We start from the raw sequence: 276,073 nt of genomic DNA, 5'->3' as shown, positions 1-276,073 counted from the left end.
TAGGGAGATGTGTGCTTCATAGAAACTCTTTGGGAGAGTTCCTGTTTTTTAAATTTCCTGGAAAATCTTGAGGAGAACTGGCAACATGTCTTCTTTAAATGTTTGGAAGAATTCGCCAGTGAATCCATCTGGACCTGAGCTTTTGTTTTTGGGTAGATTTTTGATTTTACAGCTTCAATTTCCTTAATATTAATGGGTCTATTCAGGTATTCCAAGTCTTCTTTGTTCAGTCTTGGATCAAGGAATTCATCCATTTCTTTTAGGTTCTCTTGTTTCGTGGCTTTCGAAGTAGTCTCTGACAATCTTTTGAATTTCGTTGGTTTCTGTTGTGATGTCCCCCTTTTCATTCCTGATTCAGTTTATTAGGGTTCTCTCTCTCTCTTCCTTTGTGAGTCTTGCTAGGGGTTTGTCAATCTTGTTTATTTTCTCAAAGAACCAGCTCTTGGTTTCATTGACCTTTTGGGTTGTTTTCTGGGTTTCCATGTTGTTAATTTCTGCTCTAATTTTTGTTATTTCTTTCCCTCGGTCTGGTTTGGGTTTTTTTTCTGGTTCTTTTCTAAGGCCTTGAGTTGTGAAGTCAAGTTATCTCTGTAGGCCCTACCTAAGGAATGCTTGCAAAGCTATAAATTTTCCCCTTAACACAGCTTTAGCTGCGTCCTATAGGTTTTGGTAGGTTGTGTCTTCATTGTCATTTGTTTCAAGGTATCTCTTGATTTCTTCCTTGATTTCCTTCCTGATCCACTTATTGTTCAACATTGAGCTGTTTAATTTCTAGGTGTTTGTTTTGGTTCTCTGCATTTGTGTGTGATTAGCTTCTATCTTCAGTGCATCGTGGTCTGAGATGATATTTGATACAATTTATATTTTTTTGATTTTATTGAGGTATATTTTGTGACCCAGTACATGGTCTATTTTGGAGAATGTTCCATGTGCACTGGAAAAGAATATGTATTCTTTCTTTTTGGGGTGTAAAGCCCTGTATAGGTCTACTACGCCTCTCTCTTCCATATCTTCCTTCAGAGTCCGTGTTTCCTTGCTGAGTTTTGTTCTTGTCGATCTATCCAGAGGTGATAGGGCAGTGTTGAAGTCTCCGACTACTATTGTGCTGTTAGCGATGTCCTCCTTAAAGTCTGTTAGGAGTTGTTTTAAGTATTTAGCTGGTCTCTCATTAGGTGCACATACGTTTAAGAGTGTGATTTCTTCCTGTTGCACATATCCCTTGATAAATAGGAAGTGACCTTCGTTGTCCCTCCTAATCTTTTTCAACCTGAAATGTATGTTGTCGGATACTAGTATTGCTATCCCAGCTTTTTTGAGGGAGTTGTTTGCTTGCAGGATTGTTTTCCATCCTTTGACTTTGAGTCTGTGTTTGCCCTGACTGTTCAGGTGTGTTTTTTGCAGGCAGCAGAATGTTGGGTTTAGTTTCTGAATCCATTTTGCCACTCTATGTCACTAAATTGGTGCATTTAGGCCGTTGACATTGAGAGAGATTATTGTGATGGGGTTTTGTGTCATCTTTCTGTGGGGTTTGTTGTTCTTGTGGGGTTCTTCCTTGATTTACAGTAGCCCCTTTAGTCCTTCTTTTAATTTTGGTTTTGTGTCTATGAAGTTCCTGAGCTGTTGTTTACCCGAGAAATAGTGTATGGTTCCTTCGAGTTTGAGTGAGAGTTTAGCCGGATAAAGTATTCTTGGTGAGGCGTTCATTTCATTGAGTTTTTTCACTATGTCCCACCATTGTCTTCGGGCTTGGAGGGTTTCTTCTGACAGGTCTGCTGTAAATCTGAGGGGTGCTCCTTTGTATGTGATTTTCTTCTTTGACCTTGCTGCTTGCAGAATTGTGTCTCTATCCACTGCATCCATCATTCTGACTATAATATGCCTTGGAGTTTTTTATTCGGGTCTCTTTTTGCTGGTACTCTTCAGACTCCTTGGATCTGGATGCCTGCCTTCTCCAGCTCTGGGAAATTCTTGGCAATGATGACTTTGACTGTGTTTTTTTTCATTGGGATTACTTCCCTGTGCTTCTGGTACTCCAATGATTCTTATGTTGTTCCTCTTGAAGTCATCCCCAAGGACTCTGATTCTCTCTTTAGCCATTTTGAGGTCTTTTGCCATTATTTGTTGTTGTCTGTAAGCTTTCTGCAGCTCATCTTCCAGGTCACTGATTCTGTCTTCGGCTGTAGTCATTCTACTCTTGAGGGCACCTACTGAGATTTTTAATTCATCTACCGACTCCTTTGTTTGTGTGACTTCTGTTCGTAGCTTTGTGACATCTGTTTGTAGCTTTGAAATTTGTGATATCATTTCTTCTTGCATTTTCTTGGTTGACCGTTCCCAAGCATCATTCATCTCCTCCCTTAATTTATTGTTTGCCTGTTCCATGGTTGCTTTGAGTACATCGAGTCTCTTCAAGATTTCTTCTCTGAATTCTTTTTCTGAGAGGTCCAGTATGTGGGTAGACCCTGTGGAGATTTCTGGAATCTTTTCTTCATCTTCTCTTCATTGAGGGGATTTTCGCTGTTTCTTCATATTGTTGTGGAAGTCTAGAGTTGTAGCCTTCTAGTTGTCTATCCCTATTCCCTCTTTCTGCGGGGGCGGGGGGGATTCTGTTGGTGCTAAGTTGATGTTGGAGGCTTTGTTCCAATTCCAGAATACTTCCTTATTCTCAGACTCTCCTCTTGGTTTATGTGGGGCCTTTAGTGATGACTTAAGGCTATGCTGTCTTTACAAGGAGTTTGTGCAGATTCTATTGTCCACTGACAGCTTTTGTGAAGTTCAACTCAGCTAAAGGACTACTTTTGCAAAAAATGATTTAGATGGCCAGGGTGATTTTCAAAGAAACAGGTTATAGAGTATGTAATGTGAGAAAAATTAAAACTGCGGCCGTTCGTTCTGGCAAATGGCCACGCCCCCTTTGAGGCCATGCCCCCTGCACTACAGGCCACACCCTCACTAATCTCTTGGGGTACAGGGCGGGGTAGGTGGGTGGGAGAGTGCCCCTCAGGTTGGTAGGCGGAGTCCCGATCCTCTTTGTCAGTACCTGATTCGGAGTTCGGCGTTACAGAGGAGCAGAGAGGCACATCCACGCAGCACAGGGAGTTGGGGGGGGGGTCCAGGGGAGCCCCCCGCAGCCTGGGAACCGATGGGAGAGTGCCATGAACAACTTTCTAAATGTGTTTATCACATTAAGATAAGTGCTAAGTGTAAAAAATAAATAATAAAAATAAAATAAGGCCTGAAAGTCCTTATTTCTAAAAGTTAGATAACTTTTTAAAATGTTAATGAGTAGCATTTATAAAATCTGAATCCTTTATAAAATTTAATAAAAACACTCATCTCAAAAAAATTTTATCAGCATGAATTGAATTAGTACACAGATAGCCTTTATTCAGTACCCGAAATACAGGAAATATTTTTTAACAGTCAGTAATTAGGGCAAAGCTTTCTTCACTAATTTAACTTTGTTTACATGATTTACCATGCTTTTTCTAACTTAGGATCTTGATTGAACCATAAGATAGAAAATAATACAATGAGAAACCACCAAATTTATAAATTATTTTTAAGAACAGTGCAGGTATGCTGAGAATAAGTTACTTGCTAATCGATAATGCTAGGGTTCTTCCAACATTCTCTGCCACACAGAAATTTCGTGACCTGCTAAAGTGACAAGGCTTCCTTTCCTATTAAGAAAGTCCTCAAAGGGAACTCTTATTTGTTTTTGTGGAGCATAAAGTGTCAATGAACTCTCATCTACCATTGAGGAAACCCTCTTTGAGAGGTTTTGCCAATAAATACTGCACGGAATGTGCTTATGTGCCTGTTTTCTTCTATAGGGCTGTGCTTAGAACTGTGTACATTTATTTGAAGGCTGCCTATGGTAGACATGTGAGGTCAACCAAAAATTATTGCTTTGCATAAGGACAGAAGAACTTTTGCTTTTGGTGGTAGTCAGATGAGAAATATAGATGACAGTGGATTGTTTAAGCAAGAAAACTTTTTAAAAATCATGTAAGAGAGCAAAATGGTTGAAGAAAATTCTTGCACATAACTTCTGAGCAAAGCAAGGCATGGATAAATAGCAAAATTATCCTCTGCAGTGCGCTTTAAAGCATGGTGGGATAATCCTAAATTTCTCACTGGTCCTTTTTCTTTTGACTTTCCTTTTAGCTTTTTATATTTGCATCCTAGAAAGAGTTGAAGAATTACTTATTACATCGGTCTGAGATGACATAATATTCTGGATAGGGAATTCACTAGCCTTTCACTCAATTTCCAAGTACACATGAGATCTCAAGTAACAAAGGATGAAAAGAAAGTTGAGGACTAGAACCATAGCAGGTAGGGTGCTTGCCTTGCATGCGGCCATCTGGATTCTTTCCCAAGCACTGAATATGGTCCCCTAGGAGCACTGCTAGGAGTATCCCTGAGCACCACCAGCTGTGCCCTTCCTCCAAATTAACAGAAGAAAAAGCCATAAAAGAAAGTTGATTATAATTTTAGCACCAGAAATTGCAAGCAATCATATTCTTCTGGTTACATCCAATACCTGCTCATGTTATGGTTGACTTCATGGTTATTAAATTTGATAAGATGACCCAGAAGTCAAAAAAAAAAGTTGTGAATCCAACTTGGGTTACAATTGTCCTCTAAAGACAAGAGACTCAGAAATTATCCAAGCTTTGCGTTTCCACAGCTAAAGGAGGGAGAGCAGTTCTATATTATTTGGCTATTAAATATAATATTTTAAGTAGTATCAACTCAAAGAAAGGAATCCTTTTGTGTACCACAGAGATCTTTTGATCTGTTTTATTTGGTGCTTTTAAAATGCTATCCATAGCTGGAGTAATAATATAGCAGACAGGCACTTACCTTATAATGGCCAACCTGGGTTCAATTCCAGACACCACATATGCTCCTCCAAGCCCCTTCAGGAGTAAGCCCTACACACATAGCCAGGAGTCAACCCTAAGCATCACTGGGTTGATATGAAAACCAAAATAAATAACGTTTCTATCCTATTTGGTCTGTACAATAAGGGTGGTGAATTACGCCTGCATCAGCTATGATGAAGTTCCATGTACAACCACACCACCCGCTTCTAATCAGTGCGATATCAAACACATCAGTTAAGCACAGAATTCCAGCCTTATTGCCATTAAGGTGATTTTACTCTTTATTACATATTTCAATGAGATAAAACCAACACCATCATTGTAATTACCCCTATTCTTTAAGCTATAGACAGAATCTTTGGGAATTTGAATCTTTCCTTCTCTGAACTCCCTTAGGAAGCTTTGTTGGTAGTTCTAAACCTATCCATATGCAAGTTGCAGCTCAACATTTTGTGCTCTGAAGTCTTTGAAATAGTTTGATATGCCCAGGGCATCTAAATGTATTTTGTCTAAAGCCAGTCTGGTTGGCACCTTAGACCTCTGTCCAGTGGAGACAGGTTACAGAGAATTAGAGAAAAAAACACTTAAGGAAACACACACACACACACACACACACACACACACAGACTATCCAAACCTTAGGGTCCCTGGGAAGTCAGGAGTGAGCACACCAGGTTGGCCATTTATTCAATACAATGTTGCTCCCCTATGGTGGTTCCCAGCATGTGAGTTCCTGTTTAAACCGACAGAAACATTAAGAACAGTTAGTAAGCACATCAAAATTCAACTCAGATACTATAAGAGCAGAGACTGGAATATTTCACATAGCCCATTAGCAAGCATCCTTAAAGAACAGTCCTGAAAGTGTTCTGTTCTACATCAAGTAGGCCCGAAATTGTTTTCCCTAGGGGACTATTCCAAATTTGGGGTGATTGTTAGAGGGACAATGTTCTACTGTATTGTTTCCACTGATTTTAAAGCATTTTCTTCAGAACTTTGATCTAACTAGTTTTTACCATCCAGCCAATTCTAATGATTGGACTTACCATAAGGTGGAGGAGATACTGCAGCACAGAAGCCACTAATAACTATGCATGCCCTTAGAGCAAGAGCGAAGAGATTCAGGAGACCAGCATCCTCAGCATTGAATATCTATTTAATGACACTCAAACAGAACTTCAAAGATATATAGACCCACTCTTGTGGGTTTTTCACAAAGCTTAAAAATTCATTTACTAAGCTCCTGCAACCCGAGAATCCCAAGCAGCCTGACCTCCAAATGAAATGTTTTTTTGACACTTTACTGCCATTCAAACCCTTGGACATTTCTCGCTAAGGAATATTACCTTGGGAAAAATGGGGCAATGGGATATTGATGAACACACAAAGCTACCTTTGTGAAAATGAGCTTCCTTCTAAGATATTCCAGAGGCACATCAAAAGGAAAGGTCAGGCCCATCTCCTTGATATAGTAACTTTGAACTTGTATGGGTGCCGGAGCCCTGATACTAACCACCATTACAAACCAATGATTTCATCAGTCTCTCTAGGATGTAATACTGTCACACATATACAATGAAAGTGGCCAGTGAGAAGCATTTTAATTTGCTTTTTTGAATAAAAAATTAGCTTTGATGATTTTTAAAAGTTTTTTTAGAAAACATGGGGAAAATTATACTATAGAAAAATAATTATCTATAACTTTATTATCCAAATAAATCACTGATGACATTTAAGCTTCTTTTCTATGAATTTTTAAAAGGTTAAGATCATACAGAATATACAATTTTATGTCACATTTTCTTTCACATGACACTATAACATGTTTTCAGTATTATTTAAAAAAATTTTAAGAACACTATATTGCTCTTATAGGAATGCATCATAATCTAATAGTTGTATTCCTTTCAATGAACATTTATATTATTTATAATGTTATGGTTATTAATATTTAATAAATATATTTAGATATAAATCCATGACAATCTAAAATTAGTATTTATAATATCTACATTTGAACATTTTTAATACTTGGACTGAAATGATCTATAAGGCTCGTCATACATTTTTGTCTAATTTCTTTTTCGGAAAAAAATAGACCAATTTAAATTATCAGAAACTGGGTGTAAAATAAATATCTCACTCACTATTACCTAGATTGGGTCATCTCATTAAAAAATATTGGCTAATTTGCTAAGTGAAAAATATGTTGATCAAAAATGTGCTGGTTCTCTGAAAACTGCTGGATTACTTCAGAGCTGTTTAACAGAGGTTCCAGAAGAATTTTTCATAGCACATGAGAAACTTCTTGTTTAATGTACATGTAAGAGCAAAAAGCAGAAAGAACCTAAATATTTTAGAAGAAGAGTAACCAAGGGAAATCCATTTCTATTTGATATCAGGGGCTGTTTTGAAGCGCAAGTAATTAAGACACGGGGGAGTAGTATGGCAAGAAACAAATAACAGTAGCCTAGAGATAGACTATTAATATACAGAGATTAGATTTGTAATAAAGACACAGAGCAGATCAGTGGGAAAGGGGAACTTTTTCAATAAATGGAGTTAGATAATAATACATATTTTAAAAAGTGAGAATGGAATATTTCTTATATACAAAAACTAATTCAAGACATATTAAGATTTAAGTGACAAATATTAAGCTATTAAACTTTTAGTTTTACTAAAAAATATCATGCTGACTCAGGGAGAACAGAAGTTTTTCTCAAACAAGATTTAAAAAGCATTAGCTATACAATATACTCATAAAATATTATTGATAAATACAGAAAATATTAAAATTTAGATCTTCTGTTCCACAAAGCTCAATAATGTTACTTTGCACAAGTAATCTGATGCCTACATCTCAGCTTGCTTATATGTAAAAATTAAATAATAATGTTACCCATTTCATTGATAATCAGAAAAACTCAACAAACAGTTAATTCATATAATATTTTCAGAATAATTACCTGGGATTGAGCAAGCATTCATTAGTCCATTATTTCAATATATAGAAGGCTATGGATTTCTAAAAATCATTGTATCACTGTAATCCCGTTGTTCATTGATTTGCTCAAGCAGGCTCCAGTAACATCTCCATTCTTCCCTGTCACATACTAGTGCAGCCCAATGGCGTATGGGGGATCTTTCAGGATCAGGGGAATGAGGACCATAGCTGTTACTGTTTTTGGCATACCGAGTACACCACGAGTAGCTTGCCAGGCTCTGCTGTGCAGGCAGGATACTCTCAGTAGCTTGCCAGGCTCACCGAGAGGGATGAAGGCTTTTGGGTGGCCTCTAATCGCCTTTACAGGAGTTCCTAGTCTACCGAATGTAAGCTTTTGGTCAACCGGCGTATTGTCACGACCCGTACACTGACAAATACACACCTGCCTGCATCTCTGGGCAGCACCTGGGGCATCTGTGGCCTCAGGTTGATCTCCTTGAGGTTGATGGACTGCGCCCAGAGGTTGGTGAGCAGCTGGCAGAGCAGGACTCTATCAAGGAAGGTCTGTGCCAGGTTGAACACCTGTGCCGAGTCCCAGGTCACCCAGTGGTTGGCTGACAGCACCCCACAGTGGATGAGCCACCGCACACACTGCTGCCACGGCTCTATGTCTGACAGCGCTGCGACTCTGCCCATCTGCGACTGCCGCCAGTTTTTCCATGCCCTGCCAACACCATTCTGTCTGAATCTTGCAGAATAGCCAGTGATGTCCACCAGGAATCACGGGTAGAGTTCCAGCAGGGATCGCACGTAGAGTTCCATGTCTGGCGCGCTGAGCACATAGTCTAAGACAACATGGGAGCTGGGCTCGGGAGAACGTAAAGGGTTTGGGTGGCTTCATGCCATCTTGCCTCCAATCAAATATGGTGTGGTAATTATGGAAAATGAGTAGGGAGTGTCTCATGATGTGTCACATAGGAATATGTTCATTCATGCATGAGGCTCGGCCCAAGCGTATGGAAAGCTGCCTGGAGCGTGGCAGCGGTTGAGTTGTTGGGTTGTGGAGGCTGGCTTCCGGGCTGAGTACCTTGGGGCAGGGAGAGCTCTAACCCATCCCCCTCTGGGGCACCAAGAGTGAAAACATGTTTTTTTCTAAAAATCAAATTTTTAAAATATTCTTTGTGATTTTATTGATAATTTTTCTATCTAGCTTCCATTAAGATGTGATACCCATTTAGAAATGTTTACCTAAGGGCCTGAGTGATAACACAGTGCATAAAATGTTTGCATTGCACAAAACCAACCTGAGTTCAGTCCTCGGCATCCCACATAATCCCCCAAGCCCACAGGAGTAACTTCTGAGTGCAAAGAGAGCCAAGAGTAATCCCTGAGCATTGCCTGGCCCGAAAACAAACAAAAAGAATCAATAAAAGCACCAGAAGTCATATAACCAACTATCAAACAAATTTCAATCTATATTAGTTGTATGGTCACTACTAAGTATGGGTTAGACTCTTTACTGTAAACAGCAGTTGTAAAATATATCATTATGTGTACATAATAGATATCCTATGCAAAAAGCCATCTTATTATTTTGCATAAAAACTAGAAAGTTATAACTGTGAGACATTAGTATGTGCTATTTAACCATAAGTCCCAATTCACGAATATCACTTGTGTCATTTGTCACTTGTCACCCATCACTTGTCACATCTCATCGATTTGCTCGAGCGGGCGCCAGTAACATCTCCATTTGTCCCTGTCATGTGCTAGTGTAGTCCAGTGGCATCTGCTTGCTCCGGAAAAGAGAAGAGCAACAAACTGTTCATTCAGGGTCTTGAAGAAGTCTGACCATCTCGTAGGTGGGCGGCCAGGCATTCTTTCGACATCCTGTGGAATCCAGTTGGTAACAGCTCTAGTCCAGTGGTTATCTCCATATAGCATTATGTGTCCAGCCCATCTGATTTCCGATGCCTTGGCAAAAGAGGCACTGTCCCTGATCCTTGGTCGTTGATGGAGGTTGGAACTCTAGATTCCTTTTCTCACTTGAGTGAAACGTGATACTCCAAGCATAGCTCTTTTGATTCCTCTTTGGGATACCTGAATAGCATTCTCATCCTGTTTTCATATGGTTCAGGTCTCTGAGGCTAATGCAGGAAGAACGATGGAGTCAAAAAGATGTGCTTGGAGTCAGAGGTTCTTAATTCTCTGAACAACTTCTTCAACGCTCTTGAAGGTGTTCTACGCTGCACTCTTCCTCATGCACAGTATTGGTACCAAGTCGTTTGTCATGCTGATTTCTTGACCCATGTACACATAGCTGCTGCACTCAGAGATATTTGTTTCATTAAGAGTAAATGGAACATTGCGCGTTCCCCTGGAGATCTCTCCGGCCCGCGGAGAGACAACAGTGGAAAGCGCTCCTAATTAGGTGGATTCTGTGAGGGTCCCGATCTGAAATAAGACTAGTGAGGTTAGTAAACAGGGGGCCCAAGACGACACATGCCGATCAAGGGCAACTTTATTAACTGCCACACTGGCTTTATACTTTTCTTAGCAGGGGGTTGGTACATAAGTTGTCAATCATCAGGGAAGTGTCTTCTCAGACCAAATAAGGAAAGGTTCGGGGTGTATTAGGTGGGCTTACAACATTCTTCAAGAGTAGATTGAGAAATAGTGGGGAGGGGAAGGCAAGGGTCTATCTGGCAGGAGCATCTGGCAGGAGGAATGCACAAGGTAGAGGAAGGTATTCTACTTAATGGGGGGCTTAATGGCGTCTCTTAGTTAACTGCCCTGGGCTACTTTTACCTCTTGAGTTTGGCTATTTCCTTTGTCACAAGGGCACCTGTGCCTCAGGTCAAGCAAAGCTGGTAATGGAATTTTCCGGTTTGTCCAGGGTAAAGGTTTCGGGGTCCTCTTTTGTTCAGGGTCCTGAGCAGTCCCCAACAGAACATCATGAACTAGTCTGTTTCTTATGAACATTGTCTGTGTGAGATTCAGGTGCAGTCTGACCTTTCCACACTCACGGTCGAAGTTGGCCAGCATTCCTGCTGCTTAGCTAATATTTGGTGTTATTAGAATGATGTCATCAGCAAAGCGGAGGTGGTGTAGTTGCCAACCGTCTATCTTTATTCCCATTCCTTTCCATTCCAGTCATCGTATGGCGTTCTCAATGGTGGCACTGAAGAGTTTTGGTGAAAGGGTATCACCCTGCTGCACCCCTCTCTTTACGTCAATGATCACTTCCTTGTAGAATGGTGAGATCCTGGTGGAGAATCCGTAATACAGCTCATGGAGGATCCTGATGTACTGAGTTTGAACACCCTGTTTGGCTAGGGCTAGGGCTTTGATGTCAGTCTCAACATAATCAAGGCCTTCTTTAAGTCAATGAACATTAGACAGAGCGGCATCTTGAACTCTCGTGAAACCTCAATGAGCTTGGTCACCATGTGGATATAGTTGATCGTGCTGAATACTTTTTGGAACCCAGCTTGTTTGCATGGTTGTCCTTCATCTAGTGTTCTGCCAATCCTATTCAGTATGACACAAGTGAATAACTTGTAGACGATGGACAACAGGCAGATTGGTCTATAGTTGTCGATGTCGTGGATATCTCCCCTCTTGTATAACAGTCCTGTTGGTTTTCCAGTGGGACTAAGCCTTGCATTCAGACAGGTAGCTTGTGAAGAGCTGAGCCAGTGTATTGACGAGTACTGGCAACAGATTCTTCAGGTGTTCGGATCTGACCTTCTCTGGACCAGGTGCTGTATGCTTCTTCACCAACGAAATGACGTGTTGGATTTCAAAAGGGGAATGCTGGAAACGATATATCCGTCCTGTGGAATTTTGTATGTGGGCAGGTGGATGTGGCTATCTAAGAGATCCAAGTACAAGTCATGGATAACCTTCTCTGTTGCCCTTCTGGAAGATGTGATAGATCCATCAGGACCTCGGAGGGCAGTCATCTTGGTCTTGTAGCTGGCAAAGGACAGGCGGGTGTTGTGAATACTTTTCCTGGCTTCTGCCTTATCAGCCAACACTGCTGCTCTTCTCTCTTTGAGGTCTTTCTTTATCACTTCTCTGCAGAGCTTCATCTGCTCAGACGTTAGCTTGTGATTTTCTGGCTCGCTCCAAACCATGTTGGCAAATGAGCTTGAGAGTTTCCTAAGATAGGCGTCTTTTTGTGGCTTTCTCACTCTCGGCATTCCTTGCACAGTCATGGAGGTACTGAACCAGTTGATCATATTCCTCATCAATGTTGTCAAGGATGACATCTTCCCATATTGTCATAATAGTGCCAAAGAGGTCTTTGACACATTCATGAATATAGAATGTATTTAATTTTTAGTCACTTTATCATCTAAAAACTTTCAAGACATTTTTTTGAGATGAATGAAAACAGACATTTTTAAAAAATTCACTGTATGGTAGAATCCATTTAGTTAAGGTTAAAAAAAAAAGACAACTTTTCTGCGGCTCCACGTCTCGACCCCGGAGGCAACTGAACTAGTTTGGTCATGAGCAGCTCCCCAAAAATGCCTCCAGACTGTGATCGGAGCCACTGGCCCATGCGCCGCCAGTGGGGCAGGGTTTTTCTCTCCAGGCTTCTCCATCATATGAGCACCACAAAAGGGAAGTAAAATCTTGTAGTGATGCAATTACTGGCAGAATTTTCCCTGAACTTAATGTAAAAATTTTCCCTGGACTTCATGTAAAAATCCAAAACTGCGCGGTCGTGACCTAATATCTCTTAATTGTCAGCAATGGAAACGGTCCCTTTTTAGCAGGTCTGACTGTGGGGGGAAACTCCAAACAATAATACTGAGTTTTTTGTTGGAATATTGAAGGTAATCAAAGTAGCAGCCATTTCTCTGGACTGTGAACTAAGCCAAACCCCACGCCGGCCGAGGTGAGGAATTAACCTCCTTTCTCGGTTCTTTTCCCTTTTCTGGGAGAAATGCGATGTGGCGTCCACCATATTATGAGGTCTATTAAGCAGGTACAAACTTAGAGGTGCGGGAATGGGAGGGGGAAAAAATTATGTACTACTTGGAACAGCGGGACGCTTGGGCAGTCTCGGGCCGATACCAGCACATACTCCACTGAGATTCGACCCGGGTGGCCACACTTTTGTTCGACTGAGATGCTGTTGATCAACCAGAATCTGGAGCCCAACTAGACTACTTTTGGTTCCAGAAACTACTTGCAGCCATGTCTCTGGACTGAACTAAGCCATAGCCCCACACCGACCAAGGACGGGAAATATCCTTCTTTCTTGTCAGGCGGTGTGGTGTCAGCCATAATATGAGGACTATTCATTAAGCAGGCATGAACTTGGTGGTGCGGGAAGGAGGGGGAAAAAATTCTGTGTACTTGAAACAGTGGAACTTCATATCTTTCTAGTCCCAGCAGCTTCATTGGCAGTAGGGCTGTCTTTCTTGGGGGAAAACTCCAACAATAGTGAATTTTGTGTTGAAATATGGAATGTAATCAAGGCAAAGCGAAAATGAAGTGAAATTTATCAACCAAGCAGGCAGGGATGGGGGTGGGAGTTGGGGGGTGGGAGGTATACTGGGGTCTTTGGTGGTGGAATATGGGCACGGGTGAAGGGATGGGTGTTTGAGTATTGTATAACTGAGACATAACCCTGAGAACTTTGTAACTTTCCACATGGTGATTTAGTAAAATAAAATTTTTAAAAAATTAAATAAAATGAATAAAAGACAAGTAATAGTGAGATCAACATATTTTTATGATTTGTTTAATAAGATAACATTCTATGAACCATAAATGTGTGGAGTTCACATTTATGGAACTCCACACATTTGCATACTTGGGGAAAATATCCCAAAGCATGAGCCCAAAGCAGTTGCCAAAGAGGTACCACAGTCCTTCCTTCCTTCCCATTTTTATTAAATTTGAGTACATCTTGCCTCTAGGATCTGTCATCTTCCATTATAAGTACCAAAATAAGAATCTGAAAATGTTGCTTAGCTCGGACAGACTAAAAAATGTCTCCTGTACAAATGTACTCAAATTGTGATCATTATATGGTACAGTGAAAACCCAAAATCAAACAAAAAAAGTATTTTGCTAAAACTTAGGTATATAATTCAACATCCTCCTAACACTGAGCTATTTTAACCACGGTATGTACTTCACTGACTTCATTATTCTGCAGCTTAAGATCAAGGTCTGAACTAACTGCTAGCCATACAGGATTGTTAAAGTGACAAAGAGCATAGGACAGTAAGTTTTTAAGGAGAAAAATAAGTATTATTATTTTTATTCACAGAATGTTTTGATCAGAGAATTTCAATCACAATAAAATAAAATAAAAGTTTTGGGGGTTCTTAAGAAGCTGGAAAGATAACAAAACAAATATAAAATTGATTAATAAGAGACAACTTTTAAAATTCATTAATATCATTTATACCTCCTTATTAAAAATGTGTTGGGGTGGGGGAAGGGGGTGGGAGAGAGACCCAGCAATGACACATAGCTTATCCATGAAAACCCATCTTAAAAACAGATTTAAAGAATAGTGGGGAAATGGGAAAGTTAGTTATGGGGCTGAAGTAAGCAAAGGCAGGAAGATTCAAGTTCTGAGTTTTCCACTGAAAAGAAATAGAGGGTTAAGTTCTTCCCTGCTCATGGAGGAAGATGTTGTTATTAAGAGAGAGACTGACACGTAAATGTCTTTCATAAAAGGTTCTTGGTATCATAGATCCCTTCCCATGAAGCTAACCATATGCCTGACATTTTGAGGAGCTAGATTGTTTGTCTCCAACACAAACCACCCTCAGCAATTCAGTTGATTTGAAAAGAACTATTCATTGTTTTAAGTCATCTGTAGCCCTCATCCTCTCTTTGAAATCAGAATGGCTTTGCAACTCTCTTTAATATGGACAGAAGGCACAATAAATCTTTCCTGCCTACTTTGTTAATTTGAGATATTTTTGACATTTATTTGCACATTCAGTAAATTTTTGGGAAAATATCCCAACATCGTATGTTACTGTACTACCCATTCTGGGAGTTAAACCAGCCTGTTCAAAATAGTAGAATGCATCTTCTTTGCCATGAATCTGTTGTTTTTAAGTCTATCATTAAATTCACAGCAGATACCTTTCTTTTATCTTTTATTTACTTTTTATTTTTATTGAAATCTCTGTGAGACACAGTTATAAAGAATTCCTGTTTGAGTTTCAGTCATACAATGATCGCACACCCATTCCCTCCACCAGTGCACACTTTCCACCACCAATGTCCACAGTATGCCCCCCTTCCCAACCCTCCCACTGCCTCTATGGCAGACAATTTCTCCAATACTCTCTCTCTACTTTGGGGCATTATGATTTTCAATATAGATACTGAGAGGCTATCACATTTGGTCCTTTATCTACTTTCAGCACACATCTCCCATCCCAAGCGATCCCGAACAATCCCTCCAACCATCATTGACTGAGTTATCCCTTCTCTATTCTAGCTGCCTTCTTCCCTAGCCATAAGGCAGGCTTCCAAATATGGAGCAATATTCCTGGCCCTTGTGTCAACTGTTCTTAGGTGTCAGTCTCATATAATGTTATTTTATATTCCACAAATGCATGCAGTTCTCCTACTTCTGTCCCTCTCTTTCTCACTCATTTCACTTAGCATGATACTCTCCATGTCCATCCACTTATAAGCAAATTTCATGACTTCATCTTTCCTAACAATTGCATAGTATTCCATTGTGTAGATGTACCAAAGTTTCTTTAATTAGTCATCTGCTCTAGGCACTCTGGTTATTTCCAGATTCTGGCCATTGTGAACAGTCACAGCAGATATCTTACTGGGGAAGAAATACAGGTTGTTAGACTTCTAGAAATTAACATAAACTGAAAGCAAGTCAAGTTCTTAATGATTCTCAAGTTACAGATTTATTTCCCTGTCAACTCAGTGTAGGGGGATAGATACATGCCTTAATATGTGAGAAATAGCTATACTTGAGAAATTAAATGAGAAGTGGAGGCATGTGTTATGTGAACAACCAGCATCTATCAGAATTTATGAATTTAATTTAATTCTGGTAGTTTAATTATTCTTGAGATCTGGTAACTTTGACAATTAGCTGAAATATGTCAAATCCAAGTGAGAGATTTGGAGACAAAAGCAAGTTTAAAACTTATAAATTACAAAAAGATTGTGAGGGCAAAGGGCTTTTTGGGAAGATTCATTAAGCAAATCAAATATAACTTCATACTTTAATTCTTGGTGAGGACAATTCAGAATAGAGTAGTAAGCAGATGCATTCTCCCCTAAATTTACCATTTTTTCTTACTACTAATTATACCATTAGCTAACCTCAGAGTGTGACATAAAAAAGGGAAAGATGGAAGGAAACCTATGTAAACTGCTATTTTCTCAAGCAATGGGGTTTTGTAACTGCTGAAGAAGCACTTAAAATTCTGGAACTTGAAATGTGGATGCCAATGCAACTTCCTGAGCTTCTTAAAGGTTTTGCCTGGGGTCCTTCTTTGCTAAATAAGAAACTGCTTCTTGCCAGTGATCAAGTGGAGACTAGGGAGATTCAACCCTGGACAGAGTGACCTCCTAAATTGGAAACAGAGAATTGCACCAGTAAGCAAAATGCTATTAAGGAATTAATGATCTATTTTTCTCCCCTGATTTAGAGTAGCAAAGTAGTTCTACTCATTATAAATAAAATTGGTTCAGTAGAATTTGAATTCAATGAGACTCACTGGGTTTTAAAACATGTGAGATACTGAAAGCATGCATCCATTTTCACTTAAAACATTTTTTGGGTGTTCTTATAAAAGTATAGATGTCTTTTGTGAGCATTTTGGAAAATGTGACACTGGACAAAAAATAAAATTAAAATGACCTAGAATACCAAAACAAAAAGTAAAGTGCAGGCAAGGCAGTATGCTTTGTTATGATGATTTAAGTTTAAGTTTAAATTGCTTTAAAAAATTATGTCTAGACAAATGGATAGCTTAGCAGTCATAAAGCTTCATTGTTAGAGTAAAGTAAGTGACCAGCCTTAAAAAGAGATATTTTGATTCAAATAGTTTGCTTACTATTTAAGGGAAAACTTATATTTAAAACGTTCATGTATATGTATATATGTACACATATAGAGTATATAAATATTCACTTCTTCCGCCCCTCTCAGAGAGCCCGGCAAGCTACTGAGAGTATCTCGCCCGTACAGTAGAGCCTGGCAAGCTACTCATGGCGTACTAGATTATGCCAAAAACAGTAACGACAAGTCTCACAATGGAGATGTTACTGGTGCCCTCTCAAGAAAATTTATAAGCAAAGGGATGACATATATGTATTTACTTAACAGTGATATATATATACATATATATATATATTTAGAAACCTATGTCAAAAAATATACTTCTGGGAGTTGGAGATATAATACAGCAGGTAAGCCTTCTGCCTTACACACAACTGGCCCAGGTTCAATCTCTGACACCCTAAATCTCTGATTGCAAAGCCAGGAATAAGCACTGAGCATCACTGGGTATAGTCTAAAATTCAAACCAAACAAAAACATTAAAATATACTTTTGGTGTTAGAAAAAATGCCTCAAATTCTCAGTTACTTGTGCAGTATCTGTATTTTTTTTTTGCCTAGCTTTCGGTAAATCTAATACATTGCCACAATACAATACAGAACTGGAGCGATATCACAGCAGCAGGGCATTTGCCTTGCACGTGGCCGACCCGGATTTGATTCCTCCGACCCTCTCGGAGAGCCCAACAAGTTTCTGAGAGTATCCTGCTCGCACGGCTCGCAGCTCGCAAGCTATCCCTGGTGTATTCGATATGCCAAAAACAAGTCTCACAACAAGTCTCACAGTGGAGATATTACTGGTGCCCGCTTGAACAAATCGATGAAACAGCGGGACGACAGTGCTACAGTGCTACCACAATACAAGATTTACTCCAATTTCCTTATTCTTCTACTATCACTAATCATGTGGCACTGTCAGAAGAAATATAATAGTGATTCTGAAACCTGACCAGTATGAATAAGTACTTAAACTTGAAAGGATCTATCAGTGTTAAGTGATCAGAGGTTGGATATACTGCCATTTGATCAGCTATCAACTTTTCTGAAAGCACAATCCTAACTATAAGAAGGCATAGGATTTTGTCAAAAGAAATTTTAAATAAATGTTTCAATTTCTCCCTTTCTCTTTTTACCTAGTAGAGGCAAATAGAAATAAAGTGTTATATAGTTGAAATAGTCTCAGAATTTCACTGAAATATTTTATTAGTCTCATTGACAAGGGAGAGTACTAGAGGAAAAGAAGGAAGAAATAAAAAGAAAAGAGACAATGATCAGGATATGGTAGACCGGTTGTAAAGGGACAAACAGGAACATCTTGGCTGAGCTGCCAGCATTGTATAGTAGATTCAAATGAAACTTTGAATTTTTGTAGGGCCGTAATGAGGAAAGCAGTGTTTACTCTCCTATAGAAGAACATAGGTGCCCCTGTTCTTCCATTATACCTGGGGTAATTCAGACTCCAGCAAAACTTTCACTTAACTGTGCTTCTACAGTCAGAGCATACTGACCAAAATGCTGGGGTACAACTAAAATCATCCTATAAGTAAAAGAAAAATGCTAAACTTTTTGAGGTGAACATATGTTGCATATATATGAACATATATGCATATACACGTATATACACACATATATGTATATATACATACATGTGTATATATAAACATATATAAAACCTTAGTATTTTTTTTTACTTATAGGATGATTTTAGTTGTACCCAAGCATTTTGGTCAGCATGTTCTGACAATATATGTATATATACATGGAATCCTTGATCTACTGTGTCAATTTGTCCAGTACTTTCTGTAAGTGAGCAACACGTCCATGCACAAGGACTGTGGTTTGTTTGTCAGTGTGCAGATTGTTACAACACGCCACCCACACAGCAGAGCCTGGCAAGTTACCCATGGCATATTCGATATGCCAAAAACAGTAACAAAAATGGCCTCATTCCCCTGACCCTGGAAGAGCCCCTGATACGGCAGCATTGAGAAGGATGACCAAGGAGAGGCTGCTAAAATCTCAGGGCCGAACTAGGCTGCCAAAACGAAGAAGGACTAAAATGACTGTCTGCACTTTTAATGCACATACGCTGACATCAGAAGCATTCATCGAGGACCTGATGGTGCAAGCGCAGAAGATCAAGTATGACGTCATTAGATTGACTGAGATAAGAAGGCATCAATCACATCACGCTGTTTTAGACATTGAAGAACTGTTTCTCAGAACATGCGAGAGTAGAGGCGTCGCTGGTGTTGGTATTCTCGTCAGCACAAACTTGGCCATGAGCATTGATTCATTCAAATACCTAACAACCTGAATCAGATGCTTACATTTGAATAGATGTGGCTCATTGTTGGCAGTTTCTATCTTCGTCATCTACGCATCAACATTCAACTACAACAAAGAAGAAATTGAGAAGTTCTACTTGGAGCTGGAGAAGTTCTATAAAGAAGACCACACCTTCTACAAAGTCATTGTTGGTGATTTTAATGCCAAGATAGCACCAAGAAGGTTGCCTGAAGAATTCCACATCGGGACCCATGGCCTAGAACGGAATGAACAAGGTGAGAGACTGTCTGAGTTCATCATGTTGACCAAGACCATCCATGGTAACTTGCAGTTCCAGAGGGCCGAATCTAAAAGTTGGACATGGGAATCTCCTGGTGGACAGTTCCACAACAAAATTGAACATCTTATTCATTCAACAGTTTTGCCTTACTGATGTCGCTGTTGTCCCAAAATTCCAAACAGGATCAGACCACTGTCTCCTTCATGCAAAATTCTACTTCTGGAGTAAGGAGAATGGGCTGCAAAGTTTAAGAAGAGAACTCCCAGAACAACCACCAACTGGGAGCTCTTTGGCACTATTGTGGCAAGATGGGAAGATGCCATCATTGACAACATCAATGAGGAATGTGATCGACTGGTTCAGCACTTCCATGATTGTGTGAGGAATGCTGAGAGTAAGAAAGCCACAAAAAGATGCCTGTCTTCGGAAACTCTCAAGCTCATTCGCCAACATAGTTGGGCAAAAGCCAGGCAATCAGGGACTGGTTCCTGATGTTCCACTTGCTCTCAATGAAATGAACATCTCCGAATGCAGCAGTTATGTGTACCTAGGTCGAGAACTCAACATGATAAATGACCTGGCACCTGAGCCGCGCAGGAAGAAAGAGCAGCATGAAATGCTTTCACGAGCATTGAAGAACTTGTTAAGAGAATGAAGAACCTCTGGCTCTGGGCACATCTTTTTGACTCCACCATTCTTCCTGCACTAACATACGCCTCAGAGACCCGGGCCCTATGAAAACAGGATAAGAACACTATTCAGGTCTCTCGAAGAGGAATCAAAAGAGCTAAGAGATGGGATATCACATTTTACTCAAGTAAGAGAAAGAATCCGGAGTTCTGACCTCCATTGATGATTGAGAATCAGAGACACTGTCTTGTTTGCCAAGGCATTGAAAATCAGATGGGCCGGACATGTAATGCGATGTGGAGACAACCGCTGGACTAGAGCTGTTACCAACTGGATTCCATGAGACGTCAATGCAAATAGTCACGAATGTTTTAAAAGTCTTGATGAATGCTTGTTCTCAAGCATTTTTCTTGAACTATCAACTTTGTGTGCATTTAAAAAAATGGCAGCACTGATTCCATGGTGTATCTTTAGGACATGGAAATGACATCAGTCCTATACAAAGAGTTTCGCAATCTCCAAAGAAGAATGCAGTAATCCAAGAAATCCATGTCTAACCCTCCTGAGGACTGAACTGGAGGTGTTGCAAATTGCTAAAAGATGATGAGTCTCTTTGAGAAGTAGTGATTTACAATGCTCCCGTGGCCTGGCAGAGTTAATGCAGCTTTCAGCAGTCCCTAATTATCTCTGAAAGTAGTCTGAGCCCTGGGATAACTGGATTTATTGAGAACACACAAAAATGGTAAGGGCACTAATTACCCCCAAAGGGCATTTTGGTTTCTTGTTGGTGTGGTTCAACGCTATTCCTGGCCTTACTCTCATGCTCAGAAGTGTACCCTGCTGATCCAAAATTCCATCCCTAGATTTAAACACACAGATCAATGGGAGATTAAAAAAAGTCCAGAGAGAAACCCTGTTGGCAATTTTAACTTCAAATGAAAATGCATTTATTCTTCTTCATTCCGTCTCATGATATATACATTCTTCTATGAACTTTAAAAAGACAGAGCTTAAGAGTTTTGAAGCCAATTATCGCAACAAGGGGATTCACAAAGAGAGTAAAACATAGACCCTGTAGCCAAACTGCCTGATTTTGAGTGTCTACTTTTGAATTCTCAGTCAGGTAACTATGAACAAAATTATGCATTTTTTTAGTTTATCAATGTGAAAGGGCTGGAGCAATAGCCTAGTGGCTAGGGCATTTGCCTTGCACGCAGCCTACCTGGGTTCAATTCCTCCGTCCCTCTCAGGGAGCCCATCAAGCTACCGAGAGTATCCCGCCTGCACGGCAGAGCCTGGCAAGCTACGTGTGGCGTATTTGATATGCCAAAAACAGTAACAATGAGTCTCACAATAGAGAAATTACTGGTGCCCGCTCAAGCAAATCGATGAGCAATGGGATGACAGTGACAGTGACAGTGACAACATGAAAACAATAAAAGTAACTTGCTCATAGTATTGTCTTCATGAATCAAGACAAAACAAGCATGTAGAATACTGTCTGGTTGTGGTAACTTCTATGTGTCAGTTAGCTTGTGTAAACACACCTAAAACATAACATTGCTTTTTTGCTGCTAATATACTTGTTTATCCCAAAGGCTGCACTTCCTTGAGATGTTCCACACAAGATCCTATCTGCTGTCCAAAATGCTAGCTACGAGCCACATGTGGCTATAGAATACTTGAAATGTGACGAATCTGACATGAGGTGGACTATTAGCATAAACTACTTATGGATTTTCAGAAACTTAATATAAATTAATAAAGATGACAAAAATGTGACGAAATGTCTCATTAATCATCTATATGTTGAAAACATTAGATAGTAATAGACATGGCATGCTAGATATATTTTCAAATGAACTAACCTTTGATATTTTCTTAAATATCATTACTAGAAAATTTAAGCTAGTATATGTGGTTTCCACTGTAGTTTTGTCAGACAGTTTCTGTAGAATCAGAGGCAAGCACCCCACAAGAGCAGATTATGATGGAGCAGCAGGAAATTCCATGCAGAGCCTTCCTGCCTCTGGGATCCCATTCCCTCTTAATAGCTGGAAGGTCAGGGTAAGTCCACAGTCTTCAGGTGTCTGTCCTCTTGACAGTGAAATAGAGATGCTTGTGACAGTTATATTTCCTAGGGTATTCTTGAGTGTGAAGTGATCTAAGAGACCTGATGCTTTGGGAATAGCACTGAAGACATGATAAGTATTCCACAAATATTAGCTTGACTCTACTGCTATGGAGTACAATATGGAGATGAGCGAGCAAACAGAGTAGGGCAAAAAGAAAGCTTGAGAATTGCAAAGAAAAAAAAATGTGATCCAAAAGACTATCACAGAAACTATTAAAGAAAGTAACTGTGATGGAGAGAAAAAAATAACTTCTAACCATATGACCAACAATTGAATTGACAAGAAGTCAGGTAATGTGATTCTTGTTCAATTTTAATTTTTGTGGGGGAAAGTTAGGCCACACCTACTGGTACTCAGGGATTATGCTTGGCTCTGTAGTCAGAGATCACTTCTGGTGAGATGGGGGAGCATACATGGTGCCAGCGATGGAACCTGGTTTGGCCATGTGCAAAGCAAGCATCCAACCTTATTTTCTCATCCAGCGGTCTTCCCACAATATCCTGGTTTCATCTGCACACTACTGAACCGAACCTTCTGGTCTCTTGATCCACTGTTGATTTTGGATCAACTGTGGGAGATTTATGAATCTCTATTTCTTTATTCAAAATGTTTGAATGCCCTAGTTTCTCTCTACTGTGTTCGGCCTCTATAAGAACATTTGGATTATCCCAAGAAAATGTCTACGTAATGTCCATGACCCCAGTTCTCATTGTGAATCCAACCTAAGACACATGAAAACCCTAATGCAAGGCCTTCGACAATTCTGAGGTCCATCACACAGCCCTCTGGTCTCTTTGCTGCTTCTCAAATGTTCCAATGAGCTCTCACCATGGGTATTTTTCCCCTCGTGTCTCTTCTCATCCTGAAACTCACTACTCACTCTTAACTCCTTTGAGTCAAATTACCTTTTCAGTAATAATTAATCTCTATTTTCATTTTCTCTTTTACCCTTCCCCACCTCATTTTTTTTCCATAATAGTTGTGAACTTTTACAGAAATTGCCAAATTAATGTTTTATAGTCAGGTTTGTAGTCTTGACTATGTGTTCTATGGGAAAGAATTTTTAGTACCTAGGACATTAATAGAGTCAGGAAGGATGAAGGGGGAGGTTTCCTTAATGAAGTTGCACTTTATATAAAATGAAAAAATACTAAGTAGAGCATATAAAATGGTTGATAAATTTTATGAGTATAAATAGGATCAATGGGCAAATGTTAAAAACATTATTACTGGATAAAAAAAATAGAGCTTAGTACTGCAGTGTTTCTGAACTAGGAGACATATGGTTTCCTATGGGCCCCAAAAGATTTTTCAAGGGAGTCAAGGGTGAAAAAAATACATAAATAAAGGGGCATGCATGAAATTAAAAGATAGCAACAGATAATACAGGGAGTCATAGGAAGGGAACAAGTTCAAGAGGGGACCAGGGTCAGAAAAGGTTGAAAAACATTGGTTTCTCAATTTGGAGAATGATTCGAGTTTGGATTCTGACTTAGTCACTGACTAGCAATGGAACCTTGAAAAGGCCAATTTGCATTTCTAGCATTTTTCCCACTCTGACATTAGAGGGTGTAGCTATTGAAAGAGAACACCTACCTTGCCTTCCGAGTAAGGCATAATAATAAGGTCTCTGAGAATATGAGTAATTTAACGTGGATTTAATGAATATAACAATGTGAATTTTGAAAATTATGTAATCTGGGTTCTGGTGTGCTTGTATTTAAAAAAATCAATGGATGAAGATTTATTCATAAGACATTTGATTCCATCGCAAGGTCTGTCAAGATTCTATCCCTCAGAAGCTAAGATTTAGGATTGACTCAGACAGATGAGCTGATGGTGATATTGAGCATACAGATTATGTAAGTCAAGCTTTCTAGATTCTTCTAAATTAAGAAGTAGTCTTCCTAGACTTTCCTCTTCTGTCCAGTATGCCATAGGGTTATACATCATAGTCTCCAGCCTCAAAACTGGGGAGAAAGAAACTAGATAAACTGAAAACAAGTGTTATCAAACATTTCAGTGATTAAAATCACAGAACAAACCACTACTCTCCAAATATAAGAGGCAGGGAAGCAGGCCAATGAAGAGAATTATAATGAATCAGAAGTCTGGGAGCAGGAACTGCCCCTAGAACCATTAGTGGGAAAGCAACTGAGAAAAATACATGCTTCAGACTGTATATTATTTAAGAAGCTGTCTCTAGGGAAATCCAAAGATAATAGGGGTAACAAAATCAAATCCACTAGAGGGAATTGTATCCCCTATATCTATAGCTTCTGCAAACACTTAGTAGGGTCTAACTCTAAGACATAAAAAAAAAAAATAAAATCTCACATTATATATCACCTTACTTCTTTTTTCCCCAATACTAAAAGCCCAAGCTTTAACAAAAATTTGCAAGTTATATCAAAGGAAAAAATGTATTTGAGGCAAATGGGGCTGGTGAGAGGAATCATCAGAGTCAAATTCAGATATGACAGAGGTGTTGGAATGATCACTCCAGGTGTTCAAAATAAATTTGGTAAAATGGAAAAGCTGATAAAATGGAAACATTGACCACATGTAAGGATGTATAGGTAATATGAACAGAAAGATAAAAATTCTAAAATATAATAAAGGAGAAATTAGAAAAAGTTACAATAACAAAGACAAAGAATGTCTTTAATGGCCTCATCAATAGATTAGATGTGGTAGAGGAATCACTGAACTTCAAGGACAAGGAAGTTTCCCTAATAAAACTGCACTTATAGGAGAAATAAATATTGGACTACAATATGAAAATTTGTAGATCATAGCTGAGAAAATATGTTCAGCATTATTAGATTGGTTTGTTGAACATAAGCTTTATTTTGGAATGATTGCTAATTGAATTCAGTGGACTTTAAAATTATACTCTTGAGTTTTCTGGAATAAGCATTGTCAAAATGGAATATTTATGACAAATTTAATGGCAAACATCTAATGTTTGCTGTCTGATAAAATCATGTTTGTTAGCTGATGAATTAATTTTAAGAGGATGCATTTGTTGGAATTTTTTTTATTAATGTGCCATCTGTCTTTATTTATTTAGGTAAAAACACCTGTATTTATCGTCCTCATTTTTATATCTGAGTTCTCTTTTATATATGAGCACTTCCAAGAAAGCTACTTTCAAGAAACTTTTATGATATGCATTCCCTGAGCTTTATTACTTAAAATTAAGTCCTACATTTATCCGGTAGGAATCTATTTCTAAACCACCTGAAACATCTTTCATTGAAGCCTCTATGTTAGTCTATGGTATCAAAGCATTTGTTTATGAATTTCTTTATTTCAAACACATCATGTACAAAACACTCTATGAAACTGGCCTATATATGACAGGTGACTACAAGAAAAAGTCTAAAGCAGAGTTGGAGAGATAATACAGTGGGTAAGGCCCTGCCCTTACATGCAGCTGACCTAGGTTTGATCCTTGGCACCACATGTGGTCCCCTGAGCTGTGCCAGGAGTGATCCATCAGCACTGATCCAGGAATAATGCCTGAACACAGCTGGGGGCTTAGGAAAACAAAACAAAACTTAACTATACTAAAAGCCTAGAGGAATATTTATATGTTGAATAAAAGGCCTAAAACTTTGTTTACAGGCAAATTCAAAGATAGATAAGTTAAAAATCTTGAAATCTCAAAATATAACATTTTGGAAACTGGTTAATATGCTGCTGCTGCTTCCTTTCTTTTTTAGGGTAGTGGGCCCACACCTGGTAGTTCTTAGTGATTATTTCAGGGTTTATGCTGGGGGACCACTACATTTGGTGTTTGGGAGGGAACAAATCAGAGGCTCAAATTAAGGAGAGCTCTTTTCCTCTGGACTTAAAAATGCTTCTTTGACATACTTTCAAAGCGTCATGAAAAGAGGAAAGTCCAAACTGCTATCTTATTTACTTGCATATGCAGTGTTATGATTACTTATATTTAAAAATAGTGCAAAATTTTGTGATTAATTTTCAATCTTCTGCTTTGGTTTTGGTTTTTTTGGACTTTGACTTCATATAGTCCTTAAAACATAGACTATTGAAATTTTATAAAATGTTACTGAATTTTTTACTTGAGTTTTCTTCAAATTGTTTTAGGTAGTATTTGCTAACCGTTACATGTTATAGCAGAGACTAAGTATTGCTGCATCTTTTTTAAATAAAAAAATGAGTGTCTATTTCACTATGGTATTTATTAAGAACTTAAAAGCAAGCCACTGTATATAGAATAGTCACCACCTCCTTACTACAAAAGCCTTTCAAAATCCTTATAAGTAAGACTAGTCCTCTTTAAAAACACTACACTGTTTCCTGCTGTATTTTTTGCAAATGTTTTAGCCCTTTGAAACTCCTTGAACACTTAGCATCTAGATCTCTACCTCTGAATGACCCACAGAAGAGGTCCCGTGCTTTGGACAAAGTAGGTGCTCCTAATGATGTATGACTTTGAATGGAGGAGGAGAAACAAAAACACCATTTAACTCTCCCTGGGCTGGAGCGATAGCACAGTGGTTGGGCGTCCGCCTTTCACGAGACCGACCAGAGTTCGATTCCTCCGCCCCTCTCCGAGAGCCCGGCAAGCTACTGAGAGTATTGCGCCCGCGCGGCAGAGCCTGACAAGCTACCCGTGCGTACTGGATATGCCAAAAACAGTAACAATAAGTCTCTCAATGAGAGACGTTACTGGTGCCCGCTTGAATAAATCGATGAACAATGGGATGATAGTGACACAGCATTGGTTAGAAAACTCTCCCTGGAAAGCTAGTGGATGTGACTGTCAGGCAGTCAGCCTTTGTTAGTATTGCCAATACTTCCTCTGGAAAATGGGCTTTCTCCCACTGAATGCCATTTTAACAGCCTAAGTCTCTCTAGGCCAAGTCATGGCCAAGAAACACAAGTTATATCTGTCTCATTGCTTCTCCCCTGCGGATCTAGGACAAATAATAGAACTTACAAACGACTTGTCCTGCTGCTTATTTCCGTGCCAGGCCAATCAAACTGGCATTCTGAGAGTTCTCAAGCATAGCCCTGATTCAGTCTTTGCAGTTGTCTGACTCTCTAGCCAGAATGTTCTATTCCAACATACCACGTTCTCCTCTTCTCTTCCATCTCCTCCAAAAGCACAGTTCTGACAGCACCATTTAAAATGCCTTGGACTTGCTTGCCATTATCTTCTCTGGTCTTAACTTTTATCCCTTGCTATTTTCCTCTATACCCGTGCTTATTCTCTATCATATATAAAGAGCAAGGAGCCATTCTCTTTCATAAACCATAAACTGAGACAGGTGTTTGCCTACCACATTGAAAGTAATAAATAAATTGATAGAATGAATAGCTAATTTCTATACAAAAATCTTGAATTGCTCCAGTTTCTTTCTCCAATTCAACTGGTTGTTTGCTTCCTTTCATTTTCAAAATATATTTATAATCTTTTTTTGTTCAAGACAAAGAATTTAAGTTACTCATACTTACATCAAAAGAAACAATAAATAGTGTTCAAATGCAAAAGTATTTAGACATTAATTCTATAAAAGCATTCTGGCATTCTAAATCTTACCTAGCATAAGATTTGTACAAGTTCTCCCTCCCTTCTTTTCCTGCTCTACCTGCATCAAATAGTGTCAGACATATATCAGGTGTCAATTAATAGTTGAAAAATTCTGTTTGAACTTAACAATTACCGCAAGACTCTAAAAAAATCTGTAATTCTGGGGGTAGAGGACTCAGCAGATGGCTGGGAGCTATCATTTCTAAACTGACATCTGGGAAGATATAGGAAGACATACAGGGGGTGTTGTGTTTTTTTTTTTAAGAAAACAGTATCATCTTATTAATTTTTCACTTGATGAAAAACCATAAACTGTCAGTGAGGCTATAAACCTGTGTATAACTAGGTATCCCTGAGCTAGTGAAGATAGGAAAAATCAAAGATGTGAGAAAAGGAATCAGTCCAAGTGTGAGAAACAGTCAGAAGCAGGTAAGTTATTTCTTCTTACATAAACACTACCAGCACCACAAGGTATGTTCACTGATGACTTGCTAGATAAAAACATGATGAAGGGCACCTGAGGAATATCAAGTTTCCATCATCCAGAAGCTTGCTGTAACCATAGTTGAGACAATAAATAATAAGCATTGCCATTAGGTTTATCTTCGGTTATGTATCTATATAATACCCTCCACTTCATCACCAAATTTTCTGTGCCATCCTACCAAAAAATCCCTTTATTCATTCCTCCCACTTACTTTCCATTTTCTATAGAAGTATATGAAAATCACGTTGGTTTTCATGAACTCTAGGGCTGAATTTGTTGGGGTTTGCCAGTTTAATTTCTTTAGCTATTCATATTCCACATATAAGTGAAGCCATCTGGTATTTCCAATCTTTAGGATAGAGAAAGGGAGAAGCCAAGAAGCCTGGTCAGAAACTAGCTTCTCCCTCCTCGGTTCCCATCCTGCTGAGGGATGGAAGCAGAGAGGAAATTGTGACTGACCCTAGATTCACCCAGATTCTTTTTTTTCTTGACAATTTCTTACTGAGATGGAGCGATAGCACAGTGGGTAGGGTTTTTGCCTTGCACGTGGCCGACCCAGGTTTGATTCCTCCACCCCTCTTGGAGAGGCTGGCAAGCTACCAAGAGTATCTCACCTGCACAGCAAAGCCTGACAAGATCCCCGTGGCATATTTGATATGCCAAAAACAGTAACAAGTCTTACAATGGAGACGTTACTGGTGCCCACTCGAGCAAATCGATGAACAACGGGATGACAGTGATTCAGATACCGTGATGCATTGCCATACGAAATAAAATTAGTATTGTTAGAAACATCCATCCATGAGAAAGATGTCATCCATCTGTCTCTGGCTCTCGAATACATTCATCTACTCATTGTTGACTGTGTGCCTTCTAAGGATCATGCTAGACCTTTGGATGAGAAACTCACCAATGTGAATAGAGACAGAAACCAATTATGGTGGGTCTTGAGGTAGGAAAGAAGAGACATTTCCACAGATTCAGAGTAGTTATACAATACTTTTACTTAGTGCTCTAAGCTTTCTTAAGTGCTAGTTTATTTATTACATATCTTCCTACTTTATTTTTGCCCCTTAAATAAGGTGACAAATATTTTCTGAAGGAAATTATGAAGGCATGCACATAAAAAATAATAGTCGAAATTTTGGATGTTTTTATAGGTCAAAACTATTCTAACTATTTACCATGTTCTGGAACATTCACTAAAAATTCTACTTTTTCTAAAGTGAAATTTACCAGTTACACATGTGGGGTGGGGGGCTGGGGAGGTGGGGGGGGGAGCGGGGAGGTATACTGTGATTCTTGGTGGTGGAAAATGTGCACTGGTGAAGGGATGGGTGTGCGAACATTGTATAACTGAGACTTAAACCTGAAAGCTTTGTAACTTTCCACATGGTGATTCAATAAAAGAATAAATTTTAAAAAATTCTACTTTCCCTCATTTTAACACTTAGAAAGCTGAAGTCTAGAGAGGTCAAATAACTGAGGACTTTTTAAAAAATTTCTCTTCTCTTTCACTTTTTTTTTTGTTGTTGTAGCTATTGATACTTTTGTTGTTGTTGAGTTTCCACTCCTGGTTTTAGTACTCTCCTGAGATACTCCAGGAGTTCAGAGGTCAATACCACTGGAATCACACTGGACATGTGGAGTGATGATGAGGGTCAAAATTATTAGCTTCATGCCTTCAAGGACTGTACCATCAAATAGTGTCAAAGATAGTATTTGAGTTCAGGTAGTCAAGAAGTTCACTGAACTTCTGCCACTTATTCCTAGGCCATGGATTCAGCAGTTGGACTGGGTCTTGAGGAAGGCATTTATTTGATGGAAGAAATGAGCAGAGTCAGAATGTATCAATCTCCTAAAGCTGCCATACACAACTCACACCTACTCAGTGGCTTTAAACAACATATGAAGGCTCTCTCACAATTCAGGAGGCCATAAATTGAAAATTATGGTGTTTGCAGGATTGGCTCCAGTAGATTACGAGAAAGGATCCTTTCATTATTTTTCTCCTGATTTCTGATGGCAGTGAGAAAATCTTGGCACTTCTCAGTTGAGACTGGGCTGGAAGCATCACTCCTATTTCTATTCCATCTTTGTATAATCTTCTTCTGTTTGTTTCTGTCAAGTCTTATATAGTATGCCCATCATGAGATATCTATATATAGGATATACATATCCCCTGTATATATCCTATATATACATATATAGAGAGTGATAGTGCAGCGGGTGGGGCATTCCACCTTGCACACGGCCGACCTGGGTTTGATTCCTTCGCCCCTCTTGGAGAGCCCGGCAAGCTACTGAGAGTATCTAGGTAGCTTGCAAGATACCGAGAGTATCTCGCCCGCATGACCAAGCCTGGCAAGCTACTTATGGCATATTCGATATGCCAAAAACAGTAACAACAAGTCTCATGATGAAGACATTACTGGTGCCCACTCGAGCAAATCGAGGAACAACGGGATGACAGAGATACAGCAATCTATAATGCAGCATGTTTTTAATATTTTCATTTTAATAACATGCTCCCAAATCTTTCATTCCAAAGAAGGTAGCATTTTGACAGTTCAAGTAGAATTATCATTAGGTCTACAAAGGACATTTAACATCAATGGTGACTGACTTGAAGCCTAAAGGACTCAGCTGTGGGGTTGAAAGCTCAGTTGTGGCACTGAGGTCTCAGCTGTAGGGTTGGGGGTTTCATCTAGCTGGGAGACTTAGGGGTTCTGTGACCTGGTGGAGAGGTGGCTGGCTGGTATTGGTTCTATATAGGGGAGAATCTGGGTGTTCTACAAGCCACCGAGAAGCAGAAAAATTTTTTTGCAAAGAATTCATGATCTGACTCATTTGGGGTTTTGTGATTCTAGAAATAGGAAGATGGTCTTGAATGAAGAGAAGTTCGTGGAAGAAGCCATTGTGGAACCAGGAGAGTCCTAAATAATGGTCATTGGTTTCCCTATTTCTGCTAAAGAGAAGTATTCAAAGGCCCACAGACAAGTCATCATTTCAGCTAAGAATTAACTCCCATATGTGCTTATGACTTTTGATTTTGCTTTCCTAAGACTTCTGAACATATTCTAACTCAATCAGAAAATAAGTAAAACCCTTAGACTGAAATAATAGGCAAATGCTAACTCAATCACTAGAATCTGATTTGTTTTCCTCCGACATATCAAGTGTTGAGCTGATTAATATCAACTAGAATGAACAATTACTATCAATTGATGTCAACTTGAAATGTCATTTTCTGAGTCATTTTCTTATCTTAACTATTCCAAACATAGGTCTATATCTTCGGACCAGCTGTCTATAGGAAGACGTAATTGACATATTTCTCTCTTACTTTCAGAGAAACACGTAGCATTTCATTTCCATAAAAACTCTAAGTGTTCTTGCTCAGTATTAAATTCCAAGTTAATACTCATCAAAAAGAAGAGATGAACAGAAACTTTCTCAAAGAAGAAATACAACTGGCCAAAAGGAAACTGAAAAAATTTTTATATCACTAATTATCAAGGAAATGCTAATCAAAACAACAGTGAGATAGCACCTCACATCACAGTGACTGGCATACATCTAAAAGAACAACAACCAGTATTGGCCAGATACAAGGGAAAAGGGACCTTTATCTACTGCTGGTGAGGATGTCAATTGGTCAAGCCTTTTAGGAAAACAATATGGATATTTCTAAAAGAACTAGGAACTGAGTTCCCATTTGATCCAGCAATTCTACTTCTTGGCATCTACCTTAAGGGCCCCAAAACACAAGAGAAAAGACATTTGCACCCTTATGTCCCTTACAGCACTGTCCACAATAGACCAAATCTGGAAAAAGTCCAAGTGTCCAAGAACAGATGACTGGGTAAAGAACATATAGTTCAAAATACAAATGGAATATTAATCAGACATAAGATAAAATCCTGCAATTTGCTGCTTGTATTAATGGATCTAGAAAGAATCAGGCTGAGTGAAGTTAGAAAGAGACCAACACAGATATCTCTCTCTCTCTCTTATATGTTGGATATAATGAAACAGCAGTGGAATTACAAATGCCCAAAAACAATGGAAACAAAGTACATACATACAGGTCTTCTGTAGGAAGCAATCCACTTGGTGTGGGCTTGGAGGATAGGACAGGGAAGGAGCACTACAACAATGGTGGATGAAATTGTTCAACAGGATAGTAAAGTTTATGCATGATAACCTATTGGTAACAGTACTGTAAACCACAGTGTCAAAAGTTATTAAGAAAAGGTGCCTCTCAAAGTAGTAGGTGGGTAGGTTGGAAGGAAATGGAAGGTAATGGTGAAGGAATTGGTGTTGAAGCATTGTATTCCTGAAATCCAATCATAAATAACTTTATAATTCACAGTGATTTATTATTTAATATTTGAAATTTTAAAATTATTTTTAAAATTAAATAATAAATCCCAAGTTAAGGAAAACAATTTAATTTTCATACAGATCTTTACAGATCCAAGACTCTGGTGATTTCAGTCCTGGGAAAATAATTCATTTTCAAAAAGAACTACTTTTGCAATTTTATTTCTGAAAAGTATGCTTTGTCATTAGAGAAATTTTAATGCTCTCTGGGTCCTCATTTACAATAGATCACACTTCTTTTAGAACATTAATTGCTGATGTTTTATTTCATTATTTGTGCTTCATTTAACTGCCTTAATAACTTAAGAACACTTATGCAAAAATCTTCATAATTGCTTCATAGTTGGGCTCTTTATTTTCCAAAGTTTCCACACAGTTCCAGTATTGTGTAAGAAGAAAAAGTGATTGCGCTTGTCACATTTTCATTAAAAATTCTACATTTGCCAAATATATATGTGTCTGTCTTTTGAATTTTTTTCCTTCAAACTTCTCAAACTTTTCTCTTTTAATTATGTTCTTACGGTTTTAATTCTTGATGGTTTCATGCTAGCTTCTTTAATCAGGTTTCATTTTAGATGCAAATTAATAATAAATTTTTCATGAGGCTGTTCTAAGATGCTTAAAAATCCATCAGCTTTGCTTTTTGATAGTGATGTTTAAAAATGACGGTTGATTTACACCAGATGTTTCTCTTCTTTTAGATAATCAAAAAATGTCTTTGGATTGATGAATGGACTTGAAAACTATAGAAGGAAAATAAAGGAATAAAATCTCCAAAGTTCAGGAACATGGTTTTGTAGTACTGGGGCTGAGGAGAAACACAGGGACTTCTAAGAGATTCTTATTTTATATCTTAAGATGGTTGAAGAATATACAAGATGTGTATTTAGATACTTCAAATATTTTAGAAATATGTCTTTGTATATATTTAATAAGAAATATTTTTTACTAAAAGAACCAGTAGGTACTAAATGGAAACAGAAGCATTCATATCCGCCTTTGTCCAGAACTTGTCTGAGAAAGGAATAAATACAAATTTTAAATGTTTTTCTGTAAAACATTTTGTAAAATATCTCTCTATTCTGGATTCACTTAAAACTTAAATATGCCAAAAACAAAAATAAAAAACAGGAGGCTTCTAAATTGGACAGATTTCACTCTTTGAAATATCAACTTAAAAGCTCATTATTATGACAAAATGAAAAGAATCCCTAATATGCAACTTTATTAAAATATGCAACTTATAAAATATGCTGAGGGGAATATGGGTAGATTTAGGTTTACAGCCCCTCCTCACTTTGTTACATTGTTTTCAGACTAAAATAATCTCCCCCAAAATGCAATCCCTCAGTCCCTAGAACATTAGCACCAAAGAGTGTTAAGTAACATTTCATGCAAAAATATTCTGTGGTCAAATAATTATGAGCAATGCTTAGTGAAGCAAAGTTAAATGGAATTTATTTACCAGAGGGTGTCTCAGATTCTTAGTATGCTAACAAAGTTCTTTAGGTCTGGTATTGGTGAGGACATTGGTTAATGTAGAATTCCTTTACTCTTCTAAATGATTTTTCTGGACAAGTTTTTCACAAAACACATTTTGGGATATATTGTTTTAGGGGATCAAAAGTCATTTTAGGGGACAACCAATCTTAATTTGATGGTCTTAGTGATAACCAAAAACAGTATTTCTCTGTGTGTTCATTTGTATTATATAAGATTGCCTACCTTTTTAAATTAGGATGTAGTCATCATCTCAAATAAGAAATAAGGAACATCCATTTATTTAAGTTTAATTCTCAATTTAACTTATACTTAAGTATTCCACCAGATTCTTTACAAGTATTTGGGCAGAAATCTAAACACCAGTTGAATCTAGATGAATGTGGAGAACCTTGGAACACAGGAGTATACCCTACAGATTAATGCCAAATGCTTCCCAATCAACACCTAACAAAACCTTCACACTGGCTGTATTCTTCACACATCATTTAGTCCCCGTGAAAAGGACTCCACTCTCTCCCCCTTTCTTTTTATTAATGTTTCTTTCTCTCCAATATGTCCCTGTACAAAATTTATCATGCAGGTCTTTCTTTAGGGAAGTTTCTTTCTGAGAATTCATTGATTGTTTGAGATCAAAATATAAACACAATTTGGCTACTGTTAGGAATCTAAAAATATAGGCAAAGACTGAAATATGTTACCGCTTAAAACTTTTGGTGTTATTCATTAAAAATTCTTCCCTCATGTCATTTCAAATGGAAACTTGTTGGCTAACCTCTAACAGTCTCTGCTTTAATCATGAATTATATCTGATATAGTCCCATCAAAGGTGTGGTGAATGGCGAGACTCATTATAAGCTACCCCATTGACCCACAGATCCGTTCTGGTGCATATAGACATGATCACACACGAATAACATGAACAAGCAGGGAAGCCAAGCTTCATATCAAACAGGAATAGACTTACATGGATATGTCATTTTCCTGTGAAGTACTTCTAATAACTAGAAATATTTATATGATTAATTCGGGATCTTGCCCTCACGCCTGGCTGTCTTCACCGGGGCCCCTTGGAGGGGGCAGACTGAGTTTCCCTCCCCACCCTGAGCAGAGCCCCTGCAGCTGAAGACCTCTGGAAGCCAGCCACAGCCATTCTCAAGGCACTCTCCACACGTTCGGATGAGCCTCACGCATGAAGGTACTCATGTGTGCGGAACCCGGGGCTGAGATCCCCAAGGCTGCTGGAATTGAGACTGGGCCTCTTCCACCCAGATTCCCCATTTTCCAGTAGCTAGGCAGTCACACCCAGCAACTGCCTCCGACGTCGTATATTACCATCAACGGCCAACATCCAGAGACTATAAAACCAAGCTCCCAGAAGCGTGCAACATCTTATAGCCTAGTTCTCCCTCTCAGAGAACCTGGAAAACTACCGAGAGTTTACTGTCTGCATAGGACTGCCTGGCAAGGTCCGCGTGGCATATTCATATGCTAAAAACAATAACAATGATGGGTCTGCTAAATCTCAGGGCTAGGTTGAATGGAGACATTACTGGGCCTGTTTGAGCAAATTGTTGATCAACGAGATGATAGTGATATAGCTAATTAGGGATCATACATAAATAATACAAATATTATCTACCAGAAGTCCTTTTCTGAGGTCTTTATAGAGAAGTCCTTTTCTGAGGTCTTTATAGAGATAATAAACTAAATTGCTAAAATGTATTTTGAGAAATAAAAGCAGCATATCTTTTCTTTAGAAGCCAATTTAAGCATGGATATTCATACATACATATAAATGTACTATATATTCATGTGCAAGTATATTTACAGACAGAGGGAGAAAGGGAAAGAGAAATTGTGTTAATTATGTTTAGTCACAATCTTCACAGAACATGAGCAGAAGCATTAAACATGAAAAGTTAAAACTAGAAAGAAAATGAACTTTTAATTTTGCCTAACTGTCCTTCTTCACTGAGTTCCCAAGGACAGAAAATATAACACTTGGGTCAGGCTCAATGTACATTTAATTCCTACTAGGATGAAGGTTCATTGCCCCAAACTAACCCTGTAACTTTCACTTTGACAAAAATGACTCTACTAGCATTAAAATTTTTACTGATGTAATGACCCAGATAGAGTTGTCTGGACCTGTATTTTGATACTTTTCTCATAAAGAAAGATATTTCAGAAGCAATCTTAAATCTCAAGCATCCAGCTATTTCACTTCCTTTTCCCACAGTTATCTATCCTTCCTTCTCTGGTTCAATCTCTGGAAGAGTATATTGATCAATGACATTCTTCTGGTCAAATTATTTCAGATATTCACTATAATCTATAGAATTATACTCAAACTTATCCTGAGGAAGTTATTCATTTCTCCAGACTTCAGAGAAATAATCTGCTTACCAAAGGTAGATGGAAGCCTCAACTTTCATCTATCTTCATCTCCAAAAGCCTGAAGAAAAGTTTGCAGCCATTTTTCCAGCATTACCAGATCAACCAAAAAAAAAAAAATCCCACTCGTGGGGCTGGAGCGATAGCACAGCGGGTAGGCATTTGCCTTGTATGCGGCAGACCCAGGTTCGATCCCCAGCATCCCACATGGTCCCCTGAGCACCTCCAGGAGTAATTCCTGAGTGCAGAGCCAGGAGTAACCCCTGTACAGCGCTGGGTGTGAACCAAAAAAGCAAAAAAAAAAAAAAATCCCACTCCAAAAGGAAGATTGAGGTCACATATTCTATTAATACCAGAACTCAAGATTTTCTCTCACCTGGTTCAGTTTTATCTTCATGACTTAATCTTCACCAATATGAATTCAATCATCATGTTCTATACATAATCCCCAAAGCAGAGGTGATTATGAATTATTCTGAGGCTCTTTTTGTAATGACCAACCTCCTTCTCTTATTGAACCCAAATCCACATAGGACTATATCATGTGTGTAATGTGTGTGGGATCATAGATGTAGCTCTTAACTTTTTGAACATTCCTTTCTCTGATTGAAAGTAGCTCCATAGTATAAATTATGCTTCTAAAAGTATAAAAAAACATCTCTATGTCTACAGGGACTGTGGAGGAAAAGGCTTCTTTCTCTGGGAGTATGGAATTTGGTAAGTTTTGAAGCTTGAGAATAGGATAGCATGATAATAATCTGAGTAAAAGAATCCTAATTGTCTTGAGGAAGGTAAAATGTCCAGTGATGGGCAATCAATGAGAAAAGCAAAAGGAGATGTTGGAATCAACCCAAAATAAATCCATAGTGATAATAAAGGAGCATAAATATGAGCCAAGGACCAACATGAGATATCATAAATACAATGACCAACATACTTTCCCTCACAGAAGATGAAATTAAATAATAATGTGTTGTATGTAGAATAACTTCTGTGTCTATTAAAGATTCAAAAGTAACAAGATATTTCACCCCTACAGATGGACATATTAATAGTGAGCACCATCTCTTAGGTTGACCTGATTCTGGAGAATTCAGTCTATAGATTTCCAAAAATGATTCAGTTCACTAAATGTGAACTCTCAAAGACCTGTGAACTTCTGGGAATGCAGGCTATATTGAAAATATTTGGGGATCTGGAAAACTACAAAATTCCAAGAGCTGGATATCAAAGTCTCTTTGGGAAAACAGCCACTGGATAGTTTGTCAAGCAAACCCAGAGTGTAAAAGTCTTAATGCACTCATTTAAAATGGATAAATGCATACCCTGCATGACCTGGAAGCATTCTTGAATGTTTATAATGGTATCTAGAACACATAAGGCCAACACATACCAGTATTACTAGCCAAGTATAATAATTAAACATAAAATTATAATCATTGTAAATAAATTGTAAATAAATCATGCATTGTAATGTAATATTTTAAAGCTATTTTCTCTAACCAACTAACAATGGTAAGTTTCTTTTAAAAAAATCTTATTGAACTCACAGCAACTCTCTGAAACAAATACTAGTTTTCAATTCAATAGATGAGGAATTTGCATAGCTTGTCAGGTTTAAGTGCTAAAGTCAGGAGTTGAAATTTCATTACCTTGTGCATTAATAGTACTCATACTCTTTAATCGATTCTTTCATTACTCCAGCATTATGGTTACTCCATGAGCTGGTTATCTAAATCCCTTCGAGAAAATAGGCCTCTGGATACTTACTCTAGAATACCTAGAGTGGAAACGTATTTTCTCTCCAATTTTTTACTCCTGTAGACCTTGCTGCTTACTATGCTTATTCTATCTAATACATTTTATTGAATTGACTTGATTAAACAGGATTTCCTTTCCATCATAATGAGAAGACCATCTGGAGAGAGAGTATAGTGAAGAAGGGGCTTGCCTTGCACACAACCGACTTGGGCTCAAGCTGAGAAAACACAGTCAAGTAAGCCACACCCTCCAAAAAATCACAGATAGGTTAATTTTTTGTTGCTTCTTCAAATCTTGAAATGTGAAGAATCTTAAAATCTAAGGTATATGAACATTTTTATCTTTATTAATATCATCTGATGGTCACAAGACAGCTGCTCATGCTCCAGCCAGAGTTTACATTCCAGTCCAGAGAAACAGGATAGCATCAGCAGACTACTGTCTCAATCGGTCAGAGCTGTGTAGTGTGGCCAGCCAAAAGATTCAGAGGAAAAGTGTTTAGTGATTCTAATCTTTAGAACATTAGAACATAAGAAGGCAGTGAAGAAATAGTCAAGTTCTCCTGGTGGAGGTTGGGATTGAACCTAGGTTAACCATTAACATGCCAAGTGTCCTACCCACTGTATGATCTCTCTGGCCCTAAACAGTAAAGTTTTTGACACACAGTAAAGGTTAACTAGTTTCCTGTCCACCAAGTCAGGGAAAACGTACCATCTAATAGATACATTAAGCTCTGTGGCATGAGATTTTAGAGAGCAAAGTTGACATAATGTTTTTCTTTTTTTTAAATCAAAACAAAAAAAGCATCTTTGAGTACAAGTAGGGCTTGAACCTTTAATTGAGTTTCCAGATTTCTTGAGTCCAGGAGGTAGGTACAGGTGAATCACATACCACATAGGTGCAAGTTTGCCATCTATGTTTTTTTTTCTGTTCTTCCAGTCTGTTTTCTTGGAAGCATATGTTCTATTCTCATGCTTTCGATTGCTTGTCATTTTGTGGTTTCTTATGTCCTCCAGACTCTTGGTTCAGTAAACCATCATTTACTAAGCTTAGGTTCCATCAAAACCAAAAGAGGACTGTGAATGGATGCTGGATTAGCCAAACTACCTTAGAGCAACTCCTCCAGAGCAGAGCCCCTCAAACTGCAATTCTCATATGAATCTCTGGGAATCTGGTTGAGACTGGGATTTAGTAAGTCTAGGTGGTCATGATATTCTACATTTCCAACAAGCTTTAGGTACTGCCAACAATAAAGGTCTAACACGAGTCCAAGGTTCAAGTCTGATGGCTCCTTTCCCAATCCCAACCCACTAGCAAAATGATAAAAAAAATTATTAAATTCCTTCTCCTATAAATGAACAATTATTCAAATTAAATTCTTTTTTAGCATATTACAATGTGAAACTAAAATGTTTATTATGATGACTATTGGCCCAGGGATCTAATCAAGGCCCTCATAGATGCAAGGCATGTACTCTGCAAGGCATGTGCTTCATCTCCAGTAGTGTTACAGCAGCTAATGGTCCATGTATGAGATAATTTTTACATATTTTGTAACAGGGAGGATGGGTTATACTCAGTCCTGATTTGTTGCAATATCTACAAATGTTTCCACTTAGTGCAAACAAGGCTTGGAGGTTTTCCATTATACTATCATTATCCTCTAGATGTCAATGTATATTCCAAGAGTCTTATGAGCTTCTTGACCTTTCTCTCTCTCTCTCTCTCTCTCTCTCTCTCTCTCTCTCTCTCTCTCTCTCTCTCTCTTCAGTTTTATTGACATACCATTGAAAAATAAATCAAAGTAAGATGTTTAAAATATAACCACGATGATTTGATGTATGTATGCATTATAGATGTATCACCCCTGAATTAACAGAAGCACAGGCTGATTAATGAAGCTTGGGTTAAGAAAAGTTTGAATACCTCCATGTTGCATAATCAGGGGGAGATGAAATCATACATATGCAGAGTAAAGAAAACACAACTGGAAAAGATTTGAAAATTCACCCTGTTTTTGGCCTCATAAGTCAGACTTCCACATTTCATAGACTCTGGAAAGAGACACGAGGCTCATGAATCAAAGATGAAACTTGTTACTATTCATTTCAAAAAGCAACATGAAATCTTGTTCCCATCAGTTCTCCTGGTCACCCCAAGAGTTTTACGGGCAAATAGAAGATAAGATCACTTATAGGCTGTGCATCCAGTGGGTCTGTGACAAAGCTGAGGAGTCCTCATGTTAGGAAATCACCAATCCTACAAGGAGGTGTGCAGGCAAACCCGCTTAACCTGCATCCCAGAGGGAGACAGCGGTAAACTCTGAGACTTCCCTGACCTCTGACACAGAGAGGTCAATCCTACTATCCAAGGTTCTTTGTGGTATGAACATCCTTAAAACATAATCCAGCACCAGCACTGCCTCAGTTGTGGGAACACTAAGGGATATTGTCCCCCAACACTGATAAGACATACAAAAGCAAAAGGTATAGTCTCAATGAATCACATGAATCTGGAAAAAGAAATGAAAACAAGATCTGGAGTTAACCTCTCTGTAGATGGCAATATTACATATTTTATTTGGAACTAGCCTGCTTTGTTCATGGGAAGTCCTATTCATAGTGTGCCTCCCTTCATCTGCCATATGAGTGTGTTTTACTAGCAAAGTTCTTTGGAGGGTCTTTTGCTTTTGGATTTTTTTTTGTGAGGGTTCAAGGAAAAGAGGAAAGTTATGGAGATGCTTTCTACAGCACTGGTTCTATGACCTGACCTCAGTAGCAAATAAAAATATTAAAGTCTCAACTTATCATTGTTGTCACTAATAAGAGCTGAAAATTCAGAGCTTATCATTTAAGAAGCATTCCCTTAGCAATAAAATCCTCTTTACTGCCACTTCTCTTCATGAAGGGTATATACAACACACTCCCCACAGAGAGACAAAGAAGTGAGCAAGAGAAGATAAGCTTCCTCAGAATATTCTAAACATGAACTGGAGTAATAGCACAGCAGGTAGGGCGTTTGCTTTGCATGCAGCAGACCCAGGTTCGATTCCCAGCATTCCATATGGTCCCCCGACACCACCAAGAGTAATTCTTGAGTGCGGAGCCAGGAGTGACCCCTGTGCATTGCTGGATGTGACCAAAAAGCAATATATATTGCTTTTATATATATTGCTTTTAATATATATATATTAAACACTGGCACCCTTCAGATGAAACTGCTAAGTTAAAGCACATTTGCTACCCTCTGCCCTCTACTCTCCTGCTAGACTATTTCAGTTCTTATGTCTAACAATTTCCTTCCTAAGAGCCCAAGACTCTCCTAAACAGCAGTTACGGCATTTTCCTTGCACTGTGACCAATGCAGGTTCGATTCCTCTGTCCCTCTCAGAGAGCCCAGCAAGCTACTGAGAGTATTCAATATGCCAAAAACAGTAACAAGTCTCACAATGGAGACATCACTGGTGCCCACTCAGGCAAACTGATGAACAACAGGACGACAGTGCTATGGTGATATATATATGTATACATACATATATATATATATATATATATATATATATATATATATATATATATACTGTATCACTGTCATCCTGTTGTTCATCGATTTACTCAAGCCAGCATCAGTAACATCTCTATTCTTCCCAGCCCTGACATTTTAGCAGCCTCTCCTTACTTGACTTTCCCAACAATTGGAGGCTCTTTCAGGGTCAGGGGAAAGAGATCTACTGCTACTATTTTTGACATATCGAATACGCCACAGGTAGCTTGCCAGGCTCTGCCTGAGCGGGTGGGATACTCTCGGTAGCTTGCTGGGCTCTCTGAGATTTATATATCTTGGAGACCTGGGCCCTACAAAAATAGGATGAAAATGCTATTGGGGTATCCCAAAGAGGAATCGAAAGAGCCATGCTAGGAGTATCACATTTCACTCAAGTGAGAGAAGGAATATGAGTTGAGCCCAGAGTCCAAGGTCACAAAGTTCGGCATTATCTGGGTTCCATGGGACTTCATTCATGCATGAGGCTTGGCAGGAGCATCCAAAAAGTGGCCTGGAGTGTGGCGGTGGTGGGTAGTGGAGGTTGGCTGCCGGGGCTGGGAGGGTTCTCACCTGCCTCCCTCTGGGGTGCTCTGAGTGAAAACAGCCTGGCGCGGAGTCCGGTGGCATGGCTATGGGGGCCTCATTTTATATTCCCGTCTGGGAGGAGCAGCCGCTGATATATAGATATATAATATATACATATGAATCTAAATATCCCCCACGTTATTGTTTCGGTCTTCTTCAGGAACTAAGGTTGTAACAGCATCAGATCTATTGGAAATTAGGTGTACATGATATGAGAGGAGACCGTGAATCAATTTCACATGAAGGCCCTAGAGAAACAAGAAAGTCAGGGCTTGGCATACTCAAGTGGCAAATCCTTTGGTATTCGTGAAACTGCCAATCACAAACTAAACCCAGTAAAAAATCACCCAGAGAGCTTTGAAGAATGAGAAGGAACTAACACAATATTGCTTTGAAAATTACTAAAATAAGAAAATGGTCAAATTATAGTTGATTGAAAAACACAGTTGGAATAAGCACCCTTAGAGCTATGATTTTTCATTTCAACCAACAGGCTTTGTACTATTTTGCAAGTCTCTGCAACAGCTAGTTAACCATTTGGTTTAATGTGCATATTTGTGAATAAAAAAGTTGTGCTGATCCCTTAAAGTAAAAGCCTGCTTTTAAAAATCTACTTGCTGCTATTTGAAGTGAATAAAAAGTGAACAGTTTTACAAACTGTAGTGTAAGTAATAATAATAACGCACTCTCTGAGTTGGAATCCTAGCATGATTTTTTCCTATATAAAATAGATAGTTTTGCACAAAAACATACTGATTAATTCCAATGTCTATAGCAATTCTCAATGAAAAAGCTACACAAAATAACTCTTTAAAGCAGTTCTCACTGTTAAGAAAGTTCTTATTAAGACTGAAAAATTTGTTTTTCTCATATATTATGTCCTGCTAGTTCTGACCAAAGCCAATTTCTCAAGCTAGATGAAACTCAAGAGGTATGAACATTAGTTTTAACTGTTATAGGTAGCTAAAGGAAAGGCTATAATAGCATGAACTTATCCCTCCCTCTGCCTAGAGAAGTACTTAAGGATCTTTCCAATGTTGGAGCACAAAAATAATTTATCAAAAATGGACATTTCTCATTCATATTTCAGCAAATTATGAAGATTATGAGTATTTTATTTTTCTTAAATAATCTAGAGAATGGGTATAAGTAACTTATTAAATCCAAATATTTCTGTCACTGTTATCCCATTACTCATTGATTTGCTTGAGTGGGCACCAGTAACATCTCCATCGTGAGACTTGTTGTTACTATTTTTGGCATATCAAATACACCACGGGGAGCTTGCCAGGCTCTGCCGTGTGGGGAGATACTCTTGGTAGCTTGCCGGGCTCTCCGAGAGGAATGAAGGAATTAAACCCAGGTCGACTGCATGCAAGGCAAATGCCCTACCTGCTGTGCTATCACTCCAGCCGAAATCCAAATATTTAGCAAAAAATAAATAAAAGATTTTTAAAGTTCAAAGACCAGGAAAATGATTTTAGTTCAAAGGAGGTTAAAAAGAATTATTTTGACTGCTGTAGTCACATTGAACTGAACGTTATATCCAGTGAAATTCATCCAGTATGCTTGAGATGAAGTTTCAGTCACATATTTACTAAGCTGTAACTCCTTCATTAATTGTTTGAAGCTCTGACTTTCTATTAGTAACAGTAGTAGTTATTAAGAGGAATAGTGATTAATCATTACAAATTATTGAGTACTATTCAAAGAACTTTAATGAGTTAATTCACTTATTACTTAAAGCACCTCTATGAATTATGTACTACTATTATCACAACTTTGGTTTCTCAGATGAGAAATCAGAGACCCATGCATATTATGTAATTTGCCTGTGGCCCAGGTTAGGACATGGTAGAGCAAAGTTACTCTGAGGCCTAAGTTCTGGTAACTCTTTGGGCTCCTCTGTCAATATACTTGTGTAAGGCTGTCAGAATTTCATGAGAAGATAGTGATCAGGAGAATAATCAGTGCCTGGAAAATAATCATTCCCTACAAATATTATCCCTCTCATTTACACAAAACCCCCATGATCAAATCTCTCCCATAAATGCATCAATTAACTGCCACTTATTTAATGAATAACATATACCTTAATCTCTTTAGATGTCTTGCAATTCCCCCTAAGAAAAAGTTGCATATTTTTCCTAATACGGGTAACATAACATTTTCAACCACCCAAATTTCATTTTAAAAAGTTGGGGAAAACACCCAGTGGTTTTCAGGCTTATTCCTGGCTTTCCACTCAGCTATAATTCCTTGTGGGGTTTGGGAGAGCAGTTGGTTTCTGGGAATCGAGCCCAGCCCTGTCATATACAAGGTAAGAACACTATCCTCTGTACTCAAATAATCACCCCCAGATTGGACATTTAGTTGTTCATATACATGATAAAAAGTAACAAAACCAATAGCCAAATACCTGCTGTCCACTTACAACATAAAATAATGCCAGGCACTTAAATATCTCCTGTCCCAGAGACTCCTCTTGAATTGTCCTTCTACCCTGAAGTACAGATGCTGGTTGGTTGTTTATGCTCACGAAAGTGTCTTTTTGAAATCATCCTTGACCAGCCCCTTCTCAGTCAAAATATTTATTTGCCAAAAAACTCATTTTCTTCATTGAGAGAGCTAGCTGCCTGTATTAAGAGGCTGTGCACTAATAAGAAATTTCCATTAATCTCAAATAACACAAATTTATTCTCTGATCATTCTGACAGTTCAGAAATCTGAAGATATTATCATAGGATAAAGTTTACAAATTGCCAGGGCTGATTCTTTCTGGAGACAATAATGAGAAATTTCAGTTCTGTGCCTTTTATGCAATGTCTCAAGCTCAGTTTCATTCAAGCCCTTTCCTTTCCTCTTCAAAGCCTATAATCTGTCTGCTTCCAACACCCGTCTGATTCAGTTTCCTTATAAGCATTGCTACATTACCTCAGACCCACCTGGATACTCCATGATACGAGTACCATCTCAAGATCAGTGAATGCGTCTGTGAAGTCCCTGTAAGATTGCAACCCCGGGTCCAGAGGTTGACCCATCTGCTAAGAGGTGAGGCAAAGTTCTTTTTGAGAAGTATATGTCTCCAATGCTGCTAATTATGTGTAGATCTAAGGCCCAGCAGATGTTTTTACTTCAGTGTTGAACTTTCTTAACATTGTACTTGTTCTGCATGAAATGTATTACAGTCTTTTCAAGTCTTATGTGTGAACTTATTCATTTCTAGGCAAAATCAATACTGGATGGGAAAAGAGATAGAGAATTTCCTGTGCATATCGTTTTTCCTCAAGGTGCCAAGATATTTGTTTCACTTAATTTCTGTTACCTATCCCACACTGCAATATTGAACCCACCCCCTTACTGTGCAATTCATTGACTTATTAAAAAATTAATTTAGAATACTACGATCAATGGCACCCAATGATTCCCAAACTTGTTCAAGCTAAAAAGTATCAGGAGTCATGTTCCTCCAGGAATGCAGTAAACAAGGGGCATGTGAGAGACTCCCCCCTCAATAGACCTGAGGTTAAATGTTAACACTTCAATTGGCTGTGTGTCCTGGGGCAAAAATGCATGTTCACTGAGAAACTTCGTTGCCTGATCTATGGCAGTGACTGTGAAATAGCATACTCTTTAAGGAAAATCTGAAATTTAAGTGATTCAAACTACAGGATCTCACTTGTTTGCACATTTTGGTTATTTTGAATAGTGCTGCAAGAACAGAGGAATGTCAATGTCTTTTCAAATTAGTGTTTTCTTATTTTTTTTGATGCATGCCTCTGAGTGAAATTATATAAATTAAGAATTTCAAAATTGTAGAAATTTATCATTATAGGCATTTATGACTACAGACATTTATATCACTTTCCTTTTATACTGCACCAATTCAAATTCCCATCAGCAGAGCAACAGAGATGCTTATTCTCCATATGTTCACCACATTTGTCATCATCATCATCATCCCGTTGATCGTCGAATTTCTCGAGCGGTCTCAGTAACATCTCTATTCATCCTAGCCCTGAGATTTTAGAAGCCTCTCTTTACTCATCCTTCTGAACAATACCATATTGGAGGCTCTTTCAGGATCTGGGGAATGAGACCCAGCATTGTTACTGGTTTTGGCATATAAATACACCATGGGGAGTTTGCGAGGCTCTCCCATGCAGGCAGGAAACTCTCGGTAGCTTGCCAGTTTCTCTCAGAGGGAGAAGTAGGCTATAAGAAGTAGGCTATAAGATGTCCACACATTTTTAGGAGCTTCGTTTTAAGTCTCTGGATGTTAGCCATGGATGGGATTACACGGCACTGGGGGCAGTCCCTGGGTGTGACCGCCTAGCTACTGGAAAATGGGAAATCTGGGTGGAAGAGGCCCAGTCCCGATCTGAGAAGGCTTGGAGGTCTCAGCCCCGGGTCCCACACACCTGGGTTCCTCTGCCGGTACCTTCATGAGTGAGGCTCGTCCTAACGTGTGGAGGGGGCCCTGAGCATGGTTGTAGCTAGGATCCGGAGGTCTTCAGCTGCAGGAGCTCTGCTAAATATAGACAACACAACAACAGAGCAGAGCTGTCTATATTTAACAACACAAAAGTTCATCTATTCATGAATCAAAGTTATAGGCAAGTAAGCTGATGAAGATAGTAGTCTATTGACCTATCACACATTGACATTTGACAAAATTATTTAAAAAGGTTAGAGCTTGTCTTTAGAGATAAAAAAGTGGGACTTGAGGTAATTATGCCAAGCAAAATAAATAAGAAATCAAAATACACACAGGTAGAATATAAACCAAGAAAATTAACAATACATGATAAAAATAACTCTTAAACTAAGAAAAATATGTTGGTTACCTGGTAAGGTAAGGGAAGGGATGGAAGGAATGAATGGTAGAGGGGATCAGTCTGGCCAGGGCACTAGAAGAGTGGTGGTGGGTATGGTGAGGCTAATACATACATGAAAATGAGGTGTAATTTTTCTGACACTTACCAATGGTAAATCAACAAAAATGTTACTGAGAAAACAAGCCAGAGTAGTATTCATAGTAGATTATGTGTCTATACAAGAGGACATAGAATACATATAAACTTAACCTGTGACAAGTTCACTGTATCATGTATCACTGTCATCTCCTTGTTTGTCAATTTACTTGAGCTGGCACAGTACCGTCTATATTCCTCCCAGCCTTGAGATTTTAGCAGCTTCTCCTTACTCATCTTTCCCAATGATTGGAGGCTCTTTTAAGTCAGGGGAATGAGACCTATCAATATTGTTTTGAGCATATCAAATATGCCACAGGTAGCTTGCCAGGCTCTACCCGTGCGGGTGGGATACTCTTGGTAGCTTGCCGGGCTCTCCAAGAGGTATGTGTGTATATATACACACACATACTGTATGTATATAAAACTCTATATTTGTTGCCTACTGTCTGAACTCCATCAAATATGGTGTGGTAATTATGGAAAATGGGTAGGAAGTGTCTTATAATATGTTGTGTGGCCAGTCCGAAAAGTGGCCTGGAGAGTGGCGGTGGTTGGGTAGTGGAGGTCGGCTGCTGGGGCTGGATCCCTTGGGGTGGGAAGGGTTCTCACCCGGCCCGTGTGGGGTACCCCGAGTGAAAACAGCCTGGCACAGAGTCCAGACAAGTTATCAAGAAAGGAAAGACTATTCCTCATATTTACTAAACCCTCAGTAAATGTTGAAAAATATTTAGTGGTAATTAAGCAGAAAGAGCAGGTGCCAAACCTTTAGGGAACCTATAATAGACAGGTGAGATCCTGGTGGTGACTCCATAATACAGCTCGCAGAGGATCTTGATGTGCTGAGTTTGAATGCCCTGTTTGGCCAGGGCCTTGATGACCGCTTCAGTCTCAACAGAATCAAAGGCCTTCTTTAAATCGATGAACGTTGGAGCAGCATCTTGAACTCTCGAGAAACTTCAATGAGCTTGATCAATGTGTGGATATGGTCGATCATGCTGAATTCTTTTCGGAACTCGGCTTGCCCACATGGTTGTCCTTTGACTAGTGTTCTGCCAATTGTATTCAGGATGACTTGCGTGAACAACTTGTAGATGACGGACAACAGGCAGATTTGGCGATAGTTGCCAATGTCGTGGATGTCTCCCTTCTTGTACAACAGAACGGTCCTGCTGGTTTTCCATTGGGACAAAAACTTGCATATGGACAGGTAGCTTGTGAAGAGCTGAGCCAGTGTATTGACTAGTACTGACGACAGATTCTTCAGGTGTTTGGGTCTGACCTTGTCTGGACCAGGTGTTGTATGCATCTTTACCAATGAAACGGCGTGTTGGATTTCGGAAGGGAGGACATTAAGAATGGCATATCCATCCTGCAGAAATTGGTATGTGGGCAGGTGGACATGGCTGTCAAAGAGATCCGAGTAGAAGTCGTGAATAATCCTTTCCATTGCCCTCTGGAAGATGTGATAGATCCATCAGGACATCAGAGGGCAGTCATCTTGGTCTTGTAGTTGGCGAAGGACAGGCGAGCGTTGCGAATACTTTTCCCAGCTTCTGCCACATAGGCCAACACTACTGCTCTTCTCTCTTTGAGGTCTTCCTTTATCGCTTCTCTGCACAGCTTTGCGAGCTCGGATGTTAGCTTGTGGTGATCATTGACATAAAAAGAGGAGTTCGGCAGGGTGATACCATTTCACTGAAAATCTTCAGTGCCACCCTCGAGAACGTCATGCGACAACTGGAATGGGAAAGAATGGGAGTGAAGATAGACAGTCAGCAACTATACCACCTCCACTTTGCTGATGACATCGTTTTTATAACACCAAACATTAGCCAAGTGGCACAAATGCTGGCCAACTTCAACTGCGAATGTGGAAAGGTCGGACTGCAGCTGAATCTCACCAAGACAATGTTCATTAAAAACGAACTAGTCCCTGACGTTCCATTTGCTCTTGATGGAACGAACATCTCCGAATGCAGCAGCTATGTGTACCTGGGTCGAGAACTCAACTTGAGGAATGATGGTGCCAGAACTGCACAGGAGGAAGAAAGCAGCATGGAACGCCTTCAAGAGTGTCGAAGAAGTGGTTAAAAGGACGAATAACCGCTGGCTCCGGGCCCATATTTTTGACTCCACCGTTCTTCCTGCACTAACTAACATATGCCTCAGAGACCTGGACCCTACTCAAATAGGATAAGAACGCTATTCGGGTATCCCAAAGAGGAATCAAAAGAGCTATGCTTGGAGTATCACTTTTCACTCAAGTGAGAGAAGGAATCCGGAGTTCCGACCTCTGTCAACAGTCAAGAATCAGGAACACTCTCTCATTTGCCAAGGCATCAAAATTCAGATGGGACGGACACATAATGTGATTGAGACGACTGCTGGACTAGAGCTGTTACCGACTGGATTCCACGGGACCTCAAAAGACCTCATGACAGCCCACCAATAAGATGGTCAGACTTCGTCGTCAAAAGCCTGAATGATCGGTTTGAGGCTCTTCCTATTCCTAGAGTGAGCAGATATCATTGGGCTACACTAGCAAGTGACAGGGACGAATGGAGATGTTACTAGCACTCGCTCGAGCAAATCAAAGATCAACGGGATGACAAGTGACAAGGGATAGTAGACAGGAAACTTTGGGAAATAAAAGAGAGGGAAAATATCATTAATTTCCATTTTTTTTGTTTGGGGGACCTATCTTGTGATACTCAAGGCTTACTCCTGGCTCTGTCTTCAGAAATCAGCCCTGATGGGGCTCGGAGAGCCATAGGTGGTTCTGGGGATCAAATCGAGGTCGGCCTTATGCATGGCAAGTGCCCTATTCACTGTACTATCACTCTGGCTTCATTAATTGCATGTTCAGCAAATTTTTTAAATCTGGAACTATTTGATTTAAACCTCAGAACATGTTAGTACAAGTCACAAAGAAAAATATTTCTGAGTGGAGGTGGAGCCATAGTATAGTGGGTAGGTTGCTTATTTTGCATTTGACCTTCCTAGCTACGATCTCTGGCACCCCATATGGGTCCCCTGAGCACAGCCAGGAGTGTGATCTCTGAGCACAGAGCAGGAATTACCCTGAGGATTGCCTGGTGTGGCCCCCTAAACAAAAAACAAAAATTCAATAAGAGAGTGGTACGAAGACCTCATCATAAAAATTCCAAATTGTCTACCCTGGCTTTTATAAAGGTCTTTGATTTGTCTTTTAAAAACTTTTTCACTAAAAGTATTCTGTTTTAGTCTGCTTAGTCTGAGGGCTCCTTGGCTAACTGTCTTTCTGCTTGTCATTTTGCCTGCTTCTCCCTGGTTTTCACATCAAGGTGGCAAATGTCAGACCTGGAGCAAATGCAGAACCAGAGTGTCCAGGTCATCCCATTTTTTAAATAGAAGCTGAAATCTTGTGGGCACTTTCTCAATCCACAAGATAAATGAAAGACAAGGTTGGCAAAACTTTCCACAACACTGAAGCTAATGGTATCTTCAAAGATGACATGCCACTGGTCAAGCAAATGAAAATAGAGTTAAACAAATGGGACTTTCTTAAACTAAGAAGCTTCTGCACCTCAAAAGAAACCGTGACCAATATACAAAGACAGTCTACAGAATGGTAAAGGATATTCACCCAATACCTCTCTGATAAGGGGTTGATATGTTGATATCAAGATATACAAGGCACTGGTTGAACTCTACAAGAAGAAAACATCCAACCTCATCAGAAAATGGGGGGATGGGGGGATGAAATGAACAGAAATTTTCTCAAAGAAGAAATCCAAATGGCTAAAAGGCACATGAGAAAATGCTCTACATCTCTAATCATCAAGGAGATGCATATTAAAACAACAATTAGATGTAATTTCACACCACAGAGTCTGGCCCACATCCAAAAGAACAAAAGCAACTGGTGTTGGCGTGGATCTGGGGAGAAAGGGACTCTCCTTCACTGCTGCTGGTGGGAATGCTGACTGGTTCAGCCCTTTTGGAAAACAATATGGACGATTCTCAATTTTGAAATATTTTAAAGTAATTTAAGTTGTTGAAAATTGGATTAACCTGAGGCCAGGAAATGAAGCCTACTTTCATGTGTTGATGCCCTGGCACTACAAACCTAAACAAAAAACACAACAAGGCTTGACTTTTTCCCTCCCCACAACCCCTGGTAACAATACCAACGGTCCAATAGCAGCAACAGCAGCATCAAGAAAAAAAAAACACTTGCAGGTTAAGATTGACTTCATAGCCTCAGTAAGGAGAGTTGCTGTTTAATAATTTTTATTCTAAATTCTTGGAGGTCATAGACTGAGAAGATTTAGTTCCATTGATATAATGATCAACACTTGCTTATCTAATAATTTTATTTTTCCTGATTTTTAATTTTTCCAAACGTTTTTTTCTTCAGCAGGAAGATTTTTAAAATGCCTCCACCTTTACCTCAATAAAATAGCCCATAATCAACAAATACAGATGAAAATATATGCATTTAGACTTTGGGTTTATTCTTGCCATTCTGATCGGTGCATTTTCCTATACATACCGGAGTTCAGAAAAATAGTGGTAGATGAAATTATTTGAGAAGTTTTCTCATAGAAAACTCTCTTCCTCAGTAGGTCTTACTTGACATTCTGACCCCAAGTATACAGACAGATGGGGGGAGGGGGAAACAGTCATATTCAATTATCATATCAAGAAGTTCTAGACTAAATTCATATTATTTACTCACTATGATAACATATTGTTTGGATTCCATATACTGAGGCTGACTTCCAAATATGTGGAAAATTGAAATAAATTTATATGTCCAAACAAAAAAACTTTGTTTCTATTTGGGTGTATACCTTTCCTTTTCAACCAATTACAGATGGACAAACATGTGACTAAAGGGATTGATATATATATATATATCATTTACATTTTATATAATATATAACATTTATTACATAACACATATAATACATTATAATACTACTTAACTATAAGAAAAGACAAAATTTTGTGCTTGAGTACAACTTGGATAGAACTAGAGGGTGTTGTGTTAAAAGAACTAAAGGGAGTCATGTTAAATAAGTCAGAGAGAAATAAATGCCTAAGAGCCTCACTCCTATGTGTAATATAAAGAAACAAAGCAAGGGAATAAATAATAGCCATAAAATAATGGCCATTAGGCTATGACAACAGAATTGAGTTTACCAATCTGAGAGGGGAGGAACTAGGAGGGGCACGGGGCTGAAGCAGGAAGAGGGGGTGACTAAGAAAGAGCCTAGGTACACTGGTGGAGAACAATTGACACATCCATCAGTGGTGAATATGGCACAGTAACATTATACACTTAACATACATATTAGCACTATTATGACTCATATGATCTCAGTAATATAAAAGGGGAAAATGCTTCTGCTGTGTCCAGCCTCTATTGACTTCTATGATTTTTAACTAAAATTGATGACCATATAGTAAATCAAAATCCTTCTGCTTCTACAAGTTTGTGCTCTCAGTTTCTGACGGGGGGTGGAAGGTGAGAAACAATGCAGCGTCAGAACATAAGCTTCATACAGTCCTTAGCTAACGTCCCCTACTATAAAGGAGAATAATCATACTTAGCTAATGGGAGAATTATATTAATTAAAAGGTATGCATAAGTAACAAACATGATACAAGTAGCTATTATTCATTTTCCCGTCTCTTCCTATTTGGTACTGTGTACCCTTTATTAGCAAGTTATGTGAGAAATTTTTGTCAGTCATTCATTCTTCAAACATATTTGCTGCTTCTTTTATTCATTTGCAAAGCAATATAAATTGAATTTATTAAACACAGTTTTTATTACATTTGGTGCATTAAATCACTGTCACTGTATCACTGTCATGTCGTTGCTCATCGATTTGCTCAAGTAGGCACCAGTAACATCTCCATTGTGAGACCGATTGTTACTGATTTTGGCATACCGAATACCAAATATGCCACGGTTAGCTTGCCAGGCTCTTCCGTGCGTTAAATAGAATTTACTAATTAGAATGATGTCAGAATAAATTTATCTTCTCAAAACCAGCAAACTACTATGCTTAGGAAGGAAAAGTTCTGATTACTAAATGCAAAATGGGGAGAGGGCGGAACTTTGCAATTTAACTTAATCCTGAGTTAACTAGGTACCTGTACATTGGGATGTAAATTACAGGATGTTTACATGAAGTGTTTTAATTTAAGACAAGTACTTAAATGGTTTTAGCATTCTTTCAGTAGAAAATGAAGTCAGTGAGTACCTTTAAATGAGGAAACATCTTTTATTGGGAAACATCCTCAATAAATCGAATATTAATCTAGTAAATCTAATATTGTGTCCAATTTAATCAGTGATTTATCAAGAGACCTATAGAACTTCTCAAGGGACTATAAATTCCACCAAGGAAAATTTTAAGATAAAATAAAAGAGGTTTCTAGTTTAGTCAAGAAAAAACTAAGGAATAAACAACAGCTTCAAGATATAAAGGAGTTCAATGAGAAAGGCAATGGAAGGCTTTTGATTATAATTGTCAGGTGAGGAAGATAAAATTGACCTAAGAACACATTTCTGACGAACCAAAGGAACATTTTGGGGGAAATTTTTTAAAGCACAAGGAATTTCAAGAAGATTCCAGATATTCTGTACAAGTGGTATCTAAAGAGAAAAACCATCATTCACTCTTAAGTTTTTTTGACATTGACATGTCTCTTACAATTAGATGACTGAAAGAATCTTCCTATTTTACTCCAGATGCTTTGAAAGGTTGTTGGAGGGGGGCTGGAGCGATAGCACAGTGGGTAAAGCATTTGCCTTGCACGCAGCCGACCTGGGTTTGATTCCCAGCATCCCATATGGTCCCCTGAGCACTGCCAGGAGTAATTACTGAGTGCAGAGCCAGGAGTAACCCCTGTGCAGTGCCGGGTGTGACCCAAAAAGAAGAAAAAATAAATAAAAGATTTTTGGAAATTCCTCTATACCCTGTGTAACTACAGAGAAATAGTTCACTTTTTGCCCACTAATAATACAGACTGCAGCAATAGCACAGTGGGTAGGTCCTTTGCCTTGCACATAGGTCTGATTCCTCCTTCCCTCTTGGAGAGCCCGAAAAGCTACGGAGAATATCCCTCCCACACGGCAGAGCCTGGCAAGCTACCTGTGGCGTATTCGATATGCCAAAAACTGTAACAACAAGTCTCACAATGGAGATTGTAATGGTGCCCACTTGAACAAATTGATGAACCACGGGAAGACAGTGCTACAGTGCTACTCACTTTCTTCCTTTGAGCTACAGTGTTTGTTGATACAGACCTGACCAGTTTGAAGAATACAACTGGCCTGAATAGTTCTGGGTTCCTAACTATTCAGAAAAGTCCCAAGTGTTATAAAAACAAACCCCTTTTAGAATTCCAGTCTGGATGAGTCCTATAATTTTCCACTCTGAATGTACAAAGGAAAAAAAATTTGCTTTCCAATGTTTAGTCACTTTTAAGACAGTTTTTATGCTAGAATAAAAATATAAGCCTTCTATTCAGGAAAGTCATTTCTAATTTCTTTTATTGAAAAGGGACTTGTATAATTAAAGGTTATATAGATTCTCATGTGTGAGAGGCTCAAACTTGGAGAGATAAATGGCCTGTAATTAAAAGTTAGGGAGCTCTGTAGTCTCTCACAGTCCTATAATTCATCATCCAAACTAGAAGACTATTGGGAGTACAAGCTTGAGGAGTCATCAATAAGTAAAGTGGGATAACAGTCAGAAACTGGAATTGTCCCAGAGAAACTTAAATGTATGATCAACTTTCCAACGGCCAAATCCCACGTGCAATAAAAAAATGGTAGGACCTTTTAAAGGTAAACTCAAAAATAGACTCCCTGTTATATGCTATATAAATACCTCATATGACTTTAGAAAATGTGTTATGTAAAATCAGAAACAATACTGATGGCTAAGAATAAGTTGATTTACACCTCTTAGCGGAGAAGATGTTCAGTATCTTAGACATGTCTCTAAGTTTCCTTATGCTCAAAGGAACAGTATTTAAAAAAGAAATATGGTAACTGCACCAGTAAACTTCATGAATTAGAACTTCCTGAATTCATCTCCCATCAGAAGCTTAACACAAGCAGCAGCACTGCATTCCTCATCATACATCACAATAATTTGTGCTTTACACCAGAAGCTCTGAATCAGAACATCAGCCCCTGTGAAATCAAATGATATACTCCCATTGCATATTCACAAAGCAAATTTTCTAGCACAGGACACATAAAAACAATCTTTCTCCCAAAATCAGCATAATTTTTCTTCCAATCTCTATTATTCTCATGAGAGACATTTATTTTAAATATCAGATGCTCTTGTTGCCTGATGCATAAAATGAATGCTCCTAACATGTCATTCTTTAATCCCCTGAACTCTTGTCTCTCCTATCCACTTTCCTAGCTATCATCCTAGTTGAAATATCTGAGGATCAGGGATCAGAGCAATAGTACAATGGGTAGGGTGTTTGCCTTGCATTTGGCACATCCAGACTCAATCCCCAGCACCTCTGTGGTGCCCTGAACCCAGTCAGGAAAGATCCCTGAGCTTAGAGACACAGCCAGAGGTGGCTGAAAAACTAAAATAATAATAATTACATTAAAATATATTTTGGATATCAAATTAAAGATCTTGTTTTCTATCTTTTTTGGGGGGGAGGGGGGAGGGGCCAAAGAAAAAAGGAAAGAATCTTCAAGCTAGTAGTGTAGGTAAATGTGATCATAGTGATACAAACCCTCACAAACTAAATTAAATCCTAGAAATAGATTGTTCAGTTTGTACAAAATGATTTTGACTATAACTGAAGACTTGTATGAAAGTCTTGAAGTCTTGCTATGGGTAAAATTTCTTTAAAACCTTAATTCTAACCTAGTCAAGCATTATTTTTAAAAAACTATTTCATCAAAGGAAAAATGCAATCTTTGATTTTCAGTAAACAAATAGTAAAGGTTTGAAACACTAAACTCACCAGGTAATCTATGCAAAACAAGAGTCATCAAAGCCTAATAGAAACGCGTAGCTCTAGGAACATAATAGAAATAAAAAAGGATGCACAGAACATTTGCAAATGTAAAGTAACATTATTCTAACAAGCTACTTATAGCAAATTAGTATCTGAGATTCTTTCCATGAGATTTGGCATTTCCAGGCATAATTATTTCTTTCTCGGGAGGACCTGTCACAGACAGTATTGTAGCCCTTAAAATTCATATGTGGAAGTTGCAACGTTCAATATGCTGGCATTTGGAGATTGGCATTTGGGGGTAATTAGCTTGATCTAAATTATTGGAAGGGGACCTCATGATGGGATCGGTATCCTTACAAGAAGAGATACAGAAATGGGTTCTCTCCATCTCTTCTCCTCTCCACCCTTTTTGCCCTTGCTCCCCTCCTCTATCTCCTCTCTCCCCCTCATCCCCATGTAAGGACAGAGCAAAGAGGTATCCATCTACAATCCAAAAACAGAAACCCCCTCCCCTTCATACCAACATCATGATTCTAAACTTCTAGCCTCTAGAACTATAAGAAAATCTATTTCTATTATTTAAGACACCTAACCATGGTATTTTATGATGTCAACTTGGGCTGATTAATATAGGATTCTAAAAAGCATAGGAAAGTTTTAGTAATAGAAGGAGTAGTTATAGCGTTACTTTCTTTTTACTTCAAAATACCTGAATGAGGTTAATTTTACCTTCCAATATTCACAGATGGGTAGTTGGCAAAGCTACATAATGCACACTTGGCTGGGATATAGCTTCTAATTGAAATTAAGCATATACCTACTTGCCAAAAGAACTGAGAGACATTTTACTTGGACAAGCTAGATAAGTCTGTTCTAATTCTGATGACTTCCAATTACCAGCAGCAGTCTTTGAAAATAGCAATTTACGAAGAATGCAATAGTTGCAACTTTCCAGGTCTCGTGGTACAATAGAAATATCCAAACTAATACATTTTGGTCATTCTTAATTTCTGGTTTAGTACCCACTGTTGACAGACCCTCCTTTGAAGAGGGAAGCTCTTTTCCCTGCAGATCTAATGGTGGCTTAAGTTAAGAAGTTACATAATGATTAGTAATGTAGAGCATTTTCTCGTGTGCCTCTCAGCCATTCAGATTTCTTCTTTGGGAAAGTTTCTGTTCATTTAATCATCCCATTTTTTTTATCAGGTTGGCAGTTTTCTTCTTGTACAGTTCAACCAATGCCTTGTATATTCTTGATATCAACCCCTTATCGGATGGGTATTGGGTAAATGCAGATCAAAACAACAATGAGATATCATCTCACACCAGAGTCTGGCCCACATCCAAAAAACAAAAGCAACTGGTGTTGGTGCGTATGTGGGGAGAAAGCGACTCTCCTTCACTGCTGGTGGGAATGCCAACTGGTTCAGCCCATTTGGAAAATAATATAGAAGATTCTCAAAAAATTAGAAATTGAGCTCCCATTTGACCCAGCAATACCACTCCTGGGAATATATTCTGGAGAGTCAAAAAGGTATAGTAGAAATGACATCTGCATTTGTATGTTCATTGCAGCACTGTTTACAATAGCCAAAATCTGGAAAAAAGGAGAGTGCCCAAGAACAGATGACTGGTTAAAGAAACTTTGGTACATCTACACAATGGAATACTGTGCAGCTGTAAGAAAAGATGAAGTCATGAAATTTGACATAAGTGGATCAACATGGAAAGTATCATGTTGAGTGAAATGAGTCAGAAAGAAAGAGACAGACATAGAAAGATCGAACTCATATGTGGAATATAAAGTAGCAGATGGTGGCCGCCATATTAAGACGACCACAGATTGGATTTACGACAAAAACTGCAGCAAAAGGACACGAGGGTGCTCTTGGGAAGGTGGGAGGCACCGGCCCCTCCCACCGCCGAGATGTGATCCCGGAGGCCGCACGCATGTGCAGCCTCTCCGCAGCTGCACAAGCGTGAATCCAGACCCAGCAAAACCTCCTTCGGCATGGGCAACTCCTCGCAGAATGTCTCCAGCCTGAGAACTAAGCCTCGGCCCCGTGCCCGCCCAGGAGGGGAAAGGTATTTCTCTCTCTCTCTCTCTCTCTCTCTCTCTCTCTCTCTCTCTCTCTCTCTCTCTCTCTCTCTCTCTCTCTCTCTCTCTCTCTCTCTCTCTCGCCTCTTTCTCTCTGGGGATGAAGGGCGTGGTGGCCGCCATATTAAGACGACCACAGATTGGGTTTTCATGCCTGCAATTATCTAATATCTGGAAGAAATCTCCCTGGACTTCTTGTTAAAGTACAGAAATTCTAAACCTTATTTGTCTTCACAGTAGGTCTGAATCTAGTGGGGTACTCCTAACAACAATAGTGAGGTTTGTGTTGAAATATTGAATGTAACCAAAGTAAACAGAATGTAAAATGAAACTTATCAGTTACAAGGTAGGGGGTAGGGGGGCGGGATGGGAGGTGTACTGTGTGTTTTTTTTTTTTTTTTGGTGGTGGTATATGGGCACTGGTGAAGGGATGGTTGTTTCAGCATTGTATAACTGAGACCTAAGCCCGAAAGCATTGTAATCTTCCACATGGTGATTCAATAAAATAAAATAAAATTTTAAAAAAATTTAAAAAAAAAAGTAGCAGATGGAACACTAACACCCAAGAGTAGTAGAGATAAGAACCAGGAGGTCTGCCCCACAGCTTGGAAACTGGCCTCACATGCTGGGGGAAAAGGCAGCAGAGACAGAGAAGGGAACACCTAGTAGAGAATATTGGGAGGACCCACTCAGGTTGGAAGCTGCGTACCAAAAGTAGACTATAGATGGAACATGATGGCCACTCAATACCTCTATTGCAAACTACAATATCCAACAGGAGAGAGAACAAAAGGGAATGCCCTGCCGCAGTGGCAGGGTGGGGTAGTGGGGGTTGGGATGGGGTGGGGGAAGGGATACTGGGATCATTGGTGGAGGAGAATAGGCACTGGTGGAGGGATGTCAACTAAATACAAAAATTCATAAGTTAGTAACTGTACCCCACAGTAATTCACAAATAAAATTTTTTTTAAAAAGTTAGGTGCTATGTCAAAGCATCCAGATTTTTATGCCTATCACTAGGGTTGAGTGGGTCCAACATTTAGCAAAAGCAAGGATTTCCAACAAATCTCAGCCTTACCTCAGTCTCCAGTTAACAGGCAATTTAGGAAGCCCTGCTCTCTACAGAGTGAGGTAATTAAGAAAAGGTCAACAGGAACAAATGGTGATATAAGTAAAGATTCACGAAAATTATCAGTTGCAAGGAACAGAAACTTAGATTTGTAATTCTATTGAAATAAGTTGCAAAGACATGGGAAACTTCATAGAATGATAAAAAATACAACTGAATCAAGAGGTGCCTCCTCCCTCCTGCCTATTAGGATTCTTCTGCTTTTGCTATGTATCTCATGTATTCTCCTCAGGCAGACCAGTTAACCCTAACTCACAGCTTTCATTCCCAGTAACTTCAAATCCCAAGTCCAATGATTTGTGTTTTTTCAATATTATAGTTCACTATTTGTTTTTTTATATTCCCTATTTCATATTCCCTAGAAAGTCTGTAGTGTTATCCTCTTAGTTTTGTTGATGGAATGGCAATCAAGCACACAGGTACATAAAGTAGTACATAGTCATTATTTAAGTAGAGCCAAATGTATCAAAAGAACCACTTGTATCTTTGGATTAAATATCCTTAGTATTGGAAAACAGACCACATGTCATACAATGATTTCAATCTCCACCAGACCATGTACTTCTCTACATATATGCTGAACACCAGACTGTCTACTCTAGATGCCAGTGGCTCTGGGAAGTAAATGATAAAATTTCTGCATTCACAGCAAGGTTCATACTTGCTTTAGCTAAAATTTCCAGTTACATATACCCCTACCCTTCCAATACTAAATGCGTATATGATTTTTTCAACCTAAAATATAATTCAGGTAGCTCTTATGAAGCAAAAATTATTTTCAAAGTTAGATGAAGTAATTTACTTAGATATAAAAGTTTAAGATCCTTGAGGTTCCCTTGATATTTTTGTTTTGTGTGTGACTGGAGTGATAGCACAGCAGATAGGGCATTTATTTGCCTTGCACATGGCCAACCTGGGTTCGATTCCTCCATCCATCTAGGAGAGCCCAGCGAGCTATGGACGGTAGAGCCTGGCAAACTATCCGTGGCATACGCTATATGCCAAAAACAGTAACAAGTCTCACAATGGAGATGTTGCTGGTGCCAGCTAGAGCAAATTGATGAACAGCAGAACGACAGTGCTACGACAGTGCTACATTGTGAAAAAATAAAATAAAATTCAGCCTGGAAATGGGTGTTGAAGTGACTATTGCTGGGGCTGGGATAGAACAAGCAGTCGGGCAATTGCCTTACATGCTGCAGATCTGTTTGACTCTTAGAGAGGGAAAGAAGCATTAATATGAGAACAAAAATACTATAAAGACTCCCGTGGATGTAGTTATTCCATTACCTGAAGTTTCCATTTTCATAATTCTTTTCAGTCTTCATCTATTCCTTTCACTAGTGATTAGTAGTTATTAATATTAGATTAGATTAGTGGACGATTGGTTCAGAAGACCATGCTTTCCAAAAGCAAATATTCCCAAGGATCTTAAGAGAAATCTTAGAATAAATAGTTGGATAAATAAGAATCCCTGATTATAGGTGGGAATATTTAGGGATTAAATATTCAAAGACTGTTTGACTGGAGTATCTATTGTTTCATTTCTATCCTAAGACCACAATTTAACTAATATTCAAAAAGTAAAAAAGATGTCCTTCACCATTTTGCATTTAATTAAGAAGTACTTTCTAAAATGCTGGATCTTGGGCTAGAGGCACCACATTGTTAGAGGTGCCAAATAAGAATAACAAGCAATGCAATTAAATTTAAATTTAAGATAAATATTCAAATGATGCACTGGGCCTCATTGTACTGATTTTTATTTATTGTTGATCTGAAATTCAAATTTCATGGACCAATATGTATTATTTTTGCTCATCTAGTATATGAGACAGTTCTAGGTCCTGCTCTCAAGCTGCTCAATTGCTTTTCATTTTATCTTCAACTCTCACAAGATGATGAATCACCAGCTGTACCATGGTGGTACTTAAGGACCTGATCAAGAACACCAAATAGTGAATATTTATTGCAAAATTTAATGATTCATTTCACATACCCATATCTTGAGTTTTCTCATAGGAAACCCCAGGTGACTGCTCTTAAGTCCATCCACATTCTTTAGAAGTGCTTCAGATTCACCAAAATCATTCAAGTTGGTGGTGAAGATGTATTAGTAGAACTGGGATGTGTTTTACCACCCAGGCACAATCAGGTCACCTGAGACTCCGTGGGTGATGATGGTCAGTCACCTGGATGCTGTATGGGTAGTCCAGACATATGAAGCAGAACTAGAATCCCAGATATCTTTGCTGCTGCAGAGACATCCTGGTATATGTCCAGAACCCAGGACATACCCCCAGCCCCCTGTCAGGGACAACACTTTTATTCCCATTTCCTTTCCCTGCCCTGCAATGGAATTTCATTAGGACCCCAAGGGTGACTTGCTGACCAATCTTCCCTTCTCTTGACCAAGGATTTTGTTTCCTGGAGGAGCAAGAGAAGGATCGGCTCTGAGCTTCTTGTCCCTGACATCTCACACTCATTCTACCCATCTTGTGAGATTTTCCCCAATCTTTTCTTTAAGTACTTGTGGAGGGTATAAAGAAAATACCTACAGCCTCCCTTCCCCGGGGACCTGCACATTCAGCCAGTCCCTGCCAACACACCCACCAGCCCATCTACTGCCCTTGTACTACCTGAATTTTGTCCAGCCAGTTAAGTCAGAAAATACCTAAAACTTGGTAGGAGAAAGAGAAAGGATAACAGGAAAGAGAGAGAGACAGGGAGACAGAGACAGAGAGACAGACAATAAGAGAGAGAGAGAGAGAGAGTGAAACTGAACTTCCAATAAAGGAAACTGAAATTCTAACAAAGTTCTAACATTCCTGGAATGGACCTACTAGTCACTTTAAGTCAATTGTTTACTCCCAGACAAATCTACTTAGGGTTGGTTTACCACACTACTAAATGGTCACTTCTACAGAGTTACATGAGTGAGATGGAGACACAGTTCACAGAAAAGCAGATAGAAGTTAAACAGATGCAATAATGAATACTAATCTAGGAGCTTTAACAATATGTTTGGAGCCAAGACAGATTTCAGCTGCTAAGATTTTTGTAATGTTAGTGTCTGACCAGGTTTGATCCCTGGCATAAGGTCCCTGAGCAGACACAGAAGTGATTCCTGAGCACAGAGCCAGAAGTAAGCCCTGAGTCCTGTTGGATGGGGACCCAAAACAACAACAACAAAAAACCCTAAAACCTCTAAAAGACAAAAGACCTCATTATGCTAAAACTCAGATGTAAAGTGCTAGAAAAAGCCTAATTTTTGTATGTAAAAATAAATGAAAGCAAAAACTAACTTCAAGTATATATATGTATATGTATATATATATGTATATGTATATATATGTATATATATATATATTTGGGAGGTCACACCCGGTGATGCACAGGGTTACTCCTGGCTCTGCACTCAGGAATTACTCCTGGCGGTGCTCGGGGACCATATGGGATGCTGGGAATCAAACACAGGTCAGCCACGTGCAAGGCAAATGCCCTCCCCTCTGTGCTATCACTCCAGCCTTTCTTCAAGTATTTCTTGAACTTAATTTTTCTTGTACATCAGAGTGCTGACCAGAGTGTCCTTGGCTCAGAATCTGCCAATTATCCTGCAGATAATCAGGACCCTGATCTGTGTGCAGATGGAGCAGCACAGCAGGGAGCAGAGTTGAGCTGAGCAAAACACTGGGTGTCTCAGAGGTTGTTTGATAGCAGGTCACAGTGTGAGGCTCCTTACTGGAGCGTCCCACCAACAGCAGATGCTCATTCCCTCCTGCAGCCTCCACAAACCAGGTGTCCACACGCAAGACTGGGAGAGGCCTAAGAATTCAGCAGAATGGATGTGCGCTCAGGGATCTGAGAAGCAGAGAGAGCCATATAAAGAAAGAGGGTAAATAGATATGCAAGAAGCATTCCAATAGGAAGGCCATGGATTTGGGGGTATTGAGTTTATAGCCTGCAACTCTACTGTACAAGTCTATTGTGTCTAAGAGTTTCTTAGTAGAGGTTTTAGGCTTCTCTACATATAGTATCATATTGTCTGTGAATAGTGAGAGTTTGATTTCTTCTTTTCCTACCTGGATGCACTTAATATCTTTTTCTTGCCTAACAGCTATTGCAAGTACTTCCAGTACTATATTGAAGAGAAGTGGTGAGAGTGGGCATCCTTGTCTTGTCCCTGAACTTAGAGGAAAGGCCCTTAGCTTTTCCCCATTGAGGATAATACTTGCCATAGGTTTGTGGTAGATGGCTTTGACCATCTTGAGGAAAGTTCCTCCAAAACCCATTTTGGTGAGAGTTTTCATCATGAACGGATGTTGGATCTTGGCAAATGCTTTCTCTGCATCTATTGATATGATCACATGGTTTTTATCTTTATTTTTGTTGATATGATGGATTATGTTGATTGATTTCCGAATGTTAAACCATCCTTTCATCCCCAGGATGAATCCCACTTGGTCATGGTGTATGATCTTTTTAAAGAGTTGTTGGATTCTATTTGCTAATATTTTGACATAGGTATTCATCAGGGATATTGTTCTACAGTTTTCTTTTTTGTGGTGTCTTTGTTTGCTTTGGTATTAGGGAGATATGTGCCTCATAGAAACTGTTTGGGAAGGTTCCTGTTTTTTCAATTCCCTGGAATAGCTTGAGGAGAACTGGCAACAGGTCCTCTCTTTAAATACTTGGAAGAATGGGATCTCAAACATTGCATGAGGGAAAAACAAGCACGAAAAGGTCTGAATCTGTAACTGTACCCTCCCTGTGACTCACTTAAAATAAATAAATAAAAATAAATAAATTTTAAAAAATAAAAGTAAAAATTAAAAAGAGAGAAATAAAAGTATAAAATCAGAAAAAAATAAAATACTTTCACATTGAAAAATAAATAAATAAATAAATAAGTGTTTGGAAGAATTCACCAGTGAATTCATCTGGACCTGGGCTTTTTTGGGCTTTTGTTTTTGGGGAGACTTTTGATTACAGTTTCGATTTCCTTGATATTAATATTAAGGAAATATTTTGATTTCCTTGATATGAATGATATTCAGGTATTCCAGGTCTTCTTGGTTCAGTCTTGGGAGATTGTAGGAATCAAGGAATTCATCCATTTCTTTTAGGTTCTTTTGTTTCGTGGCATACAGATGTTCAAAGTAGTCTCTGATGATCTTTTGAATCTCCTTGGCTTCTGTTGTGACGTCCCCCATTACATTTCTGATTCAGTTTATTAGTGTTCTCTCTCTCTCTCTCTCTCTTTCTTTGTGAGTCTTGCTAGTGGTTTATCAATCTTGTTTATTTTCTCAAAGAATCAACTCTTGGTTTCATTGACCTTTCGGGTTGTTTTCTGGGTTTCCATGTCGTTAACTTATTCTCTAATTTTTATTATTTCTTTCCTTCGGTCAGGTTTGGGTTCCTTTTTCTGGTCCTTTTCTAAGATCTTGAGCTGTGAAGTCAAGCTATCTATGTAGGCCCTTTCTTCCTTCCTAAGAAATGCTTGCAGACCTATAAATTTTCCCCTTAACACAGCTTTAGCTGCGTCCCATAGGTTTTGGTAGGTTGTGTCTTCATTCTCATTTGTTTCAAGGTATCTCTTGATTTCTTCCTTGATTTCCTTCCTGACCCACTCATTGTTCAATGGGACATGAAAAAAGCAATTCCATTCACAATCGTGCCCCAGAAAATCAAGTACCTCAGAATCAGCTTAACTAAAGAAGTAAAGGACCTCTACAAAGAAAACTGTAAAAGACTACTCCATGAAATAATAGAGGACGTGAGGAAATGGAAACATATCCCCTGCTCATGGATAGGGAGAATCAACATTGTCAAAATGGCAATACTCCCCAAAGCATTATGCAGATTCAACGAGATCCCTATAAAAATACCAATGAAATTCTTCAAAGAAATGGATCAAGCAATCCTGAAATTCATATGGAACAACAAATGCCCACAGATAGCTAAAACAATTCTTGGGAAAAAGATGATGGGGGGCATTACCCTTCCAAACCTTAAACTTTACTACAAAACGGTAACAATTAAAACAGCATGGTACTGGAACAAAGGCAGAGCTGCAGACCAATGGAACAGGGTGGAATATCCCTACACACAACCTCAAATGTATGATCATGTAATCTTTGATAAGGGAGCAAGAGATGTGAATTGGAACAAGGAAAGTCTCTTTAACAAATGGTGCTGACATAACTGGACAACCACATGCAAAAGAGTGGGCTTAGACCTCAACCTGACACCATGCACAAAAGTCAGATCAAAATGGATTAAAGACATTAGACCACAATCCATAAGGTACATAGAACAAGGTCGGCAAAACCCTCCACGATATTGAAGCTAAAGGTATCTTCAAAGATGACACGGAACTATGCAATCAACTAGTAACAGAGATAAACAAATGGGACTATAATAAACTAAAAAGCTTCTGCACCGCAAAAGACACAGCGACCAGAATACAAAGACAATCTACAGAATGGGAAAGGATATTCACCCAATACCCATCTGATAAAGGGTTGATATCAAGGGTATATAAAGCACTGGTTGAACTCTACAAGAAAAAAACATCCAACCTCATCAGAAAATGGGCCAAAGAAATGAACAAAAACTTTCCCAATGAAGAGATACGAATGGCTAAAAGGTACATGAAAAAGTGCTCTGCATCACTAATCATCAGGGAGATGCAGATCAAAACAACCATGAGATACCACCTCACACCACAGAGAATGGCACACATTCAAAAGAACAAAAGCAACCGCTTTTGGAGAGGATGTGGAGAGAAAGGGACCCTTCTACACTGCTGGTGGGAATGCCGACTGGTCCAACCCATTTGGAAAACAATAAGGGCGCTTCTCAAAAAATTAGAAATTGAGCTTCCATTTGATCCAGCAATACTACTTCTGGGAATATATCCCAGAGAAGCAAAAAAGTATAGTTGAAATGACATCTGCACTTATATGTTCATCGCAGCACTGTTTACAATAGCCAGAATCTGGAAAAAAACCGAGTGCCCGAGAACAGATGACTGGTTAAAGAAACTTTGGTACATCTATACAATGGAATACTATGAAGCTGTTAGAAAAGATGAAGTCATGAACTTTGCATACAAGTGGATCGGCATGGAAAGTATCATGCTAAGTGAAATAAGTCAGAAAGAGAGGGACAGACATAGAAAGATTACACTCGTCTGTGGAATATAAAATAACAGAGTAGGAGACTAATACCCAAGAATAGTAGTATATAATATCAGGAGGTTGGCTCCATGGCTTGGAAGCTGGTCTCACATGCTGGGGGAAAAGGGAGCTCAGATAGAGAAGGGACACCAAGTAAAATGTGATTGGAGATCCCACGTGGGAACGGAGATGCTGAAAGTAGACTAGAGACTGAACATGATGGCCACTCAATATGCCTATTGCAAACCACAACACCCAAAGTGATAGAGAGAGAACAAATTGGAATGCCGTGCCACAGCGGAGGGGTGGGGTGGGGGGATGGGATTGTGGGGTGGGAGGGATACTGGTTCTTTGGTGGAGAATGGACACTGGTGGAGGGATGAGCTCTCGAACATTGCATGAGGGAAAAACAAGCACGAAAATGTGTAAATCTGTAACTGTACCCTCACTGTGACTCACTAATTAAAAAATAAAAATAAATAAAAAATAAAAAAGAAGCATTCCAGAACAGCACAGTGTCTGCCCATTCCAGATGTTATAATTCCAGTATGTTTTGGAGACCGTTAGATACCAGAATGTTTCCTATTGGAGAAGTGGCTATGAGAAAGGGCTCTGAAAAGGAAAACCCTAAAAGTCCCAACTCGATCACTTTCCTGGTGACTTTGTTACATACAAACAGGAAAGCATTCTAACTAGCATCCCACTATGTCTTGACCATTAGACATGTTTATAGTCTTCCTTTAAAAACATTATTCCATAGTTTGGCAAAGTAGATTCTGAATGTAATCCCTTGGTTATGCTATTGAATAAAAATAATTTTCTACAGTATAACTGTCATCATTTTTATTGAATCTGGGAAACTGGGCTTTCCTCTCTTCATTTCCTATTTTCCATTAAAATCCAAATTTATGGATATTAAAGAGAGAGAACCAGAAGCAGCACATCAGCCTTGGGAAGCAGGTTCCAGAAAGGATAATTTCCTGTGCTATCTTTTCTTCCTCTAACCTTGGCCCTGATAATGACTAAAGTGTTCATTTGTCAAAACAAAATTATACGCTTAAAGGAAAACATAATTACTTTGCCTTTTAATGAGAAGGACTTGCATTTTCTGTCCAGAGAAACAGATTCTGGAGCTAAATATCTCCCATGATAATAAAGAACTAAGATGAAGGCAATTTTAAATAATTGTGTATATGATAAAATGGATGAAAATGTTCAGAGACTTGCATAATTTGTACATAGTTTTCTACAGATTACAAACTGGAGTATATTTTTACTAATTGAGTTGGTAATCTATTATTCAAAGAAATGAGCTTAATTATAATTATTATTCATTTATCATGCACAAAATTTCAAATTGCAAAATGAAATTTTTTAATCAGGCAGTTAGTAGTAACTCATTTTATTTATTTTGTACATTTTGTTTTCCTATTGGAAACATAAGCATGGTTTTGGTAAATGCTGCAAGAAGATAATGACAAATTGGGTCCATTTAAGCCCTTCTGGAATTTATGGGGAAATCATTATTTTTCTCTAAATTTACTGAACTTAGGATGGAACTATGATGATCCTAAACTGATAAAAATAGACTACTTTCCTTTAAAATCCCTCAACAGTGATTTAATTTAAAACGCATTGTATTCTGATATTTAAATAATTAACTGACAGCTGTAAGAAATGAATTACATAATATTCTGGAAGATGATGGAGGCTTTCAAACAAAAGATCCTAAAGGAAATACAGCAAAGAAGAAAACATTTCTTCACAATGATTTTTGATCATTTCTTTTTTCCTCCTCCTTGAAAAGCAAACCCAAGGGGGCTAGCCTCTCCTTTATCCTGACTGGTTCTGCAACTAAACAGACATCCTAAGGGAAGGAAGCTGTCATTGCCAATGCACTTTACAGAACAAACAATGTACTTCTCTGTGACCATATATAATGCACCAACACCATCTTCTCCAATTTGTGCATTTGAGCCTGGAAGCCATGGGAACCAATGTCACTGAACAGCAGGGGGTAAATGAAATAATTGTCCACCAGTTGTTTTATTAAAGATTGGGCAGCTGGAATAGTTTCCAAGTAAATGTATCTACAGCCCCTGGGTATTCTGAAGATGAGTGTAGCCAACTCTAACTTAAAGGAACACACTTAGAGGAACACATTCCTTTTTGTGGTCAGATCATGACAATATATTCTCTTCTCCCCTAACATCCAGGTCACCTGGGGGTAAGTGAAAAAGCAAATAAAAGTTGCCTGAAAATAATAAAATTCAGAGTGAGGTCAACATTTCCATCCACAGCAGGATATTTCAGTTTGAACCTTCCTGTTTTTAATCATGGATAATTTCACCAACAGCACAGCAATCCTGCTTGTTCACAGAAGATGAATTCTCTTTTCCAAGTCTGATGTTTGCCTACTACAGTGCTGGGTGATTTGGATGCTAATGTTATTTTAATGTTATTTATTGTTGAAGGATAAAAAACAATTGCCTTTTCTTGCTTCCTTTATATTGTGTAACACTGAACTGAAAGAATAATGAGCCAACACTTTAAATTTTCCCTGAATAGAGGTTGACAAGCAAGAATTAAGATGAATGAATATTATATCTTGCTGGGATTAGGGGAGGATATTGAGGGTCTCCTAGCCCGCATTAATGTATGAGCAGTATCACCCCTAAACCCATCAAAATCTTTTAAAACAATGAGCCAAACAGGTTATTAAGTATGTACATAATAATGTCACCTGGTTCTCAAAATGGGAGTAGGTCAAGGCCTCCCAACAACCCCTACTACCAGAAAACCCAGCAGTCCCCAGCAAAGTCCCCCATCTTACCAGCAAAGAAACAGTCCAGTGTTACAGCTCCAAGAGAACATGATACTGCTAAATTTCCCCAGGTGGACTGGTCTGAGCTTAAAACTCTGGGGCCTTCTCAGAATAGGGGTGGGCAGATTCCCCTTCTGCCTGAAGGCCCAGAAGCCCACATCCATACCTGATAGCCATTGACATAGAAATGAGCTAGTTCCACAACTGAACCTCATGAAAATGTCAAGCCACCAAATTTTCCCAGATCTATAGCCCATGAACTATGTGGCCACATGTGCAGCCTTGTGACACTTCAGATTGTTAGCCCAGTAGGATCATAAGAAATCTGATTGGAAAGTTGCACCAAGGAAGTCCCACAAACTCAGTGACCCTAAACAATAACACAGAAGGCTCAACTAACCAGCTAACTAACTAGTTAAAGCACAAACCAGCACAAAAGATCTTCAGACAATGACTTCAGTAACATCATTGTGAGATACAACATTTATCAAAAATTGACCCTTCTTGGGCTGGAGCCATAGCACAGCGGGTAGGGCGTTTGTCTTGCACGCGGCCGACCCGGGTTCGATCCCCGGCATCCCATATGGTCCCCTGAGCACCGCCAGGAGTAATTCCTGAGTGTAGAACCAGGAGTAACCCCTGTGCATCGCCGGGTGTGACCCAAAAAGAAAAAAAAATTGACCCTTCTTGATCAAAGATCTGATAATTTCATTTGCTCTGTGTTGCAACAAATGATATGAAGTAAATTTGATGGTGCCAGCAAGGGGTCAGACTAGGGGGGTAGGTAGGAAACTGAGCATAGTGGTGGAGGGCACAGCATACTGGTGGTAGGATTGGTATGAGAATATCTAAGTCCTTAAACAACTATATTCCGAACAACCTGGTAAATCATTAAAAAAAAACTTTTTTAAAGAAATTGAGAGCTGACTTATGCTAATAAAAAGTTGAAGAAAGAAAACCTGATGGAAGTCAAATGGAGAACATATAACTCTAGGATTAATAAAGAGAAGATAAACCATAAAAAACAAGGATGATGATGCCACCTGATGATTTCAGACCTTCTATTATTATGGTTATTTTGGTTTGGGGGCCACACACTGTGGTCTTAGAGTTTAATTTTGACCCTGTGCTCAAGAATCATTCCTGGCACAACTCCAAGGATTTTATGTGGTTCAAGGAATCAAACACTGTCAACCACACTCAAGAAACTGGGACTTAGGAGCATTACCCCAACAGATGATGGGTTCTTCTGCTGGTGCTAAAGGGACTTGAAGGTGTTCCATTGCCAATTTTTAGTTGATAATTTGGTTTTTTTTTTTTGAAAATATATCCAACATCTTTTATTATCTTTTGGTTAGCTAATGATTTTTTAATAAGATGGATGGTTTTTATTTTTTATTTTTTTAATTTATTTTATTGAATCACCAAGTGGAAAGTTACAAAGTTCTCAGGCTTATATCTCCGTTATACAATGCTCAAACACCCATCCCTTTACCAGTGCCCATATTCCACCACCAATAAAAACAAAAACAAAACAAAAACAAAAGCAAAAACAAAAAAAACAGTATGCATCCCACCCCTCACCCCCCAGCCCCCCCCTCCCCCCCCGTGCGTGAGTGATAGTTTCACTTCCTTTTCTCTTTACCTTGATTACATTCCGGATTTCAACACACAACTCACTATTGTTAGAGTTTCAAAACAGACTCACTATTTTTGTTGGAATTTATCCCCCAAGAATACAGCTCTATTAACAAGGAAATATTTGATAATAAGTTTTCCACTGATGAGAATGAAGAGATAAAATGTCGCAAGGCCGCGGTAGCGGCCACGCAGTTTACAATTTCTGTATTATAGTAATTAAGTCCGTGGAGATTTAAGTTGGAAAATGAATCATTTCCCTTCCTGGACTAGCATGTAGCAAAAGCTTAGTTCACAGTCTCCATACATGGGTGCAGGTACTTGCTGGAACCCCAATTCCTAAATTGTCTCTGGTTCCCGCTCGTTCCACATCCACCAGCTGTGCAGAGGCAGGGGCACCCGGGCCGAAACCCGGCCGGAGCCAAGCGCCGGCCCCGGCGGGGACTGCCCCGGTATCCCGCGGCTGTTTCAAGTTCAAAGCACATTTTTTTTTCCTGCGCCAAAAGTTCATACCTTCTCAACGGACCCACAAAATGTCGGACACCACGTCTTCTCTCGGAGGGGAGAGAGACCAAGAAGGAAGGCTATTTCCTCCGTTAGCCAGCGTGGGGCAAAAGCTTAGTTCACAGTCTCCATACATGGGTGCAAGCACTGCTGGAACCCCAAATCCTAAATTGTCTCTGGTTCCCACTCGTTCCACATCCACCGGCTGTGCAGAGGCATGGGCACCCGGGCCGAAACCCGGCCGGAGCCGAGCGCCGGCCCTGGCGGGGACTGCCCCGGTGTCCCTGATAATTTGTTTTTTGACAACATTTTTGTAAAAGTTTTCTAGGCTTTTCATCTGAAAAGAAATATTCCTGCATTTCTTTCTAAATATAATTTTCTCTCTCTTTCCTCTCTCCTCTCCCCCCTTTCTCTCTCTCTCTCTCTGTCTCTCTCTGTCTCTCTGTCTCTCTGTCTCTCTCTCTCTCTCTCTCTCTCTCTCTCTGTCTCGTGTGTGTGTGTGTGTGTGTGTGTGTGTGTGTGTGTTGTGTGCATTCTGGCCTCATATCAGATAAAAGAGTGTATGAAATTTTTCACTGGAGAGTAAGAGAGGGCCACACTGGAGCTCAGCTCTTCAGCTGCCCAAAGGAAAGAATTCAGTCAGAGACCCAGTTACGGAAAATCTCCTTTTTCCCCACTCCCCACCCCAAAGCACTCAGTTAACTACTTACAGATAAGTTTATGTCCAGTACACATAACTTCTCTTATTCCGTTGACTCCAATACCAGCAAAGAGACATACAACTGAGACATGCAAAATTAGTATTGCCCAGAATCTCAGCAATGTGTAAATATTCTTCATCCACACTGTCAGCATATTGGACATCCAACTGTGTGAGAAAAGCAATTGAAATCTACCTAATGCCACCAAGGAATTTGATTTTGAATTGAATTTTTTTTACGCTACAAGTAATTTACCCGCATGTGGGTTGTAGCTATCATATTGACCAATAGATGTTCTTATCTTCCTAGTAAAGGGAATGAAGCGGGAGAGCAATGATTGGTGCTGCTGTGGACACTGCATGTGTGTTAGCAAGTAAGAGCAGAGAGTCTTTGAGTGGACCTTACATATGCTTACTAGGTTGTTTCCCAAACAATCATTTCATACCCAAGCTAGAAGGACTATAATTAGCCTTCCATATCTAGACATACTAATGCCAGGAAAAATAATGTGCTATATATGTATGTATGATGGACTGCTTCACAGATCCTATTGGAGAAAATGATTTAGAAATGATAAAGAAAAAGAAATTGAAAGCAGTAAAAAGAACTTCATGTAGATCACAGGAAATTCTAGTTTTGCTTTTCCCCATTTCATGAAGGAAGATGTCGATCTTCCAACTTTCAATTGTTAAAAATAGGCTTCTATCAGCTGAAGCATTGGTCTTCTTTAGCCAGAATAATCAAAGTAATTGTACTCCTATAATCTCAAGACCTGTCTTTGATACCTTCACTTACAGTCAATATCAGAGATTTTTTTTGTAATTAACCATCAAATGTTCTAAAATATCAAAAGCTATTCTCAGGGAACAATTTGACTAAGGGTTTTCTTTAATTATGGAAGAAATGCAACAAAGAACTGAGGGTTTCCCAAATATATTCCCAAATATACTTATTGACGAAAGTATAAACTAGATGGAGCTAAACTACATTCAACGCCCAAATCTGAGTGGTTCTTCTTGTAGTCTAGGGAACAGGGGTTCCAGATTCTGCTCCTTGTTACCTCACTCCAGCCCTTGGAAGTAATAGCCATGGTCTTGGAAATTTCTGGATATTGTGGCCCTGGCTCAGTCCTCTCTGCAGATTTCATATCAGCAAATCCTCAAGGAAAGTGACAAAAATCACTGCTTCAAAGGTAGGGCAAGAACAATCCCACCCCATAAATCTGTGAAATACAATTATACCACCATTTAAACCTGAACACAGGAAGCCAGAACTATTGGTTAAAAGAGTATTACTGGGATTCACAATTATACTGCTGAGTATTGCTGAGTTTGAATCTATCTCACTGGTTCAAAAACAACAGAATTCTGTCATTTCATTGGAGGGATGTATGTTGGGACACATCTCACAGTGCTCAAGTGCTATCTTGACTGTCCTCAGGAATAATTTCTAGCAGTGCTCTGAGAGCCATAGACAGTGCTAGAGATTCAAACAAGTATCTAAGACACTGACTTTAATCTGACCCTGTCACTGTAATTTTAACAAGTTAGTAACAGGTTTACATGTTTTAGCAGTTGTTTGTAAAGTCACAGTAAAGTATTAAATCAAAGTAGTCTATCACACTAGAAAAACTGGACTGAAGCGATAGCACAGCGGGAAGGGCGTTTGCCTTGCACATGGCCAACGTAGGTTCGATTCTTCCGTCCCTCTCAGAGAGTCCGGCAAGCTACCGAGAGTATCGTGTGGCGTATTTGATATGCCAAAAACAGTAACAGCAAGTCTCACAATGAAGACGTTACTGGTCTCCACTTGAGCAAATCGATGAACATCAAGACTACAGTGCTACAGGGCTACTATAAAAACTGGTGAATCCCTGAACGCAGCTGGGAATAGATAAAATTCAATAGGTGTAAGAATAACAGGAATTTTAATTTTTGTTATTGAAAAGAGGTTTGAAAGCAAACTGGATAATTCATCAAGTCACCAATATTCTATCTTCCTTTTTTGTCCTCCTCATTGCGCCCCTCAAATTTGTCACCTGTGGTCACAAAACAGCCACACCAGCTCTAGGCATCATATTGCAACCACATTTAAAGAGTGCTATAAAAATCAAGGCCCCTGCTCAGATTCCTTTTGAAAAGTGAGAAAAACTCTTTTAGGAGACCCGCAAGAATCATTCTTCATGTATCATTGACCAGAATTCTTTTCCTGGCTTTTCATAGATTGACTATTCAAAAGAATAATGGCTTTACCATGATTGATTATTGCCATTGTCTGGGACAAGGGAGACATCCAGTCTTGAAGCATAAAGAGGTAAATATTTTGATGAAACGAATTTTGAGTGTGTTGGGAAGAGGACTAGAAATGGCTGTTAGATAGGCAATCAATTGCATCTGACCAATTTGCATCAGCAATAACAAAATGTCGTAATATGAAAAGCTACCAAATTCTGCCTTCACCTCCAATATCTCTAAGTCTGTATCAACATGGTGCTCAGTGAAACCAATATATCTTGTACCTCAATCACAGACAATAGTAACAAAATGATTTGGGGTTAATAAACAGGTTTATAAAAGTTCACTTTGCTCCATCTGTTAAGTTTTTGAATCATTATTCAATGACCCAAGCCACACATTGATGCCATTCGTGAGAGTAGTAGGGTTATTGCTCTGCTTTGTCAATGTACTTGACTTGGAGCAGAGCTAATCCAAATCCTTTTACAACTTCAATAGTCTGACCATAAATCTGGTTGCTCTGGGCTTTGACATTTCACTGTCTTCTAACGCACCTTGATATTTTCTGAAACTATCCAAAAGGCTATTTTTCTGTTGAGCTTCTTTTAAAAAATCACCTTGTTTGTGAAAAACAGTACTCAATAGTTCTTCAGTTGTTGCTTCAATAATCAGCCTTTGGTGTTTACAGTGTTTTAAGCATTGTTCCAGGAACTTAGTATGTAGCTACAAGGTTTGTCTCCAATCTTGTGAGGCAGATTCAATCAGGCATCTGGAAGTGAATTTGGCAAATAGACACAAGATATAAAACATGAAGTCATCAAGGTCTTTGGATATGAAGATGAATTTGAACTTTGAGAAAAAGTTTTATGAAGGAGCTGATGCCAGAGGGAACTCTTGAAGGATGAGGAGGCTCAGAACGGCACTCAGAGAAAAAAATGAAATGCATCACCTTAGACTCAGTATTCAAAGAGCAGGCCATGACATTCTCAGAAAATACTGAGGAGCTGGGACTGTAGTATATGGTAGGTAGCAGCTAGAGATGAGGTGCATCCTAAAAGGACCTCCAGAATTTTATAGTGGGGGAGCTGTGCTTCTTTGCTCTGAGATTTGTTGGATTCTAATAATTATTTTATACATGCTGTCAGCACATCTATTAAATATTTCTTATAAAACCAGAGCCAAAATAACTCTATAAATGTCAGAGGCTCAAGCATCAGAAAATTTTGCTTGATCAGTTCAATTTCCTCTCCTGCACCTTAATCCATTTCTCTCACTTGCTTCTGTTCAACCTATAAACGTTTCAGTTTCTGCTATTTTAAAAAGGTAAAATAAAACTCTGCTGGACTTTTTCTTTCCAGTCCCACATCTTTTGTTCAAAGCAATCGGATACCTGTTTTCTCCAAACCCTCTGTTTCATTGATCTCTTGACCAGTGCCAGTGGCTTTTTGACTTTCATTTGTTGATAAAAGTAACAGTGACCTCAATATTGCTATTTATTGTTCTTGTTTCTTTGATTTTTGATTCTGCTACTCAATCCTTCCTCCCTAAAACTCCCTTTTGGAATTTCAGAACAGCAATCCCTTCTCTTTTTCCTGCCTCTGATGCTCTTTCTTTCTTTCTTTCTTTCTTTCTTTCTTTCTTTCTTTCTTTCTTTCTTTCTTTCTTTCTTTCTTTCTTTCTTTCTTTCTTTCTTTCTTTCTTTCTTCCTTCCTTCCTTCCTTCCTTCCTTCCTTCCTTCCTTCCTTCCTTCCTTCCTTCCTTCCTTCCTTCCTTCCTTCCTTTCTTTCTTTCTTTCTTTCTTTCTTTCTTTCTTTCTTTCTTTCTTTCTTTCTTTCTTTCTTTCTTTCTTTCTTTCTCTTTTTCTCTGCAGATGCTTACAGTCTCCTCCTCTGTGACCACACCTCAAGTCTTACTGATCCCCTCTCAGTGTTCTTTCATCCTTTTCTTGTCTTTGTCCCTGGATATTTTTATCTGCAATAGCAGTTTTGCTATTATGAATCGGTGACTCCTAAAATACATATTTCGAGGCCTGGGATTCCTTTTATTCCCAAATCATGACCCTAGAGTTCTGAAGATGGGTCCCACTGAACAGTTCTGAGGTTGAAATCATCAGACGCTTAAATTCTATTCTCTTTTTCTATATGTTTGGTCTTCATTAATAGCATGTTATGAACTAGAAATTCTGTATACAGAAGGATGGATGAATGGAATTAAGAAAAGTCTGTGTCAGAGATGGAGAAATAGTAGAATGGATAATGATTTATCTTGGACACGACCGGCCCAAATTTGGTCTGATACTACATATGGTCCACAGAGCACAGTCAGGAATGATCCCTGAAAGCAGAGCCAAGAGTAAGATCTTAGCATGGCCAGGTATAATACAAAAACAAAATAATAAAGTAATTTTTTATATCTGGGTCAAATTAGGTCATAAATATAAAATAAAAGAATAATTATGCTGTAGTACTTTGAACTTTAATATTACATTTCTTATTTATATTCCAAGTAGGAGATTTGTGAGAGCTTCTACAGGGCTTCTTTAATTTTAAGATTCATAAAGTCATCTTGAAGACTTTGTAAACACACATATTCCTGGGTGTTTTTTCCCAAGATTCTCATTTTGGGGGTTTAGTATAGGGTGTGCATTTCAATTAATTTTCCAGGCATTGCTGGTGTTTCTGGTCTACACATTCCACTTTAAGTTGTGCAATCCAAGAAATTACCAACCTTCATTGCATATTTTATCCAGAATAATATAGCCAGAATTTTTTTTCAGATTCTGGCTATTGTAAACAGTGCTGCAATGAACATGTAAGTGCAGATATCATTTCTACTATACTTTTTTGCACCTCCGGGATATAGTCCCAGAAGTGGTATTGCTGAGTCAAATGGGAGCTCAATTTCTAATTTTTTGAGAAGCATCCATACTGTTTTCCAAAAGGGATGAAACAGTTGGCCTTACCACCAGCAGTGAACGAGAGCCTCTTTCTCCCCACATCTGTGCCAACACTGGTTGCTCTTGTTCTTTTGGATGTGGGCCAGTCTCTGTGGTGTGAGATTATATTTCATTGTTGTTTTGATTTGCATCTCCCTGATGATTAGTGAGGAAGAGCATCTTTTCATGTGCCTTTTGGCCATTTGGATTTCTTCTTTAGGTTTTTGTTGCCTCATTTCATTGCCCCATTTTCTGATGGGGTTGGATGTTTTCTTTTTGTAGAGGTCAACCGGTGCCTTGTAAATCCTTGATATCAACCCCTTACCGGACAGGTATTGGGTGAATATCCTTTTCCATCCTATAGATTGTCTTTGTATTCTGGTCACTGTATCTTTTGAGGTTCTACTTCTGTTTTTATGATGGAAGTGTGTGTGAGAGTATTGGTTCCATGTTTGACCAGTACAGGATCAAGGGACTCTGCCTTAACTCACTGGCCTGAACTCTGTGACCGGCCCCTCCAGAAGTTGCCTCTCCTCTCCTTTATCCAAGCCCGTCCCCCTTGCACCGATTCACCTGGGCTGTCATAATGGTCTGTCTGCACTTGGAACTTGGCACTTTAAGGCTCCTTGGTGAAATGGATGACATCATAGATGGGAGTCTTCCATGTGTACTTTTCCTTCCTGATGATGTCAAGTGAATCAGGCCTATGGGCACACATGTAAAGGACAAAGTGATACTTCACCGACGAAGGGGGACACTGAAGGCCAATTAGTGGCAGGACTTGAGCGCCTCGCACCTCCAGTCCCTGTACTGTGACCGACATGACCACATCAGCTTTTGAGGCACTTTCATAGTTGTTTTTCACTCCCCCTCCACCCATATCCAGTTGGTTCCTGGGGTCCAACTTGCTCCGGAGGCTTTAGGAGGCTTTAGGGGGAGCTTTGGTGGTTGCAGTGGGAGATGTAACACTGCACAGGGGTCTCTGGTGTGAATGTGTTATCCTTGGGGGCATCTTCACCTTCAGCTATGTGATAGGGCAGCGTCACCTGGGTGCAGAGCTGAGCATGGGGTGCTGCGGGTCTTGGGGAAACCGGACCTGCTGATGGCAGAGGTCATGACCATCCCAAACCTCTCAACCAGGGGTTGTGTCGGGCCCTGTCCTGAAGCTTTTGGTGCAGACATCTGTATGCAAAGAGCCAAATCACTCTGAGGGGCAGCTCCTCAGCCCCCAGTGGCGAGAGACCCCGTTGGAGCCCATCTATTTCATTGGCAGCCGCCAAGAGGAGTCCTGGAGGCATGGTCCTAGCATGTGAGTAGGGTTTGTAAATGAATATTGGGGCTGGAACAATAGCACAGCGGGTAGGGCCTTTGCCTTGCATGCTGCCAACCCGGGTTCGATTCCCAGCATTCCATATGGTCCCCTGAGCATCGCCAGGAGTAATTCCTGAGTGCAGAGCCAGGAGGTAACCCCTGTGCATTGCCGGGTGTGACTCAAAAAGCAAAAAAAAAAAAAAGAATACTTACTTTTCTGACTATTTTTGGTTGGTTTTTTTTTGGTGGGGGGGAGGCGGTGGGCACACCTGTAGTTTCCCAGAGGTCGCTCCAGGCCCTACCCTCAGAATTTGTTTCAGCGATCATGGTTTCTTATGTGATGCCGAGGATTGATCGCTTTCACTAAGGGAAGCATTATATTCTCTTAACTGTCTCTCTGGCCCCACTTTGGTGTCTTTTTTCTGATAAAGAATTTTTGCTCCCTCAAGGTCAAGTTGAAAAGCGTCTCTCAATTCTTCATCAGCTCCCTGACCAAGCAACCCCTCCTCAGGGCTCTCGGACCCCATGGGGTGTCGGGATGCCAGGCCGGTGGCCTCCCCACTCACCTACTGCTCAAGCTCACAACCAAAAAGAAAGTGTCAGCTCCAGAGGAAGCCTTAGTTTCCCTGCAGATGTAATGGGGCATGTGTGGCTGCCTTACGTGTGTGTTAGCTCCTTTGCAAGGATGGTTACTGTTGGGCTCAGGGGATCATCTGGGGAATGTCCTCAGGCCAGCCTGTTGCTGGCAGCCTTTCATTCCTTAGACTGAATCCAGAGTCAGGGCTAAAGGATCACAGATACCCTTATCAAAGGTATCTGTGGTAGACTTTTTTTTTCTTTTCCTTTTGAAAAATATTTTGTTCGGGGCTAACTCCTGGCTCTGCACTCAGGGATCTCTCCTGATGGTGCTCAGGGGGTCCTATGGGATGCTGGCTACAATCACAGCAGCACACAAGGCAAATGTCCTCTCAGTGTACTAGCCTCCTGCCTGTGGGGGTAGGGGGAATGATTCTTCACTTGCTTGGGGCTCAATAGTATTAGGTGGAGCTTTTTGACTTACACATGCTCCCCACATCAGTAGGTTCTGGGGTCCCACAGGAAGCTGTAAGAGAATGCAGAGCCTGGTGGCAGAGGGAGTAGTGCATCAGGGCTGTGTTGGGCCTCAGGGGGTCCTGCAACCAAGTGTGCAATCTTAGCAGGAAGTAACCTGCACACTTCAGTGCATGCCCTGAGCCCTCCCATAGTGCAATATATGGTCATCATTGGCTCCTTTGCCTTTATTGCTTTATTTCAGTCTCTTGCCCCTGCACCTGGCTGTCTTCACCAGGGCCCCCCAGACAGAGTGGGTTGAGTTTCCCTCCCCACCCCAAGCAGAGCCCCGGCAGCTGAAGACTTCCAGAGTCCAGCCACAGCCATGCTCAAGGCCCCTCTCCGCATGCATAAAGGAACCAGCAGAGGAGCCCAGGTTTGCGGAACCCAGGGCTGAGATCTCCAAGCCTGCTTGGATCAGGACTGGGCCTCTTCCGCCCAGATCCCCTATTTTCCAGTAGCTAGGTGGTCACACCCAGAAACTGCCCCTGGCACCGTGTAATCCCATCAATGACCAATATCCAGAGATTATAAAACCAAGCTCCAGGAAGTGCGCAGCTGTGAACATCTTGTAGCCTAGTTCTCCCTCTAGGAGAACCTGGCAAGCTACTGAGAGTTTTCCTGCCTGCATGGGAGAGCCTGGCAAGCTCCCGTGGTGTACTCACATGCCAAATGCAGTAACAATGATGGGTCTCATTCTCCTGACCCTGAAAGAGCCTCTAATGCGGCACCGTTGGGAAGGACGAGTAAAAGGAGGCTGCTAAAATCTCAAGGCTAGGATGAATGGAGACGTTACTGGGTCTGCTTGAGCAAAATGAGGATCAAAGGGATGATAGTAATGATAGTGATGATCCAGAATAAGACTTTTTCTGATGACTCTGCTTGCTAAAGTCTTGGTTTTGGCTGAGAAAGGCATTAAAGTGTAAGCTTGGTGGAGCCTATGCACAGATTCAAATCTTCTCTCTTTACAGTGCATGGAAAAGGCTGATAAATATATTTCATACAAAAAGTACAGATTCGTTAGCATTGTTATCAATATATTTATTATGCTATTTATGTTAGCATTGTTCATATAGTTTGTTGCCTCTCAGCATCTGTCCAATTCTGGCACACAGCACCTTCAAAATCAATGTCTGGGCCTCTCCCCGCACCCCAAGTGTCTGTGTTCCTTCCATAAAGCCAACTTTCAATGCCTGGCTTCCAGAGAAATAATGCACTAATTGTGTGTATATGTGTGTTTGTGTGTGTGGTGGGGTGTGTGTGGGGGGGAGTGGGGGGGAAATCACCCCGCTAACGCGAAGCACCCAGAGCACTCCATTGCTTCACCCTGCTTCAGCACTGACCCTTAAATCATCACGAGCGTATGTGTGGTGAAGACAAATGGCTAGTCCACTTCAAAATAGGTCTCATCCTGCTTCATTTCTAGGAATCAGGTGGTAGAAAATAGGAGAAAGAGTAGAAGAGTTACATTCACAACGAAGTGTCCCAACTGTGAGCCTGACACTGGAATAAGGGCTGAATGTGTGGTGGTAAGTAAATCTGGCCCAGTCCCCTGGAACTTGTGTTGGAGGTAAGGTTTGAGCAGGAAAGATTCACACAAATAAAGGGTGTTGAAAAAAGTCCTGTAGGAAAAGGAGTCAGTGATGTTGATGAAGCAGAAGAGAGACACTAACCATAGCATGGGGAGGTGTGGGTAAGGGTTTTCTCCAGGATGTGAAGTATTGGGGTTCTTCACAGTGCAGCTCCCTCATTGTTCTGGCTGCTGGTCTCCTGCAGCAAAACCCCAAGTCCCTGCCTTTAGAGGGTGATCTGTTGCCAGGGAAACCTGCACTCTCTGGCCACGGCCTTGCAACTGAAGGCGGGTGGCCAGGCTTGAGATTAGGGAAGGCTGACACCTGGGACATCTATAAAGCATGTTGTTCCATCATGGCATTAGCTCGTTAAAATATCTCATAACACCTCATGACACTCCTTCCCATCTATCCCACATAACCATAGAATTTACTTTCCTCTTCCCCTCTCATGATTCACATGTGATGTATCCCTTTCACCCCTATGTGACCATTGTACTATAGCACTGCACTGTTGCACTGTCGTCCCATTGTTCATCGATTTGCTCAAGTGGGCACCAGTAATGTCTCCATTGTGAGATTTTTTGTTACTGTTTTTAGCATATCGGATATGCCACAGATAGTTTGCCAGGCTCTGCCATGCGGGAGGGAAGCTCTTGGTAGCTTGCTGGGCTTGCTGAGACGGATGGAGGAATTGAACCCAGGTTGGCTGCATGTAAGGTAAGAGCCCTACTCGCTGTGCTATCACTCCAGTCCAACCATTGTACTATCTTAATAAATTCTGTCATGTGACTACATGTGGCTGGTTTTATCTTGGCCGTGCTCAGCATCCAGTGTCCTAGACTGATGCTGTCCTCATTCCTGGGGTCCCCATAGTTACAAGATAACTACAGTGAAATTTCAAAGGAGACCTGAAAATTTATAGGAATGAGCCTAGTCAAGAAAAGAGTGAAATGTAAGGAGTGAATAGCAAGAATGCAGACTACAGCCAGAGAGACCTTGACACATTCTAGAAACTGGTTGTATATTAGAGCAGCGTTTCTTAATTGGGGGGAGGGAGGCAGATGGCCTCTCACAGGAAATTCCAGGGGGACCACAGGTAAAAATATATCAATGGGAACCACAACACAAGTCTTGGGGGAGTGACAACAGGTAGAAGAGGGGTGCACAGGAAGGAAACAAGTTTTGAAAAGGGAGAGCTATGGTGGGGAAAAGAGTGAGGAGCACTGCTAGAGTGTAAATAACAGAGGGTGGGAGGTGAAACTGAGGTGGTGCTAGGGCCAGATTTCACTGTGAACTTGCTCTTAAATTTAGTGAGGAAAAGGTGCTCTACCTCCATAGAGGCAGAAAACACACAGGGGGTTCAACAGACTTTTCAGGTAAGCTGTTCCTGTGGATATGATGACCATAAAATCGTGCTGATTTGGAAGAAAGATCTGATTCCTAGATCAGTTCATCTCTACCTTTAGATCAGAGTTGCAAAGGAGAGCAGGTCCTAGGTGCTTCCTTCAAAATATGCAGAAATTGCATAATATCCCTGTAGGCGATCAGGACAGTGCTGTTGAGGTGACCCAAAGTGTAATTCAGAAATGGGGAGCCTCAAATTCTGCTCCCTGGCATTTTCCTTCCTGTATTCTCTGAGTCCTCTAGATGGGCTGTGAGCCCGGAGTTCTTTCGATATATATTCAGCTAGGTAAGCAGTTGCAACAGAAAATTTATTCCCAGTGCCTTGAATGAAGCTCTTTCCCCGACGGCTTTTCTGAATTTTCTCGGTAATTTGAGTCACTACCTTACTGTTTGATTAAGGCAAAGTGTATGTAAATGTGTCCAGTATGGAAATGAGAGAAATCAAAACAGGGCATCCTGTGAAGATATCATTTATGTTCTGGAGGGGTTTTGTTTTAGCATATGTTTCTGTCCATGGGCATGTCAGAATATTGTTCTTATTGTCTAGACCTCTGTTACTGCTGTCCAAGTCAGGCTATTTTTTACTTTAATGGGGCAGTTCATTCAAAGCAGCCAAGTTAGATCTAGACCTAAGCGCCCTTCTCTAGGGAGGACTCACAGGTAAAATGTCTTTTCTCAGCATCAACAGAAGACGTGTGCCAAATGTTGTAGAGACCTTTGTATCTGGGTTTCATCCTGCTTCTTAAAATTGCAGTTTTCTGGATTTAGAGGTATTATTGCACCACTGGGTTCCTTCCTCAATAAAATGACTACACAGGTCCAAATTTAGTGGGTGGTAGTAAAAAATGAAAATAATATGCATACAATATCTGACCTAGTGCTCGTGATTTGGAAATGGATCTATTATCAGTGTATTTTTGGTACAATTGGCATTTTGCTCAGACCCACACTGCAGTGCTGGCACCAAATGTCAATACCTGAAAGTTTCTGACAATTGGAAGTCAGGATGCAAAATTCTTGGTTGGTTTGTTCACAGCTGGAAATTTAAGTTTTTTATTATTGCAATATTTATTCATGTAGTTCTTTGGACAAATGGGCTATTTCAGAACTTGGGATGTATCACATTTGTCAACTCATCGAAGACATTGGTAGAGGGCAGGGCAGTACCTAAACTCTAACAGACATTCAGTAAAAACGGCAAGGTATCTGTGACATACTTTGAACTGAAATATTTCTCCCACTACTAGCTTCTGAAAAGAATGAGTACTTCAAGGTAATAGTAACTTAAATCCAAAAATAACTCATCTTAATTTTGTCCTTTTTCCAACCAGTGAAGGAAGAATCACTGAAACCAGAGGAGAAACCTTATTTGCATGGTCAGAATTCAGAGCACCAAGAAACAGTGGTTAGTATGTTACAATGGTGCCAGCTCTTGGTTCCCATTGGCAGTGATTCATTGTATTAGTCCTTCTTACGGTATTTCATTTCTAAATAAAATTTTGAGACAACATTTTTACAGATAACTTTCCAAAAATTATTTACTGAGGCAAGAGAGCACATAAAAATATTATGGACCTCATTCCTCTGTAGGGAAATCTAAGTTAAAACCATCATGAGCTACCACTACACAACGATAAGAATATTTCAAATTGAAACAACTGACTCCACCAAGTGTGGGGGAAGTAGAGGAGGAATTTTAAATCTCATACCCCAGTGGCTGGAAGGTAAAAAGTTACAGCACTTTGGAAATATTTGGCAATTTGCTAAAACATGAACATATAACCAGCTAATGATTCAGCCATTTTAACTCAAACATTTATCCAAAAAATATGTTTATGCGAATATAATAATATTTACTTCTCTGTTCATGATTACCCCAAAGTGGGTATGTGTGTGTGGAGGGGGGCGGGGAACAACCCAGTATCTATCAACAGTGAACAAATAAACAAATTGCAACCTATTTTGTAATAAAAAAGAACAACCTATTCATACACACAACAGCATGGATGAATCTCAAAATAGTTATTTGTTCAGTTATTGAATCCAGCTTTCTTTCTTCCTTCAAACATTACATTGAGGGCTGGGGACATCTAAGTTGTAGTGGACTTGCTTGCCACGTGTGAGGCAGCAGGTTCAATCCCCAGCATCACCAAAAGAGTGAAAAGGAAGAAATGAGGACAAAGGTAGGAGAATAGTGATAGGATCCCAAAGGGTAAGATACATATACTTGGCAACTGAAACGCCCTGAGTTGGATCCCCAGCACTGCCTGCTTCCTGAGCACCTACAAGTATAGTCCTAATGGGTCCTAGCACCACCACTGAGCTAAGAATCCCTGGGACTGGATCCTGTCAGGGGGAATCCCACACATGCAAACCCCCACCCTTACATACACACATGCAGTCTCTCAAAAGGACTGCAACTTTCCCCCAAAAAATTCACTTATAGTCCCGTTTATCTTCGATTTGCTCAAGCGGGTGCCAGTAACGTCGCCATTTGTCCCTGTCACGAGCTAGTGTAGCCCAATGATACCTGCTGCTCCAGGAACAGAAAGAGCCTCAAATTGTTCACTCAGAGATTTGACGAAGAAATCTGGCCATCTAGTTGGTGGGCAGCCATGAGGTCTTCTGACGTCCCGTGGAATCCAGTCTGTAACAGCTCTAGTCCAACGGTTGTCTCTGAATCGCATTACATGACCGGCCCATCTGATTTTTGATGCCTTGGCAAATGAGACAGCATCCCTGATTTTTGACTGTTGACGGAAGTCAGAACTCCAGATTCCTTCTCTCACTTGAGTGAGACATGATATTCCCAGCATAGCTCTTTTGATTCCTCTTTGGGGTACCCTAATAGCATTCTTATCCTGCTTGCATAGGGCCCAGGTCTCTGAGGCATATGTTAGTGCAGGAAGAACAGTGGAATCAAAAAGATGTGCCTGGAGTCGGAGGTTCTTTGTTCTCTTAACCACCTCTTCGACACTCTTTTTTTTTTCCTTCCCAGCCCAGCTTAGATATTTGAATGATTAGTGCAGAGGCCTTGAGGACAAAGCATTTCTGTTGAGACTAGATTTATTGTCTAGAATATGATGAAATTGATTTCTAGGTGATAAAGAGTATGATAATATTAGCATGGGAGGTGTGCCAATATTTTAACAAAATATTAATTTTGTTAATGTTAAAATTATGTTAAAATGCTAATATTTTAACTAGAATACTAAATAGTGAAATTAATGTTAGATAATGTTAAAATACTAATTAACAAAATTAATTAGAATTATTTTTGTAGTGGGAAGAATAATATTTTTTAACTATATGAATAGCAGCATGAAGAGTAAGTAAAGTATTTCTTTTTTTTAATCTTTTTCTCTGTGGTGATTTGTGTTTTTTTTTTATTAGTTTATTTTTAATTAAAGAGTCATCGTAAGGGTACAGTTACAGATCCATACATCTTTGTGCTCATGCTTCCCCCATACAAAGTTCGATACCCCATCCCTTCACCAGTGCCCATTCTCCACCACCTGTAAACCCAACATCCCTCCCCCCTCCCCAGTCCCGTCTCCCCCCACCCCACCCTGCCACTATGGCAGGGAATTCCCTTTTGTTCTCTCTCTCTGATTAGGTGTTGTGGTTTGCAATAAAGGTGTTGAGTGGCCATTGTGTTCAGTCTCTAGTCTGTATTCGGCCCGCATCACCCTTCCCCCACATGACCTCCAACCACATTTTACTTGGTGGTCCCTTCCCTGAGTTACCCAGAATGAGAGACCAGCCTCCAAGCCAAGGAAACAATCTCCTGGTACTTGGTACTACTATTCTTGGGCGTTAGTCTTATAGTCTATTATTCTATATTCCACAGATGAGTGCAATCTTTCTATGTCTGTCTCTCTCTTTCTGACTCATTTCACTTAGCATGATACTTTCCATGTTGATCCACTTATATGCAAACGTCATGACCTCATTTTTTCTAACAGCTGCATAGTATTCCATTGTATAGATGTACCAGAGTTTCTTCAACCAGTCATCTGTTCTAGGGCACTCGGGTTTTTTCCAGATTCTGGCTATTGTAAACAGTGCTGCGGTGAACATATAAGTGCATATATCACTTCGACTATACTTTTTGGCTTTTCTGGGATATATTCCCAGCAGTGGTATTGCTGGGTCAAATGGGATCTCAACCTCTAGATTTTTGAGAATCGTCCATACTGTTTTCCAAAACGGCTGAACTAGCCGGCATTCCCACCAGCAGTGTAGAAGGGTCCCTTTCTCCCCACATCCTCTCCAACAGCGGTTGCTTTTGTTCTTTTGGATGTGTGCTAGTCTCTGTGGTGTGCGGTGGTATCTCATGGTTGTTTTGATCTGCATCTCTCTGACTATTAGTGATGTAGAGCACTTTTTCATGTGCCTTTTGGCCATTCGTATCTCTTCCTTGGGAAAGTTTCTGTTCATTTCTTCACCCCATTTTCTGATGGGGTTGGATGTTTTCTTCTTGTAGAGTTCAACCAGTGCTTTATACACTATTGATATCAACCCCTTATCTGATGGGTATTCTGTAAATAACCTTTCTCATTCTGTAGATAGTCTTGGTATTCTGGTCACTGTATCTTTTGCGGTGCAGAAGCTTTTTAGTTTAATGTAGTCCCATTTGTTGATTTCTGTTTTTACTAGATTGTTTAGTTCCGTGTCATCTTTGAAGATACCTTTATCTTCAATATCGTAGAGGGTTTTGCCGACCTTGTCTTCAATGTACCTTATGGTTTGTGGTCTGATGTTGAGGTCTTTAATCCATTTTGATCTGACTTTTTTGCATGGTGTCAGGTCGAGTTCTAAGCCCATTTTTTTGAATGTGGTTGTCCAGTTGTGCCAGCACCATTTGTTAAAGAGACTTTCCTTGCTCCACTTCACATCTCTTGCTCTTTTATCAAAGATTAGATGATCATACATTTGAGGTTGTGTGTGGGGATATTCCACCCTGTTCCATTGGTCTGCAGCTCGCCTTTGTTCCAGTACCATGCTGTTTTAATTGTTACCGCTTTGTAGTAGAGTTTAAGGTTGGGGAGGGTGATGCCTCCCATCATCTTTTTCCCAAGAATTGTATTAGCTATCCGTGGGCGTTTATTGTTCCATATAAATTTCAGGATTGCTTGCTCCGCTTCTTTGAAGAATGCCATGGGTATCCCTATAGGGATCGCGTTCAATCTGTATAATGCTTTTGGGAGTATTGCCATTTTGACAATGTTTATTCTCCCTATCCATGAGCAGGGGATATGTTTCCATTTCCTCATGTCCTCTTTTATTTCATGGAGTAGAGTTATATAGTTTTCTTTGTAGAGGTCCTTTACTTCTTTAGTTAAGCTGATTCCAAGATATTTGATTTTCTGGGGCACAATTGTGAATGGGGTTGCTTTTTTCATGTCCCTTTCCTCTGTCTCATTGTTTGCATATAGGAAGGCCATGGATTTTTGGGTATTGATTTTATAGCCTGCGACTTTACTGTATAGGTCAATTGTTTCTAAGAGTTTCTTACTAGAGCTTTTAGGTTTCTCTAGGTATAGCATCATATCGTCTGCGAATAGTGAGAGCTTGGTTTCTTCCTTTCCGATCTGAATCCCCTTAATATCTTTTTCTTGCCTGATGGCTATTGCTAATACTTCCAATACTATATTAAAGAGAAGTGGTGAGAGTTGGCATCCTTGTCTTGTCCCCGATCTTAGAGGAAAAGCCCTTAGTTAATCTCCATTGATGATTAATGCTTGCCCTAGGTTCGTGGTAGATGGCTTTGACTATCTTGAGAAAAGTTCCTCCAAAACCCATTTTTGGTGAGGGTTTTTATCATGAATGGGTGTTGGATCTTGTCAAATGCTTTCTCTGCATCTATTGATATGATCATATGGTTTTTATCTTTACTTTTGTTGATGTGATAGATTATGTTGATTGATTTCCGGATGTTAAACCATCCTTGCATCCCCGGGATGAATCCCACTTGGTCATGGTGTATGATCTTTTTGATGAGTTGTTGGATTCTATTTGCTAGTATTTTGTTGAGGATCTTCGCATCGGTGTTCATCAAGGATATTGGTCTATAGTTTTCTTTTTTGTGGTGTCTTTGTTTGCTTTTGGTATTAGGGAGATATGTGCCTCGTAGAAACTGTTCGGAAGGGTTCCTGTCTTTTCAATTTCCTGGAAAAGCTTGAGGAGAACTGGCAACAAGTCTTCTTTAAATGTTTGGAAGAATTCGCCAGTGAATCCGTCTGGACCTGGGCTTTTGTTTTTGGGGAGACTTTTGTTTACAGTTTCGATTTCCGTCATATTTATAGGCCTATTGAGGTATTTCACATCTTCTTGGCTCAGTCTTGGGAGATTGTAGGAGTCAAGGAATTCGTCCATTTCTTTTAGGTTCTCTTGCTTCGTGGCATACAGACTTTCAAAGTAGTCTCTGATGATCCTTTGAATCTCCATGGTTTCTGTTTTGATGTCCCCCTTTTCATTTCTGATTCGGTTTATTAGGGTTTTCTCTTTTTCTTTCTTTGTGAGTCTTGCTAGCGGTTTATCAATCTTATTTATTTTCTCAAAGAACCAGCTCTTTGTTTCATTGATCTTATGGATTGTTTTTTGGGTTTCCATATCATTAATTTCTGCTCTAAGTTTTATTATTTCTTTCCTTCGATCTGGTTTGGGTTCCTTTTGCTGGTCCTCTTCTAAGATCTTGAGCTGCGAAGTCAAGCTATCTATATAGGCCCTTTCTTCCTTTCTGAGGAAGGCTTGCAGAGCTATAAATTTTCCCCTTAACACAGCTTTAGCCGCGTCCCATAGGTTCTGATAGCTTGTGTCTTCATTCTCATTTGTTTCGAGGTATCTCTTAATTTCTTTCTTGATTTCCTCCGTGACCCACTCATTGTTCAATAGTGAGTTGTTTAACTTCCAAGTGTTTGATTTGGTTCTCCGCGTCTGTGCATGATTAACTTCCATCTTCAGTGCATCATGGTCTGAAAAGATAGTTGATACAATTTCTATCTTCCCAATTCTATTAAGGTATAACTTGTGGCCCAGAACATGGTCTATTTTGGAAAATGTTCCGTGTGCGCTGGAAAAAGAATGTGTATTCTTTCTTTTTGGGGTATATAGCCCTGTATAGGTCTATTAGCCCTGTCTCCTCCATTTCTTCCTTCAGGGCCATCATTTCTTTGCTGAGTGTTGTTCTTGTCGATCTATCCAGAGTTGTTAAGGCAGTGTTGAAATCTCCAACTACTATCGTGGTGCTAGTTATGTCCTCCTTAAATTCTGTTAGGAGTTCTTTTAAGTATTTAGCTGGTCGTTCATTAGGTGCGTATACGTTTAGGAGTGTGATTTCTTCCTGTTTTATATATCCCTTGGTGAATATAAAATGACCTTTTCTGTCCCTTCTGATCTCTTTCAGCCTGAAATCTATGCTATCGGATACTAGTATGGCCACCCCCGCCTTTTTTTGAGGGGGCTGTTTGCTTGCAGGATTGTTTTCCATCCTTTGATTTTGAGTCTGTGTTTGTTCTGACTATTCAGATGTGTTTCTTGTAGGCAGCAGAAAGTTGGGTTTAGTTTCCGAATCCATTTGGCACTCTGTGCCTCTTGATTGGTGCATTTAGCCCATTAACATTAAGAGAAATTATTGTCATGGGATTTTGTGTCATTTTTCTGTAGGGTTTGTTGTTCTTATAGGTCTTTTTCCTTGTCTTATAGTAGCCCTTTGAGACCTTCTTTTAAGTTTGGTCTTGAGTCTATGAAGTTCCTGAGCTGTTGCTTGTCCATGAAATAGTGTATGGTTCCTTCAAGTTTAACTGAGAGTTTAGCCGGGTAGAGTATTCTTGGTGAGGCATTCATTTCATGAAGTTTTTTCACTATATCCCACCATTGTCTTCGGGCTTGGAAGGTTTCTTCTGATAGGTCTGCTGTGAATCTAAGGGGTGCGCCTTTGTATATGATCTCCTTCTTTGATCTTGCTGCTTGCAGTATTGTGTCTCTATCCATGGCATCCATCATTCTGACTATGATATGCCTTGGGGATTTTCTATTTGGGTCCCTTTTAGCTGGCACCCTTCGGACTCCTTGTATCTGGATGTCCACATTCTCTAGCTCTGGGAATTTTTTAGCAATGATGTCTTTAATGGTGTTTTTTTCATTGGGATTGGTTCCGTGTGGTTCCGGCACTCCCATGATTCTTATGTTGTTTCTCCTGAGGTCATCCCCTAGGACTCTAACTCGCTCTAGAGCCATTTTGAGGTCTTTTGCCATTATTTGCTGTTGTCTATATGCTTTGTGCAGCTCATCTTCAAGCTCACTGATTCTGTCTTCGGCTGTAGTCATTCTACTACTGAGGGCTCCTACGGAGTTTTTAATTTCATCTACTGATTCTTTTAGTTGTGTGACTTCTGTTCGTAGTTTTGAAATTTCTGCTCTCATTTCTTCCTGGATTATCTTGGTGGAGCGTTCCAATGCTGCATCCATATCCTCCCTTAATTTATTGAATGTTCGTTCCATAGTTGTGTTGAGTTCTTGAACCATCCTCACAATTTCCTCTCTGAATTCTTTATCTGAGAGGAGGATGTATTTCTGGGAGGTCGCTGCTGAGGTTAGTGAGATGTTTTCTTGTTTCTCTCCTGGTGATGGGGATTTTCTCTGTTTCTTCATGTTGTTATGGGATTTACTGTCTGGAGCTCTCGTTAGTTTGGGAGGAACCTCAACTGAAGATTTTTGGCTATGCTCCTTTGACAAAGGACTTTTGTGTGCAAGTTGATGTGTTCATTGACAGTTTTCGTGAAGTTAGGATAGGGTGGGTTAGTTGAGCATTAACATATAGTAACTAAGATGATCAGGGAGTTCTTCGGAGGAATGAATTCTATCAATTGTGGCCAAAGGACAATGCATGGAATGGTAAAAAAAATAACAGCGGCCGCATTTGCGGCCTGTGCTCTGGAAAGAGGCCACGCCCACTTTTAGGCCACGCCCCCTAAGATGAGGACACGCCCCTAAGCAGCGGAGTGGGGATTGGTCAGGATCCGACGGCGGCGGCGGAAAGGTGCCAGGCGGGGGCTTCAGGAGAAGCCCCCTCTTCGACACTCTTGAAGGCATTCTACGCTGCTCTCTTCCTCCTGCACAGTTTTGGCACCAAGTCCTTCCTCATGTTGATTTCTCGCCCCAGGTTCATATAGCTGCTGCATTCGGAGATGTTCATTCCATTGAGAGCAAGTGGAACTTCAGGGACCAGTTCGTTTTTCATGAACATCGTCTTGTTGAGATTGAGCTGCAATCCGACCTTTCCACACTCGAGGTCGAAGTCTGCCAGCATTTGTGCCGCTTGGATAATGTTTGGCATTATGACAACGATGTCATCAGCGAAGCGGAGGTGGTGTAATTGCTGACTGTCTATCTTCACTCCCATTCCTTCCCATTTCAGTCATCGCATGATGTTCTCATGGGCGGCACTGAAGAGTTTCAGTAAAATAGTATCACCTTGCTGCACCCCTCTCTTTACATCAATGATCACTTCCTTGTAGAATGGTGAGATCCTGGTGGTGAATGCACAATACAGCTCTCAGAGGATTTTGATGTACTGAGTTTGAACGCCCTGTTTGACCAAGGCTTCTATGACCGCCTCAGTCTCAACAGAATTGAAGGCCTTCTTTAAGTTGATGAACGTTAGACAGAGCAGCATCTTGAAAACTCTCGAAACTTCAATGAGTTTGGTCACTGTGTGGATATGGTCTATCGTGCTCTTTGGAACCCGGCTTGCTCAATGGTTGTCCTTCATCTAGTGTTCTGCCTATTCTATTCAGGATTACACGAGTGAACAACTTGTGGACGACAGACAACAGGCAGATTGGGAAATAGTTGCCAATGTCGTTAATGTCTCCCTTCTTGTACAACAGTCCTACTGGTTTTCCACTGAGACAGAACCTTGCATTCAGACAGGTAGCGTGTGGAGAGTCGAGCCAGTGTATTGATGAGTACTGGCGGCAGATTCTTCAGGTGTTCGGGTCTGACCTTGTCTGGACCAGGTGCTGTTCATGTCATTACCAACTAAATGGCGTGTCGGATTTCAGAAGGGAGAACGTTGGGGATGACATATCCATCCTGTGGAATTTGGTATGTGGGCAGGTGGACATGGCTGTCAAAGAGATCTGACTAGAAGTCATGAATAATCCTCTCCATTGTCTTTCTGGAGGATGTGATAGATCCATCAGGACGTCAGAGGGCAGTCATCTTGGTCTTGTTGTTGGCTAAGGACAACTAAAATGATTGTACTTTCAATGCACGGACACTGGCATCAGAAGCATCCATTGAGGACATGATGGTGCAAGCGCAGAAGATCAAGTACAACATCATTGGTCTGACTGAAACGAGGAGACATCAATCACATCACGCCATTTCCGACACTGGAGAAGAATTGTTCCTCGGAACATGTGACAACAGAGGCATTGGTGGCATTGGTGTCTTGACAACATGAACTTGACCATGAGCATAGATTAATTCGAATGCCTAACAACCCGAATTGGACGATTACACTTGAATAGATGTGGCTCACTGCGTGCAGTTTCTATCTTCATCGTCCAATTATGATGAAGAAGAAATTGAGAGGTTCTACATGGAACTGGAGAAGTTCTATAAAGAAGACCACACCTTCTACAAGATCATTGTTGGTGATTTTAATGCCAAGAGAGGTCCAAGATGGTCTCCCGAAGAACTCCACGTTGGGACACATGGCCTAGAATGGAACGATCAGAGTGAGAGACTGTCTGAATTCATCATGTCGACCAAGACCATCCATGGTAACTCACAGTTCCAGAAGGCCGAATCTAAACGCTGGACATGGGAGTCTCCCCCCAAAAAATTGCTGAAGCAAAAAGCACATGAAAGGACTCTGAACCTCATTCTTCAGTAGGGAAATCAAAGTGAGATCAGCAGTAGAGATTATAAAGGATCATGGATAAAAGAGGGAGTGATCAAAGTATTTATTATCTTCATTGTAGTTGACATTTCATGAGTGCATATATGACAACTGTAGTAAGTTATACAGTTTAAGTATGTATACAACATTTCATGTGAATTATGTCTCACTAATACCACATGATAAGAAACATCATGTTCTTTCACTTAATATTTCAAAAAAATGTAATGATAAAATAATCATGCAAAAGTGAGCACAAAATGAGAAATAAAATCTCTTGTGCGACAAAACATGAGCACCTGGCTCACAAAATGTGTTACACACAGTTCTGCCCTTTTTGCAGCATTGTCTTACAACTACACTAATGGACATAATTAAACAAAATTAGCAATAGCTTATTAAGGAAATAGCAAGTTCAGTGAAATACAAAAGGATTGATCAAATTCAACCAAATCTGTTGAACTCATATAGCACATAGCATTGTTGTTCATGAAGAGAGCCTCCCAGAACTTCTCAGAAGATGCAGAACTTATACCTCATGAACTGGAAGTGTCTCACCCATTTAGTCTAATGTGGGACTGGTTCGTGTTGGAAGTTGTGGGGAATGATCTGAGTGAAATTTGTAGCTCCTCCCTGCTTTTCTCCCAAGACAGATTTTGTCGTTGAACCATCCATTCTGGTATTTAGTTGATAAGGAAGTGATCTGAAGTAAACCTCAATTAAGCTTCATGATGTCTTCTCTTGCATCTATACCCTAATTATTACTTCTTTCCCTACGAGAAAGAGACAACTCTTGCATCTGACTTAGTAAGAAGCAGAGTCTCTAGGCCATCTTGGTGCTGCCAGTTGAATGACTGGGAAGCCACTAGCACAGGAGGTGGCAGTCATGAGAGAGAGAAAGACAGAGACACACTACTTCCTCCTGTTTAACTCACTGCCCCTTGAGACATTGCAGGTAAAATGCCTGTGGAGGTCAGAATTCATAAAAGTCTGCATGAGCTCTGGCGGGCATGAACCTTAACCTCTGGACCTTTTTATCCATCCCAGATTTCTTATTTGTTTATTTCAGGAGAAGAGAGTGAAACAAAATACTTTTATTTAGGAAATATGAGAGAAGAGAGAGCGAGAGAGAGTGGAGAGAGTGGTAAGTGAGGAGGTTGGGAAGAATGAGAGAGAACCCAAAACATGTGAACTAAAAGTAAAAATAAAGAAGTCACATACCCCAAATTGAGACGTGGGAGATGCCCAAGAGGATGCAGACAAGTCCAAAAAGGAGTGTGCTCAGGTTGTTTTTCCATAGCTGTTTTTCAAAAAGTCTTTTCTCAGCTGCCCTCACTTGGGGCTTCCATGCAGATAAGAGTAGGCATTGTCAAGGTAAAAGAATTTTGAAGCTGGCTTCATATGCTGGGGGAAAAGGCAGCTCAGATAGAGTAGGGAACACCAAGTAAAATGTGGTTGGAGGATCCGCTGGGGAAGGGAGATGCATGCTAAAAGTAGACTATAGATTCAACACGATGGCCACTAAATACCCCTATTGCAAACCACAAGACCCAAAAGGATAGAGAGAACAAAAGAGAATGCCTTGCCACAGAGGTGGGGTGGGGTTGGGGGGATGGGATTGGGGGGTGGGAGGGATACTGGGACCATTGGTGGTGGAGAATGGGCACTGGTGGAGGGCTGGGTTCTCGAACATTGTATGATGTAAACACAAGCATGAAAATGTGTAAATCTGTAACTGTACCCTCACGGCGATTCACTAATAAAAAAATAATAATAAACAAACAAAAAGAAGTAATTTTGCGCTCAGATGCTCAACTTAGTCTAATCAGGGTGTTTTGTTTCCGCTGAATCGTATCCTTATGGGGACAAGCCTTGGAGAATGGAAGTGTGGGGCTGGGGCCATGCTACAGGCAATCCTTTTCAGAGTCTACTTTGTAAACTTTTGAAATTCATTGACAAGGGACCCTCTTCCCCAGCTGACCACCTACTTCAAAACCTGTTTCCAAAGAATCTATCTGGAGGCAACTGGCAGTAATTTCAAGACTGATGTCATTTGGAAAGATGATGTGGTATCACTATACCAATCAACCCAGTTTTATGAGAAAATTGAAAATCATGTAAATCACGTCAAAAGCACAGTCATAAAAGCTTGGATGTGTGTATTTATGTTTATATTGGAAGGGAAGAGAAGAATACAACTCCATGAAAGGTTTCTCAAGCAGTGGACTTCATAAAAAACAGCATTTAGAAGCAGAATATTCTTTACCCATGATAAGGATGTACAACTAAGATCTGACCTTTGACTTTCAGAGGAGAGCCCCTGAAGACAGATTTCATATTTTCATAAGGGAAATGTAAGTAGGAGCCAAGAATTATTTTATGAGAATATATGCAGCACCCTTTATCTCTACTACTCTTGAGTGTTAGTCTCCTATTCTGTTACTTCATATTCCACAGATGAGTAGAAAGCTTTTTATACAGTTACCAGTCCTGGAACTACCTGGTTTCTATCCTAGCATCTGGGATCCATAGCACTCCCCCACCCGCCATTGCTGAGTTAGATGCAGGCTGAATTTGATTGAGAATTCAAGAAGTAACCAGTCCTCAGAAAACCAAGATCACAAGAAGCCTAGCCTAACACTAGTCCCTAGGACCGTAATCAGCTTCATTTACAATTTATCCTTTTGAATTTCAAGCCAACCAAGGCTGAGACTAGAATACCACCAATGACAAAAAGCTAATCCAGAACTCTAAAGAGGCTCCCTAAAATCTACAAAAATGAATCTGTGCAACAGCTCTCTGGAATCCATATCTAATGCCCAAGAAAAATGGAAAACAGAAATAATGATAAGCAAAAATGCAACTTCTTTACACCAGCTCCCCCTTGACTGCTGCACTGTTTCAGAGAATTAGACTGACTTCAGGGTTGACTAGATAATTCTAAAATGAGAAAAAACTTCAATACTTAATATTGTCAATTTTTTGAGTCTGCTTATAAAAATGACTCATGAAGATGCTATGGCACCTTTTTAAAGCTAAGCCTGAAGTCACCTTTAACATTCTGCTTAAATTCTTCAAGAGAGCCCACACACACAACTTTGGAATTTTTTAATCATAGAAATAACACAAGTATTAGAAGTAAATCTGAATCCAGTCAACTGTTGCTTTACTTACCAGGAGGTTGCTTTACTTTACCTGGAGGTTTGCCCTATGCCAACAGAGAAGGGACCACCAACTAAAGGGTGCTGGGAGGACCCACTGGGGTTGAGAGCTGCCAAAAATAGGCTATAGACCAAAGACGAAGACGATGGCCACTCAATACCTCTATTTCAAACCACAATACCCAAAAGGAGAGAGAAAACAAAAGGGAATACCCTGCCACAGAGTCTGGGTGGGGAGGGGGAGTAAGTAGGGGTGGGTGAGAGGGATACTGAGATCATTGATGTTGGAGAATGGGCACTGGTGGAGGGATGGGTAACCGATCCTTGTATGACTGAAATGCAAACATGAAAGTTGCAAGCATGTAACAGTACCTCATGGTGATTCACTAATTTAAAAAATAATAATAACATGAGACTGACATCCAAGGACACTAGATACAAGGGCCAGAAAGATTGCTCCATAGTTGAAAGCCTGCCTCATGAGCAGAGGGGAGAAGACAGCTGGAATAGAGAAGAGGTCACTAAGAAAATGATGGTTGGAGGAATCAGTTGGGATGGGAGATGTGTGCTGAAAGTAGATAAAGGACCAAACATGATGACCTCTCAGGATCTGTATTGCAAACCATAATGCCCAAAAGTAGAGAGTATGGGGAATATTGTCTGCCGTGGAGGCAGTGGGAGGGTGGAAAAGGGGGGTTATGCTGGGGATATTGGTGATGGGGAATTTGCACCGGTGGAGGGATGGGTGTTTGATCATTGTGTTATTGTAACTCAAACATGAAAGCTTATAACTATATCTCACGGTGATTCAATAAAATAAAATCACTGTCACTGTCATCCCGTTGCTCATCGATCTGCTCAAGCGGGTACCAGTAACATCTTCATTGTGAGAGTCATTGTTACTGTTTTTGGCATAGCAGTAGGGCGTTTGCCTTGCATGCAGCCGACCTGGGTGCTCTCCACCCCAATTTGCCCCTCTCAGAGAGCCCGGCAAACTACCGAGAGTATCTCGCCCACATGGCAGAGCCTGGCAAAATAAAATAAATAATTTTTAAAAAGGCTTTCTATAGAATTACCAAAAATAAGATAAGACTTTGTTTTCACTTGGGGAGCCCCAGAGGGGAGCGGGTGAGAACCCTCCCTGCCCCAAGGGACCCAGTCCCGGCAGCCGACATCCACTACTCACCTGCTGCCACGCTCCAGGCCGGCACTTCCTACCCATTTTCCATAATTACCACACCATATTTGATGGAGCTCAGACAGTAGGCAACAAATCATAGAGAATATATATATATATATGTATATATATATATATATATACCTCTCAGAGAGCCAGGCAAGCTACTGAGAATATCCCACCCACATGGGCAGAGCCTGGCAAGCTACCCATGGCATATTAGATATACCAAAAACAGTAACGATAAGTCTCATTTCCCTGACCCTGAAAGAGCCTCCAATCATTGGGAAAGACTGCTAAAATGTCAGTGCTGGGAGGAATAGAGACGTTACTGGTGCCCTGTAGAGTAAATTGACAAACAACGGATGACAGTGATAGAGTGATACAGTGATATGCAGCACCCTTATATGGCCAGAAGGTAAGCATTAATTTTTCTTTTATCTTTATCAGAATAGAATAGAATAGGTTTGTTTACATGGCAATTCTGTGTCTCAATCTGCAGTTTTGAATTATTTTATTTATATGAAGGTAAAATGAAAATAGTCTGTGAAGGTCCAACACATTTGCAAGTATAGAAATCTTACAAAGTGCCTTAAAAATTTAAATCAAGTTTATTGTTTTCTGGTTTCAAAGATGATTTTAATATGATGACAAGTGCTAATGGGGACAGAATCCATTACTTTAATAAATAAACAATTCCATTGGTAGTGAAAGTTCTAGTTTAGGTAAACTTACTCTGAAGCAGATGGTGGCTGATTCTTGGACACAAGATAGAGAATAAAATTACCACCACAGCCCTGAAGCGAACAAAATTCAGGACAAATTTGGAGCGATTCAGTAGCTTCATTATGCCATAATGTTTCATATTCCTAATTAGCACCCTTTCCATTTCCCACAAAAGAAAAACAAAGTTCTTTCTGCTCAAAAATGGTCTCAATTTAGTATTCATTAGTTTATGAACTAAAAATGAGTGTTCTGAGTTGTTCTGGTAAATGCTTAAGTTCATCAATTTGCTTCTTATTCACTGAAATGCGTTTCTTATTGATTTTAATTTAAAAAATGGATGTTAATTTTAAAAACACATTTTACACCATTACTCAGGGCAATATTCATATTTTGTTTTAAAAATTTCCCCAACAGACTCTAATTGCTTGAAATTCATTTTAAAAAATCAAACTGCATGGAGATTAAGTACAATTAACCTTTGTTAATGGGCTATTATCCAAACACAATGTTGGCTCATTTTCAAAGCTCACACTTACTTCAATTGGGGTTTCCTCATTTGTACCAGATTCCTGGATCCTTCTAGCCATCCTTATATGATTCACACAGATATAAAGCAGATGGAAACAATTTGCCTGAAAGAAAGCTGGATGGGACTCATTTATATAGTTAGGTTCTCTGTCTCAAAATAATTTTATGCCATTCAGATATTTTTACTTATTTTATAGTCACATGGGAAAAATAATGGCTTTCCAGTCTAAGTTGAAAACTTTTTTTAAAGTGCTCTTTGGATAATGCAGTTGGCAAAATGATGCCCCAACCCCTTGCCCCAAAACTCTAGTGTCCTAGTTCCTGGAACCTGTAGGCAATGTGGAGTTCCAAGGCAAAGGAGGTTTAAGGTTGCAGAGGGAATTGAGATAGCTCATCAGCTGACTTCAGGATGGGAGATTAGCCTGGCTCCAGTGTAATGAAGTGTTTTATGACTCCGAGCTAACAGGCTTTTAAAGTCCAAGTGCCTCTGTGAAAGACCTGAGCTTCCTAAACCTAAATCATTTCTCATTTTGGTCTCACTATTTACCTGGATGAAAACAAAATGTTTCACCTAGCATTTATTTCAGCGTCAGGAGAAAAAACAAAAGCCCTGAACCATTTGCCCCGTTGCTGCCAATGGCATCTTTAGATCTGATCCACAAAGGAGAGACTCAGCACAGCGGATCTCAGGGCTGACAGAGTATCTCCAGCGCTTTGACTTAAGCTTTGTGATAGTTTCCAGTGGTTAGCAGGGAATCAGAAAATTCCTGTCATAGTCTTAATTGTGGACGAATCTGTCACATATGCTAGCTTTGACCCACAGTTTTGTCTTTTTCGAAAACCTTTCTTTTTTCCCTCCCAATTTATTTTCTCTTGAGGTAACATTTCAAAAGTATGTAAAGATTTAAATGTTTTAGGTATGCAACGTTCACTGCCACTGTTAAAGTGCCAACATTCCTCCACCAAAGTCCACTGTATGCTTTTTGTCCATCCCCACCTTTTTTAACTTTGTTAACCTGGGTTCTGTGGTCAGAGTCCAAGGGTTTGAGAAACCAAACATTCTTTATTTTTTTAAATTTTATTGAATCACTGTGAGATAGTTACAAGCTTTCGTGTTTCATTTACAATCACACAATGATCAAACACCCATCCCTCCACCAGTGTACATTCCCCATCACCAATATCCCCTGTATACCCCCCCTTTCCGACCCTCCCCTTGCCTCCATGGCAGACAATATTCCCCACACTCTCTCTCTACTTTTGGGCATTATGGCTTGCAACACAGACACTGAGAGGTCATCATATTTGGTTCATTATCTACTTTCGGCACGCATCTCATCTCCCATCCCAACTGGTTCCTCCAGCCATCATTTTCTTAGTGATCCCTTCTCTATTCCATCTGCCTTCTCCCCTCCACTCATGAAGCAGTCTTCCAGCTATGGGGCAATCCTCTTGGCCCTTGTATCTACTGTCCTTGGGTGTCAGCCTCATGTGATTTATTCTATACTCCACAAATGAGTGCAGTCCTCCTATGTCTGCCCCTCTCTTCCTGACTCATTTCACTTAGCAAGATAATCTCCATGTCTATCCATTTATAAGCAAATTTCATGACTTCATCTCTCCTAACAACTGCATAGTATTCCATTGTGTAGATGTACCAAAGAAAAACAAACTTTCTAACCATTCAGTTATCCAGAAATTCTCTTGACTTCTCCTTAGTTGCTCCACTGTAGAGAGAAACTTTAGCTGAAAAAGAATTAGCAGTCACTGGTACTAATTTGATGACAGCACCTTCAAAATATATTAAAGGCATCAATATAAAAAACCAGTAAAATATTAAGTACTATGATCTTAGAACCTCTAGGTATGTGTGTGTGTGTGTGTGTGTGTGTGTGTGTGTGTGTGTGTGTACAAATAAAACCACATAGTTGATTGGTTGATCTTAGAGGGAGGTTCTGTTGCCAAAACTCCAGTTATATTTCTGAAAAATTTCCCACCACACAACAAAATGATTCTGTAAAGTACTATGCGTATAGAAACATGAAAGATAACAATTAGCTAATGAAAACAAATAAAATATATAAATAGGAAGAAAAGAATCATGTGTCATGGATCCAGAAAATAAGTGCCAAATTTTGAATTTTTTTCTTTAATCACAGCTGCTTCTAGAGTCAGAGTATTAGCAAGGCTTTCTAGTAGAACCTTAGAACTGCACCCTCTAACCCTTCAGACTTAAAAGCATGGTTGTTTTCAAATGATACTAGTTTTAGAGTATTTTGTTATTCTTTAAATTTCCTTTTGCTATCCTAAATTCTATTCAATACCTATTTGGGAGTGCTCTTTGGAGTATATGAGGAACCTGGCCCATATATTCCCCCATGTCATTTTCTTTTTGCTAGATGAATATCTTTACAAAGAGAAAAGGGATAAATACCTCTGATTAATCTATAATTATGACTGGTATTTGGAAATATAGGTGATAGTTAACACTGATTAAAATAGCATACCCAGGATTATATTTTGGAGCAATAGTTGCAATTTTACTACTGTGCCTGTATCCATATGTAATGAGAGAGAGAGAGAGAGAGAGAGAGAGAGAGAAAGAAAGAAAGAAAGAAAGAAAGAAAGAAAGAAAGAAAGAAAGAAAGAAAGAAAGAAAGAAAGAAAGAAAGAAAGAAAGAAAGAAAGAAAGAAAGAAAGAAAGAAAGAAAGAAAGAAAGAAAGAAAGAAAGAAAGAAAGACATCAAGAGGCTCTAAGATCATAGTACTTAATATTTTACTGCAGTTTTGTATGTCGTTGCCTTTAACATATTTTGAAGATGCTGGTCATCAAATTAGTACCAGTGACTGCTAATTCTTTTTCAGTTAAAGTTTATCTCCACAGTGGAGCAACTAGGGAGAAAGTCAAGAGAATTTCTGGATAACTGAATGGTTAGAAAGTTTGTTTTTCTTTGGTACATCTACACAATGGAATAGTATGCAGTTGTTAGGAGAGATGAAGTCATGAAATTTGCTTATAATTTGCTAATAGTTTGCTATAGAGCCAGGCTAGGGTGGGGGTGGGGGTATAGAGGTGGGGCAGATAGTAAACATGAGAAAGATTATAAATTTTTTGCTTAATTTTAATATCACATAAGTTTAAAACAAAAGTAATGTTAAATATGAAGAGAAAATACCTAGAATAACAGAGCAATAGAAAATAGTAGGCTCTGTGGTAAGGCAATATCTCAAGCCCATTTTCCTTCCTGCTGTCCAATGAGCATCTATGTAAGAAAATAAAAATTAAAAGTCATCTGCCAAAATTTCAGGAAGACTTGGTGATCTTCCCAATGGACAATGTCAAAAACAAAAAACAAAGATGTGATTCTCTCATTACAGGAAGCTATACAAATTACTATAAGATCATATGATAAATCAAAAAAATTAACCGTTCCATTCCCCTTTAGCAGGTATGCATCAGAATTACCTTGAGGTCTTGTCAGAATACATTTGAAGCTTCCCTCCCCACCCTGCCATAGTCATTGGCTTGGTAGGTTTAGGACAGGACCCAAGAACTTACATTTCTGTCACATTCCCACCTCATTCTACTGATATTATGATCAGAGTCAGAGAACTGACCTAGAAAATTAGTATGGGAATCAGCCCATATAGGTATCTTTTAAGCACATATATTTATAAACTATCTGTACCCTTGAGATAATTCTTCCAGATAGCCAACGATCAATAATGTATTACGGCCATAATAACTCCTTTTTGAAATTCATTTCCTACTTTTTCCTCTGGTTCTATATATACTTCTCTTTCAAGTTGCAATAAATTATATCATGCTTCTAATTCTTTCCAATCCTGCATCCATGTGTTTATACCATTTCCTCTAGAAAATAAGCAGAGTAGATCTTCCTTATCCCTTGATTCTGGGTTGGGCTTGAGACTTGTTTTGACAAATAGAATGAGGCAGTAGTTACACTGTGCCAGCTGCCAGATGAGGTCTGGTGAGAGAGGGACTAACACATTTTGCTCACAGAAGCGAAAGACAAGCTGAAGCTAGTCAAGGATTTCAGACAAAGGTTGATAGACAAGAGGCATGGGGGATGGGAGGGATAGTGCAAGAGTAGAGAGGGCAGAACTGCCAGTTAAGCAGTTAGTCAAGCTTGGCCTGGAGCTAAGCTATTCGCCAATGCATAGGCATGAAGTCCAGTCATGCTTACTTACCGTGCCCAACTGACATAACCCAAGTCCCTGCACCTTACATTCCCAGTAAATGCAAAAGCATATAATTCTATCAATCAATCATTTCAGCTGTTGGGTTTTGGGGAAAGTTCATTTTATAGAAATCCATGATCGCTTGACATTGAACCTTCTGTTTTTCACCACTAGGTTAAATGAACTGATCAGCATGATAAAAGCCAGATTTCATTTGATTCTATCATTGTTGTTACAATGTGGGGGGAAATATTTCAGTGATTTAATGCCATGCCTGTTCTTTTACAGGTGAATTGTACAACTATGATTTGGCAAAGAACTTGAGAAGTAAATTCGTCGAACTGTTTTCTAAAATCTGAGTTTTATCACACTGATTTCTGGAATGTGGCTATCTTCCAATTCATGGACTTTAATCATGACAGAAATGAGTCCATGAAGACTTTATAACTCTACTATTCTCTTGAACATTAAGATCTTTGTTTTTTGTTAAATACTTAAAATTGTTGGGGGCTATAATTTGAATATAGAATTGATAAAAATAAAATAGGTAAATGCCATTATATTTGATGGAACAGAGCATTATAAACACTGGACATGAAAATTACAAATAGTGCTTTCTCCTGAAGTTACACATGGATCAGAATCACTTTCCCTTTAACCATCTGATACACAAAAGCCAATTTGTGTACCAATTTTTAATCATTGTAATTTTTTTAGATTCCAATCTTCCTTCACAACAAAATTTTATATAAAAAATTATTGATGGAACCAATATTCACCAATGTGATTAAGAGCTAAAGAGAAATACTTAACAAGTTAAGGAAAATCCATTTGAAACATAAAGAGAAAAAAAAATTCTTCACATCTTGAGGCTGTTGATATATAGTTTTATAATATATAATATATATATTTTAGAATATTTGTAACATATTAATATAATATTTACATACTAACATATAATAATATAATATATACCAGTCAAATTATTATTAGGTTATTTCTCAAGGTTTGGATCAAGCAAGTATTCTTCATTTCTTATTTACATTTGATTTCATAAAGTCAAATGCAGATTATTCTTAGTATTAAGATATAACTATTAATAAATGTCAACACAACTGCTGGTTTGTTGCCTTTTCTTAACTTTTCTTGATTTCAAATGAATCTTCAGTTTTTAGCAATTAAAATACATTTCACCTTAATTATTCCTGCTTCCTCTTTACTAACACATCCTTCATAGTTAGCTTCCTTGTACTATCCTGACCAAGTCTTTTGCAGAACAAGGGTCCATATTTCTACAAAGATATCTGAGAAAACTGCTGTTTTTCAAAAATATTCTTCATAGTTACTAAATTAATTTATCCATTCATATGTCAATCATTTATTGAGCACAATTATATGCCAGGCATTATTTTAGGCTTTGGAAATATGTCAGCAATGAAAATAAACTCCTTGCTCTCTTGGAAGGATTAAAATAATCTCTACAGGGGATGGAGCAGTAATATAGCAGGTATCAAACTTGCCTTGTACCATGGGTTGATTCTAGCCTTGCTGACCCAGGTTTGATCCTTGGCATCCCACATGGTCCCCTGATGGGATGTGATCTACCAGGAGTGATCCCTGAGTGCAGAGCCAGAAGTAAGTCTTCAGCACTACGAGGTATGACCCAAAAGCAAAGCAAAAAAAAAAAAATTTATACTTATTCCTATACTCATGTCTGTATCATCATTCCTATTCATATAGAAAAGGAAAAGATAGTTACTTTTTAAGAATGCCAATTCATTCCATCTGAAAAATTAAAAGGATTAAGATATGTTTGTTAATTTTCTTTGCTATTATTAATAATGTGTGCTAGAGCCAGAGACCCAATGGGCTAGACAGGAATGCTTTGCATGTAGGTTACCAGGTTTAGATCCCTGGCACCTCATGGTCCCCTGATTTCTGAGTCAGGAACAGTTCTAAAGAACTGAATGTAGCCCCCAAACCAAAACTATAATATAATGAAATCATGGTCCCTTGATTTCTGTGTCAGGAATAGTTCTAAGGAACTGAATGTAGCCCTCAAACCAAAACTATAATATAATAAAATGGGATCCTAAACATTTGGGATGTACAAACAGAGCATATTTCAATGAGCAAATATCAAAGGGATGGGGGGAAGATCCCCAGGATACAAAAGTAAACAAGAATCCATCTAGTGACTTTAATTTTCTAGTGCTTCTAATGCTATCATCCGGGGCTAGAAATGCCTGTTTCTAAGCATTTAGGAAATGAAGAATGAGTGGCAGTGTATGGGCTTTGTTTAGGCACGTGTGCAGTAACAGTGGGAGTTTTTGAAAATGAGAATTGTTCAGCTATGTCTCATTACTCTTATCTTCCATGCTTTTGACAATTTTTATATTAAAGAAAAGCCTACTGAAAAATAAATGGAAGAAAGACAAAGTTATTTTTTCCCAGTGACTCTGGCACTGAAGTAAAAAGGGTTAAAATGAAATAAAGCCTTCTGGTTTAGGTCCTTGTTTAAAAAAAAAGAAAGAAAAAACTTAAATACTTCAAAGTAAAGAACAGGATTAGCAGATTCCTCTCATGATGGTGCAACATTTTCAGACATAATATGCATCAAAAAGCAGCTCCAAAGGTCACGGATCCCAATAAGCCCATCAGTGGGTTGTCATGCATGAATGTGCCGCGTGAAGCAAGGACAGAAGATCGGGAGACTCAGGAACCTAATCCCCAGGCCGGCCAGCATCCCTATTCTCAGCTTCTCTGTGGTCCCTACATCTAAGACCCCATCACTAACCCACAGCTAGTTTTCTTTTAGCTTCAGCTCACATCCAAAATCCAAATCCCAAGGAATAATATTTCAAATCATTGAACTTGAGACAGCAACTGCTTTATGAGTTGCAAAAAGGGATGAAATAGGCCATATTTATAAAGTACTTGCTACAGCACATGATGCATAATAAGTGCTAATAAAATATCTAGAGCATTAGTTTTCTTTCTTTGGAAACAGATTATTATTTAGAATTGTTTGCTTGTGTTCTCTCTGTGAATACTGCAGGTACCTTAGAAGTGATATATTGCCACATCACTTCTGGCTGTATAAGCAATGTGCCTGCATCTACTTGGCTCCTGTTTTGAGTTAACAAAGTGCTCACCCAGATGGAATCCATGCTGCACTGTAGATGTGTTGGGAATCAAGGCGTAAGTTGAGTGCAAAGTTTTAGAATTTAATACTTGCTTTCATCTAGAAATAAGATCTGTTATGTTTTTTCTGGTATTATTATATAGATTAATCGAGGTAGTTAAACATAAAACTTAAATATCTAGGTGAGGCACTGGCAAAAAATTGTTATAGTGATGAAACCTTCTGAGAATACAAATCATCTTTATGTTCTTCCCAGTTTTAGTTCCTGCGAGACAATAGATATGTACATTCTTAGTTAAAGAACACAAAATATGGAGCAAGTCGTCTTAAAGTGCTGTGTATGAGTCCCTGGAGAATGCATGGATAGCATTTGGGAGGTCTGTGTGCACCTTCAAATTGTATCAAACATTTTATATGGTTGTTCAGCTTTTTTAGTAAACACACTTGACAGAATTAACTGGGATTATAGCATACCCAGACACATGACATCAGTATTATAGCAGCCTAAGAAGACACTTCATTTTGTCTTCCTTCTGTAACAACCAGGTAGGTATCCATCTAGAAACAAAACTGCCTTTGTAGGAATTGTGGGATCCAGTTCCACAGAGAGACACAGGAGGAGTTTCATTTGTTGTACATTCTGTAGTAAGGGCAGCTGTAGAAATGAACCTGCCCTCCTCTGCTGTACCTCAGGAGGGGAAACCTGGAGAGTGCTGATAAGAGCAGATGCCCAGGGATGAGAGAAATTTCTTATAAGCCAGCCTTCCCAAGAGATTGCAGCATGCCACTGGAGCACAAAATATATATATTTTTGGTATAGTGAAAGGATAAGAAATATAAAGTTTCCACCTCCTGTCTTCCCCCCAACATAACACAGAATGAGGATCAATTTTCCAGAGGTGACCTCCAGAGAAAAGAACAACAGGTAAGCAAGCGTCAGCACTCCTACTTGTGTGGGACACAGTCAGAGAATCAACATTTACGCACAGCAACATCCCGAGTGCTGAGGTGGCATCTTCATGATGGAGGATAAGATGATGCAAAAGACAGATGAAAGAGTATTAAAGGGCATGATTCATGATGAGCTGAAATGAGGACAAGAGCAGGACGCTTGCCCATATGTCTGTGGAAGATCTTCTCTTAATGATCTCCACTCTGGATTTCTATCTAAAGGTATAGAGAAAGATATCTATATCTAAAGATACAGATTCAAAGTGGAGAACACAATCTCAATTACAATCAGAGCCCAGATTGTGAAACCTATGTCTTGCTCATTTCTGCTGTCTGTAATTGGGTGGTTACTCAAGAATGCTGCAAGTGGAAGTCAGTCCCATAAACCCAGTGCTATCAGTTAAAAAATATATATATGGACAATTAAGGTTGAAAAAAAACAAAGGACAAAAAACAAACTTAAGCTATAGCACCACCTTCTGGATAACAAAAGAGGTATCCAGATGCAGCTATGTGTGCAAAAGTCAAAAAAAAAAAAAAAAAAAAAAAAGAAGGAGTATGAGCAGAGCGGGTGTATCTGTTCAAGGTAAGAGAGAACCCAAGATACAACAGAATTAGTGAACAGTATGCTTCAGATAAAGGTAGTTAATAAATATTTAAGGAGGTAGCTCCTACTACAAACATGAAAGCAGCAACAAAACTATAAGAAATATGAAATATATCAAGGAAATCAAGAAAAATATGTCAACACCAGAAGGTAACAAAATTCCTGCAATGAAAGTGAAAATCACAGAATGTTGTGATATATCTGACAAAAAACGCTTCAGGATGAGGATCTACAACAAAACTCAATGCAATTAAATCAGAGACATATAATTAATAAATGTAATATTTAACTAATAGAGCTAATAAAACCAAGCAGAAATTCTGATGCTAAAGAATTCAGCAAACAAAATTCTTTTTTAAAAGTTTCCATCAAGAGCATCCATAGCAAAGTTGAATAAATGGAACATAGAGTAAGTGATTTACAGGATGGCAACTATGTCATAATTCACAGTACAAAGGAAACAAAATGAAGAAGAAGCAAGTCTATATGATCTCTGGATTCCATAAACTACACAAATATTAGAATAAATATTTTAAAGGGGTTGAGTGACATCAGATTAAATAAAATTTATTTAAATACTATCAGAGAAATTCCCAAACCTGGCTAGATACTTGACATACAAGTTCATTTGACTAATAAATCATCCTATTATCTCAGTACAAAAGAACTTGCTAAAACATTATAGAAAAAAGTACAAAATAAAAGATAAGGATACCCCATGACCAACCCTAATTTTATCCTGGAATACAAGGATGACTCAGTATGATACAACCAACTTATGTGATATATAATGTTAATAAAATGAAGAATGAAAAGTATGACCTTTTTATAGATTCAGAAAAAGCATTTGATAAAATACAACTTCCTTTCATGATAAAAATCCTCAAAAAGTTGAGTGTAGGAAGAATATAAATCCACAAAATAAAAACTGTATAATAAATACCTAAACCATACTCCGTGGGGAAAGACTAAAACTTTTCCTTTAAGATGGGAAATAAGTGAATGATACTTTTACTACTATATACAAAAATCACTGGAAGTCCTAGATAGCAAGACCAAAAAAAATGCTTCCAAATTGGAAAGAAATAAAATAGGCATTTGCAGACTATATGCATGATCTGAAAAACTGCTAGGACTAAATTATTAATTCAATTAAGTTGCAGAACATAAAACCAACATATAAAAACCAGTTTTGTTTTTATACACTAACAATGAAAGATGGAAAACATATGAAAGAAACAAAGAATTATCCCCGGGGAGTGGGTGGGAAAATATGAAAATGTATGATGGCGGCTTTTGGTGTGAATAAAAATATTAATATATCAAATCACAATCCTATAATATGAAACCTATAGCTGATAAACCTATCAGATATATGCTTCAATAAAAAAATTAAGAAAAATACCTGCTCCATTCGGAATAGCATAAAATCATCAAAATAACTAGGAATAAATTTAACCACTGATATAAAAGACAAGAACAATAAAAGACTATAAGACTTTGATGAAAAAAAACAAGATACAAGCAAATAAAAAGATATTCCACATTAATGGGACAGAAAAATTCAGCAACTATTCAAATAAGAAAGCAGATACTCAAGAGAAAAAAGGAACTTTGCCATTTTGACAACATAGCCTGGCAAGCTACCCATGGCATATTCGATATGCCAAAAACAGTAACAACAAGTCTCACAATGGAGATTTTACTGGTGCCCGCTTGAGCAAATAGATGAGCAATGGGATGACAGTGACAGTGACAGGTGTATATGAAGGGAATTATGCAAAGTAAAATAAATCAGAAATAAATCAGAAAAACAAGTATTGCGTGACATATAGAATATATATAGAATCTCAAAAATTTAAACTCACTGGGTCTAGGAATCATAGACCCAAGGGTAGGGTATTTGCTTTGCACACAGCTAACCCAGATTCAATTCCCAGCACTATGAGCTCTGTCAGGAGCAATCCCCGAGCACAGAATCAGGAGTAAGACATGAGAATTGCTGGGTGTGGCCTTCCCTCATCTCCCCAAAAAAGCCCCAAAGAAATCTGAACTCATAAAAACAGAGCAGAATGGTAGGTACTAATGACTGGAGGACGCAAGTGAAGGATATAGTTTAAGGGAACAAACTTGCAAAATGTAGGTAAATTATGAAGATCAAAATATTAGTATAGTGAGTAATGCCAAAAACATATATTTCAAAGTTTCATGATGCTAAATAAATCTTGTTGAATAAATATGTGTTTAAATATATTTCAAATCATAATAACAATATCATCAATGATTCAATGCCATTGGCCAAGCAAATGGAAGTGAAGATTAACAAATAGAACTGCATAAACCACATATTGGAAGAAAACATTTTCCCACCACCTCATCTAACAAAAGGTTAATATCTAAGATATATAAACCACTGGTAAAGTTTAACAACAAAAACAAATGCCAATCAGCCCAATGGGGGGAAAATGACAAAAGAGGTTCAGAGAGATCAAACAGAGTTAAGGCACTTACTTTGCACAAAGTTGACCCCACTGTGATCAATAGTACCACATTGGTCCCTTGAACAATACAAAGGTGATCCCTGAGCACTGGGCCAAGAGAAGTGTCAGGCGTGGCTCCCAAACAAAAAATAATGCAGACAAGATATGAACAGAAACTTCCTCAAAAAAGACATACATCTGACCAATAGTCATATGAAATAAATGTTCTGCATAGCTGATCACCAGGAAGATATAAATTAAAATAACCATGAGATATCACCTTATACAACTGAGATTGGCATGCATCTAAAAGAATGAAAACAACCTGTGTTGGTGTGGATGTGGGGATAAAGAAAACCTCATTCACTACTAGGGGGAACGCAAATGGTTCTTTTTGGAAAACAATATGGACGCTTCTCAGAAAACTAAGCATTAAGCTTTCATTTGACCCATTAATACCATTTCTGTACATCTCACCCAAGCCCAAAAACTTTATTCAGAAAATACATTTGCACTTTTACTGTCTTTGCAGCACTATTTCTAATAACCAAAATCTGGAAAAAATCCAAATGTCAAAGAACATATTATGGAGTAAAGAAACCATCAGGTAATTCTTATCCTAGTTCATAGGCAGTGTCTTTTCTTCTCTGAATTTTGTTCAAGATTTTCACTTTGTCTTTCACTTTCTGCAGTTTGAACATGCTGAAGTGCCTATTTGGGTATTGAACATACTTGGTGTTTCTGAGTTTGCCACATTTGTGGTTTGTTGTATATTATTCCAAAGAATCCTAAACTACCACTACTTCAGAAATGTTTGTTTTTGTTTTGTTCATCTGAAATTTTAACTACGTTTATGCTAGGTCTTTTGAAATTGTTCCAAAATTATTGAATATTCTGTTCTTGTTCTCTTTTCCCTTTACATTTTGATCTGGCAAGTTTCTATGGCATGTCTTCAGGCTTTCTGATTCTTAGGTATTAAATGATGACCTCTTCAAAGGGATTCTACATTTCTAGAGTTTTCATCTCTCTGCTTACAGCATCTGTTGTTACATATTATCCTCTTTGGCTATTAGAGCACTTTGCGTATTAATCATACTTATTTTAACATCTTAGACAGTTACTGAATTTCTGTCATACTGTCCATTCTGATACTGGTATTATCTTTTCAACATGACTCCTTCTTAATTTTCAGTATTACTAATTTTGTTGTTGACATCCCAACATTATATGTCAGGTAACAGGATTTGGGTCAAAGCTATAAGGTCTGATTGTTGTTATTGTTGATTAATTTTCTTAATTGAATCAGGATGATACATGATTACAAAATTTTTCACCATTGGGTTTTAGTCATACAATGTTCCAATACTTATCCCTTCACCAGTGTACATTTCCTACCACTAGTGTACTCAGTTACCCTCCCGCTCCCTTGCCTTCCTCTATAGCAAGTACTTTTCTTTACTCTCTTTCCTCTCTCTCTCTCTCTCTCTCCCTTTCTTTCTCTCCTCTCCCCCTCTCTTCTTCCTCTATCTCTTCATATTCCTCTTGCTCTCCCTCCCTCCCTCCCTTCCTCCTTCTTTTGGGCATTATGGCTTGGAATACATAAACTGAAAGATTAGCTTGTATATTCCATTACCTACTTTCAATGTTGTAAGGTTTATTTTAATCTAACTCAGAGTGGGACTGTGTTTAATATTTGCTGCATAGGTAAATATGAGCAATAGTAATCTTCTTGAATGTTTATTTTTGTCTCCCCTCGTATTTTTCAGTATTCCTACACACATTTTTAAATATGATCTGCTCCTGCAGCTCTTTAAATTGTAACCCAGTCATTACTTTGGTGTTCTGTAGATATGGCCTTTTGGTGTGAAGGAGAGGAAATATTCTATAATTTTACTAAATCTCAGGCTTTCAGTGGGCATTTGTTTCTAAAGTGTGATCTTAATATTTTCCCCTCAACTTTTATTTTTCTATCTCTATTTAAGAAAGGGAAACTAGAGAATGCCATACTGGGCAATTACCCTTCTGGCGTCAGTGTTTCTAAAACTCTGATTATGTGTTTCCCTTTAAACGGTAAGCCTTTGTTATGGATACTGCTCTGAAAAATAATCAAAATTATCAAAAATTTCAAAACTTCCCCTATCTGCCAGAAGTATGAGATTTTCTTGGATATTTACCATGAGACTCTATTATGACCCCTGAGAGTTAAACTTATGAAAGTGTGGGGAGCTCTGAGATGGTTTTCCCTCAAAGTCTACTACTCTTGTGCTGACCTACACCCAGCTTGCAACTATTTGTCAGAATTACCATGTAAGTTGTTCCTACCACTTTATGGCTCCTGTTTATGCTCAGTTAAGTTTATCTCAGTTATGATTCTCAGCATTTGTCTGTTGATTCAAGTTTCAGGCTGGTGATTTGCACTGCAATCTGATTTCCTTAAGAACTTTAAGGAAAGGCAATGTTACAGGGGAAAGAGCAATAGTAGAGTGTTTACCTTGCATGTGGCTGATCCAGGTTCAATCCCTGGCATTCCATATGGTCCCCTGAACTCATCAGTAGCAGAGCCTGAGTACAGAGCCAAGAGCAAGTTTTGAGTACTGTTGGGTGTAGCCCCCAAACAACAGGAAAAACAATGCTCTCTCAGATTGCTCCATTTATTTCCAGTTGTAAGGATGAGAGTGAAGACTTTAAACTCCCACTGTTGAGCTGAGGCTAAAAGTTGAACACATACTTTGCAAATTCTTGCTGACCTGAAAATCTGCTAGCTCATCCCTGTGTCACTGTTTCCATCCTGCACCCTTATCCAGTTGCAGCTTAGTCACTAGATCACAGGACTGCAGTGTGGAGAATGGAGAACAGAGATACTCTGCTTTCTGCTCATCCACACTCACCCCTAAAATTAGCCCAAAGAGAGCTCTCAACACTAAAAGTTTGCAACCCCTGGTCAATTGGCAGAGCTCATCCTAGCACAATAGTGAGGGCAGCTATGTATTTATGCCTTTCAACTTTATTTTCAGGGACAGTCCCCTTGTTCTTATTGCTCTCATCCTCCTTGTGATTGCATCGCTTTTAAAAAAATTATTAAATCACCGTGAGATACAGTTACAAAGTTTCATGTTTGAATTTCAGTCATACAATAATCGAATACCCATCCCTTCATCAGTGCACATTTTCCATTACCAATGTCCCCAGTATACTCCCCCCAAACCCCCATCCCCGCTTCCTAACTCTCCCCCACCTCTATGACAATTTCCCCCATACTCTCTACTTTGGGGATTATGGTTTGCAACATACATACTGAGAGGCTATCACATTTGGTCCTTTATCTACTTTCAGCACACATCTCCCATCCCGAAAGATCCCTCCAACCATCATTGTGATCCCTTCTCTATTCCAGCTGCCACCTCCTCCAGCTCATGAGGCAGGCTTCCAACTATGGAGCAAAATTCCTGGCTCTTATGTATACTGTCCATGGGTATCAGTCTCATATTATGTTATTTTATATTCTACAAATGAGTGAAGTCATTCTATGTCTGTCCCTCTCTTTATGACTCATTTCACTTAACATGATACTCTTCATGTCCATCCACTTATAAGCAAATTTCATGACTTCATCTTTTCTAAGTGTTGCATAGCATTCCATTGTGTAGATGTACCAAAGTTTCTTTAACCAGTCTTCGGTTCTTAGGCACTTGGATTTTTTCCAGATTCTGGCTATTGTGAACAGTGCTGCAGTGAACATACAGGTGCAGATGTCATTTCTACTGTGCTTTTTTTTTTAAGTTGTCTGTCTTTTTTCTCTTCTTTATTTTGCTTTTTTGAGCCCATTACCAAAACTTACATCAAATATTTTTTATTTTTATTTTTTTTAATTTTTAATTAGTGAATCACTATGAGGTACAGTGCTTTTTTGCATTCTCAGGATATATTCTCAGAAATGGTATTGTGGGATCATATGGAAGCTCAATTTCTAGTTTTTGAAGGAATGTCTATATTGTTTTCCAAAAATGTTTGGAACAGTCGGCATTCCCACCAACAATGAAAGAGCATCCCTTTTTCCCCACATCCGTGCCAGCACTGGTTGTTTTTCTTCTTTTGGATGTGTGCCAGTTTCTGTGGTGTAAGATGATATCTCATTGTTGTCTTGATTTTTTCATGTGCCCTTTGACCATTTATATTTCTTTTTTGAGGAAGCTTCTGCTTATTTCTTCTGTTAATTTTTTCTCCCTCCCCCCTTTTTTGGGCGGGTCGCACCCAGCGATGCACAGGGGTTACTCCTAGGTCATGCACTCAGAAATTAATCCTGGTGGTGCTCAGGGAACCATATGGGATGCTGGGAATCCAACCCAGGTTGGCCCTACCCATTGTGCTATCGCCCCAGGGTCTCTTCTCCCCATTTTTGGATAGGGTTGGAGGTTTTTTCTTGTACAATTCTACTAGTGTTTTGTATATCTAGATATTAATACTTTATCAGACGGGTATTGGTAAATATTCTTTCCGATTCTGTGGGCTATCTCTGTATTTTGGTCAAAGTTTCTTTTGAGGTGTAGAAGCTTCTTAGTTTGATGTAGTCTCATTTGTTTATGTTTGTTACCACTTACGTGGTCAGTGGTGTTTCATCCTTAAAGATGATTTCAGCTTCAATGTCATGAAGAGTTCTGCCTACATTTTCCGTTTTGTACCTTATGGATTCAGGTCTGATATTGAGGTCTTTAATCTGCTTTGATCTGACTTTTGTGCCTGGCATTAGACAGAGGTCAGAGTTCATTTTTTTTCAGGTAGCTGTCCAGTTTTCCCAGCACCACTTGTTGAAAAGGCTTTCCTTGTTCCACTTTACCTTTCTTGCTTCTTTATCAAAGATTAAGTGATCATATATTTGAGAGTCTGTGACAGAATATTCAACTCAGTTCCATTGGTCAGTTGCTTCACTTTAAAGCTATACACAGGGGGACTGGATCGATAGCACAGTGGGTAGGGCGTTTGCCTTGCACGCAGCCGACCCAGGTTTGATTCCCAGCATTCCATATGGTCCCCTGAGCACAGCCAGGGTTAATTCCTTAGTGCAGAGCCAGGAGGAACACTTGTGCATCGCCGGTGTGACCCAAAAAGCCAAAAAAAAAAACCCCTATACACAGGTCAGCAATTGAAATATATAGAGGATTAGATTTGTATTCATGTGTTTTTTTTTAAAGAACTCAGATGCAACTATGATTTTTTTTTTTTGCTTTTTGGGTCACACCCGGAGATGCACAGGGGTTACTCCTGGCTCTGCACTCAGGAATTACCCCTGGAGGTGCTCAGGGGACCATATGGGATGCTGGGAATCGAACCCGGGTCGGCCGCGTGCAAGGCAAACGCCCTACCCGCTGTGCTATCACTCCAGCCCCATGCAACTATGATTTAAAAAATTAAAATAACATCAGAGATATTTTAAACTGCAAAGTCACATATTAAAAAATTTTTGAAAGTAAAAAACTAATCCTTGGCATCAAGGTAGCAATATTTTATTAGTCTCATAGAATACACATAATTATAATAGAAGTTAAAATAATTAAAATATTAAAATATAGGGGATTTTCCAAATATATTTTAGATGGATAGATTTTTATTGCTTTCATGTCTCAAGATGCAGTCCAAATGTCAATCCAACTATATTATCAATATAATGTCAATCCATTTTCACCCCAGAGAAAATGCTTATTGTGAATTCAGAGAATAGGATAATTCTATCAATTTTGAGGTCACTGGTACTGCTAGAGAATCTTCTAACATTCTCCCACATCTCACTGTTGACTATCTTCTAAAAGAATACCATGAAGACAAGAGAATTCCAGTGGGTAAAGGCGAGAAGCAACCTAATCTTTATTATATGTGTTCTCAAAGGATACCATATAAACTGGATATGTCAGCTCCATAATTGAGTTCAGCTCTATATATACTTGGAGAGTCAGATATATGATGGAAACATCTATTTCTTTCAGTTCTAGGCTGCAAATGACAGGGGCAGTACATTTTGCTTCTTGACAGCTGGCCAGCCCTATAACTCATTACAGAATTCAGAAGTCTTGTGGTTTTATCTACAGAGTTGAGCCTGTGGTGGAGGTGCTCACGGTGCTTATAAACTCATTTTCATTTGTATGCTAGGTGAATTGATTTGGAGAACTATCCAGCAAAATCTGTTATAGAAATCTTAGGTTATTTTACCACTGAAGATAGTCACTGTATTGAAGCCTTTGATAAGACCCAGAATTTATGCTTTATTACTTAATTTTTAGAAAATTTAATGACCATGAATTTTTATTGCTATCATTACAAGATTGTGTTTGGCCCTTTGCAGATATACGAATAATTTTGGCTCTGGCTTTGGAAGAGAATCTCATTAACTTTTTGCTTATGTTAAAGTTGAGATTTAAACAGCTGATAGACCAGGGAAAATTTTATTGCTTTCATGTCTCAAGATCCAGTCTAAATGTCAATCCACCTATAAAATGCACTATCTTTAGATGCCTGTTGCAATTTGCATATTCTTCCTTTGAGTCACACTACTTCTTTGTAACTGGTTCATAGGAATCATTATTAAGCTCCTCAGTTACACAGTGGCACACTGAGGTAGAGGATGGTTTCCTGTTCCTTTCTGAACTTCATGCCCATCTCTGTGCTAGTAAATATGAAGCACTTAGTTACTTTTGAATGACTACTTATTCAATTTTGGTTTTGGTGTTGGGGTCATACCCAGGACTTATTCCTGTCTCTGTGCTCAGGAATCACTCCTGGTAGAGCTCAGGGGCCATATGGGATACAGGGAGTTGAACCTCAATTTACCTAGCATAAAAATGAAAATGAGTTTGGGGCTGGAGCAATAGCACAGCGGGTAGGGCGTTTGCCTTGCACTCCGCCCACCCGGGTTCTATTCCCAGCATCCCATATGGTCCCCTGAGCACCGCCACGAGTAATTCCTGAGTGCAGAGCCAGGAGTAACCCCTGAGCATCGCCAGGTGTGACCCCCCAAAAAAGAAAAAAGAAAATAAGTCTATAAGTACTGTGAGCATCTCCACCACATGCAAGGCAAATACCTTACTTGTACAATCTCTCTGACCGCCCTGATCCACTATTCTTGAATATGTTCTGGTTATTTGGCTAAATTTGGCATGCAGATATTTAACCCTCCATCACAGCATCATACTTCCACTGAGAAAGGTTTCATATATCTGTAAATATATATAAATATATACACATATATTATATAAATATATGTACATATATACATGTGTATATATAAAACCTTTATATATAACCTATTTCTCACATATTTTTCATATACAAAATGTATGTGTATTTGTATATAAAATATATATGAGAGAGATATTTATATATGAAAAACTTGGAAAGACACAACCCTTATGAAATAAATTTTACTGTGCATCCTTTGAGCTCCCAAAGCAGCCAATCCAGATGGACAGGATTTAAATGCATGTAAGTGGCAATAAATATTAGGTGGCCATTGTGATTGCATTCTTAGCCTTTCTCAGAATTTTGCAGTTTTTATTTTTTACTCCTCAAGATGAATACATAAAGTTTGCTCTTTTCATCAATACTATGTTTTTTCCTTTAAGAAATAGAAGGACACTAACCCACTTGCTATTATATCTTTCTTTTCAAAGTTAAGATCTTGACTTTTGGGGGGAGCTATTATTTTTTAACTATGGTTAAATTTTAGACACCAAAAACTAAGTATATAATTTAGATAAAGACAATTTTACCCCTCATGTTTCCTCTTCACTCCATTTCCTGACTTGATTTTAGTAGAAGTTTTTGAACACTATGGATTATAAAGTTTCATTCTCTTCAGTCCTGCAAGTAAGATCTTTGCTTTAAAAAAAAAATGAATACTTCCCCTTTCATTGCTATTTCCTTAACAGATTATTGCACAAATTGATTCACACTAATCTAAATCTTATCACTAGCCAAAGCTTATTTTCAAGACTTTATCTCAACACACCATCAGACAAAGGCAAATGGGAGAGAATGAGTAAAATGTGGGTTAAAAAAGGAAGCAATTTTGGTTGGTGTTCCCTTCTCTATCTGAGTTGTCCTCTCCCCCAGCATGTGAGGGCAGCTCCCAAGGGCAGCTCAGATAGAGAAGGAAACACCAACCAAAGTGTAGTGGAGGATCCACTCAGGATGGGAGAGGCAGGTTGAAAACAGACTATAGACTGAACACGATAGCCACCCAGTATCTCCATTGCAAAACATTGCACCCAAAAGGAGAAAGAGAAAAATAAGGAATTCCCTTTCACGGGAGGGTGGGGGGATGGGGGGACAGCACGGGGAGGGTGGGAGGGACACTGGGGCCATTGGTGGAGGAGAATGGGCACTGGTGAAGGGATGGGTATTCGAGTATTGTATAACTGTAACACAGGCACGAAACTCTGTGACTGTACCCTCATGGTGACTCATTAATAAAAAAATAAATTAAAAAAAAGGAAGCAAGTTTCCTGAAAGACTACATCTAGAAAGATTCCAGTTATGAAAAATTTGCATAATTGTTTAAAAGAAGTAGTTACAAACAAAACTATTATTTAAATGTTTTTGTCATAGCTTGAATTTCTCTACCAAGGATTTATAAGGTACCCTACTATTATGTTAGATCTAAATACTTTTTCCATTCAACAATGGCCTTGGAAAAGATAATAGCATATATAATACCAACTGTTTAGAAGAAGAGATGAAGTGCCACACTTGTTAAACTGCACCTATAGTCCATATACACACAACTACCAAGAGATCTTCATATCATATAAATCTGGTAAACATTAAATCTCTATACACTTGCTCTGCTATGACTTAATGGTATTATTAGCTATTTAGTTATTTAGTTGCTTAGAAACAGTGGATTTTTTCTGGTTTACAGTTTTACTTTAGTCATTCTGTGTATGTAAAGTTTAGAGTTGTGATTACTCCCCTATGAAAGTACCGCCCAATGACATTGTAGAAAATTCTCTTACTGTAACTTCTCAGTTGCTGAGCAAGGTCAGAGTCTAAACACTATTTAGCTTTTCTTCCCATCCTCTAAGTCCCCAGGAGCACAGGATTCCAGTAACTGGGCCCTGTCACGGTGCAATTTAATTCTGTCTTCTGTTTAGAATACGGTTTCTCTCTTGGCATTTAAATTTGGTAGTGCTGGTGCATTTCAATAAAGCCCTCCAAAGGTGAAAAAAAAACCACTATCATTTTCCTAGTGACTGCTTGTGTTCTAATTCTTTTACAAAGGATTCTAAAAGTACTTAAATGAAACTACCGGGTTTTTTAAAAGCCTCTTAAACTTGACGCATTATTTGTGTGATACAATTTCCAAGTGCACATCCTTCGAAGCTATGCCAGTTTTCACAAACTAAAGAAGGCAGAGTCATCAATTACCAAGTGATGACAATCAGTATTTTTTCCTACACCTGTCTAAAATATTCCAACTCCCACTCTTGCCAACACAAACTTAACCAATAATTTTGTGAGATATTACTAATCTTATATGACTCATATAAATCTTTTCTTCAGTTTAAATTATGTTCCATCATAACCCAATGATACCATGTTTTTTCTGTGGCATTTTGGGGGAAAATTCTGTACTAAGTTGGCTTATCAGGGACATATGCTGTAGATTCTGTTAACCTCTGAACTTCATGTAAATTAAGCAAACACCTCAACACAAACATCCCGTTGCTCATCGATTTGTTCGATTAGGCACCAGCAACGTCTCTCATTGAGAGATTCATTGTTACCGTTTTGGGCATATTCAATAGGCACAGGTAGCTTGCCAGGCTCTGCCATTTGGGCTCTCGGTAGCTTGCCGGGCTCTCGGAGAGGGGCGGAGGAATCAAACTCGGGTCAGCCATGTGAAAGGCAAACGCCCAACTGCTGTGCTATCGCTACAACACAAACATGTAAAGTAAAATTCTTTATGAATACCAGATATAAATCGAAAGTAAAGTAAGAAATACCTGGCTTTAGTCACACAATAATTTCAAGGATTTTGCACTATATATTGCAGATCCTTCTAATTCGATTTGCAAAAGTTTTTTGAAATAAAAGAATTGACAATTACTTTCAGTCATAACACACTTTCCTTTGGGTTATCCAAAAAAAACATATAGTAATAGGTCTATACATCTCAAAGAACATTTAGCACAAGTTTTTTACAGTGTGGGCAGCTTGGGAAGAGGTAAGTGGATTATTAGGTGAAATCTATAGATGTTACTCGCTTTGTATTTAGGTAAATCTGAGTCTGAGCTTAAGGTGTTCTGACAAAGAAGTTTTTAATCTCACAGATAATATATCAAAAGGAACCTGGTCTCTTTCAAGTTAAGATTAATATGGAAAGAGAAGACAAATAAGGATGGCAATCATGATGAAGTATAAATATGTGTATTCATAAAATGAATACGAAGATTGTGGTTCTCTCGTGTTTGGTGGTCTTGGGCCACTTCCCCACCCAGGACAGCTGATGCCATAGGCAGACGAAGGAGGAAAGGAGGATCAGGCTGGTTGGTGATCAGTTTCCGTTTATTCCATTCTCCCCACGTGTCTGTTCCAGTCTCACTAAGCTCCCCATTCCAGTCTCTTCCTGTCCCCCTTGCTCCTCTCTGTGCTCTGACTCTCTGACCTGCAGTCCTGGTCTCTCTAGCCTCTCACCCCTCCAAACCTTGGCAATAGCAACCACACCCAGGTCAGGTAGCACAATCAAGATATGAAAGCCTTTCCTGATCTACAGCTCAAGGGTGAAATACTATATATGAGTACATGGGCACGTTTCTCTTTTCCTTAGTCCAACAATCATTTAAACATTCATATTCATTTTGCTTCTTAATAATATTAGTCATTTTGTTGGACATAGTAAAAGATACATTAAGCTTATAGAATGGCTCTCCTGGGGGCATCTCACTATAGATCTTGATATGTAACTGGAATAGGTTGTTATAGATTGACCTCAAATGTCACTTGTGTAAAGTCTTACCTCCCAACAAGTTAAAGTTTTATGAATAACTGGACTATGTCCCATTATTACTTATAAAAACCCTGCTTATTTGTACTTAACACAATCTTGATGACTTGATAAAGACATTAAGCTGAATCAAGCCAAATGGACTAACCTCAATTTCCTATTATTGATAAAGGACATTAGGTAGTATTTCATTTTAACTCAGAAAAAAAAATCCATACTTGCTCCCCAGTTCTCCTTAGGGTTCACAGTAGGATTTTACTTCTAGATTTGGTTGATTGAAAAAATTCCATGAATATATTCAGAATTTCCTTGCTGAGGAACAAAGGCCACCACACACAGCCTTCCTCTCCTTGCCACCAACTGGCATGATATTCACAGCCTGAGAACTGGGTGACCACTTCAGGAGTATATTTTAAGGAGAGATCAATAGGAGAGAATAAACTAAACTTTCCAAGATATCTTTGAACTTGTTGGGAAAATATTTGTCAACTTGTAGAAGGTGGAAAGCATGTGTAACGATAGGAATAAATTATTACAGGAAAAGATAATTACAAAAGATAAAGAAAAAATCAAGCTGGGCTTTGCCTACTGCTGACACCTGTTTAGAGCACCTGATTGGTGATATGTGAGGTCTACTTTATGGTGTTTTTGTTTGTTTGTTTTCCCCCATGTACTATTGTATATTTTGGCCCCAAAAATACTTGTTCTGGTTCAAGTAAGCACTGCTTCCCCCCGGCACCAGACAATTCAAATATTACATACTCACAATATGAAATTACCCCTGGAGATTTTAGTAGTACACAATTGTTATGTAATGCTTATACCTTCCATATGTGTATTTTGGAAGGATATTTGGGGAAAAATACTGAATTCCCATCATCCTGATATGGACTAATGCCATCATAGTCATGTTTAATAATTGACCATTTGGATTTCTCCTTATAAATTATTTATTCAACACACTGGCCATTTTTGCTGTTTTTGATCAGTCAATAAGAACAATTTGCATAATATTAATATTACGCACCTATAAGACAGCAGGTAGGGCATTTGCCTTGCACGTGGTCGACCTGGGTTTGATTCTTCTGCCCCTCTCGAAGAGCCCGGCAAGTTACCAAGAGTATCTCGCCCCCATGGCAGAGCCTGGCAAGCTCCCTGTGGCATATGCAATATGCCAAAAACAGTAACAACAAGTTTCAGAATGGAAACACTACTGGTGCCCAATCAAGCAAATCGATGAGCAACAGGATGACAGTGATACAGTGATACAATGATAACTACTGTTAAGAGTTTCTATAGCTAGATAGAATATATAGAACTGAATGTGTAGTATTTCATATATTTGGTATTAGTACTGCTCCGAAGCTTTTAGATTTAGAATACTATTGCAGAGAGACTGAATATCTGGAGCACTGTGAGTTGGAAAATCTGACCTTTGTTCCTTGGTTACAAGAACTAGAATTCAAAGTTTGTCTTGATGAGCAAGAAAACTCAAAATTTCCCTGATGCATTAGTGTCTGGATTTTTTTTTTTGGTTGATATTATTAGTGTAGGGTCATTACAAAACCTGGGCAGATTTTTCCTACTGGCACCTCCACGACTGAATATATCTCCAGCATTTGTATATCCTGTCAGCACTCCAGGGACCAAGGAAAAATAAGTCCCAAAGGTATTTCTCCCCTGCACTTGTTCTATAAATTCATCTTGGTTCAATAAACTCATCTCACTTCCCCTCTTCATTGTGTTTATCACTAACTGGGTCAGAATCAATCCATCTTCCTAGTTATCCTTTTCCCTTGAATGTCTCTTAGGTACCTCAAACTTAAAATGCCTCAAAAGCAGCACCTTGGCATCTGCATCCTTCTACACATACACCACCTTCTGGTCTTCTTTCTATCACTAAGAATTTTATACATTGCGCTCCTCAGGTGAGAAATGTTGAAGCCACTCTTGACTCCTTTATTTTCTCTTCCATTAAAACAGTTTCAAAATCTTTCTCACCTGGCCGCTGTTATGCCCGACCTCTGCCCATCGTGGAATTGGCTATGGCTCTTACATTGCTTTGCTTTAAACCGTTCTGAAATACTTTCTTGCAACACATAAACACAAACAATGATGACTATGTATATTGTTAGTCATTACAGAGATGACCTCAAGAATATTTTCCTCATGTCCTAGGTTTACTGAGAAAGATACTAGTGGAAGATTAAATAAAAACTGAGAAGCAACAATATTTCCTCTTTCAATAACTTTAAATTGGAACACTTCCATGTAGGAAATGTATGAAAAAGTTGTCCATTTTTAAAAGTTTTTCCCAAAATAATATTACTTGATATTTAGAGATAGATGTAAACTGGATATATGCACAGATACTGATTTATAAGGCTGTATCTCTGAAGCCCATAAAAAAGGTTATAAGTCAATGTTACTTCAGGGCTGGAGTACAGAGGGGAGGGTGTTTGCCTTGCAAGTGCCTGACCAGGAATTGATTCCCCACACCCCATATGGTCCTTCATGCATGCTAGACATGATCCTTGAGTGAAGAGGCGGAAGAAATCCCTGAGCACCAGTGGATATGGCCTTACACACAACAGAGTAAACAAACTAAAATATAATGTTATTCAATTGAAAAGGGGAATATGTCACTTGATCTGAATTTGTATATCATTTTTTGAGGTTAATACACTATTAATCCTTAGATTCATTTTGAGATATCTAAGCTAGAGCGTTTCACAGCAGAGCCTAGCAAGCTCCCCATGGTGTATTTTATACCAAAGACAGTAACAACGATGGGTCTCATTCCCATGACCCTGAAAGAGACTCCAATATGGCACCGTTGGGAAGGACCAGTAAAGAGAGGCTGTTAAAATCTCAGGGCTAGGACAAATGGAGACGTTACTGGTGCCTGCTTGAGCAAATCGATGAACAATGGGATGACAGTGATACAGTGAAAATAGAGTGTTTATTTATGTTTTGATTTGTTTATTTGTTTGTTTTAGGGCCATAACTGGCTTGTTCGGGTCTTAGTCCTTGCTCTGTGCTCAGGGCTCACTCCTAGCTGTGCTTGAGGGACTATATGAAGTGGGCATGGTGAGCAGTGAGCAGGTCCTAACTCTGATAGGCCACAAGAACGGCAAGCACCTTTCCTGCTGCACTATCTTTCTGGCCCCAAATGGAGCATTTAGATAGCATTTTTTTTCCCTATTATATGATAAATAATGTTATATCATCCTATGAAAATTTGTATTTCTTTTATGTGTAATATATAAAGCACATGCTATTCTTGCCTATGGGTTTGATCATATGTTAATTATAGGTTTGGTTATAATACTGATACATGGGGAACTACAGAGTGAGAAGGAAGTCCCAAGAGAGTGTGTGCTGGTCCCCTCCTGCTTGACCCACCGGGCTATAGGTGTATCACTGTATCACTGTCATCACTGTCATTCCATTGCTAATCAATTTGCTCAAGTGGGCACCAATAACGTCTCCATTGTGAGATTTATTGTTACTGTTTTTGGCATATTGAATACGCCACGGGTATCTTGCCAGGCTCTGCCGTGCAGGTGAGATAGATACTCTCAGTAACTTGCTGGGCTCTCCGAAAGGGGCAGAGAAATCAAAGCTGGGTTGGCCGCATGCAAGGCAAACACCCTTCCTCTGTGCTATCACTCCAGTCCAAGGATATAGGTGACCCCCTAGAAAAAAGTACAGAAATAACTGAATAGAACAGAGGCTTTACTGGCAATTGAACAACTTAAATTGGTAAGAATGTCCACTAGCAAGGAATGGAGAACAGCTCAAGAAAAGGGAACAGAGGGCCTGGTTTTATGCCAATCTTCCACTAGTATCTTTCTCAGGACAGGTAGAGTAACATAATAGTTTTCCACCAGGGGCCGTTTGTGGGTGTGGCTGTCTAGCTACTGGAGAATGGAGGATCTGGGTGGAGGAGGCCCAGTCCTGATCTGAGCAGACTTGGAGATCTTACCCCATACAAAACCCACAAAAAATAAAAACAAAGGCTCAAACTTTTTATTTTTATTTTTACTTTTATGAAAGTTTTATGAATGCATGAAGAGTACAAAAATGCCAGCACATTTTGGAAGGATGTTTTAGAAGGAAAAGTGGTATGTGGTAGGCTTTCCATTTTACTTTCTAGCTTGAGGCCAGGGCATGATCAGCTAGTAGTTGAGACTCCACCTGATGGGTCAGAGAGAGTGCTCAATTATACTGGAGTAATTGTTTTGCATGCAGAAGGACTGGGATTAACCCAAGTCAATTAATCAAAGCATAGCATGCTTCTCCTCCAAGACACCCCCAACTCATCCCACAAGAAAAACCATGGGGCCGTGGAGTAACTCCTGAGCACTGCAGGGTATGACTATTCACCAGAAACTAAACAAAAACTCTAGTTGAAAACTTGACATCTTCCTGACTGTCAGAGTTAGAAGACTCTGAAATAATTAGAATAACTGAACATTTAAGGTGGTAAGTACATACATGCATTAAGAAAAACAAAACAAACAAAACTAAAAAAACTAGAAAGCAAGGGTGATAGAAGCATTAAAACAAATTTTGTACACAAATTATATGACTATTTTACTAGCCCCTAAACCGCTGATGTACAGATTAGAGGAAAAATATCTCAAGAAGAGACAAGAACTGAGCAGAAATTTGAGTTGCAACCCAAGAGACAAACTTTGCAGTTGTGAATCTGAGTTAATATCTAAAAGTTAAAGGAGTTAAAAGCAACATTTTTTCCACAGAGAATTAAAATAGAATGAAAAAGCACAGAATAGAATATATAAAATGGGAATAATTTTTTATAGGAAGATCTCTTCTCTCTCTCTCTCTATATATATATAGTATACACACACACACATATACACACACACATATACTCAGGAGACCATATGTGGTGTTGGAGATTGAACCCAGTTCAGTCAGGTGCAAGGCAAGTGCCCTACTGCTATACTATGTCTCTGGTAAAAGAGGTCCATATTTGTTAAGCTATTCCTGTATCCTGTGTACTTAGCTGTTTCACTATCAACGTCCAAGGTCCAGAGACTATAAAACAAAGTTCCTGGAAGAGAGTGATGCACAGTCTCCTGCCACCATGACTGGCTGTCTTCACCGGGGCCCCGCAGAGAGCAGAGCCACAGCAGCTGAAGACCTCCAGAACCCAGCCACAGCCATGCTTAAGGCCACTCTCCACATGCTCGGATGAACCTCACACATGAAGGAACTGGCAGAGGAACCCAGGTGTGCGAGACCCGGGGCTGAGATCTCCAAGCCTGCTTGGATCAGGACTGGGCCTCTGTAAAAAACTAAGCACGTCGAAGGGCATGTGTTCCCGCGCTCTCTGGGTGGCTCTGTCTCACCACCCACATTCGGCGCTCTGGAGCCACTGTGTGTGGACTGGATCAGGACAGCTGTTGGCTAAGGACAGGCAAAGGAAGACCGAAGACCAGGATTGCTGATTAGTTACCATTTATTCCATTCACTCCTGTCTCTCTCTGCTTCTTCCCCGGCTCCTATCTCCCCCCTGCTACTTGTCTGAGAGAGACAAGAAGCCCTTGCCCTTGTCCTCTGGGATACACCCAGCCTGGTAGCAAAATCAACATAAGAAAGCCCTTCCTGAAGGCCCACCAGGTTCAAAGGAAACTCCACCTAGGGGCATTCCAAAGCTCTTTGCAGGCAAAATACCTTTTAAGGTATTTTTCTCTTTCCCTCAGTCTAAAAACTCCATCAACAACTCAATACTAGTTATTTTTGTATGGACACAGTGAGAGATATATTGTGGCTTGTAGGGCAGCTCTCCTGGGAACATCTTGCAGACTCAGACTACAGCGCTCAAGCCAGATTAATCATTCCTAACCCTAGCAGGGTCCGAATCTAGTTATTACTTTTTGGATCATGACAGCATTTGTCCATGACCAAGCCTTTAACTTATAGTTAAGCATTAGGCACTTTGGCCAGGCCCATCTCGATGCCAGGGTAGCATATGACTCACCACTTGCTCTGAGTCTGTCCCATTCCTTATCGGGACCCTGCTTTTGGGGGTGCTAGGAAGTAAGGGCATCTGAGGCTTAGGTCCAGAGAACAGATGCCCAGGAGGAAAAAAAAATGTAGAGTCAAATGACTCCCAGGTTACAAAGCATAGCATTTGCTACATTCTTCCTGTGCCTATACAAAAGGACATGGCTCTGAATAAACTATGCAAAGGACTCAGGGAGAAGAGAAGGACAATATTTACAAGTCAACAGAACACAAGGAAAGAAGTTACAAATAAATGCAGAGGAAAGTTCCCAATAAATCTAAACTACCTGAGGCTATGTTATCCTACAGGCCTCCTCCACCCAGATCCCCCATTTTCCAGTAGCTAGGCAGTCACAAGCAAAAACTGCCCCAGCACTGTGCAATCCCATCAATGTCCAAGATCCAGAGACTATAAAACAAGCTCCCGGAAGCGTGCAGCCTCGACCTCTTATTGTCTTGTTCTTCCTCTTGGAAAACCCGGCAAGCTACCAAGAGTATCCTGCCCTCATGGCAGAGCCTGGCAAGCTCCCCGTGGTATATCTGATATGCCAAAAACAGTAATAATGATGGTTCTCATTCCCCTGACCTTGAAAGAGTCTCCAATGCAACACCGTTGGGAAAGACGAGTAAAGAGAGGCTGCTAAAATCTCAGGGCTAGGACAAATGAAGATATTACTGGCACCTGCTTGAGCAAATCAATGAACAATAGGATGACAGTGATACATTGATACAGTCATACAATGGTTTCCCAGGATGTCATAGATATTTATGAGGAAGAACTGCAGACCATACCAACGAACATACTGAGAATCATATGAAGAAACATACAACTGAGGGCCATACAAAGAACATACATGTCATGTACATAAAATGGTGGAGAAATGTGCCCAGGGATGGGTTATGTAGGTTAGTATGGAAATTAGTTTTTAATAAGCCCTTTTCCTCTCTGCCCTGGCAGATCTTTCTGTGCAGAGAAAGCATTTGTTGTTAGTGTGCAGTCCAAGGGAAGGACTTTGAATTTTGGATGATTTCTCATATTCTTATCAGGGCCTTTTGTTCCTACTGAAATATCTCCTCTTCTCATTTCTGGCAGGTTTGTTCAGTCTTATCTAGCCTCAGTTCCTCCCGAATCATCTGCAAAGAAGGTCCTTCCCACTCGCCTTTTGGACTTATGACAAAGTGACTCCCATTCAGACCACATCTTTGTCTTCTTCCTTCCCTAAACTCATTGCCAAGGGGCTCTCCCAACAAATTTCTCCCTGTCTCCTGTCTCCCCTGTCTACCTCAGTCACATCTACTCGCTTTTTCAATGGCCATAACAACAGTCTACCAATCAGAAATAAGTGAATCTTACCCAATTTCTTTTGGGTGCATTGTTTAAGCAATTGCACATTTTATATCTCTGTATCTAAAAGATATAGATTTGATTGATAGCAAAGAGGTTGGTTAACTTAGGGAAAGAAACAGACCTCGAGGCTCACTACAAGGAATCATTAAGTCCTAGGATCCAGCAGATTCCTTTAAAAATGATACATCAGGGCCGGAGCAATAGTACAGTGGGTAAGGCATTTGCCTTGCATGAGGTCGACCCAGGTTCAATCCCTGGCATACCATATGGTCCCCCAAATACCGCCAGCAGTAATTCCTGAGTGCAGAGCCAGGAGTAACCCCAAGCATCGCTGGTGTGACCCAAAAAGGAAAAAAAAGATACCTCAGCTGCAGAAGTTTTGGGAATGACTGAATCTCAGCAAGCATTTGAGATATAAGCATTGTTTGAGAAGGTCCCAGAGATTCACAGTTGACCAGGGAACTATTGTACAATAATGCACTCTGATACCCAAGCACACACATTCATTATTTTATTCAACAAAAAACACTTTCCAAACACTCTGAATGTCATATAATTATTCTCTTTCATTTATTTGAATGGTAAATGACAGTATCTAGAAATCATGAAATTAAAATAGCAGCCCCTTTCTTTCATGTGCATTTCTATCTAAATGAAATCTCCCATACCTCAGGGTCTGTGTTCAGCCTGTGATGTTTTTGTTCTGGCTCTCTCTCTAGTCAATACCGCATGCATTGGCACTGAGATTCTAAAAGCACTCCTTTATTCCTTTTCAATTCAATTGTGTATGTGCAGAAAATTATTTTATAGAGGAAAGAGGAAGAACTTCTGTATTTGTGCCTTTCACTTGCTATTGATTTCTCTGAAGGAAGCCTCACAAGAGTTTACTTTTCTATTGAAAATCTCACACTTCTGCAGGACTCTTCACTATAAAGAGTAAACAGCAATAAAATGTTCCAAGTAACCTAGCAACCATCCAAATTCCATCCACATTCCTGGCCTGTGCTCTGGTTCTATGAGAAAGAACATTTCAATGCAGGAATAGACAAGAAAGAGAGTTGAATCTTTTGTGATCAAGCTGGAGAATTAGCAGGGAAAGAAGCCATAGGCAACCACCTGCTTTTCACAAACTCCCTGGTATTGTTTGACTTTAAGAAAAATTTTAGTGAGAGATTTAGGTTCCAGTAATCCGAAGAGAACTACTGTTTGTTAAAGGGAAAGCAAGTTTAAGGATGAGACACAACTGAAGTCCAGTTTTTGAGCCTATATGTCTACATGAGATAATGGGCATTTTCTCCATAGGAGGATTTTCTGGGAGAGTGGACACTTAGGGAAGGGATGAGAGAAGTAGAAAAGAGTGAAAAGGACATTTATCGATCTAATGGGGATGAAGGGCTGAAGAAGGCTGATGAAAGGAAGAGCAGCTTCCATCTAGCGTGCCCAGCTGGACAGACAGGAAGACAGCCAAGGGACTCAGGCCCTTAGCCTGAGAATCCAGCACAGCTGTGCTGTATCAAAGGCCTCCTATGAAGGCGTTTAAGGAAGATTCGAGAAGAGGTGCTCCCTATTGCTGCCATCTGAGAATCTGGGAAAAGTAATCAACCGCACAGACATTTTTAGATAGAACAGTTAAAATGAAAAAGTAAATGTAAATGAATATGAACTTTATCCCCTGTTAGACTTTTCCTATTCTATAATTTCCTCTTAAAGATATTTTTCTAGGGCCAGACCAAGAGTAGAGGGCTTAAAGTGCTTGCCTTGCACATTTCTGAACCCATGTTTGACTCCTGGCACCACATATGGGTACCCTGAACTCCACCCAAACTGACCTCTGAGCACAAAGCCAGGAGTATCTCATGCATATCAATGGTGTGAGTCCAAAATATTTTTTAAAATATATGTGATTTTCTAGATTCAACTTTACTTTCATAATAATTTTTATATTTAAATCTACCTGCTCCCTCCTACTTTTCTTCCTTTTTCAGCAGCGTAATAAAAGAGGAAAACTACCTCTATTAAGCCTATCAGGAAGTGTTTGCTAATATATTATCATAAATTGTAAAAAATTAAAAAATTAACTTCTGAAATGATAAACAATCGTGTAATTTCTATTCAAATTACTTTATGTAAATTATAAAAATAAATAACTTTCCTAGCATTTAACATTGCTATAGTATATTTTGGGGAAAGATTGATATTTTGTGTTTACATGGATATGGAGACATATTTTTTAATCAAGCACTTGTGTATTTTACAATTTTAATGTCATTCACTGAACAATGTTAAACTCATGAAATGTTTTTAGGTTCTCAGGAAATCTTTTAGCAAATGAATAAACAAATATCTGGCTATTTAATTTGTTCCAAAATTGAATGAAACTTCTTTGTGACTGAGGAATAAGTATAAACAGAGAAAAGCTCAGATTAAGGCATGTCAAAATGTCTTTTATGTCCCTTTGCATTGATAAAATCCATGAAAATATTTTGTAGGGCCTTCAGTTTCTTTTCTTTTTTATTCTCAACAACTCTAATCTATAACTTTTTTAACATATATTTTCAAATGGGAACTCTGTAACTTGAGCCAGAACTTGTGATAAGGAGAAAAGAAAGAGAGTTTTGTAAAGCACAGTATTCAACTTTTGTTGGAAAAAGTATGTATGTAGAGCAAAATTGGCAGGACTATAAGGAAAAAAGAGACAAATCTTTCATGCTTTGGAAGATTATTTTCTTTATCATGAGAGCATGGGATATCAAAAGCAATATCTGATAGAACATATTACAGGTCAGCGAGAATATAGAGCATTCAAAGAATACAATTGATCTAATGAACATATATGAAGAAGAAAATCAAACAACTACAAGATAGGACACACATTTCTAACTCAAATAGTTTATTTGTAAAAGAGAAATACCCTAGCACAGAAAAGAAGATATTTGGAGAGAAATAAACAGCAACTTTTCTCTGCTCTGCCCCCACATCACCATTAAATAAATGTTTCAACCCCAAAAGATAAATAAGAACTTACAGGCTTGGAAACTTAGATATTAAGAAATAGAAATATATAGAACAATGGACCAAAGAAGACATCATGAAATAAATTAAAAAAACAAAAATTACTGTGTATCTCTGCCAAAATATAGACTCAAAATAGAATCTTCCCAAGGAGAGTCCCAATATGGAGAGAGGAGGCTGCTGGGACCGACCCAGAGATCCTGGCTTGACATCTGTCACAGGATCAGCATCAGTGCTCACAAGGCTGGAATCTCTCCAGTCTCCACCAAGAGGAGTATTCAGGCAAGTTGGATGAGAATCCAGAGGTTGGACCAGAGGTCATTTCATCATCAGCCTCACTATTTCCCCATTGAACCAAAAGCCCTAATGGGTGAGTACCTTGTGCTAACAGTCACTACTCATCATACCAAGGTTTTTGAATGTGTCTTCAAATTTCATTTAGATAAGCTGCAGACCACTCTCTCTTCAACTGCCCATAGCAGGCTTAGTTCTCATCACAAACTTAATACTCCATCCTGCCTAACAGAAGAACGGAAATTAAGGCTCCATCCTCTTCCAGGAAAAATTGTCATTCTGATTAAACTATGTCCTATAGTAATGAAAGCAGGACCCACATTTCTTTTTAAAAAATAAACAATAAACTTACTTTTTTATATTTTAGGCTTTTAAAAAAGAGACATTGTGCAGAAGGAACAAAGAATTTTTCTAATTCCTATACCAGCTTCTCACCATTTTTTCTGCTGTTAACATCTTTCATTGTTGTGATAGATTCATTGTTATTGATAAGGCAATATTAAGAAAGGTCTAGAGTTTATATTAGGACTCACTTTTTGTGTTGTGTAACTCTAGGGACTTAAATAAATGCATCGTGTATATATCCATCTTTGCAGTATTACACAGAATAATGATGTCTTTTCCTTCTGAAGTTTCCTAGCACCAGTAGTCCATCTCATCCTATCCTAAGTGATGTTTCAGTGTCTGGGAGGGTAGTTGCAATATCCCTTACAGTGGAACTGCAACCTGTTTGGTTTACTGTAATCAGACATTATATACTTATGGGAAAACTTAAGTTTCCATTTCAATCTTCTCAACAAACACAACAGTTTATGCAAGAGGTGACTACGTACATGTGATCTTTATAGCTACAGTCAAACTGAGCCAAGGATGATGAAGAATAAAACCCAGTGAAAGGTCCCGGCATGCATGGAGGCCCTCACCAGAAGACAGGAAAGTAGTAATGACTTCACTAAGGCAAAATTAAGTAACAAAGAAAATTCTGGTTTCTTGTGACTGACTTCCCTTGAAGGAGAGTGAGTTTCTTCTTGAAGTAAACTCAGATTTCCTTTCTTTGTAAGAAGTCTTAAGTTCTAATCATTTGCTGCATTTGTATTCAGGGCATGAGTTTGCTCCATCTCTAGATTGTGGGTCTAAATAAAATAGAAAAGCAGATTGGTAGTTCAAAGCCTATAGCATTCCCCAAATTGCTGGAGCTTAAACTACTTACTCTGTGCCTCACATTTTGAGCATCATGTTTACAGGAAAACTTAGGGAGAAAGAATCAGCTGAAATGTTTGGGTTGGCAAAGTTCAATAAAGAAACCTTTTCAGATCAATGCAAAATTAACAGCATGCTAGAGAAATAGTGCAGTGGAGTGGAAAAAGATGACGTTTAGAATAAGAGCTAAATTCAAACTCAACTCCAGTCACTTAGTAGCTGTTGGCCTTGTTTAGCTTACTAAATCTTAAGCCCTCCAAATCCCTTCACATATAAAATAATAGTTTTCTAACTATTTAACTCAGCATTACAGAGTTAGAAAAATAATACAAGTATTATTCTCATGGTATGATTTTTAATATACTGCAATTTAGCACAATCTTTCTATGTCTGTTCCTCTCCCTTTGACTCATTTCACTCAGTATGATATACTCCATGTCCATCCATGTATAAGCAGGTTCAATAAAAAAATTAGCTATGATTTATTCTTATACCCTGTAGCCTAGCTTTACATTTAGATTGAAGTCCTTTTCTTTCTCTAGAAAAGCTTTATTCCTATCTGTTTCAGAATAATCCAATCTGCTTTGTGTTGGCTGATTGTTCATTGTGTCTTGATGAAAAATGTCCTCACATTTTTAATTTGAATGAATTATTCCATTACTATGAATAGATGGTCTGCAGAGAAATAACAATTTGTCTCCCATTAGCAGAAATGAGCTTCACATCACAATTTTGAATTATCTGTTGAACATCTTTACAAAATGGCCTTTAAAAAAATGAGAGTACCAGTACAGTAACTTTCTCTAAGTCAACAGGATGGTAGATTTAGAATGTTCTAAATTAAATCAGTATCCCTATAGAGAAAAAAAGCAAATAGCAGTCTTGTGTTAGCCAACTTGTCTTTCAGAGGAAAGTAGATAGACCAAATTTATATGAAGTTTTTTAAAGGGTCCTGTGGAACATGGCAAAAATTCTCCCTAAGGAAAGAATAATCATAAACATGACCTTATTGGAGCCATTTTGATTTAATTTTAATTAAGAAATAAATTTGTCACTTTAAAATAGGCTGGTGTTATTGTCGTAATAAGTCATCACTGAGCACCTATTATATGCCAAACTACTGCACTCCACTTTCATTTTATCAAACACAAAAAACTTCAATGTGATGCCCAAAGGCAATGCTAACTTTTGCAGTTTGCATACCGAACCAGTTACAATTCTTTATTCTATTTGTTTCTAAGCAGTAATAGCAAGATTTCTTGAGGTCAAAGATAGAAGATGACAGAGGAATGTAGAATTAGGGAACCGAATTAGGTCATAATGACAAAAATTAAAAATTAGTAAAGTACCTAAAACCACAATGCAATAGTCTATTTAAACTTATACATATTTTAAGGACTAGAGCGGTAGCACAGCGGGTAGGGCGTTTGCCTTGAATGTGGCCGACCCAGGTTCAGTTCCTCCGTCCCCTCAGAGATCCCAGCAAGCTACCGAGAGTATCCTGACCATGAGGCAGAGCCTGGCAAGCTCCCCATGGTGTATTCGATATGCCAAAAACAGTAACAACATGTCTCACAATGGAGACATTAACTGGTGCCCACTCGAGCAAATCGATTAACAATGGGATGACAGTGCTACAGTGCTACATATTTTAAAAAGCATAATTAAGAAGGAATGTATAACAGACACTTTGGTATAGTACTCTGCAATTATAAAATAATCATTTCAAAACTATTGCAAACTATGACATTTTAATTAAAAGACTTCAAAAACATTTTAAAATCATTTCCAAAAGCTGACTAGGATATTTATGTAAAATTTTTTTTTAACTTTTCTCTCAAGCTACTCATGCCTCTTCCCACATACATCTTCATGTTTATACAATACATCAAACTAAAAGACATAACTTAAAAGGTATCATTCCCTAACCATATAATGAGAAATGAATGGTAAAGAAGTTAAGAGGATACTTTATTCAATGGAGTAATAGGCAGTCATTAATATAAGACTTTGAAGTTAATTTAAGTTAATTTAACAACACACAGAAATGTTTCCAAAATACAGTCACTGTCATCCCGTTGCTCATAGATTTGTTCAAGCAGGCAACAGTAACGTCTCTCATTGTGAGACTTATTGTTACTGTTTTTGGCATATCCAATACGCCACGGGTAGCTTGCCAGGCTCTGCCGTGTGCCGTGTGGGCGTGATACTCTCGGTAGCTTGCCGGGCTCTCCGAGAGGGGCGGAAGAATAAAACACGGGTCGGCCGCCTGAAAGAGGAATGCCCTACCACTGTGCTATCACTCCAAAATATTAAGTGAAAAAAGAAGTGTACAAAATTATGTACTTTTAATATTTTCTCAAGGAAATTTATACTTATATTTATTTACAAGATATGATGTTCCCAACATTCTCCCTTCTTGAAATCCGACACGCCATTTCACTGGTAAAGACAGGAACTGCACCTGGTCCGGACAAGGTCAGACCCGAACATCTGAAGACTCTGCTGCCAGTACTCATCAATACACTGGCCCGACTCTTCACACGCTACCTGTCTGAATGCAAGGTTTCATCCCAGTGGAAAACCAGTAGGACTGTTCTGTTGTACAAGAAGGCAGACATCCACGACATCGGCAACTATCGCCCAATCTGCCTGTTGTCTGTCGTCCACAAGTTGTTCACTTGTGTCATCCTGAATAGAATAGGCAGAACACTAGACAAAGGGCAACCATAAGAGCAAGCCGGGTTCCGAAGAGGATTCAGCACGATAGACCATATCCACACAGTGACCAAACTCATTGAAGTTTCGAGAGAGTTCAAGATGCCGTTCTGTCTAACGTTCATCGACTTAAAGAAGGCCTTCAATTCTGTTGAGACTGAGGCGGTCATGGAAGCCTTGGTTAAACAGGGCGTTCAAATTCAGTATACCAAACTCCCCCGAGAGCTGTATTGTGGATTCACCACCAGGATCTCACCATTCTACAAGGAAGTGATCATTGATGTAAAGAGAGGGGTGCGGCAAGGTGATACCATTTCACCGAAACTCTTCAGTGCCGCCCTTGAGAACATCATGCGACGACTGGAATGGGAAGGAATGGGAGTGAAGATAGATGGTCGGCAATTACACCACCTCCGCTTCACTGATGACATCGTTCTCATAACGCCAAACATTAGCCAAGTGGCACAAATGCTGGCCGACTTTGACCACAAGTGTGGAAAGGTCGGATTGCAGCCGAATCTCAACAAGATGATGTTCATGAAAAATTAACTGGTCCCTGAAGCTCCATTTGCTCTCAATGGAATGAACATGTCCGAATGCAGCAGCTATAGGTATCTGGGTCGAGAAATCAACATGAGGAGTGACTTGGTGCCAGAACTGTGCAGGAGGAAGAGAGTAGCGTAGAATGCCTTCAATAGTGTCAAAGAGGTGGTTAAGAGAACAAAGAACCTCCGACTCCAGGCACATCTTTTTGATTCCACCGTTCTTCCTGCACTAACATATGCCTCAGAGACCTGGGCCCTACGAAAGCAGGATGAGAATGCTATTAGGGTATCCTAAAGAGGAATCGAAAGAGCTATGCTGGGAATATCATGTCTCACTCAAGTGAGAGAAGGAATCCGGAGTTCTGACCTCCGTCAACGGTCAAAAATCAGGGATGCTGTCTCGTTTGTCAAGGCATCAAAAATCAGATGGGCCGATCATGTAATGTGATTCAGAGACGACCGTTGGACTAGAGCTGTTACCGACTGGATTCCACGGGACGTCAGAAGACCTCGTGGCTGCCCACCAACTAGATGGTCAGATTTCTTCATCAAATCTCTGAGTGAACAATTTGAGGCTCTTTCTGTTCCTGGAGCGAGCAGGTATCATTGGGCTACACTGGCTCGCAACAGGGACAAATGGAGATGTTACTGGCGCCCGCTAGAGCAAATCGAAGATCAAGGGGACTACAAGTGATACAAGTGATTTACAAGTTAGTCCTGATGTTCTAAGTTGTAGATTGAAAACATTTTTACTTATTTTAACTATTGTACTTGTCTTGCATCTTTTTATATGAAGAAAATCATGCTATTTTTCATGACTAATATGCAAGTTCTCTCAAATATTAGAATTATGTTACAAATATTGTGGAGATAAATATCATTTGTCATTTCAATATTATAAAAAATTGATACAAAGATTTATGATCATCTTTGTATCTGATAACCAACAATACTTCACATGTAAGCATGTGTCTTATACTTCTCACTTCATAGATTTTGTTTCTGTTTTTCAGAGATTCTAGATAAATCTTAACTCTGATTTTTCTGCACCCCCACGATATATTCCCAGAAGTGGTACTGATGGGTAATATGGAAGCTTAATTTCTAGTTTTTTGAGGAATGTCCATATTACTTTCTAAAATGGCTGGACAGTCCTCATTCCCACCAACAATGAATGAGAGTCCCTCTCTCCCCACCTTTGTGTCAGCTCTGGTTGTTCTTGTTCATTTGGTTGTGTGCCAGTCTCTGTGGTGTAAGATGACATCTCATTATTGTTTTGATTTGCATCTCCCTGATGATTAGCAATGTATAGCATTTATTTTTCAGATGCCTTTTGGCCATTTGCATTTTCTTTTTGAGAAGTTTCTGTTCATTTCTTCTCCCCATCTTTCGGGGGATGTAAAATAACATTGCATGAGACTAACAACCAAAGACAGTAGAAACAAGGACCAGGAGGATTGGTCCGTGGTGGGAAGCCTGTCTCAAGTGCTGGGGTAGACGGAGTTTGGGATAGGGACTGGACCACTCTAACAATAATGGTCTGAGGGATGGGAGATGTGCGCTGAAAGTGTGTAAAGGACCAAACATGATGGTCTCTCAGTATCTGTACTGCAAACCATAATGCCCAAAAGTAGAGAGAATGAAGAAAATCTCCCTGCCATAGAGACAGGTGGTGGAGGTGGTGGTGGTGCAGGGGGCGGGGGGATGGCACGCTGGGAGGCATCCTGGGGACATTGGTGGTGGGAAAATGTAAACTGGTGGAGGGATGGGTGTTGGAAAATTGTATGACTGAAACCTGATCATGAAAGCTTTGTAACTGTGTATTTTACTGTGATTCAATAAAAAAAAATTTCAACTCTATGAAAGAATGATTTAGTGACGCAATAGACAGTAAGAAAGATTTTATTCAAGATGGATATAGTGAGCACTCACTGGGGTCTCACATTTGGGGATGGTCCAATATGGAGGATGAGATTCTAGCTGAACTAACTTAGCATGGTTCTTGCTAAAATTGGACACCACAGAGATAAACATGGAAATCCAAAAGTTGAAGGTGAAAGTTTAGATGAAAGAGTAGGGTACTTGAGGGGCTGGAGCAATAGCACAGCGGGTAGGGTGTTTGCCTTGCACACAGCTGACCCGGGTTCGATTCTCAACATCCCATATGGTCTCCTGAGCACCACCAGGAATAATTCCTCAGTGCAAAGCCAGGAATAACGCCTGTGCATCGCCAGGTGTGACCCAAAAAGCAAAAAAAAAAAAAAAAAAAAAAATTAGGGTACTTGAGTATAGTTAAAGATGAGAATCTTTGTCAAATGAAGAAAGCCTATAGAATTTAACTTGTATAAACTCCAGAAACCAGTTCATAGTTCAGAACTTTGTTTTATATACCTTCGTGGAATAATTTGGGCCAAGTAATTTTCATAGTCAGGTTATATAGTTTAGTTTAGATAACTAGTTTGGATTAATCCAAGCATGAAATCGACTTTAAAGGTTTCAGAAACTAAGGAAAGGGTATGTCGATAACAACTCCCTATGATGCATATTTTTATTAATTCAAAGCACAGTACAGGGGCTGGAGCGATAGCACAGCGGGTAGGGCGTTTGCCTTGCACGCGGCCAACCAGGTTCAAATCCCAGCATCCCATATGGTCCCCTGAGCACCGCCAGGAGTAATTCCTGAGTGCAGAGCCAGGAGTAACCCCTGTGCATAGCCAGGTGTGACCCAAAAAGCAAAAAAAAAAAAAAAAAAAACCCAGAGTACATAGCAGATACTAGTTGTATTCAAATATGAGAATAAATATTGTTACATGGCTGTTAATTGAAGAAGAGGTTAACCTCTGATTTCGCCTTTATTCTACAAGACAAAAATTATTTTATTCTCAGAGGAAATCAAATCTACAATGGGGATACAAACAACAAAAATAGAGAGTAGGGGAAAATATACAAAAAATACATTATTTACATTGAATAATGTAAAGTGAACTAGATTTTTAGAATTGTATGAGACTAAATTTATGTCTCAATTTTATTCATTCTTGGTTAATTTTGCAAGGTTGATATGCTAAATGAGCATAAACTTAATATTTTTATGCATTTATTGTATTATGATCATGATATTTTTCTCTCCTGCATGTTAGATCCCTGGAGGGTAAGAACTATATATCTGTTTAATTTTAATCTATTTTACCTAAAATAATGTCACTTGATTGGAAGTATAAAGATGACAATAGTGAAAACCCTGCTGCTGTGTTTCAGAAATGGCTTGAGAAAATCTATACCACAAGCTTAATACAGTTTCAGGGAAGTAACTTATTATTAGCTCAAAGTAACTGCAGGCCTTTTGCAGGAAGGCCCAAAACAATTGCAAAAATACAGACAAGAGGAAGAGTGCTAATCTATTCACTTGGCTTTTAGGCAACACATTAATTCTTGAACATAAGTATAAATAAATAAATAATAAATGAAGTTGAATTCATCCCAATCTATCATAGAACTTCTTTGACAACATAAAAGTCAAACAAATAAATCAGAATAATAGGATTTTGACAAAACAAGGAATTTATCTATTCCCAGAGAAACATATTGGCCACACAACTTAAAACTTGCCAACAGAGTTTCTCCATCCATCACCAAGATACCCATCTTATGACAGGGACATAATTACCATACCTCTACCATGTCATATAATCTTTTGATGTTCTAGGAAGTGAAACGATGCATATATTCAACCCTCAGTGTTTAAACCATACCTGTGTTGTGGGTAGATTTTTCTTTCTTCCTTTTTTTTCTTCCTTCCCTTCCTCCTTCACTCCTTTCCTCCTTTTCCAAATAAGTATACAATGTCCTATTATCGTTCTTTGTAGCTTCAGATAAGATTATTCCAAAAAGGCTTTCCTGGAAGAAAGAGAGTTTAACCTTGGACCTTTCTGCAGTCCAGTATTTCTTTACCCCACTAATGTATCAAAGACAGTGCAACTTAGTATAATTTTAAAGCAGGGAATTTAAAGCTCTAAATTCAGTTTCAATGTACTGGTCTGTTCACCTTTTAAAAAGTGTGTTGGGGGCCAGAGCAATAATATAGCAAGTAGGGTGTTTGCCTTACAGGTAGTCAACCCAGGTCTAATTCCTGGAACCCCGTAATGGGTGTGGTCCCAAAATAGAAAAAAAAAAGTATTTTTAACTGAAAACCAATAGGCATCTATCAACATCAAACTGAAATATTTGAATGTATTGGGGATGTATTCCTAAGTGTACATATTTATGGACTGGAGTGATAGCACAGCGGGTAGGGCGTTTGACTTGCACATGGCCGACCCGAGTTCGATTCCACCATCCCTCTCGGAGCGCCCAGCAAGCTACTGAGAGTATCTTGCCCGCACAGCAGAGCCTGACAAGCTACCCATGGTGTAATCAGTGTGCCAAAAACAGTAACAACAAGTCTCACAGTGGAGACATTACTGGTGCCCGCTCGAGCAAATCAATGAGCAACGGGATGACCATGCAGTGCAGTGCTACATATTTATGGTATGTACATTACAGTTTATAACCACATACATATTCATATATACACACCTCAATAGATGGCTAGTTATGAAAGAGAAAACCTGTTCAGAATTGAAAGGAAAACCCCACTCAGACTGAAGCAAGGAACTGTTGATGATCAGACAGGAAAGACAGACTCCCAAACTTAGTTATGCAATCCACAAAAAAACACAGATTCCTGTGTTTCTTATGCAGAAGCTATAAAGCACCATCACATACAGGGTTTTGCTGATTGTTGGCTGAGCTTCTCAATGCTCGTGCAGGATCTCAGCACAATGAGCAAATCTGAGACATCTTGAATCTCACCTACCTGGGCTGCTGTGTTCCCATAACATGAATTTTGCCCCGCCCTAGGGTGTTTTTTTTTTAATTTTATTGAATCACCATGAGATAGTTACAAGCTTTCATGTTTGGGTTACAATCTCACAATGATCAAACACCCATCCCTCCACCAGTGCACATTCCCCACCACCAATATCCCGGGTATACCCCCCCTTTCCCACCCTCCCCCTGCCTCCATGGCAAACAATATTTCCCATACTCTCTCTCTGCTTTTGGGCATTATGGCTTGCAACACAGACACTGAGAGGTCATCATGTTTGGTCCATTATCTACTTTCGGCACACACCTCCCACCCTGACTGATTCCGCCAGCCATCATTTTCTTAGTGATCCCTTCTCTATTTCATCTGCCTTCTGCTCTCCGCCCTAGGGTTTTAATGAGTTCTTTGGACATCAGGTTTATTATGTTTCCCAGTGTTTAGGGGAATTATGAATCTGACTACGGGTTTTTTCCTTTTGGTTTAGAAAAACAATTTTATTTACTCCTACACACATATTCTTGCATGTTACTTTCTCAGTGCAAAGATAAACTTTGTTTTAATTAAGCTATTTTGAAAGTACAGATTTAGATATTTAGTTTTCTGCTTTAATTTTATTCAGTTGCTTTTACTTTCAATATAGAGGGCATACTTGGTAGGTGGTTTTGGTAGCAAAATGAGCTAGCAAAGAAAATGATGGATATCAATATAAAGACAAAACATGGAATTCATATGATGAATGTGTGAAGCATTCTTAAAAAATACTTTTTTGGAGAATATATCTCTTTCTATGTTTGCTCACCTTCATAAAATGAATGCTTTCTTTTATGATTATGTGAGTAATTCAGATTGGCTGCTTTATCCCCTGGGGGTATCTTTTTAAAAATAATAATCAGAACTGAGAAGACAGTTGATGAAATATTTTATACCACTCAAACCACAGAAGATCCTGTCTCTTATCATTGGTAGCACTTCAGAATCCAAATTCACTCTATAACTGACTGAAGCATAAGATGAACTAAAATAGATGAAGTTGAATAGAATCTAGCTTCAATCAATGAGGAAGCTAGTGATTTTCAGAAACCATATGCCAAAAGGACAGAGCAGGTTAACCCCCATTGTGCTCTCAGGGGTCCACAAACAGGTCTAACCTACCTAGGAATCTCAGTGGGTGACAGCTGCATTCCACCAATGACCCTCCATCTCTCTCTCCATGCTGCTTTTAACAGGGTTGAAAATATCCTGAATCCCATTTGGAGGTAATCGAAAGCAAGCTGCCAAAACACAGAAGTTGATCCAAACATCCTCCCTGCTATTGTCAGTTATGAGAATAGTAAAGCAAACAACTCACAGAGGACATAGATATAAATTTTTCAACACTAGTTCGCCCCTGGATAGATCTGGTTTCCTCTCTGTGTGCCATGAACCATAATTGGTTTCATATTTATTAAACACTTACTACAGATCTGTCAATGTGCCAAGCATTTTTGTATGCCATCATATTTGATCTTCACAGTACTGTGCTATTATTAACATTTCACAGAGGAGAGCTGTCTTCATCACTAACACCCCTCCAGGTCATCCCCACTTATCCAGGGCTACCTCATTAATCAGTCTTCAATCACTTCCAACTGAATGACAGGCTTCCTAGACATACAGTAACAGGCAGTCTTGGATCTCAGTACGTGGGTACATGGGTTATTTCAAACTGGGGTCAATTGAACCTATAGGCTTAAAAGAAACATTTTACTACTCTTCAGCCCCCTAAAATACAACTGTGGGAAATGTCCAGATTGAGCTTTATCTCCAGAAACTACCATTCTATTAGAGAAATCTATATGTTTGACAGGGCAAACATCTGACTACAGAACATTTGTTTTTTTCTGTGAGTCATGCTCTCCTGATGAAGGAGGCACTCTTCTTTCTTTGAAGTCCCAGACTCCTGTCCTATTCCTTAGCTCAGGAAAAATGTTCTCATGCTATCCCATCTGCTCATTTCATAACTTACATCCACATAGATTTTACATTCATCTGTATTTAAATTTGTTTTTTTCTCCAATGAATTTGTCGGGGCTGGAGCAATAGCACAGCAGGTAGGGCATTTGCCTTGCATGATGCCGATCCAGATTTGATTCCTCCACCCCTCTCGGAGAGCCTGGCAAGCTACCGAGAGTATCCCGCCCACACAGCAGAGCCTGGCAAGCTACCCGTGGCATATTCAATATACCAAAAACAATAAGAACAAGTCTCACAATGGAGACGTTACTGATGCCTGCTCGAGCAAATCGATGAGCAATGGGATGACAGTGATGCAGTGATACAGAATTTATCTGGTATTAATTTGACTATTTAATCAACCTTAGGGAGGGGAAATTCCTATTGTTGTGGCCCTACAGAACCCTAATCTTTGAGACTGTGAGTTCTTACTTCTAGGTGTTACAATGAAAGAAATGAGGGCCCAAGTCAAGGCTAGTCACCACAGATTTACAACCAACTAACTACCGTATTTTACTGCATAGTTGTCTCCACAAGATTGTCATCTCACACTCTTTTTAATTTTTTAAAGATTCTGATAATGAATGTGCCCCATATTTTCCCAAAAAACAAGAGTTTATAATCTACGATGATTATGCAGCAAACTAAAGCAGAAATTCCTAAGGAATGCGATACCAGTTAGCCCACCACTGCCCAGTGCCTCCTCCTTAGTTTTTGCATTTCTAATTTAAACCTCTCCCAGCTTCAGATGCCAACCCTTCATCATCCTTCTCTACCATTTCTTCTATTTTACTCCACCCATTTCCAGACTAACTTAAGATTTTATGGGTGAAAAAGACTTCATCATTCCAATGACGTGAGTTGTGCATTAGATAATCTTCAAAGTTCATATTAGCAAATCAAAACAGGCTAAGAGTGTATGAGTGGCGCTTACATAAGCATCACTTCATTTATCCAAGAAATTAAGATAAATTTTATCAGTAACTTCCTCCAGGTGCCTTGATAAATGTAGGTATGACATATACAAATAAGCTAATAAATATATTAAAGCTTTTTATTAACTGTGTAAAGAACCCATATATAGTTACATTTGAATTTCATGACATTTGAAGGTTGTTTTTTTTCTATTTTGGTTGCTGTTAACTGAGCACATTTCTATTTGAGAATCATCAGATAATTTTATATTTAGGAACACAATCATTTCACTTGATAAGTATGCAGGTGTTGTGTTCCCAAGTTCCAAATATCAGACATACCTTCAATACTCTCTTTCATAGCAGGATTTGCCATTCAAAGATGCTTAGAGATCATAGAGTTTTCCAAAGACTCAATTTTCAAAATAACCCTTATATATAGCAGATCAACAAATCATTCTTTCATTATAAATCTTTTCCTTTTTTATTAGGAAACAATTTGCTCCCCTGAATCCTTGGAAGTATGTTTGCTTTAATGTTCTTATTTTCCACAAAAATCCACTAAAAAGAAACCCACAATTTTGGCAAATCATCCTAGAGATTAATGTCAGATTTCTTATAAAAATTACTTAGGCAAAATTTGGACTTAACAGTATGTGCTTTTAAAAAATATGTTTTTTTAAAAAAAACTCTAGTTTTTCAGTTTTAGTTTTTATTGATATTATGGATATTTATAGATGAAAGACTTAAGTAGTTCTTTTACAGACATTAAGAATAAGCAGGGGAGCTTAATGCCATCACTAGACACATGGAGGCATTTAAACTCAGCACTTTTTTGTTACTGTAGCCCATAGCAATCTCCATAACTTCAAACAACTTGTAAGACTCCTTTGATATTTGTATGTCAGGAATAATCTGAAGGCTTCCTGCCATAGATGGTGAAGATTCCGGTTCCTTTCATTCTCCCCAGTATAGTCAACCTACATTATCACCCTTTCTCTCCATCCTTTTTGGGATGGGGTGCGAGATGACACTCAAGAGTCAGGTTGTCCTTTCAATGCTTGGGGAACCATAAGTAGTGCCAGAGTTCAAACAGGTTGACTGCACGAAAGGCAAGTATATTGTACTATATCTCTGGCCCAATTCTAAACTACGTTCAATTAGATTATTTTTCAAGTTTGCCTTTTTTTTTTTTGAGACAGAATGCTGGACTTTAATTTCTATGAGGTTAAAATGAATTGATAATTTAATGACAGCATTTGTGATACAGGCAATTAGACCCAATAGTCTGCCAAATAGAATGAAAGTAATACTTGGCATGAGAACTCTGTATTATTGTCTTCCAAGGTTACTATGTTACCTAATATTTCCAAATCACAAATCCCTTAAGCTATACAATGATTTTATTTTATTTTATTTTATTTTTTTTTAATTTTATTGAATCACCATGTGGAGGGTTACATAGTTCTCAGGATTATGTCGGTTATACAATTCTCAAACACCCTTCCCTTCACCAGTGCCCATCTTCCATCACCAACCCCCCCAGTATACCTGCCACCCCCTCCCACCTCCCCAGTCCCCACCCTTGTACTTGATAAGTTTCACTTCGTTTATGCCTTATCTCGATTACATTCCATGTTTCAACACACAACTCACTACCGTTGTTGGGGTTTCCCCCAAAAAAGAAAAGCAGTCCTATTGCCAAGGAGGCATTTGATAGTTCTCCACTACTAAGAATATAGAGATATTAAGTCCCGCTGTTTGTTACATAACTTTTCTTTTTCCCCCTTGCCCCGTGCCACCGAGTTCACGCCTGTTTAGTAATCGCCACGCTGCCTGACAAGGGAAAAAAAAAAACGAAAAGGATGGTTATTTCCCGTCATCAGCAGACGTGGGGCTCTGGCTTAGTTGATAGACTAGTAGAGTGTCTGCAAGCAGTTTCTGGAACCGAAGGTCTTGCGCTGGTATCGGCTCCGGCTCGAGATTCCACCAGCGTCCCACTGTTCCATGTACATAATTTTTCCCCTTATATCCCATTCCCACGCCACCAGGTCTGTTTGCTTAATGGACATCACACTGTAGTTGACGACACGCCGCGTTTCTTCCCGAGAAAGAAGAAAATTTCTTCTCAGCTGGCGTGGGGATATAGCTTAGTTTAGTCTAGAGAGATGGCTACCGTTTTGATTGCCTTCAATATTTCAGCAACAGACTTACTATTCTTGTTAGGATCTCCCACAAAAGTCCGACCCATTAAAAGCGAACCATTACATATTGCTGATGCTAAGATGACATTAGGTCGCGCGGACGCAGCAGCGGCCGCGCGGTTTTGGGTTTCTGTATAAAGTCCAGGAAAAGTACAACCAGAAATAACAGCACTACAAACTTTTACCCTTTTATGGTGCTCATAAGATGGAGAAGTCCGTGGGGTCTCTGGTCCCATGCCGGAATTAGTTCAGTGGGCTGCCTGGAGTCCAAGGGCGCTCCCTTGGGCTCTTCCATCATGCTCGCTCCGCAGCCGGATCCAAAGGGAAGCACACGTGGGGGAGGTGGGTTTAAATATCTATCTGCGGTGGGCGGGGGTCGCCGCCCCCGCCCCCTGGGGTCTCCCGCAAGCGCGAGAAAGCGTCCTGTTTCAGCTGGATCGCCGGCTCCATTTTGCGCTCAGGAAAACCGCGGATCCTGCGCTGTGCTCAGGAGGGAGGAGTTGAGAGAGAGAGAGACAGGTTAAAAGAATTGGGGGATGCCCGGTTCCCACTGTTTCAGCGCACCGTGGGGTCTCTGGTCCCATGCCGGAATTAGTTCAGTGGGCTGCCTGGAGTCCAAGGGCGCTCCCTTGGGCTCTTCCATCATGCTCGCTCCGCAGCCGGATCCAAAGGGGTCAAGTTTGCCTTTTAATATTTCTGTAAACTTTGATCTGTAACTTTTCTTTCTTTCTCTCTTTCTATTTTTAAATTTTTGTCTCACCCAAACTTTCTCTCATATTTTTGTTTGCTTATTTTAGTGCATGTCCTACACTTCCTCTAGGAACTCTGATGGGACACTTGCAGTTCTGCTTCCAGTCCAGGCTTCTTTTGGGGGCTGACCCCTCCCCTTAAGCTGGATTTTTCCTGTTTTTGTTTTTTTCAGGGTTCTGGGTCACACCTAGAAGTGCTCAGTGCCTAGTCCATCTTGGTGCAAGGCAAACACCCTACTTGCTGGGCTATTTTTTAAGCACCAGGATGGATTTTTCTTAGAAATTGACTAAAGGTTGGAAGCTCTGACTCTGGATCATGTGTCTTGTTAGTTTAGTTCATTCTTTCGGTGGTGCATATTTTCAATGGTATCCTTAAAAAAGATGTGCAGAGAAAGAAAATTTTATAAAGCCATGGTCTTAAAATAGATTTATTTTTGATTATAAGTCATTTTTTCTTAGAGAACTTAAGGAATTAATACAGATGTCTTGCTTCCAGTATTATCTTTAGAAAGTCTAAAATCATTCTAATCTCTGAGCTTTGGTTCAAATTCACTATCTAGAAGTTCTTCATACTTCCAGATCCAACTATCTGAAACTCATAATTGTTTTGTGTGTTTAGTACATATTTTTATATACTCAGCAAACAGCTTAATTTCATATGCAAGCTAATATTCTACAAGATTTCTAAAACTTTTCTAATAATTTCTTCCCTGTCTTTTTCTGTCAGTTTAAAATTATAAACTCATTCTTAGTATTTGTGTTTCTCCTACATCTCTTTCTGAAGATTTTATTTCTATTGAATTCTTATTTCCTGAGGTTCTTTTTCTTTTTTTTTTACAAGGCCTGTTTTTATTCCATGATACAAATATCTTCTCTTATCTTTTTGTTAAAATAAGATATATTTTCTAGGAATACTCATGGTTTTTATCCAGCTGCTTTTCTCTGTTTTATTGGCTTTCTTCCTTATTAAAAAATTTTCTTAGATGATTAATGATCTCGATGAATTTGCATTCTGGAGCTAGATACATAGCTTAAAGAGTTAGTATGTTTTGCATGTCAGAGCCTCGCTTTGATGACTGGTAATTATGGTCCCCCAAACATCACAGTGAACCTGGACAGAAGCAGTACCTGAGACCTCTGATGTGTATGTGTGTGGAGGGGGAGGGGAGGTGGAACAACACCACCAACAAAAAAGTATACATTTAAAAAGCAGGAACTGGGCACATTTTACTCTGGGTCACCTACATCCCAAGCCTGGGTGCATAATCTCTCCTTTATTTTACAGTCCACCCCCAGACTTAGCATGTTCTTAATTAGGGCACAAATTTCCTTTGTTTCAGGTCTTTCTTTTTCTTTCTTTCTCTCTCTTTCTTTCTCTCTTCATATTCCCCTTAGAATGAGTGTTTTTCCTAAATAAATCTACGCTATTTCATTTTTTAAAAATGAGCAACAAACAATAAAACACTCCAAAATCCAATTGCAAACTGCATATAATGAGCTTTGCTCTTTATTACATGGGAAGCTGCTGGACTTTCTTATTTATAAATCATGGTGGTGGACCTTTTCATACAGCAACTGTATCAGGATCCCAGGGAAAACTGATTACAAGGCAAAACATTCCAAAGGTTCTGGGGTTGGCAATGCTACCAGGGATATCTTGAAGGATAAAGAGAGCCAGAAGAGAGAGGTCAACAAGATGTCATAAAATGTGGGTCTCCCCTCCTAGATAGAAGTCTCCTACCCAAGATAACTTGGCCAACCCAGAGGGACACAAGAGCCTTTCTTTGTTGCAGCTTTGAGATCCACCCAGGAAGGGGGTGACTTACTCTGCTACTGGATACCAAGAGTAGAAGGTCTGTTTTGGGAAGTCAGGCTCTCTCATTTCTACAATTATTGGCTTGTTTCTTCTTTTTCATTGTATTCTTTGAGCCCCTAATTAAGTGCTTTAATTATTTGTCATCCTGTTGCTCATCAATCTCTTCGAGCCAGCACCAGTAATGTCTCTTATTGAGAGACTTATTGTTACTGTTTTTGGCATATCCAATATGCACGGGTAGCTTACCAGGCTCTGCCACTCGGGCTCGATACTCTTGGTAGCTTGCCAGGCTCTCCGAGAGGGGCGGAGGAATCAAACTCGGGTCGGCCACATGAAAGGCAAGCACCCAACTGCTGTGCTATCACAGTAAATGATTATTTACTTCGAGTTGAGAGAGGAACAAAGTCTAGTACGGGTATTCAATCTTATTTTGTTTTTAATATTTGGGAGGCACTCCCAGTGGTGCTCAGGGCTTACTTCTGGCTCTGTGCTCCAGGTCACTCCTAGTGGGGCTCAGAGGACCATATGGGATGTAGGAGATCGAACATGGGTGAGCCACCTACAAAGCAAGCTTCTTATCTGATGTACTATCTCTCTGCTTTCAATTCTCTATTCTTTTTTTTTTTTTTTTGGTTTTTGGGTCACACCTGGCGATGCACAGGGGTTACTCCTGGCTCTGCACTCAGGAATTACTCCTGGCGGTGCTCAGGGGACCATATGGGATGCTGGGATTTGAACCCGGGTCGGCCGCGTGCAAGGCAAACACCCTACCCGCTATGCTATCACTCCAGCCCCCTCAATTCTCTATTCTTAACAAAATATTATTCAGCCCCAATCGTCCACTCTTTTAATTAATTAATTTTATTGACTCACTGTGAGATACATAGTTACAAAGCTGTTCATGGACTGGTTTCAGTTTTACAATACTCCAACACCCATCCCTCTACCAGTGCACATTTCCCATCACCAATGTCCCCAGTTTCCCTTCAGCCCACTGTCCCAGTCTGTCTCTATGGCAGGCACTTTCTCTCTATCTCTGTCTCTGTCTCTGTCTGTCTCTCCATCTCTCTTTCTCTGTCTCTGTCTGTTTGTCTCTCTCTTGTTAGGAATACAGATATTGGGAGGTTATCATATTTATTCCTAATCTTCTACTCTTAATGAAAGTTTGTTTAATTAAAGTTGTTTAATTAGAGTAAGGAAAGTTGATAATCTGGTTAAGCAGAGATTATTCATGACTAGCCAAGAGGGTGAATGTATGCCTGAAGACCCAGTGGGAATTTTGAAACAAAGAAACTTCCAGTTAACAGCCCTAACAAAACAAATGTCCATGACAATAAATATAAGAAGGAGAAAAGTGAATAAATGTTTTTGAGTTGAGCTACACTAAATGGAAGGAAGAAACATTACAAAATGGCATATTTCAGTCCTTCAATTTTATTGAAAAACTGAGGAAGACTAAGTGGAAAGTGGGATCAGCTTCCAAAATTCTCTAGGTAAATCCAGAAACTAGCTACATTTTATAGGGAAAGATATTTGTATTCATTTATCTTTTTTCTACCTGCCAATAAAAAATTTTAAAAAGACAAGTTTCATCAACTTTTTATGCTGACCTTAGAAAATATTTTAAACTATAGTCATGTATCTAGGGAACAGCAATATTTTGATAACCCTAAATTAATGTTTGCTTTGGAACTCATCAAGAACAGTACGTCTTATGGTATGTTTATCAAATGTCCTCCTTTATACTAGGAGCGTTAGAGAAGTGGTATGTTAAAACCTCCTCACCCTTCTTATTTTCACAAGTTTTTCCACAGATGCATATGTTCCTTTTACAACCAACTTTATTAGCCCCTTTGTTACATGGTCTTGCTTGTATGTTTAGAAGCTAATCATATCAGGAAATTTCTCATTGCTCTCAACATGAACAAACAATTACTCTGCCTGGTGATTGTCAGCCTATGGGAGTTATTATATTGTTGACAAGTTTGCACCCGTGATTTCAAGTGAGGTCCCAGAGACTACCTGGGAAGCTTCTTTCCTACATCAAAGCAGAAAGGGTCAAAGACCAGGCCTGGACACCTCCGGAATCACTCAGAACTTCCCACCCATCCTCATTCTCTGATGTTTCTGTGTTTCTATGGTTTCCCAAAGTAATGATTTGAGTATCATCCAAAGTCTTTGTTTCCATCATCCAAATATCACTAAGCACTTTCTTCAATAATAAGGCTACACATTTTGTTACCTTATCTTATACTTTTAATTTTACTCTCTTACAAAATAATTACAAAATTTGAAAAAATATAGTTCCTTTTGCTTTAATATAACATATATTTCTTAAAATCACAAATACTATTCCGAGTGGCGCAAATTTCTCCACAAGACTTAAGGGAAAGTGGGTGATAGGAGGAACAACCGAAAGCTTTATCAATTATACATACATTTATTTGTTTTATTTCAACACTAAAATGATCACACTACCTTCTAATTCTGTTAAGGATAGACTGTCTTCTATCTTCTGTGAAGTGTTCAATACCTGGCACTTAGTAGGTGCCCAATGATATCTAATGATCATAAGACTTTATCCCATCATAATATCACTCACTTCATGCTTCGTATGTAACCCATTTATATTCTGGTCTTGATAAATGTAAAAATACTCTAAAATTAAAATAAATGAATACAAAGAGAGTTAATAACAATATCTTACACTAAAATACCTCATTGCGTACATCATAAAACTTTTGGGTACAAGTCTGAATTATAAAATTTCAGAATAGAGGATGAAGGAAGAAGGAACATAAATCTGAAGACATATAGCAGGACTGAGGTGTGCTATGTAAATGACAGGCTCTAAATAACAGGTCCAAAGAGCCCTTTATTATTTTATTCCTCTGGCAAGAATTTATGACCAAGAGTTTCTAACTCCCAAGTTTACTTATACTGATTTGTGTCCCAATTCTTCATCTGATCCTTAAGAACCAAAATGATCTTTAGCTGCTGTGCAAAGATTTAAGAAGTATGTAGCAGCTTCTAAGCTGGAAGAGAAAGCCTGCTATGCCAAGAAACTTTTCCAAAAAGAAAGATATTCTTCACTGGTTGCTCTAAGAATCTTCAGATGTTTTCTTCAAGAAACACCTATTTAGTTTGGTAACTAAGCTGCCTAATTTGCTATAGTGCAAAATATTTACTCTTTTTTGTTTGTTTCTAAAGAGATTTCAAATGGAACGATTACCAGAGAGTCAGCACATTTTTACACAAAACAAGTTAGATTTTAAATAAAGAAATGGCTAGTTTTCATGTTTTAAAGTTTACGTGAGTTCACAAGACCACCAAATAAAATTGCATATATTTGAAGATCTACACTGACAAATAATTTTTGGAAGAAAAAAATCCACTGAAAAATAAACATAAGAAGTTTGAAACAAAGTTTAAAAGTTGGGAATTTATGGCTAGCTCCCTAATACCGGCCCTCTCCTCAGGTAATCAGGCCACTCCCAGCCACGCCTCCCCGGGACCCCCACCACGAAGATACTGGGGGCGTGTCCTGCATCTCAGTGGGCATGGTCTCAAAGTGGGCGTGGCCTCCTCTCTGAGCGGCTGCAGTTATTATTTTTTACCTTAGCATAATAGGTATAGTCTTTTTCTTTGAAAATAGCTTTAACCATTTCAATTACTTATGCAAAATAGCCCATTAGCTTACTTCAACTTTAGAAAAACTATCAGTGAATAAGAGAAGCTTAGGAAAACCTTCCTAAAGAGAACTTAGCCTTAAGTCTTCATTAGAGCCCCCACATCAATCAGGAAGTAACGCCTGAGTATAAGGAAGAACTCTAGAATAGGAACAAGGCTGCCAAAAGCAATAGCACAAACAGAGCCCCTCCTTCCCCCAGCAAGAGGGAATAGGAATAAACAACTACAAAGTTCCAACTCTATACTTCCATAACAATATGAAGAAGCAGCGAAAATCCCCTCCAGGAAGAGAGGGAGAAGAAAAGATTCCAGAAACCTCAAAAGGGGCTACTCACATCTACGACCTCTCAGATAAAGAATTCAAAGAGGAAATCTTGAGGAGAGTCGACGTACACCAAGCAACCATGGAATAGACATCCAATAAATTAAGGGAGGAGATGAATGAAGCACTGGAATGGTCTACCAAAAAAATGCAGGAAGAAATGAGAGAAGAAATTTCAAAGCTACGAACAGAAGTCACAAAAATATAGGAATCAGTAGATGAATTAAAAATTTCAGTAGATGCCCTCAACAGTAGAATGACTACAGCCGAAGACAGAATCAGCGACCTTGAAGACAAGCTGCAGAAAGCTTACATACAACAACAAATAATGGCGAAAGACCTCAAAATGGCTATAGAGTGAATCAGAGTCCTTGGGGATGACTTCAAGAGGAACAACATAAGAATCATTGGAGTACCAGAAGCACAGGGAAGTAACCCAATGAAAAAAAACACAGTCAAAGACATCATTACTAAGAAATTCCCAGAGCTGGAGAAGGCAGGCATCCAGATACAAGGAGTCCGAAGAGTGCCGGCAAAAAGAGACCCAAATAAAAAGACTCCGAGGCATATCATAGTCAGAATGACAGATGCTGTGGATAGAGACACAATTCTGCAAGCAGCAAGGTCAAAGAAGAAAATCACATACAAAGGAGCACCCCTCATATTTACAGCAGACCTGTCAGAGGAAACCCTCCAAGCCCGAAGACAATGGTGGGACATAGTGGAAAAACTCAACGAAATGAACGCCTCACCAAGAATACTTTATCCAGCTAAACTCTCACTCAAACTCGAAGGAACCATACACTATTTCTCAGATATACAACAGCTCAGGAACTTCATAGACTCAAAACCAAACTTAAAAGAAGGTCTAAAGGGGCTACTGTAAGACAAGAAGGAACCCCATAAGAACAACAAACCCCACAGAAAGATGACACAAAACCCCATCACAATAATCTCTCTCAATGTCAATGGCCTACATGAACCTATCAAGAGACACAGAGTGGTAAATGGATCCGGAAATTAAACTCAACATTCTGCTGCCTGCAAGAAACACACCTGAACAAACAGAGTAAACACAGACTCAAAGTCAAAGGATGTAAAACAATCCTGCAAGCGAACAACTCCCTTAAAAAAGCTTGAGTGGCCATCCTAGTATCCAACAACATAGATTTCAGGTTGAAAAAGATTAGAAGGGACAGGGAAGGTCATTTTCTATTTATCAAGGGATATGTACAACAGGAGGAAATCACACTCTTAGAGGTATACGCACCTAATGAACGACTGGTGAAATATTTAAAACAACTCCTAACAGACTTCAAAGAGGACATCACTAACAGCACAATAGTAGTCAGAGACTTCAATACCGTCTTATCACCTCTGGATAGATCAACAAGAACAAAACTCAGCAAGGAAACACTGACTCTGAAAGAAGAAATGGAAGAGAGAGGCCGAATAGACCTATACAGGGCTTTACAACCCCAAAAGAAAGAATACAGATTCTTTTCCACTGCACAGGGAACATTTTCCAAAATAGACCGTGTACTGGGCCACAAAACACACCTCAATAGAATCGGAAAAATAGAAATTGTATCAACCATCTTTTCAGACCACGATGCACTGAAGATAGAAGATAACCACACACCGACACAGAGAACCAAATCAAACACCTGGAAATTAAACAACTCAATGTTGAACAATGAGTGGGTCAGGAAGGAAATCAAAGAAGAAATCAAAAAACACTTAGAAACAAATGAGAATGATGACACGAGAATGAGGACACGAGCTACCAAAACGTATGGGATGCAGCTAAAGCCGTGTTAAGGGGAACATTTATAACTCTCCAAGCATTCCTCCAAGGAAGAAAGGGCCCACATAGATAGCTTGACTTCATGGCTCAAGACCTTAGAAAAGGACCAGAAAAAGGAACCCAAACCAGACTGAAGGAAAGAAATAATAAAAATTAGAGCAGAAATTAATGACATGGAAACCAAAAAAACAATCCGAAAGATCAATGAAACAAAGAGCTGGTTCTTCGAGAAAATAAATAAGATTGATAAACCACTAGTAAGACTCACAAAGAAAGAGAGAGAGAGAACCCTATAAAATTGAATCAGAAATGAAAAGGGGGACATTATAACAGAAACCAGTGATATTCAAAAGATCATTAGAGATTACTTTGAAGGACTATATGGCACAAAATAAGAGAACCTAAAAGAAATGGATGAATTCCTTGATTCCTACAATCTCCCAAGACTGAACAAAGAAGACTTGGAATACTTGAATAGACCCATTAATATTAAGGAAATTGAAACTGTAATCAAAAATCTCCCCAAAAACAAAAGCCCAGGCCCAGATGGATTCACTGGCAAATTCTTCCAAACATTTAAAGAAGACTTGTTGCCAGTTCTCCTCAAGCTTTTCCAGGAAATTGAAAAAACAAGAACTATCCCAAACAGTTTATATGAAGCACACATCTCCCTAATACCAAAAGCAAACAAAGACACCATTAAGAAAGAAAATTATAAACCAATATCCCTGATGAACACCGATGCGAAGATCCTCAACAAAATATTAGCAAATAGGATCCAACAACTCATCAAGAAGATCATACACCATGACCAAGTGGGATTCATCCCACGGAATGCAAGGATGGTTTAACATTTGGAAATCAATCAACATAATCCATCATATCGACAAAAGTAAAGATAAAAACCATATGATCATATCAATAGATGCAGAGAAAGCATTTGGCAAGATCCAACATCCATTCATGATGAAAACCCTCAGCAAAATGGGTTTTGGAGGAACTTTTCTCAAGATAGTCAAAGCCATCTACCACAAGCCTACGGCAAGCATAATCCTCAATGGGGAAAAACTAAGGGCCTTTCCTCTAAGATCAGGCACAAGACAAGGATGCCCACTCTCACCACTTCTCTTCAATATAGTACTGGAAATACTTGCTATAGCTATTAGAAAAGAGAAAGAGATTAAGGGCATCCAGATAGGAAAGGAAGAAATCAAACTCTCACTATTTGCAGATGATATGATACTATATCTAGAGAAGCCTAAAACATCTACTAAGAAACTCTTAGAAACAATAGACCTATACAGTAAAGTTGCAGGCTACAAAATCAATGCGCAAAAATCCATGGCCTTCCTATATACAAACAATGAGGCAGAGGAAAGGGACATAAAAAAAAGCAATCCCATTCACAATCATGCCACACAAAATCAAGTACCACGGAATCATCTTAACCAAGGAAGTAAAAGACCTCTATAAAGAAAACTATAAAATGCTACTCCATGAAATAAAAGAGGACATGAGGAAATGGAAACATATACCCTGCTCATGGATAGGGAGAATCAACATTGTCAAAATGGCAATACTCCCCAAAGCATTATACAGATTTAACGCGATCCCTATAAGGATACCCATGTCATTCTTCAAAGAAACAGATCAAACAATCCTGAAATTTATATGGAACAATAAACGCCCACGGATAGCTAAAATAATTCTTGGGAAAAAGATGATGGGAGGCATCACGCTCCCCAACCTCAAACTTTACTACAAAGCGGTAACAATTAAAACAGCAGGATACAGGAACAAAGGCAGACCCACAGACCAATGGAACAGGGTGGAATATCCCTACACACAACCCCAAGTGTATGATCATCTAATCTTTGATAAGGGAGCAAGAAATGTGAAGTGGAGCAAGGAAAGCCTCTTTAACAAATGGTGCTGGCACAACTGGACAACCACATGCAAAAAAATGGGCTTAGACCTCGACCTGACACCATGCACAAAAGTCAGATCAAAATGGATTAAAGACTTCAATATCTGACCACAAACCATAAGGTACATTGAAGACAAGTTCAGCAAAACCCTCCAAGATATTGAAGATAAAGGTATCTTCAAAGATGACATGCAACTGGCAAACCAAGTGAAAACAGAGATAAACAAATTGGACTACATTAAACTAAAAAGCTTCTGCACCGCAAAAGACACAGGGACCAGAATACAAAGGCAATCTACAGAATGGGAAAGGATATTTACACAATACCCATCAGATAAGAGGTTGATATCAAGAGTATATAAAGCACTGGTTGAACTCTACAAGAAGAAAACATCCAACCCCATCAGAAAATGGGGCGAAGAAATGAACAGAAACTTTCCCAAGGAAGAGATACGAATGGCCACAAGGCACATGAAAAAGTGTTCTACATCACTAATCATCAGGGAGATGCAGATCAAAACAACCATAAGATACCACCTCACACCACAGAGACTAGCCCACATCCAAAAGAACAAAAGCAACCAGTGTTGGAGAGGATGTGGGGAGAAAGGGACCCTTCTACACTGCTGGTGGGAATGCCAACTGGTTCAGCCCTTTTGGGAAACAATATAGACGATTGTCAAAAAATTAGAAATTGAGCTCCCATTTGACCCAGCAATACCACTGCTGGGAATATATCCTAGAGAGGCAAAAAGTATAGTCGAAATGACATCTGCACTTATATGTTCATCGCAGCACTGTTTACAATAGCCAGAATCTGGAAAAAACCCGAGTGCCCTAGAACAGATGACTGGTTGAAGAAACTCTGGTACATCTATACAATGGAATACTATGTTGCTGTTACAAAAAATGAGGTCATGAACTTTGCATATAAGTGGATCGGCATGGAAAGTATCATGCTAAGTGAAATGAGTCAGAAAGAGAGAGACAGACATAGAAAGATTGCACTCATCTGTGGAATATAGAATAGCAGAGTAGGAGACTAACACCCAAGAATAGTAGAAATAAGTACCAGGGGGTTGACTCCATGGCTTGGAAGCTGGCCCCACATTCTGGGGAGAAGGCAACTCAGATAGAGAAGGGAACACCAAGTAAAATGTGGTTGGAAGTCATGTGGGGGGAGGGTGATGCGTGCTGAATGTAGACTAGAGACTGAACACAGTGGCCATTCAACATCTTTATTGCAAACCAGAACACCTAATTAGAGAGAGAGAACAAAATGGAATACCCTGCCACAGTGACAGGGTGGGGTGGGGGGAGATGGGATTGGGGAGGGTTGGAGGGATGCTGGGTCATGAACTTTGCATATAAGTGGATCGGCATGGAAAGTATTTATTTGTGGTGGAGAATGGGCACTGGTGAAGAGATGGGTTCTTGAACTTTGTATGAGGGAAACATGAGCACAAAAATGTATAAATCTATAACTGTACCCTCACGATGATTCACTTATTAAAAATAAATTTTAAAAAATGTTGGGAATTTAAATGTATATCAGCCATCATCACTACACCAGCAACTGGTAAATATCAGTGGCAAAACTTCCAAGAACTCCAAGAACAATAAAATAGAAATTATTAAGCACAGCCATTTGCACTAGACCATGTATTTTAATTTAGATAAAAGAAATTTACAATATATTTTTCCTAAAAGGATCAATTTGTCTGCAATGATCAAAATGTTTAGAAGAAAGTAAGAAATGCAAAATCAAGAGTTAAGCTCTTGATTTATCAAGAGTCAAAAATCAAGATATCGCTATTACAGTTATTGCGACATCACTAAGCAATGTATTATTATTTAGAGAATACTAGTGTGATCACAGTATTATTCTTTCTTTGTAAAAGCTGTATGTAAAATCCAATTGCTTTTTATATTAAACTCGGTGCCAAGTACTGCATTTTTGTGCTTGTACTATAATAAATATTAACTTGTTATTATAGGAAATTTCAGAGGATATCCTGACAGAGAAACACAAATAATTCAGTAGAAATAAAAACCCTTAGTTTCTGAGTTATAAGAGCTCTGTAAGGGAATCATATTTCTTTAAACATGATGAGTTTTCAGAGGGTTTAACAAGGAAGTATAAAATTGATTTTGAATAAAAACAAATATTTTAGTGAAGTTATCACTAAAGTGCTAATCACTTAGAAAATAAATGATTCGGTGTTCTTTCAGATTTACAAAAAAAGTTGATTGCATGTGGCCAACAAGAAAGTGAGTAGTAGCAGACCCACTCATTTAGGCCCATCTCTTGACCCTAAGCTCCTACTACTTCCCTAGTATTACCCATTTTGGTGAGTAACCTTCCTCCCCGCAATACCCAAATTTTTCAAATCTTTCTCTTTCCCTACAACTCCAAAAGTCATTAATAGCCTCCATTAGTCATTAAATCTGATCCACTAGGGGCTTCCAAGCATCTATACTCAGTTCCTGTGCTAACTTCTAAGCAACCTTCTTCCTCCTCTTCTAATTGGCTCCTTTTCTTCAACAACACAGCCACTAGTTCAGTGATTCCATACGAGTTCCTCCTCATTTATCACTTTCTAGATAGTGTCCAAAGCTCATCTTTACCCTCCTTCCTCTCTCCATTCACACCCAAGTTGACCATCTATTGTCCATGGTTCTAAACTCTGTGCTTATATCTCCATCTGAAAGTGAGTATCATGGGTTGGAGCTGTATTTCAGTGGCAGAATACAAGCACCACATTTGTGAGACCCTGGGATTAATTTAGAATCTCTAATAAAGGCAATAAATAAACAAAGTCCATCAACCTTTTCTTTTTCTTTGTGGGGATGCTCTCAAGCAGTGTTAAGGAGATCAGGGAAGCACTTTTGGTGATTACTTGACCAACAGGGCCAGACAGCTAATGCTAAGGCCCCAAGATGCAGTGCTATTCAGTCCCTGTGGTGTCAGGGACCACTCCAGCAGTGCTGACCCTTTTTCCTTCCATATTCCTGGATGAAGCCTCTGGCACCCTTGTTCTTGCTCTCAGTGAGGTCTGTACTGTCGCTCCATTCAACATGGAAAACCATTTCCCTGAATCTTCCTTCATTACCTTTAGGTCCCACCATATAAATGACCATCTATTACACCTCAAAGTGTGTTATTTGTATTCAATATTATTGGCCTTTTCTTTCTAGGATCTTTACCTGTTTTGTTAAAGGACATATCTCAAGTCACTAGAACAGTGTCTCAGTGTGTTTTTAATTAAAATGTGAGGGGAATAAATGAATAGTGGGTTCAACCATTTCTTAAGGGTGCAGATCTAGTACTTTGGCATTATCTTTACAACTTCATTTGTCCTTAGACCAAACTATTGATCAGGAAACATCCTGATAGTCCTGGCTCCGAAACCTCTCTGGACTTCAACTAGTTCTCCTTTTATTGCCTTTACTATGAACATGGCCCCATCATCCTGAGTCATTATTGACACAAAAATCTTCTTGATTTCCTAATGCCTAATGCCAGGCCTTGTGTTCATTGAGATTGTACCTCTCACCAAGAGAGTCTTATAAAATACTTCACCATTGCATTTGTTCTCATTGTTTTCAGTGATTCCCACCACATTTAGGATTAAATCAAAATTCTAGTCTGAGATGGGCTGGAGCAATAGCACAGTGGCCTTGCATGCAGCTGACCTGGGTTCTATTCCTCCACTCCTCTTGGAGAGCCTGGCAAGCTACCGAGAATATCTCACCCGCAACGCAGAGCCTGGCAAGCTACCTAGGTGTATTCAATATGCCAGAAACAGTAACAAATCTCACAATGGAGATGTTACTGGTGTTCACTCGAGTAAATCGATGAGCAATGGGATGACAGTGACAGTGACAGTGTGAGATAACCAGGTGGATTTGAACTCTATCTATGCTCTAAACAGATTTATTTTCTCTCTCCACTTGCTCATTTCATTTGAGAAACATTGATGTTATTAAGATTTCTTGAATAAAGCAAATTTACTCTTTCTGCACTTGAGCCTCTGTACTTGATCTTTCTTAGACTCTTTAGATTATTGATCTTCTCATGAGTCCTTCCCTTCTTTTAGCTTTCCTTCCTAAATATGAGAGATTTAAAATCTTCCATGACTCCCTACTTAAGTCATTTGCCCACTTTCAATATCTTCCTTCTATCCTTTTTACTTTTATCATAAGGTATGTATCGTATGTAATATTCTTCAAAATAAAATCCCAGTGAGTCAGGGACTTTTTCTGCCCACTTCTTTATCTCTAGTACCTAGGCTTAGCATGGTATAGGAATTCAACTAATATTTAGTAAATGATTTATGAGAAGACTCATTTTAATTTTAATTCTTTTTTGGGGGGTCACACCCAGGGATGCACAGGGGTTACTCCTGGCTCTGCACTCAGGAATTACCCCTGGATGTGCTCAAGGGACCATATGGGGTGCTGGGAATCGAACTTGGGTCGGTCACGCGCAAGGCAAATGCCCTACCCGCTGTGCTATTGCTCCAGCCCCATCATTTTAATTCTTAAATCAATAAAGTAACAAATAAAAATGCATTCCAACCAATTCATTTTTAATGTTAATAACTAAATTTTATTCAATAGATTGATCTTGGTCCCTATTATTAAATGTAAAGTCACTCAGAAACAATCTTGTCTTTAGCTGGTTTCAAATTGAAGCCACATATAACATATTTTTTAGGCATAAATCTTTTTTTATGGCGATCTTTGACTTCTTTGACAATGGAAAACCTCTGAAAAATTGGAAAGGTTTTTATTCTCTTCTATTCAGCTATTACCACATGTAGAAATTCAACTGTGTATGCTAATGGCCAAGCAAGAATGAATAATTCTAAAACAAGGCTTTGACTGAGATTAGAGCCACAAATCATAATTGCTTGGATACGGTCCCACCATCCAGATGTTCAACCAAAAGAATTCTCTTTGAGGTTTCTCCCACTACAAATGTTTGCATCACAGACCATGTTTTCTGAGTATTTATGGCTAAAGTAGACAGACCCACCCCTAAACAGTAGAATTTTTATCTACCAAACTTCAATATGTTATTTCGCATAACTTGGTCATCTACCTATGTAGGTCACAACCAATAATGATAAGGAGAAAAAAGTAATATATATGTATATATATCATATATATGTGTATATATGTATATATATATAGAGTGTGTGTGTGTGTGTGTGTTCAGATGAATGCTGCTGTTGATTTTATTCTACTTTTTTAAAACTGGGTTTTGAATGTGCTCTCATAAGGTTAATTTCTGATAAAATTTCATCAAATGTTGACTTTTTTCCCTCGGGTTTTGTCTAAGTGTTAACCATGTGGAAATAATTACAATGTGCCATTATACATACATGAATTGTTTTATTAGTAGAGCATAAAACCATCTTTGAGAATTGGCTAAAATCTCAACAACATTGTATGCAGTAATCCCTGAGCTATTTGCTAAATATTTGAGCAAACAGAGCATTGTTTATTTAGTTCTTGTTAGCTCCCCATGTGCATTCTTGGAATGAGGTTGCAGGTTTTCTGTTTGATTTTAAGGGAGGCCCCAACAAGAAAATCATAAGCCTGAACTGGAGAAACTACACAACAATTCTTGGCAAAAATATTTTCCTCTGACTCTTTACTTACAGCCAATAAGTGTCCATAACTCCACCAGAGCCTCCCCATCACTTTTATTTCCCTGGTTCACCTTTTAGATTTGGGCATTGCCAATTCTATCATGTCTTTAATCCAGGGCGGAATGGGGGGCGGGGTGGGCAAAGGCCTGTGCTGACCTGGGGATTCAAAAGTCTTTAAAGGCATCTGTTCCAGAGGAAAATGATCTTACCACAGCTGGACTTAAGAGGTCCCAGGCTTGTTTCTGAATATTCTCTCCTGCGTCTTCATCTGTAAACAACCACCTCCCAGTTCACAATGTCAGAGGGAACTGTTTTCCCCTTTGGTGCCTGTTCTGAACCTCCTTAACACTGCTTCAGGGTCAATCAAAACTTTCAGTTGCACGAACCTGAAGAGATTTCCAAATCCATCTTCCGAAGAGACTAGATTGTTAGCATCATCTTAATGATCTTTAAAGAATCCCAATTTAGTACCCAAGGAACTTGAGAGCAATTTGAAACCTGTCCAAATAAATGGATGGAGGGACAATATGGACCTCTCTCCTATCATGTTCACTGAGAGGGAAAAGTCACAAAACTTTTCACAAGAAAGAATTTTGACGATTGTGTTATCTTAACTTGGCATTATCTAAAATTGTAACTGTTACATGTAAAAATTTGTAAAACAATCATTCGTTTGGTGTTTTGGGCAAGGAGTTTATGAAGGAGTAACAATTCATAGCTTTGACTATACAATGCCCTTGAGCATTTTTCATTGAAAATGTGCAAATAAGAGAGATCTTTGGAACAGAAGTACAGTGAGGTTGCAATATGGTTTATGAATCAATCATTTGCCACCATATTTCAAATTTGCTCAAAAAACAGAGAAAAGGAGAATGAAATTTATAACAATATTTTCTAACACTAGTAGATTGCAATGAACCATTTGGTTTTTTAATAATTTCATGTTTTATAATAGAGATAACATAAATGGGATTTTTTCCCCTTTACTTAGAGACCAAATTACTTTTGAATTTAGACCACTTAAATGGGGACTAGTTAGAGTTTTAAGGCTATGAAATGTGGTGAGAAAAACTAATGAATTTATTTGCTTAAAACCTAAATATATTTTATATAATTATATATAAAAAGTGCCTTCCAGGGTTTTGATATCACAGTATATTTGATCACAGTTTACTTCAATTTTAGTTGCTCTTTTTATAAATCTAATGTAAAACATTAATTTACCAAGAATCATTTTCTTCCCTCCCTTGCCGTATACATATTTTAAAATTTAAGTAGTTAGGAGCAGGGAGATACTTCACAGGGTTGGAGTATATGCCTAGTCTACAAAAGCCCTGAATTCAACCCCCTCACTGCCTGGCCCCTGAGTACTGCCAGGGTTAGTCCAATGGCTTCTAAGTAAGTAGCATTAGGAGAGTCCCCCAAATCTCTCAGTAAACCCAAAGGTACTCCAAAAATTATATACTTAGATTAATAAACTCTGAAAGGATTAAAAGCTAATAAGAAAGCCTTTTAATTCTTGTGTTAGCTAAGGACACCAAGCCACTTAAAGACTAATCAAGTTTATTTGAAGTGGAATTCCGTCTACTTCTGAAAGAGTAGGTCTTCTGCCAGGCTACTCTGTAAGCCCATTTGGAAGGGAAAGCCACTAGTTTTATTAGCTATGTTCCAGCATTAGCACTGCTGAATCATTTTTTTCCTGAAAAAAAAAAGTGATGACTTTTAAAAGAAGTAAACTCAAATCATCTTCAATTTAAGGAAAGATTCCTTAGAGTTTGCCATGCTTAATTCAAAGCCTCTCTTTTCACATATATTTACATAGGAATTCTCATAATACTAAGATTAAAGAATAACTATCACCATTTCATCAAATAGAAACTTGTGTTTCAAAATGGTTGAATCACCCACCCAAAATCAAAAACTTTAGAAGAGGTAAAGACACTTATTCTAGCATCCACATGAAAAGCTAGTGAGTTTTTTTGGTTCTTTTGGCTTTGTTTTGGGCCACACCCAGCAATGCTTAGGGCTTACTACTGGCTCTGCACTCAGGAATTAGTGTTGGCAGGGCTTGGTGGACAATATGGGGTGCCAGGGATTGAACCCAGTTGGCTGTATGTAGGCAATCCACTGTACTTTCTCTCTGGCCCAAGTCAATGATTTTGATAAAAAACAGAGGAATTCTGGGGACTGGAGCATAGTACAGTGGGTAGGGCATTTGCCTTGCATGCAGCTGACCCAGGTTCGATTCCCAGCATCCCATATGATCCCCCAACAACTGCCTGGAGTAATTCCTGAGTGCATGAGCCAGGAGTAACCCGTGTGCATTGCTGGAAGTGACCCAAAAAAGGGAAAAAATAGAGGAATTCGTTTTTGTCTTTTTGGGTCACACACAGTGATGCTCAGGGGGTTACTCCTGTCTATGCACTCAGGAATTACTCCTAATGGTGCTCAGGGACAATATGGGATGCCAGGGATTGAACCCCGGTCAACAGAGTGCCAGCACACTGTGCTATCTTTCTAGCCCCAGCGGGATGATTTTTTAATGCTGTACTAGGTAGTTCCAAATATTTACAAAAAGAGGAAAGAAGGGACCAAAACCTAGATATTCTATAACTTGATACCAGCCTCCCCTACTTGATTCCTTTCTCCTTCTCTCCCGGTGATAGTTCTGATGAGATTTCCAGGAAGCCTGGACTTCCTGGCCTCCCATCTGAATTTTACTCCTCTAGGCTCTATTTTTCCAGTTACCTATTTGTATCTTACAGTTATATCAAACCAACTTTACCATAACTCTTTCTGGTATGATGTCTTCTAATTGTATTTATCATTATCTTGAGTTGTTTTCATTCAAAATTAGTCTAATCCTCTAAACATCTGCATTCTCATATTTCTTTGCAAAAAAGCACATTTCTCAGAATTAGTCATTTGTTTTTTCTGTAAAGACTATTTACAGAATGTTGTAGACTTCTCCTTCAAGCAAAGCATAAACACCTCTTTCATTTTATAATCATTGTCTGGTGCCATCACAATATGTGATAGTAATGACTACATTGTAGAACTAGAAAAAAGCTTATGAAGACTGAATAAAATATGGGTTTGCTGCTGATTAGGAGAGCAAGTTGAATTTTTTGCTGAGGAATAATTTTTTAGTAATTAATTGTTGCTTACTGTAATACTAGAAAAGTAGATTAATATAAACATGTAGTGATCCAGAAGAGAAAAGTAGATATGATTATTTTAAAATCTATAACCTTGATTTCCTATTCTCAAAACCACACACAAGATTGATGGGGTCATTTACTTGTCTCTTAAAGGATACATAGAAGTTGCACAGTAGAAATTGAGCTGTTGGAAATACATAGAAACACCACAGATGTTCTATCTATCAAGGAAGATATCAACTGGACAAATAACTACAGAAGCTGCCCCACCGCCTAACATATTTGACTGACTCAACATAAGTGAAATCTCACCAAAAGAATGCCAATGAACAGACCAAAAAAAAAATCCAAATAAGAGTTATATAATTCTCCCTCCAGAGCATTCTGAGAAGATTCTCTTCACAGATACAAAACAAAATACAATACAAAAGAACATACTACTTGATGTAAAGTTATTCCAATAACCATAGAAACCTACTTAACCATTTCATCAGATCAGTAAGAGTTAGTGCAAGTCACAATCTCTGTCCCTCACTCTCTCAAAGAATGAACACATCTGATCTTGCATCAGGTGGGTTGATTCCTCTTAGCAAAACCAATTTGGCTTACTTAGGACCTCCCTGTTCTTCTACAGTAAAGACTACTGATATCAATGTTGCACTCTCTGCCTTTAACCTGAGCAAGAATGATGTAAAATTTCCCAATCATTATCAGTTTTCCTACAAGTTTATCTCTGAGGCAGAACAATTATGTTTGTACTCAAATGCCATTTGGGGAAAATATGTGTGTTTCTGGGCTATTGGAGAGGATATTGGTCTTGTCCTTGGGCAAGAATTACCAGAGGTACACACAGAAAGTCTGTCAGGAAACAGGGTTCACCATGTCTAATCATACTTTCTAACACTTCCCTTCCCCCCCACACACAATAAAATTGTTGTGGTTTTGTCAGTATCTTAGAGAAAAAAGGTGATTTAGGTGATCGCAGGCCAAAACTAAATAAGACAAATTTTAATCAAACTCTGTGACTCCCAATTTTTTGAGATACCTAGGACACTTAAGAATCTATGCTTCAGCATTTTAAGTAAAGGCATTTGTTTTTTTATATTTGTTTACTAGTTGAGATAATAGTCTACCTAGAACAAAATAATTTTTCAGTTTTTTATTCACAAGGGCACATTTTTATCAAAGTGCTGTCTTCCTTTATATAAGGTGCTAGTTATTAGTAATTTTCTTTATATAGAAAAAAAATTTTTTAGAAAAAAATGTCTTTCAGGCATCTTGGATGTCAAAATAAGAGAATACTGCCAATAAAGTAGATAACACCCATAGCTGCCCTTTTAATTGTCTCTGATGGGTCTACAAAATATTTGTCCTCTTCATAGTATAACTATTTTCCAAGTCTTCAGTAAATTTTCCTGTCCTCCTGCCAAGTTACCAGCTACACAGTGACACCACATGGGTTAAGAATACTCTGGGTGAATGAAATATACGTAAAAGTCCACCCTGAAGTGATTCGGGATCTAGGAGTTTGTTCATCTATGGAGGCTTAGCCCAGGGCCCTGACTTGAGGAAGCATTCTGGATGCTTTTCAGAAATCACCGTTGTACATTAAGTTTACATGTTAGATTTTTTTTTGGCTAGAGAATAACCCAATCAAACATAAACTATTTTTGAAATATTATACAAATATTTAATTTATACCTTAGGTACCATTTGGTACCTACTAATCAGTTCTGCTAATCCTAAGACTTAATTTCCAAGCAAACTTCAGCAAAATATTCAAAGTATGGCCACTTCTAGATTAAAAGATACCTACATACTAAAGAAAATGGATGCTCATAGAAACATGCAGTTATATATATATACTCAGAAGGTTTTTGAGAAGTGAAAGAGTGAGAGTATTATATGATACAGATACACATGATTGTATGAATAATTATGTCACTTAGAGCTTCAAGTATATAACTAGTTGTAACTAGTTTTGTTTCACTCTCTTGGATAACTGAGACCTAAGAAGTATCTTGGCCTATAAAATATTTTTCACTCAATTAGCATCTCTTTAGAAAGTTATGATTCCATTGTCAAGTGTATTTATAAACCTGTAACTAAAGATAATATTTGGCAATTTTCTTTCTCTTTTGTCTCAAGATAATACCCAGAAGGATGTACTCCTGACTTTCAACAAGCATTCCAGGGGCATGGATGTCTTTCAAAACTCAAAGACAAAAAGGAGAATAGTATATATAATTCCCCAAAAGAGCACCCAAGAACTAGTCCTACTGATAGCAATGAGGAAAAAATTTAGAGCATCCTGAAGAGGTAATGGAGAGTTACATAAGGTGGTGAATACACTTCAGAAATCACCATTGTACATTAAGTTATGCGGATTTTTTTTTGCTAGAAAATCACTGTATCACTGTATCACTGTCATCCCCTTGCTCATCAATTTGCTCGAGTGGGCACCAGTAACATCTCCATTGTGAAACTTGTTGTTACTGTTTTTGGCATATCGAATATGCCATGGGTAGCTTGCCAGGCTCTGCCGTGTGAGAGAGATACTCTTGGTAGCTTGCCAGGCAATCTGAAAGAGGCAGACCAATCAAACCCAGGTTGGCCACATGCAAGGAAAACGCTCTATCCACTGTGCTATCACTCCAGCCCCAAACATAACCTATTTTTAAATGGAAAAGTCCTCTTAACATTTCTCAGGTAATGTCATAATATGTAGACTCTTCAATAATAAAATTATTTTAATGTGAGTTTGATGTGCATGTATTATTCTCTAACTTAGTATTGCACTTCATTAAAATTCCTTTTAGAGATGGCTGGCAAATTAGAAATTATATAGGAAAAATGAGAGTTTCAGATGATATGAGAAAGATTCTCCCCACCCCTAGGATTCTCTGGGTTCAGTTCTGGTCTTTTCTCTGTCATGACCGTGAATCCTTATGCCATGTTCATGCTTCCTTTTATGAGATTTCTGAGCAAATGAAAAGCAGCACTCACTGTCTGGTAATGTTCCCATTTGCATCATTCCAGGGATGCTAGTGAAACTCCTCATTTCTCTCATTCACAGTAACCACTGGTCTGAAAAGATCCTTATGAGAGCAAATACCCACAGAGATAAAGAAAACAGACTTCCTCAGCCACTTTGAGCTTTTCTACTTCTACTGGAGGGAGCTCCTGCTTTCCCTAAGGAAAAACAACAACAAAATCACTCCAGTCAAACCCTCCCAAACAGTTTCTATGAGGCACATATCTCCCTAATACCAAAAGCAAACAAAGACACCACTAACAAAGAAAACTATAGACCAATATCCCTGATGAACACCGATTCGAAGATCCTCAACAAAATACTAGCAAATAGGATCCAACAACTCATCAATCATGCACCATGATTGATGGTGCACCAAAAAAGATCATGCACCATGACCAAGTGGAATTCATCCCAGGGATGCAAGGATGGCTTAACATTCGAAAATCAATCAACATAATCCATCATATCAACAAAAGTAAAGATAAAAACCATATGATCACATCAATAGATGCAGAGAAAGCATTTGACAAGATCCAGCACCCGTTTATTATGAAAAATCTTGCCAAAATGGGTATAGAAGGGACTTTCCTCAAGATAATCAAAGCCATCTACCACAAACCTATGGCAAGCATTATCATCAATGGGGAAAAACTAAGGGCCTTTCCTCTAAGATCAGGCACAAGACAAGGATGCCCACTCTCACCACTTCTCTTCAATATAGTACTGGAAGTACTAGCAATAGGCATTAGGCAAGAAAAAGATATTAAGGGCATTCAGATAGGAGAGGAAGAAATTGTGCCCCAGAAAATCAAATACCTCAGAATCAGCTTAACCAAGGAAGTAAAAGACCTCTATAAAGAAAACTATAAAATGCTACTCCATGAAATAAAAGAGGACATGAGGAAATGGAAACATATACCCTGCTCATGGATAGGGAGAATCAACATTGTCAAAATGGCAATACTCCCCAAAGCATTATACAGATTTAACGTGATCCCTATAAGGATACCCATGTCATTCTTCAAAGAAACGGATCAAGCAATCCTGAAATTTATATGGAACAACAAACGTCCACAGATAGCTAAAACAATTCTTGGGAAAAAGATGATGGGAGGCATCACCCTCCCCAACCTTAAACTTTACTACAAAGCGGTAACAATTAAAACAGCAGGATACTGGAACAAAGGCAGAGCCGCAGACCAATGGAAAAAAGTGGAATATCCCAACACACAACCCCAAATGTATGATAATCTAATCTTTTATAAGGGGGCAAGAAATGTGAAGTGGAGCAAAGAAAGCCTCTTTAACAAATGGTGCTGGCATAACTGGACAACCACATGCAAAAGAATGGGCTTAGACCTCGACCTGACACCATGAACAAAAATCAGATCAAAGTGGATTAAAGACCTCAACATCAGACCACAATCCATAAGGTACATCAAAGACAAGGTCTGCAAAACCCTCCACGATATTGAAGCTAAAGGTATCTTCAAAGATGACACAGAACTAAGCAATCAAGTAAAAACAGAGTTAAACAAATGGGACTACATTAAACTAAGAAGCTTCTGCACCGAAAAAGACAGAGGGACCAGAACACAAAGGCAATCTACAGAATGGAAAAGGATATTCACCCAATACCCATCCGATAAAGGATTGATATCAAGGGTTTACAAAGCACTGGTTGAACTCTACAAAAAGAAAACATCCAACCCCATCAGAAAATGGGCCAAAGAAATGAACAGAAACTTTTCCAAGAAAGAGATACAAATGGCTAAAAGGTACATGAAAAAATGCTCATCAGGGAGATGCAGATCAAAACTACCATGAGATACCACCTCACACCACAGAGAATGGCACAAATCCAAAAGAACAAAAGCAACCACTGTTGGAGAGGAGGTGGGGAGAAAGGGACCCTTCTACACTGCTGGTGAGAATGTCAACTTGTCCAGCCCCTTTGGAAAACAGTATGGACGATTCTCAAAAAATTAGAAATTGAGCTTCCATTTGATCCAGAAATACCACTTCTGGGAATATATCCCAGAGAAACAAAAAAGTATAGTCGAAAGACATCTGCACTTATATGTTCATCGCGGCACTGTTTACAATAGCCAGAACCTGGAAAAAACCTGAGTGCCCAAGAACAGATGACTGGTTAAAGAAACTTTGGTACACCTATACAATGGAATACTATGCAGCTGTTAGAAAAGATGAAGTCATGAACTTTACATATAAGTGGATTAACATGGAAAGTATCATGCTAAGTGAAATGAGCCAGAAAGAGAGGGACAGGCATATAAAGATTGCACTCATCTGTGGAATATAAAACAACAGAGTAGGAGACTAATACCCAAGAATAGTAGTATATAAATATCAGGAGGTTGGCTCCATAGCTTGGAAACTGCTGGCCTCACACGCTGGGGGAAAGTCATCCCAGATGAGAAGGGAACACCAAGTAAAATGTGATTGGAGATCCTGCACAGGGAGGGAGATGCGTGTTGAAAGTAGACTAAAGACTGAACACAATGGCCACTCAGTGCCCCTACTGCAAACCACAACACCCAAAAGGAGAGAGAGAGAACATATTGGAATGCCCCGCCACAGAGGGTGGTGGTTGGGATACTGGGTTCATTGGTGGTGGAGAATGGACACTCGTGGAGGGATGGGCTCTCGAACATTGCATGAGGGAAAAACAAGCACGAAAAGGTGTGAATCTGTAACTGTACCCTATGGAGACTGTGAACTAAGCTTTTGTCCCATGCCGACTAACGGAGGAAATATCCTTCCTTCTTGGTCTCTCTCCCCTCCGGGAGAAGGCGTGGCGTCCGACATTTTGTGGGTCCTTTGAGCAGGTATGAACTTTTGGAGCGGAAAAAAAATATGTGCTTTGAACTTGAAACAGCCGCGGGATACCGGGGCGGTCTCAGCCCGGGCTGGAGCCCGGGCTCTGGCCGAGTTTCGACCCGGGTGCCCATGCCTCTGCACAGCCGGTGGATGTGGAATGAGCAGGAACCAGAGACAGCTTTAGGATTTGGGGTTCCAGCAAGTGCTTGCAACCATGTATGGAGACTGTGAACTAAGCTTTTGCTACATGCTGTTCCAGGAAGGGAAATGATTCATTTTCCAACTTAAATCTCCGCGGACTTAATTACTAGAACACAGAAATTGTAAACCGCGCGGCCGCTACCGCGGCCTTGCGACATTTTATCTCTTCATTCTCATCAGTGGAAAACTTATTATCAAATATTTCCTTGTTAATAGAGCTGTATTCTTGGGGGATAAATTCCAACAAAAATAGTGAGTCTGTTTTGAAACTCCAACAACAATAGTGAGTTGTGTGATGAAATCTGGAATGCAATCAAGGTAAAGAGAAAAGGAAGTGAAATTATCAGTCACGCACTGGGGGGGTGATTTGGGAGGTGAGGGGTGGGATGTATACTGTTTTTTTTTGTTTGTTTTTGTTTTTGTTTTGTTTTTGTTTTCATTGGTGGTGGAATATGGGCACTGGTGAAGGGATGGGTGTTTGAGCATTGTATAACTGAGATATAAGTCTGAGAACTTTGTAACTTTCCATTTGGTGATTCAATAAAATAAATTAAAATAAATTAACAATAATTAATTAATTAATTAATTAATTAAAAAATAAAAAAAATCACTCCAGTCAAACACTTTTGGATGTGGAGGGTAGTATCTGAATTGCCTTTTGATCATTACAAATAACCAAGTATTAATAAAATACACTACATTTGCTACACTAGCACGCAACAGGGACAAATGGAGTCATTACTGGTGCCCGCTCAAGCAAATCAAAGATCAACAGAATGACAAGTGATACAATTGAAAATACACCATTAAATAGATGAATGTGGGTTTTGCAAACAAACCCAATATATTCTTTAACCCCTTTACATGTTTTTTAGTTATTAAAACTCTCCAACTCCCCAAACCCTCTGCAATTAAAGAAGCCTGCTTTTAGAATATAAGGGTTATGATATATCTGCATACAAATTCTTCCAGAAAACAAAAGACAAATCAAGACAAAGTAAACAAGGGACAGGAATTTGGAGTCACCATTATATTCACCAGAGAACAAGTTTTAGTAGCCATAATTGTTCCTCTTCCTTCCCTAGAGAATGTTGGTAAAAGTAAGCAATGAAATTATTAGGTTTGGGGGATTAGAAATGAACTAAGGTGAGGAGTTTCATGGCCACATTCTATTTTGTTCATTTTTTTGTATAGATTCAACATTGTAACAATGTACATTTGAGGATTACAGGTTTGTATATTTTAAAATGTGTGCTAAACCATACCCACTACAAACCAATAACTTTCCAATGGACTCCTTAACCCATTTTTTTTTTTTGTTTTTGGGTCACACCCAGCGATGCACAGGGGTTACTCCTGGCTCTGCACTCAGGAATTACCCCTGGCGGTGCTTGGGGGACCATATGGGATGCCGGGGATCGAACCCAGGTCGGCCGCGTGCAAGGCAAACGCCCTACCCGCTATGCTATCACTCCGGCCCCAGTCCTTAACCCATTTATACTACCTTATCTTGTGTTCTGTAGTCAGAACCGAAGGGTTAGTTTTGATTTTATTTTTTTGTGTGTTCCCTTGCTTCGTTTCTTTATATTCCACATTTGAGTGAGATCAGCCAGCATTTATCTTTTTCTACTTGACTTATTTTGATTATTAGATTCTCCTCAACTTCCTCCTACTTTGTTGTAAGACATCATTTATAGAGCTTAATAGTATTATGATATATATATCAGATAGCTTAATAGTATTCTGATATATAGCATATATACTGTTATATATACTGTTATATATTATATAGTATATATACTGTTATATATATTATGTAATATATAACAGTATACACACACACACACACATATATATATATATATATATATATATATATATATATACCAAAGCTTATCCACTTCTCTGATAATGGCCATTTAGGTTGTTTCCATATTAGAAATAGTGTTGCCATGAACATAAGAATACATATATACATTTTCAAATTAGTATTCTTATATTCTGTGGACAGTTAATCTAAAGTGGAATTGCTGGATCACATGGCTGTTCTGGTGTATTTTCCGGAGGAAACTCCATTCTGCTTCCACAGTAACTGCGGCAGTTTGTGTTCACAACAATAGGATTCAAGTGTTCGTTTTTTCACATATCTTTTTGAGCAAATTAATAGGAAATAAAACCTGTATTATTAAGATGCACATCAAATATTTAAAATATGCATCAAAATCTACCTATAAAAGACACAATACAAATTTTTAAAGCTTACCCCAAAGAACTATAGACAAAAAGTATGGTGAGGAAATGTGTCAAGATGACAAATGTATGTGGTGGGAATATCAAATAAGCTTCCGCAGAAAATCTGGAATGCCAGATGCACACTTATGTTTATTTTGAGAGAATGTTAAGGGCAAAAATGATTTGTCCCTATGCAAACAATTTCCCAACACATATTTGTGGAGACATGAGTTCACATAATGCAGAACAGTAATTATTTTTTACCACCACAATGAATATTATTATGGTCAAAGAGAGAGTTGCAGTGCAGAAAAGTTACTATTTTAAGATAATCTGAGTTTATTCATGCATTTTATTAAATCAACAACTATGTATTGAATGTGTACAGGAACCCAGTGAAAGGTATGGGGAACAACAACCACAAAATGACAATGAACACAGGCAAATGGGACCTGATCAGCACAGTGTATTGGCTATTGGGAATAGTGATGTGCATTTGAGTTTCTGAATTCAATTCTTTGGGACATATGTCTAATTTCTGGATATATGATAGCTCTATTTTTAGTTTATTTTTTGAGAGACTTTTGTAGTTTTTTCCATGAGAGGGCTGTACCACTTTACCTCCCTATCAACACTGTAAAAGGATTTGAATTCCTCTACCCCTTTTCTTATATTATTTTCTCTTTTTTGTTGTTGTTGTTGTTGTTAATATCCAACCTAACAAGTGTGAGATAATCATTTGTATGGTTTCAATTTCTGATTTTTTGGTAATTAAGTGATGTGGGGCAGTCTTTTCATACTTATCTGTCTTTTTTGAAAAATGTGTATACAACATAGAAAAAAACTGAAAGTAGAATGACTATTTCTTGTCTGGAAGGTAAAAGAAATAAAAAGCGGTTGTTCTATGGGATTACAGTTCCCCTTAAGCAAGATGAGAAAGTTTTAGAAATTAGTTGTTCAACTTGATACCTACAATCACTAGTACCATATTGTGCACTGAAATATTAGGAGAGTGAGCAGAGTTCATGCTAAGCAAACAAACAAAAAAGTCAAAATAATAATAAAGATAAAATTGATTGCAGTGAAAGTGAAGGAAGATAATAAAATATCTTGGTCCTTGCTTTCAAAGTACTTACAAGCCCCTGAGGAAGGACGGGCATTAAAATAAAGGTCCAGACGGTTAGTTGTCGCAAACTGGGAAGATCCCTGTGAAGAAAAGGAAAGAAATGTGGCCCGAAGAGATCCTAGGAAAATAGAAATTCCTGAGGTGGGGAGGGGTTGGGCAGTCTTCAGTATCTGGAGAAGAAAGATTTGTACTTATATCTGCAGCCTGGTTCGTGATTAATAAGGGACGAAGGTTGAGTGGGAGAGGAGAGGGGGCTATCCAGCCAGAGGGAATAGCTCGTGCCAAGGTGCTCTCAAGGGAGGCTGCGTGGCTTTGCTGAAAGGCCAGTGTGGCTGGAGAGCTGGAAGGGAAGGCGTGGGGAGAAAACATATCACTGACACTTTCTGCTTTCTGCCTTAAATCAGTGTGAAGTGAGCAACACTCTCCGTGGAGAACTCAATTACCACCCTCTGTCTTAGTGTCTGACAAAAATCGAGGCTGGGTGGCCAGCCAGCACTTTGATTCTTTTGATAAATTATGAAACAGAAGTTGCAATTAAAGAAGAGGCCAAAAACTGTCAAAAAAAAAAGCTTGATTCCCTTCTCTTTTTCTTCCTTAGCAATGTCATCATTGGAAAACAGTGTGGGAATATGCGCTGGTGACCTCTTGATTTTTGCAAATCAACTCCCTGCACCCCAATACACTATACTCCCACTGATAGATTTTCCCTCCTAGTGCAGGGCACCTTTCTGGGGCTCCCTGCTCCATGTGATGTACAGTGAACAAAGGTCCTGACCCATTTTCACTTGGGGTGAAAATTCAGGGTGAGTGACATGATCACAATCCCTTTTCATTTTATTTCAGAAAATTCTGGGAGGATATGCTGTCAGCCCTTTATATTTGAGATACTGTTCAACCAATCACCTCCTATCCTTTTATAAAAGCATAAACATATTTGCAATTTCTAAAGGAGGTGGCATTTAAGGGAATTTTTAAAATTTTAGATCTATGGCACATCTTATTCAAGCCTGAGCTCTGGGGAGTGGCTGGAGATCAAAACAGATGAGTATTACAATTGCTAACAGTATATACTTTCTTCTCATGACATGAGTAACCATTCTATTGGCAGAGAGAGCTGGCTTGAATAACTTTTCTCAGTGAACCCACAAAATGGGTTGTTATATCAATCCAGATGTGTGGGAGGGGGCAGAACAAGGGCCTGTAGAGGGAATAATACCCCAAAGTAGAGAGAGAGTATGGGGAAAATTGTTTGCCATGGAGGCAGAGGGAGGGTGGGTAAGCGGGGTATAGCCGGGATATCGGTGGTGGGGAATGTGCACAGGTGGAGGGATGGGTGTTCGATCATTGTGAGATTGTAACCCAAACATGAAAGTTTGTTTGTAACTATCTCATGGTGATTCAATAAAATTAGAAAGAAAGGAAGAAAGGAAGGAAGGAAGAAAGAAAGGAAGGAAAGAAAGAAAGAAAGAAAGAAAGAAAGAAAGAAAGAAAGAAAGAAAGAAAGAAAGAAAGGAAGGAAGGAAGGAAGGAAGGAAGGAAGGAAGGAAGGAAGGAAGGAAGGAAGGAAGGAAGGAAGGAAGGAAGGAAGGAAGGAAGGAAGGAAGGAAGGAAGGAAGGAAGGAAGGAAGGAAGGAAGGAAGGAAGGAAGGAAGGAAGATAGGAAGGAAGATAGGAAGGAAGATAGGAAGGAAGATAGGAAGGAAGATAGATAGGTAGGTAGATTCCAAGTATGCTAGAACCTATACCTGAGGGATTTGTTGGAGAAATAAATGAAAATTATGTTTATTGGAACATTTTGAATCTGTGTACCTGACAATTATTCCACCAAGATGTACTCCAAAGTATTCACATCTGTTAAGACTCAGAAAGTTCTGGCCTAGAGATTTCACAACTCTGCCATGAAATGTCATGGATTTTAGCCTCAACACAACAGGGCGGAGGAAGATGTATATGGGGACAAACAGACAAGGAAAGACTAAGAAAGTGAGCTGTCAGAGATGAGAGAGTTCAGTGAAGATGATCTATGATGATGCCAATCCTGAAAATATCCTCCACTGTATGAAACGTTAGCCCCATCTTTGTGACCTTAGCCAGAATGCTTTTGGGAGAGTGGAGGTAGAAATTGGATTTCAAGTGGTCAAGTGATAAGACAAGCAAGGAAGCAGGAAAGCAGCTGGTCCAGAGACACTGATAAAAGAGAAAATGCGTATTTGACGCTTGGTCAAGCAGAGATTATGGAGCAAGTGTTCTGCGGTTGTTGCCACTTTCAGTTATTTTCAAATGAAAAGGTTGAAATAAAGGAAAGAAGCAGGGATCAGGATGCAAAGCTTCAATTTAGTTACTCTATAAACTGGGTAAAATTATTTCCTTAAATTTTTATTCAATCTTTAATTTTCTGTAAGTGAATGCATATCAGTAGACTTTTCTCTTAGGAAGGATCAGTGCTTGTCTAGGGAGCTCTGGGGTAGCCATTTGGTACCTTGACAAGAAAGACACTCTCCCCATGCTTTAGGAATAAATATTTCCACACAGGCCCCCTGTGAGAGTGGACGCCACGTAGGATTAACTCTGTGAGGTCAAGCTATAGAAACCTTTGCTCAAGCCTCCAGGAAAGTGATTTCTAGAAGAAAATCAGGTCCAAATAACTGTTTCTAAGTGGGGGACGGAGAATGCAATTTTCTCGTCTAGGGAGCAGGCGTTTTTGTCTATTCATTCTCTTTTCTAATTCTGGGTTTCATTACATTTCATCAATTTGCAGGCTTATCTTGGGATGAAATGTGTGCTTGTCAATGCTCCAATTTACTGTGCCTGGGATTCATCCTGCCGTCCTGACCTCTGACTGAGCTCTGCAGGACTCGGTCTCCTTTTCACAGAGCCTGTCTTGACTGCCTGAGCAGACAACTCCTCAGCACAAAGAGAGCCCTTGCTTTAGGGAGTCTACTCAATTATGGCCTTCACGGCATTTGGGGGAAGCTGGGACCCATTCTTTCAGCATCTCTGATCCTTCCCCTCTCATGTTCTCAGGGCTATCCTGGGTAGAAGCAGACTATTTGCCCCAACTATTATTTACTTAAAGCACTTGAAGATTTATCATATGATCTAGGCAAACAGTCTAGAGGATATAATCTTTGTGCAAAGATAAGTATTACTTATTACAGACCTAGCATGACTACAGATCTAAGGTAGGAAGGTACCACCTTGGTAATGTTTGAGGATTTTTAAAAAGAATGAAATAGACAAAATTCAACCCAGAAGACTATTGTTGATAGACAAAGTAAGTGATATGTTCTAGAAAGTTTAAGTGACAAAAATAGGCTGACAATTTTTACAAGATACACTAAAACTAAAATAAAGCATACTTTTGGACACGTGTTATATATGTATAATTCTAAAGCAGAATTTCTCAACCAGGGACCATCTAGTTCCCTATCCACACCCAGACCCATCCTCGAAGGATGTTCCAAGGGGGGCACAGTTGAAAAAAATGCATTAATGTGGGGGGAACAATAGAATGAGACTAGAGGGCCAATCAGTAGGACAGAGGTCATAGGAAGGAAACAAATGGAACAGATGGAGCACTGTTCTAGAGCTCAGCCAATAGATAAGAGTGATAATTTTGTCACATCCTTTCAGATCTCTAGACATGTTTGAGAAAAATGCCATAAATATGACACTAGTTTACTGTGAGTTTTTTTTTTCGGGGGTATATACCGTGGTATTCAGGACTTACTCCTGGCTCTGTACTCAGGGATCACTCCTGGTGGGCTCAGGGAACCATGATGGGTGCCAGGGATCAAACCTGGATCAGCCCTATGCAAAGCTAATGTCCTACCTGCTGTACTATCTCCAGCCCCATGACACTCACTTGCTTCTCAATCGCTGTTTATGGAGTACTTAATATGTAAAACGTATCCTTACAGATTCTAGAGCTAAAGTTAAAGGGAGGAGATGTAGTCATCACCTTTAAGTTGTTTATATACAAGCAGAAGATGACTTGTTAATGATACCACATGCCAAGTAGTGAGAAGAGATAAGAGAAATGGATTGGCACTGGATGGGGAGAGAAGGCTTTAGGAGAGAATATTTTAGCAGAGAAACAAAAATATATAAAAGAGTATGTCAGGCTGGTGTCCGGGGAAAAGGCATTCTCTGCAGAGTTATCAGCCTGTGATCATTATGGGCCCTATAAAGGCAAAAAAATATTATGTTTGAGGATATGAATGAATGGAAAAGAGTCAAGAAATTGTTTCAGTAGAGGTCATCAGTGGTGAGGGTCTGAAAAGAAACTAATATAAGAATTAGGGCACATGTCCTTCCTGCACTTGACCTAAATTCAATCTCTGGAAACTCAGGGCCTGAGAACCACCAGGATGACCCAAGTAGACAGACCCCAGCACCTCAGGGCCTGAGTAGTATCACATCTCTAGGTCCTAGTACTAAATTGCTAGCACTAAATCTGGTTTAACACCAAGTGACTCCTAGTTCCCCTGAGTATTCCTTGGCAGCCCCTCCACCAGAAAAAAACTTAGTTCTTGGATTATGTGGAGTTTTCCAGAACATGTTAAGGATTTGGATTTTACTCTGAAATCTGAGGCAACTAAAGGGTTTCAGCTGCATTGGAATCAGAATATAATCTAGGTAGTTTGGGAGCCCTTTAGGAAACACTGATAATCACATGGGTGGAAGCTGAAAAACACAATTGAGAAAGAGACTACTGAAATAATGTGGAGTTAGTAGAAGATCATACTGGGGGTGGCCACAGAGATGAAGAAACACAATTGGATTCTGTATATATTTTCATAATAGGAGAAACATGATCTATTCAGTAAGAGGATATCAGGTAGGATAGAAAAGGGAAAATTCAAGAATAAAACCAAATTAGTAGTAAAGCAACTTAAAGGATGACAAGAAGAATTCAGGAAGAATAGTCTGGTGTAAGGTAAATAACAACAGTAGTTTTTATTGCATTCTTCTGAAGATCCTTGTCAGATTTCCATAAAGAGGGATCAAGTAGGCAGTTAGATATTAAACTAGAGTCAGAGAGAGATCCAGATTGGAGAAAAATTGGAGAGCCTTCATGATGAGAATGACATGAGAAAGACAGGAAGGGAGATGATAAATAAGATACAAGACCCATCTGTCCTGTGGCATTTGGACTTAGAAAGACAAGGGAATTTAACCAGAAAAAGAGACTGATTAGGAATAATCAGTGTGGTTGAGGGAATGTCAAGAGTCTGTACAGTCCCATTCAGATGAGGAAAATGACAAAGATACCACATGTATTAGAGAAGGCCTTATTAACTTTTTCTACTCTAGACCTATTTTTTTTTCCTGAACAAAATGTAACATGGATGAGTGCTTCCAGAAACATCTTGGATTCATTTAGCATTTTATTTTGAATTACTTTTTGGTCACTGTGTGCTCAGAAACCTTTTACTGTTGCCAAATTTTCTGCACCCCCACATTTAGTTATGCAACCCCATATGGAGCCATGACCCACTTGAAGTTAGGGTTAGTTAGTGTACGCTATTATTATAGTAAGATAAGTAAGCACTTATACTTGATCTTTAGGATTAGTCCAATGTAGACCATTGGTGATCTTGTTTAGAGCTTGTTCAATGCAGTAATGTGGCCTAAAGAAGAAGGAGTATGAGTAGGTGACAATGGAAAGAGAAAATAAGCATATAATATATATAGATCCCTATTAGCCTGGGTTCTTCAAATAAATTATATCAACAGGATGTGTAGGTATTTCTTACTTTCCCATTATAACCACATCTGGTAATAATAGTCTCATGCACACCTGTGCGCCATAATCCATAGTCTATAGGGCTGGTCAGTAGGCTAGAGGCTTGGAGAGATTTTGATACTGCAGCAGGAGACTATAGGTGGTTTTTTTTTTTTTACTTTTTGGGTCACACCCAGCGATGCACAGGGGTTACTCCTGGCTCTGCACTCAGGAATTACCCCTGGTGGTGCTCGGGGGACCATATGGGATGCTGGGAATCGAACCCGGGTCGGCCGCGTGCAAGGCAAATGCCCTACCCTCTGTGCTATCGCTCCAGCCCTACAGGTAGATTTTTAATATAATTTTCTTTTCTTCCTGACAGATTTTTCTATTAGGTACCATAGCTATTTGAATGAGATCCACACACATTATGCAGCATAATTTGTTTTTTTCAAGGTCTAACTTATTAGCACGGTGGGTAGGGCGTTTGCCTTGCATGCAGCCAAACTAGGTTCAATTCCTCTGTCCCTCTCAGAGAGCCCGGCAAGTTACTGAGATTATCCCGCCCACACGGCGGATCCTGGCAAGCTACCCATGGCGTATTCTATATGCCAAAAACAGTAACAACAAGTCTCACAAAGGAGACGTTACTGGTGCCCAATTGAGCAAATTGATGAACAATGGGACGACAGTATTACAGTGCTATAGTGCTCATCATTTTGAAAAAGAGCTTTATAGAGGCAACTAGGACAATACTTGAAAAAAAATTCTAGCTACCATGGATGAGCCATGTTGAGACATAAACCATCAAAGGAGTAGGGAGAGAGCTCAATGGGATAGAACACATTCTTTGCATGTGGAAGCTCCAGGTTTGATCTCAGACACTGGATGGCCCTCTAAGCATCACTGAGTGTGGTCCCAAACCAGAAACCCACAAAGAAAATTAATGATCAGAGAGAAGTCCAGAAACACTGTGGAAGGAAGAGGAAAAATATTTTAATATGGTAGTTAATTAGGAATATGAAGTTCTGATATTTCTTTAGGATAAAGGAAATAATGCCATGTAGTTATGTGTATAAAGACAATAGGTTATAGGGGTGTTGGCAATGAAGAAGAGAGTGGACAGTCCTCTTGAGTAAGTAAAAGGAAAACTATCTATGATAAACTGAAAAATCAACCTTTGATAGGGGTTAGAAGAGTCAATATATTTCCAGAAAATTGCAGGTAGATCTCAGATACAGGGAAGTAAACAAAAATGGTAGGAGCTTATGGACATTATATTTTGAAGGTTTTTATTGTCTTAATGAAATAAGAAAAAGAGTTCACAGCTAAGGAATCAGAACAGAGAAAGTATTAGAAAAAGTATCAATGAAAGAGACAGAATTGTTTTCAGTAATTTGAGACTGAATGCACTAAGGATATTGAACCTAATTTTTAGATAACTCTCATGAATTTAAGGGTATTGTCAGCTTGTGTGGTTGTGTTTCTCTGCATCCATGCTTAGCTTAACCCACAGGAGCAGGACAGATTAAGAGCTCAAATAAATCAAATCATAGAGATTTTCCAGACAAGTATAATGCAAGGAAAGATGAAACAGGTATGAAAAGTTCAGGCAGAGAGTGACTATCATGAGTCAAGAAAGTTAAATTGGGGAAAGAAGTATAACTATGGGGTTATGAAGATCATCATAAAAATGGTTGGATCAAAGGATGGTAGTTCTTGTTGGGGTCAAATAATACAAATCAGGATTTAAACTGAAATCAGGTGGCTAAAAGGCGTGAGCTGACAAAACTAAGAGCAAGCTATTGGAGAATAAAATTTTTTAATTACAGAGATTGCAACGGGGTTTCATTTCTTGACAAAAGTAACATTCAAAGTATGTGTGGCTGAGGATAGTACCACAGGAACAGAGGAGAAAAAATTCAAAGTTCAAGATATTGAAAATTTCTTCTGTACAAATTCAAAATCATCATGATTATGATGAGAGCACAGAGTAACAGAGAACCAAGATGCAAATGAGGGAATGTGGGGATGGTGTGGGAAGTGAAGGGCTGGGGAGTCTGTCAATAAAGCTCCCGTATTGGTTGAGGTGGTACATCCCCTGCCTTCAGACCACCTTAGGCAGAACAGACCCTAGAGACTGATAAACGGCCACCTCCTGAGTGGGTGCCAGGGTATCCTGACCTTGGGGATAAGTTTTCATTAGAAATAACAGGCAATAGGAGTTTCAGCAAAGAGCTTTAGGATGGGAGGGGTGATGCAGTTGAACAACTGGGAGATCCTGCTGGTATCAGGAGTTGGGGCACAGGGAAAGTAAAAAAAAAAAAAAAACAATTTATGGAAGTATTCGAGGACAAGAATATTGTGATTCCAGGGGGAACAGGGAGGAAGAAGAATAAAGATTGGAATGAGATTAGTCTTAGTTTCTCAAGACAGAGAATAAATCAAACTCATTAATGTTGTAGTAGTTTACATTTTTATGAAGGCAGGCAGAGGTTGTGTGTTTGGGCAGGTTGAGGACAAAATTCTAGGTCCCATTGTCATTTGCTTCTGTCTCAGTGACATGAAAGCAGGAAGAAGCTTTTTCTTTACTTCACTGCCCTACTCTCAGATCAACTTAAAAACCAAGCTCTCAGTCACCCTGGCTTTATAATATATGTGTATTTCTACACTCCATTGGCTGCATCTCTTAATCCAACCTGACTTAGACTCGGTGCCAAAAACCTGTGAACATTCCAGCTAATGGTCTACGTCCTTAACTTTGCCAGAACAAATCTGTCACTCTCAGCAGAACTGTCCAAAGTCTCAGCTCCTGCCTTGTCTTTCTTCTTTTCTGCTGACTTAAGACACCAGAATCAGGACAGTCTGGAGCCACGGTTCTGCCTGAGTGCCAGGAAAAAGGCTTCAAAACTGCCTTTGCTTCTTGGGGAAAGTTCCATTGCCTTCGCTCACTTTACTTCCTTGGCAATTGAATGAAAGTAAAGAGGAGAATAGATTCACCTCACAAATTCCTGGATGGTTCCCTTGGTTTTCTGTGACATATACTCTGAATAACAATTTTTTGGTGGGGGCACAGTCAGTAGTGCTTAGGAGTCACTCTCAGGGAGCCATGCAGTTCTGTGGACCAAACCGGGATCAGATGCATGCAAGGCAAGCACCTAATCCCTGTACTATCTTCTCCAGCCCCATGAATAACTATTTCTTTTCTTTTCTTTTCTTTTCTTTTCTTTTCTTTTCTTTTCTTTTCTTTTCTTTTCTTTTTTTTTTCTTTTCTTTTCTTTTCTTTCCTATTCTCTTCTCTTCTCTTCTTTTCTTTTCTTTTCTTTTCTTTTCTTTTCTTTTCGTTTCTTTTCTTTTCATCAGTGAATCACCATGAGGTACAGTTACAGGCTTACAAACGTTCGTGCTTGCATTTCAGTCATACAATGATTGAGTACCCATCCCTCAACCAGTGCCGATTTTCCACCACTAATGGTCCCAGCATCCCTCCCCCCACCCCCACTCCATCCCCTCCACTCTGTCCTGCCTCTGTGGCAGGGCATCCCCTTTTTCTTCCTCTCTCCTTTTGGGTGTTGTAGTTTGCAATAGAGGCATTGAGCGGCTATCATGTTCAGTCTATAGTCTACTTTTGGCATGCATCTTTCAATCCGAATGGGTCCTCCCAACATCCTTTACTTATTGTTCCCTTCTCTATCTGAGCTGCCTTTTCTGACAGCTTGTGAGGCCAGTTTCCAAGCCGTGGAACAGACATCCTGGTCCTTATCTCTACTACTCTCAGGTGTTAGTCTCCCCTTCTGTTACTTTATATTCTACAGATGAGTTCAATCTTTCTATGCCTGTCCCTCTCTTTCTGACTCATTTCACTTAACATGATACTTTTCATGTTGATCCACTTATATGAAAATTTCATGACTTCATCTTTTCTAACAGCTGCATAGTATTCCATTGGGTAGATGTACCAGAGTTTCTTTAATCAGTCATCTGTTCTGGGGCACTCGGGTTTTTTCCAGATTTTGTAAACAGTGCAGCAATGAACATACAAGTGCAGATGTCATTTCGACTATACATTTTTGCCTCTTCATATATTCCCAGAAGTGGTATTGCTGGGTCAAATGGGAACTCAATTTCTAATTTTTGGAGAATTGTCCATACTGTTTTTTCCAATAGGGCTGAACCAGTCGGCATTCCCACCAGCAGCGAAGGAGAGTCCCTTTCTCCCCACATCCACGCCAATACCAGTTGTTTTTGTTCTTTTAGATGTGGACCAGACTCTGTGGTGTGAGATGATATCTCATTGTTGTTTTGATCTGCATCTTCCTGATGATTAGTGATGTAGACCATTTTCTCAAGTGTCTCTTATCCATTTATATTTCTTCCTTAAGAAAATTTCTGTTCATTTCATCACCCCATTTTTTGATTGAGTTGGATGTTTTCTTTTTGTGGAGTTCAACCAGTGCCTTGTATATCCTTGATACCAACCCCTTATCAGATGGGTATTGAGTGAATATCCTTTCCCATTCTGTAGACTGTCTTTGTATTTTGGTCACTGTTTCTTTTGATATGTAGAAGCTTAGTTTAAGATAGTCCCACTTGTTTAAAGCGCTATTCAGTGGCCTGAGTGATGGTGCCATGGGTAGGGAGGGCACTTGCCTTGTATGTGGCCTACCCGGATTTGATTCTTGGCATCACATATGGTCCCCTGAGCCCCATCAGGAGTGATCTCTGAGTGCAGAGCCAGGAATAAGTCCTAAATACTGCATGGTGGGGCCCAAACATACAAAAACCACTATTCAGGAATGCAGAAAACTAAAGAAATGAATAAGAAAGATTTTCAATGTTGTACTCTACATAAGAAGGATATCAAGAATTTTGGAGACTATATTACACTGGCAGAGACTCTCTTGCCCCCTCGCCTGGCTGTCTTCCCCAGGGCCCCTCGGAGAGGGTGGGCTTCAGTTTCCCTCCCCACCCCAAGTAGAGCTCCCACAGCTAAGGACCTCTGGAGCCTAGCAACAACCATGCTCAAAGACCCTTTCCACACATTTGTATGAGCCTCACGCATGAATAAACCAGCAGAGGAACCCAGGTGTGTGGGACCCGGGCCTGAGACCTCCAAGCCTGCTCTGATCGGGACTGGGCCTCTTCCACCCAGGTTCCCCATTTTCCAGTAGTTAGATGGTCACACCCAGGGACTGCCCCCAGTGCCGTGTAATCCCACCAATGGCCAACATCCAGAGACTATAAAACCAAGCTCCCAGAAGTGAGCAGCCTGGAAGTATCTTATAGCCTAGTTCTCCCTCTGGGAGAACCTGGCAAGCTACCGAGAATTTCTTGCCCACATGGGAGAATCTTGCAAACTCCCCATGGCCAAAACCAGTAACAATGATGGATCTCATTTCCCTGACCCTGAAAGTGCCTCCAATGCGGCACAATTGGAAAAGACAGTAAAGAGAGGCTTCTAAAATCTCAGGGCTAGGATGAATGGAGACATTACTGAGACCGCTTGAGAAATTCGAGGATCAGCAGGATGATGATGATGATGATGATGATGATGATGATGGCAATGATATTACACTGGAGGACTGGAGCGATAGCACAGCGGGTAGGGTGTTTGCCTTGCATGTGGCCAACCCAGTTTGATTCCTCCATCCTACTTGAAGAGCCCAGCAAGCTAGCGAGAGTATCCCGCCTGCATGGCAGAGCCTGACAAGCTACCCATGACGTATTCTATAGGTCAAAAACAGTAGCAACAAGTCTCACAATGGAGATATTACTGATGCCTGCTCGAGCAAGTAGCTGTACAACGGGACAACAGTGCTATACAGTGCTATCTTACACTGGCAGGCCTGGCCTGCAGAGTAAACCCCAGATATTCTCTAACCTAGGATCAACAGGAATGGACTAGAGATTTATAGGAACTGCTATGTACCTGGTAAAAGGGAAAAAAATGAATGCCCACAAATATCCTCCTATAGGAGGAAATACATATAATATAATTCATCTATGATATGGCATAATGGGGAGTGTGGCAAACTAATTGGGCCCTAAGTATAAGGGTAGCCATTAGTTCATGCTAACTAATTGTTGACTTTGAGAAATTTAGGTTTAAATTTTTCAAAATATCTAAAATCTTAACCTTCTGTGGAAGCTCCTTTAAAAAATATTTTTCAAGAAAACTTAAATATTAAAACCATGCACTGGGTTATAAAGACACACATTTCTGGGGAGATTTGACTTTGCAGGCTACCGATGTAGGTAAGGTTACATGTGATTGGCAACTCCGAACTGTTCAAGGAGAAATTCAAGATTAACTAGTGCATCCTGAAGACTCTCTGGGTCCTCTGACATCTGTAGGCACCTAGTTATTGGTCAGAATTTTTGAACGTTCTCATGAAATATGTGTCAGACAAGCAAATATGCCAAGAGCTTCATCTGTGCTGTTCTCCAGCGGCGATGGCGTGTCTTCTTTGGTCAGGTTTCCTGGGGAGCAGCATGTCAGCCAGATACTACTTATGTGCAGCTGACTTCTTCAGGGGAGGTAACAACACTCAGGAGCAACAGCAGCTGTGAGAGAATTCAGGGAGCAAGACCACAGCCACCCGGAGGGAGCTCTGAAACTGGGCCATGCAGGATCTTTGTCCTTAAAGGAAGGCTGTCCCTGTGAATGGGATCCAGTTGGAGTGCTCCTCACACAACATGTGTCACAGCTGGGGCACTGCACCATTCTCTCAGGAGGAGGCAGAATTCTCCCACACCTTGGCCTTTCCCTCCTCGAAGTCTGCACCACAGAACAGCTCAGAGAATGCACTGGGAACTCTCACTAGAGAGACAGCCCTCAGTGGCGCCTGCCTCATCCTCAAGAATCTCTCTCCCTCAGAGGCCCCAAAAGAGTTCCCTTTGAAGAGATCAACCCCCACCTTGAACTCTGCCCCTTTCACTTCTCAGTTCACCTCTTAAGATCCCCCCTCTTCCTCCTAGAAGTCACCTCTGGGGCGAGGTGGGGGGAAGGAGGGCTGTCCACCTGGGGAGACCGTGAAATAGCTCCGGCACCCCTTGCAGGAATATTCTATAATAAGAGTGAAATGATGTGAAAATCATGATCAAGGGTTCTTTCACTGTAAGTAGTTCATCCCTGTGGAGATTGTTCAGGTTTTCTTTCTCAGAAAAATCTCCCCAGCATACTTGGCTTCTCTTTGAAGCACAATATAATTATAGAGAAGAACAGAGAACACCATGCAGATTCAAATGACAGGTTCTTAGTCCTTCCAGAAACCTCAGTGCTGAATTGAGCAGCATTCGGGTGCCCTTTACTTCACCTTCTAATGGGAGCTTTCTCAGAACCAGAAACTTTTTTAAATGAGGCAGACTAACTGAACTCTTTCACTTAACCACTCACCTTCCTTACTTCATGCTAAGGAGCTCATTAAATTGCCTTCTTACCTGCTTGTTTTCCTCAAATATCTCTTTCTTTCTAGAGATTTCACTGAGTTGTTTTAATATCTTCATTTTGGTGGAGAATAATGCATGTGAGTCACTATGACATTTTTAAAAAATGCTACTGGCTGCTCTAAGTAATCTATACACCACATCTAGCATTACAAATTGCCACAAACTGAGGTCAAACTTGTAGTCATGATTCTTTTCTTTGCTTCCTACCTATCTCCTCACCCTTCTGTCTCACCTGCTCAATCACACACACACACACACACACACACACACACACACACACACACAAATTGCTGGAGCAATTCTAGGTGCAGAATGAATACTTCCTTGTCCCAGCAATGGAATAGTTTTGGCTCATTATTTCTAATAGTATATTTGGCCAGAGGCCTACTTATTCACCCTACTTACTCAGCTAAAGCCTGTCATCTGGAAAGATTTCAACTATCAAATTCAAGAATGTGATTTTAGGAACATGACTGAAGACCCATAATTGAAGATGGAGACCCCTCTACTGACACATGTTACAAATGCACAGTTATATGGCTTCTAAGTTTCCTATGCCAGACGAGCATCTGATCAGGTGCCTGAGTTAAAGAAAATAGCACAAAAGCTTTCCTTTGAGGGGCTGGAGGTATAGTATTGTGGGTAGGGTGTTTGCCTTGCACACAGCCGACCAGGGTTCAATTCCCAGCATCTCATGTGGTGTCCCGAGCACCTCCAGGAGTAATTTCTGAGTGCAGAGCCAGGAGTAACCCCTGAGCATTGCTGGGTGTGACACAAAAAGAAAAAAAGAAAAACTTCTCATTGAACATCCCAGAAGGATCGAAAAGTGTGGGACAGTCGGGTAGCCAAATAACCAAAACTCAGACTGGACAACACTGAAGACAGGAGATCTAAACTACAACCACTGAACTTTGAAATGTGACTGTCCAGGTGGCCAGACTGCAGAGGCAGGGGAACACTTGGAGTGAATATGACAACAGTGGCAGGATTGGTGTCAAGATATTTAATGATTAGAATCCAACGATCAATAACGTTGTAAATCATGGTTCTTTAATAATTCAAAGGGAAAAAGGGAAAAGTTGAGGTCTTGCCTGTCAGGCAGAACATTTTTACTTAGTCTTGTACTTTCCTGGGGAGAAAAGCAATTGCTGCTTACATGCTTTAGGTTAGTATATTTAAAGTTCTGGAGAATAGCATCCAAAGTATAGTTGTTTAAGTGGAACCATTTTTACCACAATGACACAAGGTCCTTTCGCCATTGGTAACAAGATTTGACAACATCCATCTTGTTACCTGTGGAAACTCCAAACTTCACTACCTCTCCAGCTTTTCACTCTAGAGGCTCCTCTTTAAGGTGAACTCAACAGATGCCATAGCCAATAGTCCTTCCCTCAACATGCCTGGTTCAACTGGCACTTGAGAAACCACTATAACTAGAATCATCTGATGAAAATTCAATACCACAACTGTGTGTCACACCAGAATGAACCATTTTTCTAAGTTCACCCAGTAGTTCCCATTCCTACAGAAGCTAACATTTTTGCAAACCACAAAGCCAAAAAGGAGAGGGGGGGAGCACCTGCCATAGAGGTGGTAGGGGGTGGGGAGTGGGGGGAGGGAATCTGGGGACACTAGTGCTGGGAAATGTACACTAGTGGAGGGATGGGTGTTGGATTGCTGTATGACTGAAATTAATCATGAACAGCTGTGTAAGTGTTCAGACTAGCTCACAGTGACTCAATGAAAAAAGGAAAAGAAAAGCAAAAGTTTCTTGTCGTCAAGACCTTTAAGCTCAGATTCAGGAAAACTAGAAGTTCATCTCCTGGAATTGACAGGGATAAATTTTTCAGAAATAGATTTATATTTCTGAAAGAAACATCCATTCACTTAGGATTTTTTTTCAAGCTGGAAATTTGACCCAAATACAGAATTAAAGTTGAAAGTTTGTTAAGATTCTGCCTTCCCTTTACCCAGCCTCCTCCTTTTTCTGTTTTTAGTCCACACCTGGTGGTGCTTAAGGCTTACTCTTGGACCTGCATTTAGCAATCACTCCTGGCAGTGTTTGGAAGAGGACCATATGGAGTGCTGTAGACGGCACATGAGTTACGCATGTGCAAGGCAACTGCCTTACTCACTGTGTTATCTCTCTGGCCCCTACCTCACATACACCCCCACCATACCTTCTGATTACTGTCTCTACCATAATTGTATATATATATATATATATATATATATATACACATATATATACATATATATTTTAAAGACATGGTTGTCTATTTGTACTACTCAACTGAAAACTTCCTCATTGTGCTCTTGGTTTGTTTTTTGTTTGAGGGTCACACTTGGGCTGTGTCATGTTTTACTCCTGAGAAAAACCTGCACTCAGAATCATTCCTGGTGGGCTCAGGGAACCATATATAATGTCTGGGATTGAACCCAGGTAAGTTCCCTGCAAGGCAAATAAATGCCTTGCCTGCTTTACTATATCTCTGGCCCATCTTGTACTCTTCCAACTACATCTACTATTAAACTTAAAAATTTTATGTAAACTTGATGTTTGTGGGCTGGAGCGATAGCACAGCAGGTAAGGCATTTGCCTTGCACATTGTCGACCCGGGTTTGATTCCTCCGCCCTCTTGGAGAGCCTGGCAAGCTACCGAGAGTATCTCACTGTAAGGCAGAGCCTGGCAAACTACCCGTGGCATATTCAATATGCAAAAAACAGTAACAACAAGTCTCAAAATAGGGATGTTACTGGTGCCCACTCAGCAAATCGATGAGCAATGGAGTGACAGTGATACAGTGATACAGATGTTTGTACTGGATGATACATATCACCATATACAATTTTAAATTTTTATGTACAAACCGTAAGATACAATTTGCTCTGCATTTTGTTCAAGTCTAGCCAGAGAAACAGCTGCTTTTTGTTTCTTTTTGTATATTCAAGGAGATAACATAAGATATTTTTACAAACACTAAAAGCTAGAAGATAAAATGAATGGTCTCTATAAAATAGATTTTGAATAAGTCCGCATTAAGTGGTATTTAAATACCAACTTATTTTGAAAGGACCAAAATTAAAAGACTTTTGATAAACTAGAAAGGATTATCTAGCCCCACACACTAAGAGTTCTAAATGTTAGAGAACATTTGTTTCTATTCCCTACAATCAACTCAGCAGTCCTGAGTCAGCAACCCCACAAGATACTACTATGGAAACTTGTGAAGCCATAGTGACCAGACCCATCCATGAAAGATGAGACAGTAGCTACATGGCACAGCAGAGCAAATATTTTCATCTGATCTTTAGACCCATCAAATGTCCATGGACTTTCTCTATTGTGATGGTTTCTTAAGAAGGAACAACCAGGGCTGTAGAGATAGTTCAGTGGGTAGGACACATGCCTTGCACACGGCCTACCTGGTTTGATCTCTGGCACCTGGAAGACCCCCTGAACCTGTCTGAAGTAATTGCTGAGTACAGAGCCAAGAGTAAGCCCTGAGCATCTCTGGGTGTGGCCCAAAAGCCAACACACACACACACACACACACACACACACACACACAACAGAGAAGAATGAACATTTGTTTACCATCAAATAAAATCATAAAACATTCTGTTTTGTAAATGAGCAATAACATGGTCGAGAGTATTAATTTACAAACAGAGTTTCCTTATTTGCAGATCTGAGCTGGTCACAGAATTCTCATATCCTGTGGTCTGATGCTAATCTCTTCTCTGAACAACAGGGATTGAAAATCAGTTCTGAAGATTCTGAAAACTAAATCTGTGCTGGTTTGTGTGTGTTTAAACAGAGACAATGTGAAAATGTTCTCTTATTTTTAAGACATATTGAATATGTACCTGATAGTTATTAGATAGTCAAATAGCCACTGTGGTTTTTATGTCTTTGGGGAATTTATTTTCTTTTGCCTTATAGATGAGATTTAACAAGGCCACCTGCATGAATATCTTGTGACTGACTGTCCTGTTTCAGTATTTGCCAGATCTAGGTTATTTAGAAACATGAGGTTTCCTAACAAGGGGGAGAGATTGAAATTATCTCTTTTATCCAGTAAGCCCACTTTAACATGAATGGAATCACAAAATCTGAGCTTTATGTGGGGAACTACTTTCTTGATGGGATGACTTCCCAGTCGCAATGATTGAAGGATGAATATATGTTATTTCCATTTAAACTACTTTTCTAGGAAATGAGATAGTAAAAAATAGACTTCAACATGCCTTATGCCAACATATACATATATATACATATATACATATATATATATATAAATCCAACACAGTCAAGGATACAGTGACCAGTGGAACCTAAAATTATGTCAATGAAATGAAGAAAATGCTGTGAAGTTCCTCAAATTGTCATGACCCAACTGGAAAATAGTATAAAATCCAAAAGTGAGATTGAAGATTCAGGGTAGATTACCTTCCTTACACTTTCTGACAGAGTTACGAGTGGCTGGCCTCTCCTAGCCTCTTTCTCTTTTTCTTTTTACCTCTTTCAAAGACAAGGAAGTTGATACAAAGGCAGAAGAAAATGATAAAGAGATATCATAAAAACTGAAATTTACAGCCAATAAAAGAGATCTCAAAGGATATTTGATTTTGATATAAACTCTTCACCGGCCCAGTTAATGCCAAGCATGATTTCTATTCCTTCAAAAGAGAGATCAGAAGGCCCCAAGCATAACTGCAAAACAAAAATAAATGAGTCTGAGATAGAGTGATAGCACAGCTGATAGGGCATTGGCCTTGAACATAGCGGATCTAGGTTTGTTACCCAGCATCCCTGAACACCATCAAGAGTGACTCTATGCAGAGCTTAGAGTAAGCCCTGAGTACCACTAGGCGTGCCCCCAAAAACAAACAAACAAAAATCTGAAACAGATGTCTTTAAATTTTCTCCAAACATTTTTCAATTACATAAAAATCATGGATTTATGTACAAAATCATTGCTGGTAGATCTTTCAACAATTACTGCGACCAAAGGAAAGTGGAATAGCAAAAGATGATAAACTTTTGTAGACAGAATAGGCTTGAATTATGCTTCAATTATTCCCAGAGATTTTTTAATGTCCCAAACCTTAAATGAAGTACTGTGGAAAATTAAAAATTACTAAGTCCGAAGATGTCGTCTTCCTTATAAACTTTACTTCTTCTGTAGAAACAAATTTTGAATCTTTCTATAATCTTTACCTATTCAAAACAAATTTTGAATCATCATCTAATTATACCTATAGTTTATCTACCACTCTACCTATTACATAAAATATGTAGAACCTCGCTATGAACCCCAAGAAAGGAAGAGAGTACTCTGGGCAAAATCTACCATCCTTATATCAAATTTTGAAACATTCCTAACTCTGTGTTTTGACAATAGTCACTCCTAATTGTGTTTCGAAAACAGGTTTCCCCGGAAGATTGGGTGATTTGGAAAAGAAAAATTAGCAGGTTAAATTTTATTTCACTCATGAAAAAATTGTCTCTACTGAAAACAAACCCAAGAAATACCAACTTTTCCTTGATTTTGGTATTGTTCCATGAACTTCAAATTAAGGACTACATTTGATGACTGGATAGAAAGATAGACAGAACAATATTGACTCCAATAGTAGAAGCTGGGTTGTAGGGGGAAAATGAGTGTTTACAAAATACTCTTTAAAAATTCACAGGACAGGAGCAATAGTGCAGCAAGTAGGGTCTTTGTTTTGCACGAGCCTGCCTGAGTTCAATCCTCAGCATCTCACATGGTCCCCCAAGCACAGACCACCAGGAGTGATCCACAAGTGCCGAAACAGGAGCATCCCCTGAGCATTGCCAGGTATAGTCCCCACTGCCCAAATAAAGTTAAAATTCTACCATGTATTTGGAAATATTGACAGTTAGATATTGGGAGACAGAGATCCCAGTAAGTGAGTAACAATCCTTCTGAACTCTACTAGAAACACTTCCCACTATCTAAAACTGGAAAGAAAAAAAGAAAGCAGACCCACAGAAGTCTGAGACTTTCCTCACCTCTCCAGTGATATCTTGTCCCAAAATGAGGTTCCCTCCCTCGTTGTCTAGGATGTTTGAAGCATTAGGCCAGAATCACCAGTTTCTTGGTCCAGGAAAAGGCCACAGCCACACTGAATAATAACAGACCAACCTCCGGGTAGGGATGGCAGGGTCTTAGATGGGTTCAAGTACAGCAGGAAGTGCAGGTGTCCCCAGAAGTAAACAGCCTGTGCTCCACACCTTGAGCTGGTTCCAGCTTAAGACTTTATCCTTTATCCATGTGGGGAGGAAGAGTATTTAGTTCGGTTTTTACTTAGAAAGGCCAAGTCTTCTAGCCTAGGTCGATGGTTCCAAAAGATTGTGAAAATAATTCTGACTTCAGGAACTTTTAGTTTTTTTAAAATTGTTGAAAACCTCTTAAGTTCTTTTTAAATAAAAATGTTTCTATTCTCATTCCTTCACTGTACTTAGTGTTTCCGTGAGTGGGTCTCACACACCTGCTCAGGGCGGGGCTCTGGGAGTCAGACATGGTGTTATGATGCGCCCACACCTTTCTGTTGTGGAGCTCACTGGGCCTTACGCACTGTGGTTGCTGTGATGTCAGGGACCCCCGAATGATACAACTGAAGGAACCTCATTTGGTGCATATGGGGAGCACCAGGATAGAAGTTGTGACCTCACATTTGCAAGACCCATATTTTTACCCACAGAGCCATCCCCTCCCCACCCCTGGCTCAAGTGTTTTTGTTTGTGAAGGTTATTTATGAACATTTACAATGGTCAAAATTAGAGGAAGAATTTTAAGTTGTTTACTTTTTAAATGGCAACACCGAGATCATGTGAATTCACATGAATGATCATGTGAATGATCAGAGACTTATAATCAGTCTCTGGACAGTTCTACTGCTCTTCACTCCTGAAAGAATATGAATTGGAAAAAAGGGAGAATATATTAGTATAATTATGAACATGGTGGTTCATAATTATAAACTTGTGTTTCTTCTAACCAAGTCTTAGCTTTCCCCCTGGAACATACTTTGAAAACCACCATCCTAGAGGCTATGGTTAGGACTCTAAAGATTCTTTTTTTTTTTAGGTACCACAGTTTACAAAACTGTTAATGTAGTATTTTACGCATAAAACATTCCAGCATCACATCTTCTACCGGTGTCACCTCCCTTCTCCACCATTGTCCTAGTGCCCCTCCGATACCTCCCTCCCAAGGTAAGCTTCCTACTGAAGACCAGTGCTCAGTTCCTGTTGGATTATTTTTGTTATTAACTTTTATCAATAGGCTGCTCCCAGATGAGACTGGGCCTCTTCTACCCAGATCCCCCATTTTCCAGTAGCTAGGCAATCACACCCAGAAACTGCCCCCTGGCGCCATGTAATCCCATCAATGGCCAACATCCAGAGACTATAAAACCAAGCTCCCGGAAGAGAGCAACACAGAGTCTCTTGCCCCTGGGGTCCCTCTATGGGGGCAGATTGAGTTTCCCTCCTCATCTCGAGCAGTGTCCCAGCAGTTGAAGAGCTCCAGAACCCAGCCACAGTCAAGTTCAAGGCCACTCTCCACATGTTCAGACAATCCTCACACATGAAGGAAACAGCAGAGAAACCCAGGTGTGCCAAGATCTCCAAGGCTACTCAGATCGGGACTGGGCCTCTTCTACTCAGATTCCCCACTTTCCGTAACTAAGCAGTCACACCCAGAAACTGCCCCCGGCACCGTGTAATCCCATCAATGGCCAACATCCAGAGACTATAAAACCAAGTCCTGGAAGCACCACGCAACATCTGATAGCTTAGTTCTCCCTCTTGGAGAACCTGGCAAGCTACTGAGAGTTTAATGCCCTCATGGAGGAGAGCCTAACAAGCTCCCCGTGACATATTCATATGCCAAATACAGTAACAATGATGGGTCTCATTCCCCTGACCCTGAAGAGCCTCTAATGTGGCACCATTGGGAAGAATGAATAAAGAGAGGCTGCTAAAAATCTCAGGGCTAGGATGAATGGAGACATTACTGGGCCCACTTGAGCAAATCGATGATCAATAGGATGACAGTGATACAGTGATTAACTTTCATTAAAAATGCCATGATTGACAAAATTGTTCATCATACGATTATATCAAGAATTTAGTGTTCCAAAACCACCAGTGCAAACTTCTCTTCACTAATATTGCCAGTTTCTCTATCACAACCTTCCCCCTTAGGCATAGAACAAATTTCCTTGATATTACTTATTCCAGCAAAACTTTAAGAACTGGCAAATAGAACCATCACACATACACATACACACACACACACAAACACACACACACACACACACACACACACACACTCCTGTGTGTGCTACCCTATGGCTATGGTAACTTGTAAGTAGGTAAGTTATTCTCCATATTTGAATCATTCAAGGAGTTTTGATTTCATTTGCTTTCCTTTTCTCCTGAGACTGCAAGTCTCACTGAGTCCACACTAACCGCCCAGATAGGCCAGCAGCCAGACTACTGATCTCCATGCCTTCACCCACATTCTCTCTTTCTCTCTCCTCTCCGCTCCCCCAACTTTGGCGTATTATAAATGTGAACTGAAATCTTACTGGGCAATCATTAAGAACTTCTCAGCTAATACCTCAGAAATTCTAAGCCCTGTTTTTAAGAAAGAACTGAATTGCTCAAAGGGCTGAGTACATGCAAAGTTTGTTTTGCATATGGGAGGACTGGGCCTCACCCCAGCACTGCAGTGGTCCCCAAGCACAACCAGAAGCAAACCCCCAAACAAAAACAAAACAGGAAAACAGAAAGAGCAAGCTAAGTCATGGTGAAGAAGCAAATCTCCCCAGACACAATTCAATGAATTGGTATGGATGACAGTCGTAGGAAGGTCATCTTTTATCATCATTATCCAAAATCTAATTAATAGTCTCCTGTGCCTCTGTATGCAAAGTAGTCTACATTAATGACACTATCAAATGTTAGTCTTTCATGTTGAAACTAAAAGGGTATTTTTGTACCATTTTGTGCTTCATTAAAACAATGCAAAGTTCTGTAGTTTTATAACCATGAGCACAAATTGTGTTAATTCTAAAATACAAGTTGGTTAGGAGCAAAGACTGTATCCTATTTATCTTTAGCATTTCCTCTCAGAGTTAATATTGTGCTCTCCCAAATTAGTGAACCCTTAAGAATAAAAAATTCTGTTTGCTTTCTTCGTCAAAATTCACTATTTCCACACTATTTTTTATTGATCCTACTAATAGTTATTACATATCAATCACATCCTTTAGAGACTGGAGGTACATGTGTATATTTCATATGTCTTTCTGTAAGGTTATTAACACTCATGGAGAGTTCCAGAAACCCAGGTGACTCTGGAACTTTACTTTTCCTCCTAAATCTAAATCCTCAAAGCTTTGCCACCACCATCTCCTAAAAGACCATCAGGAGGAGCCCAACCTCAATCACAGAGATGCCCATTCCAGGCAACCTGCTCCAGGCTAACTGCCAACCCTTTGCATTTCCTGAAACCTTTCCCCCAGGGCCTCTATTGCTCAGGATAAAGCAGCTAAGCCCTGAGCTCTGTTAGGAACATTCCTTCCTGTCTTTGGTCTGAAAGGGGCTGTGAGAAGCATTGTTCTCAGTGTTCCCATTAAGTGGAAACATTCTTTTTACACTCTTAGAATCTCATACACAGCCTGGAGGTGAGATGTGCAGGATATCTGATTAGAGTTATTTGTACCCTCTGGTCATCACTGCTACTTACAAAGTTTTGTCCCTCTTTCCATTTCCAAAACCCAAAGTGGTAAAATTCATGTGACGAGAGAATGCACAATTCCTTCTGGAGCATGGACCACAGACACTGTCTTGGTACGTTGGGGATTTAGTTGAACCCAAGTCAAATAAGTTCTACCGTTCAGGAACTTCCTATCTTGTAGAGAAAGTTCTACTAGAACAAAGTTCTTGTAGAAAACAAAAGTAATTGAAAGGAAAGAAAAGTAATTGAAACATATAGTACATAGTATGATGGTAATTCCTACTGTTGCACTGTCTTCCCGTTGCTCACCAATTTGCTGGAGCAGACACCAGTAATGTCTCCATTGTGAGACTTTTTGTTACTGTTTTTGGCATATCGAATATGCCATAAGGAGCTTGCCAGGCTCTGCCATGCGGGTGGGATACTCTCAGTAGCTTGCTAGGCTCTCTGAGAGGGATGGAGGAACCAAACCCGGGTCAGCCATGTGCAAGGCAAACACCCTACCAGCTGTGCTATTGTTCTAGTCCTATAGAGAAAAATTAAAAAGAAAATGAGAATATAGCATGCTGGGGGGAAGTCATTAATATTTATAGGATTATCAGGCATATCTTATTGATAACATTTAAATAATTATTTAAGACATATAAGTTGAAGGAGGAAATTGCCAATATCAGAAGAGACTGGAATTCTAGGCGAAGGGAATAAAAAAAAATAAATGTCTTACAAGAAGTGAGCCTGATTTGTTCAAGGAAACAAAGACATCAGGAAGTTTATCTGCACCTCTTCAAGTTCTAGACATTATCTGGGTCTCACAGCCACTCCCCCACTTCCTCCTTAGACTCTTATCTCCAGGACTATCATTAACTCTCTTGGTGATTCACAAATCCTTACCTGCTTTCTTCAGTATTCTGGTCTCTCAACCTCTTGAACTCATGTACTCACCCCACTCCCATAGCCAAGCCTTACATAATTTTGTCATTCTCAATAAGCCAATATTTCTTCAAGTAGACTACTGCCCATTTTCTTTCTGCACATTTTTCTTCAATCATTACATACAAGCTTGAAAAGTTCACATTGTCCTACAGATCACTGAGTTTTTTTCATATTTTGAAATATTTCTTCTTCTATGTACTTTATAGATAACTTTTACTGACTTATTTACAAATTTATTTATCCATTCCTTGTTGTGTCTAATAAAATGTCCAATCTACTATGAATTATTTACATTTGTTTCCATTCTAGGCTTTCCATCTTATTCTTTATTATAGAATTTTAATTCCTTCTAAACTTATATCTTAACTCCTTAGATCCATCATTTCTGCACATTTTACCAATATTTGTTACTTTTAATTCCTTGTATGATTTTCTATGTCTCTACTGCTACTGATTTTTCTCTTAAGATGGGTAGTATTCCTGATCTTTTACATGACTTTCTAAAATAATTGCATGCTAGAATACATTTAACCATATATATATATACATACACACACATATATACATATATATATATTTTAAAGATGTGCAGAGACTAAAACTTGGCAGTAGAATGTGGTTTAGTAGGGTTTCCGAATATAAATACCAGTAAGCAAAGAAGAAGAAGAATTTTCTGCTATTTTTTTCAACTGTATCCCAAATTCTTTTTTTTTTAATTTATTCTTTTATTGAATCACCATATGGAAAGTTACAAAGCTTTCCGGTTTAAGTCTCAGTTTGTATCCCAAATTCTTACGCCAACACTGAGTTGATATTTTTGCTATTGTTAAGAGTTAAATTGTGTAGATATTTGGTTGCAGCTCATTTTAGGTTCAGAGCCATTTATCTTCAAAGACTTTTAGGATGAATTCAGAACACCCTTCTGTTAGGGTCTTGATACCAAACACTTAAAAATACTGAGTTCACATATGTATGACCTACACTGACACATTATTATCATCCAAAGTCCAAAGCTTATGTTAGTGCTCTGTCTTGATGTTGTACATTCTATGTGTTTTTAAAAAATGAAATAAAATGCATTTTATTTCAATATTATATAAATATGTGAACAATATAAACAGGATATATTAATTTAAAATAAAATATAGTGAAATCAAATATATCTACCTTTATGCTGTCATGCAAAGTGTTTTCATTGCCCTCAAATTATGTGTGTCTGCCCCTATTTATTCATTGGACCTTTTTACTGCCTCTATAGTTTCTTTCTTCCAGCTTTCAGTCATTTTCCCAATATTTCTTAGTCAAGAGTTAAACCTTACCTGAAAGCATTGCTCTGTGCTGATGATCCTGTGGACAGCTTGGAGTTTTTTACTTTTTTTACTTAATCTATTAAAGATGATCTTTTCTAGGCGGCTCTCCGCTCAGACTGCTCCACTCTCAGATACTGTTCCATACACAAAAGTGTCTTTTACTTCTTGCTTGGCCATTCAGTAAATTCTCATTTTTTTCAGTGCTTTTAGATATGAGGAATTCCATCGCTATAAAGAAAAGTGTGTTTTGGAGAGAGTGGGGGTAAAACAAGTTACCTAAAAATTTGTTTTATCAGGAATAAAGTTCTTGCATGCACAAGAACATGTAAACCATAAGTGGAAACCAATACTTCTTAATGATGGACTAAAATTCAGCAGGAAAAGATAATGTACTACTTATCCTTGCAGCCTCATAAACTTGACCAAGTGTGATTTAGTAACAATAGCCATTTCTCCAAAAGGAGAAAAATGACACATGGCACTCTTTTACAAAAAAAAAAAAATAAAGGAATAAGTGCTGCCTTGCATTCTAGTAATTGAAAAATGGTTTCACTGCTGCTGCTGACACTAGAAATTTCCCATCACCTGTCCAAAGCAGAAACTTCTATTGTTATATATTAAAATAGTGTTTACTACAAATGGAATAGGTTATAGGCAGTAAATGTTTGTAATCAAACTTTCATAAGGATTTTTAGTCAGTGAACTAAGAACACAGTGGCATACGATGAATGAGGTGGGCTTTAAAGCTTTATTAACCATCTTGCTCAAAGGTTTTGCTTAGGTTGCATCAGCATCACAGAGTTTAAGACAAATGTAATACTGTTTATCAATATATCAATTAATTTTGCAGGTGATTCTGAATCCTTTATGGTTTTGAAATAATCTTCCAAGATAAAGTCATCTATTGTAATTTACCACTACCACAGAAAGTGTTTTCTATGCCCAACTGGATAGAGCTACAAAGAACTGGTTTTTCTGTATATTGGAAACTCAATTGGGACATAAAAATATTTTAGAACATAATGAATCTGAGAGTCTGCTTTCTTGCCATGGAATGTCCACTGCCAATCATATAGTCTCACTTGTTAAGGAAAAATAGAATTTTTTATTCTCATAGAAGGCTTCTTTACATGACACCTGTTTGTGCTTTCTAAATCAAATCATCTTTAAAATTCTTGTTTTTTTTTTTTTTTGCTTTTTGGGTCACACCTGGTGATGCACAGGGGCTACTCCTGGCTTTGCACTCAGGAATTATTCCTGGCGGTGCTCAGGGGACCATATGGAATGCTGGGAGTCGAAAGCGGGTTGGCCACGTGCAAGGCAAATGCCCTACCCACTGTGCTATTGCTCCAGCCCTTCATCTTTAAAATTCTTTTTGTCAATTTGTTTAGGGAAAGTTCTTATTTCAGAAAACTAAGTCATGAATTTTAGGAATATTGATAAAATAATTAAGAGTAAGTACAACTACCATTCCCCAAATCATCAGTTTACATGAAAATTCTTGGTCTATCATCAAACAATAAATATAAAAAGAAAAATATATATTTTTTAAATTTTTTTGCTTTGCTTTTCAATCTGTAATCTTTTATCCTAATTACTAATCCGTTACTTTGCAAGTTCAATGCAAGTACACATCTCCTCAGTCTGGTAGTTAGCAATCGTGCATAGTAAGGCCAACCCTCTAGATTTCAAATTCCTAGATTTGGAAAGTCACCTAATTCCTCTTGATTTCCTTCATTATAGTCTTCATTCCATTTTAGCAGAGGAGTAGTATGAATATTCTTGAGCTGGTCTTGATTCTTTTTTCCTAAGCAAAGCTCAAATACAGCGAAATAAATGTGTTGTAAAGAAAGGTGCAATCACAGATGACTTTGTTCCTGTTGTACAAAGTTTTTAAAATTTTTTTATTTCTCATGGGGAACTGCTTTGATGCCACATTCTTTACAATAGCAGTAAAGGTGGATGGGAATTTTCCAAGTAGATTAAATTTTTGAGAAACTACATACCATAATAATATCATTTTGTTTAGGAAACTACTTTAATAGACCCCTGGTGGATGAAAAAATGGTATTACTGTAAGGCCTGCAAAAATAAGGTTGAATGTGTTTCCCACCATGATGGAACCCGACTTGATGGATTTATAAAAAAAAATAAATAAATCCACTTTACCATCAGCAAGGACTGGAGTGGTAGCACTGCGGGTAGGGCATATGCCTTGCACGTGGCCAACCCGGGTTCGATTCCTCCGTCCCTCTAGGAGAGCCCAGCAAGCTACCGAGAGTATCCTGCTGGCATGGCAGAGCCTGGCAAGCTACTTGTGGCATATTTGATATGCCAAAAACAGTAACAAGTCTCACAATAGAGACATTACTGGTGCCCGCTCTAGCAAATCGATGAACAACTAGACAAGAGTACTAGAGTGTTACATTGCTACCATCAGCAAATTGGATCTGATCAATTTGATGCTACTTCTTTTCTTTAAAATGCTTCTTTCAGTTAATAGAATGGGTTTCTCAACCTACTAACAGATCACAACTCACTAGTTGAAAAGTACTCGTACAGAACAAAACAGTGAAGTATAAATAAAACCTATGTTTTTAAAAAAAATCGTTAACAGGAATTTGGAAATACAAGGATGGAATGGGGTAAAGGGACTGAGAGAAAAGGCTGAAGAACATGAGGAGAGTTTGGAAGTTAGAGAAATGATCAAGGAAAAATACTCAGTGACATCATACACATAGACTTCTAAGAAGAAGGGCAATATCTTACCTTAAAATTTCTAGAAGCAGCAGTATAAAATCAATATCCATCCCCACTGCGCAAAACACTGTATATTAAACAATGTATAGCATTTTAAAGTCATATATTTAGTACATTTCAGAGAGATGATGGAGTTGTGTGCATAAGAGAAAACAAGATCACCACGCAAAACATAACAGTCATTTGTAAACCTCGTCATTCAATGGAATCAAGCCCAGTCCTAAATACAGTACCCATAAAAATAAATTTCTTCTCCTAGGGAAAGAAATGCAATGAAAGAGATATTTCAAAGACACCCATGTTCCAAGATTTGTGAAATGGAGACAAGTCCATTTTATGTGGGCCCCAAGGTTAGAGTGATTGCAGAGTAGCTAGGTTGCACACCCATAATTTAATTTCACTTAATTCAGATCCAGGCAAGTGATTGAGGGTAAGTGATCAAGTTGTGTATTTCTGTTTAGAAGAGAATGTTTTGCAGAAATTATGTTCCTGTTGAGCACTACTATATTCAAAGCACCAAATGTGGGGACACGGATTATCCTCTGCCCTGCATAGACCTTTATGAAACCTTCAGAAGCAGAGGGCTTTGTCTATCTTTCTGAAGACAAATTCTGCAGTCTTTACACTACTCATAGAAAAAAATCAGTTTTGTTTTCACTTCCTTTATCATCTGTGCTTTCTTAGGTGTCAGGTATTTGACTTTGATATTTAGTCTCGTGATCGGAGTAGAAAGAGACTGTTATATTCTATATTTACTCTTGCCTGCTCTGCTCCCCACCCCGCCCCCCGTGCTAGCTTAGCACACCTAGTCATCAAGTTCCTAAATCAATCTTGACCAAAGTGTACCAGAATCTTTGATCTACCAGCTGCTACTGTCTGAAACTACTCTCACTGCTAATAAATCCACTCTCGGGATGGGGTGTGGGGTAATCCCAGGTCATCTGCCTGTTCGCTGCACAGTGGTAAGAAGCGTGACAACCTTTGCTCTTTGTCCAAGTTCATCTCACAGGCTTCCGCCGAAATTCTTTGGAAACCCTACCCACACTCCCATCAACTTGACGTTGGCCCTCTGCCCTCTTATATGTATCCCCTCCACTACTAGCAGGATTATAATTCATTGTATGAGCCCTCCCACACAAACACACAACCACCAAGGATGAAAACTGTTCCAAGACCTAGAAGGGCCAGCTGCCACACCCAAGCCAAAAATCAATATTCTTAGAGAGCGGCCTGGGTGCAGATCAAATCTGGGTATGATCATTTGAAACACTCAGCCCATCCCTGGGCTGCTGGGGTCACCTCCACAGGTGTGCCGCACTTCAGCTGTGCTTAAATTCCTCCGGCAGAGACCATTCACACTCGGCCCTTTTAACTTACCTCTGTAAAGAACACGGCACTTATTAGACTTTTTCTGCATGTCTCAAACATATTTTGCATCTCCAGAGAAATATTTTTCACATCTTCTTTTTATTTTGGATGAAATTGGTTTGAGACACTTGGATCTTTACCAGCTTTTAAACTGTCTAAACCACTGAGAATTCCAAACATTATCAGTTCTAGAAAACCACATCATGCCTCATCTCAGACGATGCCTTTTGCCCATAAAATCTGCACTTTGTGGAAATTTCTCTCTTTCTCTCTCTCTCTCTCCCTCCCCCCACTCTGTCTCTCTTATCCTGGGTCTATGAATGTTTTTCTGTATTGCTGCCAGGACAGAGGAAGGCAGGTACAAAGGAATGAGAGTGTTCCTTTAGCTATTCAAATGAAATATAGCAAGATGCCAGTTAAAACTGCTATCTGGGGAGATTTTTCAAGGTTCCCAATGCTATGGCTGGTTGCTCAGAAAGTTCCCACAAGCAAGGTCACACTTAGTTTGATGAATTCACAACACCCCAAAGTCTAGTCTCAGGCCCGCAGGTTAAGAAACCTGATTTTAATGAATGCACCAAAGTAACCCCTCAGAGGAAAACTTGCCTTAATCAAGTTCACAGAGACTGAATACCTGTTTATTATTATATAATGGAAAGCAAGCAGAAGGAAAGCCAGATTATTAGGGGCTTCATTGAGAGCACGGAAGTGGAACACAGGAAGTAGTGCTCATAAAACTAACCTCCTCTTGAAAGATGCCTTACACCCTCTCTCCAGCCTCAGGAATAGCTGTGACAATGAAACTATATGGCAATTTAGAGCACTGAGGTGTTCTCCTCCCTCAATGGATGTTCCTCAATTATTGCTGAATGTCTCAGCAATGATTTGTAGGCAACATACTTTGGTCACTACATTCAACATTGACCAATCCCTTGGGCACATGCATTTATGGCTATTATTCTGGCTTCTGCTCATTCACAACTACAGAAAGTAAATCCATCCACTAAGTCTGGTTGTTGTCCATCCACTCTCTGTGCATAAATGTGTTACTGTGGTTCCCATGTTCTCACAGCAACAATCAGGGCCATCTGCACAGTCTCTGATAACTAATGGATGCCAATATCATGGAGCTCTGCATTTTCAGATGACGTATAGAAGCTGGAGATAATCTCCTGATCCCCTGATCCTTAATGCTTTTTTTCTATGAAAAAATCTAAAATTATCTAGCCATAACTGCAATAAGAGTTTTAAATATGGAGGAATAACTACTTAGTCAAGAGAGAAATGGCTTTCTGGAGAAAGCAGAACTGAACTAGATTTTAAAGGGTGAGTGGGAGAAGGAAGAGCTAGTGGTTTTCCACACTGGAAAACTAGCACAAACAAAGGAAATGAGATGGAAATTGGTATAAACATCTGGAAAATATTGGAACCTAGTGAACACTCAAAACAAAAATAAAGTCATAGACTATAAGAACAAAATAATAGTTAAGAAAATGGAAGAAAGTAGGGAAGGGTGGCAATATGGGGGCGGGAAAGCTCAACTGTATGGTGATGTATGAAAAATAGAATAATTCTGGAGGAAACTGGAACATTTAACCCACAGATACTGACTTATACAGCTCTAAAACTGAAACCCAAATTATGTTACAAGTCAATATTAAAAATATATCAATGAAGGCAGTGAAGGGTGCACAATTTGACTACCACAAGAAATAAAATCCAGTCAATAATATGTGAAAGAGTAGACCCAGTCTTAAAAATCAGAAATAATAACAATATGCACTTGATATCTTATTAGAGATAGAAAATTACTTATGGTACATTCACCTAGAATTTTCAGATTTACTTATTTATATTTATATCATTTTCCAGTTCTTTATTTTCCCAGTTAAAGATAATATTGTTTAAGCTATGGCATAATTCCATCTATAGAAGTTATACTCATGCTCAAATTTCAATATTTGTTCTACTCAATTTCTACTCAATATGAAACACAGTTCTCAACATGAAATTTTCAGACAAATGACACATAATGATCCAAGTAGTTTTAGATGATAATCATTAACATAATCTATATAATTATTTTGAAATGCAAAATAATTCCCATACTTCAAAATTATCTGGCTGTGGAATGGTATATGTTTATTTTCATTAATTCTCTCTTTCCCTTTAGACATTTTCTTTCAGTTTAACCATTTACCAAATATTTAATGCTCATATTTATAGGCATGTGCTGATTATGAAAACCAAAGCGGTCCCTACCTAGTAGACAAACAAGCAAACAGACATGGAGAGGTAAGTACTCAAAAGCCAAGAGCTCCAGATGCTATGAAAGAATCATAGGAAAGCTGAAGAATTTAGCAGGAGAGAAATATTCAGACAGCCAGAAGTTTCCTTGAAGGAATAACATGGAAGTTGAGCCCTGGATGACACAAAAGGCAGCTATGTGCTTTTGCCTGTTAGTGAGTATCTGTGCATGTACAAATATGGGTGCTGTGTTTCTTGTATACATATGTGTGCAAATGCGATGCACAAGTCTTTGTATGTGCGCATTGTCCACTGGCAGGGAGTAGCAGTAGGAACCAGTGGTCTAAGGAAAAGGAATATGTTGGGGCTGGACTGAGCTACCAGGGCGAGCCCATGTATACTGTACCGTACTACGGACAGGAACATAGGGACCCATGAAAATGGGCGAGATTTCTCGTGTGTCCTGACTGGTTTGGATGAAGCTGAACATTTTCCCCCTTTCAAGCTGCCTTCAGAAAAATAATTTCAGAATACTGAAAAGAGCAGTTTTTCCTTCTCTCACAGAAGCCTGGCTGGTCTTTGACATGCAGATGGTGTTAGCCAGGCCTGACCTTTGATATTGTAAATTGTAGATTTCAGGTGCAGGCCCAGCTTTGTCTTTGGGATGTAAATCCAGGTGCCTGTAGAAGGTTTCAGTTTCGGTTTTGTATCTTTTCCTTCTCAGTTCTGTATTCTTTTCCCGAGGCTATAGGCCTACCCATACAAGGAAACAATGTTTCCATTTTCTCAATGTTCTCCCTGTAACATTTTTTTATGCCTTTGGTGACGTCACTATATTGCGCCCTTTAGAGGTACCATGATCAATAAAAGGAGGTCCACGAGGCCCTCTGCCTTTGCTAAGAGCCAGAGCAAGCCTTAGTCCTCCAATCAATGCATTTCTTCCGCGTTCCTATCTCAGCGCCTCCGATTGCACGAACGTTCACGCAACAGGAATAGTGTATGGGAAGGCTCTCTGAGAAGTCTTTCATTTGTTTGATGACTGCACAAAGAGCAGCCTGCCTAGAGTGTACTGACTTACCGAAGGTGGCTCTGGAACTAGCCAACTCAAATGGGATACCGGAAGCACCGAACTGCACAGAGTGTGGAGTTCAGTCAAATAGTTGAGCAGGACTGTGATAAATGCATTCCTTTTCTGGTGCTGAGACTTGAATCCAGCACCTCATATATGTAAGAGTGTATATGTTCTGTCACTGAGCCCCATACCCAGCCCAGATAAATACTTTTGAACATGCACCTGGTTTCCATTTTAAGATGATATGTTTGAAGGCTGCAAAATTGAAGCAGAGGAGCAACAGCTAGAACTAGTGCAGTAACCCTGGGGGGCTCTAATGAGCTTAGCGTGGGGAGCAGTAGTCAGAGATGTGAGTAGATTTTAGGTGCAGATCAAAAGTAGAAACACAAGAGACTTATGTGTATACTGGAAGTCAGGAGGAATAGAAATGAGGAAATGAAGCTTATCTCTCTCCCTACCCCATTCCAGTACATATTCCAATGTATTCATGAATTTCTATATAACACATAATTTATGGTGTAGGTTAGAGAACTTAACAACATACCCCAAACAAATAAACATTCTGATTTCAGACTGTGTTACAAAGAAGTAGAAATATCTGAAATGCAATTTTTCAAATGACTTTTTCGATTGAATGAGAAAGAAGGCAGCAGATAATAGCATGTCATTCATTTGTTCTGAAACAAGAAACCATTCTCTTTCATTATGAGGCTGCTAGAGATACCACAATTAAAATTACAACTTCTATTCCCTGGTGATATAATTAACATGAGAAATTTAATTATGTGAACCAAAGTCATGTCAAGAGAAGTCCCACACACACAACTCCTGTGCAATGGAAGTCAAGGCCCTGAATCTCATGATGCCCCACTCCTCACAGGGAGTAGAGGAAACCGAAGGACTGATTGTGTGTCACTAAGTGTAGCAGACACAGTGGAGCAACAGTGGAGCAGGAAGCCCTGACATAGTATCCATCCCACACCAAATTCTGTCTCCAAATAAAGGGCTTCTCAGACAGGATAGAGAAGGGACTGCTATGACAAAAATAGTTGAAAATGATCACTGGACAAGAACTGAGAGTAGGTAAGTGTTAGGGCGCGGATCGAGATCTCCCTATAACGACAAAGAGTCCAGAGACTGCAAACAGCAAGCAGGGTTTATTGTAAGACTGGCTAGCCAGGGTCCAGCCGCCTACAGGGACACGCAGGTCCAGCAGGTTGGGCAAAAGACCCCAAGCTTCTCCAAAGGAGATCTTATATAGGCCTCCCCCGGCCGTTACAGCAGAGCCCGCACATTTCATAGCCAATAGATTTGTAATATTGCAAACTTTCTTAACCAATCCATTTAAAAGGACATCACTCCTTAGCCTATGGTTTTAGAGATCAGTATTCGCGCCAATATTCAGGAATGTCCCAGTTCTGGGGGCAGTTCTGGGTCTTGTGATACGGGTCATGTGATATGGGTCTGGTTATCTGGTCTGACCACCACCCTTCTTGCGAACCGGGGTGCCTGTATCTGAATTCCTTGCTCAGGGGCAGAAAATCAAGTTATTCTAGAATGCGGGCTCCTGTAAAAAGAGTCTTAAGAAAGCTAGACAGATTCCTGTGGTCTGTCCTGGGCCAGATCCTCACAGTAAGGGGATAAGATAAACTTTAAGTATCTGTATTGCAACCCATCATGCCCAAAAGAAGGGTAGGAAGGAAGGAGGGAGAGGGAAAGGGAGAAGGAGAAGCAGAGGGAGGAAGGGAGAAAAAGAGGGAGGAAAGGAGAAAGAGAGGGAGGAAGGGAGAGGGAGGGAGGGAGAGAGAGAAGAAAAGTACATGCCATACAGGTAGGGTAGGGGGTGGGAAGGAAACTGGAGGCTTTGGTGGTGAGAAATGTGCACTGGTGAAGGGATGGGAACATTATATGACTGAAACCCAATCATGAACAACTTTGTATCTCAAAGTTGTATCTCACTGTGATTCAATTAAAAAAATAAAAATTTTAAAGGTAATAAAGAACTTCTCCATCTCTAAACTGCAGGTTATACCACAAAGTGACAAATACACCCACCCCTGAAACTTAGGTTTCTGGGGCCAGAGCAGAACAGCACAGTGGATAGGGCATTTGCCTTGTATGTGGCTGACCCAGGTTCAATTTCCTACATCCCATATGACCCTCTGAGCACTGCCAGGAGTAATTTTTGAGTGGAGATCCAGGAGTAAACTCCTGAGCATCGCTGGGGGGACCCAAAAGCCAAAAAAAGAAAAGAAAAGAAAGAAACAGACTTCTTAGTATTAATAGGAGTAATAAATAGATTCGGGTGATGGTAGGTAAGTTACATGTGCAAGGGATTAAGTCCAGGAACTCATACATGCAAGATATAATCTACTGCTGAATTACATACCCAGACCTAGAGCAGATTCTTCTTAAATTATTTTCTTCAAACTACCTCTAGAGAATTGGAGATAGAGTACAGCGGGGTGGGCACTTTCCCGGCACATGGCCCATGCAGGGGGTTGATTTCTGATCATTCCATATGGTTCCCTAAGCATTTTCAGGAGTAATTCCTTAGTGCAGAACCGGGAAGAACCTGAACATTGCTAGGTGGGTGGCCCCCCAAATCACTGTATCACTGTCATCCCGTTGTTCGTTGATTTACTCAAGCAGGCACCAGTAACGTCTCTATTCCTCCCTGCCCTAAGATTTTAGCAGCCTCTCCTTACTCGTCTTCCCAATGATTGGAGGCTATTTCAGGGCCAGGGGAATGAGATCTATCGTTACTCTTTTTGGCATATCAAATATGCCATGGGTAGCTTGCCAGGCTCTGCTTGTGCGGGCAGGATACTCTCAATAGCTTCCCGGGCTCTCCAAGATGTATATATATATATATATATACATATATATATGTATACACACATATATGTGCACATATATATGGGTTCTCCAAGAAGTATATATATGTGTATACACACACATATATGCACATATATATGGGCTCTCCAAGAGGTATATATATGTATACACACATACACACACACATATATATCATGTCACTGTCATCCCATTGCTCATGGATTTGCTCGAGTGGGCACCAATAACATCTCTATTGTGAGATTTGTTGTTTACTGTGTTTGGCATATCGGATACACCACAGCAGCTTGCCAGACTCTGCCATGTGGGCAAGATACTCTTGGTAGCTTGCTGGGCTCTCCAAGAGGGGCAGAGGAATCGAACCCAGGTCGGACACGTGCAAGGCAAATGCCCTACCACTGTGCTATTGCTCCAGCTTCCCACACATGTCCGACCCAAGTTTGATTCCTCCGCCCCTCTTGGAGAGCCCAGCAAGCTACCAAGAGTATCTCGTCCGCACGGCAGAGCCTGATAAGCTCCCCGTGCCATATTCGATATGCCAAAAACAGTAACAACAAGTCTCACAATGGAGACTTGTGAGAGTCTCTCACTGGTACCCTCTCAAGCAAATCCATGAGCAATGGGATGACAGTCATTACTCTCTATGATTTGTTGCCTACTGTCTGAACTCCATTAAATATGGTGTGGTAATTATGGAAAATGGGTAGGAAGTGTCCTATAATGTGTTGCGAGGCTGCAAAGCAGAAAATGAAAAATGGCCTGGAGCATGATGGCGGTTGGGTAGTGGAGGTCGGCTGCCGGGGCTGGGTCCCTTGGGGCAGGGAAGGTTCTCACCCGCCCGTCTCTGGGGTGCTCCCAGAGAAAACAGCCTGGCATGGAGTCTGCTGGCATGGCTATGAGGGCCTTATTTTATACTCCCTTCTGGGAGCATCAGCCGTTGAGATCTGGAGGTGGCTGATGAGGAGATTATGTGGTGCTGGCAGGGTGTGGCTTATGGGTATGATCCTGGGTCACCAGAGAGTGGGGGATAGCAGGCAGAGGATCTCTGCTTCAGGGTCCCATTGAGTCCAGAGACCAAGGTCACAAAGTTCCGCATTATCTGGGTTCCGTGGGACTTCATTCATGTGTGAGGCTCAGCCAGAGCACCCAGAAAGCGGCCTGGAGCGTGGCAGCAGTTAGGTAGTGAAGGTTGGCTGCTGGGGCTGGGTCCCTTGGGGCGGAGAGGCCCCCAAAATAATAAACAAAATCAAAAACCTTTAAGTATAAGCTTTTTCCCTTGCCTACTGTAGCAAGTTGAAAAATTCAGACTATAGTTTCCTTCATCTCCTGAGTCCTTACATTAACACAATCAATACATTCACACAGTTCAATTTCCAGTCTTATCATTAGAAGTGACTGAAGAGAAATGTGCTTGGGAGAGTTGCCTTTTCAAGCCATAGAACATGGGACTCTGCAGTATCCTGATCTACATTATAATTGTGGTCCAAAGAGATGCTGATATGTGCACCAAAAATTCCTTCTATTTTGCACTTCTGAATTAGAAGTGTCTTCCCTAATGCCACTTGGCATTTATCAAGATGTTAGTTGCAAAAGAAAAACTTGACCCCATAGTATAGAGAGGAGGAGGACAGAGAAGGAAATAAAGCAAAGTGTGTGTGGAGGGGGGCTAGGGGGAAGCAGAAGGAAGAAGATGAGAAAGATGAGAAAGAAGTAAAAGAAGAAATTGGGGGAACAGGGAAGGGACTTTGGTTATATGGGTGATACGGTGATATAGGAGAGAGGCATATCAATATATCCAAAGCACAGACTCAATAGCACTGAAAATATGAGATCTAAACTGTAACCACCGAAGTGTGGAATGTGCCTGTCAAGGTGGCAAGTGGGGTGGGGGTAGGAAGGGATTAGAGAAACAAGATGATGCATGAACACTGGTGGTGTGATTGGCACCAGAATATTGTAAAACTCAACTGTCAATAACTTCTTATATTATGGTTCTTTAAATTAAAAAACAATTTTAAAAATTCTTTTAGTGTTGCTTTTCTTTGCTTTTAGCTGCAACTGGTGGCCACAGTTCTTTGGATACACGACAAGTATATCTTAGATATCTATCCTTGTTCAGGAACCACACTGGTCTGAGAGAAGAATGGTAGAAATGGTCAGTGTCTGACCAACTCACCTAAGCAAACTCACCGATGGTAACCAACAGAGAAAATGATACTTTTGACCAAACATGATAGCCTCTCAGTATCTGTGTTGCAAACCATAATGCCCAAAAGTAGAGAGTATGGGGGAAATTTTCTGCTCATAGAGGCAGGGAGAGGGATGGAATGGGAGGAAGGGATACTGGGGACATTGGTGGTGGAAAATGCGCACTGGTGGAGGGATGGGTGTTCAATCATTGTGTGACTGAAACTCAAACATGAAAGCTTTGTAACTGTATGCTTTGTAACTGTATCTCACAGTGATTCAAAAGAAAAGAAAATTATACTTTCACCCCAATGTGGCAGGGGTCATATCTTAACTCAACTTCGGGCTTAAATCGGCTCCAATTATGAGCATAGAGCAGGACAAAGACTCCTAGCATTTGCATTGTGCTCCTTCAAAATTCAGAAGTCCTAACTTCCAGTATCTCAGATACAACGTTTGTTTAGAAATAAAGTCCGTGCATATGTCATTCGTTAAAAATGAGATCAAAATAGAGTGGGACAGGAATCTAATCCAAAAACTGGTATCCTCATTAAAGACACTCCCACAGGAAGAACACTTTGTGACGATCAGTGATGCTGCCACAAGCCAAGGAGCAAGGAACTTGGAGGGAGGCCTGGGACAGATCCTCCCCCGGAGACCTCAGAAGGAGCTGTGGTACTTTGTCATGGCAGCCAAAAAAAAACCAAACAAGGATCTTACAAGTAGCCTCCAACACTGACCTTCTTTATAAGCTCTTATTCCCTCCCCTGAAAGATCCCTTTCTTTCATTGTGCCTTATTCTTATTTACTCAAACCTTTCCCATGGCTGGAGCTTCTCCATTCTGGTGTGTTAGAAACTCCCAGGGATTTTCCAGATGTTAAAAATCCTGGATGGGCATCATTGTCCATCTTCCCATTAATTTGAGTGCTCTGCTACGGGCCCATCGAGGCAGGTCTGAGGTGGGAGATACCGTCTGCAAAGCTAGTCACACAGATAGACCAGTCTTCCATGTTTGGCAAGAGGGGTGATGTGAATGCATAATTCAGATTAGAAAAAAACTTGAGGAGTAGGATTTCCAGGTGCTCCTTAGTTATGTTGACCTTAGGATTTTGGGATAACAAGAGCAGGAACCAAATCTTTATAAGTTTGTTTATAAGACAAACCGAGGAGTTTCTTGAGCTTAGTAAAGAGAAGGGAGAGCCATCACTGCAGGCAAGAGTGAAGGGAGCTGTGTTCTGTAACAGGAGAGAACTTGGCATTAGAAAAGAGCTATTCTGAGCACAAAAGCTGAAAGCTAGAGAGAGCCCTCAGCTCATCCTCCCCCAGGAACTCATGGGCAAATGTAGAAAACACAGGCACAAAAGTTAAAGGATCTGTGGCACTGAGCCTTCAGGACTCAACAGGATTGGTAGCAACAATCAAGAGTGGGAGTTAAGAGGTTGGAGTGATGAGTGATAGCACAGCGGGTAGGGCGTTTGCCGTGCGTGTGGCTGACCCTGGTTCGGTTCCCAGCATCCCATATGGTCCCCTGAGCACCACCAGGAGTAATTACTGAGTGCAGAGCCAGGAGTAACCCCTGAGCATTGCTGAGTGTGACCCAAAAAGCAGGAGTGGGAGCTAGCTAGTCCCCCTGACCAAGGACATGGCGAGCCTCAGTTTAGAGCTGCTTCTGGGACCTGCTCCTGCAGCATTCATAGCCAGAAACTAAACAAGGGATGGGAAGCAAATTCTGCAATCCTGCAGTTAAACATTATGCAACAGGCAAGAGAAACCATGTGCAGAGTTCATGCGAACCATGTTGTAGCAACTAACTTCATCAGTTTGGAGAAATTTAAGAAGGAACAATGGACAGGCAGATGAGAGAGGAACCAGATAAACCTGAGATACACCTGTGATTTTTCCCTCTGCCTTATTTTGTCCCAAGGGAAAGGGGGGCGGGCACAGAAAAGAGGATATGGCTTTCCTCTTTACTGTGACTGACATTAATGGAGAGGATTATATACGAATACAGTGTCAATCACAATAATCTCAAGTCAAATTTCAAGTACTTCTGAGAGCTCTGGGTTATCTGGAACACTTAAACTAGTGAGTTCACACCATTATTATTTAAAAATCAATTTCATGAATGAGTGCCTATTTGCTAACACTGTCTTCTATCAAGGGAAGGAAAGATATGAATATGTGATTGATGTGCTTCAAGAATCTTTAAAATTCAGTACAAATTACTGCAAGAAAGACTGGCAAAGAAGAGAGGTAGAAATACAAGGTAGAGGCAGCTCTGACAGAGGGACAATGTCCGCCTAACAAAGACAGATCCAGCAGTCACACACACACACACACACACACACACACACACACACACACATTAAAAAATGCCTGAAAGCCATGTGATTCACTTCTCTAACAAAGGAAGACATTTGCCTTTCTAATAAGTGTCTAGTTATGATTCTGGGAAAATTGAAAATTGAGTCACATAGAAAAGTTGCCCACAATCAAATAAGTTCTTAAAAAAATTAAAGCAAATTATGAAATGATGGTAAAACTCTTGAATTCCACCTTGCCCCTTGCTCTCTTAAAAATATTAAACTTAGGTGGCATAGAAATAGTACAGGAGGTAAGGTGTGTTTGCCTTGCATGCTTCCAGCTAATTCGAATCCTGGACCTGCATGTGGTCTCCTAAGCACGCACAGAGCCAGGAGTAAGCCCCAAGCATTCACTGTGACCCAAAACTAAACAAAATATTAAGTTTGTGGTTCTGCTACGAACCCACCTGCCTATAAAGTGTAAATTATGAAGGCAGGATAAAGCATCTGATAATCCTTCCTACCAAAAGAATGAGTTCCGGGGCTGGAGCAATAGCACAGCGGGTAAGGCATTTGCCTTGAGTGCAGCCCATCCGGGTTCAATTCCCAGTATTCCATATGGTTCCCTGAGCACCGCCAGGAGTAATTCCTGAGTGCAAAGCCAGGAGGTAACCCCTGTGCATTGCTGGGTGTGACCCAAAAAGCCAAAAAAAAGAATGAGTTCCTTCTAGCACCAAGTGCTCTGGCTTTTTTTTTTTTTTCATTTTCTTCATGAAGTCCATTGCTATCACTGACAGAATCCTTCACAGGAGGTTCAGTGTTGATCTGGTGGCCAAAAGTCTTCTGGCTGAAAAGCAGGAGTGTGTTTTTCACTTCTGATGTTTGGACAAAGCTCCTAAGAAAGGAATCAGTCCTGATGGGGCTTATACAGCTGCCTTAGGGTGTGGGGCCAGTAAGGCCCAGGGGAGGGAGGGCTGAAGAGAAGGGAAGGCTGCTGCTAGCGTTCCCAGCTGCAAATGTGGTGTGGGTGGAAGGGGGACATACCAAACAGGAAACCAGAGATGCCCTGGAAGTCTCACCCAAAGGAGAATGAGCAAAACCCTGAGGAGTTGTTGGGCTGCTGATCTTCCTGACCAATCAAAATACCAGTTCCTGAGAAGGAATACGAAGACTATGAAGAAAGAATTCAACATGTTAGTGTCTCAAGGGAGGAAGGAAGTAAAAAAGAGAGGAGAGGAAGGGAGGGGAGAGGGAGGGGGAGAAAAGAAGGAGGAGATGGGGACGGAGGGGGAGGGAAGAAGGAGGAGATGGGGGAAGGAAGAAAGGAAGGAAGGAAGGAAGGAAGGAAGGAAGGAAGGAAGGAAGGAAGGAAGGAAGGAAGGAAGGAAGGAAGGAAGGAAGGAAGGAAGGAAGGAAGGAAGGAAGGAAGGAGGGAAGAAGGGAAGGAAGGAAGGGACAGACGGAGGGTGGGATAGAGGGAGGGATGGAAGGAGGTAGGGAGGGAGAGAGGGAGAGAGGGAGGGAAAAGGGAAGGGAAGGGAAAGAAAATGAAGGGAAGAGGAGGAGAAGGAGGAGGAGGAGGAGGGGTAACAAAGGGAAAGAAGGAGGGGGAAAGGAAGATTTAAAAAAACTGAAATAAATAAAAAGAAATAATCCCTCACTGTATCTTTTACATTCCATCAACCTAAAAGCTCTTTGCACATTTTACTTTGGTGTAGTTCATAAACATATGCTTATAGCCGGCAGGTGGGTGGCAGAAATCCAGCTATAAGTACTCCCTTCCCGAGTCCTCTATCCTCTGTGAGAATCCATCACAGACACTCACTAAGCATAACTGAGGAGTCAATACTGCTCTCTTAGAGTAAGTAGGTGGGAAGTGAAGTCCTGAGTATCCTTCTCCCAAACCATGGTTGGGGGAGGGGATTCAGGGAGTGTCACAGAATGCCTCTGACAGGTCAACCTTTTCAGCATAATCTCAAAGTTCAAGTTTCTATCTCTGACAAAAGATGAAGAAGATGTCTCCCATCACGGCCTCAGACATAAATCAAAATGTCTTTGAGCAAGACACCAGATAAGCAGAGAGGAGCTGAGCTATTCATCCTCGGGGGTGATGCCCTCTTTACGGCGATGATGATGATAATAGCAGTATTATGTTGCTGAACACTGGATGGCAAGTCTAAGGTAAACATCAAGGGTTGTGTGGCTGTTTGTTTTTGCATAAATACAGGCTAAAGCTTCTGAATTATTTAAATACTTGAAAATAGTTATTTTTATCTTTTCCCATAAATAGATAAGTCAGTTTCAATGCAAATACACCAGATGAATTCACCAGACAGAATCAGCTGAACATAAATTATACTCAATAAACTGCTCCACTGAAAATGCCATGTATTAGAGCTGAATTAAAGGTTTAGAGACACAGCAAAGCATTGTTATATCTTATGTCCAATGCAGAGCACAATAGCGTTTCCGTTACCTGGATGATAAGCAGCCATTCTCTTTCTGTAAGCTTGACTCAGTTTTAAAGAATTACAGTTCAATAAATCCTCACTTAACACCTAGATAGATTCTTAAAACTTTGACTCTAATGAAATCAGTTTAACCATAGACTAAATTAAAGAAATAAGAGTTAAGTTCACGTGGCATGCTCTGTGTCAACAAAGGACACTAAGTTTCTAAAGAAAGATCACAAACACTCCTCACATGAGACAATCACTTGTATTTTTTTATGTTTTTATTTCCCAAATTTCTTGTTCCAGTCTGTTGGTCTCAGAGACCAGAACTCTCTAGACAGGTCAGGTTCAAGGTGGGCCTCAACTAGACAGGAAACTTCTGTTCTTGGACCCATCACATATGCCCAACTCACTCCAGTGGGGCCAACCAAGACATAGCAAGTTGCTCACATACAAATCTTCACATCTTTAGGACTGTGATATACCCAGAGAAAACACTACCACTACCCCCCCAGACCCCCTGGCAAAGGGAACTAATGCAAATTCATAGTCTCATGGGGCTCTTCAGGGAATGGATTCTTTTTTCTCTCACTGTGAAAAACGAACCAACATTATTCAAGGACTTGCTGTACTTAAAACATTATAAGGTTCAGGGAGTGTTCTAGATAAGCTCTGAAGATACCAAAAGAAGACTTTAATCATTCTCAAAAATCCTCTTATCTTTGCACAATTCCTTGAAAGATTCCCCTCGGCCTATTGCCATAACTGGCCCAGGGGGCCAGTTACAATTCCAGCATGTGAAACACATCAGCAATCCAGTTGAAATGTTTGCCCTAAAGTTATTATAGAAATGGAGTTGCCACACATTAGAAAATGCATTGGCTTTTTTCTGGTATTTCCATGAAGTACTTTTCTAATTGTGTTTAAAAACTATTTTGGTAACTGTACAATCCACTAAAAAGGGGTGGGGGTGAATTAAGCTCAAAGGAACTTTTGAAACAACACACGAAATATTCCCTTTGCACTCTCTAAAATTTTAAGGTATTTTTGACTTTTATTGTGCTCAATAATGGGGCATCCATTTTTGGTAAACAAATAATTAAGTGATCCATGACCTGGATATCTGGGCATCTCTAAGATCTTGCTTTCATCTCTGGGCAAAACTAGGAGCTTTCATTAAAATAAAAATCAAACTTAAATAACTTGGACACTTTCAAGCTGTGAACATCAACCATATGTGCAAACCTGGGTATGTTCTGTCTCTGTGGGATTTTGTAAGTGGGAAGGGGAAATTGATGATCAGATGATGGGACAGATGTTCAAAGAGACCCTGTCATGGTAAGGCAACCTGCATCCATTTCAGCTTCCTTAGAGGCAAACAGAAAGGCCAAACAAAGCCTGGAGGTAAGGCAGAGAAAGTAAATTGCAGGCTGCTTGATAAAACAACTCAGAGACATGTGATTCAATTAATGGCAAACACATTTTCTTAGGAAAGCACTTACTGAGAAAAGAAGCAAAACTATGCTGCTGGCAGACCGTAGAGGTACAAGCACCACAAAGAAGCTGAACTCAGGACAAATTCTGATGTCTATGCATTGGCTCAGACATTTGAGAGAAAAAAAATATCTAAGGTTCAAACAATCAGCATCAAACAGAGGCAATCAAGGTAATCAAGGCTACCTTTCCTCTACCTTTGCTCTCAAAAGAAAAGTTTCAGGTTATGTTTGCTTCTGCTGTGACTGAATGGCATGTGTCTGAGTAGGAAGTGAGAAGGAGTGGTGTGGAAACCGGAGAACATGAAGGAACTCTCAGGAGGATTGGGGTGGGGGTGGGGTGCAGGGATAGAGAGATGACATAGAGATAAGGGGGAGACTCAGTCATTTTGGTGGGAAGCTTCAATAACTGTGTACATCAATACCATCCACATTGACACTATCATAACCATACTATCGAAAAATAATTTTTAAGTCTGCATCATATTAAGTAAGTCAAAGGGAGAACAAATGTCAGATTTCACTCATCTTTGGTACATAAAGAGACAAAACAGCGGAATACACAATGCTGAGTGAAGACAATTGGCCTTTGAGAGCAAAACTGAGATTTCCAAGCAGTGGTGGGAGGAGGGAAAAAAAAGAGAACAGGAGGAGACATAAGGACAGTGGAGCATTTTAGGCACTTTGGTGGTATCACTGTAGCACTGTCATTCCGTTGCTCATCGATTTGCTCGATCAAGCACCAGTAACATCTGCATTGGGAGACTTGTTGTTACTGGTTTTGGCATATTGAATACTCGACAGTAGCTTGCCGAGCTCTCCAAGAGGGGTGGAGGAATAGAACCCGGGTGAGCCGCGTGTAAAGCAAATGCCCTGCCCGCTGTACTATCGCTCTAGCTTTGGTGGTAAAGAAGTAATTTTGTACATCAAGCTCCAAAAGTTATCACTATTGTAGCCATGCTACCAAAACTACAAAATAAAAAAATATGAAGAAGAAAGAAAGGTTATTTTGTAAGGGATCATTTCCTGGTTTTTGTTTTCTATCCTGAGCCCTAGAATCACAACTGTAGATAACCATTGAGTTCACAGGAGGTCCAACTGGATAAAGTATAGAAACAAGGCAGCCATCACACTTGACATTGGAGCATCATTAACACACTCATCCCAGGAACAACTGGTTAGAGCCATTTCACATCCATCTTCGCTTGTTCCACACGGGTAGCCCTTCAAAAATTCACTAGCTTCTTATTTTAGTTACATAGTAAGAGAAATCAATAAACAGCAATTGTTTATTTAGCTTATCTCACTTTTACCTAGTGATGAGAAGTAAAAGATATTTATGAAATCATTTATTTGACTTCATTACATCTTCTCTAGAACATCTCTTCAGACTAAATACCTCCCTTTGCTTTTACTTGAGGGTCTACACCCCTACAGTAACTTCTGCTAAAATAAATGCTTTCAGGTTTAGTTGGGAATTGAGAAATAAAGCCTGAATGAATTACTCTCTCTCAAGGTGGGTGTTTAACCCTCACTTTTCTAACTAAGCTGGTCTAGATTCGTTAATAGTTATAGATTCATTGCTGCCTTCAATTGACCTAAACACATTAGAACTAAAATGGAAATTTATAATTGTACAAAAACTTGCATATGAATATTTATAGAAATTTTATTCACAATTGTTCTAAACCAGGACTAAACCAAATATCCTTGACTTGCTGAATGGGCAAACAAACTGGTACATACATAAAATGGGATTTTAGTCAACAGTAAACTTTTTAGCACTATTGAACCCTGTGAAAACATAGTCTACAAAGCATTATGCTAAGTAAAAGAAACCATACTCAAAAATCTATATCTCTATGATTCCATTTGCATAACATTTAGGGAAATGTAAAATTATAGGGACAGAAAACAAATCAATGATTGTCAGAGCTAGAGGAGTATAAAATACAAAGGAACAAAAGGACATGAGAGAATTTGAAGGATACTAGATCTGCTTTCAATAGTGTTGATTATAAAACAATACACTTGCAAAAGACTGAGATTAAACTATGTATAAATGATTCTTGATTAATAAATTTAAATATTATATAAGTAACTGAACTCCGTTTGAAGTGGTAAATATTAGACAATGGTTCTGGGCATATGAGAGGAGAATAGAATTTTTTTAAAATTTTATTAAAGACCCATGATTTACAATGTTACTGATAGTTGTATTTTAGGCATACAACAACACCAATCCCCCCACCAGTATCAACTTCCCTCCACCAGTGTTCCCTCCCCATCCCAACCCTCACTCCACCTCTGCCTGTCACCTTTACAGGCATATTACAGAGTTTCAGTGATTGCCACTTAGATCTCATGTTTTCAGTTGTGTAGAGTCTGTGTTTTGGGTATATGGTTATACACCTCACTCATATCACTGGTATAACTGAAGTCTTGATGCCTGATAACCCATTACTTCTTGTTCCCATCTTCACCCTTGATTATTTCCTTCTCTGTCTGTCTCTTCTCTAAACATTGGGTTAAGAATGATCTAAGCATCCCCTTTTGACTACAATACATACAATTATCCAGTAGTCTATATGCCACAGATAAGTGAGATCATCCTGTGTTTGTCTTTCTTCTTCTGTCTTATTTCACTCAACATGATTCAGTTTCAAGCACATTGCAGCAAACTGAGTGATTTCATCCTTCCTTGCAGCTGCATAGGATTCCATTGTGTAAATATACCACATCTGCATAATCCATTCATCTGTCATTGGACACCTATGTTGCTTTCATATCTTAGCTATTGTACTGTGTGCAACAATGAATAATTGTGTGCGTATGTCCTTTTGAAATAGTGTTTTTATGTCCTGGGATAGATGCCCCAAATGGCAATTCAGTTCTAATTTTATTGAGGACGCTCCATATAGTTTTCCACAGAGGTTGTATCAGACAACATTCCCACCAGCAGTGGATAAGAGTTTCTTTTATACTACATTTTTGTCAACACAGACTGTTTCTACTATTTTTGTTATGTGACAGTCTCACTGGTGTGAGATGGTATCTTATTGTCATCTTGATTTTGATTTATTTGATAAGTGATGCTGAGCCTATTAATCATCTGCTTGTCTTTCTCTGGGAAGTGTCTTTTCATTTCCTCTCCCCATTTCTTGATTTTTTTTAATATTTTGTTTTGTTGACTTTTGTATTATATATATACTATGAGGTTCTTCATCCTCTAAACCACTTCTTCGATGCTCTTGAAGGCATTCCCCGCTGCTCTCTTCCTCCTGTACAGTTCTGGTGCCAAGTCATTCCTCATGTTGAGTTCTCGACCCAGGTATACATAGCTACTGCATTCAGAGATGTTCGTTCCATTGAGAGCAAATAGAATGTCAGTGAGTAGTTCATTTTTCATGAACATCATTTATGAGATTCAGCTGAGATTCAACTGCAGTCCTCCAATGTTTCCACACTCGTGATTCAAGTCCGCCAGCATTTGTGCCACTTGGCTAATGTTTGGTGTTATTAGAAGATGTCATCAGCAAAGTGGAGGTGGTGTAGTTGCTGACCGTCTATCTTCACCCCCATTCCTTCCCATTCCAGTCATCGCATGATGTTCTCGAGAGTGGCACTGAAGAGTTTCGGTGAAATGGTATCACCCTGGCGCACCCCTCTCTTTACATCAATGATCACTTCTTTGTAGAATGGAGAGATCCTGGTGATGAATCCATAATACAGCTCGCAGAGGATCTTGATGTACTGAGTTTGAACACCCTGTTTGGCCAGGGCTTCAATGACCACTTCAGTCTCAACAGAATCAAAGGCCTTCTTTAAGTTGATGAACGTTAGACAGAGCAACATCTTGAACTCTTGTGAAACTTCAATGAGTTTGGTCACTATGCGGATAGGGTCACTCGTGCTGAATCCTTTTTGGAACCCAGCTTGCTTGTATGGTTGTCCTTTGTCTAGTGTTCTGCCTATTCTATTCAGGATGACTCGAGTGAACAACTTGTAGATGATGGATAACAGGCAGATTGGGCAATCGTTGCCGTTGTCATGGATATCTCTTTTCTTGTACAACAGAACAGTCCTACTGGTTTTCCATTGGGACAGAACCTTGCATTCTGGCAGGTAGCGTGTGAAGAGCCGAGCCGGCTCCAGGCACATCTTTTCTACTCCACCGTTCTTCCTGCACTAACATACGCCTCAGATACCTGGGCCCTAGCAAACAGGATGAGAATGCTATTCAGGTATCCCAAAGAGGAATCAAAAGAGCCTTGCTAGGAGTATCACATTTCACTCAAGTGAGAGAAGGAATCTGGAGTTCCAAGGGGATTGTCAAGAAACAGGGATGCTGTCTCATTTGCCAAGGTGTCGAAAATCAGATGGGCTGGACACGTAATGTGATTCAGAGACAACCACTGGACTAGAGCTGTTACCGACTGGATTCCACGGCACGTCAAAAGACTGCATGGCTGCCCACCTACAAGATGGTCAGACTTCTTCATCAAAACCCTGAGTGAATGATTTGAGGCTCTTCATGTTCCTGGAGCAAGCAGATATCATTGGGCTACACTAGCATGCAACAGGGACAAATGGAGATGTTACTGGTGCCCGCTCGAGCAAATCAAAGATCAACGGGATGACAAGTGATACAATTGGCAAGTGATATATGTATACTAGATATTACATCTTTATCTAATGTGTTTACTGCAAATATTTTTTCCCATTAAGTTAGAAGTCTTTTAGTTTTAGCTCATGCACCCCTCCACACACACAGAAACTCTAACTTTATGTAGTCCCAATATTGTTTATTTTTGGTTTTGTTGCCTCGTCAGTGATATCAGATCATTGAATGTACCTTTGAGGTCCAAATCTTGATGTGTTCTGCCTATATGTTTTCAACATACTTTATAGTTTCTGGTCAGATCTCAATGTCTTTGATCCACTATGAATTGACTTTTGTGTCAGGTATAAGATATGGATCCAGCTTTAGTTTCTTAGATGCAGTTATCCAATTATCCCAGCATTATTTGAGGCTATATATAACTCCTTTATTTAAAGTTAACTGCCTAAATGAGGCTTTGTCATAGCATATTTGATTCTGACTCATTGATCAGAGGATTTATTTTTATTCCAGTACCATGAAGTTTTGATCACTATAGCTTTACAATAGCACTGTAGTGCTGTTTTCCCATTGTTCATCTATTTGTCGAGCGGGCACCAGTAATGTCTCCATTATGAGACTTGTTGTTACTGTTTCTGGCATATCGAATATATCACAGGTAGCTTGCCAGGCTCTGCCGTGTGGGCAGGATACTCTCATAGCTTGCCTGGCTCTCTGAGAGGGATGGAGGAATCAAACCTGGGTCGGCCGTGTACAAGGCAAACGTCCTATCTGCTGTGCTATCGCTCCGGTCTTAGCTTTATAATACATATCAAAATTAGGTAATGAAATACCTCCCAATTTCTTATTTTTCAGTAGGTTTCTGGCTATTTGCTGTCTTTTCTGATTCTGTAAAGTCAATTTTATTATTGACTTTAGATCCTGGAAGAATGTAGTCCATATCTGGAAGGGGATTATACTGAATCTATGTAATAGCTTAAGTAGGATAATCATTTTAATAATATTGATTCTTCAAATCCATGAGCATTGGATGTTTTTCCACTTTTTTAGGTCTTTCTCTCTTTCTTAAGTGGTTTACGGTTACCATGGTATAGGTCTCCCATGTCTTTTGTTAAGCTGACTTCTACATACTTAATGTTTTGGGATTATTTTGAATGAGATTTACTCCTTGATTCATTCTTTGTATGTAAAAATGTGACTGATTTTTGTGTATTGACTTTGTACCCAACCACTTTGTTGTATTGGTTAATTATTTCTAGGAGCTTTTTTTTTGTAAGTTATTCATGATGATTTAGTACATTCAATATTCCAGCACCAATCCCACCACCATTACACTTTCCCACCACCATTAATTTCAATTTTCTCAACCACCACCCAAGTCTGTCCCAATAGCAGGCTCTAAATAATGTCTTATATTGCTTGTTATGAATAATTCGCTAATCTTAATTACTGTGTGTCTTGGCATACTTCTGTTTGAATCTATTTTGCTTTGGGCCTCTTAAACTGTCACAGGAGCCTCTCTCAAGATATCAGAAAGTGCTCAGTTATTATTTCTTTAACCAGTAGTTCATCCCATTTACTTTTTCCCTCTTCTTCTGATATCCCTATAATTCAAAGAATATTTATCCTGTTATTATCTATCAAGAATCCTACATTTTCTTCTATTCATTTACTTTTCTTTTTTCACTTTGTTATTAGTGATGGCTAACATTATATCTTCAGTATCACTGATACGGTTTTCTGCATGTTGAATTATACTGCTGTGACATGCTATTGTATTTTTTAACTCCTCCAATTCCATTTGTATGAACTCTTTGATAAGTTCCTCTTTAAGTTGGTTGAATTTTTCTTACAGTGATTGCTTGAGTTCAATGGCCATTGTATGGAACACTGATTCGAGTTCCCCATTAATGAGGCTTGATGGTTTATTTGAACTCTGTGTTTTGCCAGGACTTCTGTCCCTGTCTAGCCAAGCAGGTGAAAACTTTTGTTTAAAGATTATTTCTAAAGATTTGTAGTTGCTAAAATTTACTTTTAAGATGCCAGATATCTGAGATCTGACCTAATTTGTTATTTTTTACTACTAGGTCACTCTTAATGATCTAGTAGTATAATAATATGTACATCTAGGCTGCTAGTTCATTGGCCATGCAGCTCAGTCTCTAATATATTTGTTTGTACAGCAGTGTTAAAATAGATACATTTGAGGAGATATATAAAACCCAAGAACCCTGGAAGTTGGGGAGGCAAAGGGGTGCTGTGTTGCTAATGTGTTCACACAGTTTGGGGTTTCAGAGAGATCTGGAAAAAGGGCTTTGTGAACTCAGGGGACCCAGCATGGGGTGTTAGACAATGCAGTGATGGTGGGTGGGATGACAGCTGGACAGAGAAATAATTTTTTTAAATTTATTTCAACTCCAGGGACTGGAGAGATAGTATAGCAGGTGGTCTGCTTGCCTTGCACACAGCAGATCTGAGATTCTATCCATGCAACTTCATCTGCTTTTCCAAGTCCTGCCACTAGTGATTCTTGAGTGCAGAGCCAGGAGTACAACTTGAGCATCACCAAGTGTGCCTCCCCCTGCAAAAATTATGTCATGTCTGGACTTACTGTGGTGGATTGCACTGAAGCTTCCAGATTCAAGAACATGACTAAGAAGATCAAAAGGTTGTAAGAAAAATTAGGGAACATTTAAAAGCATAAAGTGAATATAGTTTTGGCTTCTCCCAATGCTTGCACCCCATCAATGCCTGCTCACAGTTTGCCATCAAGATCGGATTTGACACAGTTATAAAAATGGGAAAACGTGGTGTTATCAGAGGTGTTATAAGTGAGTTTCTAGACTGGCTTGCAAAACCTACCTCCTAACAGTACAGGTCAATAGCGAACCATTGATTACAGTTTGATAATAGAAATAAGATGTCATAAGGAAAGGTGAGTCTTGTCCTTTCTTTGTTGCAGGGCCAATACTAAATGAGTTGGAAATATGTGACTTTGAGGTGTTGACCCGCCTCCCGTTCTATAATCCTCCTCCCAATTTTCTTGCCTTTTGCTCTAAGAAACTCCTGTCTCCCAGACACCTCAATACTTAACAGAGAAACCCTGCTCAGGCCTCCACCCCTCTCTGCCACGCCCCTCCCACCCCCACTCACATACCCTCCAATCAACTTCAACTTGAGTTTCAGGAGAGAATGACTTCATGAAATTGTTTTACATTAAAGTATGAAGCACAAAGAAAGAATCTCTGGATTTTTCCAGGATATTTATAATTAAAAGGAAATGCATCACTGAGTCAGAAAGGAAAGCTGGGCATTTATTTAGTTTAACACGGCTGCTTTCAAATAAATGTCAACCTAAGACAAAGTCTCTTGCTCAAGACAAGAATTTTTTAGTTCAATGAAGTCACAAATTTATAACCAAGATTTTAAAACAGAAAGTAAGAGGAATCGAGATCTCCTGGTTTTAGTAGATAAATAATGGAACTGTTTCAGACTAAATTCTCTGTATTGTCAGGTTTTTTCCTATCCTGTTCTATCTCCCAACACTCTACATAAACACTTGAAAAGGCATATTATGTAAATTCCTGATGCTGGCCAATGATTACAGTAGACCAAAAAAAAAAAATAGAGAGGGAAAAACAAAACAAATGAGCTTTTCTTTTATCTCAAAACCATGGAATCCATACTATAATCATCTTGTACCATTTCCTCATCAAACTTCATTCAGCCAGCCCTACCTCCACAATTTGTGCCACAACTGAAATCACTATAATAATAAGTCTTTAATATTTTCCTTTACCTGAAATTCCATTAAAAGCAAACTTGATATTAGTGCTTCAAGTTAAAAAATGAAAAAACTTCTAATGAAAACAGACACACTGTTAAGATAAAATCTGAAACAGTGAAAACCATCCTGTTGCTAGTCAGAATGGGAAGTTCCCACACTAACATATTTCTCACAGAACGTATGCAAATCACGGTGTTGTTGTAGCTGCAAAACAACCAATTCTTTCACTTGAATGACCAGCACTTTTTTGCAACTGACATTCTTATTTCTCTCATTCTGTGAGCAAAAATCCCCGAGATACCCACTTGCTGAATGTACAGCAACCAATACGTAACTGAACTCAGTTCCCTACAAGAATATAAAGGCCACAGGAAAATAAGTTGAAAGGAGGAAGCAGTGATAAGAGAAGGACAGATGGTATGCATAGATAACCATACCAAAAAATAAAACCTAATAATATTGCTCAATCTTTGCATTGAATTTAACCTGGGATCAGTTCTAACTTCTTATGGCCAGTAGAAAAAGGGAAACACTAAGATCAAAATACATTATAATTTATAGAAGATAATTTAAAGGATAAAGATAGTAAAATTTAGCTTCCTGATGGTACTAAAACAAAGTTTCATTGTATAGTTCCCAAGTCTACACAACAACAGCAAGTTACCCGTGCCAGTGTCCTCACTAGAAGATGCTGCTTCCCCGTATTCTACCTGTACTCTACTCCATCACTGCCCCTCTCTGCGCTTAACGCCAGTCCTATTAGATCCACCTAAAACCCCAACTTAACACTACTAAGAACCTAATGTTAAAGTTGACAATTCTCAAATGATAAATGATAATTACTATGTTTAATAATTAAACATAGGAGTGGGAGGGACACAATTTAAATTCTGGCAGCCCCTTCTTAGAATCCTGCAGTATAAGCGGTACTCTAACTTCACACCAGTAGGGGATTCCCAACTCCCCCAGACCAGGATCCTTCATAGCTCCTGTGCACGTTGGGCCTCTTGCAATAAGTCATTTTTTATCTAGGAGGCCTCTCAACCAGTGCTCAAGAGGCCCAAGGGTCAACTCCAGAGGTATTCGGCCATCTGGGTCAGACGGTTTGATGCTAGAGTCCAAGGACACAGTTGCTGGAGCCTCCATCGCCACCACTGTTGTGCTTGGGACCTTTAACCATCTTAACTTTAATTTTAGATGTGTCCCTCTGAAGTAGGTGGTCTTTGATAGCTGGACTTCAAACGCTGCACTCTCGTTTTAAATTGCCTGTCAAACCCCTATGGGGCATGCCCCACATTTTTCTGAACTCTGTTCTAACAAGTTTGAAATTGCCTGAGCTCAATACTAACCAAACACTTGTGGTGGGTGTCATAACTTATTACAGCTCATAACCAAACCACAAAACCACATAAGCAGCATTTAATTGGATGCACCTCTGTTTATTAGCTATAAGCGACTGATACTTTCTAAACTCCAGTCATCTGTAATCTGTAAGACAAGGGCTTAATAGCATTCATCTCACTTAGGATAAAAATTATGCAAAGTAACACATACAAAGGGCTCACTCAGCAGAGTGCAGGCACGTGCTAATTATTCCATCAATGTGAAGAACAGTGATGATGGAGAATATTGTCAGTAACTAGATTAAAATTGTTGGGAGGGGAACAGGAGGGATAGCTCAATGGACTGGAGCACACGATTGACCCCAGCTCAATCCCTGCATTGTACGGCCCCCTGGGCACAGCTGGCAGCAATCCCTGATCCAGGACTAGCCCCTGCATACCACTGGGTGTGGTCTTAACACCCAAAAGTAAAATAAAAACTACGGGGAAATATCTAGGTTCTAGAAATTTCTAGGATCCATAAAATTTCAAACTGATAGTACCCAACTGGCCTTCGGACATCTAGGTTCAGGGGTCACATCTAACGGTGGAGGAAGCTGAGCATGGAATAGACTGCTGGAGGATACCAGTTTAAAGTGTCTCTGGTTCTTGGTGTCAACAACATCCAAAATCAAAGAGCTTCACTGAATTTCTAAATTAGACACAATCTTATATAAATCCTCTTTCCTGAAAACAAAGCGCACCTAATGAATTGTTTCCTATCTGGTTCAAGTTCTCTATTAATTTCCTTCAAATGTCAATGCTAAATCCTCCGTAGGAGGATTTAATCATACTGAGGGTGGAAACAGAAAGTAAAGCTCTAATCCTGCTTATATTAGATAATAAAGTTGTTCATAGAATAAATTTTATTGAAATACCACTTATTTTTATTTTCTCACCTGAAGTAAATAAATTAAATTGTTCTATAACTCTGTAAATCCTAGAACACAAGATTTTTTTTTCTAGTTTTCTAAGGCGTAACTCATCCCCGAACTCCCCCCCAAAAAGTAGAAATAATGAAGAGGAAAGGGGCTGTAGTGATGAAGAAGATAGATACTTAAGGTGTTTGCGTTGCATGCATCCTACTTGGGTTCAATCCCTGGAGCTCTATTTTGTCCTTGATCATGAGTATAGTCATAGTAAGCCCTGAGCACAGCCAAGGGTGTCCCCACCCCCATAAAGTAATGTTTAGAAGAGAAAAAAATTAAATGGTAATATATGTCCCTTTAAATTTTACTAACTCTATTACATTTTCTTTCAGTTATCACTTGTATCACTTGTCATCCCATTGCTCATTGATTTGTTCAAGTGGGTACCAGTAACGTCTCCATTCGACCCTGTCATGTGCTAGTGTAGCCCAATGGCATCTGCTTGCTACAAGAACATGAAAAAAATCAAACCATTCATTCAGGGTCTTGACAAAGAAGTCTGACCATCTCATAGGTGGGGGGCCAGGTGTTCTTTTGACATCTGTGGAATCCAGTTGGTAATGACTCTAGACCAGCGGTCATCTTACTTCAAATCACATTACGTGTTTGGCCATCTGATTTTTGACGCCTTGGCAAACAAGGCAGCATCCGTGATCCTTGATTCTAGGCAAAGAAGGTCAGAACTCCGGATTCCTTCTCTCACTTGAGTGAAACATGATACTCCAAGCATAGCTCTTTTGAATCCTCTTCGGGAGACCTGAATGCCATTCTCATCCTGTTTTCGTAGGGACCAGGTCTCTGAGGCATATGTTAGTGCAGAAAGAATGGTGGAGTCGAAAAGATGTGCCCAGAGCTGGAGGTTTTTCATTCTCTTAACAACTTCTTCAACGCTCTTGAAGGTGTTCCATGCTGCTCTCTTCCTCCTGCACAGTTCTGGCGCCAAGCCATTCCTCATGTTGAGTTCTTAACCTAGGTAGACATAATTGTTTCGTTCGGAGACGTTCATTCCTTTGAGAGCAAATGGAACGTCAGGAACTAGTTCGTTTCTCATGAACATTGTCTTGGTGAGATTCAGCTGCAGTCTGACCTTTCCACACTCGTGGTCAAAGTCAGCCAGCATTCACACCACTTGGCTAATGTTTGGTGTTATTAGAAGATGTCATCAGCAAAGCAGAGCTGGTACAGTTGCTGACCATCTATCTTCAAAACCATTCCTTCCCATTCCAGTCATCACATGACATTCTCGAGGGTGGCACTGAAGAGTTTTGGTGAAAAGGTATTACCTTGCGGAACCCCTCTCTTTACGTCAATGATCACTTCCTTGTAGAATGTGAGATCATGGTGGTGAATCCTTAAAACAGCTCATGGAGGATCCTGATGTACTGAGTTTGAACACCCTGTTTGGCTAGGGATTCAATGACCGCTTCAGTCTCAACAGAATCAAACGCCTTCTTTATTTTTTTTTTATTTTTTATTATTATTTTTTTAATTTATTTATTTTTAATTAGAGAATCACCGTGAGGGTACAGTTACAGATTTATACACTTTTGTGCTTATACTTCCCTCATACAAAGTTTGGGAACCCATCCCTTCACCAGTGCCCATTCTCCACCACCCGTAAACCCAGTGTCCCTCCCACCCTCCCCAATCCCATCTCCCCCCCACCCCACCCTGCCACTGTGGCAAGGCATTCCCTTCTGTTTTCTCTCTCTAATTAGCTGTTGTGGTTTGCAATAAAGGTGTTGAGTGGCCGCTGTGCTCAGTCTCTAGCCCTCATTCAGCCCATAACTCCCTTCCCCCACATGGCCTTTGACTACAATGTAGTTGGTGATCGCTTCTCTGAGTTGACCTTTCCCCGGAACGTGAGGCCAGCCTCGAAGCCCTGGAGTCAACCTCCTGGTACTTATTTCTACAGTTCTTGGGTGTTAGTCTCCCACTCTGTTATTCTATATACCATAGATGAGTGCAATCTTTCTATGTCTGTCTCTCTCTTTCTGACTCATTTCACTCAGCATGAAACTTTTCATGCCCATCCACTTAACTACAAAATTCTTGACCTCCTTTTTTCTAACAGCTGCATAGTATTCCATTGTATAGATGTACCAAAGTTTCCTCAACCAGTCATCCGTTCTGGGGCATTCGGGTTTTTTCCAGATTCTGGCTATTGTAAACAGTGCTGCGATGAACATACATGTGCAGATGTTGTTTCGATTGTACTTTTTGCCTCTCTGGGATATATTCCCAGCAGTGGTATTGCTGGGTCAAATGGGAATTCAATATCTAATTTTTTGAGAGTCGTCCAAATTGTTTTCCAGAAGGGCTGAACCAGTCGGCATTCCCACCAGCAGTGAAGAAGGGTCCCTTTCTCCCCACATCCTCTCCAACAGCGGTTGCTTTTGTTCTTTTGGATGTGTGCTAGTCTCTGTGGTGTGAGGTGGTATCTCAAGGTTGTTTTGATCTGCATCTCTCTGATGATTAGTGATGCAGAGCACTTTTTCATGTGCCTTTTGGCCATTCGTATTTCTTCCTTGGTAAAGTTTCTGTTCATTTCTTCGCCCCATTTTTTGATGGGGTTGGATGTTTTCTTCTTGTAGAGTTCAACCAGTGCTTTATATACCATTGATATCAACCCCTTATCTGATGGGTATTGTGTAAATATCCTTTCCCATTCTGTGGATAGTCTTTGGATTCTGGTCACTGTATCTCTTGCGGTGCAGAAGCTTTTTAGTTTAATGTAGTCCCATTTGTTGATCTCTGTTTTTACTAGATTGCTTAGTTCCGTGTCACCTTTGAAGATACCTTTATCTTCAATATCGTGGAGGGTTTCGCCGACCTTGTCTTCAATGTACCTTATGTCAAACGCCTTCTTTAAATCAATGAACATTAGACAGAGTGACATCTTGAACTCTTGCAAAACCTCAATGACCTTGGTCACCATTTGGATATGGTTGATTGTGCTGAATCCTTTTCGGAACCTGGCTTGCTCGCATGGTTGTCCTTCATCTAGTGTTCTGCCAATCCTCTTCAGGATGACTCAAGTGAGCAACTGGTAGACAACAGGCAGATCGGGCAATAGGTAGATCTCCCTTCTTGTACAACAGACCAGTCCTGCTGGTTCTTTCGGTTATAATAAACACAATTCTAATATTTCCCCCTTTACTTCTCAGCCTAAAAAGTTCATATTTAGTTGACAAAAAGAGATAATGCAGTGGTTAACACTTAACAGATCAACACTTCCCTATTTGATTCCCAGAGCAACATATGGTTACTCTAGCACTGCCCAGGGCCAATCCTGAGCACAGAGCCAGTAATAACAGACTCTGAGCACTACTAAGGATCACCCGAACTTTTTAATAAAGAAATAAAACAGACTTAAACCTCAATCTAAATTTAATGCAAGGATTGAACGATATTATTATGTTGGCATTCTGGTACAACTTTCTTGTGTGTGTGTTTATGTGTGTGAGATATTTGAGCCACATCCAGATGTGCTCAGAACTAACTCTTGGCTCTGCACTTAGCAATCACTCCTAGTGGTCAGGGAACCTTATGTGGTACCAGGAATGGAACCCAAATTAGCCACATGCAAGGCAAATGCCCTGCTCATTGTGCGATCTCTCTTGCCTCTTGTATGATTTTCTATGCATATCTTCTCTTTATCCTTCTTTCCCTTCTTCCTTTCTTATTTCTCATCTCCTTTTTCAGTAACCTTTCATCTGTGACACTTTTCATGTATTGCTACATTTTCTGAGACTCTATTTAAGGACAGAATGTTGGTCAATAAAAATGGAAGACTAGTTGACAGAACTATGACACTACCACCAACACCAACAGCTCCAATTCATATGACAAAATCCTAAATTTCCAATGCCTTGGACTACAACTGAAATTTGGAAATCACACAATTTTTTGCTCACAGAGTTGGGGTCTGAGAAATCTAAGATGAAAATAGCAGCAGACCCTGTATGTGGTAAGGCCCACCTCCAAAATGGCTCTTTTTTGAGGGGGGAGGGGGATTTAAGGCCACACCCAGCAGTAGCCAGGATTTATTCCTGGTTCTGTGCTCAGGGATGTCTTCTGGTAGGGCTCAGAGGACCATATGGGTCAGCCACATGCAAGGCAATTCCCCTATCCTCTGTACTATTTCTGCAGCTCCTAGATTACTGTCTTTCTACTCTAACTTCACACGGCAGAAGAGACTAAACTACTCTTTTTTTATGTGAGTCCTAATTGTATTCACAAGGGTCCTACCCTTTAATACCATCATCCTGGGAGATAGGACTCGATATATGAATTTTGAGGAAATAAATATTCAAACCTTGTAAACCATATAAGATCTTATTTGTGTAATGAAACAGGAAAATAAGTGTACATAAATAAAAATTGCACTGGTGGTTGTCAATATCTATAGATAGATAGATAGACAGACAGACAGATAGATAGATAGATAGATAGATAGATAGATAGATAGATAGATAGATAGATAGATAGATAGATAGAGGGGGTGGGGATAGAGAATGTCCAAAATGTAATATTTCGTGTTAAGCTCCATATAATCAAAGTAAGACTTACTAGCTAACCTAACTGCATTTTCAGTCTCTCAGAAATATAATCTTAATCAGTTGGTTTGGAATTCCCTAGTCAGGTAATGTGCTTGTTATAAGGCCCTCTCCTGTCCCCTAAGAAAAGATGACCTCATCTGAAAGAATCATTTTTTTTCTCTGTGCGGACTATAACACAGTACCACCACCATTTTCTACAGTTCAAAGATTTCTTTCTGCTTGCTATATGGGATGCTTCCTGATTCATGAAGTGTAAAAGAAAGTAAATTAGGAGAGGAAAGGAAGAATCATTGCTATTTAGTTCAGAATTCCTTTCAGGGGTGATAACAGTATCATGAAATTAGACTAATATTACAAAATACGGTAACAATAAACATAATAGAATTGTGTGTTTTAAAGTAAAAACTTTACATTTGTGAAGGGCATTTATTTTATGATGCATGGATTATATAACAATACAAATATTTTTGGCACAAAAAATGTCTATCATATTCTTCTTATTTATTTTTTATTAGTGAATCACCATGAGGTACAGTTACAGACTTACAAATTTCCATGCTTGCTTGCATTTCAGTCATATAATGGTCAAGTATCCATCTCTCCACCTGTGCCCATTTTCCACCACCAATGGTCCCAGCATCCCTCCCACCATTCCCATCCTGTCCCTTCTCCCCCCACTTCGCCTCTTTGGCAGGGCATTTCCTTTTGCTCTCTCTCTCTCTCCTTTTGAGTGTTGTGGTTTGTAATAAAGGTATTAAGTGGCCATCATGTTTGGTCTATAGTCTGCTTTCAGGGTGCGTCTCCCATCCCGAGAAGATCCTCCTAGCACCATCTACTTGGTGATCCCTTCTCTAACTAAACTGTCTTTTCCCCAAGTATGCGAGGCCAGCTTCTAAGCTTTGGAGTAATCCTCCAGGTCCTTATCTTTAATAATCTTGGGTGTTAGTCTCCCATTCTGTTGCTTCATATTCCACAAATGAGTGCGATTTTTTTATATCTGTCCCTCTCTTTCTGACTCATTTCGCTTAACATGATACTTTCCATGTCAATCCATCTACATGCAAATTTCACGACTTCATCTTTTCTAACAGCTGCATAGTATTCCATTGGGTAGATGTACAAGAGTTTCTTTAGCCAGTCATCTGTTCTTGGGCACTTGGGTTTTTTCCATATTCTAGCTATTGTAAACAGTGCTGTAATGAACATACAAGTGCACGTCATTTATACTATACCTTTTTTGCATCTCCGGGACATATTCCCAGAAGTGGTACTGCTGGGTCAAATGGGAGCTCAATTACTAATATTTTGAGAAATGTCCATATTGTTTTCCAAAACAACTGAAACAATTGGCATTCCCACCAGCAGTGAAGGAGAGTCCCTTTCTCCCCACATCCATGTCAACACCAACTGCTTTCGTACTTTTGGATGTGTGCCAGACTCTGTGGTGTGAGGTGATATCTCATTGTTGTTTTGATCTGCATCTCCTTGATGATTATTGATGAAGAATACTTTTTCATGTGCCTTTTGGCCATTCGGATTTCTTCTTTGAAAAAGTTTCTGTTCATTTCATCGCCCCATTTTCTGATGGGGTTTGATGTTTTCTTTTTGTAGAGTTCAACCAGCTATCATATTCTTTGAAAAGCTGTAGTCATAGGTTTGGATAAATCTATCTTTGGATGTTACTGTCACTGTCATCCAGTTGTTCATCAATTTGTTTGAGCGGGCACTAGTAACGTCTCTCATTGAGAGACTTATTGTTACTGTTTTTGGCATATCCAATACGCACAGGTAGCTTGCCAGCCTCTGCTGTGTGGGCTTGATACTCTCTGTAGCTTGCCGGGCTTTCCAAGAGGGACGGAGGAATCAAACTCGGGTCGGCCACGTCAAAGGCAAATGCCCAGCCGCTGTGCTATCGCTCCAGCCCCATCTAAAAAATAGGCATAAATTATGTTCTAGTTGTAAAAATCTTAAGTTCTATTTGAAAATGAGCGAGATGTAACTAAACACAAGTCATTCTTTGGAATAAGCTGAACTCTCAATATATTTGTTGATCCCTTCATACTTTATTACAACATCCTTGGATATAGCACAGAAAAGACTAATATGCTCAGTTTTCCTTCATCTGCAAAGCTTTGACACCAAGACTTGCTGAAGCATGCTGTCCAGGTCAGTGTCCACCTATGAATGGCTATATCCTAACTTTAATATAATGGTTTATTCATTGAGAAATTGATAAAAAGTCCCATTAGGAGCTACTAGCACTCCCAACAGTTATGTAACTACTCTATTGTTTAGCACTAGCTTCTAGCTAAATATTGGCTGTATATGTGAAGATGAATTTAGCTACTCACATTAATATGTAAATTGTGGAAGCAGAATTCTTTATTTAAAGGCTATAATTCTACTTAGAAAATGCCTGTTAAGTGCAACGTACCTCAAGACAGTGCTTTTGTCAAATGTCTACTACAGAAAGATCTGGAAACATTTTTGATAGTTAAAATTGGGTTGGGGGAAATCCTATTTCATATGATGGTATGAATCAGGAATGCTACTAAACATGATGCTCAGGATAGTCCCCAAAACTAAAAGGTACCAAGCCATTTTGACAGTAGTGCCCAGGTTAAAAGACAGTCTTCACAGAATGCTGACTTAGAGCAGCCATAATAAGAGAAAAGGACCCAAGTTTCAGAACTGTTTATAACTCAGTCTGGTATCATGAGTTCAGACTGGAGCATAACTTACACAGTTGCTTACAACTTCCAAACGTCTTCATTAAAAGTCATGATGTTGGCGACCGAGATGTGACCTGACTGGCCACACGTGTGCGGCCTCTCCATTGCTGGATAACCATGAACCCGGAGGCCAGCTAAACTACTTTTGGTACCAGCAGCTTCTTGCAGAAATGTCTCTAGTCTGTGAACTAAGCCATGGCCCCATGCCGCCCCAGGAGGGGAAAAGTTTTTCTCTCTCCGCTTTTCCTTTCCGGGGAGGGGGCAGGCGAAGGCATGGTGACCGCCATCTTATAAGGACCACTAAAGAGAGGTACGAGCTTGCAATGATGTAATTTCTGCAGAAATCTCCCTGGACTTAGTTACTAAAATACAGAAATCCAAACCCGCGCAGCTGTGATAGCAAACTCATATCTCTTCATTCTTGGCAATGGAAAACAAATTAACAAATGCTTCCTTTTCAGCAGGTCTGATTTGGGGGGGGGGGACTCCAAACAATAATAGTGAGGTTTTTTGTGGAAATATTGAATATAATCAAAGTAAAGAGTAAAGTGAAAATTATCAGCTACACAGGCGGGAGGGTGGGGGTGGGAGGGGAGGTATACTGGGATTCTTGGTGGTGGAATATATGCACTGGTGAAGGAATGGGTGTTCGACCACTGTATAACTGAGACTTAAGCCTGAATGCTTTGTAACTTTCCACATGGTGATTCAATAAAAAACGTAAAAAAAATTTTTTTAAAAAGTCATGATGATGGGGCTGGAGCGATAGCACAGCGGGTAGGGCATTTGCCTTGCACGTGGCCAACCCGGGTTCGATTCCCAGCATCCCATATGATCCCCTGAGCACCGCCAGGAGTAACTCCTGAGTGATGAGCCAGGAGGCTCTGCATTGCCAGGTGTGACCCAAAAAGTAAAAAAAAAAAAAAAGTCATGATGTTCAGTCCCACCCACCATTCTTGTCTGCCACCGTGTCAACATCCTCACTGGCTCTGTTCCATCAAATCCAGATTAAATCTCCCAGGAGACGCACTCCAGCAGCTAAACCCTATGGAATTGCTGGCCCCAATGCTGAAAACCTCAGAGAAGCAGCCAGGCCGAATACCCACCAAACCAAAGTTCTGACAATAGCACCCAAACCCACCAATACAGCGATACCAAGGGCTCGCCTCCATTGCCTAGGGAATATTCTCTGCAGACATCAATCTCCGAATCATTCCAGGTAGCTGTGCTGGGGATGAGAACTCTGGTGTGGTTCTTGTTTTTATTTTCCAGAGTCAGGGTGGGTAGCCTCTCCTGACGCTCTTCACTTCCTGAAGCCCCAGCAGCCCCGCCCACCAACCACTTTTGCCGCCTTGTCGACTCTTTGACCCAGATCATTGATCTGGAAGTATCTGGATACCTCCTGAAGCAAAAAAAGCTTAATAAATTCTTAGACAAGGATTTACCAACCCTTAGTATATAACAATGTTCACATAAATTTATTTTCTAGGTCTATTGATACTAATAGCACAGCTTTGTTATCAAAGCAATTTTAATCCTAGAATTATATTAACAGCTGCCTTCTTTTACATTAAATAAAAATAATTTAAGTCATGATACTCATATACAATAACTCAAATGGTTTATGTAAATATACATCACAACATTTTTTGTCCTTTAATTTTCCTCTGTTCTCATGTTATTTCCATCTATACCACAGAGTTAAAAACAGTGATGGAGGAGGGAATTTTAAGAAAATAGAGAGCATCAGCTTCACCACAAATTGGTGAGGGATCCTACCTGTGCAAACCCATTTGTATTAAGCAAATAGAAAAAAAAAAGTTAACTTTAGCTTTTTTTTTTTAAGTTCTTTAATTTAGCAAATGAAGTTGGCAAAACCTCCCCTCCGAATTCAAAATTAGGTATTTCTTTGAACATCTTGCCTCAAGATATGAGCTTCAAAGTGGTATGGCATTAACTTAACCTGATTATTGGTGAGAAAGCTTAAGCACTGAATGTTACTTAATACAAGATTTCTTCTATTTCCTTGCCCTTCTATCCCCATCCCAACCATTCATTATCATCAAGGACACTCAAGGCCCATAAAGACTTCCAGGCTTACAAATACTTTCCTGCCAATTCAAAGGTCTCATCTGTTTTCACTTTTCCATAGAAAACATTATGTTCTAGGCTCTTCCCTTATTTGCTGATCCAAAAAAATTGATTTCCAAGTATGAGCCAGGCTTTGTACAGTAAATATATGAGACAAGATATGGTAAATGTAAGGTGAATAATATATATGATAAACAATATGGTAAAGAATAACTGTGTCTTAATGAAGCTTATCTTCTTAGATAAATTAGAAGGTGGCTATATGATTTAATATCAGATAACCTAAGTTCAGTGAAGAAAAATGACATAGTAAGAAAAAGAGAATATCAATCCCCCTCCCCCCTAAAAAAGATATAAGCTTCATATAAATGTGAAATCAGTTTAATTAATCTTGACCAGCAGAACTATAAAAATTCTTTCCAACAGGAATTCCCATAAACCTTGGGGCATATGCACGGCTAATTTAACCACTTAAACACCTTCCTTCTAGCCAGATCACTGGTATTCTCTCATCCTACTAAAGGGAACGTCAGAATTGTATGCAATGAGATTAAAAGAATAGACAGAAGTATGTTCTCTTATGTTTTATAAACAAAATTCATCTCCTAAAGTTCCTTTGGACACTGATGGTCTGTTGTGTGTAGAATCAACTACTACCCAGCTTTGAAACACCCATCCACCTCAAGGCCACAGAGGATTTGAAAATATTTCACTTCCAACTCTCATCTGATGTGAGCTAACTGTAGTCAACTATAGCTGTGACTGTGTTTGGAAGGAGAAATCTTTGGACAGTGAAGAAGCCACATACCTGAGTCTACTTTTCTCTCTTGAGACATTTATCAGGAGCCTGGTTGTCTTTGGGACAGTAAAATGACTACCTGATCAGTAACTTTTCCCCAAAATAGGAGTAGTTGTCTTAGGATCTAGGCCCTAAATTTTTACCTCTGTTTTTATTTTGATTTATTGTTGCTAAGCACCAAATCCTGAGCTATTACTCTAGCAACATGAAATACACTGTCTCATGAATATGAATAATATCACAAAGAACAGATGCTTTTACATACAACTGACCATCAACATCCAAAGAAACTGGAAGTCAGCTGCTTACTCAAAGGAAAAGGAAGCTAGTTGCCTAATAGGCCTCAAATCCAATATCCCCACATCATTCTGTTAAAATAAAACAAGTAGGCCATCTTTAGAAAAAAAGTAAGTGGTCATTATTTCATTCATTAGCCTAAAACAATCTTGGAAAATCTACTATTTTCAGATATTTTGTTGAACTCTATAGAAAGCACAAAGGTGTAGGGAAAAAGATAGTAGACTCCAAGAGGAAGATAAATTATTGTCTGAAGATTACATGTACAAAAAACTCCCATTCTTAGGTAGAGAAGAAGAGAAAATGGGGGTGAGGGCATGTTTCACTACTCTAACCACTTACAGGAAGACTCCAAGTGCATTAGCCCAATACACAAAACCCTTCTGCTCTGACTCTTACACTCCCCCATTTCCACCTAATTTCTTTACACATCTCTCTCCGTTTTGTTTGCATTGACCAAAATGAACTGCATTCCTGCTTTTGCATAACTGTTCCCATTAGTTCTTTCTAGCTAACACTTTGCCTTCAAAGTTCAGTCCCAGCCTCACTCTTAATGAAAACTTTCCACAAGCGCTCTCTTTTGATACCCATGAAGGATCCACATGCATTCATGGTTATCAAACCTTACAGGGGACATGCTTGAATTTGTTACCCAAGTTAAGTCTTGTGAGTGACTAATACAGACTCTGTGCAGAGAAATGACTTAGAAAATCAGAAGAGTGAGGAGAGTTGATTTAAATCTATTTAAGTATCTGAAAGGAGGCAAGATGTTGTCATTCCAAAGTTAGGAAGAGGTTTTTCCTAGATGAAAGAAAGGAAGGTAAACAGAGTCATATACAAGAAAACAAGGGCAGTACAAAGCTACACTTAGAGAAATCTTTACTTGGGGGTAGGCCGGCACAACTTACTCTATTCATTTATTCCATTGAATCCTTAAAATACTGTGTCCTAAGCAATGCACTCAGTAAGTAAAATAATGATACTTTTAGGGAGGAAAATCCTTTTTCTAAAAGAGTGGTTCTGACCTGGAATACTCTCCACCTCCAGGGAAGTTTTGGAAAATGTCTGATTGTCTTAGTGAGAAAAAGATTTCATAAGATGAATAGTCTGCCATGCACAAGGCAATCCTACACAATAAAGATTTGAATTGTTGAAATGTTATTATGGACCAATTGAACATCCTTAGAAGCCTTATAAGTGAGGATAAAGAGATGGAATATTATTTGCTTCCAAATGGAAGTGACTGAGGGTTTCTAGGAAGCAAAAGACATGTGGTGAATAAGGCTCACTTCTCATACCTCTAAAGTAATTCTGGTTATATCCCAGTGGTAAGCCCAGCAGAAATAACTGTGGAGACAGAATTCCTCATTTATTCTTCTCAAGTGCACCATGGCCTAGAAATTTGCACTGTGATAGCCACAGTGCCCTAGATGATTTTCAGATGCCCTGAAGGTTTTCAGAAAAATCCAACTTGGGTTTAAAAGAGAAAAACATTTTACAATGAGCAAAGATTGAAATTGAAGGATTTTTTTATTGCTTTTGGAAGAGACTTTAAATGAGCAACTTAAAAAAAAAAAGAATGCATCATTAAACAGCTGTTAGAAGCTGAATCCTATTCCAGAGGTGTTTCAATGATGGCGTGCTTTAACCGCTGCTCCTGGGCGTCCTTGGCAAGATAGAGAACTATTAGCCCTCAAGAGCAAAATCCAATGACAGCTAGGATTCTGATAGAAGGCGAACGAGACTGAATAGTGTTTCTGAAGTCATTATAGACCACGTTTGGTTAGAACTATAGTCCTAAGTGCCTTAGATCTGGACACTTAACAGTAGAGACTTCAAAAGTAATAGCTCTGTTCTCCTAACTTATGGCTGAAAATGAGGCTGAACACGGGAATCAGGAGGCTAATTGAGTAATTTGACCATTTGGGTGGACACATTTATACTTCTGAGTGGTCCCTGTGGCCCATTTACAGAGCTGCTGTGAGGCACTATAAACCTTACACATCTGCACACTAAAGAGATCAAATATTCCGTCTGGGGAAAAGTAAATGGCAAGGTACTGCATGCCAGAATTTTATACCGCAGGCTAGACTTTGCATTTTACTTTTGCCCAATTTATGAGATACCTGAGTCGTTTCCTTGGTTCTTTGCATCACCTGCTGCTACATATTTATTTATCTGGGTTTGCAAAGGCACTCTAGAAGAGAAACGGTCAGTGTCCCCGCCCCACCTGAATGCTGACAACAGCCGGACCAGCCGGCTCAACGGCAGAATGTCCTGAGCTAATAATGTGATTTAGGGAACCTGGAGAGGATTATAGATGCAAAGCTATGTGCTTAAGAATTCTGATGCCCTTTTGTGTGCCTCTTTTCCTTGAAACACTTCTACTTCTATTTGTCTGTGCTTAGAATCCCGAATTTCTGAGTGTCTCAGCATGAAGTGCTAAAAAGACTTTTTAAGTCTACTGGGAAGAGCAGAGTCAGGGAGTGGCCAAAGGAAGAGAGTAAGGAGAGTAATTTTGATTGGGTTATTTAGTTACATGACAATTACAGTTGCCTGAAATTACACTTATATTGAAATTTCAGTGACCAAAAACATTTTAGCATAAAATATACTTTATACCAGTGTTTCTCAACCTTTTTCCAGCTGTAGCCCCTTCCCACCTAGCTTGCTTTCTGTGGGCCCCCTGTATTATCCTCTATTAGCCTCAGAGTCTGTTAGCCCCTCTGTTAGCCTCAGAGTCTCATACCTTGACCTCCCATTTGTGTAATTTTTCCTGTTGCCCCATAGAATAATCTGGGGCTACATAGGAGGCCATATGGACTCCAGTTGAGAAATATTTCTCGATATCTTATTTGTTCAAGTTTTATATGGAACATTCTTACACTCAAAAAGTAGTTCATACAAGGGCCAGGAATAGTTGGAACCTGTCTCATGAGCTGGAGGAGAAGGCAGCTGGAATAGAGAAGAGGTCACAAAGTCAATGATGTTGGAGGAATCATTTGGGATGGGAGATGTGTGTTGAAAGTAGATAAAGGACCAAACATGATAGCCTCTCAAGTATCTGTATTGCAGACCATAATGCCCCAAAGCAGAGAGAAAGTATGGGGGAAATTGTCTGCCAAGGGGGTGGGGGGGAGGGTTGGAAAGGGCATTGGTGGTGGAGAATGAGCACTGGTGGAGGGATGGGTGTTTGATCATTTGATCATTGCATGATTGAAACTCAAACATGAAAGCTTTATAACTGTGTCTCACAGTGATTCAATAATAAAAAATAATTTTAAAGAGGGGGATAAAAGGAGTCCATGATGTATTTGAAATTAAAGCGCATTTGAGTTCCCAGTATCTTTGCTTGCTATATCAAACAAACCCTAATGAAGGCCGAGCAGGGTTGGGTGCGGGCACATGCCTAATATAAATGCAACGTGAGTTCAATCTACCAAACACATCATCTCCTGAACCTCACCAGGTCCAGCCGATGGACCCAAGCATAACTGGGGCTGACCACAGAGATCCACTCGGATGATCCCAGTGATTCCTTGACACTGCAGGGTCCCAGCAGCCAGTCTTCAGGCCCTTGCACAGAATTGCCAGCCTTGTTGCTGTTACAGAGAGAGTGACTCCTCGGGCCCTATGAGCACTACTTGGAAGAATCTTTCCCAGAAAATGGGTTGCCAGAGACATCCAATCAATTCTCAGAGTTCAATATGTTCAAATGGCACTGCTAGCGACGAAGGCATAACGTTTATGAGTGTATGTCTTGCTTAGAGGTAAATGTGAGTGTTTTTGCTTCTACATGGGATTAGATTTGAAGTGGATTAGATATATGGGCATGTTAAATGGTAGAAATCCAGTGCAAACTGTTGTGAGGCTGCAGTAGGAACAGAATGGCACCGTGCTTTCCCCAGTCTTGCAGCCTTCCCCATTCAATTTGATCTGTGACAAGTACAGGCGCCTTCCCAGACTAATGGAAAACAGAAACGATGACTGCAAGGTGCATGCTCCCAGGCCTTTCAAGAATTTACAACTGAGCTAAGCATTTAAGTTTTAAATAGAAACTTTTTCTTGCCACAGCTCACTTTCAACATCTTAGAAAATTAGATAAGCAGATAGTGGGCAATCCAACCAGAACACAATGCAGCAACGATGGTCAGAATAAATTTGGAAGGAATAAATAGTAAGCGAGATAGCTATCTGCACACTTTAATATTATAAAACTCAAGCATTAGCTTTGGTCTCCAGAGTCATGTGCTGTTACAAAGAACCATAGGTAGGAATGTCATCACAGCAAGTAGGGCACTTGCCTTGCATGCGATCAACCTACTTTCAACCCTGGCACCTGACATGGTCCCCTGAGTAGAGTGAGGAGTAAGCCCCAATCACCACCAGCTGTACCTCCACCACAATAAAAAATTCCATTACTGCCAGAAACACAGCGTATCTCCTAACTCATGTGGTATTGCGACAAGAAGCAAAAAGCAGATATGTGAAAACAGAGGTACTATTTTCAAACTTCCCCTAAAAATTCTCAAGGTTCACAAATGTTGAGACAGTACCATCTTCAAGCAATAAAAGTAATGTAGAAGAAAATTGTTTTGAAACAAATTCTGCCTCTCAACCTGGGAAACCTAGCAGTGTGTGAAACGCAAAATGGATGGAAGAAGTGGATTATATTTTTTTCTTTTGGGGTCACACCTGGCAATGCACATGGGTTACTCCTGGCTCTGCACTCAGGAATCACCCCTGGTGGTGCTCAGGGGACCATATGGGATGCTGGAAATCGAATCCAGGTTGGCCGCGTGCAAGGCAAACGACCTACCCGCTGTGCTATTGCTCCAGCCTCAGGAGTGGATTAGATTTGTAGGGATGCCCTGATTTACACCCCACAGACTTTACAGGGTGACAGACTACAAGCATTGTAAACAGTGCTTATCAACCATGTGTCCTCAAGATGTTCTGAAAATAAACTACAGCTGTGACTTTTGAGGAACCCAAACTCATGCCCGGAGATTTCTAAATAAAGCTGTTTGGCAAACAAATCAGGATTCAAAGAGCTCTTCTGATGTGAGAGAAGGTGCTTAGTAGAGTCACACTTCTGGAAACAATTGATGATCATGAGTGAACCTATGGAGTCAGGGTTATTCCATAATAAAATCGATATACAAAAAATTTAGAATACCTCCACCCTAAAACCTTAATTGCTGCTTGACTTGGCAGAGATGTGGTGGAGAAAGCACTAGAATTTGGAAATCACAGAAAGAGAGTAAGGGTGACTGTAAGAATCTAATAAATCAAACATATGTACCTTACTTTAACCCCACTAAACTCCTCCAACAGTTATCATGGAGTAGTATACACCCATTATTTGATCTGTAGCATAAAAGACAAAGTATTCCTTTCAGTGTATGTATGCATATGTATATATACACACATATATATGTGTGTGTGTATTTTAGAGAAAAATATCACCATTGTTGGTCTTTATCTGGGCAAGGACCATACCCAGCAGAGCTTAGAGACTATTCTGCTCTGGCTCATAAGTCACTCAAGATGATAACTGTACACAAAGGGAATGCTTTAACCCCTGTACTCTTGCTCCAGGAGTTTAAAGACAGACCCCTGATTTGTCTTTAAACCAATTTTAAACAGATTGAAAAGGAGTTAATCTGTGAGTTCTAAGTAGAAGAATTTGTTCATATTAGCTATGTCCTGGGAGAATAAAGACAGGTCAGACCTTGGGATTTATCAGCAGAAGAGTATTCCTGATAACTTCCTCCTAGCATAGAAGGCAAAATGGAATATCAAAGAAAAGGTGATTTAAAACTGTGACTTGAACAGAAGGAAAAGTAAGTGCAATCTAAAAATATATCAGAAGTTATTGCACACATAAACGTTGGGGGGGGCTGTGATAACCAAGAACAGCTCAAAAAATGCCTAGCACTGCACATTAAATGTACTGACTATGTATCAAAGTAGCAAGAATACCTGAGAGATTGTAGGACATTTATCTGGGAGAACTATTCATAAATTATATATGTTACCATCTCAGCACCCAAATGGCCAAATGATGAAAGAGGATCTTTAGAGGAAACAGTAGGACCAAGAAGACAGATGGGCCTATCAGGGCATGCAGGCAAGGAAGTAAAAGGGAAAAAGAGTCTGTCAGGACTCTTTTTGAAGGAAGATCAGAGATATGAGGACAGGTGATCAACACCAAGCTGGAGAGGGGACCAAGAACTACCTCTCTGCCTAACACATTCTAGACACATTAGAGACTGAGGCTCACTTGCCAAAGCTAAGATGGTATACCAGAAGGAATGCCCACCTCTAAATCTTAGGAAGAAAAATTGGAGATCCCATGCACTGTAGCACTGTAGCACTGTGCTACAACTGTCGTCCTGTTGTTCATTGATTTGCTCTAGCAGGCACCAGTAATGTCTACTTGTGAGACTTGTTACTGTTTTTGGCATATTGAATACACCACAGGTAGCTTGCCAGGTTCTGCCGTACAGGCGGGATACTCTCAGTTGCTTGCCAGGCTCTCCGAGAGAGACAGAAGAATCGAACCCAGGTCTGCCGCATGCAAGGCAAATGCCCTATAATGAAAATGTCAACAACCAAATGAGAATGGATAGTAAACTGTAACTGAATTGGAAGAGAGGTGTGGGAGTTTCCCGTACCATTTGTGAATAATTTGTGTCTCTGACACAAGTAGCAATAAGAAGTTTACAGTTTCTAACCTTATTTCCTTCTCCAGGAATATTACTGCATTGAGTTCTATAGACACCCATCTCCTTCTTCTTATTTACCACTTTAATAAATATTCATGAAGCACTTTACTGTAATCTTTTTAGGCTTCACACTGTGGGGTGAAGCAATTAAGCTAGCCCTCAAGTCCCCTTCTGTGGAAAATGTTGTAATGCACATCTGTTTATACCCTGTATGTTTTGTAGCTGAATTTCCTTTCCCATAATGTGTATTGCTAGGCTCTAAAAGGAAATGCCACCTCCCACTTGAGATAGGATTCAGTACTGAATGACCGAAAAAAAAAATAGCTTGTTGAAGAAAAGTTATCTATAAGTCAGTGCCTCAGAGAATATAAGACTCTTCATTTTTCTCTGTCTATCGTGTTGTCTATAATGGAGAATCCCTAATTGACTTTTCTCCTGTTAGCTACCAAAAGTACACTGTTAATCAAATACAAGTCTAGACAGCCTTTTACTTAAATGTTCTAAGCCATGGAATGATATGAGACTTGCATCAATGAAGGGCAACATATTTGCAAGAACTGTAAATCAAATGGAAGTTTGTTTCCATCAACAAGTTTTTATCAGTAAGCCACATGAAGCTGCCAAGTCTTCTCCATTTGCAATTCAGTGTCTTACCTCTTTTATTCTGCTACCTGAATCATTTTTCTTAGTATCCAGAACTTTTTTGGACATCTTTTTCATTCTAATTTTTTTGTTTAATTGGTCTGTTTGGGAGTGGGTAGTTTCTTCCTCTTTCTCCTTTCTACACTGACTCTTCACCAAGTTTACTGATTTAGATGCATATTTACTTCCCATTGTATCTGACACCTGTTTTTGTGTATTTTCTCTCCAATGCAGGCTATGTTTTGCCTACTCCTGCCTCAGTTAAAACTTTGTCAGGTTCAGTTCCATAGAGAATGAAATACAAGTGAATGGTTTCCACTCTGGAAACTAGTTCAAAATTGGCTATGAATTAGGAAACTGGGATTTTATTTTTTTTATTCCATTGCAATGATACTATTGCTGTTTAATTTTTGACTTATTAAAAATCCCCCAATGTATGTGTAATGTATGTGGTTCACTTAATAAAGTTCAATGCTTTGTTAATGTATAAGTGGGTATAAATTGAAAACCTAAGAACAATAGCTTTTCTACTGAAAATAATGATAAGTCATCTATAAAAATTTACTCTTTAAATGCTCTCAGAAGCAGATTTGCCCTTGAAAAGAAAAGGAAAGATTATCAATAAATATAAGAGATAATAGTATGACTACTTATTAATTTTATAATGGCCCATTCATTTTGACACTGTTTTCCAAACTGATTTCTAAGAAATTCATATTGGAAACCACTGACTAGATGGAAAAACACCAAAGCTAAATTAAGTCATTATTATAGGAATTCTCTTAAACTATAATAACTAAAAGAGAATTACAGTAGAGTATTTCTGCCAAATATTTATCTTATACTAACATTTCTTGCTTAGAAATAGCCAAGTATTTTAAAATTTAATTGGTTGATATTGAGAGGCGTTTAAGCATATGATTGGCATAAAATCATTTTTAAATAATAAAATTATTTTATATAATAAATATAGAGAACATAGATATAGTTCAAAGAGATGAGTGCATGCTTTGCATGAGGGAGACCCAGATTAGATCCCCAGCACTGCATAGTTTTCTGTGGTGGGCCTTATGTTCTAATTACCCCTTTTGAAGTGGATGTTCTTTGAGACATAGAAGCTTGGGTACCAAGCTTGGTTCAGACACTTGCATTACAAAAAAGAAAAGCCAACTTGGGAAGTTTACAAAACATTGGTTCATCATTTTTTAATCTACTCAGTCACTCCTTGTCTTTTGATTGAGGATTTAATACATTTCCACTTAAATTATTCATAGAGAAAGATTTAATACTGTCATGATGTGTTTTCTATTGGTCTAGTAGATATTTTGTCTATCACTTTCTTTGATTTATTTATGTATGTGTTGATTTTTTGTATTTATGTGTTTTTATTCTTTTCTGTTTTATTTTTAAGAATATTCTATAAGTATTTTTGTGAGTAGGTAATTTGGGCTTTTACAAAATGTCTTAAAGTTATTTCTCAAAGATAATCATTTAAGTTCAAGCTCATAGAATAATTCTACTTTTAATTCCCTCCCACACATGCACAGTTTATATTATTGCTATTACAAGTTATATTGTACATAGTACATAGTAATCAAAATTTTATTGTAATCACTTAATACTTTATCTTACATTTTAAATTTGAATTAAGTGATCTAATCATGGTTAAGGTAATGTATCTTTGTCAATATGCTTCCCCTTGTATATTTTTATTTTATTTGAATTCATTCATTTAGCTTTTCTTGTAGACTGCTATATTAGTGATTAACTGCCCTTGCCTATTATTTATCTGGGAAAGCATTTATGGTTCATTTTAAAGGACAGTTTTGCTAAATATAGTATTCTTGCTTAGCGGTTTTTCCCCTTTCAGTCATTTGACTATGTAAACCACTCTTGTCCAACCTATAATGATGAAAAAAATCTACTGAAAGTCTTAAAGGTTTTCTTTATATATAATCAGTTACTTTTCTCTTAATGCTATCAAATTTCTTGTCCTTGACTTCTACCAACTTAATGTGTTACCACGCATTTGTGCTAATGTGTTAAGTGAGCATAGCAGTAGAGTCAAGGATTTCCCAACTTCTAATATAATATTTAATGTTGTAATTACTGCTGCTACTACTAGTAGTACTAAAACAACTTTAAAACATAACACTACTTTTACTAAATAAAAATATGCATAAAAGAATTTTGGCTTTTGGTGGGAAAGACAGCAAATCTATACATCAATAGTATAAACATTATTGTTACCATGTTACCTAAACTATGATAAAAATGTACTTGACTTTTAACAAAAAAATATTTATTTCATTTATTTGAGAGAAAATATGCAAAATGGTTATTGAATAAAGAGGAAAAATATACAAAGAGAGTAATGACTCATTCTTCCAAAAGGAACATAATGATGTTATAGATTAACATTGAGAAAAATAAACATATATTCTCTAGGAAAAAATATTAGATAAATAAAAGAATTTGGAGAAATCATGTGTGGACTGCTAGGTAACTGCTATAATTCACCATCCATTGCCAGACAAACTTGGGACATATGATCATCATTTTAGATAACCAAATAACTTAAGGGGAGGAGGATATGGTGGTGGAGAAAGAAGAAGAAAAAAAAATAAAGAATTGGTAGCTGATTTTATGAAGAAGGATATATTCACCTATTCAATCTCCTTAAAAAAGGAGATTTCGGTTAGTCACTAAAATATGCCACTTATATTTAGTTTGACCCATAACAGTGTGCCTTTATTTCTTCCTGCCCTCTTTTATTTTAAAAAAAGAAGAAAGAAAGAAAGAAAGAAAGAAAGAAAGAAAGAAAGAAAGAAAGAAAGAAAGAAAGAAAGAAAGAAAGAAAGAAAGAAAGAAAGAAAGAAAGAAAGAAAGAAAGAAAAAGGAAGGAAGGAAGGAAGGAAGGAAGGAAGGAAGGAAGGAAGGAAGGAAGGAAGGAAGGAAGGAAGGAAGGAAGGAAGGAAGGAAGGAAGGAAAGAAAGAAAGAAAGAAAGAAAGAAAGAAAGAAAGAAAGAAAGAAAGAAAGAAAGAAAGAAAGAAAGAAAGAAAGAAAGAAAGAAAGAAAGAAAGAAAGAAAGAAAGAAAGAAAGAAAGAAAGAAAGAAAGAAAGAAAGAGAGATGCCACCTACAACACCCCAAATCATGGCTATCATAGGAACACAAATGTGTTGAGTCTACATTTGAAAGCTTCCCTGGAATTGTAGAGGGCAAGTAGAGGGTAATATAGAAGAATCTTCTAGACCCAGCGCAGAGAATTAAGACTCCTGGAAGAATCTTTTCTAGAGGCAAGGATACTTCAGCCAGAACAAGCACCATGGGTCAGTGAGCAGTGAGTTATCAACTAAAGCCTTCAATTGAGGGTAGACTAATGGGTAGAAATATGTTCCTTCCCTGCCAAAAAGGACAAACAAAATTATACTTGAAATTTCTCTTAGTTCTCACATATTGTGGTCTCTTCCCCGCCTTTTGAAAACGTGTGTGTGTGTGTGTGTGTGTGTGTGTGAAGCAAATCAGTTTTTACGTAAAGGAATTTACATGTGAGGGGAGAGAAAGAAAAAGGAATATGTATTCCAGAGAGAACACAGGCTTCTAAAGAGTGGAAAACATCTGCCTTTGTAAACTTAACATATTAGAAATAGAAATTCTGTACTTTACAAGTACAATGTACTTTTTAAGCACATTTCTATACTTTATAAATTTAAAGCTAATTTAATGCCTTTGTCATCATTCCAAGTTTGTCTTAACAGTTCATCACAGACAATATTCTGAAATATCACATGGTTCATGCTCCATCTAACCATCTTCATAAGTGACGTGGATTGTTTCCAACATGAATTTTAAACATAATTAGCTCTAAGTGTGAATAGATGTAACATTCGCTGTTTCTCTGCTGCTTGTAATCCCCCAAGCCATTTCTAATGAAAGCAGCTCTCTTTCTTTCTGAAAAAGCACTGTTAGTCACCTTCTTCACCTCTTTCACACTACTTTCAGCTTATTCAGCATTTACAAGTTACACTAATTAATTTGTGTGGCCTTCATTAAGCGTGCACTGATTAGAGACAGGAGTTAAGTGCTGAGAAGCTCATCAAGCAATTGTATCTACTTTTAGTATAATGAACCCACCAAGAGTAGCAGACATTTCTGAACTGTGAACTTCCAAGATGAAAACTTACAACCCCTTGCCCCTCATTGAGAATAGGTCACTGAACTTGATCTTGTGGGTGGCTCTGACCTTTAGCCTAGCTCCTAACCCAAGGGCCATGCTTATATCTTTGAGTTTATAGACGTGAAATGATTGATACTCATGAGAAGTAAGATACATCAGTTCAATTTGCTATCTATTGAACTATACTTACCAACCTAGAATATAAGTTCAGAAGTATCAGCTGCTACTCTGATCTCCCCTTATGTTTTTCTGGAAGCTTCTTGGTCCAACCTCACCCTGAAATGTTAGAAGCTTTCATGGAGGCTCAGGTTAACAAAAGCCAATAGGATATAAGCAAATTTATAATTTATCTCCTTCCTGAAAAGTTAAAGGCACACTGAAGGTCACAGATTTCACCGTCAATATTAGAAAATCTTAAGGTTCCATTTATGGGTTCTAGCATGACCTATAAGATCTCTCAATGATTCCTGCATCTAGTGAGTTGTAGCTCTGAGTAATTTGCATCCATTTCTTTGCATATATTTGTTTTTTGCTACATGTATTGCAAACCTCAACTTGCTGATTTCTGAATTGAACTCCAAGTTTATAAACTAATTTTCATATTTCAAAAATTTTTTCAAAAAAAATTTTATTTTCATATTTCAAAAAAGTTTTTGGTTTGACTCCTTGACTTTCATATAATGTTTCTATTTTAAAGTAACACTTTGGGGTGGTGGGGCTAAAATTTCAAAATGACAAATTGCAATTAGTTAAGTTGAAAAGTTTTCTAGGTTATGTTTCATTTTATTTTCATTTCCTTTAATCTCCAAAAAGATGAACAATGTATTACAAAATAGACAAGAACAAATAGATTAATACCAATTTCAATGACATTATTGAACTGAAATCAGTAGGCATAAAAACACCTCTATTTTTTACCAAAGGCTATGGCGTGTTTTAAAAATAAAATTTGTCAGTGTGAGAGGATACTGGCATTTCTTGATTGGAAGTTATAAAAATTCAGGATGGGATGTTATGTTGGCCAAAGATGACATAAGATAAGTATTTACTTAAGTAGATTTCTAATCTCTGAAGTCAACAATCTGAATTTCTAAAATCCCAGGCACTACACGCTATCATCCTATTATAAAAGTTACAGCATTTCTTATAGAGAAAGCCTCCAAAGAATAGGATGAGCAACCACCCTGGACTTTACAAAGATCACTTTAATTAAAAAAAAATCAGAAGAATAGTTCACTTGAATACCAAATGATTCTACTGTTGAGGAAGGTGATATGCTGACTTGGAATGCTAATCTTCCTTCCTGAATTCTCTCTTCTGCTTTTTTTTTTGTTTGTTTGAGCTAATGGTTCCCAACTGCCAAGAGGAATGATATCATTCTTAAACCATAAAGAAACAGACACTACATTGGCCCTCGGGGTCAATCCATGAGTGATGAGAAGCAGATAGGTACAAGAAATGCATTCCCAAGGCTGATGTCAATTCTCCCTAACCTGATAAGCCACAGAAGATGTTCACAAGATCACAAGCTTTAAAAGGTCAAAATCCATTTTACATTAAACCAATCCAAATATTTAAGCACAGTAAGGAATGATTAATTCAATTTTGTTAAACAAAGAAAATATTCTTTTATGTGCTTAAAAATGGGATTAGGGAAGCCACTAAGTTATTTCACAATCATAAATAACCATGCATATTCCAAATACAAAAAGCTAAATAGCTTACCCAGTTTTATTTTTCACCAGTGATGTCATTTTTATTATAGCTTAAAAGAAAATTAGTGGTATAATGAGAACTATATATGAGATACATTAGCCCATAAGCCACCTCCTGCTGCCACCAGATACTCTCCTCATCGGTCACCATCCAGAACTTGGCAATGGGTGAGAACCCTCCCCGCTCCAAGGGACCCAGCCTGGGCAGCTGACCTCCACAACACAACCACCAACATGCTCCAGGCCGCTTCCCACACGCTCGTCCTGAGCTTCACGTACAAGTGAACATATTCCTGGGGTCTATGCAACACATCATAAGACACTCTCTGCTCATTTTCCATACCTCTCAGAGAGCCTGGAAAGCTATTGAGGACATCCCACCCGCATGGCAAAGGTTGGCAAGCTACTTGTGACATATTTGATTTGCCAAAAACACTAACAATAATGTGCCCTTCATGTTCCTGGCACAAGCAGAAGCCATTAGCTACACTAGCATGCAACAGGGACAAATGGAGACGCTACTGGTGCCCACTTGAGCAATCAATGAGCAACAGAACGACAGTGATACAGTGATATATGAGATATAGAACATTCAAATATTTTTTTAACTTTATTTCAGTAGTATAGTTGCCTGTGTACCTATTCCATAAAAGAGAGTGCTTTGGAGAACTTTATATAGTAGAATGACTAGAATATAAAAACTCTGATAATTGACATAGGCAATTTAAACCTTGGGGAAGCAGGGTAAACTACTTGTCATTAGCAAACATATTCAGAAGCTATCAAACCCCATAGCTTCTCAATATATCAATGCTTTTTATACACCAAAATCCCGTATATGACTTGGTCCTTGCCATTAATAGGAAAGATAGTGTTATAGTTTGGTAGAATTGTCTTTTCAAGTGTTTCACACTTACTTCACCCATTAATATCTCGGTTATTATTTTTTTCTGATGCTGGACTCTGTAGTCATTATTCCTCTGATAACACTTCTCATTACTTTTTTATAATCCCTAAACTTTCTACCTTTTCATTAAATCTCTTCAAACTCTCACAGTCGGCTTTTCAGTTCTTATACACTTTTTCCACTAGTTTTCCCCTAACTAATGAATCTTTTCAGTTTGGCTACTCCCCAATCTCTTAGATCATCATAGGATTTTTCCAAAGTTTAAGTGCAAGCAAAAGAATCTATTCTATATTCCTGGTCTGCATAGAGGAAGAAAGTCCATTGGGTTTAATTATGCTGCCTCTAAAGATGCTCTCCTGAAATTTAAGCCATCTTTCTGGTTTATAAACCCAGTTTATAAATTCAACCACCAAAGAATTTCTACTAAAGACAATATCCTTATTCTGCTGTATCTATAACAGTGTGTCAATGGGGCAACTGTCAAGGGTGTTTTAAATGGTATTTTTTATAATTTTAATTGAAATTTTCAATTAAATAGGATTTTTTATATCCAAAGTTCCTATTCTTGAGTGAGATGACAAGTCACCATAACTGATATTAACCCTAAGCAATTCCTTACATCCACAATAGGATGCACTCCATGGTAGCAGGAGGGGAATGAAAGTCAAGGTTAACTCATTCACTCTGTACCTCTTAACTGCTTCTGAAAAGAATTAAAAAAAAAAAACAAAGAAAAAGCAACAACAACAACAACAACACAAAATGGTGCTCCTCAGAGTCCCTGGGTCTGATGAACTTTCTGATTCCTGATTCTGATTCCTTGGTTTGATACCCAGTGTATGTGGTAGACAGATAAAGATTCTGGAGTTGGGTACTTAAAAATGTGCATGCCGGCGGTAGCAGCCACGTGGTAAGAACCACCCTCTAAGACCCCTCAACCAGGAGGTAGGACTTTCTTTAGTGACGTAGCCTGTAGGTGGTCCTGGGAGGGGGGCGTTCCCAGAGCGCCTTCCGCCCAGAGATGAACCTGAGCCGCGGCACGAGAAGCAGACCTTCCGCGCCTATAGACTGTGATCCTGAGGTCTCCTAACCCATTTTGGCACCAGAGCGGATTCTTGCAGCCATCCATTTTGACTGTGAACTGAGCGAAAATATTAGAAACCCGAAACCGTGCGGCCGCAGTAGCGGCCGCGTGGACTCAAAGTCTTCACTCTTAGCAATGAAGAGAAATTATTAGATGATGCCTATTCAGCAGGCCTGATTGTTGGGGAAAATTTCCAATCAATTATAGTGAGTTCTGTATGGAAATATGGAATGTACTCAAGGTATATAGAGAATAATGGGAATATCATTAGCTACTTAGATGGGGAGTGGGGTGGGAGGGGGGTGTATTGGGGTTCTTGGTGGTGGAACGGGTGCACTGGTGAAAGGATGGTGGTTTAATCAGTATTTGACTGTGACTTAAACCTGAAAGCTTTGTATTTTTTTTTCTTTTTTTCACGGTGGTTCAATAAAATATTTCTTTAAAAAGAAATGTGCATGCCGTATCTACGTACACCTAATTATGGGGGTATTAGCAAATGATTAACTCTTCCAGACTCTCAAGATTTTCTGAGATGCCCGCCCAGATGAGGTCTGGAACAGCCGTGCACGAAACGGCCCCTTCTGCTCCTTAAAGACTATGACCCAGGAGGTCTACTAACCCATTTTGGCACCCAGCGGCTTCTTATAGAAATGCATCTAGACTGTGAACTGAGCTACAACCCCATGCCACCTGGGGAGGGAAAAGGATTTTCTCTCTCAACCCTTTCTTTCTGTGGGGAGACGGCAGTGGCAGCAGTGGCTCCCACATGGCATCCGCCATCTTCTAGAACTCACAACCCAGAGGTATGAGTTTGCAGTGACGTGGCGTGTGGGAGATCATGGGATGGGGGTGTTACCGGCACGCTCTCTGCCCAGATGAGATCCGGAGCAGCTGCGCACAAAACAGCCCCCTCTACTCCTTAAAGTCTATGATCCCGGAGGTCTACTAACCCACTTTGGCACCCAGTGGCTTCTTATAGAAATGCATCTAGACTGTGAACTAAGCTAAAATATCAGAAATCCAAAACCGCGTGGCCGCTGTTGCAGCAGCACGAGCTCATATAATCTTCATTCTCAGCAATGGAAAACAAATTATCAAATGATGCCTTTTCAGCAGGTTTGATTGTTGGGGGAAAATTTCGAATAATAATAGTGAGTTCTCTGTTGAAATATTGAATGTATTCAAAATATAGAGAGAATAAAGTGAAGATCATTAGCCACTCAGTTGGGGGGGTGCGGGAGGGGGGTATATTTGGGGTTCTTGGTGGTGGGACATGCTGGTGAAGGGATGGGGGTTTAATCATTATATGACTGAGACATAAACCTGAAAGCTTTGAAAACATTTTTCACAGTGATTCAATAAAGTAAAAATTTTTTAAAAATAAGATATTCTGAGATCTTCGGTGAGAAAGATTTATTATCATGATATACTAAATGTTAGCTCTTATCTTTATCAATAATATTTCAGCAAAGCACTCAATGTGTCTCATTTATTTACTTTAAAATTTAGTGTTTTCCAGTAGGATGAGGTTAGAAAATCTTTCTCTTTGGTTAGAGTAATTTCCTTGAGCTCTCTTATGGATCAATCTCTGTAGACCTATATATTTTAACTACTGTGAAATGGAGCATGAGGAAGAAAGAAAAACAATTTCAAAACCATCTAGGAGAAAAAAAATAACCCTTGTTACTCGGGCAGTAGATTCTTCAGGGTATTGTGAAAAGCACGATGAAAACTCATTTGGAAAATCCAAAGATAAGCTGGAGTCTCATTCATAGAAGTCATAGGTGGTTCAAGAAATCAAATGTATGCTAATGAATGTATTGTATCTGTAGATACAATAAAAACATTTGTCAGCAGATGTGAGGTAGAGCTAAGGGAGAGACCAACTGGAGGCTCTAAACACAGTTGATGCTCAGATTAATTAACATCATTAACTAATACCAATAATAATTTATAACCAATGCCATTGGAAAGGACAGGTCTGGCATCCCAAGATAATAAATTTCTCAGTATAAAAGTTGCCTGTACTTTCCACTAATATAAAACTTACCTTTAAAAAGTGTTTCTTTCTGTTTTTTATTTTAATTAACAAATAAAACAATATTAAGAAAGAAAATACCTTTAATACTGAATCCTAGAAGACCTGCACAGAGCAAGAACAAAGCTAATGAAGTGAGGGTTATTTCCCCTTGGGGACCTAGCAATTGTGGTGATTCTGATGTATTTGAGATCCTGAGATACTCTGACTCTTATGTTCCTATGAAACAATCTTATCAGCCAGCTTTCCTCTGAGCCTTTCTCAATGTTCACCTCTACAAAGGCACTTTCTTTCTCTAGATTCTTGTCAATGTTTCTGTCAACCACTGATGAAAGACCTACAGCCCACACATAACCTGCAGCCTACCTACCTGGATTAGAGGACCAACTGGAATGCTAAGAGGATGTATTTTTTATTCCTTCTTACATAAGTATCTCTCTTTTGTTCCTTTATTCTCATGTCTATGAACTCGTAGGACTTGAAAATAGAAACCCTGTTAAGAATTTTTAAATGAAAAGAGGCCAAGAAAAATTACCATTCACCATCCTGAAGAAATATTCAGTTATAACACAAAGACAGAGAAAATCTGTGTTAAGTAGAAATTTCATTATCCAACCGGATATTAAAATCCTGATATCAAAGTTGTCAACATTGTGATAACAAAAAATAAAAGCCTTAGAAGTGATTGCTTCTTGGAATGTATCTTTAAGGATCATTTATAATTCAGTAATATTTCTACTACCATGGCTGCTAATATTGATTAACAGTCAACTACATTAATCAATGATGCACAATGAAAAACAGTCAAAGAGAGAAACAAAAATAAAGCAAAGCCCAGAAGGAACATTTGCAGGACATTTTATACTAAGGGAAAAATCACTGTTCTTTTCTTCAACACTTGTATAATTATAATTTCTCTATAATTATAATCAAAATAAAAGTACAATTTTAGTAGAGGTGATATATGGAAAAGACATTAAAATTTACTAAAATACCAAACTTGATTTCTGTAAGTCCAAAACTGTATGGAACTAAAAATTAGGTCTCCTTGCAACTTTAATAATAAACTCTTAGTGACAATATTCAAAAAGCTTAGGCAGAACTTTCTTAGATGATTCTCTCTTGTCTGTAGGATAACTTGGGGCTTGTCCTTTTAGCCTTGCTGCAGAGAACTTAGTTTACCTTAAAGCAATGTCCTTTCCGTATGGACACAGGAAGACAGTTAATAATATGTTTTGTAACTTGGGAGCCGATTGACTCCAATAATATTTACTCCCGGGCACCTACTTTCTCAACTCAGTTGCCCTTAGTTCTTAGTACCACAAAAGCAAGGTCCCGACGAGGGATGGAATGGCAAGCTGTGAGCTACCCTGGCATTGAAATGGGCCAGGCCAAAGCGCCACAATACTCAACTATAAGTTGAGAGCATGGTCATAGACAAATGCTGTCATGATCCAAAAGTAACGACGAGACAAGGACCCTGCTGGGGTTAGGAAGACTACCCTGCCTGGCCTGAAGACTGTGGTCTGGAATCTACAGAGAATGTCCTCAGGAAGAACCAAACTTTAAGTCTGATATATCTCTTACTGTGCTTATATAGAATGACATTGCTAGAAATATTAGAAATAAATTTACTATAACTATTTAAGCAGATTACTAGCTCACACCCTGACACACCCTTGTTTGGACTCCACCCTTGAGCGGATCTCCTAGTAATCTCTTTAGATGATATTTTGTTAATCTCCTCGAGAAATGGTCTTACCCTTCTTTGTTGATTTGTCAATCTTCAACCCACCTTTGTGTCACCACCCTATGTAATTTGCTACATAAACTAAGACTGTGGGGGGAAGACGCGGAGACAGAAGAAGAAGACAGAAGAGACAGAGAAGGAGACACACAGGAGGACACGGGAGAAGAACAGAGAAGACACAGAAGCAGAGACCAGAGAGAGGTCAGAAGAGAGATTACAGAGACAGAGACAGAGAGACAGAAGAGAGCACAGCAGCACACACAGAAGCAGAGAACAAGGAGGAGCCGTCCAGATCTGGTCCTTACACAGCGGCTCAAGAACACCGAACTCGAGCGGCGAGTGCGAGAGAGAACTACCCCGAGTGCCCACGGACAACGGAACAACACGACACATATCGTCTCCCCCTCCCGCATGCAGCCCTTGTAACTTTTTACACTTGTCTACATTTTCTATATTAAAAGAACTAAATTCAGAGCCAGAGAGATAGTATAGCAGGTAGGGCATTTGTCTTGCATGTGGCCAACCCGGGTTGGATCTCCAGCATCCAGCCCTATGGTCTCCAGCACTGCCAGGAGTAATTCCTGGGCTCAGAGCCAGGAGTAACCCCTGAGCATTGCTGTGTGTGACAGCAATAAAAGGGAAAAAACAAACAAACAAAAAAACCTAAATGTATTGTTGATACCTAATGGCTGAGGTTCATGAAGGTCTGATGAATCAAACTTCCCCCAAACTTCCCCAGGTTTTAGAATTGAACTTATTCAAGCAATACACATGTAAATAACTCAAGAAAGACTTAAAATGCACTGTTTTACTTATGCAAAGTGTAAAGCATGTTCCCTGGACTGTTTCTAAACATGCTTTGGATATACTATTGCCATGTAGTGCTTTAACAAACATCAGGTGTGTAAAGTCTGGAAGATTATAATGGTTTGATCACCCAGGATATTTTATACTCAAGACAATTTAAAGAAAGAGACCTGATTTGACATTCTAAGAAAGTAGAGATTAACTTTTGGCTTAAGGCTGTGTGTGAACACTACACTGGTCCAGCCTGCCTGCCATGGGTAAGGAGTTGAGGGATAGAGTATGTGCCACATCTTCTCTTGTTTATTCTTCATTCTCAGAAATTTCCCCGATCCTTCTGACATCCAGATCTCATGCTTATTTAAAAATTTTTCTAATCCTTTAGACTAATTATCTCTCAAGATACTGAAATTTGGACAGTCTATTTTTCTTTTCTCCATTTCCAAAGTACAGCTGATAGCCTCTAAGAAGAGAGGTTAAAAGGAAGATTTCCCTCAGAAACAGATTATTTACATTCTTCTTTTTCTTAAAAAACTAACACTTCTGAACTCACATACACACAAAACTAGGATTCAAAAGAAAGGTGTTCATTGAAAGAAAAGAAGAAGACTCACACAAGGTTTAAGGGAAAAGCTTTTGTCTTATCCTTTCAGAATCTGGGTGAATGCCTCTAAGCTAAGAATACAGTTGTTCTTACTCCAGAGAACTTCTCAGTGCACGGAGGAATATTTTCTAGAACATTGGTGTCTACACTTGCTTGCCAAGCTTCTCAACTCAAGATACACAACCAGGGTATCGCTATCAACAAAGGGAGTCACAAGAGTATGTCTTAAAAGGATTTGATCTGTGTCCTTTCAATTTAGGTGGCAGAGAGATTGCTGGTGACACTTAGAAAAAAGTCTGAGGAGGGCTGAATAAAGAGTACAGCAGGTAAGTCACTTGCTTTGAATGCAGCCAACTCAAGCCTATCTACAGCACTAAATGTGGCCCCCAGAATCCCGGCAGGACTGATCAGTGAGAACAGAGCCTGGAGTAGGCCCTGAGCACTGCCGGGTGTGGCCCAAAAATCAAAAAAAGAAAAAGTCTGAATAAACTGGTGCTGTCTTCATTGCAGGGCAAATAAAGAGGTTATAGTGAAGTATAAACTATATGTATAAGTATGAAGTTATAGTGAGGTTATAGTGAAATATGAAATATGAACTTTCCAGTGATGAATTTACCTGTGAAAAATAGTAGATCCCTATAGAAGTTTGCTGGGCTATTTTTTCTGCAACTCTAAGCATAAATCCTGTAATTAATTTTTGTTCATTCTTCTTCTTCTTTTACAGAGTTCCTAACAGACTGCCTTAAAATCAAAGCAAAAGCCCGGATAGCTCAGTCGGTAGAGCATCAGATTTTTAATCTGAGGGTCCAGGGTTCATGTCCCTGTTCAGGCGGAAACGTTTTATCGTGATTCTTAGTGGTGGAATATGTGCACTGGTGAAGGGATGGGTGTTTGAGCATTGTATAACTGAGACTTTAACCTGAAAGCTTTGTAACTTTCCACATGGTGAATCAATAAAAGAATTTAAATAAAAATAAAATAAAATTATGCTCCCAATAAAAATTACATTAATAAAAATTCAAATGAGAAAAAAATCAAAGCAAAAATCTTGGCCTAATGACTCTTTCTACATTTTTAAAAATAATCTGCTGTGTTTCTAATAAACAAGGTAAGACCTTTTCTGGAGAAGTTGTGCATTTTGGAGCTCTAAATTGGATACATTATTTCTAGGTTTGCTGCACTCTGTCACTGTGTAATTTCTCCTGTAGGTCATCTGTTCAATGAGTATCCTAGAGACACTCATTGAATAAATGGCTTTTGAGACCACTGATAGCTTGATAGCTTCCTGGGAAACCTAAAGCTTAGATAGTCCATGTATCCTATGTGTTTGTCTGTCCCTTATGTTTGTCTGTCTCATTCTCTGCAACTGACATATACTAGGTGGAGGTGAAAGGTGCCAATTCAATTGGCTTTAGACATTTACCTTTCTGAATAGAGATGCATCACAAGAAGAATTTCTGTCTCTCCATCATTTGCAAATGAAATTACATCTTATGGATAACACAAACTTTTAAAATATTATATTTGTTACTTGTAGTTGGTGAAGGACAGGCGAGCGTTGTGAATACTTTTCCCAGCTTCTGCTGCACTGGCCAACACTGCTGCTCTTCTCTCTTTGAGGTCTTCCTTTATCGCATCTCTGCACAGCTTTGTGAGCTCGGACGTTAGCTTGTGGTTGCCTGAGGCTCACGCCAAACCACGTTGACGAATGAGCTTGAGAGTTTCCGAAGACAGGCATCTATTTGTGGCTCTCTCACTCTCGGCATTCTTGGCACATACATGGAGGTGCTGAACCAGTCTCGTATTCCTCGTCGATATTGTCAAGGATGGCATCTTCCCACATTGCTGCAATAGTGCCAAAGAGCTCCCAGTTGGTGGTCATTCTGGGAGTTGCTGTCTTAGACATAAATTTTGCAGATTTTCTCCCCACTCTGTGAAGTAGAATTTCCCACAGAGGTGATGGTAGTCCGATCCCATTTGGAATTTTGGGACAACAGCGATATCGGACAGGCAAAACCTTCGATTGAATATGATTTGGTCAATTTCATTGTGGAACTGTCCACTGGGAGACTCCCATGTCCAGCATTTAGATTTGGCCTTCCGGAACTGTGAGTTACCATGGATGGTCTTGGTTGACATGATGAATTCAGACAGTCTCTCACCCTGACCATTCCATTCTAGGCCATGTGTCCCAATGTGGAGTTCTTCGGGAGACCTTCTCGGACTATCTGGGCATTAAAATCACCAACAATGATCTTATAGAAGGTGTGGTCTTCTTTATAGAACTTCTCCAGTTCCATGTAGAACCTCTCAATTTCTTCTTCATCATAATTGGATGATGAAGATAGAAACTGCACGCAGTGAGCCACATCTATTCAAGTGTAATCGTCCAATTCGGGTTGTTAGGCATTTGAATGAATCTATGCTCATGGTCAAGTTCCTGTTGACAAGGACACCAATGCCACCAACGCCTCTGTTGTCGCATGTTCCAAGGAACAATTCTTCTCCAGTGTCCAAAATGGCGTGATGTGATTGATGTCTCCTCATTTCGGTCAGACCAATGATGTCGTACTTGATCTTCTGCACTTGCACCATCAGGTCCTTGATGGATGCTTCTGATGCCAGTGTCCGTACAGACAATCATCTTAGTTGTACTTCGCAACTACAAGACCAAGATGACTGCTCTCCGACGTTCTGATGGATCTATCACATCCTCCAGTAAGGCAATGGAGAGGATTATTCACGACTTCTACGCGAATCTTTTTGACAGCCATGTCCACCTACACACATACCAAAATTCCGAAGGATGGATATGTCATTCCCAATGTTCTCCCTTCTGAAATCCGACACGCCATATCGCTGGTAAAGGCTCAAACAGCACCTGGTCCGGACAAGGTCAGACCCGAACACCTGAAGAATCTGCCGCCAGTACTCATCAATACACTGGCCCGACTCTTCACATGCTACCTGTCTGAATGCAAGGTTCCATCTCAGTGGAAAACCAGCAGGACCGTTCTGTTGTACAAGAAGGGAGACATCCACGACATCAGCAAATATCGCCCAATCTGCCTGCTGTCTGTCATCTACAAGTTGTTCACTCGTGTCATCCTGAATAGAATAGGCAGAACACTAGACGAAGGACAATCATTCAAGCAAGCTGGGTTCTGAAGGGGATTCAGCCCTATAGACCATATCCACGCAGTGACCAAACTCATTGAAGTTTCACGAGAGTTCAAGATGCTGCTCTGTCTAACATTCATCGACTTAAAGAAGGCCTTCGATTCTGAAGCAGAATCGAAGAGACTGAAGCAGTCATCGAAGCCCTGGCCAAACAGGGCGTTCAAACTCAGTATATCAAAATCCTCCGGGAGCTGTATTGTGGACTCACCACCAGGATCTCACCATTCTACAAGGAAGTGATCATTGATATAAAGAGAGGGGTGCGGCAGGGTGATACCATTTCACTGAAACTCTTCAGTGCCGCCCTTGAGAACATCATGCAACAACTGGAATGGGAAGAAATGGGAGTGAAAATAGATGGTCGGCAATTACACCACCTCCGCTTTGCTGATGACATCGTTCTCATAACACCAAAATTAGCCAAGCGGCACAAATGCTGGCCGACTTCGACCACGAGTGTGGAAAGGTCGGATTGCAGATGAATCTCATCAAGACGATGTTCATGAAAAACGAACTGGTCCCTGAAGCTCCATTTGCTCTCAATGGAACGAACATCTTCAAATGCAGCAGCTATGTGTACCTGGGTCGAGAAATCAACATGAGGAATGACTTGGTGCCAGAACTGCACAGGAGGAAGAGAACAGCGTGGAATGCATTCAAGAGTGTTGAAGAAGTGGTTAAGAGAACGAAGAACCTCTGACTCCGGGCACATCTTTTCGATTCCACCGTTCTTCCTGCACTAACATATGCCTCAGAGACCTGGGCCCTACGCAAGCAGGATGAGAATGCTATTAGTGTATCCCAAAGAGGAATCGAAAGAGCTATGCTGGGAATATCATGTCTCACTCAAGTGAGAGAAGGAATCCGGAGTTCTGACCTCCGTCGACTGTCAAAAATCAGGGATGCTGTCTCATTTGCCAAGGCATCAAAAATCAGATGGGCCGGTCATGTAATGTGATTCAGAGACAACCACTGGACTAGAGCTGTTACCGACTGGATTCCACGGGACATCAGAAGACCTCGTGACCGCCCACCAACTAGATGGTCAGATTTCTTCGTCAAATCCCTGAATCAACAATTTGAGACTCTTCCTATTCCTGGAGCAAGCAGATATCATTGGGCTACACTAGCACGCGACAGGGACAAATGGAGACGTTACTGGCACCCACTCAAGCAAATCAAAGATCAACGGGACTACAAGTGATACAAGTGATATTTGTTACTATAACATTGGTTTATAAAAGTACAAATGTTTATGTTCTTTGGGGTACAATGTTACTACCCCACCCCTCTACCCAAATACCTTACTCTGCTATATATCTCTAGTCCACAAATAGTTTTTAAAGCCAATGGGACTTTCAAAATGAAATGCATTGATGATTATATTGTTAATCTCACACATAAATATACTTTCAACAAGTTGGGGCAAGAGAGGTGGTTAAAAAACAAACAAATTACAAGGTCTGGAAAATCACTCAGGGACTCAAAGAGCTAGAGAGCATGACGACATGAATTCAAACCCTGGAGCTTCCCACAGCTCCCAACTCTGCTCCTGGCAGCTCTAATGTCTGAGACTCAGTGCCAGAACAGAGTGTGTCTCTTCAGCCCTCATCTTGGTGTGTGTGATCCCAACTAAGTAAGTACCCAGAGAACACCCACAACTAAAAGATATGTGAGCACTGTGCCCAGGAGTGCCATCCCAGCCCATATACACCTAAGCATCACAGCTAAACTGTGTGACTTCTCAGAGAGCACTATGACCACATTTTTAACCCTGGGCAAGCACCACAACCAGAGGAAAGGGAAGGTGAGAAATTTTTTAAAAGGGGAAAACTATAGTTAGTAAAATGATCAGAGACAGTAAGTTAAACATGATTTAAAAAAACCCTTAGAATGTTTTCTTGAATTTTGGTGAAATAATGATATCTTGGGTAGGAATATTCCAGAGTGTGCCAAATGTGGAAATTCGAGCTCTTTTGGCCCCAGGTGAATTTCAGAGAGCTTTTTCACTCTGGCTGGTTGACCCTGGCACCGGAAACTCGAATTCACCTGCTATCAGCTGTCACATTGCTGGTATTTGTTTTTCAGCAGTTTTGGCATCTAAAACATGAAAAGGTTGGCTTTTCAATAATATTTTTCTCCAGGGACAGAAAATAAGCAGTTAATTATCATATAAAAAGGGTGTGTGTGTGTGTGTGTGGGTTTGTGTGTGTGTGTTGTCTGTGCACACACACTCTCAGTGCACAAGAAAGGGTGAACCAAGTTTTTCAAATGCTGCCAGTGTTCAGTCAACTAGAAAAAACAAAAGAAGTCATTTACATCTTCAGTTTAAATAATGCAGACCCTTTCATGAGAAGATGACAAATGGCGTATGAACATTATCTCTGACAAATGCTACAAAATAATTCTTTGTTTGAGAATAAAATTAAATGCTGCAGACAGGTTAGTCCCTTTTGATCCGTAGTCAAAATGAGCTGAGCTCATCTGCACTCCACAGTTTATGCCTCTCCCAGTAGTAATGGGGTAACATCCATGCTCACTATGTGGTATTTACTTCTAGCTCTCCTCCACAGATTGCAAAGCATACCATAGCCAGATACAGACTTGCTTACACATCACTAATGCAGAAATCAACTTGATTCCACTTCCTTGTTCTTGCTTAGATAACCTTATTTTAATCTTTAGGATTCTTTATGGTTTTTCAGCATACATCTATTCATCACTGACAGCCTCTCAAATGTCACAGGATCTCTACTGAAGGGTTTGCTTTTTGAAGCATTAACTTACTTAAGCTTTCAGCATCCCAACACCAATAAACACACACCACATCTAAATGAATGTCAGGTACCCTTTAAGTATTAGGGAGGTTCAGGTTCAGATTCTGGGGATAGCCACTTTCTTGGCATATTCACAAATTGGAGAGGAGGAGATGGTTTTCTAGATTTTCTTTTAGGACTCCAATCCTATCATAATAGGACCCATCCATATGATGTCAATGAACCTTTATCACCTCCTAAGAGCCTACTTTCCACATGGATTTGTGTTATGAACATAGTTCATATTCACAGTTTAACAAAAAGATGATAAATTAATCTGAAGAGTTACTGTAACCACTCAAAATATAACCACTTTATTTTTTAGAAATAAGACACAGTGATCCTAAAATTCATACAGCACAAGATGAAAACCAAAACAGTCAAAGCAATCTGGAAAAAGTAGAACAAATCTCTAAGACTCATTCTTCGCTATTCTTGGTCTGACTGAAAATCTCTAGTGATTTGTATGCTATTAGAATAAGGATAGGCAGATATATAAAATAAAGAATAGAACTGGGGGTCCAGATAGAAACTCTTACATTTCTGGTCAATTTATTTTTTATGAGGACACTAAGAAAATAAAATTGGAGAAAGAATAATAGAATAATGTATTCAATAGGTAATTTTAGCAACAGAAAATCCATAGGCAAATGCATAACACTAGACTCTTTATACCATATACATGAATCAAAGACCAAAATGCTGACACTATGCATCATTAGAAGAAAACAGATGCAAATCTTTTCTACAGACAATCTTTGGATGTATAAGCATTTACCTTCTTTGAGACAATACCAAAAATATAAATGGCAGAAAAAGAAATATAGACAAATTGGATTTTTTCTAAATTAAAATGTTTGGTGCTTCAAAGAACATTACAAAGGAAATAAAAGAACAATATGTAGTATGGCAAAAAAACATGTTTTTAAGGATAGATCTGATAATATACCCTACCAGGAGGACAGAAAGAAGCAACTTAATTCAAAATTTATTTAAAAAGTTAAAATGTCAGACAAAGATTAAATATCTTAGTAAGATATTTAAATAGTTATTTCTCCAAAAAGATATGACCAGTCAGCATATAACCCTATAATGCAATATTAATTCGGTCATAGGAAGGAGAGAAGAACCATGCTACAATTTGAATGAACTTAAAAATTATGAAAAGTGAAAAGAGATAGACAAAAATTGACCTGATTATTATTTAATTTTTCTTATACAAAATGTTCATAAGAGGTGACTAGAGATAAAAAAGGGTAGGGAAGTATTTGCTAAGGACTGAGGGTCTATAAAGAGAGAATGAATGAACATGAAAACTAATAAAAGACAAAATGTTATTCTGGGGGTAGATGGTGGAATTAGGCAGCATTTGTACAACTTTGTGAATATACTGACAATCATTAAATGGATGCTTTACACAGTAGATTATTACAAATTTTAAAAACTTGTTAAAATATGAAGAATGAAAGAGTAAAATCTATTTTGGAGCTGGAGAGATAGTATAAGGGTTGAGATAGTATATGTGTTGAGACACTTGCCTTGCATGCAGCTGACCCCAGTTCAAACTGAGCACCACATGTGATTCCCTAAGCAATGCCAGGAGTGGTCCCTGGGCCAAAAAAAAAGTAAGGAAAAAAAGAAATAAGTGGTTACATTTGTTGTGTTTTAAAAAAAAAAAAAAAACCTGCCATGGCTCTAGTAATAACAACCAGAGTATAAACAAAGAACCACACCAAAAATTCTTAAAACTCAACAGCAAGAAAATAACCCAATTTTGAAAATGCTTTAAAATTGCTCTAAAGGAAATATATAGCTAGAAAATAAGCACATGAAAAAATGTTCAACATATTAGTCACTGTTGGAAATAAACATTAAAACCACAAACGCCTATTAGGACAGCTTACATAAATGTGTTCATACCACAAGTTAAGAAAAGGGAACAGTCAAACAGTGCTGATGGGAACGTAAAATGGAGCAACTACTCTAGAAAAGAGTTTGACGATTTCTTAAAAGCTAGTCAGCTATATGCTGTGGTCATCAAACTAGATATTCATTCAAGAGAAATGAAAAATCTGTGCCCTTACAAATATACGTTCATAAATCTTCAAGGCAGCTTTATTTTCACCATCAGAGACAGGAAACTGCAGTGTCCATCAGCAGACAACAGATCAACACAGACCTCCATTTCTATAGAGCCCTAAGATATAGAGCCCTAAGATAACAAACAGTATAAAGCTGGCCGGAAAATTGGTGGGCAAGGCAGCAGAGGGAGAGGAGGCATGTGGGAAGTTGATGAATATGTTTATGATCTTGATTAAGGTGGTGGTATCACATGTGATATTTTCTTTAAAATAACAAATCAGACGTGTGTACATATGTATTTGGACTGGAGAGCTATCTGGAGAAATATGGAGAACATGCTTTACAGGCATGAACCCCCGGTTTGATCGTCAGCACCACATCGTTCCCTAAACAATATTGGGGGCAGTTTGTGGGTGTGATTGCCAAGCTACTGGAAAACTGGGGATCTGGGTGGAGGAGGCCCAGTCCTGATCCAAGCAGGTTTGGGGATCTCAGCCATGGTTCCCACATACCTGAGTTCTTCTGTTGGCTCCCTTATGGGCGAGGCTTGTCAGAGTGTGTGGAGAGTGGCCTTGAGCATGGTTGCAGCTGGGTTCTGGAGGTTTTCAGCTCCAGGAAATACTGCCCGTTTTATTGTGTTTCAATTGTTTCACTAAAGCTACAAAAATATTTAGACCTGGGCATTTTTTTTTGTTTACTAATCTTGCATGTTCAATGTCTTGAATATTCCTTGTATGGATCCGTTTTATAACTTTTGCATATCTTGCATATTTCTTTTATGGGTCAATTTTCATAACTCAGAGGGCCCCTTTACTCATCTTTCTAAAAGACTATTTTGTTTCTTCTATTTTATTTTCAAGGTGAAGTTAATATCCACAGAGTACATAAAATTGTTCATGCTGTCTTTTAAAAAGGAGTTAGAGAAAAATGAAAATAAGGGTCCTCTTGCAATAGTGAGGTTTGGAATGTTTAGCTAATCACATACCCTAAAGTGTAGAGAAGCTGCTGTACCATGGCATGAGGCCATTGGGGACCTAGGAAACATCCTTCACATAAGTAGAAAAGTGGCACTTGGTGTGGCACTTTGGGCTTATCAAAGATGTAATATGCATGAGGCCTCTCAAGCATGCTGCCCTCTTTCAAAGCGACTTTGACAGTTCTTCTATTGAGAGGTTGAGAGAGTTGGCATCATCTCACCCTCAAGCTGGGTCATGATGAGGGATCAAGTAACAACGTGGCCTTGCACTTCCTTTCTCTCCTGGGCCTAGCAGTATGGTTCCTGCAAATAAGGCTGGGAGAAGAAGGGCCGCTCTGCCTGCAATGAGGCCGTGACCTAAGAATACATCATCGCATCCACAAGTGCATCCATCGAGTGGCTTTCAAGAAGCGTGCACCTGGGGCACTCAGAGATCCAGAAGTTTGCCGTGAAGGAGAAGTTCTCCCCAGATGTGCTTATTGGCAAGAGGCTTAACAAAACTGTCTAGGCCAAAGGAATATGGACTGCCCCGTACCAAAGTTGTGTTCATTTGTCCAGAAAGTGTAATGAAGATGAAGATCCACCAAACAAACTTGATATATTGGTTACCCATCACCACTTTCAAAATTCTAGAGTCGGTCAATGTGGATAAGAACTAAACTAAAGACATAAAAAAGTTGTAAAATAAAATTAAATAAAAACAACCATGTGACCTTGAAGATCATAAGAGATGATACAGCTTCTGCTGGGTTCTCTGGGGATATTCGATGTTGAAACCCCGAGATATATTGTGAAACTGCTCCAAAAGCCACATGGAGAATCAGCATTACATATTCTGACCCAGAGTCCCAGCCAAGAACCCAGCAGACAGCAACATCGCTAGGCTTGTGAGAAAATGACCCTTCAGATGTTTCTAGGTCACCAGTCACCAAACCTTCCCAACTGCACTCCCCAAAACTGTGAAGCTGTTCCCAATAGCTTTCTCTAAATACTGAACAAACAATATGAGCAGAATGAAATGATGGCTCTCTGGCATGAGGGTCGTGGGCAGAAAGACCTTCACATTTTTTTTCTTTGTTTCATGCCCATTTATAGGACGCTAAGCTTATTGGCACTAACGTAAATTTCATTGTTAAGACACTTTTCAGCACAGATAAAACTTGAATTGTTATGCTCTCTCTATATATTTCTGAAGAATCCATGACCACAAAATCTGTTGACCACAGTGCATTTTCAATACATTGATGCCATGGCAATGATCAACACAGAAACCAAACTGAATGCTTTCAATGACATATTTGTAATCACACATTCTTTCATAAAACATCCCAAAAAATGCAATCACTCATGAAGCCGTTTGTGGGCTCCTATGAATATTTTATAATTAGTATCTTTACATTATTAATTGCCAAAGAATTTAAAACAGAAAAAGTGGGCCATAAAAGTCTGCACTCTTGAGGCTGGAAAGATAGATTTACAGGTAAGGCACTTGCCTTGCACACAACTGATACAGGTTTTTAAACCCCTGAGCACTTCAAGGAGTAATTCCTTAGTGCAAAGCCAGGAGTTACCACTTAGCACTACCAATTATGGCCCCAAAACTAAACAATAACAACAACAACAACAAAGTAAATAAATAAAACCCTGTACTCTTATTTTCTGTGAAATTCAAATCACTTCTAGCAAAGTTTTACATTCTCTTAGATGTTTCCTCTTTTATATTTCACTTTGACTTTAAATGTGAATGCCTATAAGGGGACTACTAGTCACAGAAAATGGCCCCTTGTTGAGCAATAGAGAGAGAGCGGCCGGGAGACAGAAAATAAAGATTGTTTCAACTAAGTGATGGCAGAGGTCGTTGGGGGATGGGAATGAAGGCTGTCAGCTTCCTGATGAAGAGAATGTATCCATCAGGGGCCCTTTCACAAAAACTATGATTCCCACCCTGGGTACCTGGAGAAGCATGAAACTTTTGGCAGACTTTTAATGCAAAGACATTGCACAAGGGCATTGGACATTGTGGTCCCCCTAATTTAAAAAAGTTCCTTAAAGGAGAGAAAAAAGGGGGAGTTGTGCATACACAGGCAGAGAGGACCCCACTCAAGAGCTGTGCACTTGCTCTAGGACACAGCTCAGCGTGTGACTGTGCCTGTGGATAAGCAGAACTTGCTCAGCCTCATTCTATCCTCCCTCCAACCTCCCGTCACTGCTCCCCATTAGCCAGTGCCAACCAGAAGTCAGAGGCCAAAGGCGCCAGCTGACATTGTTTGAATAATCCAGCCTCCCATGAGAGAAGAGAGCAGATAATGAATCTGGACAGGCATATAAAAAGTAGTCAGGCATGGAAGTCAGAATATAATTTGTAAACATCACACATTGTGAAACAACAGGACAGAGCCTGAGGTAGCAAGGTTTTGCCCAACCATTACTTGACAATGTTGAGCCAAGCACTGACTTAAAAAAATAAGCCCAAAATATGGACAAGACCATAGCATTAACAGTTAAACAATTATATGCTTGAAGTTGATCATTGTAGCTGTGAGAGTATGGGACTGGAGGCTGGGGAGAGAATTTTGCTTTTTGTTTGTTTGTTTGTTTGTTTCCAGGACTTGATGCATATAAAACATGCACTTATTGCTCTGATGCTGAGATATCTGCCCAGACCAAGACTTCTTTATGAGAAACAGTGTCATCATCATCATCATCATCATCATCATCATCATCATCATCATCATCATCATCATCATCCCGTTGATTGTTGATTTTCTCGAGCGGTCTCAGTAATATCTCCATTTGTCCTAGCCCTGAGATTTTAGAAGCCTCTCTTTACTTGTCCTTCCCAACGGTGCCTCATTGGAGGCTCTTTCAGGAGAATGAGACCGATCATTGTTAATGGTTTTGGCATATGAATATGCCATGGGGAGTTTGCCAGGCTCTCCCATGCGAGCAGGAAACTCTCAGTAGCTTGCCAGGTTCTCCGAGAGGGAGAATTAAGCTATAAGATGTCAAGGTTTCTGGAGTTTGGTTTTATAGTTCTGGATCTTGGCCATTGATGGGATTACACGGGCTGGGGGCAGTTTCTGGGTATGACCGCCTAGCTACTGAAAAGTGGGGGATCTGGGCAGGAGAGGCCCAGTCCAAATCTGAGAAGGCTTGGCGATCTCAGCCCTGGGTCCCACACACCTGGGTTCATCTGCCGGTTCCTTCATGCATGAGGCTTGTCCGAATGTGTGGAGAGGGGCCTTGAGCATGGCTGTGGCTGGGTTCCGGTGGCCTTTGGCTGTAGGGGCTCTGTTCGGGGTGGGGAGGGAAATGACCCAGCTCTATTTGGAAAAAGAACAATGAGGGGGTTATGGTGCTGCCAGTAGGTAAACCTGTACCTGTGAGGCGAGTGCATCAGCAGCTTGATGATGACTTCAGACTTCCAGATACCCCAAAATTGCTGCTGTGCCTTTGGTCAGACGCCAACAACTTGGGGCCAAGTTTACCAAGAATTAAACAGCCAAAATTTGCTATGTGGGAGACACACCCACAAACCATCTCCAGCTCAGCTATATAAACTCATTTACTGGCCTTATTTCAGAGACCCATAAATCTCGAAAGAGATCAAAAGATGCAGTTAGGGCCTATAGCACAGAGGTAGGTGGAAACCCATGACTGCGAGTTCCAGGCTTGCCTGGATCAGGACTCGGCGTCCTCCCCCAGATCCCCAGTTTTCCAGTAGCTTAGCTGTCACACCCACAAACTGCCCCTGGCTCCATGTAATCTCATCAATGGCCAAGGCCCAGAGACTATAAACTAAAGCTCCCAGAAGACACAGAATTTCCTGGACATCATATTCTATCCATAACAAGCAATACAAAACAAATTGTCTTGCATTGCCTTTTCGGCAGGTTTGAGTGGTGGTGAGACTGGTTTCAAAACATCGAATGTAACCAAAGTAGAAAGAGAGTACGGGAGAAATTGTCTGCCACACAAGCAGGGGAAGGTTTGGAACAGTAGTGGTGAGGGGAAATACTAGGGATTTTAGTGGTGGAAAGTGTGCACTGGTGAAGGGATGGGTGTTTGATGATTATATGACCAAAACTCAAACATGAAAGCTTTGTAGCTGTATCTCACGGTGAATCAAAAAAAAGGGGGGAATAATAATAAAATTAAGTTAATATTAAAAATAGAATTAAAAAAGTAATGTGGAGCTCATGCCCACTTCAATTATCTTAATCAATGGCTGAATAAATAGCAATAATCCTACATTATTTAAAAAAAAATATGGAATAACAAACGTCCAAGGATAGCTAAAACAATTCTTGGGAAAAAGATGATGGGAGGCATCACCCTCCCCAACCTCAATCTTTACTACAAAGCAGTAACAATTAAAACAGCATGGTACTGGAACAAAGGCAGAGCCGTAGACCAATGGAACAGGGTGGAATATCCCTACACACAACCCCAAATGTATGATCATCTAATCTTTGATAAGGGAGCAAGAGATGTGAAGTGGAGCAAGGAAAGCCTCTTTAACAAATGGTGCTGGCACAACTGGACAACCACATGCAAAAAAAATGGGTTTAGACCTTGACCTGACACCATGCACAAAAGTCAGATCAAAATGGATTAAAGACCTCAACATTAGACCACAAACCATAAGGTACATTGAAGACAAGGTCGGCGAAACCCTCCACGATATTGAAGATAAAGGTATCTTCAAAGGTGACACGGAACTAAGCAATCTAGTAAAAACAGAGATCAACAAATGGGACTACATTAAACTAAAAAGCTTCTGCACCGCAAGAGATACAGTGACTAGAATACAAAGACTATCCACAGAATGGGAAAGGATATTTACACAATACCCATCAGATAAGGGGTTGATATCAATGGTATATAAAGCACTGGTTGAACTCTACAAAAAGAAAACATCCAACCCCATCAAAAAATGGGGCGACGAAATGAACAGAAACTTTACCAAGGAAGAAATACGAATGGCCAAAAGGCACATGAAAAAGTGCTCTGCATCACTAATCATCAGAGAGATGCAGATCAAAACAACCATGAGATACCACCTCACACCACAGAGACTGGCACACATCCAAAAGAACAAAAGCAACCGCTGTTGGAGAGGATGTGGGGAGAAAGGGACCCTTCTACACTGCTGGTGGGAATGCCGGCTAGTTCAGCCCTTTTGGAAAACAGTATGGACGATTCTTAGAAAACTAGAGGTTGAGCTCCCATTTGACCCAGCAATACCACTGCTGGGAATATATCCCAGAGAGGCAAAAAAGTACAATCGAAACAACATCTGCACATGTATGTTCATCGCAGCACTGTTTACAATAGCCAGAATCTGGAAAGAACCCGAATGCCCCAAAACGGATGACTGGTTGAGGAAACTTTGGTACATCTATACAATGGAATACTATGCAGCTGTTAGAAAAAAGGAAGTCAAGAATTTTGTAGTTAAGTGGATGGGCATGAAAAGTTTCATGCTGAGTGAAATGAGTCAGAAAGAGAGAGACAGACATAGAAAGACTGCACTCATCTATGGTATATAGAATATCAGAGTGGGAGACCAATACCCAAGAACCGTAGAAATAAGTACCAGGAGGTTGACCCCATGGCTTCGCGGCTGGCCTCACGTTCCGGGGAAAGGGCAACTCAGAGAAGCGATCACCAACTACATTGTAGTTGAAGGCCATGTGGGGGAAGGGAGTTGCGGGCTGAATGAGGGCTAGAGACTGAGCACAGCG

The 276,073-nt window shown here is 39.4% G+C and overlaps 1 non-coding gene and 1 pseudogene across 1 annotated transcript; both read left to right on the top strand.

Annotated features, from left to right (window-relative positions):
* Positions 1-78,702: 78,702 nt before the first annotated feature.
* Positions 78,703-270,985, top strand: LOC101554021 (60S ribosomal protein L31-like; annotated as a pseudogene).
* TRNAK-UUU (transfer RNA lysine (anticodon UUU)) lies at positions 262,032-262,104 on the top strand. The gene has a single exon. It is a non-coding gene; the product is annotated as a tRNA-Lys (tRNA).
* Positions 270,986-276,073: the final 5,088 nt, after the last annotated feature.

This window comes from Sorex araneus, chromosome 9 (assembly GCF_027595985.1).
Source record: "Sorex araneus isolate mSorAra2 chromosome 9, mSorAra2.pri, whole genome shotgun sequence".
Lineage (NCBI taxonomy): Eukaryota > Metazoa > Chordata > Mammalia > Eulipotyphla > Soricidae > Sorex > Sorex araneus.
This window is presented reverse-complemented; position numbering and strand designations above follow the sequence as displayed.